General features: G+C 41.8%; 2 protein-coding genes across 2 annotated transcripts; both read left to right on the forward strand.

The window, feature by feature from the left end:
* Nucleotides 1-11,981: 11,981 nt before the first annotated feature.
* Nucleotides 11,982-153,209, forward strand: ST8SIA1 (ST8 alpha-N-acetyl-neuraminide alpha-2,8-sialyltransferase 1). The gene is made up of 5 exons (XM_037389176.1): nucleotides 11,982-12,271; nucleotides 47,012-47,156; nucleotides 80,521-80,630; nucleotides 86,733-86,825; nucleotides 135,384-153,209. The coding sequence occupies exons 1-5, from the start codon at nucleotides 12,033-12,035 to the stop codon at nucleotides 135,868-135,870; spliced, it is 1,074 nt and encodes a 357-aa protein (XP_037245073.1). The 5' UTR covers nucleotides 11,982-12,032; the 3' UTR covers nucleotides 135,871-153,209.
* A 101,526-nt stretch (nucleotides 153,210-254,735) lies between these two features.
* Nucleotides 254,736-263,325, forward strand: LOC119149139 (sulfotransferase 6B1-like). Its single transcript, XM_037390099.1, has 6 exons — nucleotides 254,736-254,895; nucleotides 255,689-255,873; nucleotides 256,846-256,972; nucleotides 259,441-259,535; nucleotides 260,569-260,755; nucleotides 262,626-263,325. The coding sequence occupies exons 1-6, from the start codon at nucleotides 254,751-254,753 to the stop codon at nucleotides 262,742-262,744; spliced, it is 858 nt and encodes a 285-aa protein (XP_037245996.1). The 5' UTR covers nucleotides 254,736-254,750; the 3' UTR covers nucleotides 262,745-263,325.
* Nucleotides 263,326-269,142: the final 5,817 nt, after the last annotated feature.

The raw sequence follows: 269,142 nt of genomic DNA on the forward strand, positions 1-269,142 counted from the left end.
ATGCACTCATTTCCTCTGCAGCCTCCAACAACTAACTTATCTTTGTAAAACTACAAACAAAACTCCCAGATTTCCCTCTGAGGAATTACCTGCTTATTCAGCGTTTATGGATTTTGAAAATATGCAGAAGAAAAAAAATGCAAACTTTGCAAGATGTTTGACATTTATAATTATTGTAACTGCAAAACACAGCACATTATTTGTTCCAATAATAGGTCTCAGCAGCAATAAAGTGTATGCCTCTCCTCCACGTTTCAGTTGTGGGAAGTATTTTGACAGTTGGATCCACAGTGTGTAACTACATGTGGGCAGAGTTGTGTTTTCTTTTTGCTGCTGAAGAGAGGCTTTCAAGTTTCCCACAAATCTCGGGTGTATGAGCACATTTTTGTACTAGAAAACCTTCCTTACACTCTGTTGTGTTAAAGGGGATGGAGTAATGTAGCAGGAGATACACATACCCACCCCCCCACCACCCCCCCCGCCTTCCAACTCTCCTCACCGAGGTGGGACATTAGGTGCGGCTAGGGTTAAATTCTAGGTGATGTCCAGTATGTATATTAAGCGTCTGGATACGCTGATAGCAGTCTGCGCTGCCAGTCCAGTCGTGCTCATGAACTAGCACAGCCCCACTCTAGGATATGGTCGCGGTCAATGAGAAACTGTGACGACCAGCTACTACTAGCTATTAATAAAATTGCAGTTTTATTAGCAACAGATATACAGGTTCTTGGATTGCCGGTGATAGTGACTGTCTGCAAAAAGGCACATGCAAATAAAATGTTATCAAGTATAGAAAGCGCAGAAGAGTTACAAACAATACAGCCTGGCTACAAATATTAAAAAGGAACTCTCTAGACAGATTTCTAAGTCTCTGGAAGCAGCACCTAGTTTCAGTCTCACCCAAGGCGTCCCAAGGTGGGGAGAAGCAAGGCTTAGCCTGTTGGCCAGTCCCAGGAGTCTGTCTCGTTGGTATCTTCCCTTCACTTGTTCTCAGTGGTGTCTTCCCCACTTGTCCCCCCACTCATTCACTTTTTATACTTCTCTTTACTCTCAGGTGGAGCTTGAGTGACTCTAGCCATACATTCCTTTATTATGATTGGTGCAAAGTTCTCTCGCTTTCATTTAAAGATACAGGTCATTGTAAATTTACTGCCCATGCTCCCAGAGCGGGGGATTCACTCTCTTCGAGGGGGGCATTTGAGTATGAGGTCATGATCTCCCACTACCACAATTATTTTACCCTAGCATCCTTGAGTTTTATCTCTTCAGCAGTTTGTTTTCTTTTAGCAGTTAGCATGCCCCTGTTAGAAAGCTTATCTCTTCTTTCAAGTGCTGAGGGGGCCTAGTTCCCGACCTTTTCTCACAGATAACGAGCCTCTTGCTTGGTCTTCACCACAAATTGTTAGCCCAGCAGCAGACATTTTCTCATGTGTTTGACAGCCGCTATGAGGCTTACCGGCTGTCTGGTACCACCACGCTCCCAGCCCTGCAGGGAGCACAGCACAGCCTGGCCACCGTGTCTCCACTCCGCTGCACTCTCCACTGCTCCTCTGGGATAGCAGGTGTGTGGCTTAGGGAACTGTGGTGGTATAGATTCTGTGTATGCCACCGTCCTGAAGGCAATAGCTGTATTTTACCCTAAAAAGCTTTCTGTAACACTATGCTTCTATTAGGACCCAATTTTTCTCTACTTCCCCTCCTCAGGGTGATTTTCCCACACACTCTCCTTCCCTTCGGAGGGAAGGAGGTTGTTGATATCCAGATTTGTACTCAGTAATATCGTCCTCTGGAAATGCTTCCTCTGCTCTTAGTGGGACACTGCAATGTCAAATACAGCTTACTGTCACAAAGCTGCAGCAGCTGGGACTGTAAGATAAAATTCCCTTCTAAGCCTCAAGCCAGCACGCAGCTTGCACACCCCTTGAATCGCTCAGGCCCCTTTGGAGGCTCGCAGCTCAGCCACTGAGCTTGTCTCAGGCGTTACCAAGGACAGGTTTCATCCATTTCTGGCATTAGCTGCTATAAATCATGACCACTGGAACAAGGAGAGCAACCTATCAACTGATAACGTTGCAATAAAACCTCTCTGACATACCTTCTTCTCTTGTTCGGGAACAGAGAGTAGGTCATGATCTGCACTGACATCCAGCACAGGCACCATCAAAACCAACTCCAAACCACCACCGCAGGAGCTGTGACAGCTCCTGTTGGTGCTCATGACCTAGAAACAGAAGTCAAACCTAAACCCAGTTCAGACCTAGAAGAAGCTGAAGGAAAGTATCCAAAGAATTCAGCAGCAGCTTAGAGAAATCCACCCTCAAGAAATCTTGCAAACCGCAGAAGTTTCTTTGTTTTGACTCTCTGTTTACTTGGAATCACAGGGTCCTTCACTTTTATGCTCCTCAGAGTACAGGCAGCTACTGTTCAAGGATTCATAGATAATGTTATAATTTCCATTCCCTTCTCTGAAAAGGGGCGATTCTAGAAAAAGAGATTCACTTTCCCCCCCACCCCAGTTTGCGGTTAGAGTAACTATAAATAATAGCTTTCACTGCAGTTTAGAGATCCTCGTGTCCTAACATCAAGTAGCTTGGTGGTTTCATGTGGTCTGGTTAAGTGGCCTACATTTCAAAGCTTTTCCAAACACTGCTGTGTTGGGAAGATCATGAGCTTAGACTTCCCCATAGTGGTTGAGCAATTGTGTTTTCCCTGCTGCAACTGAAAAAGGAGGAGAAGAGGGAAAATGGAATTTCAGTTAACTTTGTTAGTCAACTTCATCTTTTTGTTTATTTTTCTAAGCTACTTACGGTAGTTATTAATATGCAGACCTTATGGGTACTCACTTCTGAGTACTCATATACTAACTCACTCACAGGCTGAGTATAGCAGTCAAGGGAAAGAGTCACTCTTCATTTGTGGAATAGATTTTATGTGCCATTTCACAATATATATATTTCCAAAGTTTTTCAGGGTTATCAGGTCTGTTTTAATCTTAATGTCTGCAAAAGACATCATATTATGCAGGTAAGGACTTCATTTATTTTAATAATTGATTTTTGAATGACACTCGGTAATGTGTTATCTGAATTGCTTGGTATTCAGCCTGTATTTTTTACAGGCCAGCCTATGTTTTGGCCCTTCCAGTTCAGCAGAGATCATGTCAATGATGGTATAACTGCGCTTGTCAACTTGGTGTAAGGGAACACATTAACACATGGCTGCTTAATTGCATGGTAAAGATTTTGTTCTGTGCTTCATTTCTGGTATAGGAGCAATTTGTTGTTATTCTTTCTGAGCCAAAATAAATATTCTTTTTGCAACAATGTTAAAATATAAGTTAAACTGTTTGATGTTGTATTTCCCACAAAGCAAACAGGTAGGTTGAAAAGTCTGTTGTGTCTGAAAAAGAAAAAAAATAATCTTTGTTGATATTTATGTTCCCAGCCAGCTTATGTTATCTATTAGACTCTACACCACCATCTGGCTGCATTAATGACTTGTGAAACGTGCCTTCTAGATGACAGACATCACAGTGTGACATTTTGTAAGACAAAGTTATCCATCTCCTGTGTTTCTTCTCAAGAAAGAAACCTGCTACTTCCTCGCCTTTCAAATGTTTCACAGAACTAACCTCGAATGAGAGTGAAAGTGTGGTCCCTCAACTGTTCTTAAAGGGAATCACATTTGAACAAGTAACTTGTGAAAAATAAGCACAACAAAGCTCCAGGACTAAAGAGACCTCTGTGTCCAGAGTCCATGTGACCTGGGTTAGCACTGGGGGGGTCATATTATTAAGTGACAACTGTGAAAGAGCTGCTGTGGTCTGGGATGCAAAGCACAGCTGAAGTTCAGCAGAGGGGTGTGCAGGCTGCACTAGCCGTGGTTCCCAAGCCCTTGATGGCTCGCGCTTTTAACCATGTTGTTGACATCCTCTTTGGTTAATACTGCAGGCCTCCGTGTGAGGCCACCTTCCCTCAGAAACCTTAAGTCACAGGATACTTGCTTCACTGGTGCTTTGTATTGTTGCCCGGCACACACAAAAAACCAACCCACTGTAGTTTTTTTCAAGTTTCATCTCTGTCCTTCAGCAGACAATCTCTGTGCCCAGCCTTGCTCTTATTTTCATCATACTGGTGAAGAAATAGAAGAAATTTTTGTTATTGTTTTCCCATTAACCAAAGTTTAAATTGCCTGCCTGGGTCCCGATGAAGTGACGCTGCACAACTTCAGAGGCCTTAAAGAAAAAAAAATCCATAATAAACTTGAAGCACTTTGCTCATATTAGCTGTCAGTGCATCAGTGCATCCAAGAATTTGAATTACAGCTGAATTTCTCTTTAATGTGTGTCCTACAGCACTGCACTAGGATTGAAGAAGCCTCTGTTACAAATCTAGCTCAGTCATCAGCCACATCTTTCCAGATTTCTGTTTCCCCTGCTAAATAGGGACAAAGGTAATGATAACTCTCAGAAAAAACCCAAACTTCTGGGACCTACTTAAAAACACCAGAGGGGTACTGGTTCTGGTTCCTGTGTATGTTACTATATGCATATTGCTACTGTACGCAAGTATGTTTTAATTAATATATTTGGAAAAACTCTTCTGAAGCCAGCATGAAAATATTGCCCTAAATAAATGGGCTAATGGAAGACCTGTAATGGAAACCTGACACACGACCTGAACTCCGTGCAGAACTCAGCAATTTCTGCACTGGTTCTGCACCTGAAAGCTCATCTAGCCAGGCTGTCTGATTTCCCATCACCGAAGCCTTGCCTTTTGCTCTGTTTTAAGTCAGGTTTCCATTTCTGCTGAGACCACTGCACCCTTCAGAGCAACGGGTCATCCTCAGGGTGCAAGTGCTTGCCAGCAGCAGCCAGGGAGAGCAAGAGTGTTTGTGAGGCTTCCCCGTAGGTTCTTACCTGTCAAGGCTTCGAGAGTGGCAACCATCCTTGCTGAAACTTCCCTTTAAACACATGTCTGCATCGCCTGTTTTTGCTTCACCCATTTCTCCATCACTTTTTTCAGGGTGGACAACTGAATAAATCACATCATCTAGATCTACTATTAATTCTCACCTGGTCTCGGAAGCAGAACGGGACTTTTGATGCCTCATACAGATTCATGCTTCTCCCTAATAAGAGCTAAGGATCGTTTGTCACAGGAAGAAAAGATGCATCATCATCAATTTTTTTCCCTCTCCTCTGCTTTCCTTCCATACACTTCATGCTAGTCTAGAGGGATTACTTCCTGCGGGACCAAATCTATTATATCCCCCTCCGTATCAGACATGACCTTCTCGTGACCAGGCGTTCTTAAACAATGCTAAATTATGAACGACGGCTTCCTGACAGCAGCAGCTCAGATCGAAATTTCGGCAAATGTCAGACATGAGGTCAGAATCTGTTTGAGTCCCCAAGGAAAAGGAACTCACCTAACAAGGGAAGTGCCTGCTTGCTTAAGAGACGTTCTTGGAGTCTGTGTGTATGTACATGTTCCACTGTTAATTTAATACGCATTTTATTTCCTTTTAAAACGGTGCATAATAAAATAGGACCCCTCCAGCCACAATATTTTTGGCATGACAGTTCTAATACATAATTGATACTCATCCAGCAAGTCCCTTACTCTACTGGGAAGCCTTTCTCTTTCTGAGTAAACCCCTTAATACCAGCACAGCTTGCTCCCATGAGGAAGGACAACTCACAGAGCTGCACAGGGGTTCGGGCTCACTGCGTCTTGTTCACAGGTGGTTTTCCCTATGGAAGCCTTCAGAGAGGCTGCTGAACCCATCTATCTCCATTAATGTATGTTCATATGTGCATTGTAAATTTTTTCTCTACAGCTTTACAGCTATTCTTCATAATTGATTTCTCAGTTTGGAAGAAGAATGCTTTATATTCAGAGCTTCTTTCTAGGCTCTGATGTTTTTCAGTAGTAACTGATGTAGTGGTCTGGGCTAGAAACGTTTTTTTTTTTACCTTTGTTACAACAGGACCCAATTGTGCTGAACATCAAACCCTTTAAGAACTGTAATAAACTTACTGTGATTTATGGATACATCTACTTCTATTGGATAAAACTATGCCAATTGTCTGAGTATCTGTATCATGGACATGAGAGGAAGACTTGGATGCACACTGTGATAGATGCTGATTTTGAAAGGGAGCTTCTTGTAGTGCACATGGCAGCAATGTCACCTGGAATTTCACTGTACTTCCTTTCTTCACCTCACTGGTGCTCGTACACATCCATGCCTTGCACAGGGACTTTTACATATATTAAAACATGCTAAAGATGTATCCTGAAGCCAGCGCTGTAGAACAGAAGTCTGGTCTTTATGGCTTTCCTAAAGATACTATAATGATGTACAGTAGTGATGGCAAAGTTGTCAAAAACTGCCTGTGCTCCTCCATTTTATGAGAAAAAACATTTTGGTTTTCTGTGCAAAACCAAAAAGCAAAGTGCCTATGGCTAATGGCTTGATACGTCTGTGTTACTCCTGCATGTTTTCGCTTATTCTTGTTCCACCTTGTTACCAGCTAATATCACGGTTGCATAAGAGGACATTTTGAAAGTCCTTTCAACACTGCTCATAAAAGAGGTTCTCTGTTTTAGAGAATGAAATCTGCCTTTCATCAGTAAGATCCTTTTTTCCTCTTTTATGCTTCTTCCTTGTGCATTCTGACTCCTCGCTGCAGCTGGAAGGATGACTGTAGATGTTGTCACAGTAATGATATTATTAGAGCATGACAGCTGAGGGGAAAAAAATGTGGCAAAATTTGTCATTTTTTCTTCTGAAGGCTAACTGGTACAGCCAGGTGAAAACAGATTAGCTTTTGGACACCATGCCTTTACAGAAATGTTAATTTGATGTTGTAGTTATAATTCTCCCCCTCCAATAGGATTATATAAAACTGCCTGTCATATCAGGGGCTTAAAATGCTTTATCAGTGAGAATACACATTTGTTGGTGGTTTTAGTGAAGCTGCAGAGTAAATCCTGATAGGGAGAAGCATTATAGGAATCTGCCAACAGGTCTTTGTATGGGCAAGAGCGTGTCCGTTCACAGAGGTGTTCATGCTGTTTACGTTACTCTTACAGAGTGAGGTTCAGATGCTAGTTTTTCAAACTGTGTCAATAGGAGGAATGCAGAGAAATCAGCCTGTTCAAAGCTAACCACACAAAAGCTGGCCTACAATAATATCTCAGACAGGTGACGATTTCTGAATGGTTTGCTGTTGTACATTTGGTCAAAACACATACCAAAGAAACACTGACTGTTCATAGTAGTGGCCAATAAGGACTGCCGTTCGACACATAACACCAATTGGTTTGTTTTTTGGTGCTTTTTCTTCAGTTCCCTTCTGCGTTAGAAAAAAATCCAACCTTCACGTAGACTCTACTAACGGAGCATAAAATAGTTGCAGAACTGAGGGCACAGCATAAAACAAAGTATTTTAGTCAGGTGGTAACTGAGTGCATTTGGAAAGTAACAGATCTACCTTGTAGGTATATGGTGCAATAGTATTTTCATCAGCTGAAAGGACACCATAGCCTGAAAGCTGATCCCGGTGCCACTCCTCTGCCACTTCTGCAGAGCGGCAAGCGAGTAGGATGCCGAAGTGGAGGGGAAAGCCCTGTTATTTTGGAAGTGAGAGGGCTGGAAAGGTAGCAAAGACAAGGTATACAGGGGTGCATGCAGGAGTATAAGATTCTCCAGATGAAAGCAGGCAAAACCTGGATTTTTTGAAGGATGCAGCTCTGATCTTTGTGCGTGTTTTGGGCTAGGGGTAAAGGAGAGAGGAAGTCCTGCTTTACCACGCTTGGAAAAGGCCTTTGCCCTGGGCTTTCTCAGGCACAGCAGCGGTGCAGGGCAGCCGGGCAGGGTCTTGGCTTCTCCCACATGGGAAACACGAGGCTGGCGGAGCAGGTGGGCAGCTGGCACACAGATGCACCCACTGTAAGGGAAACTCTTGCTGTGGCTGTGGTGAATAAACAGGCAATAGAAAGTCAAAAAAGAGTTCTGCCAGTGCACTTTAGAGTGAAACCACAATGCTGTTTTCTTTCTGATCGGTGGACAGTCACGCTATTTCTTCTCAGTGTTTAAAGTGTGTGTTTTTCTGTGTTCTCCCTCATGGCTGTCCTCTGTGCTGCTTTTTAAAGGCACCTCTCAATAACATTTTTTGGTTTGTGGGTTTGGTTTTTTTTTTTTTTTTTTTCTGTAGTAGGGCTGTATATGAACCATGCCCTGAATAAGTGGCCTTTCTAGCTGATGATCTTATGTGGGACTACAGTAACGGAGGCGAGATTAAATCTCATCACTCAGAAGAATTGTGCCTGAATTTCAGTTTTCTGCTTTGATTTAAAGACATGGATTGTCGATCACTACATCTCTATATCTTCTCAATGATTGCAAATTGCCACTGAAGTACTTAACTGTTTGCTTGTAAGCAAGATTCATGTTTGGCTGTTTATTCTTGCCTTCCTGAAGCTGTTATCCTTAGCAGAAAGCATCCATGCCCTTCTCTTCAGGGCTCACTGACAGAGGTAAAGGGCAGAGGCTGATAAAGCTGCCCAGAAACAGATTTGACTGTAGAGTGAAAGACCAAGGGTTTAAGCTGTACCTGGTGTACCTGTAATTTCCACCTGTACAAGAGCAGAGCAAGCCAGGCATTTTCAGTTCACCGAAACAAGTCAGCAGCAACGTAACAAGCTCTGCCTCATCTCTGTCTTGATCCACCTGGCTCCTTGTGGATAGCAGGCAAGACACAGGGATGGATTTACCACCACGACACTAGACAGACCATGGGCTGTTACAAATTCATTGAACAGCCTTGGGGGCTTCATGCTGAAATATATTCAGGAAAAAAAAAAAAAAAAAAAAAAGAGAGGAAAGGCTTTGGAACATCTCACAGGTTCACAAAAAAAGATATCCCAAAAGTTTGTGTCTCATTGTACAAGAGCAAAGGCCCTTTATTAAAGGGATATTCCCTCTCTATTTTACTTTGGGAGGGATTACATTACTGAAGAGATTAACAAATAATTGTATCTGGTTTATTTCAATTAACTACAAGCAACTTAGACAGTGAAAGAATAACAGTCATTCCTACTTTCTCTTGCTCTTCTCCACTTTCTGGTTTCCTCTCGCAGCACTCTCCAAACTGGCCAGCTGCAACAAGGTCTTTTACCATCTCATACCAACACACTTTTCATACCAGTCCTTCTGCTGCCTTCTTTTAAGTCTCTCCTCATCCAGCACACACTTCTTCCTCCTCTCTCTTCCTCAGCTGCTCCCTCTTCATTGGCTGCCCAACCTTTTCACAGAACCAGCCACAGCTGCGCCTTATCCACATCAGCCAACCCTCCGCCCCTGAAGCCAGCCCACAGCTGTATATTATCAATGCTAATTAACCCACCTTCATTACTCTATAGTTTCCCAAGCAGTACCGGGCCTCTGGTTTGTCTCTTCTCAGCTAAAGGTGAGCAAAAAGGCAGAAATTAACTTGGGATACAGTTTTGCACATTTCAATAGGGTTTTTTTGGTTTTGTTTTTTTGTTTGGGTGTTGTTTTTTTTTTACTTTTTATGAGTCTAGCTACTTATGTTTTGAATTAGTCTCAAGAGATCGAATGGTTCTGTTTGTTTTTAATAGCAGTGACTGAATAGATTTTGGTTTATTTTTGCTGTTTGTAAATAGCTTCCTCACCAAAGTGAAAATATTTATCCAGCTCAAAATACTTTTTTTTTGGCCAGAGGTTGGCTAAAATGCCTTGCTCAGTTATATTTCCCATTTTATTAGCAGAGAAGAGCTCTAATGCTCTAGACTGCTTTAGCATATCAGATAAGAAATAAACCGTTTCTTAAGCAATTACAAGTTTCTGATAACTTGTGTTCATTAGGCATCATCACGTTGATATTCCATTTGTCTGTACATTTCTACACAGCAACACATAATGAAAGAGAGAATGTTTTTCCTCCTCTAAAGTACCGAAAGTATGTGGAGATTGCCAAGTTTGTTCCTTACTGAGAACTAAGAAGTATCTCTTTGGGACCTCTAGCTGAAAATGCTGTATAAACAGCCAATTCATGATTATTTTATTGCTACCTTATGGTCAGGACACATGAAACCAACCATGTCAAACTTTCTTCTTGCTTTTCTTCCTTCACCCAAAATTTTTTCAATGCTTCCTTTAATCATTAGTACAGGGGAATTTCTGGACATTTCCCAAAAGTGCTGTGGAATCTGGGGTTGTCTATTTTCAAACTCGGAAGTTGTTTGACTGAATATCGAGCTGCTATGGTGAGGATCTGAACCCACAGATATTTTTCTGCTGCCCTTTGCTAGGTGACCAAGGGCAGCCTTCCATCACTGCGCTTCGGACAACTTCAGCAGATGAGCTCGGTGGTTCTTCCTTCCCCACCACCCGCCATAGTCAACCCCTCTCTGCAGGATGTGCTGTGCTGGCCCGCCTGGAGCAGGGCAGATGCTGTCCTGCACGGCTCTCAGCATCTCCTTGACACCTGGAGTCTCCCAAGCATTCAAAGCCATCCCTTGGTTACCACACAACCCAGAGGGCCCCTGAGGTAGCCAAGTCTCTGTGTGCTCCTGAGAGTCTGGAAAGCAGATGGCTACTAACTCCTCTTAGGGCTGCCCGGGAGTCCGCAGCGTTCTGCCGTGGGTCTGGGAATGCTGGACGCGAAGTGGTGGTGCCAGCCCAGGCTGAATTTGCCTTTTCTGCCACAGCCGGGGACCAGAGACCGGGCTCTGAGCGTGGGGACCCCCCCTGAGGTCCTCACCGGGAGATGAACAAGTCTTCCAGGTTTCAGCCCACCTGATTACGGCAGAGAGGAGTGAGTTTCTGCTGCGGGAGCCACTCTGCTGCCGCGACGGGGTCCCCTCTCTCCGCGGGTTCAGGCGGTCTGAGGGCCGTCATGGCGCCCCCCCCGCGGGGGGCTCCCGCTGGGCAGCCCCACCAGGTGTGCACGGCTCACGCTGCTGCTCCGTGCCCTGGGGGCGGTCTCTCTGCCCCTTCCCCACGTACTGGGCACCGCGACCACAGCCCCAACCGGGCTGGGACGCCCCCGCTCTGGCCGCAACCCGCCCCCGAGGTGCAGCCCCCGCGCATCTTCCTCCCGGACCCGGCGCCGCCGGCGCGGAGCCGCTGCTCGGCGGGCAGTGCTGCCGGCCGGGGCGCGCTCCTCTTCTGGGGTGTCCGTGCCCCGCCGCTGGCTGAATAATCCCAGACCTGCCTTTGCGGGGCGGCGGGCGCAGCGGCCCCGGCCCCCGGGCTCCTGACCGGGCCGCGGGGCTGCCGCGGGGGGACCCGCCAGGCGCGGGGCGGCGGGTGGGGACGGTGCGGAGAGGGAGGGGGCCGATGGCCGCCAGGGGGCGCTGGCGAGCGGCGCGGCCGCCGCCGGGGCTGGCGGCAGAAAGCGGGGCGCCGGCGGCGCTGCCCGCAGCGGCGAGCGCGGAGCGGGACCGACCGTCCCCGCTCCGTTCCGGCACGGCCGGTGCCTGCGGGTCGAGCGGGAGAGGCGGGGGGCGCGGGGCCGCAGCGGAGCCCCGCAGCAGCTTGCTGCTCCGGCCGCCCATCTCTCCCTCCCTGCCCCCCTCCTTCCCTCTCGCGGCGGCCGGGGGGCGGGCGGGCGGCCGGGGCACCCCGCATCAGGGGCGGGGTGGAAATTTACCGGGGCCGCCCGCAGCGCGGCGGCGAGCGGGGGAGAGCGCGCGGGCTCGGCGGGAGGCGGAGGGAGGGCGGGGAGCGGCGGAGCATCGTCTGGCGGGGAAAGCGAGGGACCAAATGACCGTGAGGAAGGGCGGCAGCCGCCACCGCCGAGAGAGCAGCCAGCCGCGGCGCAGCCCCAGCCCCGGCAGGAGACCCGACGCCCGCGGGGCCCGGCCCCCCCCCGGCCGGCGGGGCGGCGATGGCGGCGGGCGGCGGGCGGCGGGCGGGCCGCCGGGCTTAGGGCGCGGGCGGCGGCGGGGCTGAGGCGGGGCCCCCCCCGCCCGCGGGCGCCGCATGGCGCGGGCCTGATGCCGGAGAGCGGCCCGGCGCGGCGGCGGCGCTGCGGGAGGAGGATGGCGGGGCTGGCGTGGAAGTGGCCGCGCACCCGCCTGCCCGTGGGGGCCAGCGCCCTGGGCGTCTTCGTCCTCTGCTGGCTCTACGTCTTCCCCGTCTACCGGCTGCCCGACGAGAAGGAGATCGTGCAGGGGGTGCTGCTGCAGCAGGGCAAGGCGTGGAGGAGGAACCAGACTGCGGTCGCCCTGTTCAGGTAGCGCCGTGCGCGGCTCAAGGGCGGCCGGGGGCGGGCGGCCGGGGGTGGGCAGCGGGCTCCGGGCGGCAGGAGCCCCGCCGGGCGCCCCCCACCCCGCCAAGCCCCAACTTCGTTTTCCCCGGCGCGACCCTTTGTGCTTTCGCAGCGAGCGAGGGGCAGGCAGGGCCCCTCTTGCCCAGCAAAACTTTTTTGGGTGGCTGTGCTGCGGGGGGGAGAAGGGCTGGCGCCGGGCATAGAGGCTGGTTTCTCCTCACAGGGCTGCGAGCCCGTCTGGGACGCCTTGCCGGGGGGGCTGAGGTCCCCGAGGCTGGCAGCAGCCTGCACAATGGGATGCTTCTCGCTTGCCGGGTAGCGGCTGCAGCGGCGGCCCCTCCGGTCGCTAACAAAGCGAGGGGCTCGGTGCTCGGGGCCCGGTGCCCGGCATCGCCCGGTGCCGGTGGCAGCCTGCGTGCCAGCCACAGCCGAGCTGGCGGATCTCCCTGGGGTGCGTAGGGGAAGGTTTGCCTGGATGTTAATTCGTGTCAGCATCCCCGCTCTCAGGAGCACTTTGGGAGCTGCGTGCTGGTTCCCGACTCTCTGCAGTTTATCAGAGAAACCACGTGAAAAGGCACCTTTTTCTCTGCGTTTCTTTTGACGTGGCTGGGAAATGGCGATAATCCTTGGAGCCCTTGTCACCTTCCACAGCTGCACAGGAGGGGAGGGGTGTTGCAGTCAGGGTGCCACATCTGCTGCTGGTGGAGAGCCAGGTCCCTGCAGGGGGGTGGTGGTGGTGGTGGTGTGAGGATTTTCTGAATGACCCCGGCTTAAAAGCCTGTGCAGGGGGGACTTGCATCCCCTCGAAAATTTCTCACGTGTCTGGGTAAAATACAGACAATGGGAAGAGAGGCCCGTTTCCCTTCCTTTCCTGGAGGGAAGTTGGTTTTTCTCTCTATCCTTTAAGTAGCAAACGAAAGATCAGAGTGAGTGGCAATCAAAGTGCCTACAAAGAGGCCCTCTTTCTTTAGCAAATGCTAGAAAGAATTGGATCCAAATTCAAAGGGACTTCTTTTCCTTTTCTTTCTTTTTTTTTTTCTTTTTAAAGTGGTGTACAGCTTTATTTGATGTTATTCAATATTTTTTGAATGCAGCTCAACTTGTGTTTGTCATGAACTGGAGCTGGCTTGTGTTGTTTAATATCTTGTCTGCTGGGATAACAGGAACTTTACAGTTCTTCAAAAGCGCGTTCTTCCCTTAGCCCCTGGAGCTTGCAGGAAATAGGAGCAGTGAGAGGTGATAAGCGGCGTGTGTTAATGTCATCTCATCGGGTAGGCCTGGAAGAAGTTCTCCCTTAAATACAGAGCTAGCGATAAGGTACAGATGCAGGATCCTTTTCGAAAAACACTAACAAATACTAGAAACTAGGTTGATCTTCTCAGTTTCTAATTAATCTTAATCCTGTTATGCCACAGATCCTAATTTTTGGGGGTAGATGAATCCAGATTTTTTTAAAAAATTACCCTGATATGTGATGTAGGAAAGAGTTTGATGTATTGTTCATGTTTGTAAGCCAAATTTTGTTTGAAGATATTGCTGCTGCAGCTTTGGTTTAAAAACCAGTTTTTAGACCGTTTCCACCACATGGTTTAGTAACAAAAACTCTGCTGGCTCATTAACTATTCCACTTGCCCATATGTTTTTCCACTTCCTAAGCATAGCGATTATCTCAGAGATGCTATTGAAGAGAGTCTCTTGCAATGAAAGGAGCTATTATTTCTTGTCTGTGTCTCTCGATGAGTTGGTGCAGTGCTAAATACTATAAGCTTTAAATCAGTTTGCTTTAAAAAATAAAGTTTTGAAGAGGAAATGGACACTTGAGATACGTACTGAGTATACCATCATATTCAAATAATTGTGAAGTGGAACTCTATTTTTGTTGCTGCATAAATTTGCTTCGCTTAATACTGGTAGAAGGTTATGAAATTGAAGTCCATGTCAGGTAAGCTGCTGTATGTTGTGAGGTGATTAACAGAAACAATGTCTTGCTCTTTGCTACAGTCCTGCTGTCTCTGTGCAATAGCACTGTAAAAGCTCCGAGTTTTGGTTTCTACTGGAAGCTGCCTGTGAATGCGAGTCTCTGTTTTAATTGGGAAGGAGGTATAGAGCTTCACAGAAATCCTGCGTGCGGACTTGGAAGTAATATGGCTTTCCGTAATAGCCTAATATTAAGTGGGTTTTAATATATTATTAAGAATGACATTAATTGCCGTTCCCTCTAGCCCCCCTGCCACATTCTGGTTACCAAACAGTTTTGGTTTTGCTCAGTTTTGGTGAATAAATTTGAATTTATGTATGCTAAAAATCTGTATGAGAAAGTGCAAACTTTCATATTACTGCTTTGTATATACTGCAGTGGCATTTGTGGTACTGTACAGGTGTTTGAATAGCCAGGTTCTTGCCACACAGAGGAAACATCTGATGGTTTTGTATCTTTCTCCTCCTATAAACTTACTGGACTGCTATCATTGAAGTAAGATTATTGTCCCTGAGTAATTAACTTGATCAAAACATACTTTTAAGCCTCAGAAGTGCTATTCCCCCTTTGCCTTCTGTACCTGGATCAAAGACAACTTCACTAAGTAATTTGGCAAGGTCAACGAAAATGTCTGGGGTAATTTGGGTTGAACCCTGGCAGCCGAGTGCCACTAACTCCTTGATCTCCACTGCTCTTTCCTCCTCCTCTCTGTACAGCCAGAAACTTCATGTAGAGACCTGGCCGATGTAAACTCTTGCTAATTCAAGAACCAAGGCTGTCCTGGTATTTGTGGGATGGTTTACATGAGGGTTTTGTGTTTGAATATGGAGGTGTGGAATTTGTTTTCAAACTGTAAATAGCCAAGGATTGCTGCTTTTGAGGTGTGTGTCGCCTTGCTGCAGCTGTAAGGATAGTTTATGGGAGTAACAAAATGAGCAGGATTAAGCCTTTGACTCCAGTGCGAGTCTGTGTTTAAAGCGTGCTCTCAGCCTTGACTCTGCGTACGTTGCTTCCGTGAGTAATTCAGGCATGATGAGCATTGAGTCCCGTGGCCAGCAGTGCAGTGGGTGTCTGTGCAAGAGCTGCCAGGGTTCTTGGGTGGAAGGACAGATCCTGAAATGCCTGAAGATACAACTGATGTGGTTAAAAGAGCTCTTGGTCCAAATCCTTTCCTCAGTTGGAACGTAGCTTCCTTTAAAGTCCTTGAATTCTGAGCACTGGGAGTTGAGCGTAGCCTACTAGCAGGCTATGGCTATTAGCATCCTTTACATTTTAGGACACTGGTGGCTGTGGGTAGTCAAACTCTCTGCTGTGGAAACATCTCCTCACTGATAAATACTGAATAATAGTCTGTCAGTCAGATGGTAAACTGCTCGATCCTGAGCTACAAAGTGGTCAGAATAGGAACGAGATGGTCAGTAGTGTTACTGATGGCTGGTATGTCTAATTTACCTACGATGTAACGGCTTGTCATCCTCTGAGATGGTTAATGTTATTGTGCCCTAATTGTTTTTACCGATTACATAGTGGGTTTTTTTTAAGGGCCTAGTGCTGCTTAAATTATTTTGCAAAAATGTTGTTAACTGTTGTTATTAGTGAAGTAAATGACATACAATAATACCTTTAGGGTGATTTTATTTAAAAAGATTGCAGTTGATTGAAGGCAGAGCTGGACCTTTTCGCCTGTTTTACAAGCTCCATACAACCGCAAATCCCAAGCAACTGTATGTTTATCTGACACTTGTCCTTCATTTGTTGCCCTGGGTGGACCTCCTCTGGGGAGTGAGTATGCTTGTGGGGGGCAGTGGGCTTTTGGCTCTCAGGACTCCCACCAAAAGGGTTTGATGGCAATTAGTGACTTAGGTTAGAGGTTCTTTGGGAAGAGATAGGACAGTCTCATCTGCAAGGCAACAAAAACACTGCCGTTGAGGTTCAGATTGTGTTCTTGCTTCTGCTGCAGCCCTTTTCTGTGATGGTGAAAAGTCACCCAGCGTTTATTCTGCGGATGGGTTGGTTGAGCTGGTGGCAGATGTCTCCTGTGAACTCACTGTTTGTGACCTGCCTCTAGTCCAAAGAATCTGCTACAACTTGGCTCTGCTCCCCAGTACTGTCCTCTCTGTCCCTAGAGCCAAACCCACCATGCCTATCTTGGCAGGTGGCTTCTCCACTCCTTTGTCGTCAGGTTTGACCTCTTGTCTATTTTCCAAGGACAGAGGGGAGAAGATACTGGCCTGAAGTCACACGACAGGGTCAGTGACTGAACTGGACGGAGTATCCAGATGTGGTGGACTCTGGTGCTTGCAGTGTGGGTGTGGACGGACTGTGTGCCTCTTCTACTGTGAGCCTTTGCATGCCTTGAAAAAACAGTGCTGGAGGGGGTCTTCCCACTGTAACCTTCTCTGCCAGCTGTTAATGCCTGTACCTAGAGTACAATCACAACATGCGCTGAAGAACATCCTCTTGTGCAAACAATTTTTAATTCTCGTTTGTATTAACAGAGAACTAGAATTTCAGGTCACTTCCCTGTCTGGGTAAGACAAATGCTGTTGCCAAGTTAGGGAGAGTCTTTAGTTCAGATGGCTTTTTCTCCTCTTTTGATGTGAGCATTGCAAATTATATGAGTGTTGCAATCCTTACTGCAATATTTCAAGGCAAATCTGAGAAGAAACTTCATATTGCTCTGGTTGACTAGATAAAAGTTTTGCCCTGCTTAAACAGCTTTATCAGATACTGAATTATTCCTGATTCTTTCACTGAGATGTGTGAAAAGTGGAGTTAGAATTAGAGCTGGGAGATGCTGGGTTGGCTTAATTCTGTCTGTGTGGCCCATGAATCCCTGTCCTGAAGCCATCAGATATGCTCAAATGTTGTGCATTGGCAGTGGCCAAATCCAGCTCATTTTGCTCTCCTGAGCAGGTGTCACTGCTGCCTGACTGTGTTTGTAACTCAGTTGTTACAACTGAAAAATGCCATTGAAAATGTTATTTGCTGCACTGGTGATAACTGCATATTTTTAATTTGTAGTACATTATCAGTGTCTCCAAGAGCAGGTTAAAGGTGAGAGGAAAGAAATGTTCTTACTCCATTTTATTATTTGGAGGCTGTAGCAAAGAAAGCAAGCTGTAGAGAGATCTGGCTCCATATCTTCAAGGTCTTTTGGTGTCTTTGGATACCTAAATTACATGAAAGAGTGAGAATTAGTTATCTGAGTTAATTCATGGCAACTTCGCAGATGAGGGCTGTGGTGGCACAATAGAAATTGACTTAAATTCCTGAGTTCCAGCTCATGGTATCCTCCTTCCTTGCCTCTATGTAAGATTTTCGTACAGACTTGGATTCCACCTTCCTCACGAAACAGACAGTCGAGATCCCTATTTCTAGTATCTGCTCTTGCAAAGTTTTGCATTGCTGCTTTCCTTTGAATTTTTAAAATCTCTGGTGCAGCCAGCATTTATGGGAGGGTGTAGCCAACTCCCTGAGGCTCTTTTCCTGTTAGCTGGGAGCATCCAAAGGCCCAGAGCCAGGCAGTGGGGAACAGGAGGAACAGAGACTTTGCTGGAATTTAGGTTACATGACTAGGGCCCTGAAATCTGGTATGTACATACAGAGACACTGCTGGATGTATGTATTTTCACATCTGTGCTTTCCCTTTTACTGCCTTATAGTGGATGGAATGGGCACTGAATCATGCAAACAATACAGTAACCCATGATTTATTCCTCTACTTGTAATTTTCATCCTCAGAGCAGCCAAGAATGTTGCTTCCATTTGATGTGTGGTCAGTGACATATATAAAAAGACCTATTTTTGAGGCTAGTTGCTACTAGATATATGCATGGAAAATGAATTGTCGTTCTCCTTTTAGTATTTATCTTCCTACGGTGAGGAGGAACCTCACTGAACTAAGGCAGCTGTTTGGACTGCAGTCTTCTGCTGTTCGAGTTTTTCAAACACCAAAAAATACTTAGTTTTAAATCTTTGTATATATATTAATCTTTTTCTGTGTGCTGCATGTGGTTCCCAAAGTGCAAGAAAATTTCTCCTAATGTTAAATCATTTTAATATAGCTGCATGGAGTTAAATTCATACCGAAGCATGTTAATCTGTATTATGTAGCATTTGCAAACCTCAGTGGAGATTCAGGTTTTGTAGTGTCAAAATTTTTACATATGGAAGACCAGAGACAATTAGTCTCCTAAGTCTTGGAATCTAAACTGATTACATAAATAGAGGGTGGGGTGGGACATGTCACTGATAAGTCACTTAACCCTAGCAAAATCTTTGTAAAGTAATTATTATGGAAGCTCTGGGCTTCGTGAAGAAGCTGTGCGTGCTGCCTTGACCTTAGCGGTATTTGAAAATTTTAACAAGGTGAATTACGCTGTGGAGAACAATATCCTGGCTTTAACTAGGATTCTGGAGGTCAATTTCCCACTGCTCCCTTCAAGAAAAAGGTGAAGGCTGTGAAATTAGATTGTTATAAAACATTTATAAACATTATAAAACATTAGATGTTATAAAACGTTTTCTGGCCAGTAGAGTGGTGGTTGCTTTTTTGTTTGTTTGTTTTATTAAATCAACGGATTGAATTATTTTAACTTCCCATATTCCTTCTGCATGCAAAATGCCTTCCTGAATTTCTTGGTTTAGAGATTTTCTTTTCAAGTGGAGATGTGGCTACAATGAGGCTTTTAAAGCTTCAGGGAACAGCTGAAAAGAAATGGTTAACTTCTTTGTCGTCCATGTTTGCTGTGAGCTTAATTTAATTTCCTGAAAAAACATTTTGTTTATCTTTTTTTTTTTTTCCTTTTTTTTTCTCCCCTCCACCTCTTCTTCAGGCTCTTCCCATTCTTAAGCTGCTTGACATCCTTCTCAGCTTTCAAGGGAGCCCCAGACTCTTTGGACGGCTCCTTCTGTGGTTCTGTAATGAGCATTCATAGCAGTGATGTAAAGAACTTGTGTGAAATTATTTACTCCTTTATCTCCCTCCCCTACTGAGTTGCCAGTCACCTTCTTCAGAGTCATGCAGCTCCCGCTGAACCTCAGGGCATCTGTCGTTTTCCCTCCTCGACATGCCAATTGTTGGCTATCAGCCTTTCCAGGTAAACTGCAGACTTTGCCTTAATGTAGCAGTGAGATAAAGTCTCTACTTATCAGGTTGCCTTTGCTCTGAGGATGCACAACCAACTTTAATTTAAAAGCTGCTGTATAGCTTGCCTATATTTTAAGGAGCGCTAGGAAAACAGATCAGTTACTTTGCTTGGTTTCTTGTGGGAAAAATTTGCTCTGCCTGTTCCTGGAATGACTGGAGTGGCCATGGCTGTAATAGATGATTAACGGCTTTGTATTTCCTGTCAAAGATGAAAGACAAACAAACAGAACACTATTTATTTTTTTTTTCCACTGTGAAAAGATTTTAATGTTTTCCTATGTGCTCTGTCTTGGCCAAATGTCAGCTCTGGTCATGCTATTTCATCTGCCTCCATGTCTGGAGTTTCTATCATGTATGATGTTCTACTTGTGCTGTTGGTCCATCAGTGCGGTATGTCTCAGCGCAGAGTGACGAAGTATCTGCTGCTGTAGGCACTACTCAGAAGTGCCACAAGACTTGAGAGAACCAGTCCATAAGGCATTCAAACGTGCAATGAGGGGGTGATGCTGAATCCAGAACTCTCTCAGTGGAAGTTGGTAAGGCTTAGGCTTAAGGGCAAAAGGGATGAAGGCTCCCAAGTTACTCGGCTCTGTCTGAATCTTTTTACTTTTGACTGTCAGGGGAGAGGATTCTGGTTCCCCAGATACTTTTGTACATTGCAGGAAATGGCGTTATAAAGGGAGTTAAAGAAACTGTGTCTCCATGACATGGTTATCTCTTGTAAGTGATCTTCAGGTCTAAGTCACCGCTGAAGTCAGTGGGGAATTCTGTGAATAATTACCACTCTGTACATAAATTATCATTTATATGGTGTCATAAGCTTGCAGAGAGATGTTCCATGCTCTGAAGGTTTTTCAGTCCACACTTGTGTAGTGAGATTTATCCCAGCTGCGTAGATTAGGAATTTTGATTAATGGAGTGGGTTTTCCCTCTGTTAGTACAATTTTTAATGTGAAGAAATACCCAGGCTTTTTGCTAGTGACAGGCTGCCTGAATGTTCTGTGGAAGAATGATCCAAATACTTCTGCTGAGGGTTTGGTGGGTGCTGGTCTTTGCTACTGGTACCTGGAGGTACCAGCTTACTACTTGTAAAGTGCTTAATGCTTTTGTGTAAATTTTTGTCTTCTTTCCGTGGCTTCCACTGAAGCGTTAATCTATTCAAAAGGGAGTGGAATAGCTCTTTATTCCACATGTAGTATTCACTTGAGAAATTAATCCCTGTTCCTGGATAGTAACTTACAGCTTTACTTTGTTTTCCCTAATGAGTTTCACTGTTAGCAATGCTTGTAGAGTCTTCTTTATTTCTAAATGATGATAAACTTTTAATTATTGATGGGTAAATATTTTCATTACATTTCACTCGCTTACATTTGTCACAAATTCTCCCCGGTATTTAAATGATGGTATGTTACCATTTGTAATAGGTTGTATGCTCTGTCTGGCACAGTATTTAAAAGCATGTGTGTGGGATCAGGCACGTGCCTTTGTAAGGTACAACACAGGAAAGGATTCCAAGAAGGTCAATGGGATCCCCGGGTGCATTAGGAGGATCACGGCCAGCAGGTCGAGGGAGGTGATCCTCACCCTCCACTCTGCCCTGGTCAGGCCACATCTGGAGTGCTGTGTTCTGTTCTGGGCTCCCCAGTTCAAGAGAGACGGGGAACGACTGGGCAGGGCCCAGCGGAGGGCTACCAGGATGATGAGGGGACTGGAGCAGCTCCCTGCTGAGGAACGGCTGAGAGAGCTGGGCCTGTGTAGCCAGGAGAAGGGAAGGCTGAGAGGGGACCTTACCAGTGCCTACAGATATCTCGAGGGCGAGTGTCCGGAGGATGGGGCCAGGCTCTTCTCAGAGGTGCCCAGGTGTGACAGGACAAGGGGCAACGGGCACAAACTGCCACATGGGAAGTTCTGCCTCAATATAGGGAAAAACTTCTTTACTTTGAGGGTGACAGAGCGCTGGGACAGGCTGCCCAGAGAGGCTGTGGAGGCTCCTTCTCTGGAGAAACTCAAAACCCACCAGGATGTGACTCTGTGCAGCCTGCTCTAGGAGAACCTGCTTTAGCAGGGGTGTCAAACTAGATGATCTCCAGAGGTGCCTTCCAACTCTGACCATTCTGTGATTAATCATAATCTAAGGTTAATAAAGGAGCCAAAGAATTAATCTTCAGAGACTGGTGAAATTCAGATTCTCTACTTTTGACCACAATTTTTATGCCTCAGGTTAAGCAACTGTTTCCTTAACCATTGTCCTTCTCCTTTAGCTGCTCTTCTTTGTTCCCTATTCTTTGCATTTGTCTTATCTTCTACCTAAGTCCTGTCTGGGGACACAAAGGATGGCTATCACACAGCCTGTGTGCTGTTTGCTGCCGTCACCCTGCTCAGCTGCCTGGTACGTGCATTTTCCTCCCCCCTCCTCCCACAGCCAGGTCTGTCGTGAGTGTTCATTCTCTGTCATTGAGTCTCAGCACCTACTGAACAATGCTGCCGGCCAGCAGTGTGCCCCTCGGCTTCGTGCCACCACAGCGCATTCGCTGGCAGCCCCCAAGCAGCAGCGTTCCCTAATGCTTCATGTGATTCCTCACGTGGCGTTGTGCGTTGGGCCCTACAGCAGTGCCCTGTGTCTCAGACCCATGTGCCCCACAGCAGAGGGATCTTCTGGTCCCCTACACACTGGCCCCATGGCAGCACCTCCAGGTCATCCTCAGGTGGTCCTCAAGACTTTTGCTGCAGTCATGGGAGCCAGGGGATAAAAGGGTATTTGGTGAGTAGCCACTCAGAGCACAGTGAGAGCCGCTTGCGTGGAATGGGAGGAAATTAGGAGCTAAGGATTTGTTACTCTTTCTTCCTGAAGCATCTTTTCAGCTGGTCTTTATGTTGTCTCATGGTGAGCCTGACCCATGGGAGTCATTGACTTGGTGTGTTCAGTCTCTGGATCATGTGAAAGCTTGGTGGGAGCAAGACAGCTGGGAGCCCTAAGAAAGGTGGGAGCTGCAAGACCTGTCACACAAGGGCTCTGTCACTAGACTGCAGCAGTGAGTGCTGCAGTAGACATCCCTAGGTAATTAGAAGTGTGGTGTTTAGGCTGCAGTCTTTAGATTACCCGTGCTTGTTCATGGATGATTTACTGCCATCCACTCAGGCAACATGAGCTTATTTGTCTGAGCAAGGTTCACACTCTTTGCAGTCTCCCACATTGTGCCATTTACTACCTAATGACAATGTGAAAGGCATGAGAATAAACCCATATAGGGTATGGCCATAATATGGGATATAAAGAAAATGCAATATTCATGAGGCAATAGCGGAGGAGTGCTGTTGGATGAGATGAGAATGGGAATGATGGGGAGAAGTTGCTTGCTACAGCTTGCTTGAAGTTCCGTTGTAAACCATGCACGCACAACCACATGCAGGGCTCCATGCCTCTCCTGGCCTCTCTCAGATGGCAGCTCTAGGGGGGCCAAACAGTGACAGAGCAACTTGTGTAACTATTAACCCTGAAAACGAGCGAACGAGAAGCAGACACAAAGGGCTGTGAAGCGGGGAAGGTGTTGGCTTGTTTCTTCTCCCAGCCTTTACGCACAGGAATGGGCAAGAGCAGTGCTGTGAGGGCAGTGAGGTGGTGCTGTTCTGAAGCACAGAGGATGCTTCCGTGTTACGTTACGTAGGATTCTTTGTGATGAATGTGACAGCCTGACATGGGTTAAAACTTTGCAGTTTTTTTTTCCCCAAACGTTTGCTGCAACTGGGGAGTCTAGGTTAGTGTGTGTGTTTTTGATGGGTATGATGAAGATAGCCATGTCTGGAGTATGTGAGTGAACTATCAAGATGCCTGTATTTCATGCTAATGCTTGAATAAGCCTGAGTGAGAAATACAGACTTGCATCGGTGGAGAGCTGTACGCTTCTGTGTGATCCAGATGTTTCTGTAGGGCAACAAGATTTCCAGAAAAGTCAGAAGAAAGAAAGTTTTTAAAAGTGAGGTGAGCTAATAGGGAGAATCTTCTATGAATTTAAGTTGTGTCTTGGGCAGGAAAAAGAGGAGAAAAATGCTTTTCGAGCAAGAAGGGGGAAAAACCCTCAAAAAAAAAAAAAAAAGGTTCTGTGTGATGCATAGAAAGACCATGGGCCGTGCTGGATCAGTTGATTGCAACCCAGGCTGAGTGAAAAGTAACTTTGAAAGAAATACATGCTGGATTTAATTTTTGTTTGGTTTTTACTAGACCTGCGTAATTTTTGTGATATTAATCAAGGAATACCAGTGGGATGAGAAATTTCAGTCTGTCTGTATACATCTGTCCTGCATTTCTGAAGAGTTATCTGTAAACCAGATAGCTCACCTGTAAGTCATGACAAAGTTTATACTTCACCCACAGCTACTTCTTGGTTACGTGGAGCTTAAAATTTATCACTGTGAGGGTCTAAATTGAGGAGTGTTAGGAGATCTTTGCCAAGAGCCATGATCCCAGGTGTTTTCAGGCTTTGGAGCTCTGAGGCTCAACAGTCCAAGGGATGTCCACCTGTGAAATTTCACCTGGCTTGGTGGCGGTTACTCCTCTCCCAGAGCAAAGCAGGAGCAAATGCTGAACTATGTATGTTTGAGGTTTGAACGATGTAGGGGCAGTTAGTATGACTTGGGGAATGCTACAAAGTCTGATATTGCCCATCCTTGTAATAGCTGTGCCAGCTCCTGCATTTAGGTGAATGTGTGACTGTCCTGAATTCATAGAATAAAAATGAAAAAGGAATATTTTAGTCCTCATAGCTGAAGTGAAGGGCTTGAAAAGATGACTGGTGGCTTGTGCCCCAAAAGGCAAATAAAAATCCATTGTGGGTTGTTTTCCAGATGCCTAATTTCTGTGCCTTAATCATAATTTTGGGGGCCTGACTCATGATTTTTAAATGCTAGGGATTGCTATAATGAGAATTACGTGTCAGCCTATAATTAGATGGATTTTTTTAACTAAGGAAACTGCAACAGTGAGGGGAATAGGAGAAACAAAACCAATCTGGGAATTTCTTTATAGGTCATATTATTAATTGAACATTTTGTCTTGGCACCCAGCAAGCATCTAGTACAAACACACTTGCTGAGCCTTATGGACAAATGCTGAACATCTCCAGGGTTTAGCATGCCCAGTTGGATGAAGCAGTAAAAATGCACATGAGATATTTATTCTTTCTGTCCCACTCCGCTCATTGCCTTTAAATGCTTAAGCCTATCCAGAAGGAAATGGCAGAGTGTGGAACTTGAGCTGGCTGATCCGAAAATGGTAACAACAACAAAAAAGTAAACCTATCATTAGAGAAATCATGTGTTTTGATAGTTCTGTTTAGACAACAAAACAAGTGAAAACACTTATCTAGTGTAGCTCAGTAAATACTAATGGGTCCAGCATGTGATAACATGTTTATTTTTGCCTTGGGTCTTTGATGAGTGAACATAGTGCTTCCTGTCATTTTGTTTTGTGCTTCAGTTGTCAAACAGGCCATTGCTAGTGAAAGTCTTGTACTAAGAGGGTTGCGTTTGTTGTTCTTCCACACCTAATCTGTGGAAAAATGTGTTTGCTGGCCTTGGTAATTATACTGGCAGTCGGTTTTATATGTTTAGTACAAATTCTGCTTTCTCTTCTGCTGTGGAACAGCACATCTACATCATAGAGAAGAGCAAAGTTACCTCTGCTGGCATGGTGGCAGACAGGTTGGTAGGGGTTTCCAGTGGAGTGCATGCTTTCTTTGGAGCATAACCAGGAGCATGTGGGTAGTGTGCTTTCACTTGAAATCATGGGTCAGCTGAGATGAATATGAGCATGCTTAGGTGTGGCACTTAAGTTCTTTCCCAAATTTGACTTAATCGTTTGGTTTCAGGTGGTGTATTGGTGTCGTGTGTGGCTGTGCAGCCTGTCTTGTGTGACTCTTACTCCTTTTCATTTAAAATAGATGACTTATTTTGCCTTAGTGAAAAAGAAATTCTAAAAGCACTGAGAAGTTGTTTCCACTCCTGAAATGCCTCCAGTCTACACGTATTTTTTACACAGTTTGGTAACTGCTAAGAACAGATTAGCTTTCAACAAGTTTAATGATTAAATAGCTAGGCTTTGTCATTTCATTATCATCTTTTTGGGTCTAAACTAAATGGGTTGCATGTATCGATGTATCGGGGTGGGGGGGGAGTCTCCCAAAACACACTGGCTCTGGGCTAGGCATCAAGCACATGAATCCTAGAATCATTTAGGTTGGAAAAGACCTTTGAGATCCTCAAGTCCAACCATTAACCCAAGACTTCCAAGTCCATCACTAAACCATATCCCTAAGCACCACATCTATGCACTTTTTAAACACCTCCAGGGATGGTGACTCCACCACCTCCCTAGGCAGCCTGTTCTAATGCATGACCACCCTTTTAGTGAAGAAGTTTTTTCTAATATCCAACCTAAACCTCCTCTGGCACAACTTGAGGATGTTTCCTCTTGTCTTGTCACTAGACACTTGTCTGGGAGAAGAGACTGACCGCCACCTGCCTACAATGTCTTCTCAGGTAGTTGTAGAGAGCTATAAGGTCCCCCCTGAGCTTCCTCCTCTCCAGGTTAAACAACTCCAGTTCTCTCAGCTGCTCCTCATCAGACTTGTGCTCCAGACTCAAGTCTTGAGTCAGATGAGACACCAGCCTCATCGCCTGTCTCTGGACACACTCCAGCACCTCTGCATCCCTCTCGTAGTGAGAGGCCCAAAATTGAACGCAGTATTTGAGGTGCAGCCTCACCAGTGCCAAGTACAGGGGGACAATCACTGCCCTAGTCCTGCTGGCCACATGACTTCAGATAGAAGCCAGGATGCTGGTGGCCTTCCTGGCTACACTGCTGGCTCATGTTCAGCCGGCTGTTGATCAACATCCCCAGGTCCTTTTCCAGCAGACAGCTTCCCAGCCGCTCTTCCCCAAGCCTGTAGCATTGTGTGGGGCTGTTGTGACCCAAGTGCAGGACCTGGCACTTCTCCTTGTTGAACCTCATACAATTGTCCTTGGCCCATTGGTCCAGCCTGTCCAGATCCCTCTGCAGAGCCTTCCTACCCTCTCAGATCAACACTCCCCTCCAACTTGGTGTCATCTGCGAATGAAAAGTATTTTTAAACCAACTTTCAGGCAGTGTTCCTATCTTAAGATGCCTTGTTGAAGGACTAAGTAGGTTGAATGATTTATTTAATGAATTTTTACTTTTATCCTCATACTTAGCACATTCCTTGCATTAATTGGTTGGAGGTTTGTTAAGGATTTTTGCTTGCTCTTTTTAGCAGCATCTTTTAAATATTGATGCTGTAAAAGACCGTGAAACTTAAGAAAGTTGATTCACAGTGAAATGTACTTTGGGTAGTCTGGGCTTGTCCTTCCCCTGAGGAAGCTGGTATGCCTCCTCTCAAAAGAGTACTAACATTTCTTTCCTTGTATGTCAAAGTTTGTATGACATTGAGTGTCTCAATAGCAGACTTGCACTGGTCCACTCATTCATTTATTTTAAACTGAAGCAGTTAATGAAGACTCTACTCAAAAGTTATTCTCTACAACCAGCATTGCTGTGATGCCCTTTCTACTTGCCAGAGCCTCCTCTGAATGCTGGTGTCTGCTGCTGTTTTAGCAGGTCTTTGGTGGAGAGATCCAACACTGTCTTATGCCATATCTGCACCCTCCCAGTATTAGAAAGGGAAAGAACTGTTGCAGGTGTGCTGGTGGGGAGGTGCCCTTAGGGTTCCTTGCTTCCTTTCCCTTGTCATGCCCTCGCGTCCCTCCCTGCCTGGAGGCCAGGTAGGTACTGTGGGTACTGTCCCTTGAGAGCTTACTCGCAGGTGACATTGCAGGCGCGCCAGCTCAAGAGTAACTTGTGCCCTCGTGGTTTGGAAGCGGATTACCTTAATGCTTTGGATCAACTCCAAAACTATCTCAGCTGTCAGCAGCACCTCCTTCCACTTTAAAGAGTAAGTTCTCCTATAAATAGCAGTACTAATTAGGCTCTGTTTGTGTCCCACTTCCCTTGAGTCCTCTTGTCCCCTGTGCCATGACTGGGGCGAGAGGCAGCGGGTGCTGACTGAGCAGCTGGCTGTGCTTGGGCAGGGTGCACAGCTCTGCTGACGTGGGGCTCACAAAATTGGGTCTCCCTTCCACCCAAGTTTTCAGACTTACAGGATCTTAATCGTATATGATATTTTCCCTCTTCCCTGTTCAAATGTTGCTGAAGTTAACCAACAAGTTCAGAAGTCCGTGAGGTGGGCAGGATGGCTGTGTCAGCCTGTGCCTTCACTTAAGCTTTGTTTGCTGTGCCTATTTAAAATACACCCTTTTCTCCCCAGTGCCTTCAGAACTTGCTGGCTCTCTGGCTTCGTCAGCCTTTCTGGGCTGGGCCAGCTCAGCTCCTGCTCAGCAGGCAGCAGCATATCGTTTGTGACTAAGGGCAGGCAGCTTCCTGCAGCTGCCAGACCTCTGTCCTCCTCCCAGCTCCCTGCTGGGAGCCCAACTTGGACCAAACCATAAACCATTGTGAGCTGTCAAGCCAGGAGCAGACAAATTCATGTATTTTCAAGGACAAGAGTGTGCTCTTTCCTGTGCGTGACAAACTGCATACAATATTCCTTCTGCCCTCCCTGTGTTAGCCTTGTCCTGGTTGCTGGCTGTTTAAAGGGATGGGATGTCTTCATATATTCTTATTCTTTCTTAAAAAAGGAGTTTTCTATTCGGAATTGTGTCAGAATGCTCTTGTCAGATAAGAGAAAGGGGTTGTGGAGTAGGGTACTCTAGAAGGAAAGAAAATATATGTGCTTGGAGGGCAGGGTGGGAGGGAGTGATGGTAAGGTGGTGAGATAGTGGGGCCTTGAGGGCTGGAAGGGAGGTGGAAGACTGGTAGGGTTTAACACAATAGAGGCAAGTAGTTTGTAATAGCAGGAGTGGTGAAGGAGAAGAAACAATGTTTCTTCACTATTCTGTTATGTGAAGCAGTATAGCAGAGAAAGAAAGACTGTAGTTAGGAAATTTGAGAACAAATACGTGGATAAATCAGAAGGGCAATCAATTAAGAACGTTCGATGAAGTGGACAATTTAAGAACAGCTCAGTTAAGCAAGATAACCCAAGGAGGTAACAATTAATTAAAACAACTTGGGTTAAATGATAATCTCAGTTTAAGAAGATCAGGTATCAGATGGAAGCAGATCACTTGAATAAATGAAGGTTCAGTTTCAATGGCCTATGTGAGGTATAAGAGAAGCTATGAAATTGTAATAGTAGACAACATTTTCATGCCATAAGATAGGAGGAATGGGAATCATTTTGCTCTAGAGATGACTGTTTAAGTGGTGAGATTTGGAAGTAGAGTGATGAAATGTGTGGAGTACAGCCCACTCACTGCAGCTATCTCTGGTACCTGTCCTACTTAAGAGCTGTGGTAGGGAAAATGTCCATATGGTTAGCAATAAGACAGGAAAACAACATTTGTTGCTCTGTTTCTTTTTCATTCTGTGATTGCATGTTGCCAACTAGACAATCCACAGACATGGCATCTAGTGAACTTTGTTTGCTGCGGTTTTGACTGTCCCAGTGGCACATGCTTGGGAGTGATGAATTACAATGGGCAATTCTTTGACCTCCCATATCTAAAACTGGAGTTGGTTACTACAGTTTTGGGGTGACACTTTAAAACAAAGGCACTCTTTATTCTGACTGGATGCCACCCAAAGCATTTTGCCGAGATGACTTCTCACTTGGTGTTCTAGTAGGGTCAGACACGTGATGGTCATTAAATTAATGCATAGATAACATGTATTTAGAAACAGGGACTCAAAACTGCACTGTGCTGAGGACATTCAGCTACTCCAGAATTCCTTGGCCACCCGCACTTGACTAGCTTTGATTCCAAACTGTGAAACAGCTCTGGGAAGGTGAGGGATTTGTGGGGGCAGGCATGGAGCTTCTATGCTTCTGGGTGGCAAATGCCAGCACCTTCTCCAGACTGATCTCACCAAGCAGGAGGCAGAGTGGAAAGCAGTGAAATTATGTGTCTCAGGTGTTCTCGCGCTCTCTCTCTCTCTCTGTGTTACTTGTTTTGCTACATTTTCATCATCCAGATTCTGCCTCAAATATATCTGCCTTCCAGTGGATGTGAAAATGCACCCTTTGGGGATCTGCAGGGCAGATTTGTGATAAGTGTGCAGCATAAATTGATTGATAACAGACTTTTATTACAGTGCATAAGAACACAGAAATATCTTTAGTGGGACAGACTGCTAGATCAGGTCCATTTAGTTCAGTATCCTATCTCTGTCAAGGGTTGGCACCAAATGCTGCAGGGGAAGTCATGCGATAGATAGGGATATGTAGTATAATCTCCCAAATAAATCGGTGTCTCAGATTCTTTGAGTTATGAGGCTTACCCTTCATTACCTTAGTTTTAATACCTCATGCAAAATTACTGTTGTTAATTATAACAACTTTCATATTCTTGGTGCATACATAAACAATCAATCCCTTCTTAACCTTCATTATGCTTAATTTAGGAAATGCAGGTGTTCTCAGAATAGGTAGTTCTTAAATATATATGTCTCAGTCTTAGATTGGTGGTTAATCACTTTAAAGAATGTATTTCCTCTTTGGGTGGTATATTCTTTTTGTACTATTTTGCTTTTTTATCTGATTTATTTTTAGATTGTAACATTGTACCAGAAAACAAAATGTTATCACACTGTTGAAAACTAAGTATCTCATCTTCAGCCCTATAGTAAACAGTTTAGTTACTGTGGAAACTGAATTACTGGTCTTTAAAATTGTTCAGTTATTGCTTCTGAAATACAACTCTTCATTCTAAATAATTAACTGCTTGAATTTCTTGAGATGAGTAGCATAGACCAATTGAAAGACATTTCCATGATTAAATATAGCTCTATAACTTGTCACACATTCTTGAGCTGCAAGGTGAATTTTCAAGATGAGTTTGAGACCTAGGAAGCTGGCAATTGGACTGCCCGGTTGCTGGATGCTCTCAAATGCCGTGTGACTTTTCACCAGCTAGTTTCAGGCCTGGGAGCCCTGAATGTAATGAAAGGCTCAGTCAAAAGCTTTCCTATAAGCAGATGTTGGGTTAACTTCTGTGCAGCGCGTTTCCTGTGGGTATGGATGTGAAAGTGTTCTCATGCTGGGCACAGAGGCTAACATTTATCTGCCTGACAGGACACGTTTCTCATGTTCACTCAGTAGCCGGAAGAAAAACCGCAAACCCAGCAACTGTGTTGGAATCTGTTGTTGGTTCGTCGTGCCATCAGTCCTGTGCTACCCTGGCAAGCTGGAGAGGAAGGGGTCAGAAAGGGAGAGCATCCTGGGTGACTGTCTCTTTGGGCCAGGGGCTGCCTCTGCTCCATGTCTCTGCTGTGGCACCCTTGGGTTTGACACGTAGTTTCCACAATACTCATAAATGATTATGAGTTACTTCTAGTCCAACCTGATGCATTCAAGATCAATTGATAAATTATAGAATCTGCCGTTCCTCTTCCTCATTCCCCTCAGGATCTTCAGTGCCACTGTTTCATGGTCCGAGGTTTCCGTTGATTATCACATTCCCCACTAGTGATTCCATGTTAGTGAATAGTAGATCCAGCTGTAAGTTGACCCATCAATACCTGTATCAAAAATTATCCCCAACACACTTCAGAAATCTCCCAGGTTGCTTGCATCGCTTTGTGTTGCCCTTCCTGTAGATGTCAGGGAGATGCAAGTCTCCTCATGGACCAAGAGTCTGTGATCCAGAGACTTCCTTGAGTTGTTTAAAGGAGGTTTCAGTTACCAGCACTGTGCCTCACTCTTCTGGAACGGACAACGTGGATGCCTCTGTAGAAGTAAACTCAGGTTACTGATCTGGAGAGATGGGGAGTTGCTTAAGACCACCTGCAGCTGGAGTTGAAACAATAGAGTATGAGAGGCAGAAGGTGGATGGGAAATGAGAAGATGGTTCCTCCCTTGGGCAGAAGAGTGCTGCTGGCCAGTGGTTAAAGAGTGCCTCTGCTGTCTTGCAATGGTTTGTTCCCCATGGTGATGACCTGGTGTGAGATGAAGGTAGAAGGTCCGAGCAGATGCACTATACTTCAGCTTGCTGCCTGTTCACTATGGGAAGGGCCCTGGTTGTTGGAGCTCCAGCTGTGGAGAGTTTGCATAATTCTTTAGTAGTGGCACAGCTCCTCTTCCCCTTTCTTGTTCAGTGGGATCGCTTGGACATGCTACCCTGAGAGACTTTGCATGGCTGTGAGTTTTGTGTCTTGTTCGTAACTGCTGGCTTATAAATTCCCCTCTCAGCAATTTTCAGAACCTAGTTCCAGTATGTTTTATTATTTAGATTTCTTTGGGTTATGAGTAGTCTGTGAAAACTAGAGTGTGGCAGCTAATTAAATGCAGGATTTCAGCAGTCCTTCAAGCAACAATAGTTTTCTGTGATATGCGTGGCTGTATATGTCAAGCGCTTCAGGTTTCGCTTTTATTTAGAATTTCATAATGCTGCACTATATACAATTCTTGCAGGCATTACAAGGTAGCACGTTTTGCATCGCCATAGTATGCCAGGCAGCCGTCTAAACAGCAGCATTACTACCTGAACTTTAATGAATCATGTAGCTGGGTTTTTGGGAATAAAGAAATCTAAGAAAGATGGAAAACTCTCAACCAGTGGAGCAGAAAGAGGAGGAAAAGCAAAACCCCAGACTTGAATTCTGACAGGAGCGTTTCCCATAGCTGTAGGGAAGCTGTTTTGCAGCACTGGAACACTCAGGTTTCCCAAACCCGCCTGCTCAGCATGTGTGCCTGTGCAGAGGAGGTGCGATTGTGTGGCTGGAAGCAGGTGCTGCAGATGGCAGGAGAGGTAGATGGAAAATAAACATCTTGGCAGAGTTACGTAGGAGTCATAGCATGTAGTAATCTCTGCAGTTTTGCATTTGACAGACTTTTAGGAATTCTTCTCTCACATTTAGTGTTCACTTGTTAAAGGCCACCAGCTTAGACAGAGGGGTAAAGTTGGATGTGTTGCTTTTTTTCCCCAGGACTTCAAACCTAAAAGAGCTCAGTACATAAATCACGTTTATCCCCAGGGAAGCTGTTTGTTTGCTGCAGGTAATGGGGTTTGTGCATTCCCAACTTATTCCCAGCAGCACAGAGCATAGCACAGCAAACTAGTTAGGATAGACTCAAACACGGTTCCTGTTTCCTCGCCTCTTCTTTTCCCACTGCCAAGCAACTGCCTGGTTTCTGCTTCTGCTACTTCTTCTATGCCTGTTTAGGTGACCTCCCCACCTGCAAGCCCCCAAACCCAAACCATTAAATGTTGTGGTGTGTTGTGAAACTCTGTGTTTGCAGTGTGTGCTGCCAAGTATCTGTTATTTAATGGTAATGATAAAATAGCGTGCAATGAGTTAGAAGCTAGAGTTGTAAATATGTGGTGACCTTGATGGCTGAAGCTGTTTGGATTATTCTAAGGACTGTTTCAGAGCCCTGCCAAGATGTAGTGATGTGCCTGTGAAATTCTGGGAGCTTTGGAAATATGAGTTTTGGAAGCTCTTCTTGCAGTGCTGTGTGAATATTTGTCCTGAAAGGTCAGGTTTATGTTCCCTGATTACACTAGCAAATTCTTTCTAGCTGGTTGGAGGAAGTGTTCAGGGGAATCCTGCCAGCCTTCTGACAGTTTGGAGTAGTTCAGATGATAAACCTCTGTGTGTCCTTTGAAGGCAGCAGCTGATAGAGATGCAGAGTACATGTTTAGAGGAAACATGGAGTGCTTAGGTCCTGACTACTTAGGTCTAACCCAGGAAATTTGCTGTGTTTTGTACACCCTGGGGTCAAAGTGTACAGTTGTGGTGGTGAACAGTGCATTGGTGCTGTGACTCTAGCCAAAGGGACTTGGCTCAGGGTAGGTTGCCAGTGGAGGAGTGGTGTGACTCAGAAGATGTGAGTGGAAGGTGAGAAAATGTCAATTGGACTCTTCCTTACCTCCTGTTATGTACTAGTCAGGTTGCTTTGCCGTAGTGAGCATTGGTGAGAGTGGAGGTCTGAGCACATTTTAAGTAATCACGAGACATGTTACATAGAGTTGTCAGTGAGCTGGCAGCATTGTTGAGAGCAAATGGCAGAACTTCTGCATCAGCACTTTATCCTTTCTAGTGAGGTGCTAGAGAGACCAATGTATATGGCAGTTTTTGTTACTGAGATATGTTCAGAAAAAAAAAAAATAATTTTCCTGTGATTGTGTTCCTATTGTCTAGGCCAGGGGATAAGCAACAGATTTTAATGATGTATAGTCACCTATGGATATAGCAGGTAGAGGTTCATCACACTTATTTCAACTACCTGAAAGTTAGGTTTCTCTGTTAGTACTCCTACCGTAATTTCCTCCTGCTATAAATAATGAACAGGCAGAGGTCCTTGTGGATACTGACAGCTCTCTTCTGCCTTAGATACGTGTTGTAGGGTAGGGTAAGTGTTCTGTTTGTGGAAAATCTAGATGACCAACACAAAATAGATGCCTCACTGTGTGGTGGCTGGGCTTTGGTAGTATGAGCATTTTAAGAACTGAGACTTAAAGCACACCAGTAGACTGTTACCAGACTGTGAAATGGGGCTTCAACCACTAAGTGCTCCTGCATCATGAATCAATTAATACAACACACAACTGTCACTCAGCCACCAAGAATAGAAGTAGGAGAATTGCAAAAAGAAAAAAAGGCTTAGCGCTTGCTTCTGCTTTTACTTGACCAGAGTCAAGTAAATGAACAGCATCCCAGTTCTGCAGTGTACCCTGATGATCATCAATAAACTTGATTTCTTTATTTTCTTTTTTTCCCCTGGGCCTACAGCAGAGCAAGCTGTGAAGACAGAGAGGGTACATTGCCTCTTGTTCCTAGGACAGGTGTTTGGAGATGACTAGTGAAAGCATCTCAGCTGACCTTCCCTGCAAGAACAGATTCATTCCAACTCAGGGCCGGTGAGATCTTTTCTGATTTCAGTAAGTCTGTAGAACACGCAATATCCAGAATTCAGATATGATGGAGTTAAAGATGAGTGCAAGATAATGCCATTTAACTTTTTTCTGCTGGTTCACCAGAGGAAAAGAGACTTAAAAAGATTTGGATTTAGAGCTTCTAATGAAAAGATGTTCCAAAGTGGATGTGCCTTTCCTTTATTTTAATCCACTTACCGCATTTAGCAAAGTATTTGCATCAATGAACCTGATTTTACAGCACCTGGTACTCGGGCAAGATTTAAAACACATTAGCAAAACTGCTTCAGAAATGAAGCTTGTAACCGCAAACAGTGGAAATGCAAGTTCAGGTTATGTTTCAAGTTTTAATCTGTGATAATTTTACCGTTTGTTTTCATCTGTTAGAAGCCATCTGTCGGTACACAGAAGAATCACTGAACTCAGTTCAGAAATATCTCTGGATACTTGGCCAACTGAACATCAGCTGTTTTCAAAAGCGATGTTGATGGCTGGAGCAACTCGGGCTGTTAAGTGAAGTCCAGTGTCGGTGCTTGACAGTGCATTAAATCATGGCTTTCTTCCAAAATTGGACTATTACAGTTTAACTGGTATATAATTCTGGGTATACAGGGGCAACAAAGAACACAGTTTTGTCAATGTCCTTCTCTAGAAAGCTAAAGCATGGCATTATTTGGCATTTATTGGATTCCACTCCACCCACCCAGCCAGTAGGAAATGTGACCTCTATGACTGCAATCCTAATCTTAATTCCCCCCGCTTTTGTCTCACTGGGTGATTTCATCTAAACTAGAGAAATAGAAGTCTTCAAGGTAGTGAGTTCCTACAGGTTTCATGAAAAACAGCAGCTGCGTAGAAGAGAGGGATCAAAACTGAGGTTTCCTCTTTTGTTTGTCCTCCTGTTTGGCTGATCAGCTTGCCCTGCTAGCTGGCAGGGCGTCAGATGGATGCTTCCCAACCGGGCAAAACTCACTCTGTCTCCTAAACAACTGATAGTTCTGAGATGTGGGAAGCAGTTTCTGAAAAGTGGAAGAAACAAGTTTCTCTTCAGAATAGGGCTTCCTTCAGTTGTAGATCTATTCATATGTTTTTGATGGGTTAAAGCTTGCCCCCAAATGTGCAGCTTTTATGCCTTTGAAAATATATTCCTCTTTCATGCCTGTTCATGTGATACTTTTTACATATTCTTGTCTCCATTGCACATGTAGGCAATGGCTGCCTGGTCACCTACAGTTTTTTTTGCATCAAAAATCACTCTACTGACCAGTGGAGGATTATTCCTCCCCTCTTTATTTCTGTGGTCTCAGATCTTAGGCATTTCAAAATGTTTAAATCTGTGTAAAGGGGGAATTTTTTTTTTTTTTTCTTTCTGGCCAGTTCACCTTCTGTGAAGGGGTATGACTTTAACTGATCAAATTAGTAAAAAGCTCCCTATGGACTTTCTTGGATTGGAGCGTGGGGGCACTGTTGTGAGGAGTGTTATATAATACTTTCCGGGCTTTTATCTGGGTTGCAGAAGCAGGTGGAGAAGTCACTGTAGTGTGATAATTGGCTGCTTAGATCTAGGTGGTATCTATCATCGCTCTAGATATTACAAGCGCAAATGTAACATTAGAGCTGCTCGATTTATTTTTAGTAAATCTCCTTCTCCTGGAAGAATACAGCTATCCTGTGCCCTTGTTGAAGCCAAATGTTTCTTTGTGCTTGTAGCAGTGCAAAGCAAGGAGCAATTTTGCTGAAAGGAGTAAGGGAAGTGGTAAGAACAACTCGTTTCCTCCCCACCCTGCAGCGTCGTGTACTGTAACTTTCTGTCTGGGTTGATAGTTCTGCTATTTTGCAAGGCAGCGATTCATTAATTTAACCTCATCTCTGTGAAAGCTGCTCTCCTTCTGCCAGGTTTATAAGATTAAAAAAAGAATAGTGCATAAAGCAATTAATCTGTTCCACCTGCCCCACTCCGCTTTGGCTCTGAGTACTCTCTGACAAAACTTCCAGTTCATGCAGTTCTGCCATCTCGCCTTTCTGACAGCCCACTCTGAGGGCTCTATGAACAGAGCTGGAAGACCATCAGCTGAGGCTGCTGGCAAATAGCATCCTTCTGTGACATGCTGTAGACAGACAGAAGACCTACAGTCCCTCCCTCCCAGCTCACATTAGCTGGAGAAGCCTTGCTAGGCTTTCTAGGGTCTGGAGCAGCAGGTCTGGCTTTGTGGACTGGAGTTAAGCTACGAAACATAGATGTTGCCAGTTGCCATCTGAGGTAGTTGGTCTCTTTATGACCTCTTTGTGGAGAGGAAGTAGGTATCTGTTTAGTTTGAGATGAACCACACCCTAAAAGAAGCTGTCTCTCATAAAGAAGCCTCGGAGTGACTTGGATAGAGGTGTTTACATTTCAAATACTGTAAATGAAGTGCGATGAACCCTGTGTCTTCCCCAAGATGGGCCCTCAAACACAGCTGTCATATTAAGGGGCTGGTGGTGGTGTCGTTAGCTAAGTGAAGGAGCAGTCTGGTGCAGTACCGGGGAATTCCAGCATTGTGTGAGATCATTTCTCTTGAGCTGCTGGCCAGAAACCATCAGCTCGTGCTCAGGTTCATCACTTCTCAAAGGAACGTGGCTGTTTGTTGCAGTTCCTAGGTGAGGTGACGAGTCACCGTTGTCTCTCCTGGATGTGGTTGGAGTTTCATTGGGAACAACACAGACAACCCAGAGGCATCCTGCTTTCCAGTAGATTTTAGTGCGAGCAACAGAGCAGCGCTATGGTGCTGGTTTTGCTATTACAGGTTACAACTTGTGGTTTCCTTTATATATAGCTCTTTATACATCTGATATGAGTCTCAGAACTTAGTCTGAATGCGTACTAAAACTCATACATTATAATTCATACATTATAATTTGTGTTTCAAAGCTTATAAGCAGGCTTTGTGCGTAGCAGTTTGAAGCAAGTTTGCATGAATCGAAATGTATTCTCTCTGAGAAGAGGCTGACAATTCTGTGTTTCAATAGGTTTCCAGATCAAATCTGCTCGGTTTGTAGGTAAAAGAATTGGCAGGAGGAAAGGTGAACTTAAGGCCTGTCAGATGTGCAGGCAGACTTCCATTCACTGAGAAATATGCTGATTTCTTCTAATTCATGAACATTGTTCAGTAACAAAGACAGTCCCTGGCAAATTTTGGGCTCATCCGTACTTCTACAATTTAAATGTTGCACGGTTCAGTCCTCCTTTGTACTTGCACTGCTAATGAAGATACGGAATAAATTGATGCGATGCTAGTAAAAGAATCATGTCTGTTTTCAGTGGTAGAAAAGTATATCCTTTCAGTTACTTTTCTTAAAATGCAGGGTTTTGATCAAAGAGAGAAAGCATAATCAACTAAAGTAATTGTGTATCTTTATTACACTATCTGGGATTTGCTTTAAATTCAAAGGAGAAGCTGATAGAGATTAAATAATCTGAAATCATCTGAAGATTCAGAGGCTGATCTGAGCCACAGTTCAGTTTTGAGGGAACAGAATTTAGGTAAGTTTGGGGAATTCCACGGTGAATCATATAATACTGTTGCTACTGCTGTCTTCTGAAAATGGATAAAAGATTTAAGAACCTTGAAATTTTAAGTTTCACTATGTCTGTCCTTGTTTGGAAGGAGGGTAGAGGGGGAAAAAAAAAAAATTTTCTGTGATACTATGAATGTTTCTGGAAAAAAGATATCACTTGTACGTTTCCCCAAAAAAACTCTCAAAACCAAAGGGGGGTGAGGAGGGGAAGAGTTGGACAAAATCAGTCACAGATTAGGGTGATATGCTGCCGTGGCTGACAGCTCAGATTTTGCCTGCTGCAAGGCAGCGAGGTTTGTTTGTACCAGGCCAGGGTAGCAAGGAAAGGGAAGCCCAACACACAGGAGATAAAAACTGTTATATATTTCTTTTGCAGCCTGGAAAACTTAACTGCTAATTGTACTGTGTAGACGGCACAAAATGTTTTGTTCAGTGATTTTAAAATGAATAATGAAAACCAACAGGTACAATATTTTCAGGTTAAATGAAATACTTTGTTTCCCTTTTGGGTGCCTAAAAAAGACCTGAAAGAAAGTGCTGAAGGAAAAAATACTGATGATGCAGAAAAGATGGAAGTGCTTGATTTGTAATTCCCCTCCCACCCCCACCTATTAATTTGGCAATTTGTAGCAAATTATCCAACAGTTTATAGTTAAAATTTCTTACTCACTTTAAAAAGTCACATACAGCTCTACTGCTAAGCTCATGAAGGTGGTTTCCATGAATTATCTTTATTCCAAGAAGTGTCTATGGTCTCTGCAACCTTTTTCCTTTCATGCAGGTTGCAGCACCAGGCAGTTCAGTACCTGATTTGCTTCTGCCTGTGACCTTTTTATTGTCCTGATATCTTTCCTCTCTTGAGGAAGATGGGGATATATTACATGATCCTTGTAAAACCAGACACCAAAATTGCTGCAGGAGGCATTGAAATCGGCCGAAAGTTCATAACAAGAAACAATATAATAATAAATGTGAAGAGAAAAACTGTCATGACTTTAGTTTTCATAAAAATCTTATCATATTGCAGAAAACTTGGCAGTAATCAGACAATCAGTAATCAGCTAATCTCGCTGTTCTGCTCTGCCGTGTCCACTCTATTTATTTTTCATTGCATTTAAACTAATTCTTCAGGTTCAGGTAATTGGGGGATTTTCACAAATGAACTTGTGCAGAGCAACATATTCTTGATTTAGATGTTTTTGGCAAAGGTTTTAATTTTACTTAGAGCTTAAACTATTACTGCTTTCCCAAAAAAAGAGTTTGGTATGATTTTGTGAATATCAAGAGGATTTGCATTGGTGGTTCTCTTATTCTTCTGGTACTTGTCCATGATGTTCTTAGGAGGGCAATTTTAAGGTCATATTCCCGAACAGTTGTGCTAAAGGTAGTTTTAAATTTCATCTCAGGTGGGGTGGAGTCTGCTGTAGAGAGGAGTGGTGCCAAAATACTTGACAAGGCTGAAGCCAGTATTTTATTTTGATGTGCAGGAATAAGACCATGTGGCTCTGTGTTTTGTGACCAGGAGTTCATTCAGTGTGTCCCTTAGCTTCTGACGGTTGCAGAAAAGTGACAGCCTCTCCCCTCCATCTCCCAAGTAAATTCATAGCAGTTGCTCGTGTTCTACCCACAGCTTTGGTACAGGGGCAATTAAGTGTTTGAAGCAAGAGTCTGATGTGTGCGATATCTGCCCTGGTAAGAGAAGAACATTATATTCCACTTTCAGTTTCCGTATTGCTGTCTTCTGCCCTGCTTAAGGTGCAGGCTATCATGCCTTGAACCACTTGAATACTAAGGTACTTTAAACACCATGAAAACCTCAAAGCCTCAGTGACTTCTTCAAGCTAACCCCCAGTTACAAGTAGTATATTGAGCTCTTTGGGAACGAGAAATTGTGACTGTGACCAAGCCCAACTAACCATGTTTTAACAGACTGTCGGAAGCCAAATGCCAACTGCAGCTACAAGCTCGTGTGACCATGCTGACTTTAATTGAATCAGTGACTTTACTGTTACTGAACGGGTTCTGTAGCCTTCTGTAGAGCCATAAAATTCTCAGGCTGCCAGCTTGGAGAAAAAAATGGCCACAAGTATAGTCATTATGTGGCTATATGAGAGGGCTGCCTTACAGCTGCTAGCATTAGCTACTGCCTACTGTTGGAGATGGGATATGGGTTAGCTTTTTTTACTGTTCTTGGATGGTGATGGTCATTGGATGGATGAATTCAGGATGTGTCCAGGTGTGAACTTGCTGATTAATTACTGATCCTCTGCATTTCTTTTATCAGTGATTTGCAAGACGACATTACAATATTGTTGGTAAATTTTCCAGATGAGAAAAGGAACAGGGTGGCAACTGATGCAGGCGACAGGCCCAGGAGAGAGAGCAGCCTGGGTTTCCTGCTGCGCTTCCTGATTCTCAATAGAGCCATATGTGAAATCTCACATTTAGCAAACCAGAGTGTAGGCTGCAGTTACAGATAGATGTCCCTATCCTGGGAAGCACTGGCAGTGAGAAGAGTGCTAAATATTTAATCAGTTAGATGTGCTTTGGCCTTGGATGTGGGATGCATGGGTAATACCAGAGAGGTCGTTTTGTCCCTGTAGCTGGCAGGGGTTGACTACTGTAGAAATGTTATTTCCAGGCTTGGAATATTTAGAGGGGAATTTTGAAAAAAAGGCAATAGCCACAGGAATGATGGAAAGGGTAAATAACTTTGTTCAAAAGTGAGAAATTCGGGAAACTCCAGCTCTTCCACTCATCAGAGGGGAGGCTGAAATCCGAGAAGCCAGGGATCTCTGAACTGGGTGGGGGGTGGTGGGGTGGTGGTGAAGAGGGGAACAGATAATTTAAAAAAATCAGCCAGAACCTGAAGGGACAAAAATTCAAGCTCTAAACTGAGTGCTGATCTTTTAAAGGCACAATTTTAACCATTAAGCAACAGTTGTGGTTTCTCCCCTGCCACCAAAACTTATTGCGAGAACATGTGGAAGTATTATTCTTGGGGAAACATTACACTTTGAAGACTAAATTTAGAGATTTTTCAGGAATAGATTTTAGACTCCTCATGATGGAAGTGGTCAGACCAGTTGCGTTTCAGAGCCACTGTTGATATTAATCACTAAAGTATTTCTGACAGGCATGTTAGCCCGGGGTCTCTGAAGCGTGCATGTGCTGGGATATAGGTGTTGATTTAGTTGAGGAGTCCCAGAGGCTCTTGATGGGTCCCCCTGCCTCTGCTCAGGGATATGTAGATGGAAGCAATTAAGCAATTGCACCGACATGGAGCTGTGCAAATCTTCCTTAATGAACCCAAGCAACCACCCATCCTCTGGATTTCAGCAGTGCCACAAATCCCTGGTTGTGGGTGATGGCCTGATGATTTTGGCCTGACACCAGCTGAAACTCCAAGGACAGATTCATTTTTTTCTCTGCGTGTTCAGATTCATGTGATCCTAAGGCAAAACATGGGCAGCTGAGGTGAACATGGACTGCAATGTAGAGAAAAGGAGGTTTGTGTTAGACCAAATGCCGAGTGTTGTGCTGTCAGCTCCTGGCTCTGATTCGTAGTCACCGGACAGAAGCTAGCATGATGACCAGCTAAATCCAGGCAGCTGAGCAGAGTCTGACGAAAACAGTTAGTTTGACCGATTATTTTTATCTCAAACTGGAACCTGAACCTCAAGTCATAATTTTAATGCTGCCATTAAAGCCAAACTGTAATGGAACAGTAATAGTAAGTTTAGTGTTACATTGAGCAGTGGTTGAATCGGTGCCTTTGTTCCATGTGGGGACTGCTGGTACTTGCTGGGACCTGCAGAGCAGCATCAAGCTGTAGCCCCTCCTGTCCTCTCCCCCTCCTGTGTGTGCAGCATCATCCTTCACGGGGCACTGCCGTGCAGACCTCGATGGGGTCCTGCACAGTGCAAGGTTCATCAAGTGTGTGTGATGTGCTATAAAACTGCTGCCTCCTTGGGGCAGAAGAAGGGGTGTTGGTAGTGTTACCAGTGTCAGGGCACCGGTAGGTCTTAATAGCCCTGACCAGCCTCACCTTGGACCCTTACCCCTGTACTCCACATGCTGTGCCATGCCACACACTCTCTGCCCGTCGGTCCATTTATGATCAGGCTTAAGCCTTCAGTCCTCCATGAAGTTGCCCTCCTGTTGCTGCTGCCTGAGAAGTGGTTCCACTTCAACCTGATCTTTTCCTTATCCCCCTGGTATGGGTTTAAAAGGAAAAATCTGAGAGGAAGGACTTTGCTCCCCCTCGCTTTCACAGTGCTGGCAGCACTGATGTGCTCCATGTTGACCAGCATCACAAGACGGGCATGGCACAGAGAGCTGGAGAAGTGGTGGTGTGCTGGGGAGGCAGGACCTGTTCCACCTATGAAGAAGAGATATCTAAAGGGCTATAAACTCCTGACTGACAACCCATGCTGTGGAATTGCCCATTTCTGCTTTTAGATGTTATATTTGCCCATCTTAAGCCATATGGGATGTTTGAACTAGCTATTGAGTCATTATTGGCTGGGACTCAAGTCAAACCAGAGTGAGATTAAGTATTAACTGGCTGCAAACAGAAAAAAGTTCATTAAGGTGAAGAATAAGCAGTTTGGGATTTTTATGCAAGCTCTTTCACTGACGTTATGTATGAGTTTAGGTTTAGACTTCTCAAGGAGGTCTGGTTTCCTCTCTGCTTTTAGGTGGAGGAGGGTGCACCTATATGAGCTCTTTGATCAGAAGTGGGCTTTTGAGGCAAATCTCCTGATTGTCACAAGTTACTGCACTTCAGTAATGCACTTTTTGCTACAGCCACTCACAGGCTTTTTGTGGAATCAGACCAGAGTTAGTCTGCAGTAAATACCATGAAAAGAAGGTAATGTGGGTATAGGAACCTTGGCACCAACTATTCCACTCTGCTTCTTTCAATGTGCAATGTCTGCTGGTATAACCTGAACGAAGTGTACTGTGGGGATACAGCTCATGCCCCCAGACTGCTGCTCAGCTCCCGCCTGGCGCTTGAGCCGATGAGCGGAGCCACTTCAGTGCTAATGCTGCCCTGTGGTTAGTCACCTGCTTGGTGCCCAGTTCTGGCTGAATCTTAGAGGCCTGAAGTGAGAGTCTCAAAGTAACTTTTCTTCTGCTTCTGTCACAACTGGGGATTTGTCCCTTAAGTGCTATCAGGTCTGAGGGCCCCCAGTGCCTTTTCAATACCAATATTAAAGTTATTTAATTCCTCTCATACGTAGGTCTCCCCTGAATTGGAGATAACTTCGAGTCAAAGGTATATTTTTTACGTCCTGTGAGTGCAGAAATGCTTACAGTGAACTGAAATCCTTGGCTAAGAGCTGCTGCAGTTTTGCAAATTCATAACATTTTAGCTGTATGTTTTAATCTAGCTACTCCCTGATCCTGCAAAGTACCCTGCTTTAGATTCACCTTTGAATCCATTCTGCTTTGTAATGCATGTTTTCATATGGAGCTTTTCTCACTTTGGAACTTTGGGATTTGGATCAGAAAGAGAGACTGAATGATGTGAGACTTTTAAAAATTACTCTTTTCTGACAGAAAGCACATGTGAGTGCACAAGGTTTTTGTGCTAATATATACAGATGCATACTTGAACTAGTGATCTGCTTATCTGTGGACCTTCCAGGAGGTACTTGCTACTTTTCATAATATGTTTATCAACAAAGGATTTAGTGGGAACTGGAAAAATGCATTTTTGGGGAGGGAAAAGAGTAGGTATATATATCTAGCCTGATAGATGGCAGGGAGGGTGGGAGGAATCATACAAAGAGATACAAAGAGCTGTTCCCTAGCTCTTCAGTTTACCCTGGCTAAAGAAAGGGTCATTAATATGAAACATTCCCTAGATACTTTTCCACTGAGATGTCTGTTATTTTTGTGCTTTTTCCTCTGACCAAACTTCCAGAGAAGGTATGAGTTGCAAGATTTCACTTGGAAATTTTAGTTTTGTTATACAGTTGTATAAGAAACAACTATATGTAGAGTTGAGCTCCGGCTGGTCTTGGATTACATTATGTTTTCTTGAAAAAGTTGCCATGGGGATAGAAAATACAAAGAAAAGGAGAGGAAAGATAGGCAAAAATTATTTTCTTTCCACTTGACAGAGCGAGTGAAATATTTTTCCAAAGGCTGCATACTGGAGTTTGTGGACAGCCAGAAAAATCTCCACTCTCAAATCTTTCATTTGGAACAATATTTCATGACTGTCTGAAACTGCTTTGCAAAGGTTATTTGGTAAGAGGTTTCAAATTTTCTCTAGTCTGATTTTCACGGTTCTGTGATGAAGGCTTTATTTGGGCATCTACGGGAGGATGATGTGAAGCCTTTCTGTGGTGGATATAGGTAGAGCCATTGGTGTTTCTAGGAATGGAAATTGCCACTCTGGCTGACACATTGCTCTGTTCTGCTCAAAGAGTGACAAACGAGCTCTACAACAGGCAGTCTAAAGGAAAACACAGTTCCAGAATCACAGAAACAGAAGTGTGAAGGTGCCTAGAATGATCACCTGGTCCAGCCTTTTGTGGGAAATGAAGTCTAGCACCTTGTCCAACTTCATCTTGAAAACCTCCAGCGATGGGGACTCCACCACATCCCTGGGGAAGTTGTTCCAAGGGATGATTGTTCTCACTGTAAAAAATTTCTTTCTTATATCAGGATGAAACGTCTCCCAGTGCAGCTTGTACTCATTGCTCCTTGTCTTCTCTGTGTGGCTCCTTGTGAAGAGAGAGCCTCCATCCCCGTTATAACTGCCCTTCAAGTACTGGAAAACTGATGAAGTCCCCCTAAGTCTCATCTTCTCCAGGGAGAAAAGACTTAACTTTTTAAGTCTTTCCCCACAGGGCAGGTTTTCCAGCCCTTTGATTGTTGTTGTGGCCCTTCTGTGGACCCCTTCCAGTCTGTTTTGAGTCGTGGGGTCTAGAACTGAACACAGTTTTGTCCTACACTTCATTAGTTTGGGATTGACTTGCACACCAAAGCATGGCAATTTACATCTTTTCTGAAATACTTCTCTATACGGACGGAAGAGCGCAGGTATGTATGGAGAAAACACATGAGAACAAGTTATTGCTCGTAGCGCTTCAGCCTGAGCAGCAGCACGCTCTGCCCTTGTGAGCCCCTGTACCCTCACACTGGGGGGTCTGGGTATGTGGTGGAGCCTCATGCTCTTCAGTGCGGCACCATTGTCAAATGGACGACATGCTGAAATTTTGAGCCATGTAGCACCCTGTCATAAGCTTCTGATTTGAGTCTTCATAAAAATCCGTCACCTCTTTGGCTGCCTGTGGGGACAGAGCGGCTGCTCAGCCTGTTACAGGGGGAGAGCTTATCTTGCGGCTCGTTGTAGAAGCTGACTCTTGATTTAGAACAAAATGTGATACCCAGTTTCCTTGTGTAATTTGCTTCTTTTTAACAATTTAATCTCCCTGTGTGTCACGGGCAAAGGATACACTCAGGATACACCTGCTTTAGGAGAAGAGTGCACCTCCTGCCATCAATCCTTGCATCCTTGCTGTCCTTTGAGAGCCTTCTTCCACGTGAGCAAGTGTCCCAGTGGCCTGGGGTGGTGGTGGTGGCAGCGCTGCCCTGGAGCTGAGCCAGAGCAAATAATTGAATTTCCCCAGTGGGGAAAGCTCACAAATAGCACTGGCACCGCCAGGTTTCCTCTTCTGCTAAGATTACAACAAGTCAGCTCTAGCGTTTTCATCAAGTTTTCAGTTGAAATACATATGGAAAATAGTGGCATAGTTGCAGAAAACTATTAACTGATGGCAAAATAAATTTTTGATAGGGGAAAACAATGATTTCTTTTTAAAAAATCAATTTTTAGAGAAGAAAACTAGCTGTAAAGCTTTAAAAAATGCTAAAAAAAATTTAAAATTTCTGTGAATGACTTAATGGTTTTGCATAAAATCTCCTCTTTCATACAGGAGAACATTTTAGTAGCCACTAATAACTGATGTTTTTCTGCCTGCCGCTTGCAACTCTTATGCAGCCACTTGAAATGGCATCAGTCTCTTTAGGATTCCCTTTAAAATAAATGAGAAATTTATGTAATAATGTATCAATGTACTGTAATGGCATAACTCTACAATGTATATTTTATATATGTCTATTTCTTATAAAAACTAATATGAGCGTGACCCTTCGTATAGAGAGCTAATCCCTTGCAGCTTCAGAATGACAGGATATTCCTGCCCTGCAGATGCCTAGAGTTTTTCATCATTCTGTATTTTAGGGAATTAATTGCTGAGTTTGCTGTGATACAGAATTTTTGCTCAGTATAACCTTCAACCACCTCACCAGCTCTCAAATTTCTACTCGGGCTGAGTAATAAATGTTTTGGGGAAGTGAGCGTGTAAGAGGATATGCAGTTTCAATGAGGAAACAAGAAGCATAACATCCACACTATCTATCTGTCTGTCTCATACTGAGATGACTCAAATTGAACTTCAATTAGAAGTCAAACTCTAATACTGCTGTGAATATAGCACAAGGGTGTTTAGTATCTGGAGAGAGATGCCGTATTTTTTCCGTACTAAGTTATGTAACTGGGGGGGGTTAGGAGGCCTGCCCTTCATGAATAAGGTGTGGGATTGAATTTTCATATACCTTGGATTTAATTTTCAAAGGAGCTTCTCTGATTTCTTTACGTGTTGAAGGCCAGGTTTTTATTCATTTGAATGGGTTGTAAAGGATGGAGGGTTTTTTTTCTGAATCTTGGTTCTACCTCTATGCCACTCAAAAGTGAATGGAGGTTTGACATTTTTACTGTCTGTTTCTAAGGTTTTCTGAAACAAAATCAGGTTTTCTGGCCTTTCTGTAAGTAAAAAAGGGTCACCCTATGTTCATCCACTGGCTGGGAAGATGAAGGGCTTGCTTTGGAGCATCTGAGAGTGGCAGATCTCAGGTGTGAAGGGTGGTTGTTGGAGAAGGCATGCCAAGGCTCCGATTAATTAGTGGCTCTTTATCTTTTGGTTGTCTTCACCAGGAAACTGCTGGAAGAATGCTGTGACCCCGGGCAGCTCTTTGCGATGACAAAGCTGAACTCCCCAATGGGAAAGAACCTCTGGTTTGATGGGGAATTTTTATATTCTGTCACTATTGACAATGCAACTTACTCTCTCTTCCCACAGGTTAGTAACCTTTTTCTTCTTTTCACTTTAAGTATTAATATACCATATGGTAACGTGGTACAAATGAATATGAATAGGCTGAATGCTCATCAAGAAATTGTATCTTCATTTCTCAATACAAACCAGTCTCCTCTTTTTTTACTTCTGTGTCCTGAAGATTATAAAACGTTTGTATGCATGTTATTTCTGTGGCCACTTTTCAGGTGTGTACATAAGGGATGAGACTGGGTGTTTTAAGTTCTGGCTGTTTTAAGAAGGCGATTTCTGCATTACAGTCAGTGATCACACTCACTGGGAGCTTGAGCCCTCATCTGGGATTGCTTCGGTTCAGATCTACTTAGCTAAGATGTGACAGTACTTTGTGTGAAGTTGTCCAAGTTACTTCCAAGTTAATTAAGTTTACTGATGGCAGGCAATGTGAGCGCAATAACAGAAGCCGACAACTTGACCTTGCCGATTCTTGCTGTGTTTTGAATATCAGAAGTGGTTTGTTGCTGTTCAGCAAAGGTGTTTTCTGTTAAGTGCAGGGTTTTTGAGTGCTGAGAATTTGTGATGCTGATCTAGGGTTCTTGTATTTTTAACTAATGTAAGAACTGATGTTAAATAATCAATTGATTATATTGAATGTTGTATGCGGAAGGAGAGTTGTTTTATGTGGCTATGCATTTAAAGAAAGCTAGACATCTGGATGTATTAATTGATTTTTCTCAAATTAAAGGCATAGGTATTTATTAAGCCTCCCAGTCAATGGTGAGTCATTCGCATGAGGCTTTTCATTTGTTGCTGTTCCCCTTAAACGTGTAGCAGAGTTCTTAGCTGTTGAACTCATCCTGCAAACAAAACATCAAAAAGGTTATTAGTAGTTTCCAGATCTCAACAACAGACTTATGGCTTTTAATGAGTTTCAGTGGAGAAAGAGTGAGGGGAAGCTGCAGCACAGGGCAGAGGAGATGGGAACAGCTGCTTCCTGTGTTAAGACATCATCTGGAGGAGCTGTGTTACAGCTGCGCCTGGCTTAGGCTGCCAGCCTGCTGCCGTGTCACTCGGCTGTGCCTGGTGCAATGAAGTGGTTAATGGACCTCTGCTTCCCTCAAGCTGCTCCCCAGCTGCTGTGTCCCTGCAAGTGAGTAGATGCTGAAAGGTGCGTGGGGAGTCTTTTCCTGCAGTACAGCTGGAACAGGGCTGCCCAGCTGGAGTGAATTTCTCTTCCTGCCTTTGAGACTGGTAGGAAGTTTATGGTGTGTTGCAGAGCAGCAGCTGTAAATCTTTTTTATGATTATTAGTGTGAATCGTTGCTACAATATTGCACTGTTTATTGGAGAAAACTGAAATCCTTGGCAGAGCTGTGGACTTCAGACCACACAAAGATATTGGCAGCAACTGCTCAAAATATGTGTGTGCATCCTGTCCAGTGTTTCAGGAAAGCCCCACCTGAGCTGGCACAGGGAGGCCACTTATTTTGTGATGAATTTGGGATTTCAGATTTGATTATCTTGGGATTAAAAACTAGCACTCTGCTGGCCACAGTGGTGTCCTACCTCCTCTCACAGAAAAGAGACTCTGGGCACCTTCAGAGAGGTACATGCTGGGTAGAGAGGAATCACAGTGCAGTGATTCCCAGGCTCCCAAGCCCTATCTTCAAAGTTTATCAGCTGGCCAGATTGAGAGTGAGGATCTAGGAAGCCCTGGAGAGATGAACTGCTGAGGGACAACATAAGCTAAGGAGTTGGGACTTCAGGGTCCCTTAGGCTTGCCGAGCAGGCTGTGAAGAGGATGGCTGGATGCTGTTGTAGGGGTGGTGGTGGAAGGGGTTAATTTTTATGATGATCCAACCCTAGAACAATGCTACAAAGCAGCTCTAGGACGGGTGCCGAAAATGCTGTTCCGTTAATCAATTGATGGGCAGTTCATTTCTGACAAGTGCTACTCACTTCTGCTCCCTCTTTTCTTGCAAGTACCATTGCCTCTGACTTGATGTGTTATTCCTATGTATTTTGCCCAGAGGAATTTTGTAGACCTTTATCACATGAAATCCTGTTAGGCTTAAAAGCTTAGGAAGACTTATTTGCAGTAAATTCTTAAACAAAGTATTTTTCTACCTCTCTCTGTTTCAAAAAAAAATACTCACCTAAATTTTTCAGGCTTCTACTTTGAAGAATGGTGTCTATTAGCATGCTAGCAACCAGCAAGCAATTTTTGTGAAGATGAATATTCCTTTCAAAAGTATCCAGAAGCTTAAAACCACTCCTAAAATATGGGTTATACTCCGAAATTCTCAGGGGTTGTAACAGGAATGTAAAGGGCCACAGCTATGTTGATATAATTGAAGAAATATTTCCTCCAGAATAAATAAAAAAGGCTCTATCCCCATCAATCTGCTGGGCTTAAGCCATTTTGTGTTTGCAGAACATTTCTCAGTCCTGAACCAGTTATTGACCTAAAGGATAATGTAACTCAAAAGTAAATAGGAAACTTGCTGTATTTTATGGCATAGAATAAGCTGGCTATGCATCAATGGAAACATACAGAAACATTGTAAGTATGTCAGAACTTAATATGTAAAATGTCAGTTATTTTTGAATGTGAACAATACAAAATACAATATTTTTTCTTCTGAATAATCTGTAGATAAAGTTCTTAAAAGCTGGCTCAACGTTTTCTGATGAGGTGCTTTTTAAAAATGCTATTTCATCAAAATATAAATTTAGTATCTGTTCATTGATTTTTCAATTTTTCTTTGAAGTTAAAAGGTTAAAAGGTTTTGGTGGTGTTATAAAATTTCATTTTACCATTTTTTGAATGTAATATTTCAGCTGTTTTTTTTAATCAGCTCCATTGCCAGCTTTTTTTTTCCTCAGACTTTGCTTGATTATATCCTCCTCCAAGTTTTTGATTGGCTGAGGGAGAAACCTGCAAAAAAAAAAAAAAAAAAAAGCTTTTATGTGGCAATAGTAATTTAGTGTTTTGCTTCAGTCTATAAGAACAAAATTTGAAGTTGCAGTGTTTTGCATGAACCAGCAATTCCAGCTGCTGGAAGTTACTCCTCTTACTCTTCCCCTCCCATTTGCCCCCTGATTTCTAGAATTAAAATTTTTTGAAACAGAAATGAAATATTACACAGACTGCACCATCTTTCCCATCCTGTAGAGAAACTGCTCGTGGCTCATTGTCAGTTTTTGCTAGTGGCTAATGGTCAGGAGAAGATGCAGGGCAGGAGGTGGCTCATTACAGAAGGTGGCCTAACATGCAGTGAGGGTGGGCATCCCACCTGCATCTCATTTCCGAGCACGTACTATGGTGGCATTGCCTGGAGTTGTTGGCTGATGAAGTGTCATTTCAATTAAAATCAGATGTTTCTTGACAGCAGCTTTATTCTGTAACTTGCTGTGATCTACAGCATTATTTCCCACTCTTGGGAGGCAAAACGTGTAGACTCTGCATGTAACTGTAGGTGTAGCTTAATACTAACAAGAGGTTATTCCTATGGCTCTTGTAAAGGTTTTTGTGTAGACTTGAAGTTTCAATGTTAGTCCATAATTTTGATATGTGTCTGGTGGCCGTGAGAGTCCAGAGATGCCGGTGACCCTACTACAGCCGAGATCAGTGGCATGGTTGGGTAAAACTGCACAGCCGGGCTGCCATGTCTCAGGTTAACTTGTAAATATATTTCCTCTCCGTTGTGGTCCAACTGTTACACAGAATGTGGAACTGTGTATTGGTGAGCGTTCAGGAGTCCTGTCCCTGACAGGACAGACCTACACTCACCTTGCTCTTCAGTCTGGAAGTTTAGCCATGCACCTCTGGTCCTGCTGTGGTGGTGTACTGAGGCACAACAGAATGGCTAGCATTTTCCATCCCTTCCTGTCTGACTAGGATGGAAGAAAACAGGCTTCCACATACCCCCGCAGTAATTTTAGATGCTGTGAGTAAATGTGATGTAACCACAGGAACAGCTGGGGTGTAACTCAGAACCATGTGAGAGAAATGTGAAATAACATTCATCTGCTTTTGAGTTAGAGAATAAAACAAGGCAGTTTTAAACTGTTTCTGAAATAATTATTCGCTCATTCCTGTCTTTTTCATCCTCAGAGTTTCAAAAGCAAATTTCAGACTATCTTTACCATTAGAGGACCACCAGTATTTAGCTATTTATGCATATAATTGATTTGTGTTGTTTTTTTGGTAAAAGCTTATAGCAAGGAAGAACTGAGGTGAATTTCTGAGATCTCTTTTCCCCTTACCCCAGAAGGTTGAAGAAATAGTTAAATCAAATGAAACTTTTCACCTGGACTTGTAAAATATCATTTTGGAGGATAGAGGAGTGTATACATTTAATAAGAAATTTCAAATGTTAAGCTTCGACTTTTTAATTTGACAAAATAGAAGAACCCATTGAAGAATTTTCTGATTTTGTTGTATTTCACCTGAAGCAGTTAGACACATTTGGTACAAGTAAATTATTTCAAATTACTAAAATGTGATTCCCCAGCTGCTCAAATCCCTTCTAAAGTTTCACCTGCAAAGTGCTGTCAGCTAGAAGAATGGCCACTTGCAATGAGCTGCTCATGAATAGTCATCACAAATGGTGTCTGAGAAATCCAAAGGAAACAGCTTTGAGCCACAAATAAATTTGGGAAAGCTGGCAGCTGTTTCTGGATACCTCATGATCAGAAGAAAGGCATTATTTTCAAAATTATTAATTAGCATTTAAATTCTTGCCCTTAATATTAAGGCAGGAAGAAAGTTAATGGCTCTACTTGTAGGTGTAAGGTGGAGATATTCTCTGACATGTTCTGTGTTGTTGCGGTGGGTGTTGTATTGGGTAGCAGTGAATGATTTTATGATCGTGCTGTGTGATTTGTGGTTTTTATTCAGGGTACCTGTTAGATTCTGGGAGTTTGTTTAATTTTTCTTGGTTGCTCACAACATTACTCAGTTGGACAGAGATTTTATTGTGTCCTCTGATGCTGGTACTCTTGCTGTGTCGAAGCAAATTCCCTGGTCTTACAGTTTCAGCCTGCCGCTAGTAGAATAATTTGTAATTATTTCAGGGAAATAACTCAGATTTGGAAAGGGAGCTTGGTGTAGAGTCTACAGGCTTTTCTCCTTTTTGCGTGACAAAGATTATAGGAAAAACATACTCATTCTGAGGCAGAAAATGGCAGTTTGATTCAGGCAGGAGGCACTGGGAAGGGTTGGGTGGGAGTGCGGCTGCTGTGCCGATGCAGGCTGGAATGTGAAGGTACAGCTGTATGAGGAATGTGGACCCTGTTAAGAGGACAACGTTAACTTGCTTAGAGCAAACACTGTGTGTTGTTTGGACTGATTTTAGACCCTCATGGTCCAAAAAGTCTGTAAGAAATGGGAAGTGACCTGAAGTGAAGAGAGGCAGGGTTTGATGGACTGCAGTGTTGCCAGGAGGTATGAGTTATTGCCTTTGGTGTTGACTTTGGAAGAACACCGTTAATTTTTGCTTCCAATCTAACTTACTGAAGTAGTTTGTTCTCAGTAAAGCTATGTAATTAATAGCTGCTTGGAGAAATACATTGAAATATTCGCTGTCATACATGTCATGATTTTTTTTTTTTTGATGTCTTGAGTAGGAGCATGAAGTGCCTCCAGACCTAACATTTATTGAGCAACTCTTATATTTATTTCCACTAATTCTACTGTCTAAATAGTATCTCCCTGACTTCTTTTGAGTTGCATTTAATTAGGATTTGGGGAACTTTCTTGGTGCTATCCCTTTTCTTCATTTGTTTCTCTTCTCTTATTTTTTTTTTCCTCTTCCTTCCCAAGCATACTGTAATGCAAACTATGTTCTTGATTGGGGCTACATATGTTTCTTCAAAATGAAAATGTAATAAACATTAATTATTGCAAACATGGAAAATGTTGTATACTAAAAGGTGAAGAGGTAGTTACATCTTGTGAAGTGACATCTGCATGTTAGGAATGCAATTTATAAAAGATCTTCTGAATTATTCAAGCAATGGTATCATATAGTGCCTTTCATAAACTGAGATATGGAATACTGTCTGTAGTGACCTGATAAATTGTGCTCTTTTGGAGCACTAGTCTTCCCTTCAGTCCTGGATAATATCTCAAGCCATTGGCATCAGGTGATTGAGATAACTAAATATTAAGCCAGATTTTTTTAAGTGAAACCCTACCCTCACTTTGATTCCATAATGAGTAAGAGCTGTGTAATTGGACCATTTTGTGCAGCCTGTTAGCAAAGCTGGAATAGGCATCATCTGTTCTATCTGGTCAGTTAAGCAAAAGCTATAGTCCGTTTGAAACTACTCCCTATAGACAAGATGCAAACATACCTGATGGTGAAAATCAAATTTATGCTAAAAAAACTGACACGCAATGTGTATAGTTTGAAGTAATTAGCTAGCAGATGGGAAACATGCTCTTGCTGAAGTGAGTTAAAACAGACCAAGGAGTGGGTTTCTGTCCCTATTGAACATCAGATGTGTGCTTTGGTCTCTGGGCTTGCTGAAATGTCTTCAGCCAAGCTGCTCAGCCAGACTGGCTTTGGTGATCCTGGTTTTCTCTAGTTTCTGTGATAACGCAAATGCCAAAGTGGCTTTATTGCAGTCAGTGCAAATACATAAATAGATGCTGACCTTTCCAAATGTAACGGAGAGGAAGGGAAGGGCTAGATCTGGCTGCAAAGTGTCAGTTTGGCCCACAGGCAGAAAGAAAGTAATGGCTGCCCTAACTCAACCTTTCTATTTCAAATCTAAAGTGACTGAGTGTCAATCACTCTCTTTCCTAGGTAACACAAGAGCTGATCCAAGCACAAACCCGTGCCTTTGCTAGACAGACCCTTATGCCCCTGGGCATTCAAAAAAAACCCCACATGTCAATGCCAACTCTGGGGTTTTGGGGCTAGGAGGATGCAGAAGAGCAAATGTGATCCAGGTTCTGCATTGTTATGGATACTGAGCAGTACTAAAAGAAGTATAAACCCCCGTGGGATTGTTGTGGAGCCACCTAAGACAGAAGGAGCATAGGGCATTTGCAAGAGAATAATTCAGCCATGAGGCTATTGCAACTTGGAGTGATTTTATGTTTGGAAAATGCTTCAGAGAGCATATTTTATTCATTTCTATTGGTACCCAGAGCTGTACAGTTACTGACGGGTAACACGTAAGCCTGTGCATAGAGCAGCTGCTGTGTGAAGAGGCCACGGTGGGGCTAGAAAGACTGGCAAGGCTGAGCGATGTGGTGCTGGTGCTGTCCCAGGGAGGGAGGGGACCCTGTGGAAGAGCATCTGCTAGCAGAGGCAGGGAGGATCTGGTGGCACTGCTCACTTGTGCATGTTTCTACTCATTAGCTGCACAACCAAAATTTTCTACCTCAAGCAATGTTTTTGAGAGTACCTAGAAGTCACAACTACAGATGTTGTGCTGTGGGACTGTAAACTACAGGGCACAATGGCTGGAGCAAAAGAGGAGCTGGGCTACACAGGCAAAGCCTGCCAGAGAGGCCGGTCTACAGCCCTGGTAATTTTATGGGCTTTTTAGCCAGTCTTCAGCTCCTTTATGGGGACGTGAACTTGCTGCTTTAGAAGCAAGAAATGTAAGCAGAAGAATAATTAAAGGAAGTGGTCACAGATGAGAAGCTGTAGGAACAGCGAACGCCTGATGACTACAAGTAACTACAGAGCACATGAGCTACTTGGCTGATGGTGTAAAAATAGAAATCAGGGTGGGTTCTAATCTGCCCAAAGGCAATAGTTAGATTTGTTTTGCTGGTTTTATTGTAGCTTTATATAACTGATAAGATGCTAAAAGGAGGTTCTCTCTCCACACAGGGTTTTACCTTCAGGTGCAAGGAGACCTTTGCTTTGGAAGTCAGTGTCTAAATCTTTAGTAAACTTTATCCTTTATATCCTGGCCACCTGTTAACATTTCTTATTATTTATGAATGTTGTTACTAAAAGTCATCTTGTTCAGTTTATGGACTTGTTGCTGTATATGTGACTATATATTTAAGTTATTCAGTGATCAGATTGCATTACATAAATTTGCTGTATTTGGTTGTTAGCTTTTTTTGTGAGTTACTTCTAAAACAGGTTTAATACCACTGCTGGCTTATTTGAGGCTTAGGTTTGGTTCTGTTTCATGCTTGGCAGTTACCACCTGGCAGAAGAATGAGTGGGAATTGATGAAATATTACATCCGTTTTGCATACAGTTTGGTTTCTTGATATGGGTCATGTAAATTTTACTGGAATGTGGCAGGATATCAGGTTAAGTTCAGAAAATACTTCATCTGGAGCAAAGATGTGGCCCTCTTCTCCCAGGTGGAAGTGGGAAGTGTGGCTTAGCAGAACCTCTAGGCTTGAAGAAAGTTGGGGAAGGTTACTACAGAAGCTATTAAGAAGGGGTAGCATGGTTACAAATCTTGTAGGACGATTATATAGTGACTTTCAAGAGACCCTTTATGTCTTTTTAGTTAGAGGGGAGTGTAAGCCCAGCTTCACATTTAATGAGAAATCTGCTGCATTACAGTTCAGGAAAGGACTTATGGAGCCAGGCATGGTTGATTTAAAGTCCTTATAACCTGGTATGGTGTGGAGGGGAAGGACTGTGATTCTCTTCTGGAACAACTTTTATCATCTGAATGGCTCCCATGAAGCAGGCATTGGCTTCCAGATGACTTTTGGACATTGGGAAAATAACACAGTAGTGGTTTTCTTACATCAGGATGTACCGGATAAATCCTGTGATGCTGGACGTGCAGGTGAAGTACTGTTTAACTCGCTGTTGCTCAGATCAAGGATCCAGGCTGGTTTTTTCCTTCTTGATCAACAGAGCTTATGCTTTTTCAGAGTCTTTAATGAGAAATTTGACAATTAAATCTGTGCTGCAGATTGTCTGCTGGCCAGTAACTACCAATCTGAGGTGACTGTTTTGTGTGTGGTGGCTAGAGGGGTAGTCTGTAGCGGCAGGCAGGAGCAAGATAACTGAAAGCACTGGTGTTTTTCCAGCTGAAATGAGTCAGGACATGACATTTAACAGCCTTGTTAATTTGAACTTTTGTAGTATGACTGTGAATCCCAAATGCAGAAAGAAATAGTTCTTTCCAGTGTGGAGATGGTGTTTTTGTCATCTTTTTTAATACATTTTTTAAAGGCCATCTTGGACACTTCCATGAACCATGAGCATTTGGGGCTGGTGACAGCTGGCAGTGCTAGTCTAGGTATGTTGCAGATACTAGCAGCTTGCATATACGCATACCTGGCTTTGCAAGTGCTTTGAAGAAGGAATACTTAATGGCTTAGGCTCACTGGCTTTAGTCCAGTCCATCAATCCCAGGAAAATTGCTACAGGTGTTTGCAGGATATTTTCATCTAGGGTTTATTATTGCCAGCACAATTCTGCATATTTTCCTGGGTGAGCCCGTCATCTGAAACTGACATAGTCAGTTGTAAAACCCTATGAGCAGGGTTAGGGTGGAGGTTTGAGGTTCCTGCATGCCAGCATGGTGGTTGCAGTAGAGCTACCCTAATATTACCTCCTGGAAGCTCAATCTGTATTTTTCTCAGTGTGAAATATACTGGACTAATGGTCTCAATTTCAGAAAGTTCAGATGAAAGACACTGGGCTTCAGGTGATCACTTGATCAGGAGGGATTTACCTGAATTATATCCCAAGTATTGCCTCTGAGAGACCTGAAATATTAGGAACTCTCAAGTCATGCAGATGCATTTGGGTACCTTTATTCTCTGGCATGGGCATTGCTTGATAGGTGAAGAACAAAAATTACACATGATGGAGGGGGCCTGGCTTCTCTTTTTGCCCAGAGAATATGCCTTTATTGGAAAGGGGACAGAGAAGTTTTCTTTATGAGTAAATTTTCTGTCTTAGTGTGAAGGAGCAAAGACTGTGATCTGAATAGCCTGATGTGAAAGAGCTCTTGGAGGTCAACAGTCTTAGTAATGGCGTAGCACCCTTGTCCACCTACTGCTGCTACTAGTCTTCCTAGCACGAGAGCTGTATGGTCAAGTGCGAACGAATGAGGGGCATAATTCCTCACATCCTGTGCTTTTAAAAGTGTGAGCTTAGGGTTTTGTTTCTAGATTCATAGAACAATTTGAGCACAGGTATATTACACTGAAATGCAAGTGCATTGCTGTCTCATGCTGATGGGGCTATATAGTGAGCCGTTCAGTCAGATAGGGATGAATGTACTCTGTAATGTCAATAGACCAATTTCTCATGTGTATAACATCTTCTTACTTATGGTTTTATGGCGTGTGACCAAAGTTTTGCAACCTATTCGAGTCCCATGGTAATGAAGCTTTCCTACATTGACCAAAGGAAAGAAGTCAGTGCGGTGAAGGTGATAGTGGTGATACTAATATTACTGCAGCCTTCGGTGGCATGCATGGGCAAGTGGCTCCCTCAGAGATCCCTCCTCGCTCACCTTTACTGTATCATCTCACTGATTATTTTTTTTGTATCTAGTTAAGGACATGTCATAGGTCCCCGCATATGTCTGCCGGGAATGCCTAGCAGCCACACGTGGTGGTTGGGAGTATGCTTGTAGCACCGTCCTCCACCTGCTGTATGTGGGCCAGAAGCACCAGCTAGAAGAGAACAAGGGCTTCAGTTGCAGTCCCTCAATTGAATGACACAAAACCACAATCAACACCTGTTTTCACGCAGTTCCCTTCGCACTCAGAAGGCAGCACAAAGAAATCCATTCAATCACACCACATTATCTAAAGGGACAACACTACTTATGATTTCATTTTTACAAAGCTAGGCTTTAGGGCCTTGCACCTTCATGTGGGGATTCACTAGACAGTGCTACACCAAAATAGAGGGGCACCATCAGTTCTTTCTGATGGTTCGTAGTGAAGCCTGTGCAAAGCCATTGTCTGGATGGGATGTTTAGAGGTCACTGCCCTGCTTTCCTCTGCCCCATGGCACACAGCTCTATCTGGGCTGTACCTGACTATTTATCTAATAACCTTTTACAGCTTTCAGTAATGGAAATTCCATAGCCCACTAGGCAGTCCATTCTAGTACTTTGCTGTCCTTATGTGTAGGATGTATTTCCTGATGTTTAACTTAAAATTCCCCCTTGGCTATAATTTAAGAAATTTTTTTTCTTATCTTTTCCACATATGACTGCTATCAAGTCTCCCCACAGTCTTTTTCTCTAGGCTAAACAACTGCAAATCTTTTAATCTGATCATTTTTTTCTAAACATTTGAACGTTTTTGTTTTTTCTGGTGGTCTGTAAGGAAGATACATGACAATTAACCATGTGGTGCTCTCAGAAACGTATCCTCAGACTTTTGCTTTGGGGATGGTACAAAACAACAACGCCATATCCTCTGAAAGGCTGAGCTCAATGGCACCTTTCTGCTTGAACAAGCTTGTATTTAGTGTTGCTGATTATTCCTGTAGCCAGGAGATCACTGGATGTTGCTACTAATGAGGCAAAGCTAGTGTCCCAACACACATGCTCATCTTTTCTCCCTGGTAATGTGCACTGAGGGCTGAACAGGGAACGGGGCTCTTCTCCTTTCCGGAGTAAGATCCCTGTGCTGTGATCACAGCTTTGACAGTCTGCTTCAGCTAATCTCACCCATCTCTCCACCTCAGTAAACTGAAAGTACTTTATGTAGATGGACAGTTGCCAGTGGTGAGCCCCCTCTCCAGGGTGCACGGTGAAGATTGCATGGGATTACTATTGTATGTCTTTATTTCTCAGTGTATAGAGCCAAGCTAAATTAGACCTGCCTCTAGGGCATGAAATAATACCAAACAACACTGTCTCTCCGTTGGTTATATTTTTAATGAGGTTGTGAATACGTCAGGAATGTAGAATGAGAATGTGTAGTATATTCTGGTTTTTAGGCTGGCTAGCCTATTTGTAGGCTAATTCATTAGTAGACATTCCTCCATCCAGATGATCTCCAGCCTTTTCCTCAATCTAAAACCCACTGCTTGCCTCACTTCCCTTCCCTTGCAGCAGTGCTTGGCGTATGCACAGCGTAGCTTGTTACTCAGGAGCAATGCTGCAAATTTAAGTGATGGGACTAGGCTCAACAGGAGACAGTTTAGGTGAAAGGAGGCAATAAATGCAAAGGCTACACAGATCTATTCTGCGATCTGCTATTGTGCCAGAAGAAGAAATGAGAAAGCCAAAGATAAATAATCCTTGGTATGAGTATGCTGCTCTTTATAACAATTCCCTCAAGCACTTTACAGTCATTCAAATCCAATGTGTGGTGTTACTGCACAGCTAAATCTATGCCTAGACTGGAGACAATTAAAATGAGGGTTTCTGCGCACGGAGTATGTGGGGAAGAAATACTGCAAAACCCTTTGCCTGTAGGTTAAACAGATAGAGATGCTGAACCACTATTCCTTTTGCTTCACAGACTAAACATTGAAAGAGACTTAGAGACCTTCTGTGATATTCTGGGCAGTATATGAGCACAGCAGACAGGAGCTCTTCTCCACCCGATGGCATTAAGCAAGGCCTTTGAAAAGTGAGACTAGTTCATTTAAGCTCACCAGCACTGCTTTCCTGACTCTGGTCTTGGCAGACTTTTTGCAGTTCCAGTTCCCCAGTTCAGGGTCTTTCCTTGAAGTGGTACCCAGTGCTGGCAACTTCTCATCCTAGCATGGCTGTGGCAGTGGCCAGCATGGTGGTTGCATTTGTCTTTTCAAGGCGGTCACTAAGCACGGAAATGCAGGTGCTGGATTATTAAGCACCAAAAGAGCCATGATGGGGAAATGAGTAACAAGCATGCTGCAAAATAGGTCAAGTGAAGCCGCATTACACCAAAGTCAATAGCAATGTTCCAGTTGACTTCAGCATGGCCAGGATTTAGCCAACAGTACCTGCTTTCTGAGTACAGGTCTGCTAGCGACTCATAAATTTGTTTTTGTGGCTTCTTCCTGGGTAACAAGGAATGACTTTCTTTGTTTCTCTCATTTTTCAGCCTTTATTAACCTTTGTTTTCATGTAGTGAATGAGTTATTTATCTTTTTCATCTAGTCTGACTGCAGAATACTTGTTTATAACCTTTAAGAAACCCTGAGTGAAAAGGCAAGGCAAATTTGAAACAGCCACTCAGATAAGATAAAATGGAGTTTTTTGTCACTGCTCTTTGTTGTCCTCATCCCAGCTGACAGCATCCTTTCTGTTGCTCATGGCAATAAGCAGGGAATCATCTCTCACTTGATGCTTCTTGGAGTCCTTGCAAGCAGGCTGTGTGTACGTCTTGCAGAATCCTTGCATGCTTTTCTACTTCTCTGTCTTCTTCAATGAACTGATCTTACTCTAAGACTGTTATTTTTGCAGGCAAAGTTAGACTTTTTTGTATGCTGGTCCAAGTATGTATGAGGATGGCATGCCACAATGGTCAACATCACCGTATTAAAGTGAGGTCATCCACAATTCCATTGATTTTTATTTTTCATTTAGTTTTTTAAACAGAGATCCTTGGCGTGTGACCCAATGAAAGAAGTGAAATCCCTGGTGTCCTGGCTTCCTGATGTGGTAGTGAGAATCTTATTTTCTGCAGCTTTTTCTTGAGAGAGGATCAGATACTATCTTTTTCAGGTATGAATTTACCCCAGATTGCCATCAGGATGCCTGGATAGTCCCTGTGTTTTGGGATTTTCAAATTGGAAAAAAAACCCCAAACAACGTTGTAGAGAAAACCGATGCAGTGGTAACTAGCAATGGTGGTTTCTCTTTAAAGTTTGATATCTGGTCCCTCTGTGCACTTATACATCCGAATACTTCTCTGAAGCCTGCTGCCACGTAAAGCCTACAAAATAACTTTTCCAATGAAGATCAGAAACTTTCTTTTTGTGATTTAAAGGGTCTTCTTTCCTTAGAGAAGAAAAACAAAGAGGCAAAGTTAGAAAGTGTTCAGGGTTCTATTCCAATGTAAAGTAGATACTTCCTACTAGCTTCGTCGATAGCATTTTTATCCTGCAAGGAGCATAACTGTAGAACTCCTCATTCTCAGTAACTATGTATGCATGAGATAATACCTGGTTTTATTCTTTTAAGTATAAGCTTGCAGCCCTTCTTTCCATTTTTCCAAGCACTCCGATTTTGATAATAGAGAAGATGGACTAGTATGTACACTATACTATAGATGTGTTTGTGGTTAAACCTGTTACAGTAAGAGGGTGGGAGTAAATTGGTATTTTTCAAAACTCACTCGTTCCGGTGTACTTCTGTGTTGGCTCTTGCCAAAGAGAATCAGCATCCCTTTGGATCAATGTCCACTTCTCCGATAGAAAAGACCTTTGTTGTCTTTCCTGCTACACGGCACAAAGTTACTCCCAGACATGAGAAGCTGAGCCTTAGGTTTGACTCTGTTCTGAGGGAGCCTATTTAATAACTCCTTAATGTCTGAATAATTCAGCCTGTGTTTCTCCTGGGTTCCAGCCCAAGCACCCTGTGCTGAACCATTACTGAGAGCTCCCTGGTCTGCTGCAGGTTCTTTATCCTGCTTTCCTCACCATGTTTTCAGCTTTGGCTCTCAGTTCTCCCCTAGATAGTCTCCAGCCCTCCCCACCTGCTGCTGCTATTCTTCAATCTTTAGTAGTGTCACTTTCTAGTTGGCCTTTTAATCACAGTTAGGGGGTCAGTTGACTACTCCGTTAATGCTTTCTGGGCTGCTGTGTGGAGTTTGTGCAGCTTGTTGTAGACCTTTAGAGACAGAGAGTCATTGCAGCGATAAAGACGAGGAGCATGAATGTCATTGTGCACCTGTTTTGCAGCACTGTAATTCTTCTGGCTGCTCTACTTTATCCTGCTGTGGGGATTTGAATCCTGCATAAAGACGAGACAACTCTTTTCCATGTAAGTGCTACTCCAATAGTCCGATACTAGGGTAATTTGCACACCTGGAGTGAAATTCAAAGTGTTCTAGAAATGAATTACAGGTTTTCATGGTTATTTTTTCAGCTGTAAAATGATTGCTCGTGATTGGCGTCGGGTAGAAGTTGCAGTTGCTTTGCTGTTGCCTATTTCTTTGTTGTCTAGATATCTTTTTCCCCCCATAGTAATACTGTGTAATAATGTTCTCTTATTTTGATAGGTTTGTTATGGGTTTGAAGGTATAAGAACACTGATAAACAAACTCCTTAAGGAGGACTAGTATTTTTTCATTAAAGCAGGATAAGCTTAGTTTTTGTAGGGCACTCTTCCTCTGCAGTTCCCACAATACAGGTTTTGCTGTCGTTCTGTTTTACGGATGGGATACAAGCAGTTACCTGAGGTGATTAACAGAACCTAGAGCAGAACTCCAATTTCATGAACATATGTGATATAGATTATTTGTTTGGTTGCAATGTCTGAAGGAAACGGTGCACAATTCTTAGAGGTTTTAAGTGCTTGCATGAGGTTTTGGTTCATTCTTTGTCTGATCTGAGCCACAGAGCTTTCAGTCTTGTTCAGTGAAGCTCAGTGGTGAAAGAGGACTTCAGAAGGCTCCCTGGCCTGAAAAGGTCTTTTTGTTTCAGATTGGTGGGCTTTAAGTTCATATCCTATACTTGATGCACTAACTTCTGAAATTTAACTGTCTAGTTGCTAAATTTCATCAAGCAACGTGAAGTCAAAACAGGCAGGGTGCTTACTGATCACAGGCAATATAAGGTGAAACAATGTTTCTGCAGAAGGACTACACCTGCGCTCAGGAGTTTGGATTAGTTGGGGTTTACCTCACTGCAGCTGAGTGATGTTTTTCTTTTCTTTAATCCTCCATAGTTAGAATCCTGTTGCTCATACTTACTTTCTGAATTTTCCTGCAGCGGGAACTTCTCCATTTCAGCATTGCACTATTTTTGTCATGATGTTTTTCTTGCATGTCTTGCGTGTCTGAACATGCAGTAAGCCCTCTCCCCAAACCATTAATTAAGAGTATAGGCACATTAGGAATTTATTTCTTTTGCTCTCTCCATTTGTTTCTATGTGTTTTTTGGATCCCTTTAGATCACAAAACCACACTGATTCCATTCTCAATTAACATGTTATGACATTTGTCTATGACATTTTAAAGTGAGTTTGATGTTATTTTAATGCTCTACAGATCAGATATTTAGAAACCGTATAAAATTATTTTGTTAAACATCTCACCAGCGGGCCAAGCATGGCTCATTTTTGAAATCCCCTTAAAACTGGAGTAAATACAGAAAATATGAGGACGTGCAGCATTCCTAACTTAACAGCAATCCAAATCAGTCACTTAACAGCCCTTTTACCTGGAAAAGGAGTTTCTTCCATCTTCTGGCAAAGAGGTCAACGTCCCATTTCCAGTTGTGCTTTCAAGGAAGCTAAATACAGTATAACTTGCAAAAATGTGGCACGTATGTGCGTGGCTTTGAGTAGCCTTTCTGCCAGAATTCATGGAAGTTCTCTTTCAAAAAGCATTTTCTCTGAAATTATGCTTTCAGGGTCTTTTTCATTTCAATAACGTATACCTAACTACCGTTTACTAGCAGTGCACTCCAAGTTTCTGTCAGAAGGAATAAATTAAAAATGCAATTTTGCACTTTGTACAAAATTTGTCTTTTGGTTGCCTTATCTTTATGTTTTGCCTTCAACAGTTGTCTAGCTACTTATTCGAGGGAGAAAAAAATTGTGTCTGCAAAAATTATTACCTAAGTAAAAATTATTTTTTTACTTTGGTGGTGTGTTAAGAGCAGTTTACATTGTGCATTGATATTCTTCTCACTCCTTTGGGACTTGACGGGAGTCATTTGCGATAGTTTCATTTGAATGGGAAAGAGGGAAGGAACAGAAAATAAATCAGTTATGGTAGAGGCTGTATTGCAGCCTGTAGGTTGTCTGGGATTTGGAATCCCCATTACCTGTGCTTGGAGTGCCATGGAAGGGCTGCTTGCAGATCAGATCCCAAGCATATGTATGATCTGATGATTCTTATTCTATTGGCCACACTTACTTAACATCTTTCTTCATGTATTTTGACACTGCAGGTACAAAGTGCTGCGTGCTATTTTCTCCAGTGCAGTAGGCTTAAAGGCAGCAGGAACCCTTATGACCTGGCCTGACCTCCTAACTCAAACTGTAGGGTGGCATCTAGTGATTTCTCAGTCTAGTGCAGTAGCAGTGCTTCAGCTGCAGCATGTTAGTGCTACAAGGCTGCAGTTACCAGGCTGCAGCGCAGTTACTGCTTCTGGATACAAAGGACTCCTTATGGTGGAGAATTTACCATACCCCAGTAATGAGTTCCAGTAACTCATTGTTGCATCCAAAGTATATCTTGTTTCTACCATTCCCAGAAGTATAAATTTGTGTATAGAACTGCTGACTTTGCCCATCAAACTGTGTGCAATACCAAAATACATCACTACTTAAAATGTCGATTTTCAGAAAATTTGCTGCCTAGGTCTACAATGCAGACAAGACATAAAAAGTATTACCCTACCAAATAATTGCAATGCATGAACAATCCAAACAGAAATTAAATACAACACACTTCCTGATTGCAGAAATGCTAGCTCTTTTCCTAAATTTAAAATTAACTGTAGAAATACAGATTTTTATGGAGAAAATATTTTAATTTCTATCCCTATGGCTGCTTGGGCTGTTAATGATTGCACTGTACTTTTGTGCTTTTGGTTCTTTAAAGCATCACTCCGGCTGTGGAAATGGATGTGAATTACATCAGTGTTTAGAGACAATGAAAGTCAGGATCTCTTGGGTGTCCAAACAGCTGTGTAGGGTATTACCTCATCTGCTGGGTCAACAATGAGAACTTGCTCTTCTCTAATGTTTATTGCAAAATCATTGCAATATTTTTTTCATTCATTTATGGAGCTTGTTTTAACTTGATTGTCATTTTCCCTATTTAATGCTTATTCCCAGCTGTTACAGTTTATTACAGCATTTTTGATATTAAACTCTCACTTTATAGGTATATGTGTGTGTATATGAATATAAAATTACATCATTCAGCACGTTGGAAGTAACTGACAAGCTACAACTGAGTATCTACCAATGAAATCTCTGTTGAAAACCCTCCATGTTACAGCTTGATATTTCTCCATAGGTACACATGCTTCTGGTTAGGCATTAGAGATTTTTTTTTTATCTGACTAAAGTACGAGCTTTTGCATTAGAGGTCTTTCCTTAATATTAACCAGATCTACAGGGCTCAGACAAAATCCTTCTTTCTGTCTGCCTGTGTGTCTTCATTTTGGAATACTTTCTTGTGCATGGCAGCAGAGAGAAAGGGAGAAATGCTGAGTGCTGGCTGCCTGAAACCTTGCGTCTTGCTGTGTGGTGCTCCTGGAAAAGGTATCTCTTCACCTTTTACTGACCCAATATATGAATCTCCATGGAGCTATCCCCTGGGCCACCCAGTGGGAAGGTACAGAGAGGTGCTTGGGGGGAAGTTAGCTTACCATGAGATAGTGGATGTGACTGCATGCAATATTTGTGACAGGTTTCTGGGAGGCGAGGCTGCAGCCCTGGGTGGAATGGCATTTCATTGGTTTTCTGTGGGCATGAGACTGTAGTGGGAGTCACACTGTAGCTTCTTTCTCTCTCTAACAACCTGTGTGCTTATCAGGCAAGTGCACTTGGGACAAGAAGTCCTAAAGCAGTAGAGAATGACCAGCTTGTATATTGATGGTGCTGTAGTGGGGGAAGGTGATGCTGGGGATGAGTCTCATTCATAATATCTGAGGCTTGAGAGGTCTGAGGAAGTGTTTCACCTCAGCCTCTCAATGACCTGGGAGAGTATGGCTCCTACCCTGGAGCAGGTGGCTTTTGTTCTTGTTCTGTTGTGGGATGAGATCTCTGGATGTGCAGCAAGCTTGTAGCTCTGTGTAGAGTCCTGTTAGCCCTCAGTTACTGCAAGTTCAATGGAGCTGTATCATTTCTGTGATGTAGTGAATTTGGATGTCTGAATTTTAACTAAGAGTGGGAGAAGTGTTTTAAACAAAATACTGTAGCCTGTGACCCACTGCTTTGCCAAACTCAATGTGAAAGACTCGCCCATTTTGAATTCTAATGTAGAATCACTGCTAATTTATCTTTAGCGTGGTGGTGTAAAACAACCTCCTCTTCACTTCACTGCAATATTTGGAGTGCGGTATCTGTCAGTCAGTTGTATCTGCAAGTAGCCTCTTAATGCTTAATGAAATCTTGGTGAAAATTTTCACTGCTCAAATGGAAGTTTTGCAACTGGACTTTGTTGCGAACAAAAAATGTAGGCTGTTAATTCAATAATATCCATAAAATTTTCAGCTGAATCTTGATATAATTTATGAAAGATTATGAATTTCACAGGCTTCAGAGATTGCCATACAAAACCTCAATGAAGCTCAGTAGTTCTGATAAGTTTTCACTTTGGTATTTAACTCTGAAGTGAACCTGTGTGATCTTGAATGGAAATAAAAGAAGATAGTACATGTGTGAACTTCTGTACAGTAAGAGTGTTCCCTATTATCAGACTCTTCAGGCAGTTTCGTGTAGTTCTGTTACTCTGTTAGACATCCAAGGAGCTGAGGGAGTACCAGTGTCATGCTGGACCCTTATCTTTATTTCAAGGTTGGGTTTTCTGTCATCAAAGCTTGCAGGTCTTTCACTCCAGCTCAAGAAGGACCATCGCCTTTCCTAGCTTTTTACCATCCTCCCCACAAGAGGCCTCTGATTTAATAAACTTTTTATGGGCATCCAGAATACCTCTAAGCTAGTCTTTACAAAGATGACAGCCCAATTAGTCTTATTTCACACCAAACAAGTGGTGTTAATCTGGGGGACAAGCATAGTGGATAAAAGAGGTAAAGTGTGGTGGTATCAGCAATGTTTTTGACAGGACATAGCGCAAGAGCCCTTCTTGTCACCTCCTCCTTTGCTTGCTCTTAGCCTCTTGCCCTCAAAACAAGTGCAATCTGTCTTTGGTAAAGATGCTTCTTGGAAAGTATTTGTCTCACTGTGACAGCATGAGGTGGGTCAGAAATGTGACTTCCACCTCTGGTTTTATGTGGTTGCAGGGTGCTAGTGCCACGGTGTATGCCATAGCCTCTAATGCCCAGGTGCTCTTCTGCGTTGGTCTGTTATGTTCTGGCATTTAGCTTCCTTACGCAGGTGAGCATGTAAAGGACTTGTGGTACAGTTAATCCAGCCATAGATTTCAACTGTACACCTAGCAGATGTACCAGACATGAAAAACCAGCTTTATTACGGTTGTTTTCCATATACTAGGCCAACTTGTCTGTGTTGGTGGTAGAAACAAGGAAGGTAAATACCCAAATGGGCCATGCCTTGCTAAAGCAAAGGAGAAGCTGAGTAAAAAAGATGAGAAAAAGAAGGCTATGGCAATCCAAGACACTTTTTTTTTTTTTTTTTTTCCTGGCAGAAAGAGCACGGATTGATGTTGAGTGGCATGAGAATGCAATTAGGAGTAGAAAAGGGATGCTATTAAAAAGAATCTATTTAATCTACTTGTTCTCTGCATATTCTGAAGTCATTACTTTCTTATTTACTGGAGAAAAGCACAGTATTGTTAGCTTGCTTGTTACACTGGAATGGTCTAATAGTCTTTTGTTTCCAGGTATCATGAATGGCAGTGTCAGGAGACCAGCCCAAAATTGGAAGTTCTAAGTGGTCCACTTGTGCAGAATCTTTACTAGTGATGATAAAAATAAAAAAAGGGAAAAGAATCTAATCTAACTCTCTAATCACAGATCATATTTTGAGAGATTATGTACCTAGGGGGAAAAAGCATCATTTGAAAGTATGACATTTTTTAGCTAGATACAATTGAGAAGGAATATATTGTACAACATTCACGATGTCATTTTACAAATTTTTTTTCTAAGTCTGCCCTTTAAAGGCTATCCAGACATGAGTGGAGAGCAACACCACTTGAATATCTCTCTCTAATTGTCTGAGAGAGCACTAAAAATAAACTGTGGGAAGATGAAACTAGAGGACACAGTTACATGTACCGACAAAAGCCAACAACCAGCCTGTGCTGTCTTTTTCAATGAGATTCCTCATGTGAGTACAGGAAGCTAAAGGAAAAAGTAGAAGATTACGTTTGGGAAGTATCAAAATCAGATGAGTGAGTTTTCAGAGTGGAAGATCCTGGCAGTTCTTGCATGACTTCTGTCTTTGTAAAAGGATGAAAACTAGAACAGTACAATGAGCGTAAGAAGCAGAGTGGGGTTGTTTTCTTAGCCAGAGAAACAAGTCTGGCAAGGATATGTGTTTAAAGATGCTATATACAAGCTGTAGTCATCTGTCATGTTTGAATGTTGGTGTTACATGCTAGCAAGTACAGAAATTGGGTTCAGCACGGGGCTAAGTATTGACCTGCCATCCTACTGGGATCCCAGATGTTCTCCACTGACAAACTCAGAGTCATTTGCTCTTTCACTGCTGTCCTCTTCCAAGTCACAAGGCTCAAATGTTTACTGTTAAACTTCTCTTTCCAGCCTAGGGTTTGAAAAGGGCTGAAGCAGGCCCCAGAAACTTCTAGACCTCAGGTAGCTTGCTGGTCTGTAGTGTTTAGCATTCAGGGAGGACTCAATCCAGTGCATCCTTGTTAATAGCTTCCTGCTGAGTGAGTCATCTTGATGTTCATCAGTTTGCCCTGGATTAGCTTTTGGTTTGGAAATAGCTTTTAGTGAAAAATAAGGTTAGATTTAGTTTAATAGCTGAAAATCTATGTCAGGCCTGGCTATATCTTAGAAAAGAAACAAAAAAACCCCAAAAGATGTCTTAGTGGCTTCTCTGATTTCCATGGTCTTTTCTTTGGCTCGCAAGAGCGTTGCAGTTTATTAAAAACTTTTGGCATTTATCCTCTCCAAATTGCAACCTCTAACAGAGGACAACACATCTTTTTTTTTTTAACCTCTTGGCTCAGTGAATGTAATTATACCTCTAAGAGATTTTGTTATGGTTTTTGTTTCTGACCAAACAGAATGGAGAGTAGAAGATGAATGCCATGAACAAGATGTGCTGCAAAAGGGGCATCAGGAATACAGGGGTTGTGTTTGCTTAGTCTATCAGGGTAATCGGGTATGAAAAAGTATTGTGTGCTGTCTCACGGAGGCGCACAGTTCGTTCTGTAATTCTTCCAGTGAACACGGGACCCGAGGGCTGGCGCTTGCCGCGATGCGCAGGGGACGCGCTCGGGCAGTGAGGGCGGGGGCGGCGGGTCGCGGCGGGCGGGGGCGCTGACCGGGGCGCTGACCAGGGTGCTGACCGCGGCTGCGCGCCGGTGCGCTCCGGCACAGCTGCTGACCGGGGGGCCGCGCTGCGGGGCTTCGCCCTTGGGCCGGGTTTGGTCCCCGGGGCCTGGCGTCCCCGCTTTGCTGTGCTCTCAGCAGAGGAGCTAGCCCCACACCAGCTTTTGTGTGGGCTTGCACAAATAACACTTTCTGGTGCCTTTTGGGGGAACCTATATCCTATGCAATGACACTTTTCCACATTTTAATGTTACGTTACTGTTTTATAATTGATATAGAAACGATCATGGTTTGTTCAAATCAGTTTATGATGAGTTACTGAAATAAGTTGGTGAATTACTCTCATGCCTCTATGTCAAGATTTTAAGGAGTTTTGTGTTCATTACCGGAAAAAATAAATAGCTTACGGAAACTTTGTTGATTCTGTAATCATAACAGCTTTTCCCCTCTGCCTTCCTGGAATCCTAAACTTATAATTTCATAACCTTTAGATGTGTCATTACGTGGCATGGCATTTTCCTCTTAATGGCTTCCTTGTTCTGTAAACATTCCTTTTAAAAAATTTGGTAGTCACTCGTTATGCTTAGAGCCTATTATGCTGCTGACCACTTTTTGTATGTTTCAGCAAGGTCTTTTAAATGTGTCTCTACATTTCTGCAGAAATATGTCCTAAAGATAGTACTCTAAATGAAGACCTATACCCTTGCTTTACATGCAGTCCTTAAAATTCTTTGTGTTGCTTTCTTTGCATACTATTACTTACTTTTCAACCCTTATGGGTCAACTTTTCTTGTGTTCTTAGTTAGAGGAGCCAACCTGCATGCCATCTAGGTTTGCAGATGAAGGACAGGGCAAAGATGTAAGATACAGATTGATGCAGGATCCTGACCTGGCCCAGATATAATGGCTCTTTGAAGCTGGGTACATTTAATGATTCCTCAAATTGTTTCTTATTTCTTAGTGTATTTTATGTATTTGGTTTTAATGTGTGGTATGGGAGGGGGAAAAAATGTGATTGCTCGCTTCTCTGGATTCATACCGTTGTTTCATCTAATTCAGTAATGCATTGAAATGAACCCACTCTATCTGCAAGATGACATTATATGTTGGATTTTTTTTTTCAATGGTTCCGGGTAGCCCAATATCATAAGGTGTTTTCATCCAATCACTGCCCATAAATTATATTAAAAACCTTGAAACACCAGAGCCCATAAACGTTTCCAGGCTAACCTTTCTCTGTGGTGGTTCCCTTTGCTGTTTACCTACATTTACATAATTGGAATCAGAGAAAATGGTTTGATTTTACCAAGAAAGATTGGCAAATAGATTTGCATCTATATTGTAAAATTTGTAATTTTCAAACTCTAAAATTTGTCATAAAATAAGTAGATATTTCCTCCTTATCTATAAGTGACGCTTTCTTAAGAGGCTTAATTTTTCTTATTAACAGAGAAGAAAAAAATAATCTGTAAGTATTAAAGAAAGTAAACAGAGCTTCCATGCTGCCAGAAACCAATCTCAGTATTTAAATTCCACTCAAACTCTAATTGCGAGTTTCCCAGAGACACCAATCCTTGCTAGGTGCCTTTGATGTCTTTTTAACTAGTGAATCTCAATAGATGGCATTGGTTCATTTCAACTATTTAGGGGTAAAGCAAAGACAAACATTTTTTGCTTAGTGGATCTATTCTTTGTAGAAGCTCATTTTTTTTAAAATACTAGCTAAATGGAAGTTTGTTGCTTTTAAGACAGACTAAAAAATAGAAGCCAAAGCTTTAAACTTCAGTATCTTTCACATGATAACTAAATCCATATTTTGGTGCCTGTATAAGCTGATTGATTTCCTTTGCTGCTGCTCCTTATTCATATCAGTGGGATCAGAGGGCCCTCAGGAATTCAGAGAGCCATTCCTTTTGTTTAATTGTTATTGCCCTTTATACAAGTAGAACTGCAAGCCCTTTATATTTTTATGAGCTGAAACAAACTTATTTATTGCTTATACTGTGTGCTACTAATAAGATTTTTGAGAACTTTGTGTTCGTATGGCTAAATAAGCTTTCTAGTAAATCAACCACATACACTCAGATGGGTCCCCTGACACCTTCAGAGTCCTCCTTCGTGCTGTCTTTCCTACCCCCACCCATGTTTGATGCTGACTGTTGTTGCTTTTCACATTTATTTGTATTCTGATCATGTGATTGCAGAAACGTTCATCCTGCATCAGTTCTGCAGGATTAAGATTTCTCTGAAAATGCTTAGGAGCTGCGTGTTTGTGGACTGGTCCTGGCAATAACCTTGCATGTATGTGAAATTGTGTGGAGAAATCCTTTGTAAAGCTGGGAAAATAAGTTAGTAGTACTCCTTACCAAACAATAGTTGGTCTTGCAAAATTTCCAAATATTTTCCTATCTTTGCTGACTGTGTGTTGTCCAACGATCTCACAAGAGAGTAATTCAGCTTGAGAGTACGTTGTCTGCTTATTCCTACAGCAGGCATAAGTAAGCGGATACCTTGCAATTTTCACTATTCTGTTTTGGTTTCAGTTTGGTACCGTTCTTCCATTCTGAAATTGCTGAGGGAGAAAGTACAGTCAGAGCTGGAGGACTTTTTCACTGGGCAATCATATTATTTATTTTCTACCTACATTTGTCTAACTGGAATATAAAAGTCATTTACTTTAACAAAAACTTTTGTGCATAAAAATTAAAATGTGTGCCTATATACAGTAACTTGCTCAGCTAGGAAATTGCATGCTGCAGTGTAGGTGATGAAGTAAAAAGTTCATGCTGCATTTTCCCAGGCCTGAGAATAACCCATTAAACTTTCATAAAATAGTAACTGTTCTTGTTTAATAGACGTGGATGACTTTAGTTTTCCCCTCTGAAGTGATGATTTGTGCTTACCCTTGTTTCCATGAAGCATCCAGTCAAAACTCAAAAATGTTTCAATGTGCTTTTTTTGACTTAAGCTTAGAGCATTTTATCAATGCAGCCCTGTATATGGTTTCATATATTTAGCTTTTTCTTTCTGCTCAGACTTGAAGCAGATTAAGAAGGTAACAGTGAAGAAGTGGAGGATGGGCAAACCATTCAAAAGCAGCATCTGAAAGTTAGATCTCTAAGCCAAAAAGAGAAGGGGCTGCTGCTAAGCGTTCAGCACAGTATTAAATAACCACTGTGATACCTGGTGCATCTGCATGTCTCTCTGCCATTGCGTACCAGTTCACTGGGAGGTGAATTGCAAACTGGTGTGAAAATGCTGTACAATGCCAGGATTTAAGTCTGAGTTAGTTGAAATCTACGTGGGAGGGTGTTGTGTCCCTGCCTCCAAAGGTGCTGGCAAAGCAGAGCAGGGCTGAGAATCCCACAAAATGGAAGATGTTTTCTTTTAAGCTCATGGTGACAACTGGTGATGTCAGGTAAAAGGACGGATTTGCTGAATGTTTCTGTGGTTGTTGGCAGAGTTCAGTGATTTGACCTATGAATCAGTTTATCCTTATTGGACAGGATTAAAAAAGAAAAAGTGAAGTGAGTTATTCAAGTGTATGAGAAGGTGATTAGGGAAACCAACAGAGGCAGTTATTTACAAATTCTGATCAAGCTGTTTCTCAAGAGATTTGTACAATATTTTTCCATTTTGTACAGTTTACGTGGGGCTGGGTTGCTCCATGAACATCTAAATGCAGCTATTTCGAAGGCAGCTCACGCCCTTCTTAAGGCCTCCAAATTGTGGAAATGTTGGAAGCTATAACACCTTCCAGAATAAGAGACACCCTCCCCACCCCCAGTATGCTCATTTCCTTTTTTTAATTAATGATGAAACAATATTTCCTTTTTATAATTTTTAATCCAAAGTTTGGGGTCCTAGTGCATTGCAGGCCATAAAGTTTGGATCCAGTAATCTTACAGAACTTTGGGATTTCCCACCCATTAGTCTCTCCCTTTCTTATAAGGGACAATTCCCTTCACATTCTCACAGTGTTTGTTGTTTAAAATAGTGTTATGATATACCATCAGTAATCTGTTTTCTAAAATAAATGGTTAAAACCTCCAAAGGTGATCTCCTGCTTCCCCCTGCACCACCCCCTGCCCACCGCCTAATCCCCACACTGTGCTATCGCTGTCCTGGCTGGATAAAGGCTGATTCCATTGAATGAAATGCCACAGGAGCAATCTGAAATGTTCTTTTCATTCACGGCAAGTACTCACTTGCAGTGACTTCGTGCTGGGTGGAAACCTATTAGAAAGCACACCATTTTGAAGTTCCTGCTTAAAGTACAGCTTGAAATAAAAGTGACTGCCAGCTAGTTACTGGTACTCCGTGTTTTTTGTGAATATGCAGGTATGTTGCAGTGTTCTCTCTTTTGTGTGTGATTGCTCTGCAGTTAATATTCCATGTATCCTTTTGGATACAAGAGGGTTTCCTGCAGCATCAGGGCAATGTGTTCGCTCTCCTAAGTGGTCTTTTGCAGTTCTGTGTCCCTGTATAAATATTCCATGAGACATTAATCTCATGAAAAACAATAGCGTATGAATTACATACTTGTGAAGAGCACAAAGCTGATGTGAGCTTGAACGTTTAATTCTACTTCAGTCCTTGATAAAGGCACTGCTGTTGTGGGTGAGACATGCTTGCATGGTGTTACAGAGAAGCTTGCCCCACCTAGACCGCTTCTCTTTTGTACGAGCAATGAGCTTCAGGTTTCAGAATGTGTTAGTTGGCAATGCCTCTATGGAGCAAGGAAACTAGTAAAAACCCTAAACTAAAGAATGTAGCTGGATGTCCACTGTAGGACATCTTTCTTGTTTCCTAGAGGGATTTCATGGTCACTATCACGGTTTCTCATTGCACTAATTGGTTTGTAATTGAATATCTGAGTGTGGTAGTATCTGAGTCCAGAATTGGAAAAAGCGTGCTAAGCTTATTTATTAACATTCGTAATTATAATACACAAAAAGGGCAGTGTGCTGCATACCTGGGATTAGTCTGGCAGGGGCTCCATTCTGATCCACAAAATGACTCTTAAGTATGCTTGTACCTGTCCCTCTGTTTCGTGACAGCATTGCCACAGAGGCCAGGTTTTTGGCTTGCTTCTTGCTTAATACGTTATTTCACCTATTAGTGGAATATAGAAAATTTTGTACGAGTTACAGGTAACACATTTAGCAAGTCTCAATGGAACATACGTTGTGATTCTGACTGATTTTGCACAGGTGAAATACAGCTTTCAACAGTTTCACTAATGAGCTTCTGTAATACAGCTTTGCATGAACACAAAACAATTTAGGAGTTATATGGCATTCAGTAGCTCTGTCAGTGAAGTATCAGTATGGTTTCTTGATACGTTAAAATGCATGCATCTTCCAGCCCACAACATTCTCTTAAGATCTGTGATACAGAAATGATTTTCTCCCTTTCCAGCTCTCAGACACTTCCATGCTAATCCATGTCTCCTCTGTTTCTCTATACAAAAGTGAGTTCTAAATTATTGTTAAGATTTTAGATGCATTTCAGACTTTGTAGGGTTATTTCAATCAGAAACTTCAAACGGAAAGGCCAGGCTGAAAACAGGTTTAGGTTGTAAAATGTCTGAAGTTACGAATTATTACATGCAAGACCTTTGAAATAACAGTGTGCTCGATTTTAAAGGAAGTTTTCCTCAAAAAGAAGTCCATCTTCTATTTTCCAAAATTTTCAGTTTTCACTTTAAAAACCCTCAAACACTAATCCTAAGAATTTTCGTGGTGAAATGTGGTATGTAGGAAATATAGTTAGTGTAGGAAGTCGGCTGAAAAGTCCTCTCTTTCTTGGGAGCAGCAGCTCCTGCTGCCCTCTGGGATGTTCGTTACATTTCTGTTACTCCCTGTAGTTACTCCCTGGGCCCCTGTACCCAGGTCGGGGCAGGACGGGAGCAGCTGCACAGAGAGGTGAGTGAAAGGCAAGGAACCACAGCCACCCTCGGCATTCCTGTACAGAGAATACGCAGTCCCTGACATCAGTGTTTTTTGGAGCTGGTTGCCATCAAGCTGTCATGTCTTGACAGCTCTGTAGGAGGAACAAAAGGCCCATCAGACCAAAGATGATTTGTAAACAATGAAGAAGGAGCGTTTGCCACCCCGCCATGTCTGACAGTGTAAAAAAAACCAAGGCCGTGTTACCTGTGGCTGGCACACAGAGAGCTATCCTTTAAAGTGTCAGCTGCATCCTTACACAAAGGTGCAAGAAAATGTTTTAAGAGCTGAATTTGCCTTCTCATTGACTCTCGGGGTTTTGCTGGCTCCTTAGGAAAATCAGTAGAACACCACCCCTCTCATCGGGGTGCTGCTTTCTTAAAAGGGACAGTAAAATCACAGCACCTCTTGCAAATTCAAAATGCTTTTTTTTTTTTTTTTAATTATCCTAACTTAATTTCTCAGTATTTTCAATGTTTTTGACATCTTCAGCTCTAAATCAGAGGCTGAATACTGTAATTTTTCCTGTTTTCCCAGTAAGAACGTGGTTGCTGATTAAAGTCTTTGGCAGGGAGTGGGCAGAAAATAGTGCATTAACAACCTAACAATGAAATCAAAGTGAATTAGAGCAGCATTAGCTAAAATAAATTATATTTTGTTAGTACTGTGTAATGTTCTTTTAACTGATGACAATGATTTATTTCTACTTAGATGAATGATGAAACTAATCAGTGAATTGCTGGGTAGATGCTTTGTTAAATTAGTCCTATATTCAACGGGGAGTCTTTAGTCTGTTGCTTTGTGTGCTTATTTGTCATTGAATTTGAGGGGGGTGTGCAAGTTCTTCTTTCGTTTGCATGAATATCAACTAGAACATCTTCATTGATTATTATTAGAGTGTCACTGTTTTAAACCAGGGAAAATGAGACAACAGGGTCTTTCTGTCTTTGGTTTTGTTTGGAGATGCCTTTTAAAAACCACCTCATGCAATCCTTTTTAAAATTATTTGAAATGTAACTTCTAAAGGGAATTCATCTTGCCTATTTCCAGCATGCAGAGTGGTTTTAGTTAACAGTATTTGCAAATTCTGTGGTAATGATTCCTTAAAAATGGGGATGAGTTGGTCACTTTTTCATTTTCTCTCGTACACTAGATGAACTGACACTGTGCTATTTTTTTTCTAGTCCACCCACAAGACTCCAGCCGTTCGTTAAAATTTTATGAATGAAGAAAGCAACGAATATGTTGACAATGAGAATAACAGAGTTTCAGCAAGCTAATATTAACGTAAATGCTTTTGTTACAACTTTAAAGTCCAAAGCCAGCATTTGTTAGGCCAGCTTACAATTTTAAAGAGAAAAACAACTGAGCTTTTTGTGAGCATTTAGTATAAATGACAGCTGGGTCCCCACCATGTGAGAACTTACATGTTGTTAACCATGAATCGAGAATTTGCCTAGCAAAGAATCATGCTGTGGGTGGTAAAGAAGAAAAGCATGAGAAGGTTTTTCTAAGTCCTATGAAACATATTTTGCTGGTAATAGAAATCTAGAAGCAAACTTGGCAATACTGTATAGTATTATCTCCAAATAGCACCATCACCTTAAAAATATAACACTCTTGATTGAAAATTGCCTCTTACTTGAAATTGCAAGTAATGTCTAAGGCTATTTTACAAAAAAGTAAAGCCAGTTTAATTCTGGGGCAAGTTGTAGCATTCTTCCAACCCTTCAACCCCAACAACATTCAAAAAATCTGAAGGCACATTACCCACGCCATGAAAATACAACAAAATCACATGGCATGGAGAAACAAAACATTACTGGAGTCCCTTTTCAATGTTTTTTTACCCTTAGAGGAAAAGAACTTCAGGTTTTGATAATTAATTAAATATTAAATTCAACCTTAAATCCATGGTGCATACCCTGAAAATCCATCAGTAGGAATAGCTAGAGGATGCAGGGAAACATCTTGAAGGTCCAGTAATGATTTGGAAAGCTAGTAACAAGCCGAGTAATTCTACTGCTGTTAGGGCTGCAACTACCTTTTGGTTAATTGTGTTGCAATTTTGCTTAAGCTGTTAGCACCTCTTGTTTTGGGCAGCCCAAAGGAAGCAATGAGCGGAGTGCTTATGGGTAGCCACAGAATGAAGCCCTCAGCATTTTAGCTTTGGAGAGCCTACGAGCACCTGTATCTGTGCTGTCCTGTGAGCACCCTTTGGGTGTGGGAGGGAGGCAAGTGTGCCATCGCACTAGTGTCCTGCACTGGGTCGGGTATGCTGCTGCCAACTTACAGGGTGGTGATTTCCTAACAATTTCAAAGCCCAGCAGCCTTTTCCTTTGAAAGAGGAAAAGGATAAATGCCTTTTGTAGAGAGAAAAAGGAGCCGTGCGTCATTGCTGCTTATGAGCAATGCTTGTGTTTAAGACTTGTGTGATTTGTGTATGGCCGGGCAGTTTGTTTGGACAAAGAGGCTCAAGGCAGAGTTCCTGAAATGCCGCTGTGGTCTCAGAAGTAATACAGATCTGTGATTTAAATGTCTGAAGTACATGTGTGAGATAACAAATGCAGGTTTCTCTCAGGTCGTTCTAAGCAATTGCTCTTCATTAAGCTCAAAGCAGCTGAAAACCTACCAAGCAGCAGGAACGATTAAACCTTAGGCCTTTATAACATCCCGCCCCCCCCCCCCCCCCCCCCCCCCCACACACACACACCCTGTTAGGGTACTGGAACCAGGTCTTTTGCATAATGTTTGTAGAGAGTTTGTAAGTATGATCCTCTGTGAAATGCATCTGTCGAACATTTTAAACTACGCTGTGGCATGTGGACTGTCCATCGACTGTGCCACATGAATTTTCAGTACTTTGCTGGGTGAGGCAAGAGCTTCTGTGGGCTTTTGAGGGCATGCTGGCTTTTCACAGAGAACTCAGCTTGTTTTTCCTCTTACGTCCATAGAGTGAGTGGATTTCTTCGCAGGTTAGGCAGGGGGACAAACACAGTGGTGATCTTATCCGCCCCTTCTGCTTTTCTTTGGCTCCCTCAAATCACCCTGGCAACCCTGATCTTGTTTGTTTGTTTGTTTCTTGGACTCTCTGAAGGACAAGAGTTTCAAAGATTCCTGTGCTTTTGGAAACAAAAGTATACATGCAAGTGACAACTAATTTTATCATCTTTGAGCATAACAGGATATAAGCCTCCCTTGAAGGACTGCAAGTGCTCTCCAGCAATAGGCTTGAAGGTCTCAAAAAAAAAAGGCTGTCTGTAACTCACAGAATTTCAAAGCATTTAGGAACTCCTAAATGTTTATTTTGGGGGTCTAAAGCAACTTGACATGCACTAAAGCCACAGAATTTATGTGACTGTCCACAACTCTTAAACACTACAGTTAATGTTAATGGCTGCTGCCTTTGTCCATGGTTTGTCACAACCTTGCCTTTATGTAACTAGCTGTCTTGGAAGGAGCTTTGATATATCTTGAATAAAAAAGGTACTCTTTATTTATAAAACATATCTCTCCTACGTTTCCTCTGATTTCTGTCCCCCTCCCTGGGCTTTTAGTGGATATGTGAGCTCTCATTTGGTCAGGGTCACCTCAGAGATGAGATGTCCTTTAAATTTCAAGATATACTCCTAGTTTAATAACTGTAAATTAGAAAATGTTCTTGAGAAGGAAGACGCAGGACAAGAATGCAGCTGCATGCTTAGCTCTTCTGTGCTATCACTGAGTTCCTAATGGTGGCTGGGCCTCAGGAAAATAAAATTTATTTTTCTGCATTAGCATATCTTAATCCAGAGTTAGGATAATCAAAATGCTGTAATGTTTTTCATTAGAAAGCAGGTTGTGGGTTCATACTAGCTGAATGGAATCTGGTTTGCTGAGAAAAGAAGATAAAGGAAATATATCTAAGAAAGAAAAGAAATACAGGGTTTGTGCTGTAATGTTGGGTCTGTTTTCTGGACCGTGAACACACAATGCAGTGTTAGACTTTGCTTTGTACATGTGAGGATGAGTGCTGCTGCCATTCTACCTTGTCCTCCCGGAGAGGAGAACTGTTTTGCAATGCTGCATCCTGTCGCCCTGGCATCTGTGTTCTCGGAGGCCTGTGCAGTAACTTCTGTCTCTACTGCAAAGTCAGGTTTTGACAGGTTTGATAAATGAAGAATCCCCACACATGTTTTTTTTTTGCATAAGGAGAATATTAAGTCTTGTGATATAGACAAATTCCATTTTGTAACTAAATCACACTGCTTTAAATTCACATGTCTTTTCACGACTTCTTTTTTTTCTTTTTTTTTTTTTTTTTTTACTGTGCTGGTCTGCACTGGTGCTTTGTGTCCCGTTTAAATAATTGTCCCAGCCTCACTAAAGGTGAATGACTTGGGGATGACAGGAAGATGTCCCACCCATAGTTTTGAGATCCTCTTGCATGAAGATGACTATACAGATCTGATTTATTACAGTGCTTGATGCATAGGATAGCATAACAATTTGACCTTGCACTTCTATAACCTGCTAAGCACTACAAGAGCTCCTTAGTTAAAATGGTTCCTTTCTAATTTTAATTTACGCTGTGTTTGGGCAGCTGAGTGTTTAAGCAGCTGCTGTCAAGCTCTACATACCTTTGCCTCAGGCGTCAGAGTGACCTGTCCCAGTGACAAAACCATGGAGGGAGCCAGGGTGACTCCTGATTCCCGGTGCCCTTCTGTCATCACCTAGTTCATGTTCCTTCCTTCTGGTCTTCCCCAGAGCTGTCTTTTGTATATCAGTTAAGGAAGGTCAATTTCATGTTAGGTTTTTGGTGTTTTGTTTTGGTTTGTTTTTTTTCCCCGCCCCCCCCGTTGTCTGTCTTCCCCTGTGTCCTTCCAGCTTGGCTAGAAGGTCACTGACTGCCTGGCTTGGTCAGTATCTGCATCAGGACTTGATGATTTTGGTTTTGCAGAAATATCACTATCTTCTTTATCACATTTGTTGCATCCTGTTTTGGGGAGTACAGATAAGACCTATCCCACATCTATTTACCAGCTAATTTCTGTACTTTTTTTTTTTTTTTTCCCTAGCTCCTAGTTCTCCCTTTTCTTTCATCACTTTGAGCCCTGCCAGCTCCCTGGGTTCTCAAGAATCGGCTGCTACAAAGATGTGTGTGTTCTCCTCTGTAAAACCGGTCCTTGTTTTGTGTTGCTAGGCTACTCCCTTCCAGCTGCCACTGAAGAAATGCTCCGTGGTGGGAAACGGTGGGATCCTGAAAAGGAGCGGCTGCGGCAAACAAATAGATCAAGCAGATTTTGTCATGCGGTAAGACAGAAACCTCAATGACACATTGTCTCCCCTTCCCCCTGCTAAGTTGTGGACTTTTCAAAGCTATTCAGTTGTGATTAATCAACTATAATTTGTTGTTCCCCTCCTGCCCTTTGCAGGGTGCTTTACACAAGCAATTTGGGTAAAAGTGTGAGGAGAGGCAAAAAAGAGTTCTGACTGGCTTCTGCAAATGGGTGTAGTGTGGGGACAACCTGTGGGTGGATGGGTTAAGGTTGTGACAGATTGTGCCGTGTCACAGAGAGGTACTGAAAAGCTGCTTTTCTCTTTAGTTATGCAGTGTTAGGCAGGGTCTCATCCTGCACTGGGTTCTGTCCTCTGGAACTCTAAATGCTGTCATATGGAACCCACTGAATTCAAGATGAGTAGGTACTGATTTCTGAGGCAAGGCTTAAGAAATAGGTTGGAACAAGCTAAAATGTTCCTGTGTTTGTCTTCCCTGAAGGTTGATTTCTGGTTGACTGTCTGAGGAAAGGCTGAACCTCTTTCCTTGATTTGGGGTTCCTCGCATTTCCTTTCCCTCCAGTCTTTCTGAAGTTATAAGAACCTGTCAAGGGGGATGTTGAACCAGCTACTGCTTTCGTGATTGAATTTGACACTTTCTAGGTCTGCATTCTTTAAGGAAGAAAGGCAGAAATTAGTTCCTCCCTGTTAAACATGAAGAAGAAAAATATTCTGGGGGAGAAACTGGAGGAATGCTCCCAAGAGATGAGAAATTGAGTTTCTTTGGGTTTTGAGATGGATGCATAATGAACACCCACTTTAGCAAGAAGACTTTAGCAAGTCTCCTTATTAGATCCTGATGGCTTATTATGAAGCCATGCAAATTGCTGCAAACGAAACAATATTACTGTAATTTCTGGTTTGCACCTCGAAGACCAAAAATGCCTTCAACATTAAAGCAAAGAAATACAACAAACTAAAGGCAGAGGGAAACATATGCTTAGAGCATTCACAAAAGAGAAGATGTAAGGCACAGGGGGAGAGAGGCAGCGTGCTGATTGCCATTACTGCAAAACTCTTTAGGTGTTCCACAGACTAAATATAAGAAACTGCCGGGTATATACCATGGTAATATTATCTAGATGCAATGGGAAATTGAAATGCTGCAGGAGCAATCAGTTACAAAAACAATACAAACTTTTTTTTTAAAAAAAGATGCAGCAGTTGTAGCTTGATCAGAAAAATCCTTTTCTCTCCAGGGAGGGTAACGCAACCATTATCTGTACAGAACTTATTTTGAATTGGAAATAAGTGATAGGGAGAATCCTGTAAAAATCCCAGCAGCTGCCTGCAGGCTGCATTGTATTAGTGATGTGCAGTCATATTCATGGAAAATGTTTCAGTTCTTTTGGGTTAGAAACTAATACACCACTGGGAGAAAATATTTTTATAGCAGGCAGAAGACAGGATTCAGTTGATCTTTTCTAAATCTGATTTCTATAATCTGAGAGCTGAGAAAGAAAGAACACAATAGTGACTTGCATAACATCTTTCATTTTTTTTAAAGTAATTTCTGTAATGTCTTTCAAGTATATCCACAGTGTGAAACTTCATCCCAGGTTTTGCCTTTGTTCTTTTCTTCCATTCACATTTTTTTTAATTTAATTTACATGTATTTCCGTAAGCTCTATCATATGATTGCAGTCATCTTCTCTGATATCTTGTAATCACTAAGGTTAATTAATGAGTTTAAACTCCTCTCATTGCTGAGCATCTTCTACAAACACAGTTATACCAACACAGAGATTAAAAGAGCAGCAGTTCTCAGCCCCTAAGGCAACTGCAATGAAAAAGGTGCGTGGCATATGGTCTACATATTTAGGTACTGTGGTTATAATGGGCTTTTCTGATACCTGGCTGGTTTTCAAAGTTGTAATCCTTATTTCTAAGGAAAAAAAAAAAAAATTCCCCCCTCCCTTCCTGCTAACATTTATTTCAAGAGACAAGTGTTGGGCACTAAACCCTAAGCAATGATTTTGTCTGGATTTGACAGAAGAGACACATTTTCTTGGCATTAGTTTTTGAAGACATATTTCTACATCTCATGATTCTCCCATTCCTCCAACCGCTTTCCATGGCTTTGCTGTGGTTTGTGTGTCTCCCAGAGAGAGGGTTTCTCTCTGCAAAATAGCAGGGGATTGTGGGGACTTCTTTCAGCAGTTTGCTGGTGAATTTATTCCAAAACTAGAAGCAACTTGTCACTATTTCAAGTTGACTTGTAGCTGTCCTGGTTTAGGGAGGCCAAGTTGTTTTCCTTTAATCACACTGTGCAGTGCCATCTAGCCATACCAGCCCAGGTGGAGCTGAGGAGGTTAAATACGGTGGCACTTTGAGGTTTGTAGACAAGTCCAGAGAAACGTGGCTTTCAGCTGCATTATGCAATTACTGTCTTGACGTTGGCCAAGGTGCCACAAAGGAACAAAAATGAATGTTTGCATTTGCACGTTAAATTCGTATTACTCCCTAGGGTTTAGTATATGTGCTTATATAACGTTCTAAAATAGGTAGATAGTCGTATAGCATCTACCAAGTGCATGTGTGTCAGGCAAGTTGCCTGGATTCTCTCCACCTGCGGGCCATGGACTGCTGTCTGAGCCAAACCCAGAAGAGCCATTTCTGCCTGGTGAGGCTTGAGGGATCCCTCTCGTTTTACCCTTGCAGCTCTTTCTACCTATTGAGTTGTAAGGTCCCAGATGTCGTAAAGGCGCACACAGACCACTGTGCTTGTTGATAATTTTTTTCCCCTAACTACAGGCTGTGTCTAAGTCATATTGATGTTCTATATATGAAGACTTTTCCAGTTAGGCTCATGTAAAGAATACTGGCCTGAAACACTGTCCTGGTACTTCCTTCTTTCCTGCACACTCACATACTTACTCCTTAGTACCCGGAGCAAGAGTAAGATAACTAAAAAGATGTTTCCTAGGATGAGTCTTTTGCTTCTTGGTGTGTTCCTCACCTGCACAACACTCGCCACTCTGCTGACCTGTTCAAGAAAATGATCTGAAAGGCCAAGAAGTTTTTGTTGACCAACTGATTTCTTGCAGAGTTTCTTCTGGATGCTCAGACCATTTTTTTGTATTTCATGCAGAACAAGGTAGGAATGAGACTTACTGATGAAAGGAATTAGATGTGTTTAAACACTACATCTGGGACATGTGAAAGAAATTTCATTGTTGAGATGTAAGATGATAAAAACTAGGGAGACATCTTCGTCTTTCATAGTGCTTTTAAATAAACTTCATCACACAATGGCATCTTAAAAACTTGCCCTGTGAGTTTGTGTTTATTCAAATCTGAGAGCATTAAACTGTAGTCTGCCAGGGGTCACCTAGGCCTGAGGCAAATCACCTATATGTCTTGCTTCACAAATATTTGTTTGACCTGCCATTGAAAACTGCTACTGAAAGCATTTCTACAACCTCTCCAAATAGTATTAGTCTCATTAATTTGCATCCTACCGAGTGCAGGTTCAGGAAGCAACCTATTGCTGTGTTTATTCATTTATCTGTTTATTTACTTACTTGATTTTGTTTCATGTAAACCTTTCTCGATTTTTTTTTTTTTTTTTTTTTTTTTTTTTTAAGCGTTATCATTCTTCATGTCTGGGAATTAAACTTCCTCTATGCTTCCAGTTTTTGGCTTTGTTTTTCTTCTCAATGATTTGTGTTTTCTGAAACCTCTTATTTTGATTCCTCTTTTCTGGCTTCTTTTTAAGTTGTTTAGCTTCTCTTAAATTGTGGTAGACCAAGCTAAAAGCTGTTTCCTAACTGACATCTCAATACATTGTGCGCATCTTAACAAGTAGAGTCATGAAAAGGAGAAAATGTCCCTGGAAATTTTATTTTTCTCAGTGAATGTGATTGAATTCATCTGTGTTCCCTACAGGTGGGACTTCACTGTCTTTCTCCTTAGCATTTCCTGATGGCATGAATTTAAGAATATGGTTTTGAGAGCTGGTATTTGCATGCAAATGCATGCAGATATAACATTACTGTGTTTTTTTCCTAGGGAATGTGGGATGTTTTGCATTAAGAAAAATTGCAGAGAGTATACCATGTGCACACAAGTGCCCTCACTGGGCACTAACATTGCACAAAACTGTAACACATGGAGGTGCAGCCGGGAATTTGCACATGCTTGCTGCACTGCACTGCACTGACACAAGTGCCTGGATCCCTTCTCCAAACACTGCAGAGGTCAATGAAAATGCCAGCAGAGGCAGTGACTGCTGTGGAATAAAGGACATCCCTTGTGACAAGGCTGGTTTTCCCAGCACGGCGGAAGCATATGGCAACGTGTAATGCAACAACAGCCTGACAGTTTCTGCAGTAGCCCCTGGAAACTGCAATAAAAAACGGAACCATAGCTCGCTTCCCCAGCTCCTGCCTCTCACCAGTGCAGGAAATGGGCCTCTGAATTATTAACATTAAAAAAATCAGATAAGCAACTCGTTGTTGGCCTCAAGGGTTTCATGACTGATGTCAGCTGCCTGGAGGATGCCTGCAGAAGTGGAGTGCTACAGAGAGTTTAATACAGAAGACGGTGAGAAAAATGACATAGCCCTTCACAGGTGTGACGCACAGCAAAGGAAGCCATGTCTCTCTGGTAATGAGACGAGAAGTCATGAACATAAAAAACTCTCTGTGCCTCTGCCTGCCCTCTTCCAGTGCTGGGGCCTCGTCCTCTCTGGAGGGTGGTTGTCTGCAGAGCTTAAAGCAACCAGGGGCTGCTGGACCCCTTCTTTAGGGTTGGTGTTTGCTCAGCACACGCTCTAGGTGGGAGCAGGAAGAGCAGGAGCTGTCACTCCAGCGTGCTCCTCGTCTTTCCTTACCTCGTGTGCTCTGTCTCCATGCCGTGCTTTTCCAGCACGCTGCAGAAAACCACTGAAACCAGCATGTGCAAATGGGGATGTCTTCATTCCATGGTTGAACTTAAAAATTGGAGGGCAAATTTGGTTATGGTAGAGCCCAAACTTTTTTTTTAACTTCCTTAGTTTTTAAAAAAAAAGCCCAATAAAACCCCCAAACCCCAAAACATAAAAAAAATAAAAGCCTTTTTCTGAAAAAATTCCAAATTCTACTTCTCTCTGAGAATCGTGGTATCATTTTTGCCTTTTAAGCATTAAAAATATTGTTCATATCTTTGATTTTAAATGTTGGACAAATTTGAAATGAAAAATGTTTTGAAACCAGTTTTTGATGTAATCTCTATATATTTAGTAGATTTCTCCTGACTGCAATTTTTGGAGCAGTGCATAGGCTTGGATACTGTTTGAATGTATTTAAATCTTTATCTACAGCACCTTCCTCCTTCTTCTAGGTGTTGACTATGGAGCGTTTAGGGCTGTTAGTTGTTTGGAAGTTTCTCTCTACTTCCATTTTCTGGAGTTTTGGCTTTCCAAAGTAAATTTTCTCAGTCACTTTCTCTTTATTACGTTATCACCTGGCCTACCAGAACAAGTCTGTGAGCAGAACTGAGATGCACATATTTAAATAGTCACTTAAAATTTTTTCTCTGTGTTTTCTTGGTATGTTCTGTGTGCTGAAGATACCCTGCAATGTATTATTAAAAAAACCAGTTGCCCATTGTTTGCAAGATGTGGAATGCTTGTAATACCAGAGTGGTAACACTCTGGAGCCTGATGCTGGTAAACAAGACAGAACAGAGTGAAAAACAGAACTTCAAAAGAGTTTGGAAAAAGAAGTATTTGCTATAGATAAAAACAGCCTCTTCCACAGCCTCTCAGCCTGTTGGAATAGCTAGTCCTCTGTCTGTTTTTGCTTAGCAGTTAAAGTTATCCCTGCAAAAGGTTTTATTTCTACATTTCCCCACAATGTGGAACAAAAATGTCCTATTGCGATTATAGATGCAGTACAGGGGAACTTCTGTAGCTTGGTCTAGTATTTATACAGCACTTTTACATTTTTGGACAGCTTGCTTTTTTTTTTTTTTTTTAAATCCAAACAACCAACCAAACAACAGCCCACCTGAAAACGTGCAAATTAGAAAAGACTGAGGTTGAAGCCTGTCAGTCCTGAATGTCATTTAAAATCTTGACTGTCTTCCTGTGCACAGGTGCAACCTTCCTCCTCTGTCCAGTGAATACAGCAAGGACGTTGGATTGAAAACCCAGCTGGTGACTGCCAATCCCAGTATCATTCAGAAAAGGTAGAGAGCACATTGTTCCTTCTCTGGTCGGGGGAAACAAAAAGAAAAATGCTTCTTCTGTGCTGTAAATGTTGGTGCATTGGTGTTACGTTCTTAACAGCTCTCTGATCCTGGAAAAGGATCTGGAAAAGATGATATAGGCAATGTTTTGGTGTTGGGTGAAATGATTCAAGACTAAACCCCTGGTGCTTTCACTGTAAGCAGGGAAACTAAGGGAGGCTGGCTATTACAGAGTTATTTCGTCTACCAGACTCTCCTCAGTGCTTCCAGCTCCCTCCCTTGACTGTGTGCTGGGCACAGGCCAGAGGTGCTTTGGCTGCTCCCAAGCCAGGCACGTACCGATGGGTGGCCCCGCCACTCTGCTGGTCAGGCCAGCTGGCTGCTGCATCCCACAGTTAATGAAGATGCTAATTTGAGTTTCTCTTTGCTGATAACCTCTGGGTCCTTACTGTCATTGTATTAGTTGTTTGATATTGACTTACAGGTACGAATGTGGTCAGGATGGAACTGATTGGCAGGTTGTGGTCATACAAGCCTCGCTTTCTGAGGAAACTGGGACAACTTTTGGTTGTTTATTAGAGTTGGTTGAAATTTTACAAATGTCAGTAGCTGATGAGAGAGGGGAAGAGGGAGCAAAAAAAGTCAAAGCCATCTCTTTGATTTTTGCCTTGCTGAATTTTAAGTTATGTTATGTTATGTGTTATGTTATTTGTTTATCGCCTGGAATGAGGTAGGCTGTTCTTGGGCAGAACGAGGTCTGGTAGAAACCTGCCATGTTCACTGGAAAACACAGGAGAAAAGGCATAAACCAAGATGATGAACAGGAAATGATTAGGCATAAAGAAATGTATAATGTGGGTACTGGGAGGTGAAGGACTGCGAAAGGAAGCAAAACAAGGAAATAAAATGAATAATAGAAAGCCAGGTGTTTTAGGAAGAAGAAAGGCACAGACTTGGAAATGGGTGTTTGATGGTATTTAAATGTAATATTTTTCCTCTCTATCAGTAATTGAAGGGTTCTCTAGTTTTGTGTGTGGAAAAGATGACAGTCTTTGACAAAGTAGAAAAGAGAGGGCGAGCAAGAGGGAAATGGAGTAGTAATCAGCTTCAAGAGCTGATTCCAGGCAGAGTGTCTGAACAGCAGAAGGCACAGAAATGCTTGTGGGATCAGATCAAAGCAAACCAAGCAGAACTGGCAGAGGATGGCACCAGGTGCCTGGTGAGAAGAGGGGACTGCTCAGGGCAGCGGACCTGAATATGGGGATTCTGAAAATCTTGTGGGATGTAGATAGCTGATGAAATTGATCTAAGAAGTGGGATGAAATGGCCAGAGCATCCCATCAAGGAAAGATCAGTTTGGCCATGGCATTTTGGAAACAGGAAGCTTACGAAGGATTTTACAGTTATCAAGGGAGAGGATTATTAAACTGATGGATATTTATTTTGCACCCTGCCCTCCATTAAGGCCTAGAGTGGAAATCTCACTGCACTTAGTGGTTTTGAACAGAAAAGGAAAAGGAAAAAGAGTTTTAGTGATGCTATAGGGAGACTGTGGAGCTACACTAGAGAGGCTGCGGAGTTATCCAGCAAGAGGGAAGGGAAGGAGCGAGCAGATGGTTGAAGAAGCAGATGGAAAGAGTGAGATGCTACTTTGTGAGAGCGGGATATCACAAGGAGGAGTGGAGGGGGAGGGATATGAAAAAAGAGAAAGGGAAGAAGGAATAGATGGGGAACAGGAAACAGGATTGTGTTCAATGTCAGTTTTCAAAGTGAGCGGATAAAAAACTGGGATGCAAGACCTTTGATGAGAAAGTACTGTGGGATACATATGCATGTGTATTGATTAGGTGGAGATATACAACCAGTAACTGAGAATGACACAGAGAACAAATTCATAGCACTGAAAATTGGCAGAAACCTCTGAGGCTTGGAGGTTTTGAGAGGTCTGATGCATTGCTTCCTTTGCCTGGTCAGGAAGAGACTTTTTAAATTTTTTTCAAATAACGTTTTACTGGTGTTTCCTGTATGCTGTCCAAACTCATAATTTTACCTCCTGTGTGTTGTTAGAGTTGGAAAAAAGGTTAAATCTTGAAAGTTAAAATAGAAAAAAAGACTGCTACTCTGTCAACATAGATATTGATTATATGGAAATAAGATTTTTAAGGAATTAAGGCTGCTTGTAAGTCCAGACTTTCATGAAATTCAAGGACATTCAGATTGGTGACTGATATGTATCTGTTTCTAAGATATAAGTTAACCAGCTTCACATAATGGGATTATTCATTATCATTCTTCTCCTGACCTCTTGTCCTTACTTTAAGTAGGTTGATATTGATGAGGCTTGACATCTCAATTATCTCTCAAGTATTTTATGGCAGATCTAGTGAATTGGTCCTGCAACACCATTCATGGCTTCTAAAAGATTTATCCTTATCAGATAATTTATGATAGGGCAAAGTTTTCATACCAGGGACATTGGAGGCAATTTTCTGTGTTATTGTAAAACTAGAATTATTGCTTTAAGAAAACTAAATTGTTGGCACTAATTATTGCAGAGTAATATCTGAGCTACCACTGACAGGCTGAGGGAGTTGGGGTTGTTCAGCCTGGAGACAAGAAGGCTCTGGGGAGACCTTATAGTGGCCTTCCAGTACCTAAAGGGGGCCTACAAGAAAGCTGGAGAAGGACTTTTTATGAAGACATGTCATGATAGGACATGGGGGAAGGGCTTTAAACTGAAAGAAGGTGGATTTAGATTAGGTATTAGAAAAAAAGTCTTTACTGTGGCGGTGGTGAGGCACTGGAACAGGTTGCCCAGAGAAGTTGTAGATGCTTCGTCCCTGGAAGTGTTCAAGGCCAGATTGGATGGAGCTTTTGAGCAACCCGGTCTAGTGAAAGGTGTCCTGGCCGTGGCAGAGGGGGGTTGGAACTAGGTGATCTTTAAGGTCACTTCCAGCCCAAACCATTCTATGACTTACAGCCTTAGGATGGGAGAGTCCAGATTTTAATCTGGGAGTACGCTGACTTTAGAGATACCTTCTAAATGTTGCCTTTTGCAAAACTTATTGATCAAGTTCCTGCTCTGTTCTCAGCAGGAGATGTGACTGTGCAGGCAGCACAGTTTACACTTGTAAAATGTCATGCTCAGTTCTCATTTGGGTTTGAAAAATGATGAGAAATTTCCTACCCTAACTTTGCTTCATATGAAACAGTAGTACTGACAATAGAAGTATTATGATAGACATTGCCCTGGCTGACTGAGGGGACACATGATGACTGCCACAGTTTCTTTTTTTTTTTTTTGTGTGTGTGTCTGAAATATTTCATGGGCCTCCCCGTTCACTTAATATTGGAACTCATAGTCCTTTGAGTCTGTGTAAAACTCCTATTTCCACTTTGTATTCAAAACATACTTCTCTGTCAAACCCTGGTTTGAGGCTGCAATTGGGATTGAAATGTTGCTACTCCTGGGGCCACTGCAACCTCTCCCACCCTCTGCCCCCCAGTACTGTTGAGGAACTGCAAAAAGGTTGGTATCTTTGATATTTCCAGTTCATTCCCCTACCACCCTAGACAGCTTGGCCTTATCTATAGGGAACCACTTTGTAGGCAGAAGATTATTCTATATTTGTCCTGGCTTTTACTTTCTTTCCATGAGTAGCTGCTGCAAATCCCTGCTAGAAAAGCAGCAGTGCAGTAGTGAGACCTGCGATGTGCCCACAGCCATTATTAGACTGGGAAAAATCAAGGTTACGTAATTTACGCTGATTGATTCTATATTCTGAACGCTTGTCTACAGCTGTGGAGAGGGACTAGCCGGTGGATCATGTGTGAACATAAAAATGCTTAAATAGGTAGTGATGACTTTCCAACAATGGTGTAAGATTTTTGATGAAGAAAGGCAAAGAGTTACTAATTGGGATGTGGTTATCGTGTTTCTGAAGTCACTGGCTCTGGGCTGTTTAAGAGAAGCAAATTCTAGCAATTTCTTACCATCTTCAACAAAGATTGCAAATGTTATATAATACTACTCTTCTGCCTAAACTTTTAATTAATTCTGCAAACAAATGCTGTTTACAGCAATCCTTCTTTCTAGGCGTCGTGTCTGCTTACTCTGTCTAACCCATGCACATATATATCACCATTAATGTGGATATAATAGTCGAAATAGGTGGTTTCCAGGGATTCAGTAAGTTTCAGATTGACTGATGTTTCTTGGCGAGTATATTATCCATGAGCTGTGTGAGTGTTTCTGACTTGTGTAGAAATCATCTCAGAGTATGGCACGACAACTATGGTAGCATTCTTTATACGCCGTAATTCAGCATTAGTATAACTGACAGAAGCTGTGGAGGTATACAACCTTCCAACACTGTCTTTGAGATGTAAGCCAATAACTGGTTGAATTGTGTGAAGCTTTCCCCCCTCCTCCTCGCAGGGTGCTCTATTTTCCCAGCACTGACGGTGCTGGAAGGAAGGCGTGATGCTCTCTGGGGAGAGCAGGCAGCTGTGCGGCTGCTCTCGGCTTGAGGAGCAGATAGCAAAGGGGGACTCGGGGTCACAACCCCTGCTGTATGATGAGTAATTAGATCTGCTCCTTGCCTTGGAGAAACCCCTCCCTGCCTCTGCCTCGCCTCTGAAGGGAGAGCTCAGACTCCTCTTCTACCTGAGCCCTCCATGCTGCAAAGCATGTCAGCCGGGGCAGAGCGGGGACTGATGCTGCTGGTCTAGCAGGAGAGGAGAGCCCTTCTGCTGAAGCAAAGAGCCAAGGTGCCCTTCCCCACCTCCGACTCTCCTCTGTGCCTGCTGCAGCACCATGCAAGTCCCTGAGCATGGGAGCTCTGTGCATGCAGAGGCTGCCGAGCTGGCCTCCAGGGCAGAGCTGGGCTGCCCTGCTTGGTATCTTTCCCCCTCTCCACCAAAGTCCGCTTGGATGAGGACCAGGTCATTCCTGTATGTGTTTAGGGCTTTGGAGGTTACCATAATTTGATTTATTGTGAAATATCTGTGCTGTCAGAGGCAGGGTTAGAGGGGAGGTGATGTGTGTTCCTGCTACTGCAGGAACTACTCGAGCATGATGTGTTGCTTTGAACACAGCATTGGGTGAAGGGTTAGTTGAGGTGGTATCAATCTTCATTCTTGGGAGTGTGGATTTTTAAAGCCTTCATAGTGGAGCGTCTCAACAGTTGTATAATAATGCCAATGGAAACAGTCTGACTGAAACTTGGATAACCCGATTTAGGATCAGCCATTGCACTTTGTGGCTCAGAATGAACTTCCATCACTGAATGTGAACAGGTTTTTTTTCAGTAAATTAATTCACTTACTTGATCTCTGTGATGTTTGACAAGATTTTGCTGCATCCAGTTTCCTGCACTTAAGCAAAATGAAGGAATGAGACTAAAGGCTAACAAACGCAATGATTCTGCCTCTGAGCTTTGAAATGTCAGTTAAATATCGCTGTTGTTTATTAGGTTCCCACAAAATTTGAGTGGGATTACATTTGCTTTCCAGTTCTCCCTGCATCTTAGAGCCAGCTAATAATCTTTCCTGGATTCAGTCCTGAAAACATCTTTGAATCCAATTGACTTAAGCCGTTAAGAATAAAAGCATGGAACTGAGGCAATTATTTAATTTGATAAAAGCTTCCTTGATCTTTGATTAAACAAATGTACAATATAAAGCCTGTTGCTGACACTCATGAAAATGGTACATGAGAATTCCTCTTGACTCTGTCTCCATGTAAAAACTGCATATTCTGTATTCTCTTCCTAGGTAGTTACATTTTAATTTGGTAATTGTAAAAGATCAGGAGAAAAAAAAAAAAACCACCCAAAACCTCCTACACATAAAATAAGTTATTGAAGGAAAATCCCTCTTGTTGATCCTGTCCTTTCTTTAGGAGTCAGGTGATGGGAAGATCTTTCCCTGTAAAGTCTTTTATTCACTAGATTTTAAATATTTCACATTGAGGTTTTTCTGTCATTCCTGGTCTTGGAATATGTCTTAGATTATTAAATTGAGAAGTACTCCAAAGTTATAAGTCTCATTGTTTTCATTCACACTGCAAAACTGCCCTTTTGTGTTCTTCTGCAAGAGTCTGTGAACATCTATGCGAACAGCAATGGGATAAATTTTCTGGGAAACGCTTCTTTAGAGGTAAGACTACAGTAAGCCCTTCTGTATATGGAGGTTGCTTGGGTGTCCCATTTGTTGGTAATAATTTTTTTTCTCTCCTCTAAAACAAAGTTCCTTTAAAAGCTTTAAATTTGTTAACAACTGAAGCCTTAGTTTCTCTCTATGAGGAACACCTATTTTTGCCCTCATTTGAACAGAAAAGGAAGCGAAAGTGCAGTGATGGAGGGGACTTCCCAGTGTTACCACCAGGCCAAAGACAGAGCCAGGAAAACAAATCCAGAATTTCTGATTGGCTTTTGTGATTTATTAGCTGATGAGCAGAAATATGTAGAGTTGTAACGAAGCCATGTTGTGATTAGGACAGCTTGATGGTATTATAGCCATGCTTTGACCCCTTTTAAATCAATGGTTTTTACTCTCTTACCTGCCTCCTCTCTCCTTAATTTCCAGTGTAGACAGGATAATAATCTATTTTAAAGTCAGAAAAGTATATAAAATATTAAAACATATTTAATATATTTTGTATTTTCCTTTCCTTTTTACAGATGAGATTTAGATTATTTTTCCCTTGAAAAGTTGTAGAGTCTGGCTGCAAAGACATACTTCTCAGTGATCTAGAATTCCTAACCTATGTAGGGAGACTTATGTGGAAGAGTCTTCTGCAGTCAAATCGAACGTTCCCAAATAATTTAATTCATTTGAATTAAATACCATATGTACAGCTCCAATTTTAAAGTCAGCTTTCGAAATCATAGCAGTAGATCAGTCACACTAAAAAGCATCTATCTTCCCACTACAGATGGAGAGCCAATACCAGCTAGAGTGGCACTGCAAGCACATTAGTGCTAGAATTCAAAGGTATGATGAAAATTTTAACTAAATGGAATGCTACCCAGAAGGAGCAAATGTAAAGTCCTCCATGTGGGGAGGAATATGAAAAAGAATGGGGGAGTTTATTGGCTCTTTGGTGGCATTTCTGCTGAAAAGAAGCATGTGGTGTTAGGTCAGTGACTGAGCACAAATAGGCAATGTCCTACTACTAAGATAACAGCAGATGCTGTGTTGGGTTATCTAAATAAGTGTAATGCATGAAGAGATATATTTAAGCTCAGCTATGGCCTCAGCTGGGGTATTCTACTCGGTTTTGCCACCATGTATTCAAAAAAGTCCCAAATTCCAAAAATGGAATGTTAACTGCAAAGTGCAGCAAAAAGCAGGAAGAAAGACATCTGTGAAGCTTAAGCCCCGAGGAAAGGACTGCTGGATCTAGAGGTGTCTCAAAATGTACCAGTGGCTTCAAAGAGAAATGTCAGTTGCTGCTGATGAGATGAGAAACAGTGGGCTGAAATTTCGGGTTAGGAAAATGAGAACTGAGAGAAGGGAGAAGGAAACACCAAGGAGAGCTGTAACAGTTTCCGGGGGGTACAGTTAACTATGGTGTGGAGTGAGTATGATACCTCCTCAGCAAAAGTAATTGCTAGATATTAGGAAGGACTTTCCAGAGATCTTCTATAAAAGTCACCATGTTACAGCAATTTAAGAGGATGAAATGGGAACTTATAATTGAAATGTTGTGAAATCATAGTTTGATGCTTTCTCTTAAATAAAAATACATGTTTTATTAGTGTTTATCACAAAGCAGAGATAGAAGATACCAGGATTAAAATGATACATTTGGATTTCTGATTGATGTGTCCTCAAATTTCAATTCTAATTGTGTTTACTGTTGAATTGGAGAGGAAAAGGTTTCATTATCTTACATGCGCGTTCTTACATCTCCTACCTTAAACTGGGATTTTGATGATAGTCCTAGTTATCTCTATTGTGAATGGCATTTTAATTGCAAATCTTTGCCTTACCAAAATCACCAGTGCTTGCCCATATGTGCTGATATTCATTAACACATTGTCTCACACATTTTCATTTTCTTGGCAAGCCACTGCAGAAAGATTGTTTGCTTTTTGGGTTCTTCCCCCCCGGTGTCTTCTTAAGAACACTGTATTGAAGAGTCTGCCAGCAGTACCAAGCAAAGACAACCAGCTGTCTGACTTTCCATTATTAGGTTTTTGAAATGGGAGAGCTATATATGTCCTTGAGGAAATAATGCTTTTAATTAGGGTGACTGTTTTTCATCCTTATAGTGATGCAGTAGGACTTGATATGAGAGCTTCTAAATCGTACTGCCAGTATACGGAATAGCATACCCACGTGCCTCATGTTTAAGTATGTGAGCAGTATCTTCAAAGTCAATGGAATAACTTACACGTGTTTTGCTAGATCAGGCAATTTAGTGTCTTGTACGGGCAACCCAAGTTTTTTCAAGGTAACATCCACAAAGTTTTTCAAATGCGTAATCCATGTTCAGGTAACTAACCTTTCTTTGCAGTTGTTGGTTTTAACCCAGATTTTTCTACCACTATCCCATCTCTTGGATTTTTTCAGATATTGATTGGAAAGCAAATATACATTTTATATATTTAATCTGAAAGGCTGCAAAAAATGAGAACACAGAAAATTCTCTGCAGTCTCTCAGGTTGTGACATTCCCACTTTTTCTTTTGTTCCTGTCTCTAAAAAATAACTTCCACTGTTAGCAGCATCTGCAGCCATGTGATTCCATAAACTTCAAAGGAAGCCTCCAAATTCAGAACATGGTCATAGGAGTGTGTAAGAATTATCCTTATGGGCTTAGCCACAGACCAAAAGCTTCAGGTTAAGCATAGATGTCAAAGAGGGAGAGAGGTTAATTAGTATCTATTTTCTCATTAAACAGTGGAGGAGATTGCTGGGAATGAGATAATCTATCTGAGAAGACTGGTGGGTTTTATTCCTCTGCTAACCTCTGCTGATTTGTGTAGACTTGTGAGACCCCAATGCTGCCCATCTTGGGTGGTAGGTTATTCAACAATCTTCAGTCAGGTCAGGAAGGTAAGTTAGGAAACCAGTTGCTAGGTTGGTCAGCAAGAGCTTGTGCCTTTGAAACCTCCTCCCTGTTTCTATTTTTGCGCTCTCAACTGGGGAAGACAAGATCTGGCCAGTCACTCTCACACAGAATTTGTTATAATGAATGCTAAAGTATTCGGGATGTTTTTCTGCTGACATGGTTTTCATAGACATTATTTCCATTCATATAATGTCTGGAAGGATTTGCTTGTTTGTTACCAAAAGCAATGTTTTTTCTCAATAAAAATTTTAGGACGTTATTTCAATGTGAATTTCAGCGAAAAGACGAAATCAGTAGAACTTAGAATAGACATTGAAGGAAAGGTTGAATGGAGAGAGAATCACCAATGTGGAGTCCTATAGGAGAGCAGATTCTCTCCTAGTGTAAATCACTGAAGCTGTCACTGCAGCACTTTACATCCACCACAAACCTGACTTGTATTTCTTTTTGTCCTTGGGGAGTGTTGGCTCTTGTGCTCACATAGCCTTTGGCTGGGCTTGCTTTCCAAGACAAAAAAATCCCAGAGCGTGTGGATGAGACAATGTTGTCTTCGCAGTCTGCTCTGGAGTCCGGGCAGCCTTCTCTGCCAGCCCTCAGTGCTGGAAGTGTAGCTTGTAGGCAGGTTGATTTGTTGGAAAGCACCAATACTAAAAGGCTGCTCATAGAAGCAAGGCCAGATGCTGATGCTTCATAGCTAAGCCATTTGGTGTAGTTTTTAACTGGGGAGTTTTCATCTCTAGGTAGGTACCAGTGCTAGTTCTGTTCTAGCTGGCTAGCACCCTAGATGACAGCCAGTGTCGAAATTAGAACACCTTTTTGACCCCAAATGGGTATTTCTCATAACTGGCATAGTGCCAGCATGTGTAGGTATCTTGGCACCATCATCTTACTGACATTTGGTGGGTAAACTTAGCAAGTGGCCAAAGTGTACTTTACCGATCATGAAGATAGTCTCACAGAAACCCCTATACTACTCCTAAACAGTCACACCTAAGGAAAATCCTGTTACATCCCTGGGAAATATAAAGATTTTTGACATGTGCTGTTTTTCAAACTGTTATGCTCCCGCTAAAGGGGATGTGCAGTTTAAAAATCTAGGAGTGTAAGGTTGTGACTCATGAAATATTTTTTTATAAGCAAAACCTGAGCTGATTAAAAGGACAGTTGGCTTGAGTTAGAACAACACCTGCAAGGCCATACTCTGATATCATTGAGCATACTAACATCTGAGAGACTAATACGCTGAAAGAAAGAGGAGGATGTAGGCTAGAGCAAGCATTTATGTTAAGAAAGGGTTCAGAACAGAAGTGAGAATGGAGAATAAAGAAGTTAGGGACTTTTAGGCAAACCAGACGTTAGAAGGATCTGGAGAAATTTTTTTCAAGCATTTGTAAGTATATAGCCAGAGCAGTATCAGAACCACTACGGAAGGATGTTTGGGACTAATTTTCCACATGTGCTCAGCGAATGGTAAAAAAGGAAGAGCAGTACTTGTATTAAAAGAGTGGGGAAAAAAATGAAGGACAGAAGGAATTGGTTATTCTGACATTTAGTACATGGAGAATGGAAATAGTTAAACACTGCAGGAAGTAATCTAGATGTTCAGAAGGCGTTTCAGAGGAGGTAACAAAGAAGTTAAATGTCATCATAACTGAGGAAAAAGTATCATCGGGAATTAAAACCTATTTTCAAAGTCAAGGTATGGAAGTCTTATTTTTCAAGTCTGCCTCAGAAAGTTATGAGCTGCTTCTGATACTAATTGATTTATGTTCTGTAAGAAGTCTTGAAAACTGTAAATAGCTTAATTCTGACAACTCTGGAATGTGTTTCTAAACTTGGAGACAGGGGGAGAGGGTGAAGAAAGCATCCAGCAGCTCTACCCACAGACTCATTACTGTTCATTAAGAGGTCTTTGGAAGAAATGTTCTGATTTTATTCTAGAGATGTCTGTGTTTCTTTCAGCCTGCATACAAATGAATGAACAATTGGATAACTATGTATATGGAAAACGGGTAGAATATTTATGGAAGCCAGCATTTTAAAATGACATAGCAGGGATAAAAAGACAGATGCTTTTTTTTTTTTTTTTTACCAGAATGGCCCTGCCTTTGTATTTCTCTTATGAGTTAGTTAAATTTGTGAATAAACATAAACTTAAAACTGACGGATTTAGATAATGTATGACCAAGCCATGGTCTATTCTGAGAAAGCCCTTTGGACACCTTCCAGGAGGAGGAATATGGACAACAAGGGTTATACAGCAGGTAGCTACCTCTTTATTCATCACACCTAGAAAGAGTTTTACTTGCTTTGTTGGTCCAGGAGCATGTCCAGTATCTTCTAAAAAGCAACAGTAGTTTGTTTGTAGCTATATTAGTTTAGGGATACAAAATGTAAGGTCTGCAGGGAAAGAGAATATCTGATAACAATATAGCCAAGCATTTAAGCATGCAGAAGCCTTTCCACAAAGCATAAACAAGAAAATGTACCAAATTGAACACCAACCGTTCTGAGAATTATTTTTGTTTTTTTACAGTTAATCAGCTGATCTAAGACACTATCTCTCCCATACAATCTTGCCTTGTTTATCTGCTGGGGAGGTAAAGGCATAGGGCTTCTTTCAGTTCTGTGCTCCATCCATACCCAGGCAGTGTAGCACCAGTGATCTCTCAAGTGTTGACCCCAGAGCCAGCACAGTCAATGAAGCCATGCCCACATTGCAGTGAAAGAGCTGCTTCCAAAGCAGGTGGAAGTCGGGGTGTTGGCTCTGTTCTTCTGGCAGCCTAGGGCTTTTCCTTCATAAGTGCTTTTAGTAGTGCAAGCTTGATTTGGTCCAGAGGACACATTTCAGTGGCACCTGAAGTTGGACTCACAGATTTATACCACATAAGAAAGGCAAGCCTAGTTTTGAAGATGGTCCTGGAGTAGCCAACAGGAGACAGTGACTAATGGTTGTAGAGTTCCTTGAAGGGTTTCCCTGGGCCTTGGGGGGGAGAGATTCTGTGGTGCAGAGGGACTGAAAGAAAGTATAATGTGTGGTCTACAGTGGCATCGGTTCATCTGCGTCTTCCACCAGAGAGCTTAGCAGCAGCAAGTCCTCTGCAAGAGGGCAGAGGACTTTGTAAACCTAGAAAACTGTTTTATCCATTTATGGATTTGTTTTTTGACTAAGCTAGAAATACCTTGCAAGGATAACATGTCTACTGCTTCTCTGCTTGGCCACAAGGTGAATGGGAGTTGCATTTATTCTGGACTGTTAGGAAAGATGGGGCTAGAGGAGAGCAAGAAAGTGATTAGGACCAAAGGCTGCAGTGTAAACTGAGAAATGCTCTGAACGTGGCACCAGCCATCTGACTGGGCAGGGATTCCCCTAAGGTACTTCATTTGCCTTCTTGTCCTTTCCCCATGTGGAAACTAGGGAATGTACCCATGTGCTTGAACTAAACCACAAAAACTTCCTCTGATTTCCATCAGCCCATAAGACACACCAAGGGATAGTGTGACAATTTGAGCTCTATCTCCTATCAGTTTTGTCATCCCTGTAAGACTGAAAGTTTTCAGTGCATTTACTTGCATGATTTGGAGATCCCTGCCCCACAGTGCTAAATGTTGTCTGAATAAAAGACAAAATATGGAACAGGACAGCTCCAAAGAGCTTGTGGTGGAAGTGAAGGACAAAGCATAACAATGCAGAGATACGGACACGTTCAACAAAGCCATATGGTTTGGCATGACTAGTAGCAGCCTCTGCATTGCCTGAATGCTCTTTTTTTCATAAAGCCACTTGGCCATTGCATAGGCTGGATTCAGTTTCTTACCTTTCACTATGCCATTCTTACGAACAAAACATGCTCCTCTTCGGACATAAGGCAAGAAATAAGAGGGGCCTCTTTGAATTCGATGCCATTTCTGAAGCAAAAAACCTTACATTAATGGAAGCCTTATCTTGAGTGCTTCAGAGCAACTTCCACCAAAGTCCATAGATACCATGGTTTCTTGCAGTCTGGCTGGTCTGAACACAACATTCACTTTTTCTTGTTTGAGATTGCATTTAAATAGCGATTTCACTGTTACTCATGTACACTGAGAGATCTAAAGTCAAGTCTATGACATCATAGTAAAAAATTAGGGCTTGAATACCTGGGAAATAATTATAAAGTAAGCTCAGGCCTGCATGAGCTTAAATTTGATCATTTAGAATAGAAAGCTAGATCAGAGTGTGTAGACAGCTTGTAATGTTGAACTGTACTGTTAACAGCTAATAAAAGATGGAGCTGTAAACTGTGGGTATAAAAGAACTCCAGTAGAGTAATTTTAACACTCTCCCTTGAGTATGTGAATATACAATTGTAAGATCTGGCATTGCTGATTTTGGCATGCTGTTTATGCGTTTGAATAACTTGTGTACTTCTCACTGAAGCAGGCAGGCTCCTAAAATCAGACCATTAAGGTTCTGACTCTGAGTCAAATTGCACACTAAAGTAAAGTGAAGTTTCACGTGAGTTTTGAAACAATACACAAGAGATTTCTCAAGTTCTTAGAATAAGAAATTTTAACCACTTTATGAACTTTTTCTACAAGAAATATTGTAATTCTTTTCAAATTCATTTGTCCCAGCCCTTCTAATTGGCTTATCTATAGGGGTGTGGATTCTTTGTGCTTGAAAAGGGAAAGGAAATTAATTTTTCAGGATAGAATGTTCCACTGTGACTTTTCTACTTTTTTTGCTTTATCTAGAAGGACAGCAAACAATATGCAAAGTACATTTATTCTTGAATTTTGAATTCATTTATTTCATTACATGCTGGGAGAATGTTGATTCTTGTATCATAATTATTACTTCTGCTATTGTTGGCAGGGTTTACCTGCAAATAAGACTGTTTCTGCCTGGGTTTATGCCTAGAGCAATGTTTCAAATCAATAGCAATAATGAATATAGACTGTTCTCAGAAATACTCTTGGCTTAATTTTTCGGTGTCATGCTTGTTTTATGCAGCAGATTGGCATTAGTGAGTAATGCTGGTATGAAGCACAGTGTAGGAGAGAGAGCAGAGTCCATCACTGGTTTCTATGGCGAAAGTTTCTGCAGCCTAAAACATTTGTGACTTAAATCAAAATTCCCTTCCTGATTCTGGTCAAACTCTTATCAGCTTCAGTCTCTGCTATCTTGTGCTGTCTCAAAATGAAGTACTGTAGTACTGTAATACAGTAATGTAGACTTACACCAGATGGTTTTATTTACTATCCAGCTAAAAGAGGCACCAATCTAATGTTACCTTTTCCAACTCCATTTCAGGCAGAGATTTGGCTAAGTCCTGTGGGTAGTTTTTTTACATACTCACGTCTAAGCATGTAATTTGTAAAATTCTACTTACTCTCTGGAGAGACTGAATGGATGCAGATTTTCGTAGCTAAGGTTACGTGCCCCAGTCTTTGCAATGCTGCAAATTTACAATCAAAAAACCCACCATCTTGGCAGAGTTGAGTTTAAATCTTTTTTCATAGCTAAGCTTGGTCAGGATTCACAGAATCACAGAATGATTGAGGTTGCAAGGGACCCTGGAGGTCAGACAGACAGTGTCCAGTTGGGTTTTGATTATCTCCAGGAATGGAGATACCACCACCTCTCCAGGCCACCTGTTCCAGTGTTTGACCACCCTGACAGAAAAAAAAGCTTTTCCTTGTTTTTAAACAGAATTTCCTGGTTTTGCATGCCAGATGCCTGTGTCACTTGAGTTGTCTGGTTTGATAGGTCTGCTTAGATGTACATAGCTGAGAATGCTATCAGTAGTTGCTAGAGCCTGAGCTGAAGCTCTGTGGTATACCCACATCTTCTGTATAATGCCATTTTAATCTTTTTTCTCCTTTCTCTCTATTCCTAGCTAGTAGCTTGTTCTTTGTACTTGCTTTTCCACTTTGCATGCTAACATACATTAAGGTGGCATTTTCCTTGTCACTGATACCTTAGGTCATGTACTTTTTTAGAGATTCTTTTAAAAATTGAAATTAGTTTAATGCATGTAGAAATACTCATAGCGCTTCTTCCACTCACTACCAATGTCAATATTAAAGACTGAGCTGAGCTAGCTGGCTTGTGAAGCAGCGAGTTGAGTGGCACTTCTCTGCTGTGTCCTAACTGGAGGTAAATCAAAACCAACTAGAAAGGAAAAACGGCCAAAAGGAGTGAAAGAGAAAGCCTAATAAGCAGGATAAAAGGGTGAAACGTGTCTTAGTTATTTTTTTCTTTTTATAAAGGTCAGTTCAGTAACTGGAGGATCTGCTTACACTATACAAGGTAAAAGGGGGTGTTTCTTAGATTCATTAGACTGATTAAACTATTTGACTTGGATCTTGTTGTGGTTGCTTTTCAGATATTTCTATGAAAGGTTGCTTTTCAGATATTTCTGACCAATTTATGTCCTACTGTCCATTGTGTTTATCCCAGACTAATCTCTGGGGAAAACAACACTCCAAGAAGTAGTCAGATTTGTGTCCTGACAGCAGACTGCTTGAGCAGTAGTCAGGGCAAGAAAATGGTAAGAGTTAAGCCTCATTTTTTAAGAAAGTAAATGAGTTATAAAACAAAAGAAGAAACAGCACAATCAAACATACTGTTGGTTAATAGCAGCTGCAGTGTTCAGTTTTGTGAGACCTGGGCCTTAAAACAGAAGGTGCAGATTTAGTCAGGTGTAGATCAGAGGTTGCCAGTTACAATACAGTGAAGACCTTGCATCAGCACCAGGTTTGTGGTAGACTCCTGTTATTTGTGGAAGACAGGAAGGATGACTGGCCAGGGGAAAAGCCTTGTAAATCTGAATCAGGTTAGGGGCTAAGGCGGAGTAACACTGAGCTTGTTTACTGATCAGAAAATGATCATGCTGCATGGCCTTTTCATGGATATAAAGCAAAGCTGTGGGAGCCAGGAAAGCTCGTTACACTAAATGATTCATTACAGGAGATGGGCAGCTCATCATCTGCTCATGCTCTTCCCATCAGCCTTAAAAGGGTCAAGTAAGTTCATTTTACTCTGAGGTGACCCGGCTGGGGTTTCAGCAGGGATGTGCTGCATGGATGGGCATCCCAGGAGTCCTGGTCATGCTCTGTCCTCAGGTCACGCCCCGTGCTCTGTCCAGCTGTATGTCATTTGGTCGTGCTGATTTTCACTGTGCTCTCATCTAGACCAGTAGAAGTTAATGTAAGTGCCAAACCGGTTTGGATCACTAAATGCAAGCTGCTTGGCATGAAGGTGTCTGGAATACCGCTAACAAGTAAAACGGGAGGCAGTTCAGAGCTGCAGTTCCTTCACGGGTTCTCTGTTGGCTGAAGTCCACTCGTGCCTTGTCCCAGTCTCCCAGTGAATGACGGCTGAAGCTGTTCTCATCCTTCTGTGTCGGGCAGGAAGGAGCCTTCAGAAAAGCTGCTGGGTGTGGGTGGTACTAGAGCATGTGTGATAGCCAGCTGCAAGGTTTACAGTTGGCCTTCAGGAAGGGTTTCTGGCTGTTGATCGTGAACTGTAATGGAGAGAGAGAACCAAAAGGCTTCTCTGTGGGGTGTGATATGAAAGATTTGATCTCCATCCAACTTCAGAAGGTGGCTTTTTTGTAAATGGAATAAGTTTAAGTCAAGCTGCTGTTTACAGGCTGTTGTGAAGATGAAGCATTTTGCAAAGCAGAAGAAAAGTCGTTGTCCCTCATTTTTGGATAGGGTAACAGAAACACGAGGGAGCCATCACAGGCCACCACTGAATCGGCATGAGGTCCGGAGCAGCGTGCTCCTGGCTCTTTGCCAAGCCTCCAGTCCTAGGTATTTGCTGAGGTACCTGGGGTGAAGAGCAGACGTACGTTCTTGGCTGCTCATACCATCTCTTCCATGAGCATTAAATCTGCATAAAGAGATTAATGGGACCTGCCAGAGGACCTGTCTCTGCCTACAAAGTTCACACACTGTCAGAATATTGCGGGGTTTGGTTCTCATCTCTGATGCTTCTTCCTCGGGTACAGAGGTGTTCATCAAGTGGCAAACACTGTCAAAGGAATTCTCCTCTGACATGGACTGGCAGGACCCTGAGCATCCTACTTTCCTACAGAGCAGATGTTGTCCCGCTGTTGTTCAGGGACGTGTCCCTTTCCATTAGTTTTCCACAACCACTGAGCAGCTGCAGCACAGGAAAAGCCTTCAACACCCTCCTCTTATTTCTCTTAGTGTTCCTGGATGTTGCTGGGTCAGCTCTGTCCTGGAGTACTATTTATTGTTCCTCTCATTTTGCCCTTTGCAATCTTTCCTGAAAATGTGTCTCTGTGAAATGAAGCCTTAAATAACCACCATTAACAACAGTCCTGGAAAACCAAGGAAAAAATACTAAATTCATCAGTGATGGTGGTGAATATTTTTTTTCCTTTGTGTGCTTACTAGTTGCAAAGGATAATTCTGTCCTATAGAGTGAACTGTCTTGTAAGAGACTGATTCCACCTTCACATGGAGAAAGGCATGCATGTGTGACAACCTCCAAATACCGTTTTGTTGTCTTCAGGTGTCTCTACTAAGGATCTGCTAGCTGTGATAATCCAATGGAGGCATGGCAGCTGAAGCCCTGACCCAGAGTTTTCAGTACGAATGTTGCTTGTTTTGCACTGTTCAGAAATGGTTCCCGTTCCCTGAAGGTGACCTACTGTTCGCAGTTGCAGGGACACGGTAGCGGTGAGGGCGGGAGAAGGGAAGCACCATTTCTGTTGTGTGCTACCTTTCTAATATCAGGAAAGATAACTTTAGCTTCACACTCATATGAGAAATAGGCTATAATGATACTCTCTGGTGAAGAAAGGGTTGATTTTTAGAGTGGATGTTTGTGGAGATCCTGGTGACCTTGGTTACAACTCAACATCCTCTGCTTAAAACTGGGGTGATGCTGCTTTTGCCTTTGTAGCAGGATGAAGTTCTTAAGTGAGTTGAGCTGTGATATTAGGTAATTTCATTCCCATTTTCTATTTTGTACTTTATACTACTCTTTAATCTGGCTTTATATTTAAAGCAGTGTTGTCTAGCTGGGGGTATGCGTGGGGGTTGAATCTAGCCTTTGGAAAGCTTCTGTCCAGTCTATGTCCCTTTCTGTAGAGGTGTTGGGGAATGGCTGGTCAAGTAGAGAACAGTTCTTCAGGGCCTCCTCCCAGCCTGACGAAGCAAAAATCACTGCTGCTGCTGAAGCCAGGGAGGCATGGAGGGACTGACAGCTACTGCATGGTACAGACAAGGTGGAGGAAGAGAGTGCTGTGCGGGTGGTAGGTAGATACAGAGGTTTGAATCCTAGATCTGTTCCTCATCTTTCTTGTCTTAATGTTTTCTCCTTTCCTCGCTGAAGACGTAGCACAGTAAATGTGTAACGCCAGCTCTGTGTGGTTGGAAGCAAAGCTGTGGCAGTGTTGGCAATGCTAATCTGTCTGATGGATGTAAGGGCAATGTGTGCCCCTAACAAGGAATGTGTTCCCTCTGTATTGCATCCTCACTAGTCATGGACTAGTCCTTCAGCCTGGCAAGGACTCCTCTGTGAATTGCTCAGAAGGTTCTTTGCGACTTCCTTTTGCACAGTTTGCCAGAAGTTTTGAGTTGTGCAAAGTGACTGAGCGGTTGCGTGCATAGACTGCAATCATGAAGTGCAAGCTGTTCAGGCAGCTCTGACAGCAGCCTGAAGAAAGAGGACGTCCTAGTACGTGATGAACTGTCTGCTTTCAGGATGGTGGCTCACTAATAGAGCTGGGCATATGTTGTCACCATTTTTCTGTGCATATCTTTTAACTTGCAGAGATTTTTTTTTCAGACCTAGGTTTTTCTTCCCTTTTTACATTTGCTCACATCAGATAAGTACATTTCTTCATAAAATGTTTGCCGAATCTGTAAATTTGCCCTGAATTCTGTGGGATATCAAGGGGAGAAAGAAAAAGGGTGGTTAAATAAAGAAATCTAAGAGCAAACTTTATAAGGTAGGAAACCTTTGGCTATCTCCCATCTTGCAGCAGCTTTGGAGTGAGCTGCTGAGCTCACTGAGTGAGAACGACTTGAATGTGATGTGTTCAAGGCTCATAAGAAACTGTTCGTGAATTGCACAACACAAGTCATTTCAACAAATAAATAATTTTCAGTAGCTTTATTGTGCGTGCATGGACCGCTCTGGACTGTTTAGTAGCCCTCTCAGAAACTGTGGTGTTGGTTTATTTGCTTTGCCACATTCACTTAGCTCTGAGTCATCCTGAGTCGAGGCAGAGATTATCTATGAGTCTCTTCTTTGTATTTAAATTATATTAAGCAGTCTGCTTCATGCCATATAAGTCTCGACTCACAGATCTGGCTGGTTTAACAATGCAGGCACAGCTGGAGTTACAGATAATGGCTAACATCCTCAGCTGGGGTATTATATCCATATAATTCTAGCGAAGCCAACGGAGCTACACTAATTCTCACCATCTGAACAGTTACAGTTTTTGCAATTGCTCGCTCTTTCAGCTGCCAAAGCTTATGTTTGGGCCTTTGTGCTTCTCCAACAGAACTTAATGATATCCCTTGTGTGTGAATAGGGCAGAGCGCCCTATAAACAACAGGTTTTCTTGCAAATGACTGAGTGTTAATGCGGGGAGGTGCTTTTGCCTTTCTTCAAAATTGAGGTGTATGCAACACTTCTGGATGGCCAGATCTAGGTTATTTGTGAGGTACTTGTGATTTTTACTATGCTTTGCATTTGTAATGAAGGTAGCACTGAACTGAGGCTCGTTATTTAAATTAGCAATTCATATGACCATTTCATACTGTAAGCCTTAATCAGAGGCAGATTCCTCAGTTCCTTTACCATTTAAATTATTTACAGTTTTGTATTTGCTTTCCAGATGTCCACAATGAAAATTACAGAATTCTGTAACAAACAAATCTATAGTTCTTAAAGACACAGGCCAATAATTTCTGAATATTTTTTCAAATGGCGTTTTACCCTAGCCCTTGGGAAAATTTTCAGTACAGAAAATAACACTCCAGAATTATTTGTGGGTTTGACCAAATGTATTAAAAGGAGTAGGACTGGAGTAATGTGGACAAATGAAACACTGGTTTGGATGAAACTTGATAACCTTGCATTTCCATGTGACAAAATACAAAGCTTACTATTGTAAGTGCAGTTGTTACTTGGGACAGCTGTACAGCTTCAGATCCCACTGTGCTGCAAATCATCTCACCTAACTGTGGCTATCACAAAATCCAGGGTTTCCTCAGGCTCCTGCAGTTAACGGAGAGGTAGAGGAGGGCCTTGTGAAGATGAACTGCCCTCTGAAGGTGCTTACTGCTCTGAGCTGGCCATGGGGGTAGTTAAAAGGTCCTGCTTAGATTGAAATGTGTCTTAGCCCTCCTTCAAATCCAATCCTCTCCAGTCTGTGGAGGAGAAGCTGCCTTACCTGGTGAGCAATGTTTGCAGCTGCTGGATTGCACTTTAAAAAGCATCTCTGATAACTAGCAGCAGCTTTCAGTTTAGAAAGTTATTCCATATAACAAATTTTGATTTGTTACTATTGTGCAGTAGACTTGATGTGGGTCTTATCTGTTTGCTAATGAACGTTACTGCAAAGAGACTGAAACAAGCTGCACGTACCATTTGAGGAAATGGTAAAATATACCCAACTGTCTTTCCCTCTCTTATATATGTACGTAGACATGTGTGTATAAATATATATATATATACACATATATATAAAAATCAAGAATTACTTCTGATAGTCTAATTTTAGAGCTGTGGAAATAGCTCATTATTTTGTTAGCTGGAAGGTTCAAAGAAAGTGAAATAATTATTTTGAGTTGTACGAAAAATTTTTGAGGGATCAGACTTCAGTATTTGATTTTGGTTTGAAGCACTAAAAGTATTTGAGAAAAATGAAATCTGAAATATAATTTGAAGGAAGACCTGACTATTTTGTTTAGAACATATGGAAATGTTTTGGTACTTTTCCCCTCCAGCTCTTATTGTGAGATGATTTGCATCTAAGCATTTTGGATAGAAAGCTCCATCAAAAACATTGCCTAATTCCCATCAGTTAAAGTCAGCAAGCAGAATAACTCTGAATCAGACTGTTAGTAGCCTTTTATTCTCATAGTAGCATTTTATGTCTCAAATCAGTTACTCTGAATATGCAATTACGTAATTAAAAGCAGAATTTGCATTTGTTTTCTAGGAAACTGAAAGTTATTAAGAACCAGAAGCTACTGATCATTAGCTGAAATTGTAATTTCACATTGGTTTTATTCAATGATGAACTACAAAATGAGTGGAAGCACCCTTCTAGCCATGATTAATGTTAATAGCAGTCCTAGTGTTTTCAAAAGGCTATCACTCCCAATTCCTGTATATTTTCTGGTGCCTATGCCTTTAAATTCTTGTGATTCCTTTAGAAAGTGTAATTGGATATTTTTATTGTGTATAGCAAGGAAGGCTGTCTATTATTTTGAAACATGACATTTTGATGGCAACCCATAAAAGAGCAGTCTGCTTTTGGCCACCGAAACACTAACATTCATTTTTCTAGGAATCAGCCAGCCCATAATGCACATGGCAGAAGTAGTCTATTGTATACAAAAAATGGCTATATTATCCCATTTTTAATGTACTGTAATGCACGTGCAGACTCCCACAAAAGTTTTAAGCTGCAGTATACATTCTTCTAATAGCTTAATGCTATGACTAAGGAGATAGACTCTAGGAAAGCAGTCTTTGTTTTTAGGTAGGATTTTGCAGTCTTGCAGAAGGAGCAGTGCCTCCTGTTTTGGGCTAATATTTTTTGATTGTTGTACATGTAGCAGTTACAGCATTGGACTGATAAAACCGAGAAGCAGCCCTGTGACTCTAGCGACAATATAAATGGTGTTGCCCATTGCAGTTTCTGAATTTCTCCTGCAACTGAAGTTAATTGCCAATATATTTTTCACCTTCAGAGGCAGTCTCTGGTATAGATACAGGTATTGTCTATTCTGCACCTTGCTGCAGCTCAGCCCCGTGACCAGTTTCTCTGCATTTTTGCACAATGCTGCTGCTTGATTTCACTTTTGCCAGGGGACACTTTGAGCAGCTTGAACATGAGGCAAAGCTCTTTAACCTTACCTGTATTTAAATGTCCATGGTGGGTGCAGTTTCACAGCTGCAGTTTCACAGCTTCAGTGGCAGTGAGAACAGTTTAACTGATTTTAAAGTGAGAGAAAAGATACAAATCTTTTAGCCCAGCACTGAGAACTGAAAATGGCACCTGGCAGTTGTAGGCTCAGACTGAGCACACGTGTGAAGCCCGAGAGCTGGTGGCTGAGGTGACAGACAGCTCACATGTGGCAACAGTGTCTGCTATTTCACCCTGTTTTAGCAGAAGTGAAGCCTGAATTTATATCCTCCTTGTAGGAGATAAGGAGATCCTAATCTCCACCAGCTGGTTATTGAGTTCTGCCGTGAACTAAGAAAATCAGTTTTTCCCTGTTTACTTACCATTCTAATGAATTAAAATTAAGCTAATAATATTTGATGTTTCAAAAAAATGCTGATTAAGAGATAATCAACTAATTTATGAATGATGAATTATTCCCTCACATAAAAGGGTCTTTACATCACTTGGTGAAATCCCTCAGAGTGGATATTCTTCAGGTAAACTTTAAATTTCTGGCCCCTTTGCATAGACTCACAGGCTTAAACACAAGGGCTGCCTTATGCCTTAGGCGTGTATTTACATAGGCAATACTGGAGGTGGATTTGTTAAGATTTACCTGTGCCCCATCCCTAGCTGCTTGCTACTGGGTTTTGATTTGAGATGGAATTTGTGGAATTTGGTGCGTGTTCCCTGGCTGTAGCTCAATGCACCTCTGAGTGTGGTGTTAGCAAAGTTACTGAGCTTGGCATTGAAGCAGCCCTCACAAGTTTAATTTTACTGACTCTCCTTGGAGGTAGTAACCCCTAGCAGGAGGCAGGAACAAACAGTTGGGAGAACAGGTCATTACATTTTAAATCATCACAATGAATGTGAGTCAAAGCCTGGAGCAATTCTGCAAATCCATCCAACTTGTTCTGTTTGGCTTTCTACTGTGTATTGTAACATGCCTTTTAAATAGGCATCCTTTTTTCTTGTCCTTGCTGTAAGATATCGGACCTAGGAGTGTTGCTCTTGTGTGGCTGACAGTCATTCACATCTGCCAGCATCGGTGTCTCTTAATGTCGTAACTAAGTTACCCACATAATTCAGAAAAAAAAGTCACCCCTGAAGTGCATTAAAAAGTGAAAAATAAGAAGTGATTTGTGATGGGTATACACTCCTTAGAAAAAAACCAACACAGAGGTATGGGGGATTTATGGTTGCTCAGCATATGATAGGACAGTTGGAGTAAGCCATGCTGTGGTATCTGGAGGGAATATTATAGTCCACAATTTTGAATGCTCCACAGAGAGCATCTCTGTTTTTTGGTAAGTGGTATCAGCCTGTTTGTCTCAGCAGTGCAAAAGCTTAGATGCTCTTGCTCCCAGTTCTCTGATGTAGAATGTGGGGGAGAGCTTACAATAAAGCTTTTTTAAACCAGCAAAAGTGGGAACTTGATCCCTGAATTACACAACAGCCGTGCTAGCTAAAAATGGATAGGAAGCAGCTGTTTTCAATATCAAGGGTTTTCTCCCCAGATAACCAAAAATGTTCTTTTCACAGAACTGAAAATATATTTTTTTTTATTGTTGCAATGACAAGCTGAGACAAACACATGTTCACAGTGCTTCAGGACTGGAAGAGGACTAGAGGTCCTTGATAATTTCCTTCTCTGTTACAAACAGCCATTTCTTCCCCCAGCCCTAGGCCAGTGTAATAACATCTGGCACATTTAGCAGAGTCACAGCCAAAGGGCTGTGTGTGTCTGACTTCCTTCTGGCGGTAGATCTGCTCCCCGGAAAAGAAGTATTTTGAGCAGTGGTTCAATGATGAAAGTGAAAGGGGTAAAACTGCTTGGCCCTTTACGTGTTCTTCTGCACTCACTTTTCCTTTATCACAGTACAAATTAAATGAAAGAAGTTCTATAAATGCGTGCTCAAGAGATCTGAGAGTGAAGGCTGTTGTTTGAAATCCCAAAGATGATCCTCACTGATCTTTGACTCATTAGACTTTGGTTCCCGTTGGATATTGCCTCCTGGAAAGCAAAGGCAAAAATACCCTTGGGTCCACAGCTAATAAGGCAGGTTCCTTCTTGTTCTTGGAGGCCTGGTTTCAAGGCAGTCAGTGCAAGCAGTTGATGCGAACACTATGTTGCTGCTGTGTGTTATTTTTCTAGGAAGAGCCACCTGTGTATTACTGTACTGCGGTGGATGTCAAAAGATAAATGAAGAAGGGGAAGAGGAGGCACTGGGAAACGGGCTTGTGGTGACGTCTGAGAGGTCACGAGATGGTGTTGGGAGGCAAAGAAGAAAGGCAGATATAGGAGAGAGGCAGCCAGAAATATTGTGCAGTGTAGGAACTTGCTACAAAATAATTCATCAGGAAACATGAGATTTTACTTTGTACTATAACTCAATTGGCAAGGGTCCTCTGGAGAGGTTTGTGGGCTAGGGAGCATGTTACTGAACTGTCTCAGTTTAATTATTATTTTACTAGTGCTCCCATAAGCAAAATAAATGCTTTTGTTGTCACAATTGCAACTCCCATTTCCAACTGAATGAGATGTGAGAAATAAGATAAGACTATTTATTTATGTGTTTATAAATCCAAGTCCTGCAGAATTAGGCATTTGAGGTAATTGTTAGGTTTGCTTTTTCTTCCCCAGAGCTCTCCTCTGCAGCAGTCAAATGGTTATTCCAGAATCTTAAACCTCCAGGAGCCCATCACTTGTTTGAAAGTGGATGCAGCCGTGAGTTGCAGCACTACCTGTGGTATGAGCCCCCTCGTTAACCTGAAATGCTGAATGAAGTTGTTCGTACATTTGAAATGGGAAATGGGAGCAGCCCTAGCAGGTTCACTCCCGTTTGTTCATCAGGACCTGAAACCTTTAACAAAACACCAAAAATCAGCCTGTCCTCGTCAGCCTAGCTACAAAATAATTTGCAAAGATGTATCCTTATCAGCCTAATGGTAGGGGACATCCTCAGCCTGCCTGACCTTTGATGAGGAAAACCCCTCACAATCAGTCATGAGGAAGGTATTGAAAGGTTTTTGTGATGTAGAGGAATAGTGGTTAGAGCAAAGAGGGGAATTAATTGTTACTTTGCAGTTAAAACTGTTCAGAAAAGCTCCATAGTGCTGATGAGGAGGTGAATTCTCTCTCTCTCTCTGGTCTTTGGTTTGCTTGGTTTCTGTCTGGCGTGAGAGGCAGGGCAGGCAGCGTGAGAGGCAGGGCAGGCAGACCACTCCTGCACTTGCAGCTGTGGCTTCTCTCACAGACGTGGCGAAGGGACTTCCAGGATTGTCAGGAGCAGCTCCAATGGATTTTTTTTTTCCCCTCTCTTTTTTTTTTTTTTTTTTAAATTTCTTGCTAAACTCTGCTGTTATCAGGAACCACCTGCTTCCACTGAACAGCAGCTCTCCTTGGGTGACAAAATGAATTAAAAATTGCAGGTGGGTCCTATTTGTTTCATATCAGAAGCAATTGAATGCAGTCAGGTATTTTTTCTTTTCTTCCTTGTTCCTGCCCTTTAAATCAGTGTTTAAAAACAATGCAATGAGCCCATCAGCAGCTCTGCTTCTCCTTTGGTTTGTCATTCCACTTGCCTTGTCCTTGGTGATGACCTGTCAATCACCTGTTACCTCCTTCTATTTTTAAGTAGCTTGCCAGAGGAGTTTGCCTGGTTATGCTTTTTCTTTTCCTTATATTGTGTTTAAAACACACTGACTACCCTTCCCTGAGAGGGTTTATTCCCTCTATGCATTTCTCTTGGCTTCTCTTCCTTGTGGCTGTATGGGTCCCTCCTCTGAGGAGCTGAGCACATCCTTTAACATGCCAGGTGCTTCCTTCCTCCTCATCTGTCTTTTCTCTTTCTCACCCCACCGAAAATTTCAAAGAGATTAATGGCAGTAGAGAAGGTGTGACAACACAGTCTGGGCCAGGTCTTCACTTGTAATTCTTAAGCCACATTATCCTGGCACATATACAAACACATCCACACACAAAAGGCAGAGCCACAGTTGGGGTAAAATGGTCATGCTACACACTTGGGTTGCTGAAGAAGCTCTGATAGGAAAAGCTCTTTGCAAAGTCTCCTAAAAGCCATTGTTTTCACATGTCTCTCTAGTTGCAGTATTTTGGAGGGTTTAATTCCTTTGTGTAGTCACTGCTTTGGCTTTTGTTTTTGCTGGGTCAGTGAAAGAGTATAGAAATACCTGACGTGCCTCATATTCTGTGAGGCTGTATGAGTGGTGTTTCTTCTGTATTTTCTGCTATCTGGTCTATAAGATTGCTTTGTTTGCGTTCCTAAACTGTAACCTTTTCATTGCAGAGGCATATTTTTTTTATTGCAGAGTTGGGGGCATACTATATGAACCATTTCGGGCACTGCTTTTTGAGTGTGATGATAGTGATAAAACTAGGAAAAAAGGAGGGAAAAATTTGTAGTTAATCATGAACAGTGTTTATAGAATCATAGGCACCAGCACATCCTTTTCTTAAGCTGTCAGCTGACTGACCCTGTAGTTCTGCTTAATGAAATAGGTGGCTGGGTGATGGAGCTGGCTGTTCAGTGTTGGGTCAGCATGTGGTTTGTAGGGACAGTGGTGGCCTCCAGGGTCTAATGTTCATCGCTGCTAGGAGAGAGAGAGAAAAGATTTTGCTGACAGATGCTGGCAAAGCATAAAAAGGTTCAGAGAAACCCTGCCATGTTTGGTGCCTTTGGGCGCGAACCATTGCTTGGGAAAGGCAATGGCGAGATTTTTGAAAGGTGTTTATACTTACATGTAAACTGGAGTCATTTTAGGTCATCTTTGTCCTTCTCACCCTCTCATAAACAGAACTCAACCTGTGATTGTCTTGTGGTTTGCACATTGTTAGTTTTAAAAATTTAGTTCCACATCATCGCTTTTTGGTGTTTTATTGGGAATTCCCTCACTCTGCTTTTATGCTGCATGTCACAAAGCATCTTTTCTGTGGCTCTGAGTCAGTCTGTTGCTAGGTGGTCTGTGTAACCTTTGCATCCTTTTTGTCTCTGCCTTTTGCTTGTCTCGTTTTATTACAACTCCAGCTTTGCACCAAAGGCATGATTAACCATTTAAATAGCCTGCATCTGCTAGCTGATGTCAGGCCATGCAGCTACCTCATTTCATAATATGCTCCAAGTGCTCCAAGGTAGAGAAGATTTTGCACAGTGCAATTTTTTTGCAGATTGAGGACAGTGTGTTAAACAGATTAAGCGATGTGTTAACAATGAAAAAGCAAGAGGATGGGCTGTCTGCTGGGCAACACATTGCCCTGGGGAGTTAAAAACTGGCATGATGCTATTATACCTGATCTTTGACCACCTGTGCTTGTGCTGTACAAGCAGCCTTTCAGGCTGTGCTGATGGGGCTTTGTTTTTATTCATGATCACAGCTGCAGTGTTTTCACTCCGCTGATGGTGAAATTGTTTGTTTTCATCATTCCTGTTGCTTTCAGCATGATAGGCATCTCCACATATGTCCTTTCAATATTTATTTATGTGTCTAAGTAGTTAAAGGCAAAGGAGGTTTTTTGAGTAGTCATCCTTCAGGGGTTCTGGCTCATTTCTTGCACAGGATCTAGTAAGGCTGATGACCATTGTTGACTCCAACAGGCTTGGAGAGGTTCCCAGAGATTCCTCTTCTCTTCCTCTACTCCTTCCCCTGGCAAGCGTGCATGTTTCGAAATGCTGCTGCTGGACTAATTATGCCGTAATTGAGAAAAATCCTGGAGCAACTCCCCCGAAGTCAGACATGACATCAGCAGTGTTTCTGGGGCAGTGAGCGTTTGATCCATTGTTCCTGTCCCACAGCACACTCCCCTAGTGCCGAATCGGCACGGTGTACCTACATCAAACGCATGACATTTTTCAATAGGAGGTGCAGCCTCAGCACTTCAGGCACAGCACAGGGATTTGGATGTAGTCAGTGTTTGCACTGGCCGATGTTTTGTCATTTTCAATAATTCTCTTGTCTAACCAGTGTGTTCAGTGTAAGATCCCAGAATTAGATAGGGCATTATTCTTTGCTGGCAAGCAGATTACTTGTTATAACATGTTCAGGGTGCGCTGCTGGTGCATAATATGTCAATCCATCACCCCCTAAATTTACAAGGAGAAATGCAATCTCTCAAGCTAAGCTTGAGAGTATATATAAGCTGAGTATATTATCTCAAAAGTACATTCACCTGGGATATATATCAAGGTGATATTGAATTAATCTGTTAGGTTTAGATAACTTCATTCCAGTACATTTTTTGGTGTGACAATGATGCAGCTGGATAATGTCCACTTCTGTCAAGTGATGACAGCCTCACTTTCCAGACAATTCTCACCACACTTGATTTGTGCCATGTGTTCCTGTATGCTGAAGGCAATAGGAATTTCTTTTTGGGCTCTGGGAGTGGGATCAGACCCTTTAGTTTGAAAGAACTTGTCTCTCTTCTTCAATGGCATCTGTTTCTAGAGTGTGTTGGGGTTTTCTGTGTTTCACCATCTCTGAGCTGTTTGTTTCTACATGCATTTTAATGTCTGTTTCTGGCTGTTTTCCCTTGGTCTTGTTTTAGCTTTCTCTGTCTCCCATTGAGCTGATGAGGCATGGGTTTTATGTGTGCTTTTTCTCTCAGTCACATTGAAGATACAACATGCTTCTCACCATAGAGCCAGCATGGGTGAACTTGCACCTGGGATCAGCGGTTCGGGTTACAAGGACTGCTTGCTCATTAACATTCGATGTTTATACTCTGTTTATCACAATTGTACATATGATTTACACCAGCAACAATCTTAATGCAAAATCTGCTTTTAAGGGTGTTTCAAGTCTGCACGCAGTTTCTGCTTCTTGTTCACAGAAATTACAAGAGCCTGTGAGGAAGCCTGTTACCTCTCGAGTATCTCAGCATGTTTTGCTGGCCTTCCTCCTCATTACCCTTCTTCATCAACACCCACAGTGTGCATGCTGAGAGGCTTGACCTGGCTATCACAGCATCTGTTACTTAGGGCAGCAGTGTTTTGTTTCAGAGCATGCTTTCCTCCTGGTGTGTTTGTACATGGAGTAGGGCAGCTGTGTCCAAATCACTGGCCAGTCTTGGCTCCTTCTTGCTCTGATTTTCTTAGTCCAGCACTCTTCTGGGGCTCCCCATGCCCAGTATCCCTGGAGGTTAAGCCACATATGGTTTTTCTTAATGTTTTCTTTGAATATGTTTGTGGTTTGGAGAGGGTGGGTGGGCAAGGGCAAAAGAGGTTTGATTTTTGATCTGAGCTCTAAAGCTGTGTTCATTGTTGGTCAGGGAATACGTGTCTTTCTGGTGCTTGTGGTTATAAAGCATTAATCATAATCATCATGACCATAATTTTGAATGTAGGTATCTTGAAAAGATTTCCAGAACCTGGATTATTATTGCCCTTCACAGTATAGGAAGTAGCATTGCAATCCATACCTTTGTTTTTTATTATTATTATAAACAGCTCCCATGCCTTGATGGTGGGGCTGCATTGTCTGGATAGCTCTGGGGTACATTTTCCGGAGGAATAATATATTCATTGAAAAATACAATTTACTAAATTTTGGACCTTCCAAAGCTGTTTACAGGTTTTTCTGAAGACAATAGTAGTTTATTCAATAAAAAAAAATAGTTCATTTTGACATTTTCCAAATGGTCTGCAATGAAGATAACCAAACATCCAGAAGCAGTCATAAAAAAAGAAAAAGTCCAAGCGTAAACACAAAAAAGGATGGCAGCCAGGAGATCTCAGGTCAGGAAATGATTCTGTATTGTGGAACACAAGATCCCTCTCTGGCATGTATTGGTGATGCACCTGTAGACAAGCATGACATGCGGGGTAACAAATGCAGATGAAGCCTGCATTATATTGGCTTAAGTAAAAAGAAGAGAATAAAATGAAACATTTTCTTCTTTTCTTTCCAAGGCAAGAAAAGTATTCTTCCTGTGTTAGGAGCGACCACCTCCCCCCACAGCTGTGGCTGGGACCCTCCTGCCATGGCTGTTGGGGCCCAGGGTCTCCGCCTGGGCTGCAGGGACGTGGCTGCTGCTGTCCTGTGTGCAGGTTCTCACGCTCCCTCGTACCCTCATCGGTTAGCTGACTGACCAGGTTTGGTTTTCCTTGCTGCCTCCTGCATTATCTGTTGGTCAAGTTTGTGTTCCTCTATGGTCTTGTGTATCAATTTATCCTTTTTTTACTATCCCTTTTTTTAGAATATTATTTTTTTTATTTATAAGAGATCCTTGACCAGATACCCTTAAATAAGCAGATAGTCTCCTTCTACATACCCTTACATTTCCTATTTTTCTCCTAATTTGTCTAGGAACTAAAAAGCAATTTTAAAAATAAATAAAACCCTTTAGGGTATTTTCTTTATAGAAACTTTAAAGAAGAAAAAGCTTTTATAAAATTGGTTGTTGAAGTATTTAGTGAAGGAGTATAGAAGAACCAGATGGATGTATATTAAGAGAGAGAGGAGCACAGGCAAGGTAGAAAGATTTATGCAATTGTTCCAGCAACACCAGAAAAAAAGAGGTAGCAGCTGAACACACGAACACAACAGATTGGAGTAGAAAGAGGAAATAATATTTTATGCTGACTAAGATAATCAAAGGTCCTGGAAGAAACATCCTAAAGACTGACATGAGTGGAAAGAATGTTGAAATATGTGCTGGAAATCAGTGCTATCTGCCAAGAAACCTTTCTACTCACCTCAGAGGAACCTTTCTGTACCTCTAAACACAAAGCTCATGATGAATTGTTTCTTTTGTATTTGCTACTTAAGCTAGCCTCCAGGATACTCAGTTTGTTCTCTGCCTTGGTGAACTCGTCCAGATTTACTATCAAGTGCAGGTGGCATTCATGTGTGCCTAATCCTGTCTTTCAGATCATGTCTCCTGTCTTTGCCCATTAGATTCTTTCACTGCTTCATCACAGTAGGAAATTGAAAAATCCTTTGATGAAAGCATCCTGCTATCTCCAGCACATGGAGAGTGATACAAAACTGTTGGCAATCTGGTTTTTATCCTCTTCTGGTATTCTGCAAAGAAGTATAATAGATTTCAGCTGAGCTCAGATCCATTGCCCAGAAACAGCCAAATGGGAGGTGGGTGCAACCCTTACTAAGAAATCAAGCTGATGATGTGTAAGAAAAAGTCATAAGAAAAGTCAGCTTACTCCCTCTCTGTCTTGGCTTCTAAAAACTAACAGGAATAAAAAGCAGTAAAAAGTTACTTTTCCTTAAAGAGAGTAGTTATATTTACAAAAATAATAAATTACAATTTCTGTACATGCTTTTGGGTAAAACTTTTATTTTTAAGCCAACAAATAGTCTCTGGATTTTTGTCTTTACATTTTATACCAGAAAACACACTTGTCTGTAAAAGGGAAGGAACAGTATAGCTTCCCACATGAATCTCTCCAGCTAAGTCAGACAAATGCAAACTTAAAGATTGAGTTTCTATATCATGTGTGGCTTTGGGGAAAAAGTTGAACAACTGAAATTAGTTCTGACTGTATTATTTGGATAACATAAATGCCACAGGCTGCTTTCATACTAAGTTCAGTCACTCTCTTTTTGAGGAAGTTTGTTTTAATCAGCTTTTCATGGCAGTTTTCTGCCATTTCGTTTGGAATGTATTACAGGCAAGAACTTCTACAGAGTAAGTTAAGTGAGAGATGTGCTACTCTCATACCTAATTTGTACTCCTTGCCTCCTCTTGTTTTGTTTTCTCTAGCAGTCATGCTTTTTTAATTTGTGATTTGAAAGAGTAAATAGTGAAAGCACAGCGATTTTCAAGGTACAAGGGGCGCTTTGGTAGGTTAAAGCTGATACGCTGGTATTTTTCATCTCTGTTTCATTGCTTTTCCACAATAGCTGGTTTGTTGGAAAAGGAAACGGAAACCTGCCAAAAGCTGTCATTGTGCTGAGAGGGAACCAAGTGGTACTTCTGAAATATAAAGCAAGATGGAGAAAATCAAGCTGTCAGTACCTATAGTGCACTTCAACAGGGCAGAAAATAACTTGGTTCTCATGGAGGAAAACCTGCTCCAGAATGAATTCAAATCTATGTGTTTTATTTTAGTAGCAGTTAAAAAATAATACCAGTTTCAAGTGACTGAGAATAGAGGGAGGTGGAACAATAGATTGAATATTTTTTTATTTACTGCTATAGCAGATTCCTGGCGTGTGGGTTGCAGGGGGAATTTTCCTAGGATGCTAGCTAAAAAACCCTTAGCAAAATTCTCTCTTCAGCTTTAATTGATTTCTTAGCTAATGTGTACTTCACTAACGCCAATCACTAATCTTCCATCAAACACACAAATACCAGTGCAGATGCTTAAAAGTTTTATGCCACTGAAATATGAGGATTTGTGGAAGGAAAATGAGAAAGTAACTTCTTCCGTTATGGCTGTAATAAGCTATTCTTAGGTACTAGATTTCTTGGTGAGTTATGGTTTAGCTGTGAATGCTCAAGGCTGATGTTAGAGAAATATATATATGGAGCCTTCTAATACAAATAAAAAAAAATTAAGTTATTTGGTGGGAACTTTATTTAAAATGTTGTATTTTTAGAAGTATAAAACTGATAACGTAACTTTTTAAACAGTGAGTTTCTGAGTTTGAGTATTGTGATCCTAGAATTATATTCTTTATTGTCATTGGTTTTCAAACATGACATTTTTTATTCTTTTTTAAATGACGTTTTTATGTGGACAGTATGGGCTGCTAATCTATCATTTATATCAGAAAATATGTCATGATGTGAAGTTTCAGAATGTTGCAGAAGAAGGCTGGGTTTTCTTCATGATTCAGGACAGCAAATCAGAAGGTAGCTATTTGAATCTTGCAGGAACTTTCCCAAAGGAAATGAAATTTGGGATGATGACAAGCAGGGGATTATAAGTGGGAGATTGTACGCATATGGAATTTGAAAGCATGTGAAAGCCTATAACACCATACTCAGCATAAACATAAAAATAAAGTAAAAAACTGTTGACAGAGCACAGATTGTGCTGTAAAGGGTATTATACAATGCTTTGTCCTCTCCCTCGAGAGTGGGGAATACATTACTGTGATCCTTCAAAGAGAGGCACTTACCTACTGTCCTTCCTCCCTGAGATAACAGCTTGGTACACACAGGCCGAGCGAGGCCAGTGCTTTGCCCCTGCCGCAGCCTTTGGTGGCCTTGCCATGGTTTTTGTCCTGCCGGTAATATCTGGAGCATGAAGTTTACTCCCAGTTTTGGATGTGAACCTGGCAGGAAAGCAAAGCACTGCCCTTGGCGGGCTCAGCTCAGTAAGCCCACGTCTGTGCTGTAACTGCATGATCGTGAACCTTTCACCAGCATGGGGAATCACAGCAGAAAAGTGTTCAGGGCTTTGCTTTTAATTCCCTCTAAGATCCCTGACTGGCTTGTATAGGCACTGCTCAGATCCCCATTGATTGTTCCTGGCTAGTGAAGCTATGCAGCCTAAAGACAGGTCTGCTGGCTGCCTCCCTGTGCTGCTCTAGGCTCTCAGTTGTAGTCCCAGAGGTGGCCTGTGGCAGTGGCAACATGTGGCTTGTTCCACATCTCTCTTCATCACTGGTGCACGTCCCTTATCTGATGTATAGTGGAGACATAGCTACACCTGTAAACAGAGAGGCTAGGGACCAAGCCAGAGATTGGCTTATGAGGACATTGATTGAATCCCTGTAGCGTGTTTGTCTTAGAGAGAACTAGCTGGAGCACCAGGAATGGAGTCAAAGGGTGTGCTGTGGGCAATCAGGAACCTAGCACTTCTGCTGGCTTTGAGGTCCTTTTTAATTTAACAGGGACAATAAATTTCTCAGCACTATTACAGCACTGTGTCCCCAGCAGTTACAAGGTATGGTTGTACAAAATTGTCATCCTGAAAATGGATGCTTGCGCAAGTTCTTGCTGTTCTCTCTGGTAGGAGAATTTTTAGAACAAGGCTTAGAGGGTGAAGATGGTGTGGCTCTACTTAGTGGCCTGTACAATTGACTTTGTATGTCTCAATTTGTGCAGATCTGAACCATTCAGTGTTACAAACTGAGACCACTGAGTCTGGAACCATGCTGGGTGGGTTTTGAGAGCTGGAGACTGGGTGTGCTGAGCTGGAAAGGAGAAATAGTTTAAAGAAAGTGTTGGGAGAAAACTGATCTCTGCATCTGGGCTGAGCAAGAAGGTTTTTCTCCATGTCATTAGTGTGAACTGTGAGTCTGCTTACAGATTTTGCAGTGTGAGTCACAGATGGCTTTTTAAGATCATCTGTGAGCTTTTTTTTATAGCAAATATCATCATAGTTTAGAGGCAGGAGGACACTGGTGATGTCCCTGATTTCTTCTGCCTCCCACCACCCCCCACCAAGGTCTGACAGTTGTAGCATTTGATTCTTTATCACAGGTTTTATGTTAGTTACATGACATTATGAAATATTTCAGTGCTGCTGGAAGCTCCTAAAGAGCCTTCTGAAGTCAGCATCTCTTACACTGCTGACACTGCAGGATTTCCAGCAAGCTCTTTACTCTGTGTCTTCTCCATTCCTCCTTGGGTTTCCTTCTGGCATCACACCTCTGCCAGAACATCTGCAGCATCTGCAGAACATCTGACTCGGCCACAGCAGGAACTGTAAACCCAGGTGATCTCTCCGGCCCTTTGTTTCTGCACCTTTGTTCCCCTGTCTGTCAGGGAAATTTGTACATGTTGCTACATGCAATTGAAGTTAGATTGTGCTGAAAAAATACCGCTGTGAGGCTGTCCCAGGAGGCCTGGTGGTTGGTATAGTGTAGCTGAACTAGGTCATGCATCTGCCCTCTGTGTACCTAGTACTCCAGCACTTGGGACTGCAGAGAACGGTGTTAAGATAAGTAAACCAGAGAATGAGCTGGCATGTATTGGCTGAACTATTTTTGCCAACTGGCTTTCTTGAAAGGAAATTCATTAGGTACACTAGTATGCCCTCATGCAAATTGTTTATGCTTTTGACATGCTCCTAGGTCCATTAAGCTGGAAATGGAACTGGGAACGGCTGCTGAAATAGAATGCGCAGGACTTTTCTGCCAGAGCATTGGTGCAGTGTACTTGGGTGTTTTTTCTCACTTCATGCTCTAGCACAGTTGCTGCCATCCCTCATTTCTCCTGGTATATTAAATATCCAAAGTTCAGGAATGCAAATGCGTATGCTGAATTAATCACCTCCGTAGCCCTGTGCATCCAGATAATATAATTGTCTTCAGCTGTATGTTCACAGTGTGCTTCTTGAATAATGCAGTGTAGTGGTGGTTTCTGAAAAATTAAATACCTGGCATATAATACCATAAAGACTGACCTATACGCTCATTTGATCAACCATAAATCCATTGATATCAGGGGAAATGTGTCAATTTAAAGCATCAAGACAAGACCTTAATGATCGTATTTCTACTCCATTTTAAGGTATATTCAGAATAAAGGAATCTTTTAAAATACAGCATTTCTTAGGCTGCCGGTTTTAACATTAAAAATGTGGGGGGAGGTAGAAGAAATGGTCTAACTTTTATAACAAGTAGGACCAGTCTGAAAAAGACTTGGTATTACAAGCAAAGTGCTAGAATTGCTGGAGCACGTAAGGTTGCTAACTAGCCTGGTAAAGCAAAGCACCACTGTGGCTGACTAGAGTAGCAGATTAGGGAAGGGAAATTTTGGCCTTGAGACAAATTCAGACAAAAATGTGTTGCTTGTTTAAAGTGCATTTGTTTTCCAAATCATTATTTGGATAAAGTCTCTAGATAAAAACCTCAGCCGTAGCTCCCAAAGGTTGCACAAAACCATACAAGCTATTCTGGCCTCTGTCTGTAAAACAAGAGGTTGAATTTCACCACTTGTACTGTTTGACTAGCTGCTTTGGGAATATGTGTACTGAGCTCCTAGGGGTGTAAAGGTATACCAGCCAAAACAAGTGATTAGTGAATGATCCTCCCGGCATTTCAAAACTTTCTGGGAGTGTAACTGCTTCCCCAGGGGGAAGTTTATGGCTGTGATTGTTGTTTGACCCATGTGATTCATAGCCAACTTCAGGTTCTTCAGAACTGCTGACAGCCTTGACATTTACAGCTACTTTCAAACCTATAATTTTGCCTTATCTGAAAAATACATTGGCCTTCTCAAATGGATGCCCTTTAGGTATTCTGCTTTCCTGTTTCTGAGCTGTGCTGTAGACCCCAGACCATACCTTCTGCCTCACTCCAAAATACCCTTTAGCCTGGTTGTTAGGTCACAGTCTAAAGTTTTTTTTCAAGTAATGTGTTACTGTTGCTTCAGGGAGACAAGCCACTGATGGTAGCTTTTTTCCTGTTTGATTATTCAGTAATACTATAAAATAATGGCTTAATCTGTGTGCACATCTTTGGTGTTTATTGTAATCGCATAAAGCATGTGGGAGTTATTTAGTGTTAATGTGATTGTCAGAAGTCCTTTGAAAGAATTTCTACTGTAATTCAGTATTAATTACTCTGAGCATTAAAGAAAAAGAGCTTATTTTTTGTGCTGCCTGAACCTGAAAGAAACCTTGATTCTGTAGGAGATGGCAGCTTGCTGTCCTTAATCATTTGAATGTGACCATCTGTAAAGGCTGGTGTTCTTTGGGTTTTGGAGAGAAGAAGTAGCTCAAAGGAGTACAAACCCAGGAGTTTATAGTTTGATCATAGTTTCACATACAGCACTTGTGCTAAGATGCTTACCGTCTACCCCACAACCCATGTGATATCAGCGAGTTACCTTAGTCTAAGTCCTATTGCAGTAGTGTTTTGGCATCTTCATGGAGGGAATTGGTGCAAAGACTTGAGTCAAACAAGAAGAAATGAGGCTAGGGCTGGATGCTTTTCTTTTTTCTTTTTTTTTCTTTCTTCTTTTCCTGACTAAAACTTCCAGATAATATAGTATCAATTGTACCCAAGCAATTTACAAAACAGGCTGAGCAGTTTCCACTGAACAGCATAGAGCTCTGTTCAGAAAACTGGCCAAGGTAGATACCATATTTTGAGAAGCAAGTAGTCACCTCTGTCAGTGAAGCTGTGGTAGGCCCAAGTTCAGTTACCTTTTCTGTGTGAGGGGACTTAAACTTCTCTTTCATCTAGTAGGAGGCAGTCCTAACTACCAGCAAAGCGGCATGCTGGGCTGATACAGCCACTGTCACCTATGGTATTGTTCCAGTTTGTGTGACTGAAGAGGGAAGGCCTGAAGGCTGGGTGACTGCACCATCAATTTAGATGGTAACCCTCTTCTTGTCTTCCTTTCTGATCTAATGAGTATTGTATGTCCAGTAAAATTAGGTTTAATAAGAGGATTGACACTCTGCTGGTATCTGAGATTACATTGCCCAGGTGAGCATCTTGCCAATGTTGTCTTCTGGAATCAAGCTCCATCCAGTTCTGACAATTTATCATTATTGACTGTTCCCTAAGATAGGGAGCAAAAGAGAAAGGTTTTCTAGCCTGGTATTTCAGAATGTGAGAAGGTGGGACCACATCTGAGTTACAGTGTATCATATAAAACAAGAGGCATAGCACCTCTAGATGTGTGACTTGGGAAGAAAACCAACTACAGTTACAAAGCTGCTCCTATATAACACAGTATCAATGCCACTGACCCTTCTCTGGCATTTGGAAACAAAGGAAAATAGGGAATTGAATGTTTTGCTCCACTTTCCTCAGCCAGTGTATAGAGGGCTGTGCTCGGTGACGTGCACTGCCTTTCAGAAGTATTACTTTGTCCTAGCAAACAGCATTTATTTCCTGCTACCTTAAAAGAAAGGTTTGGTTTTTACATTTTTTACACTGTCTCCTTAGAATGAAATTAATGGGGGGGAAAAAAGGTGAAGGAACTTAAGCACTTTCACAGGTATCAAAACAGTTGAAGAGATTAGCAAATCTCCAGCATGTTTAGCTATCTGTACTTTATTATTGTTATTATTTTTGGTTGAGAGTGTTCTAGCTATAGTAATTTAAATTGAGTACAGGCTGTACTAACAGTTGAGGAGAAAGCTTGGCACTTTAATCATGTTGAAAAGAAGTTTAAGTGGCATTCTCATCCTTAAACACCATACATCTTGGAAAAGGTATCTGAATAATCTCAAAATAGTGGACTCTTCTAAGGGTACCGTACTGGAAGCACAGTGCTAGGAGCATCAATTAACCCTTAAGAAAATGTAAAAGGAAGTTGACAGCACTGAAGGGCAAAGAAAAGGGTGGTAAATGGAAACAGAAACATCCCACCAAAAGCTGAAGTTGTTTCCAAAGGGAATATTTTATCTATGCAGTGGGCAGAAAAAGTTTCCAAAAAGAACTAACTAGAGCAGTGGAAAGCTAATGCTCCTTTCAGCAACAGCACAAGCCAAAATAGAGCAAGAAACATCCCCCCTCCCCTATCACTTGCCACGTATGTATGGCCAGTTGATGACCAGGTATAAAAGAAGTGCTCAGAGAAGACACAGGGAGGCTGAATGAATTATTTGCATCTGTGTTCCCTGTGGAAGAAACTGAGAACATTCCCTGTGCCCATGAGGAGACTCAGCAGACTGAAACTGAGGTAATTATTTGAGATTTTTTGGTATACGTACAGGATGGATGTGAATGTATTGGTAGGACTGGACTCACCCATGAGTGCTGAAGAACAGTAGTGTGCATTTCCTCACCTAAAACTGTTTTGGTACTTGAAGACTGGAAGGTACTAAAAATGGGATTAGTGTTTAAAAATAGCTCAAATTAAAACTAGTTCAAGTAGATCTGTGAGCTTGACACCTCTACCAGTTGAATTGGTAGAGACTACATTATAAGGTAATATTAGTAAACATCTGGATAAACTTGGGTGCTCATGTGAAAAGTCAGCACTGTTGAGTCCAAGGGAAATTTTACCTTGTGAAGCTTCTGGAGTTCTTTGAATAGATGCATGTGGATGAGAGTAATCTATATCCAGTAGATAAACCTGTTTGAATTTTTTAAAGGCTTTTGACAAAGGGATGAAGGTAATCATGACCTAAGAGGGAAGGTAAAATAATTGGTTAGAAGGATGCAGGGAATGAGATTAAGCAAATTAAGATTCACTGGGGTTACTGCATTGGCAAACTACACCAGTAGTTAGTTAGCTTCTGCTAATCCAACTGCTCCAGAGCAATTTATCACCTCTTCTGCTTATTCTCAGGTGGCCACTAGTTCACTGCACAACTGCAGTGCTCATTGCCCTAGGGATGTAAACAGGTGAGGTTGCCCAGAGGGAGCAGCTAATAGAGCAAATACAGAGATCTTCTGCATATTTTAGAGTTGTGTGAAGTGATTTTATGCCATTTAAAAACTGTAGATTCACCACATATCCCTATGGGCTCTGAACAAGTGGTTTTGTTATCAGGCTTTTGGTTGACAGTGTTGTTTAACAGGCATCTGAGCTCCAGCTGCAGGCCATGTGGCATGATCTAGGATGTCACCACTATACTATACTATCACATGTTCTACAGTTTAAGAAAGGTGCTCATATACGTAAATAAGAGCATATTCTAGTTACAGTTGTTGCCATAATGCCTGTTGAAGCATCTGCTGTTTTAAATAATCTCTTTTCAGTCTGCACTTTTTGTAGCACAGAGCATCTTTAAAAAGGAAACACATTCAATTCAAACATTGCTGTTTTCTCTCTTTGTCCAGTTCTCTTTGGAAAGAGAAAACTCAAAAGGCTTAGCAAAAGTATTCTCAGTTATGAATAGGTCCTTCGTGGGTGTAATCATTTGGTATATTATACTTGAGTTACAAAGCATGTAAGGCCAGCATGAACAGACATGAAAGCATAACGTTATTAGCTTTGTGTTTGCTGCAGCTCTATCACAGGCAGCGATCTACAGAGACCTGTGTCTGGACAGTAGTTGGTTAAAAGACCTAGACGTGCAGGAGATACTGCATGGTTCAGTTCCTGTTTGGTTGCTGTGCCAAAGATACAAGAGACTGGCTTAGGGAACTTGTGTTAATCAAAAGTAAATCTCCAGAAGACTATATCTGGTCTTTGTTGCAGTTCTTCTTCCCGTTAAAACCTGAGTAAATGTGTGATCTGGTTATGTTTTTACTCACAGGCTCGCTCTGGCATGTAGCCTGGTGAAATTAAATGCTAAAGATATCAGACTTAGTTCTGTGTTTTTGGGGGGATTTTTTCCTAGCTGATTTCTTTGGTTCTCTATTTTCTCATCCTCCAGACTTACAGCTGTAAGAGCTGTGAAGTATTCAGAAGATTTACAAATACTAGGCAGCAATTTCATTTTGACAATACAAGTAGTTTACAGCCATGCTGTTCTGCCTATCCTTTTATATTATTTCCACTTGTGTGTGACTTCAGCAGCCACAATCTTCAAAGAGTCAAACTAAGATGAACAGCTCATCTGAAAGCTAAGATTCAAGCTGTCAGATAACAGAGAGGATTGATGTTTAGCTCTGCTGGTTTTGGAAAGAGTAGCTATTAAAAGCACATTCTAATTTGAGTTGGCAGAATAAGGATCACACACAGTCCCAAAATACCAGTGAACACTGATTTTAATATTTCATTGCTTTGGTGTATAGGATATCTCTGTGTTACATTGAAAAACAGAGAGTCAGCTTTCCCCTGGCACTATATATAGTATTCCTAGGGTGACAGCAGAAGAGCAGTAATGAGTGGCAGTTTAACCCCCACCTCCCCCTAATTAATTCTGAATTAAGTCATAAAAGGAACCTACCTCTTCATGGGGATCAGAGCCCACCTCTGCCATATCTAACTGAACTTTCTGAGTGCATCACGTTATTCTGAAGGTCATGTGCTAAGGACAGGGTGCCACTAAGAAACAGGCTGGCAGAGAAAGATGTAGTCTGCAGTCACTGTGAAAGGAGCGTGTTTCCTTGCTTTTTGGCCTTTGGAGCTGATGGTGGGAGTAACCAGAATCCCTGACCTCGAAAATGCCATTGAAGAGGTGTACAAAAAGGACAATGTGGCCGATTTGCCTTTAATCTTTGGGACCAGAGATGAGAGGAAAGCACAGGCCCTTTGAGGTTGGAAGCCCCCATCCATACGAAGGAGGCGGCAGGGTGGGTCGCTGCAGGCTGCGCCTAAGGGATGAGCTGAAGTGAGTTTGGGAGTCAGCTGTACCCTGAGAGGAGCGAGTGTCTCTGCTGAGTCTGAACAAAAGATTTGCTGTCTTTGGATCCATCAAGAGCGGTCAGGTGGGAAGAGAGGAGAGCAAAGGGAAAGGAAAAGATGGGAATAGCATCACCCCACCTGTGCCACAAGCTCTCAGCTGGGTCATCATGGTGCCTGTAGAGGGACTGTGGAGAACAGGGGAGAATCCCTCATGCTGAAGCTGGTTGAAATGAGATTAGACAGAGCCTTGGGGTTCTACCACAGGAATAAAAGCCTCCTGCATTGATGGAGAATGTTTGGCATCTGTAATTATATTGGATTAATGATCAGTCTTTATGATTGATCATGTTACTTCATACCTTTCCTAATCACTCTGAAGTTTATTGTGGGTCTGAATTTTTTTGCCTAAGGTTCTGAGCATGCTTACAGTGAGATCAGAGTTGGTTTTGCCATTGACTTCAGTGGGACTATAATTGAATCTTAAGTCAGGTAGCTATCCTTAGGCTAAGTAAACAGTGTCTTGTGTAGTTGGGGAAGCTGGCGTAGAACAGGAAAGGGGGTCAATTTATAGTACTTCAGGTGCTTGTTTCTGGCTGCCTGTGTTGACAAGTAGAATAGTCTGCCTTGCCCCTAATGCATGGTAAAAGTGCCTATTTGGAGAGCAAGCACATGGAAACTAGTGTGCTGTTAATTGAGAAACAGTCTGTGTTTTAGTAAGCCCCAAAGGGGCAGACATTCCAGAAGTGCGTGATATGAATGAGAGCATAGGGCATTAAGGAGGGCACCGCTATCTGAAAGCATAAAAGCACTCTGAGAAATGAGTGCAGTAAAACTCCTCTGTCACAGCAGTGGAGGTTCAGATGCGTGGTTGCAAGCTGACTTGTTGTGACCCCAGCTGTAAGCATATTCCAGCAGCTGCAGCAAGCTGCTAAATCATTCTTGGCTAATGATGACATCACATTATCTAAATAATTTTTGTAAGGTTATCCTTTGCCACAGGGATAATGCATAAATCTCCTCCTCTATTCCTTTGAGCTCTATTTGTCTTTATTTTAAAATAGTACAGTTTTATATAATTTATATAAAATAATACATATATTTATATAATTTTAATATATAAATATATATTTTATATATATTTACATAAAATAGTACAAATAGTTCTTTGGCATCTGAGCTGTTCCCCTCATTGCTCGATTCCCCACCTCCCCCGATAAGTCAACTTGTAATTAATCCAGAATACTGAACTTGTGACTTTGCAGATGCCAACACAGTGACTGGGATATCATCACAGGCATGAGATAGTCACTCGCTGGAGACTCAAGAAAATGCTGCCATTATTATCTGCAAGTGGGTTAGTGCAATGTCACTGCAGCAAATTCTTTGTGGTTACTCAAGTCATCTCTTAGTACCTAAGAGAAGTCCAGTCCCTGAATATCTGCTAAAGAACATCAATAAGAACATTAAAAACAGATTAAAAACAAACCCCAAGACACTTACTGTTCTTAAGTCTTTGGTTGTACTGTCATGACAGTGTACTGTCGCAGTTTTCTCTCAAATGCATTTTTTTTCTTTGGAAAAGTAGAGCAGAGCATTTGAGGCAACTCCACAGCTGATATCAGGGAAATGATTTCTCTAATATCTGTGCAGCTGTACCTACACGTGCCTGCTGAAACTTGTGCTTTTTAAGTTGATCCATCATATGGACCTGACAGCAAAAATGTGTTGCTGATGATTTTATTTGCTCGCTGTCCATTAATGAGTGTAGTGGAAGTAAGGTGCCTGGGCTGAACGTGCTATGTATGATCTGCTTTCATCAGCGTTCAAAGTCATTGGTGCCTCTCTGGGCTGCCGTCAAGCTGCCAGGACGCATTACTGCAAATTACTGAGCAACTTGTGTAGTCTTCAGGTGCTGCTCAGGGCTTGGGAGATTCCACATCCATTTTTATCTAAATGCTGGCAACCCGCCATGTGTTTGTGTGAGCTTGACTGCAGAAGGTCAGAGGATGACCCTGAAAGCAGTTCAGCTGTTTCTTGCTCAGAGCTGAGCTGGGGCGATAATGCTGCCTGAGATACCCTCTTGCATGAGGGGCTGGATCATTTGATGTGTTTATTCTGAAGCTCAGTGAGCGGGCAGTTGCTGCACAGCTTCTAGGCAGTGCCACTGAGAGTACTGAATGTTCAAAGCACGTCAGGTAGAGGTGAGTACTAACTAGGAACCAGCAGCTTCTCACTCAAAGGAGGCTGGGTGAGGACCAGCATGAGGGAAGGCATTTGTGGCCATCTAGATGCGAGGACTGCACCAGGCTGGTGGCATCCATGCCAAGCAGGAAAAATCCACATCATCGTGCATGTGTGAGCACTACAGAGCTGGTCAGCTGCAGAGGAAAAGCCCTCCTGGTCTTTCTGTCAGACATGGAGTAGCCTCCTCTCTGTCTGCTGGGTCAGATGTGGTGTGCTACCCTCAAAGCCAGTGCTGGAATTGGATTGACCACAGGAATCCCTGTCTGCATTGGGAATTAAAGGAAAATACGCTTGAGCTTCTAGTACCATTTCTAGAAACTTCCTGACCAACAGCACTTATCCCCAGATTTCTCAACCTCTAGCCAGCCTGTGGAATGTCAGAAAGCTGGACAGGGCTCCTATTTTTACAAACGAGGGACAGAAAATTTCATTTGCTTCTCATATCTCCTGTCACAAGGAGCGCAAGATGGGCAGCAGCTTTTTGGCTTCTATGCCATCAGACCAGCTGTAATTAGCGTGTTTTATGTTTCTATATGGGCTCGTGGCCACCTGTATAATGTCCAGTTGTTGAACTGGGCATGATGTGATCCAGATCATTTGAATGAGGCACGGGTTTCCAGGAGGTGATCATGTTCCTGAAGGACAGTTTGCAGTAGCATGACAAATTCTGCCTCTGCTGCGTCAAGTTCATTATCCATTACTGGTTTTCCAGGTGAGCAGTGATGAAGTGCAAATGACAAGAAATCTGAGGGCAATCAAGAGAGACCTCAGGGCTGTGGGGTGACTGGTTGAGGGAAGCACAAGCAGTGTTTTCTATCCTGCCAGCTTCAGGGAATGACAGTGCATGTAGTCAGAAGATCACACGGATCTATATGTGGCTCTGGGCCTGGTGTCACCAGCTAAATTTTGGGGGTTTTGATCATGGTTCAGTTTACACAGCACCAGGCCTGCTGGCCACAGATGGGGTTCACCTGTCTCAAAGTGGGAAAAGGATCCTAGGTCAGGAGTTAGTAGGGCTTTTTGGGAGAGCTTTAATTACATTTGAAGGGAGAAGGTAATAAAGCCAGCCTCACTAGAGATGACCCTGGGGCTGGCATGCCACGGTTGGAGGCGAGATTGACAGCACAGCTGAAGTGTGTCTGCGCCAGTGCCTGAAGCATGGGCAGCAAACAGGAGGAGCTTGGAAGCCACTGTGCAGCAGGAGGCTGTGATGTAGCTGCTGTCACAGAAACATGGTGGGGTAACTCACATGACTGGAGTGCTGCAAGGGGTGGCTACAAACTCTTCAGAAGGGATGGGCAAGGCAGGAGACGCGGTGGGGTAGCCCTGTGTGCTGGCAAGTGTTTGGACTGCCTAGAGCTTAATGATGGTAACAACACGGTCAAATATTTCTGGGTAAGATAAGGCAGATATCCTGGTGGGAGTCTATTATGGACACCCAACCAGGATGAAGAAACAGATGAAACATTCTGCAAGCAACTGAGAGAAATCTCAAGATCGCTAGCCCTTGTTCTCATGGGAGACTTCCTAGCTGTCCACTGGAAATACAACACAGCGCAGAGGAAACAGTCTGGGATATTGTAGGCAGGTGGGGATAAGTCTCTTCCCCCAGACAGCTAGTGACAGGACAAGAGGAAACATCCTCAAGTTGTGCCAGGGGAGGTTTAGATTGGATATTAGGAAAGATTTCTACACTGAAAGGGTGGTCAAGCATTGGGACAGTCTGCCTAGGGAGGTGGTGGAAACCATCGCTGGAGGTGTTTAAAAAGTGCGTAGATGTGGTGCTTAGGGACATGGTTTAGTGATGGACTTGGCAGTGCTGGGTTAACAGTTGGACTTGATGATTTTAAAGGTCTTTTCCTACCTAAATGACTTTGTGATTCTATGCCCTTCCCATGCACTGCTGTCATGGCAGTGACGTTCGCTTCTCATTACTTCAAGGCATTTGGGGAGATTCACCTAGAAGAATTGTAAACACGTTGTGACATGATAACAAATGAATATTCAGAGACAGTCCCTGGCCCTCTGTGACTGTGTCTGATTGATTTTCCCGTATTCATGTTAGAGCTGCACAGTGCTTTTCTGTGAATGGTAAATTTGCTGAAAAATGCAGTTTTAGAATAACCACATCTATTTGCCATCTGAAGTGAAATTTGTTAACTAGCTGTAAGTGGGGAAGGACGTGGTGCAACTGGCTGCCACAAGTGCCAGGGGACCTGTCTCTGCCTTTCCCTCAGCCAGGGTGCTAGGACCCTATCACATCAGGCTGTGGGCTCCAGTTTGCTTTACTGTGAAAGGAAGATTGAACCTGCATCACCCACCTCCCAGTGGATATCCCAAATTACGGGGAGGGTGGGTGTCTGAAAGCCTGCTTCTGATCTTGTTCTGCTTTATTAGGGTTAATAGAACAGGATTTGGATACTGAGGCTCTGAGTGTCTAGGTGAATACTGAAAGTACTAAGCTAGGGATTTTTTATTTTTTTTACCCTCAGTGACTGTTCCCTGATGAAAATGGAACAAGTTTGACAGGATGGACCCAGCTCCTGTACTTGATAATCTGACGGGTTTTTCTGCTACTCCTTTGGAAGAGAGGGTGTAAAGCCTGTTGTGGGGAACACTTACTTAAAGGTCTGATAGCAATGGGAGTGAGAGGACCCACATGAGAAGGTATAGCCAGACAATTTCTGCCAGGGCACCTTGGTCTTGGCTAGCCTGTATTCAGCTGTGTCTTGGCTATTTCTACACAAAAGAATACCAAATGCAAAAAGTTAGGAAATAGTTTATATTGTTTTATTTTTTATGTTCATGTTGAATTGCTTGCTTGCTTGCTTGGAGGGCAGTGGCTTTGTCTACATTAGCAAATCGCACCATACAGTAGAAGCAGATCCGCAGAGCAAAACAGTAATGAAGACCCGGGCAGATTTCAGGGGCGTTGTTCAGAATAAAGCTTTATTCTAATCCCACACGAAGGAAATTTTGAAAGAAATGTGTAGCAAATCAGGAGGCCAAATATTGCGTGTTGAAATGTCAATAAAACCTTTTAATTTATTAGGAATATTTCAAGTTTTCTTAGAAAACAGAATTTTAAAAACTGGCATATATTCATGAGGCATTTTGAGGCTGTTGAAGCTGTATTTTTCTATTGGCAATTGTTTCAGCTGAAATTTTATTTGGTGCTTCTTGAGGTCATCTGTCATCCTACTTAAACCTGTGTATGTTGCTCTGTGTGTATGATTCTTGTTACTGTTTCAGAGAGGTCTGTACATAAAATTGTCTTCATAACCATTTAAAAAAGGTATTCTTGTAGCTATCTCTGTGCCTGCACCAGAGAAAGGAAAAAAGATCCAGTACTGTCTTAACTTTCTTGTTCTGACTCCTCTGCTGCGTGACTATGAACTCAGTCTTGACACATTTACCTTAGCTGCAGAAAATTGAGAGAGAGGCAGTAACAAGGGCAAGACAGACACTTGGGAGCCGAGGAAGAACATTAGGGATCACATGTGGGAGAGCAATCCAGCCGCAATGAAAGGAGTGCATGTGAGGCTTGTGCAGAAGTGGCTTTTAATGCAGTAAACTTCACCTGCATGAGGAAGGTTATAGATATACTGTCATGTGGCAAAGGTGGGGAGGGCCTACTGGTGCTCTGAAGGTTGAGTGAACTCTGGAAAGAAAGTATATTATCAAGAGTAAATCAAAGTGACTTTCTCATGCAAAGGTACCCTCCAATGCACTCAACACCCCAGGACAACAAGCACGCCCATTACTTAACAACTTTGTGGTTTAGGTATTGTATTTTACCATGACTCTGGCTGGCCTCCATATCAGCTTATCCGGGATACTTAAATATTTTACTGAAACGTGATTTGTTTAGTGTCAGACATCAAGACAGGTCAAACACCAGTGCAGGTTATGGTGTGTGTGAGTGGCCTAGGATTTCCTGCCAGATGTCTCATTCATCTTGGCATATCCAGAAGCATATGGCAAGGAAAAGTTATAGTCTTGACAGGATACTGGTTTTGGAGTAGTACGTAAGTCTTAACATCAGGGATAAAATAGACGTCAGCAAATAGCTATTGGCAATTTACCAAATTGTAACCCAATGTTTTCATATCAAGGGGTAAGAAAACTATCATATTAGGGAAATAATCTGTACATATGTGTTGCCCTCCTCGTAGTTACCAACTAGCCTCTCCTTTAACTTGCACGCTACAAGTACCAGCTGCCTTTAAACCTACTCAGTGTGTCAATCGTGCCATCTTAAACACCAATTCTGAATATTGTTTGGTGCCTGTTGCTACATTTTTGTGGTGCCACTTATCCTAAACAATTCATTGATTTGTTTTATTGTTTGTGACAAAGTACGTTCTTTGACGTTTCTCTCAGTTCCAAAACGAGAATTAACTGCTATTGTAGCGCAACTTAAATCACTGTACAGGTGTAACAAAACCAACTCTTACAAGTTTTAGAAGTCCAAAGTTTCTATTTAAGTATTTTTTGGTTTTGCTTGGTCAACATGTAACTTGGATTCTTTTTTAGTATGCTTTTAAGAAACAAGAATAACACGGATATTAAAATTTCTTTTAGAGATTTCTGTGCCTGAAAACATGAGTTGTTTTTTGGACAAATGAAAAATGTCACCACTAAAAAAGGCTTTATTTTCAGGAGTACTGTCACTGTTCGTTCAAGGTTTTTTTGTTAGATTAAATCAGAAATGTTTTGGGTTTTGGAGCTAGCAGGATACTAGATAGTTTTCAACAGTGTTCAGGTTTATGTTTTCAGAAGAGGGGCAGTGTCAGACAGTCAGAAGTTTGTCTGAACTTTCTCTGAGCTCAGGAAAGGTGTCCAGTTAACTGTGAATATGGGTATGAAGAGCAGTTTTTAGCTATATTTTGAAGTAACTGGGAAAACCTATGTGTGACCAACTTGTTTTTCTCCATTGTTTTGCAGGTTTCAGAATTTGCTGTGGTCTCGAAAAGCATTTGTGGACAGTGTGAAGGTGTATAACCACAGCTACATCTACATGCCAGCCTTCTCCATGAAGACTGGGACAGGACCCTCCCTACGTGTCTATTACACCTTGGAGGACTTCAGTGCCAAGCAAACAGTCCTTTTTGCCAACCCCAATTTCCTGCGTGACATTGGCAAATTCTGGAAAACCAAAGGTATCCATGCCAAACGGCTTTCCACAGGACTTTTCCTAGTCAGTGCCGCCCTTGGTCTGTGTGAAGAAGTAACGATTTATGGCTTCTGGCCGTTCTCAGTGGACCTGCACGGGAAGTTTATTAGCCATCATTACTATGACAATGTGTTGCCCGATTCTGGATTCCACGCCATGCCAGAGGAATTTCTACAGCTCTGGTTTCTTCATAAAAGTGGTGTACTGAGAATGCAGCTAGAACCATGTGAGGACCCTTTAATCCAGTCTTCTGCCTGAGGATCGTAGTAGTTGGTTTGGGAAATCCAACAGTTTTTAATTTCCATGCTCTCCAACAGAGAGTTCTGTTTTTCTGTTGATTCTTTTTAAAGGGAAAATAATCGTGGATCTGCATGGACCATAAAAATGCTACTTGAAGGCCAAATGGAATACGTCCTTAATGTATAGTGCTTTGTGGAACTGGGGTTGGGGGAAGCAAATCTCTACATCAAGTCCATTCAGCAGATTTGTGAAAATAATATCAGAAGCAGCACAGCTGAACTTTCCAGGGAATGCTTTTAAATGACCAATGTAAAAAGGGCATTAAGGCTCAGAGAGACACAGGGCCACCCACAAGCTTTTGCTGACAGTGCCAAATATGACTGTCTGTTCAAAAATCCATTTCATTCCAGTTTGGCAGAGCTTTCCTTTTCCTTTTTTTTTTTTTTTCCCCCTCTGTTTGAGGGGGGATTTGTGTGTAGGCAAGCATGTGTGTGTTGTTGACTTTCTTTGTTTCTTTCCTTTTTCTTTCCCCACCCCCACTCCCCCTTTTTTTTTCTTTTCCTTTTTTCCCAATGGAAGGAAAAGGAAAGGCTTAAAAGCCCCAGGAGCTGAGTACCATCAGCTCTTCTGAAGACTCTTGGGAGAGTGAAGGGTGCTAAGAATCTGGTTAGAAGAATGTCCTAGGAATGCCCTCCTATTGAGTATGGATGGACTTACCTGTTGTAGGTTCTATCAGGATAGTTTAGGTCATTGCACTGATAGCTATGCTAATGCTGTACTGTGGGCAAGAGCTGGTTAAGGCAAATTGGTCTGAAAATAAAACGTGTGTTACAAAACCAGTAGGGAAGGGCAGCCTGGTTTCAGCTGACCTGCTGCAAAATTTCCACAGTGGCTTTTGTAGTAGGGATGGTTCCTGACCTGTTTTGCTGTCCAGCCTTAGGGATCAATTCTGTATTCATTTGGACTCCAGATGTTCATTGACTGTCAAGGGGATTTGAGGTGTTCAGTGGAATGCAGAATGAGGTTCTTCATTTGCTTATAGCAGATAAACTGCAGAAATGAATGTAAGTGCCGTTTTAAATGAGTTGAAGCTTAAAAAATCCTTTCTCTTTGTGTGACTAGCTCTTCTGCTTGGATTGTAACGTTAGCCTTAAAGACTCGTACTTTTCTCACAAGATTGTCACTGGTTAAAGATAGTCTGAAAAATAAAACAGCCTTTGGGAGCACTGAAAAGCTGCTTAGCCAGCAAGAAAAAAAAAAAAAGAAAAAAAGAAAGCGGCAGGCCCTTACGTAAGGCAGCCTCTCTCCTCACAGTGGGCGAATTATGTCAGTGTGTGCGTTGCACGCACGCTGCTCCGGCCGGCGCAGCGCCTGAAGGACTGTTTTATTTTGGGTTATTACTTGGGCAGCAGATGGTCCTATCACCATGTAAATGAGAAATCTTTTTGTTTGTTTGCTTTGGTTTGGCATTGTAGGACAAGAAGAGAATACCAGCTCAGTGCACAGTGCAATTTCAGCTGTAAGATGTTTTCGCCATTAACTTTAAAAACGTATATCAGTGTTCTCTTTTGTATCCTTCCATCATTAGTAGCTGAAATTCTAGTCAAAGTGTTGAAAAAACAAAACTGTCATCAGTTTTCCACAACAACTTCCTGTGCTAACTGTTTTAGCTCCAAAGTGCTAGTATTTTAGGGGATGTGTCCTATCGTATGTTGACATCTCTCTTTGTGGACTACCAGCTGCAAGTTATATAGATATAATTAAAAAGGGGGAAAAAAAAAGCAAAATCTATGGCTTTTCTTTAAATATGAATAATTCAACTATTTGTGGAGGACATTGGCAAAAAAAGTTTGGCTTTTAAACCTATGTTTCATAATAAAATCTTCTACCTAAATATGGATATTCCAAGCATAAAGTGGGCACTGTTCCACAGGATTACAGGACAGTGCTGAACTGTAACATGGAGATTTGGATTAAATAACATTCTAGAGATTGTTCTGAAAAAACCTGAATGTGCTTCTATAACCCATTGTACCTCTGTCCATGTTTTTGTTAAAAGTACAGTCAACACACTGATGGAACGTCACTTGATAATTCGTTCCCTTTCATTATATTTGTTTTATCTATGATGTGGGTACTCAATGAGGAAGGATCTGAACGTAAAATATTTTCTTTACTGCTTGTTATGGCAGAATTCTACTGAACTGCCTTTCTTGGAGAAGAAGAGATGCCTGTACCATTTTTATTGTACACATCAAGCTTTGCACATTTAGTGCTTTAAAGATAATACTATCTGTGAGAACAGTAGCCGAAATATGATGTGCTAGAATTGGCACTTCAGCAATTCCTTGGGGGTGGGAGGGAATGAGGAGAGCAGGGGGGAATTGCCTCTTTGCTGGTCATTTTTTTTTGTATTTTTACCAATACTTGGGAATTTAGTTCTGAACCTCTCTGACAGCTCTCCAGCCCTTTGGTAATCCTTTTTTCCATGTCTTGGGAAAATAAATGGATTAGAAGAACAAGAGAAAACCATGTATTTTTGTGGGAAAACTTTTTGCAATGTTTCACAATGTCTGGCTTTTTGATGTTCAACCAGTGTTCTGGGTATCTGAAGATGATGTATTTGATGTGTTCCTCACCTCTGTAAGCCTAAGGCAGACCAAACTTGTAGCCTGTGGTCTTTGTGAGTCCCTTCTGATGTCTGCAGTCCTGATGTTTGCAAGGAGATAGCTTCCAAAAAATAATGGTGGTAGAAGAGACACAGGCTGTGTGTGATGTGTGCTTGAAGTTGGAGAAATTGGTAATTCTGGGTCTATTCACATTTATGTACAGTGAATATAACTTCATCTTACAAAGACAACCACATTTGATAGGGAAGTAAAGGCTTCAAGGATAAGTAATTTTCTATAACTTCCAGAAAACTGGCAGCTGAGGAAAGAAGAGAAATTAAAAGTAATGCCCCTTTTAAGAGCAAAATCTCTTTCAACTGGCTGACTTGTCAGTCCATGCAGACACTGACCAGCAATCAGCCTTTTTTCCAGCAAGTAAAAAGAGACAGAGGCAAGTACTGCAAGTGTTTAATGGAAAGAGCAGTCACACACACACAATAATAAGAAAAGCAGCTGGGAACGTGAGAGTGGCAGCTGCCTGACAGAAATGGAGTAAATATGCTCCGTCCATGCTGCTGCTCAGCATAAGGTTTGCCTTGTCTAAATCTAGCAGGGGTGTCTGTCCATGTATAGGATCATTGATGTGAAATATGGCATTGCAAGCAAGGGAATGAAGTTGTATCCTCCTTTGGGTGAGAGGTCACACCATGGGATAGGACCATACTCCTGCTAAAAGGAAGGCACAGGCAAATCCAGGAGGCTAACTGTAAACGTTAACCGTGAGAAATCAGTGTCTTGCAGCGATGGCAAACTTTGTTCAGCGTGGTTATATCCATCCAGCATTTACCTGTTGATTAATTCCAGTCCATTGATGGCAGTGCCCTTAATCAGATCTCATTGCTTCCGTTCTTATATTAAAGTTAATTGAAATCTTAATGATGCTTATTTTGTTAGTGAGATTCCCTACTCTAGCTTCTCTATTTCTACTGCCAGACCCTGAATTTCTCTGCTAGAGTAGCTAAAGCTGCACAAGTCTTTGCCAGGTTGAAAGCTACTGCAATTCATCTTCAATAAAACTAGTTCAGACTGGTTGAATGATTTGTTAATGTTCCTAGGTATTAATTTTATCATAGAGGTGACAAGGTACAGAAGTGCTGGAATCAGTGGTCTGCACAGGACGTATTGCCCCATATTTGTAATGAGAATAAATTCCTTTACACGAGCTGTGCATGGAAGATATTCAGTACTAAAATCACTCTAAATGTGATCCTTTTGGGACTATATTTTTGAGTAAATCAAGACCAATTTTTGAACTTGTGCCAAAACTATGTAAAATTTCTCTTTCCTGTTGATTATGAAGCTTTTGGAGCTCCTTCTAAAACAGACAAGCTAAACAGAAGCCAGGAAACAAAAATCATAGGGAAGGTGTGCATGTGCTCATGAGAATAAAAACATTTATGATTTTGGCACAGACCTTGCTGTAATGCTGTAAGGACTCTTATTCATGAATGTTGTTTTTTTATATTTTTGCTGAAATGAAGATTCCAGATTAGGGGAGAACGAGCCACAGATGTCAAAGGTCCAAGCCTCTGTTACAGCTTAACTTTTGTAGAATATAGAAATACTGACCGTTTTTCAACTTTCACATTTTTGTTAGCTTCATCAAAATGGTGTCATAACATACACTGCTGAATTTGCACCTCTGTGGGACCTGAAACTAAGCAAAGCATCTGATTTTTTTTAAATTGAACATCTGAACTATGGTAGTTATGTAAAACCCTTCCTCTATACATCTTCATGGAAACTGGTTTAGTGTCTGGCTCACCCTTGCCTGTAATTAACAAGAACAGAAGTGTGAAAACTTTCAGCTAGAATTGAGGATAATGAAGGAGGTAAATGCTATCTCATAATTTGCTGCCTGCTTTGGTTCTTTTATTCAGCTCAATAGATTAGTAATTGTTGGAAGGAGTCCAGGTTATGTGAAGGACAGGCAGTTCTTGAAGAGTTGGGTGATCTGGAAAAAAAGGAAGATCGAATCAGTGGTGTAACAAATTGGAGTGTAGCAATTCTTTGTAAAGATTCCCAGTTCAAAGTAAGTGCAGGACATTTTAATCTGGTAGTGACTGTGAAAAATGAACTACCTGTGACCTACTGATGGTTATCTGCAGGATGGCAGCAAAGCAAAATTTTATGTGGAGGAGAAACTGATTAAACAAAGGGAAGTACAATGGAACAAAGAATGATGATGAATCTGTCTGTCCCTTCTGTCCTGCCACTCCCCCCAAAACACATATATAAAATGGACTAACTAGCTATTATCCTGAGTCACTGTCTCCATCATGAAATGGTATGGTGGGATTTCCATTAGTTGACACGTCCTAGTAAATAACATTCATCAGACTTTGTCCAGAAATGCCTATTCCCTGGCTCAATGCCTGGGGAGTGCTCCGGGGGCTGTGACTGTCTTGGTGTGCTATGACCTCCCTAATGGGACCTGCTCCTAATGTCATGTGGTTCCGTCATATCTCCGTCTGGGATCCCTCTAGGATCATCTTCTATCTGTGCCCCACAAAGTCATCCCAAAGGATCTCTCTGCTCTGTCCTTCCTGATGACCGTCTTCATTGGGTTAGAAGTGTGATTTAGAAAATCAGCCATATTGTAGCTAATATACTTTGTGATTTTGAACCTCTTTTCTTCTGAAATGTTGATAAAACTAACAAGAGTTAACTGCAAATCAAAAATACGACTTCAGTTAGGTGTTGGTAATTCCATCACTGAGGAAGAGAGAGGATGGAATGAGGCTGCATTTTCCAAAGCAATTCTTGTAAAATAACTTCTGGTTCTTTGAATTCCCAGATTTTGTCACTTGGAATCTATCAGATATTTGACTTTTTGGTAGTTTTTGAACAGAACAATTAGTAAAAGGCTTATTGGCCTTTTTGTTAAATATTAGCAAACTCATTTTCCTAAGCGTAACACAAATACCCAACAGGAGACTTAACCTACCCTCCCTAGCTGGTATTTCTTTGGCAGCAATGGGAACTGAAACAGCTATTTATTCCTCCCTGGTTATTCATTTTCTTCAGGTTTTATTACGGTAGGTTGAGCCCTAGTGTATTCAGCCTCTTCAGCTTAATGTGTATACTTAAAAATGACTCTCACTCTGTCTCTTCAGCTGTTAAAAAAAAAAAAAAAAAAGGGGGCAGGGGGAAAGTGTTGTTAATTGAAAATGGTTGCATAGGTTCTCTACAATCAGGAGAGACAGACACCTCTGGATGGTGATCCATAGTTTTCCTGAACTTGGGCTGCATTCAGAGGTCTCCACAGGGCTGTGAAAACACTCCAGCAGAGTCTGTAAGGCTGAGCTCTGCAGGACAGAGCAGAAACTTAAGCTTTTTCCTTAGTGGTACAGTTTATTCGTTAGCATGCGGCTGTGGTTTTTTCAGGCACGCACCGATGCTGCCCTAACCGGTGCTCAGGCATGTATGGGGCAGGGGATGCAGCTCAGTGATGTGCTCCTGGGTTGCAGACCAGCTCCTAGGTGATTACCCATAGTGGAGTTATCCCTCTCCTGCTTCACAGTCAAAAGTGCTGGGCTTACTGCAAATGATGGCAGCTCATCTCTTTGGAGACCAGCCTGCTTCTTGTCCTGAAACACTTTCGATCCCTGGCAAGTCTCAGAAGGGCCCATTAAAACTGCATCTTAAAATAATGCACATGTACGTCTTGCTGCTATTGAGTTGGTCAGCTTTCTGTTGAGCTGAGTATTTACCCTCTCGGGGTCTCTCTAAAGCAAGTGAACTTTTAGCGCTCAGACCACCTGGAATTTATTGTGTTACTTGTCTTCTCCTTCCAAGTTAAACTCTTTTTTTTCTTTCAGAGTGGATTTAGTTATTGTGAGTGAATCCGAAGTGAGTGTAAGAAAGCAATGCCACAAGTAATTGTTGGCTGGGTTTATGAACGAGCTAGTGTTCAATAAAACACTTAAGTACCTTTTGAATAGTTTCTGTTGATTTCTAATGGTATATTCAATGAATTGTTTTGCTCAGATGGGGCCCATAGCAAAGATGAGTTACATGATTTTCTGTTTATTGGAAGGGGGCAATTACAGATGCATAATATATTTTAAGCTAAATTATTACCAAGAAGCTAGGGAATCTACATATTCTGCAAGAAGCTTTGTTATTATGTGATTACCTTGGTAGTAAAGGAAACATTTTCACTGAAAATATATGCACAGAGAAAAAGAGATCTTGATTACAACAGCGTAATCTGAGCACTGAGACCCAGATTTGAGTCCCTGCTTGGTTGTCTTTGACCAGGATCTCAGTGTGCTGTGAAGTGCTATAATCACAACATCTTTTTCTTCTCTGCATGTATTAATTTTTGTAGAAAATGCTTGAACACTTTTTTTATAATCCTTACGTGCACTGAAAATAAACACTTCTTTTTCCAAGACCACAAGTTTTCTTTTCGGATACCCGTAGCTTCTAGCATGCAAAGCAAAACTGACAGAAGATGTCCAGTTTTCAGGAGAATGCTGTTTTGGAGTAATCTGGCAGGGCTCCTACAAACACGTGAGTTGATTGCTGCCTCTTGAGCTGTAGAGTTTCAGCAGATGATACAGGCTGTGCTGCACTGAAAATAAAAAAGGTATTTTAGCTGCAGCTCTGCCTGCTTGATGTCTCCCATATACTGAGTGTTATTCTTAGTTCTGCGAGGGCTCTTCAAGCATGGACTTTGATCCTGAAGGTCATAATGTTGACTAATTTTAAAGGACTGGACTTTGAATGTAGTGAAAACTGAAATGAGCATTGAAACGACTGGAAATAAGTCCTTTAGTGTATCATTTTGTCACCCTGCATGGTTTGGCCTGTTCCAAAACATATCTGAAAGCCATACTGAATATGAGACTTGTATATATGAGGAGGTCACCGGAAGGTGAATGCCTGATGCTGCATAGGGCAAGGACTTAAAAAAAAACACTGTGTTTTTTATTTATATCAATAATGAAATCCCCATTGAGCCAATATTGGATTAGGTCAGCATTCAGTGCTCTTGAAACTCCTACCTCATAAGCATTTCAAAGAATTGTTCTACGCACAGACAGAAACAGTGGCTTTTTCTTTTGTTCATGCTCTTCGCCTTGCATTGAAAATGGAATGAAATATCAATCAGAACTCTTATTTACCCTTTTTAGAAGTCTCTGTAGGTTACCTAAATAATATATAGGCACACAATTATATAAATATAAACAAAATATTTGATAGCCTGAAATTTATAGTCAAACATTGATTGGTATCTTGAAGAATTACTTTGCAATTATTTGGTGGGGGAAAAAAAAAAAGGCACAAATTTTACATGTGAAAAAAGATCCCGTTTTTTCACCTCCTGAAATACATCAATAACTGAACAAGCCCTATGTGAGAGATATGTGAGGGTTTTGCCTGTATTTCAAGTTACTCTGCACTTTTACCTTTGTATTCAAGTCCATAGTTCTGCAAAGCTTCCAATTTTAGACTATTCCGTGTGGTGTCCTTAGATAAAAAATTAAGTATTATCCTCCAAATGTAGTCAAAAAAGAAAGAAAACCAAACTCAGGACAGAGGTTTAGATCTTCTGAGGTTTCTTACTGTACATATGCTACCATTTAGTAGTTGTGTCTAAAGAACTAGACAAAGATCAGAAAGGAGATAAATCTGCAGAATGGCACAGTCTTGTAAAGATAAAGGGATGCAGCATGTGTTTGCATGCTTGGCTGAATTGGGACCTGAAGTTATTAGCAGATGTTAGGTCTCTATTCTTCCACTCTTTCGGTTCTTGTCGTACTGGGGTGAAACGTGCTGTGTTGTTTATAATTTCTGCACTCCAGTGAACTTTCCTCTGGTCTCTAAACCGAAAACCGTAACAGAGACGCCACTTCAGGTTTATTAATACTGAGTGCAAGCAAGCTTGGTTGCAGTATTTCACATCTTCCTACTACTAATTACTGTATTAACTCAGAATTAAAATGAAGGCTACCTTATTTCCAGTATGTCTTACCCCAGAATGTTGGAAATCTTTCATCCTGCAGTGATTTGTCTGTCAGGTGAATGGAGTTTATATTTAGCTTAGATGTTTTGAGAGTTGGTTAAGTCATGCTTGGGAAGTAAAGTGAAAAAACCCAGAAATTTTACAAAATACAAAGGTTTATATGTTTTGAACAGTGAAAACAAGAAAACGAACAAACATTTATCTGACTGAATTTATGCTGTTAAAATCCAGCCTCATTGTTAGTAAGCACAATAAGGACTTCAGATAATGCATAGATTGCAGGAAAGTGAAAAGCCATGAATTTTAATGGGAAAAGAAGGTTTTCTTCTGTCTGCCTGCCCTTAAATTTATAAGCCAAATTCTCTGCTGTCTTTTACTGTTCGGATTCCCATCAAATTAGTAGAATTGCCTAGATTTTTAACCAGCTGTCTGCTCTCAATCCTGAGGGAATTCATCCTATGAAAATTGTAGATTAAGGTATTTTCAAGCAAAGACAGATTATTCTACCTAGTTAAAGGTTCCTATTCTGTAAGCTACTGATCTTTTTCCATAAGTATAGATCACGAGTAGTTTGTGCTATTCATTGGTTGTTTTTGTAAGGCAGATAACTGCATTTCAAACATCTGCTGTAGTAAGGCGTCAGTCTGAAATCAAATCATAATCTAAGTCATGTCCTTGTTTCAGCAAGTTGCATAGAAGTGATCTATCTGTCAAGTACATTGTGTCAGCCAATTGAAAATGAAAAAAGGATTTTTCTACAGTGTGAAGCCTCACCACTGACTGACTGTATCTAGGAGTTAGATAACCTCAAGTAATTTACTGTCCATGATGGATCTGATGCCTGCTAATATTTCCACTCATTGTCAAATAATTTTGTTAGAATTTATTGATGTAATGATATGATCTTCCCCCCCTGCTATTTGACTGCAATTTTTCTTTTCTGATAGTTTTTGCAGGGAAGAAATCTTTCTTTATTCTCTTTTTTTTTTTTAATGACACTATATATCTAAGGTTCAGTTCTAGTCTCAGATGCTGGCTGTCTTAAAAATGTTGGTCTTATGGTTCTTTGCTGTTTTGTGCACAGTTTCATAACACTACTTATGATGATCAACAATGAAGTCTTGACAAATTAACGTCCTCTTAACAATTAAAAGTTTTGAGAACTGAAAATTCTTCTGGCTTTCATAAAACCCAGCCTGGCTGTGTCTTTGGGTTTTAACCTAAATAGCATGCAGTCAAGTTTTGGATCTTTGCAGTATCTTAGTGCACTCATAGTCAATCAGTCAATAAAATATAAATTAATTTTGCATGGCCTGTAACTACCATGGTGATAAAAATATTTTTTATTTTCATTTTATGTCTCATGGAAGTTACAAGCTCAGACAAGAATAGAAACAACTTGAATCAGTATCTGTCACTGTCTTCTTGTTTTTGGTACATGTATTCTTTCCATTGACCTCATTATTTTTCATTTTTTCTTTTGTTTGCATCTTGGTGGATATCTCTCAGGTCTTTTTCCAATGCATAAGTTATTGCTACATGCAACATGCAGAAATTGCATTTAGTAAAGTTTCTGTTCCTCTGGAGAATTTACTGGTAGTCTGCATTTTAAATGAAGGGGGGTTTATCCTCTTCTTGAGGGAGAACTGTTTGGGTGAGAAAGCAAGGCATGAAAAACCACTGCCTGGGTTTGGACTGGCTTGCGCTGAGTACCTGTGCTGGGGGCGGAGGGCAACCCCTGGCTCCTGAACCTCTTGGGGCTTTGGGAGATTCTCAGGGGTGCTGCCAGGATGAAGCACGCAGTGTGGTCCCAGCCCTTGCTTGGTGGGGGCTGAGCAGGAGCCACTGCCATCTGCTGCGTCCTCCCTCCCCAGGAGGTGGCATGGGGCCCCTGGTGCTCTGACATGGCCAGCCTTGCTGACCCTGCTGGGAAGGATAGTTTTGAATCTGAGAAGTAGTCTCTTAGCTGGAAACTCATGGAGCCATGGTTATGTCATCCTCTGCCCTGCCTTTCCCCCTCCTGAGCAGCTAGCTCATCACTAGAGCTGGGTGCTGGAAGCTCCCCTTGGCCGAGTGGCTCCACGCTGCAGCCTCCCAGCACCACAGCAGAGCTGAGACATCTGCTGAGGGATGAGCCAGCAAGTGTCTGGGCCCCCGTGGAAGCAGAAGAAACTTCAAGTGCAACAGCTATAGCAGTCCAATAGCAACAAGGCTCTTTTTCTTTTGTTGTGGAAGGGAAGACAGTACAAAGCATTTTCATGCCATGCTTTAGCCACTTACAGGTCAAGATCAAGCAGTCTCAATGTGCAAACAGTTTGCTGTAAATTCTGATTTTTCACTCTGAGCATATGGCAGAAATGTCTCCTATTTTTATTTAGAAACTTAGATATTTTTTAAAGGTGTATTTAAGAACAATTATGAGTATCTTAAGTTGGCAACTGAAATCTTGTAGAGTCATTTTCATCTCCAGCTCTGGCAGTTCAAGGGGACACAGCAATCCTGCCTTCCTGGTGGAAGTCCTTTAAGGATTCTAAACCTTTCTGTTTCTTATGCATATCAGACACCTTGCTTTAACCTGTGTCAGTGCTGGTTCCATCTGGCTATTTCTGAAAGCTCAAGAGAAAAGCAAACAAAGAAAGATATGAAGGAAATTAAAGGTGTGTTGCTGTGATATTTTTGTGGAGTGGTACGTTGTTTTGACAATGAACTGTGAAACAGCATGCAGATGACGATGAATGTAAAAGAGTGCATGTGTTTTTATTTGAATATCATGTCCATGTATGTACAGAGTATGAGCTCTGTAGTGTAAAAATACTGAAAAGAGACGTGAAATGGAAAGAAAGTGTTTCTGGCAGTTTTTGCAGTGACCCACATCCTCTTGTCTATCTCCCTTTTCACGACCAGACTCAGATTCTGGTAACATAAGCTTTACCATTAAGATGGTGATAAACAAACTGCTCTCTTCCTGAAGTTAAATATGCTTCCTTCCAGCATGGTAAGGGGAAATCTATTTGCATTTCCAGCAGATCAGACTTCCCAGGCATGGGCTTACAGGCCTGCACTGGCTGGGAGATCAGTCGGGCTTACTGGTGGTGTCATACCATGTTTCCTGCCCATGGAATTCAATAGTCTGTTCCTGTGCCAGGAAATAAGCAACTGTGGTTTGGTGTGGTGCTGCTTGCTTATGGCTGGAAGCTGAAGTGCAAGCTAAAATGCCAGGAGGTCCCTTCCATTTCTTGTAGGCACAGACATGCACACAACTCAAGGAAGGAGTTTTGAGCTTGACTAAAACAGAAATGGACCAAGCAAAGTTTTTTCAAAATTAATAATTTTGCATTTACCTGACTGAGGTATTCATGAGAAATCGGTGATGTCAGGAAGGAGTGACACTTTTTCCCTTATCCCCAAGTTGCAGCAATCCTGAAATACCTGCCCAGCCACAGGGGACCAGGGAACCCACAGCTGGCTCATCACTGGGGTAATACCAACTGCCTGGTGTTTTGCTTTTGGAACAAAACAGGTGATTTGAAGGCAAGTAGCCCAGTAAGTATTCCTTGAAGGATCACGATTGGCTTCTGCTTGTCTCCACCTGTAGCTGCAAGGTCCCTGCTCTCTCACTTTCCCTGTCGTACCATCTGCACATATCAGACCTCCTACTTTGACCCGACCCTGCAAGGCTGGCTATGAGAGAGGGCAAGACTTGCTCTTGGTGGAGTGCTCAAGCAAGTGATGCTTGCATCAGTGGTAAAACATACCATACCGTAAATGTATGTTTGGAAGGAGCTCAGTGTTTGGTTAAAACAAGCTGACTTGGGATCCGTCTGTAGTTTATAGTAATGCTGGTGTACAATTGTCCAGGCAGGATAGATGCAAGGTGTCTCCTATCTCTTTAGGGACTGGGCATAACTGCCTTTTTTGCTCTTTCACACAATATTTACAAAGGAGCAATGTGATGTGGGATGTCAGTGTTAGCTGGTGAATTTTGCCCTCGCGTAATTCTAGTACTTTTATTTGCGTTCCTTCTTATCTTGCCCAGTTTATTGAAAAATGTGATGGTAATGTGGTAGTTCAATGTCTTGAGATGGTTTTAAAGTAGATAAGCAAACCATTATGCCTCTGAGGTTGCATAATTCCATGGATTTGTCTTACCTCCAGTGACTGGCATGTAATATTTATTGTATCATTTATGATGTATGTAAGCTTTACAGGCTGGATGTTGTGTCAAAATGATGTGAGCACTTGGGTAAACATCTCCTTGAATCACCATCATTTTGGCACGCTCAGGGGCGAAGGTGCTTTTGTGGACTGTGTTAAACATCACAAAGTGTGTTGTTGTTTAGAGTCTTGTGATTAGGGCTTCGATCTAAATCTCTCCAATGTAGCAAATGTTTGCTGTTGGCTAACACTGTTACAAGGACTAAGGGTTTGTCTTTCTTTGCTGGGCAATAATGTATTTTCTAATATGTCAGTAGAATTTGTTCATTTTCAAGTAGTGTGCAGCGCTCCTTTTAAGAATGTCTCTTTTTCAGATGGTTTCATGGTGACTGTACCCCAAAATGTCTAGATGTTTCTCAATAGCAAAAATTGCTTTGTTATTGAATGTATTATTTATTAACAGTATCTTGTTGTCTTTTTCTAGTTGCATTTTACAAAATATGCCACAAGCATCTCATGTGATTTTTATAAGGAAAGTCTTATTTATAATATTCATGCAAGTGGACGGAAACAAATCTGAATTTTATAGTAGTCCATGCCTTTTTTCATAGCTGCAGAGTCTTAATGAGCATGATCAGAAGGGACAGGCTCATTGTTTTGATTAATTTTGATGGAATTTTTCAAAGGTAACTATTATGTTATTTATAATTTGGATTTAATTATCTTAACAAATAAATATCTCCATTTTAAGAAATGAAAATAGTATCTGTGGGGCTTCTTTTTCTTCTCTTTTCCCCATTCTCTAACAGTATCTCCAAACAATCAAGGTCATCTCCTCTTCCTCTTTATGTTGTCCTGTATGGTCTATTGTCATGTCAAGATTTACATCCATTGTCCTCATCTGGTATTTCTGGTTATTCTGCTTACTCATTTCCTTTTCTTTGTAGTTTAGTCAGTGAGACAAATTTATTTACAGTGTTAGTCTGAGAATTAACCTGGGGCTGAACCTGTACATTTTTGCCCTCCCAGAACAACCCAGAAACACAAGTTTGGGTGCATATAGGAATCCCAAGGAGACACCAGCATTTTGTCAGAGGTTCCCATGCTGCACTTGAATCAGCGTAACTGAGTCCTGCTTGCTTGGAATGGATGTTCCAGCGCTCAGTCTAATACCCACATTAGAGGCCTTGAGTACATTTTCTAAAACAAATGATGATTCTAGTGTCTGAAGATCTGATTGACCTAGCTTATACGTCTTCAGATTTTTAAGTCAGATTTTCCAAGCGCAGATTTTTTGTGTACAAGCCTCTTCAAGATAGCTGGAGTTTGACACTGAGTTCTTTTTGAGATTAAGAAAAGGTCCTCTCTCCCTTAAGCTTCCCCATGCCACTTCCCTTTAAAAACAATGGAAGATATAGGATTAAATGGACCTGGCCATTCCAGGGACAGGAGGAGTAGGGTTCCCTGGCCTGGTAGATACAAAACAGCAAGCATCTCTTTCTGTCTTCATTGGAAGACTTATCCATAGCAAATATAGTTCTTTGCCAAGGGAAGAGGGGAAGATTGAAGCTCCCTTTCCTTTAGCCACGATTGTTGTTTTTCAGAAAACTGCTTATTGAAGATGAGTGAGAGATCACTTAACTTCCAGTTTATTCATGTGTGGGCAGATATGAATTGCTGAAGCCAGATGAGGACAAAGTCCTAGTGATTATGTTTATACTATAAATCCTCAGGTGATGCTTTAACTTTCCTTGGCTCTCTAACACTTTTATTTCCTTTCGCTAAATGCATTTTCCTACCCAGTAAGTAGATGAGAGTTCCTTGTTCTTCTCATTTAATGTTTCTTAATTTTCAGAATATACCATTTCCATCTAGGTCACTCACTAGATTTCTTCCTGTTGCAATGAGGAACAAATGTCAATGGAGGCTCACAAAATGAGAACTCCCTGCCTCCAAGGACTTCTGCCAAGTGAGTGGTCCATGGGTGGAAGCTTCTGCACAGGGTCTGTCTGTTGTGGTCTTGCTTGTATAGTGCACATTGGCAATGCTGCCTTGGATAGTGGGAAACCTAGGTCAAATCTCTGAGTCCTTGAAGCTAAACTTCACTTTTAGCTTATTAACTGCTACTTGAAAGCTATGTCTTGCAGATACTCTTAGATTTTTTTCCCACTGGAAAGGAATCGTACCTTGGCTATATCACTGACTCCCAGTTTGGGTGGGGTTTTTTTAGCCCTATGCCTCTTCTTCCTAGTCCTTTAACCTTGATAAGCTTTTATTGATTCCTTGTATGAAAATGTTCTGTGGAAAGGCAAAATGTCAGCAGTATCAGTGCCTCAGACTCCCTCCATCTGGCTTTGACAGGAGATGCTTGGCTGTCATAGGGAAGGTTGTTGCTGGGGAAGAGAAACCTACCCAATGCAGGAAATTCTCTTGGTATCTCACTTGAAATCCTCCTCTACCCAGATTTCCAGTCCTCTGCTACATACACAGCTTGGACAGCTTGGTGAGGGTGTTACTTAAGCACCTTGGCTTCTGCGTATCTGTTTCCTTTACGCGCTTTCCCAGTTCTTATCTTCATGGCATTTTAGCAGAAGTGTTACACATCTTCTATTGCTTGATCTGGATGTCTGGCAGAAGATACACTCCTAAATGATAAAACAGCTATCAGTGAGAACTGCAGTGTAAGTATTGTGGCATTAATGAGTATAGTTTTAAGAGAGATGTTCCTGTCTGGTGCAATTGTGCCTAAATGTTCAGATTTATGAAGTTGTTGCATCAGGCTTTTGCACAGGGATCTACCAGTTGGCTGTGGCATATTTGTTTAAGCCTGTTCAGCAACAAAGAGATTTTAGCCTCCATCAGGTTGCAGGTGATGTACAGCATGTACTGTCTTCCTAATGTGACCACAAAAGTGGTTTATGTGTAACATGAGTAACAACTTCAAGTAGAGGTTTTCAGGAGAAGACACATAGGACTTAGGAGAAAAGGTTTACTTGCGATTTCTGCTACAGACTGCCTGCTTAACCCCCTCAAACTGATTAACCACTTTATGTCAAATTGCTGCTGTCTGTCAATGAGGACTAATTCTTCCCAGTCTCATAGGTGGTAAGGTAAAATTTTTTAATGCATTTTTAAAAATGCTAGCAGAGAGAATTGGAGTCTTGAAAGAAATGAGATACCCTGCCTACAGGTCATCCAGTTGAATGCTAGTTACAGGTCACCATGACATTTTGCTTTGCCATAACTGGTTAGAGAATACTTTAAGTGTACCACAACCATGAGAAGTTGCATTATCTCCATCTTGATTAAACTGATACATCATAAAGCATCTTCCTGTATCACCTATTCAGTGTGGTAATTAACTTCCCATCAGTAGTGCAGCAATTTATCTATCTATCAAGCCAAAGGCCTTGAATCTTCTCTCCTCCAGACTAAGACTCCCTAGACTTTTAGTTGTTGTTTTTAATGAAAGCCATCCAGTAACTCATTATCCCTGTTGCTCTTCCCTGCAGTCTTCCTGGTCCTACTTCTTTCACGAGGTTTCTTCTCACTGTTTTCAGTGGTTGTCAAATCAGACGTTACTCATCTCCAGCTTTTAGCCTTTTCCCTGATAACCTCAAGATCTGCAAGTCTGGTGGGGTTAGCAACTGAAACTGAAATTTAGAATGAGAACATTTTTGCCCTTGTGTTTTCTTTAACGTAAATGTTCAGTTTAATTTCTGTATGCATCCTGGATTTTGATGGCAAGGCTTAAGATACCTAAAATAGACTTTTGACTAAAGAGAGATTTAAAAGGAAACCCTATCCGTCTGGCTATTTTTTAGAAAGAATATTAAGACACAATTACTTTCTGTGAAAAGATCTGCATGGGCTTCTTTTCTAAAGAGGAAAAAGAATGAGTTTTGTTACCCTGAAAGATATTGTGAGATGGAATGAATCATTGGCTCTGGTCCACTCTGCTACAGACTCCTTTCATTTTGTAGGCATTTAACAGGAATAAGACTATGATGTGTTTTAGTCCCTCTTGACCCAATTTGATCCAGCTTTCAAAAAGACCACTGTAGTATTTTCAGTATCTTGATCTGTCAGTTCATCCACTTTGTAATTTTTCATTAATATGCACCCATAAATGAGCGAAAAACTAGGGTTTTCTTAATCAGTGCCAGCAATGTAGATAACCTGCAAAATGGTTAAAGAATAGTCAAGCACATGTATATACTGCCAAAGAAAATTTCAGTACTGCAAAAAAGATTCCAGATAATTTTCAGGCAAGATAAATGCATAGATTTCTTGGAACTTTGTATTCACTATTTAGAATTAAAACTGTGATACTTACAGATGTACCTGTTGAAATTAATCTATACCCATGGTTGTTACACAAAAATATTTCATAAGACATAGAGTACTTTCTCAAAAAAGGGAACATTCTTTTGCTGTGTTATGCAGGCTTACTAGAAGAAAAACATTATAGATGATGAGGAATAACTATTCAGAATCCCTGTTTTAGAAATTATCTGTCATGATACTAAAAATAAAATACAGCTGTGTATGCCAAATCATCATCAGACTCTGTGTGTGGTGTTTAAATTTAAAAAATATTTTAAAATAAAACAAAGTACTTGAAGATCAAGTGAGTGTAACATTTTCTAATAAGGAGATGAGACTGAAAATATGCATGGGAGGGACAGCACAAAGTTCAAAGTAGTTCTATCACAGAATGGTCATGGTTGGAAGGGACCTCTGGAGAGCTGATAGACCAAGCCCCTGCTAAAGCAGGTTCACCTACAGCAAGTTGCACAGAATCACATCCAGGCAGGTTGTGAATGTCTCCAGAGAAGGAGACTCCACAGCCTCTCTGGGCAGCCTGTCCCAGCGCTCTGTCACCCTCAAAGTAAAGAGTTTTTCCTCATATTCAGAGGGAACCTCCCGTGTGGCAGTTTGTGCCCATTGCCCCTTGTCCTGTCACACCTGGGCATCTCTGAGAAGAGCCTGGCCCCATCCTCTGGACACTCGCCCTCGAGATATCTGTAGGCACTGGTAAGGTCCCCTCTCAGCCTTCCCTTCTCCTGGCTACACAGGCCCAGCTCTCTCAGCCGTTCCTCAGCAGGGAGCTGCTCCAGTCCCCTCATCATCCTGGTAGCCCTCCGCTGGGCCCTGCCCAGTCGTTCCCTGTCTCTCTTGAACTGGGAAGCCCAGAACTGGACACAGCACTCCAGGTGTGGCCTGACCAGGGCAGAGTGGAGGGTGAGGATCTCCTCCCTTGACCTGCTGGCCACGCTCCTCCTAATGCACCCCAGGATCCCATTGGCATGCGTGGCCACACGGGCACACAGCTGGCTCGAGGGGAACTTGCTGCCCACCGCAGCTCCCAGGGCCTTCTCTGCAGAGCTGCCTCCCAGCAGGGCAGCCCCAGCCTGTACAGGGGTCAGGGGCTGTTCCTTCCCAGGTGCAGGACCCTACACTTGCCATCACTGAACTTCATGAATTTCCTCTCTGCCAGACTCTCCAGCCTGTCCGGGTCTTGCTGAACAGCAGCACAGCCTTCTGGTGATTCAGTCACTCCTCCCAGTTTTGTATCATGAGCAATCACATTATCTTTTACAATCCTATGCCATAACTGAACATTTTTATCTGGAGTTAATGTGATTTTCAGACTCCCTTTTAGAATCTACAAATTAGAATCTCAAAAATTGTTTTATTCAAGTTATTGAAAACAAGATTTAATTTGAAAGCTTCAGCAGTTTGAACATGTATTGTTAGCAAAAGCAATTTAAAAAATCTGATAACCCATCTGCGGTAGATCAGGCGCTTTGCCATTCAGTGTTAACCACCTCCTTTCCTTATATTCCCCATCTCCAAATCCACCATTCATTGCCACTGCAAACACTTACTGGCTACTGATAAATTATTGATGAGAGAAACCACCTTTGGTGACATACCAGACATGTCCAGGGACAGGGAAAGAGTGATAAAAATATGAAAGGAAATAATGAGTGGCAGTGATATGGCCTTAGGTTCATTGAGTGACATGGCACTTTTGGCTTAGATTGCATGTGGCCTGTCACATGTGGTTTAGCTTCTGGAATTATGAACTGTCTGGATGAATAATTGTTAAAGATATCAGCCAGCAGCAAAGTTCATGGCTGATAGAAAAAGACAAATGCAAAGTTTTTCATGTGGGACAGACTCCAGCAGGCCAGGGTGCAGTCTTTGTAGCAAGAGGACCTGGGCTGCAGTGGACAGCAAGTTGAGCATTAAGTCAACAGCATGCACTTGCGATGATAACCACCAATGATATAGCGTAGCCAGGAGGTTGAGGTAGGGGATTTTTCCCATGTGAGATGATTGTGAGTCTGCATCTGGAAGTGCTACAGCTGATGCTGGCTACCCTGGTATGACAGAGATGCTGAAAAATTGTGGTGATTCCAGAGAAAGGTGGTATGGCCATGGGGAGGGAGCACAGGGCACCCAAAGAGAGCTGGGGCAGCTGCCTCTCTGTTCAGCTTGAACAGAAGTCCACAGAGGCAGCTTATGGTGCTCTTCAGCTTCCTGCTGGGAGAGCGAGAGGCAGCAGATCTGTGCTCCTCTCAAAGGTAAACAGTGAAAGGATGAGAGGTAACAGCCACAGGTTGCAGAAAGAGAACATCCTCTTAAGTATGAGGGAAAAAATTTGCTGTGATGATTGTTGGACACTAGACCAGGCACCCCGGCAGGCTGTGGGGTCTCTACCCTTGGACAAGGCCCAAGCAACCTGACCAAGCCCTCTGGATATCCCTTCCAAGATGAACTATGCTGTAGGTAGTAAGGATGTCAATAATACTGCTGTGTGACAATGTGGGTCCCAGAGGGCCAATCCTAAAACTTGTCTGGATGTAGGATGCTACTACAAGATGTGAAGCTCTGTTCCTTTACCCCTGTGACATGGGACTGCCAAGAGATGGGCTTGCATTTTTTTTTCCATGAACTGCAGGAGACTAGGGCAATTACATCATACAAGTACCATTAAAAGAGAGGGCAGGATGTCTTCCTGAATCTCTTTTCCATTCCAGATCTTATGTAAGAGCATTCTTGATACTGCTGGCCCTTCTACTTGGAAACAAATTAGCTGATGAGACTGCTGCTATTTCTTCAGTGGGGTGGTTCAACAGCCTAAGGGACATCACCGTTTCCTTTTGCAAGTCCAAATTTTCTTTTGCTCAAGCCTGACATGGAGGACAACCAGGTGGCATACAGGTGTGTATCTCCTCTGTGGGCAGCAGACAGTACAGGCTGGTGGGACAGTGCCAGGGTGGCTGGGACTGAGTGGGGGCAGAGCATCTCCCCTCAGGTTTCTATGGGGTCGGGGTGCTGGTGGGTGAGGGATGGTTTTCCCTTTGCCTTCCAGATCCTTTCCCACTCCCATCTGCTCTGGCCAACCCTTCTCCGTCTGACCTTTCATCTTCCCCAATTTTTTGAGCACACCACATTGTGATGCCTTTTCCTGCATTTAATCTCCTGCCTCTTGCTCCCTCCCACTTCCTTCTGGTCTCAACCTTCGATCTCCCTTCTGGGCCCTGCCATTTGTGGTGCTCCCTGCCCGCTCCCCACACTGGTCACAGGCTTCACGTCCTCTCAGCTCCCCACTTGTTTCTACTTGGATCCCTACAGGCATTGCTAAAACTGCTGCTCTGCATTAAAGATATCTGACAGACCAAAGCAGATGCTGTAAGGAAAAATGCCACAAAAGTAGCCTGGAGGAAGCAAATACTTCTTCATCAGTGCATATTTTGATGGTATGAACTCTAGAAAGCTCAAGGCAACTGCACTGAATAAAAAAGAAGTATAAAGAACTATTTATTCAGTGTACAAAGAAGAGATTCCTGTTCAGAAAAAAAAAAAAAAAAGTTTGTAACAGTGCAGGTGCACAAGGGAAGTGGAAGAAGCTTGAAGCTGAACATTGCACAGTCAAAATAATTGTATTTTCTAATTCTGAAGTGCTTGACCTCATAATTGGCTGCGCTTTGGAGGAAGTTCTTTCAGATATAATTTCATGTATAGTTCCTCAGACATTCATGTTAGCAATTTTGAATACTTGTTGGTGAGGGAGGAAGAACAAGCTGGAGTAAATGCATAACTTTAGCTTGATGTAATCCACTGACCGTATCTAGACAAACTTTCACAAGTACTTCTATTTCTTCATCTGTAAGAAAGTCCTGAATCTAGTCTGAGTGTTAGTATCAAAGCATTTTGCTCTGCTCTGACAGTCTGTCTTCAGATGGAAATAGAAAAGAGAGAGAGAGTCAGACAGAGCAAACTGGAGCAGGCAGCCACAAGCATATGAGGGTGCTAAGGAAGTGAGGGCAAATAAGACTAATTTTGGTCCTCACGCTGCACTATTGAGTTTGTCCAGATTTGGAGAAGCCTTTTCAGCTCAGTGGATCCTGCGGTGGCCCTTGAGATTGCCCAACTGGAATCAGTGAGCAGAACTGAGCATCTCTTGGGTGCAGCGCATGTCTTAAGCTAGATCAGATGAGCTACACCCTTGAAATGCTTATTCCTTTCTTTATTACCAGGGCAAGTCTTTGGGCTTCAGAAGGTCTGTGTTAAATTCTTACCTCCAGAAGATCCATGTTGAATTCTTACCTCTGGTGCTGAAAAGGTCACTTTGTGCCTCTGTTTCCTACCTGTAAAATTCTTCCCTTCCTTTAGATTTAGCCCGGTAGTCTTACATTTTCATCCAGAATCTTTAGGTAAAACCACAATACAAATAATATTGTGTGATAAAACAACATAATTGTAGTATAGCATAATATAATGGGGAATCTTGTCCCTTTGATTTTCTTCCTTTCATGCTTTTACTGCTTCTGAAAGCAGTTTATCTGTTTAAGGTACAGAACTAATTTTCAACATTGTAGAGTACAGTGCATCAAAATCAACACTTAGAGTGCTCCCATTGCACACACACTAGTGCCTTATCTTCTAATACTTGATTCATATTCATACGATTGAAAATGAGCGCTTATCCAGTGAAAAACAGCAATGGAATTGCCAGAAATTGCAGAAATTGAATATGACATCTTGGGATGCAATCTGCTCCTTTCTTCTTCCAAATATTATAAAAACTAGCCACCCAAAGAAACCCAACCCACACGTTCTATATTTCAGAATATATTGCTCTCAGTTCTATCCTATAATAATGGTTGGCACTATGTAGCCTGAGCTTAGAAACACCACTTAGTTCAACTTCTTCACAGGCACTTGACAGTTTAGTAACTGGGACCAATAGCACTCCAGCTGATTTTTGCAGTCCTGCTGTCTCTCTCCCAGTCAATTGCTATCAGTAGAAATGAAGTATATTGAAGTATTAGTGGTCATGAAGTGTCACTGCTAGCTGCTGTGATGCCATCCCCAACGTAAAGTTAGCAAATAGCCAACACTGGGTTGAACTGACTTTAACTCAACATGTTCTGTTATTGATCACAGTCGTTATAGTAGACTACTTTGAAGCTATCAAGCTGTTGGATGGAAAGTTGCATGAGGGTGCTCTCTCCATTTGTCTTGTCAGCATGCTGTACTTCCCAGAGGGTCTGGAGATTTCTGATGGAGCCCCCCAAAAGTCCATGGCTGTGGCTGGGAGAGCACAGGAGAGCATATGCATGTGGGCTCCTCTAGCATATGCCCCTCATCATTTGTATTAAGGTCCATTTGGTCGAGGGTCACAGCTCAGATTCATCTTCTTGATTTGGATGTTGGCATCTTTCTAAGATAGTATCTTTCCTAACATTGTTCAGCCAGTATTCTAGGGACTCCCCCACTGTTAATAACAAATTCTATTGCTTTTTCCAGTACAAGTCATATATCACACTGTGAAATATTTTGGAGTAGGGAAGCTCCCCGATGACATGTTAGGATCTTTGTGGTAGAAGACAAATGGATGTCTAAACCCATCCTTTTTGCTCTTTGTCTATTCCTTTTATTAGTGATGCTTTTCTGGACACCCAAGGCCTAGCATATTGAGAACTATTGCTCCGAGCTTTTGACGGATATGCTGGAAAGGCTTTTGTCCTTGTCTTTTGGAAACAGCCCTGTGACACTGGGTGTGTTTAGGGTGACACTGGGTCCTGTCATGTCAAAGGACTTGACAAGTCTATACTCTCCTGCCCCACAACAGCCAGTCCACACTTCATCTTTCCTGAGATAGGGCTTCCTTAGGAGTTGTCTCTCCATTTTCCTGCAAGCAGTAAACACAAAGAGGACAAAATCATGACAAAATGGACACACTGGTTTCTTAGTGTCATCTTGCTTATTTTAAAAGGATGCACCTGAATTTCTGCCTCTTTGAACACCGTGGAAACAGCCTCAGCTGACAGTTTCCTCCTCAGAAAGCTCCCCATGTGTGTTCCCCACGTCTTTGTATTTAAGCTGCTCTTTTCCTTCAATCCTTTCAACAGTGTGAGGATGGGGAGGGAAAGAAGCTGCTGCTGCTGCTGGAGATCTCGTGTTCTCAAACCCTGATGTCTGATTTCCATTCCTTGCCTTCTGCACAAAGATTCAGGTGTCTTCTGTCTCATGCATGGGCAAACCAGACATTCAGACACAGAAGTACTGCTCCTCAATGGCTTTGTAGAGCTTTACTGCATTTGTGTGCCTCATTGCAAAATCTCCAAAATAATTCCAAATTAAGGTCTTCATATAAGGCATGCAAGAAATGGCCATAAAAGAGAAAAGCAATACAGTTTCTGATTTAATGCTGCCATATGTCTATGCTACACCGTGCATTGCTCCACTTTATCCTAACCCTCTGTAACTCTGAATAACATCATCCCTGAACAAGTCAGGGATATAAGTCATGTACACCAGTGTACCATGCTACCATGCAGTGGGGAGAGAAAGGGAAGTACAGAAAATCAACACTATTAAAAGGATGCTTTTGCAGATGATGCCAGTGTCATACTTCTGGCAAATACTGGTATTCATCCATAATCCAGATGGGTATTATCTACTGCATAAGCCTGTTATGAAACTTAATATTTATAAAAGCGTGTGCAATTCTGAGTTCATAGATCCCCTGGGCTTAATTCTGCAATCCCTGCTGGCACCAGGCAGAGCTCAGAACAGATGTATTTAGAAAGTGGAAACAAATATTACGCAACATTTTCCACAAATGCCTGGCACGGGGTGGCCATCTCCAGTATTTACTCACAGCAACACAAACCCATTGAACAGGATGGGTTAGATGATCTAAAATACTCTGTGCAAAGTGGCAGAAGGAAGCTTTGTAAATAAAAATTGTTATTATTTGGTGTCACAATTTATGTCTGTGAACTGGTGTGTGTCCTCTGCTAGGGCATCCCTAAAGCAGAGTATTTGATAGAGATGTCACAGGCACCCTCACTGGCACAGCTCCACTGCTCCCCAATGCCCAGCTGCTCTCGGAACCATGTCAACACCCAGGGGGTGGTTTACAGGTCCCATTGGTGTGCTCCTCTGTGCTACAAGGCACAGCAGTAATCTAATACAGAAAGGGTATTAAAATTCCCTCTCATGAGTAGAGAGTTTTTCTTCTCTGGGCATAACCAGGAAAAGAGAAGAGTGCCATAAACTGTACAGAGAAAAGTGAGGGTCTATCCCAGCCCTGAGCTTTGCTCACCGTGCAGCTGTGCAAATGTTTTGCCACAGCCCCAGGGAGGGATGGAAGGTGGAGCACATGGTGGGACCAGTGGGGTTATGCAGAGTGCGGTTGGACCAGGCTGTGCATAGTACAACATGGCACAAGGTTTGCAGTATGAAGCCTGGAAGTATCAATGCAGAACACTTTAATAGGAGGTGGTATGCACAGAAATTACAGTGCTGCCTTCACCAAGCCAGAGATCTTTCTTGGCTGTTTTCCCCATTTCAAGGCCAGTGCTCTTAGCACTTCAGGTAAATGCTATATACACAAGGATAGTTTGGGAAGCAACCTTGAGACCAAGCAGTCTCAATGTGTGGTTTTGAGTCTGCCCCTGTTGAACCAGTTATATTTTTATAACGCTATTTGCCTTCAAAAGATTGATCCTGCTTTTGTGTCTGCTATTGGAGGTTGTTTAGACTCACTGGCATTACTGCTACCACTCCAACAAAGAGACTGCAGGTCTGTAAGGTCTGGAAAGGGTCAAGAAAAAGGGGAATCCATTGGGAGATGGGATTCCCTGTCCCATGGGAGATGGGATTCCCTGGCCACAGGACTGTCCTGTGTGCACACATAGGAATCATATGTGTCATAATACACTTGGAGAACTTCAGTGGGCAGGGATACAGGCTGGACACCTGAAAAGAAGTAAAGCAGATCTCTTCCTTTTCTCTTAAGTACCTCAAGAAAAGCCTCAAAATTCTGAACAACATGCCGCTAAGTAAGCTGTGAAGCCCTCAGGTAAAAGGGCATTGTTCAATCATACTTTAGACTCCAAGAAGCAGAAGTCTCTGTAGCCAGCAGGGCAATGTCTGCAGGCTAGTGAAGATGAAATTCATGTAGGGTGTTAAAGAAACAGTCATATCCAGCATAAAATTGGTAGTGGAATAGATTTGATTAGCAGGCATTGTTTGGGAAGGTAGCTGCACTACAGAGTTGAGCCAGAGGGGATATAAATAAAAAGGAGTTCTGCAAGTCCAGTAGCCACAGCTGGTTGACTTTTGTATCCATTTTTTTGCCTCAACTAGCTGATTTTCTGGCCTAAAATACTCTTTGCTTGATTCAAGTTCAAACCAGATACTAAATTCTCTTTCAACTGTTGAAATGTTGAGAAACCAGCAACTGATGGCAATTGCTTGGGCAGTTTCCTGCTGCTGGCCCACTCCGTACAAGCAAGAGCCTCATGTTGACGCTGCACCAGCAATGCTCTGGCAGTATGGAAACAATTCAGGCAAGACCTTTAGATCTGTGTTTCTTCTCTTCTTTTTGTTTATCTTTTAATTTTATTTTAGTATTATTTAATTGCCCTGCTATTTATGTGTGGATGTGCACATTCATTTAGCAGAACCAACTACATTCTGCCTCGGTCTCACTTTGAAAGGACTGGATTTTCAAAGCTCTCACCGGCCTCCTGTCCCCAGGCTGCCTTTTATGTACATTCCCAGATGTGTCTCTGCCTTCAAAATGCTGAATTTGAGTCCAGTTAAAGCTAAATGTTTCAGCAAACAAAGCTTCTGGAGGAAAAGGTGGACATGTTCCTCACATAAAGGAATAAGTGGACCTCTTTTTGCAGCTTGCTTATGTTGCCTAAACTCCCAAATTACCAATCTGACTTGGTGTTTAGCTGTATGTTAAACAAGTCTGTGCACAAAGCTTATGCCAAGCTGACTCTCTAAAGTTGTTAAAAGTAACGAACGACGGGACTTCTAATCAAGGAAGCCAGCCTTGGGAAGGATGGGAAACAAAGAATGGATGGTGAAAAGAACACCGTTATCCTAAATTACACAGAAAAGAAGCCTCCGAGTGAGGAAGTTCTGGCTGTTAAGAGGACACAAGTTGATGAAGTGTTGCAATTCCCATAAACTTGGTTGAAAGTAGAACAAAGGTAATTGTGGCAGTGGGAGATCATGACTTCTGACTCAAATAGCCTCCCCAAAAGAGGGCAAACCCCCATGCGGGGAGCATGTGTAATGAGTAAAAAACCTCAGTAGTGCTATTTGAGGATGCATACTAGTCTGCATTAGAAGTGGGAAACGTAACCAATCCTATACATGAATGAAAATGAGTATATAATACACTATGAATGTGCAAGTACTCTGCTGTATGTGATGTGTACCCTGGAGTAACTTGGTGTGTACATTGGGTAGAGCAATCCTCTGTGCATCCAGCACTGTAAATAAAGAGAATATCTGCTTCCTAATGTTGCCTTGGTGTTAAAAGGATTACTCCCGATTTCGGTGACAGTTTTGGTGATGCAGATGGGACCCTGCTTTTGAATCTTGATTGATCTGTGGCATCGCAGGACCTCCAGCCAGCATTGAGGGATTCCTGGGGAGAACCTCTGATCCCTGAACTGAAGAGCTCTGAGCAAGAGCCCTGGGAAAGCAAAGGTATTCTTTTATTTAAAAGGGTGGCTACCTGCCTGTAAGGTGCAGTAAAAGCCTCACAGGGTTGGATATTAAGGTACTTAAGGAAAGGATTTGATCCTATCTGGAAAAAAGTCTGTAAGGCATTTGGGTTCGGAATAAAAGGAAACCTTTGGCCAAAAGGGTGGGTTAGAGTCCCACTGAAGGTAATATAGGGGTTCGAGTTGCCTTTTGGGTAAAGTGTCTGACTGTTTTGTGTGAAGTTCTTGCTCCTGTGTTTTGTGTTTCTGTTGCAACTTTGGTTATTTTTCTTTGTGAAGTAATTGTTTTTGTGTTTTGTGTTGCTGCTGTACCTTTTATAATATAATGGGTAATAAACCCTCGGTGGAAGGGGGGATTCTGAAAAGATCTCTCCCCCAGGATGTATACTGAAACATTGGGGAAAACTGGGCGGGGACCTCCTCACCTGAAAACAGCTTATAGAGTATTGTAACAACTGGTGGCCAATGTATGCTCTCAAAGATCAGGAAAAATGGCCAAGGAATGGAACTCAAAGATATAATGTTATATTACAATTGATGTTATTTTGTAGACAGGAGGGTAAATGGGATGAAGTATCACTTAGAGAGCAGGACATTTACTATCTTGTAACTTGCCTGAGCAATGTATTCTCTCTGCTTCATTTTAAGAAATATGATTGTTGAAGCCTGTCTCAAGAGATAATGCAATTAGTAAGAATGTGTTCATATTTTAATCCATTTCCGATAGTTCACAAGCTTTTTGCCATCCAATTAATGAAACAGAATATGAACCAGAATTTCTGATTTCAGATTGATTGTGAACCATATAAATCTGATGTCTAAAGGGAACATTCTCTTCTGCGTTAAAGAAACTTGTGGACAGATGTTTGGATTTAAAGAGAAGAGTAGCAGGATTTCTGGAAAATTTACACAGGATTAATAAAAACGTAAACTGAGTTCAAGCTCAGTTCACCAAAAATCTGAAGACAAAAGAATTAGAAACTTTACTTCATTTTGATCTGAAAAGAGCAGAAATGAAACTGCCCAGAAATATATATTGAGAAATCTTGATAGTAATTTACATTTCTGTTAAAAGTGTTGGGAAGTATCAGCATCCCTGTAGGCCTTTAATATTGCTGTCAGGCTCAGAGTATTGTTTGTAAAAGGTTAGTATACATTTACCCATTCAAAGACAGATGTCCAGACTGTACTCAAGTGCTACCTGAGCAGCATTGGAGAAGCACGTATGAAATAAAAATCATTAGCAGAATTAGAGTTGAAAGTTATTGATACTCTCTTCACATGCTCTTTTTCAGATGTGAGAATCTGAATACTAAATACCTAATCTTAACTTTTTGTTACGTCAACAAAAGACTAAGGTCTGGATTTTCAAAAGGATGGTTTAGCTAAATTCTGGGCTGTTTCCAAATTCAGCCTGAGGCGTTTCTTGGACCTGGTGTCCAGCAGCTGCCTGCTTTACTCTTTCTAAGGACTGTGCTGCTCTGGGACAGGCTCTTCCACTTAAACTTGCAAAAATTGATCCTTCAAAAATCACTAAAAATACAACTGGCTGTGGGGGTGATTTTTTTATTTTGTTTTCCTGAAAGAAATAAATATCCCTTACAGAGCTTTCTTATCATTCTGCAAGAGCTAGGTATATTAGCAAACACAAGGGTCTAGGAGAGCAAATCCCATGGAACTGATTAATGTAACCATTATCCACAGCTATTGACACTGGCTGACATCTCAATACTGGGGCGGGGTTTGTGTAACACTTAGAGGGCCATGCAAAAAGCTTTTTGTATAAACACATGTGAGGCTATTTGGTGGCTGAATAACGACATGATTGTAGCAGTAAATGCCAGAGTAAGAGCATTTATTTCAGCAGGGGGAGATGGATCTGAATGTAGTATAACAGAGTGGCTCCTGGTGTTTTGGGTTGTCCTCTGTGGACTCCCATGCTAGAGAAATGAAGATGAGTTATGATCTGCTGTTTGTCATTGCTGGAGACTTTATGGCTGCATCTCTGCTAGTAAACTCTGTGGTGCCTGGGCTGGCTCCCAGGCACAGGAACACATTTATACTAGTCAGCTGTCAGCATGATCCCATGCCTTTGCCAGCTGGGGGTCTCCCAAATGCTTGCCAGACACAGTTTAGGCATTAGGACAACCCAGGGACCATTCCCAAAAACACGTTGTATGCCAGTCTCTTGTTTTAGACAGAGTTTATTAATTAAAGATGTGGGCAAGACTGGCACAGGGCCCAAAGAAATCACTGGGCATAATTTATTGGTATAGGTGTAGTGTCTAAGTCCATTTGTTGAAAGAATGTTTTGGAAATGGATAATGCCTTTAGTTGCTGTTTTGAAAATGTGAAGAAAATTGTTGCCAGTAGCTACTGTAGACAAAAGCAAGCCAAAAGCATCTGCGAAGTGCTCATATTCTTCTGGATCTGGATTTGGGAACTGGGTCATCTATAAAATGAGGTGAAGTAGTTTGGGGTCTGTGTAGGAGGAAAGAGTGGTAGATTGGTTGGGGTTTTCTTATGTTTAGCTTCCAAGCTGACTTTTGACATCCCCATGATATGATGTGGAGCACCTCAATATCAATCCTGAGGGCTGACTCAGTACCTGCACAGGCCTGAAGCCCAGGCTCCAAAGCATGGGCTTCCCACAGCTCGTGGGCTCTCTATTTGTGGACCTAAGACACAGTAAGGTAGTGCTGGGAGTCTGGGAGCAGATTAGGCTGTGCAGCCATACATACTGTGTCTAACTAGATGATAATACCTCAAATTCCTGCTACCTCAAATTAAAACCCAATTGCTACTATGGTCTATGGTATATATTGGCAGGTATCTCAATAGCGGTATCAGAGCTAACAAAATGCAGAAAGTGCCTTCTTAAGCCCTGGGTGCACTGCAGCAAGCATGGCCCTTTCGCCTGCCCATGCATGTCAGCCTGGTGGTAGCACTAGGGGGGTTAGAGACAAGGTGGTGAGACCCACCAGCGTGGGGTGGAAGCGCTTCCTGCGCTTCTCTCTCTAACAGATGTGGGGACAACATGATGGGGCATGAAGCACTCTGTTTGTCTAGTTTGAACTGGGTCAGTGCAGAGCTCATTCATGTCCCCCTGCCTTACCTCTGTCAGTGAACAAGAGGTTTTAGCAGCTTTTAAATGGCCTGCCAAGGGGGTTCCAGGGCAGAGCAGAGGGCATAAAGCTATTTGCAAAATGCACACTAGTCACTGACTCCAATGTGTAAACAAGTGATTAAAAAAAGAACTGTCACAAGAGAGAAGCTCTTTCTGCAGCAATTAAGATGACCTCCTCAGAGCCATTAGATATCCAAGGAATGCATAGGCATTCATCTAACGTGTCCTGATAGATGAAGGTAATTTCTTGCAGTGTGTAGTTGTTACTAAAGCTGATAGTCTATTTTGGTGTAGTTGGGATATCGTGGGTTTCCTAGAGCAGTGGTGCTGTTCACACTCACGGCAGCAGCCAAGAAGCAGCTCCTACAGTCCATGTATTTGCAGACATGGAAATTACAGTTAGAGATGCTCTGAGAAGGGACATGGGTAAAAGTCTGAAAGAAAAGACACCACCAGTAAATCCTGTTCTATCTGGGGTAATGTGTACTAGACTAAGGGGAGGAAGAGCATTAGTGAAATTCATGGAGTAATTAATGGACACGTGTGCTATCTTGATTTGGAGTAAGGCATGTTTTGGCTAATTAGTGACATTATTTTTTTCTTGAAAAACAGATTGGAAATCTCAGGAGGGTAAGCCTTTGGGTAAAAGTTCAAAGGTATCTTAGCTGGAGCAAAGCAATAGTGTAAGGACGCATCCTCTGTGGCTGGCTGGGATCTCAGATCAGACTGTGTTTTGGTCAGTATCTGAAGCTTGGGGCAAGCTCAAAGGGAGGGAGCCGATTGTGACGGAGATTGTTTCCTAGTGACTGGCTTGGAAATGTCAAACTGTTGAAAACAACACATAAATTTCAGTGCCTCAGAAATATTTTTTGCAAAACAAGGTAAAATGTGTAGCAGGATGTTTTTATTCTCATGAGGACCTCAGAGGAAAATTAGTGGAAGTGATTTTTTTTACTTGATTTTAACAAACTTTGGAGGTAGTGAAAGAGGAGCTGAAAACTCCTTGTACTCATTTGCTTTTTTAAAGTCATGTTCCTGTGGAACCAAGATGGTCTATCTTGATCTATCTCTGATTTAGTCTAATTCTTTACAGTTTATTTTTTATGTAGATAGTGTCTCTTTAATTTTTGGTTTGCTATTTTCTTCCTTTTTAAAAAAAAAATATTTTTTTTAATCCACTTCAGGTGAGGCTTATGTTTCAATAATTTTTTTCCCTCTTTTCTGTAAAAATGCCAGAACAGCAGCCATGGAGCACTGGTCTGAAGGCAGCAGAAAAGCCTAGGCTGTACGCTGCTCTGACAACCTGATTGTCTTGGCAGAACCACAGCCAGTGCTTGCCTTTGCTGCCGAGAGCGCAAACTTGTGCTGTTGGCAGCTTCTCCCATGACATTTAACAGGGTGGACAGTTGCTTGCTGGAAACTGTGCTGGTGCCTCCAGTCCAGTTCAGAGCAGCTCTCTGGAAACCCCATCTGGTAGCAATTGCTTTTGGTCAGAACTGTCTCCCAGGCTGCTGCTGCAGTCAGGCTTGATGACTATGTGCAGCTGGCGCTGTGAAGGTCCACAGGTGCACGTTGCACAGGAGGCCACCGATGCGTCAGCACAATCTAGTTTTGCACTAGAAACAGTAGATTCTATGGTTTCTGACACTAATAGGTTGCCTTCTGCAGTATTTCCACCAGCCTGGTTTGCAGATTCATGAGTATTTCTGATACTATACCTGTCCAAATGCATCTAGTGCAGTTGCTGCTCTCAGTCCACTTTTAGAATGCTTTCTTTTAACTATTGATGATTTTTGTTTCATTTTCCTATATTTAAGACTTTTCAATGTGATTTACTTTTCCAGTTTTATTTCACTTGCCTATGGATTTTTTTGGGGTCACTCATATTTATGTTTTACGTATCCCAATCCACATTAAGCCTATTCTGTTCATAACATCTATTTGCAACATGTCATGACTGTGGGTAGTACTAGAATGATTTATTTTGTGACCAGACTGCAATTTGCCTTCTTCCAGTTTCTAAATTAGCTGCCACCTTTAATAAAGTTAAATGTTTCTTAGCATAAAAATAAAATATCTCCATGTCTACTCACCTCTGGGTTATCTGCAGTTTCATTTCCCCACAGCCTCTCTCTTCACCACGATGCTCCCAAGGAAACACTGCCCTCCGACGTCGCAGATGGGATGAATTTTTCTGGTCTGAATCCAAACTCAGCAGCTGTGCTCAGCCAGGTCATTTTTTTTCAGCTGTTTAGAGCACAGACGTTGACTTGGTGAAAACTGCCTGGACATTGTTCAAAGCTGGTGAGCCCTGTTGTGGCTCTTGTCATGTGCCAGCCGCTGGTACTCTCTCCAGAACCTGTTCCCATGCAAAGTGGCGGTAATCTTGCCAGCGAGAACATGGCTTTCTGGGGAGCATTTGCCAACACCAGCATCTTCTGCCAGCAACAAGCACCTTACGTGGGACTGTGGCAGGAGCAGAAAAAGGTGAATCAGAGCAACCTGCCTCTGCTCCAAAAGAGTCCTTAAATGCAGACATGTGAGTGAAAGGGTTTTGTGCTTTAAAAGGGCAATTAAGCCTTTGTGTTTTCTTCCTTGGTTATGCTGGGTTGGCAAAAGTGGAGAAAAAAATAGCAGAAGACTTATTTTGGTTTAACCTCAGTACAGCCTAGTGAAATCAAAGCTACCCCCATGTCCAAATTGCTTTTGGTTACTGTAGGCGATTGCAAGGTTATTCTGCTGAGGCTGAAACCTTTTCTCTCTCATAGGAGCAGTGCAACAGAATCTACACAGCAATGACCTTACGCAGCATTTATTCTGCTCTCCCCTCTAAAAGGCGGTTCTGAATTCGTGAAAGCTGCTATAGAGCAGCCTCATGAAGAAAGTGGCAATTAGGGATCCCGGGGCTGTTCCGCTGGCTTTCTGTAAACATGAAGATGTTCAGTGCCATCCTCATGTTCCACATGTGTGGTAAGCATAACATCAGGCAAAGAGGAAATGTCCTTACTGAGGGTGGAGGCATTAGAGTGGTCAGGATCCTACACAAAACCCAGCACAGTTGTCCCTGTCCCCCCAACCTTCATCCCAATGCTGAGCCCTGGGGTATTCGTTTCAGTCAAGGCAAGGCGATGGTGCCAACCACCACATTGGCCATGACTTGCAGCAAGTTGGGCTGAATTAGGAAAAACTGAGCATCCACCCAGCTGTCGAGGGCAGCCTGAAACTACCACCAAAACTGCTGCTGCTTGCTCTCTGTCAGTGAAGGCATCTATCTGCCCCAAAACAAAGTGCTCCCCGAGCTCTTCTCTTGCAGGCACCCCCTGCTCAGAAAAACCATGCCTTTATACACAGTAGCACCTCTGTGGGAGAAGTGCTGCTTCCAGAAAGGCTGGTGGCCCCATGGGACCCCATCTATGCTGTATTTTGGGAGCTGCAAAGTACTTTGAGGCTCTAGAAACAATTTAGAAAGGAAAGTCATTATTATTTTCATGGCATTGCTGGCAAGATGACAGAAGCACCTAGTTCTTAGTTTCTAACAAACAGTGATATATATTGCAGGCTAGATGCTGTACCTTTACATGCTCTGTTCTGTAGCAGAGAGACAACTTTCAACCGAATAAATTTCTACAGCTCCCTGGAGTCTTGCCTTACATGCTTTTTCTCCCTCCCCCTCCACTCCCATAGCGCCCCCACCAGCCACCCCCCATTCCTCTCTCCTTTCTTAATGTCTCAAGACCTACCTAAGATGGAGAGGAGCTTTTGTGGTTTCCTTTCCAGAATGATCTGACACATACATTTAATCTTGTATACCAAGACAATCTCCAACATAGGTGCTTGAATCTCTTCTGGTTCATTGTGCATTGTTTGGAAAGAGATCTGAGGTAAAATAAAATCGTCCCCTGACTCTCATCCTGAAATATGGGTGTCTGCATAGGGATTTTTGCCTGTAGACCTAGACCACATCTACTGGCAATGTTTTGCTGGGATATATGGAGTCTGGATTCCCTTTTTGCTCCTTACAGCGATTCACAATGAAAGAGTTACCACAGCCATGCCAAGTGACATTTTCAAGCCTCAGAATTTGTTCTGCAGGAAAGTGAGATCTCCCCTTCTCCCACCACCAGTGCCAAATCCCTTTGCTCTCAGTCTGCACTCTCCTGTGTGACTACACCAGCAGATCCCTTTGTGGGCAAGGAGGGCCAGCCCACCCCCATCTTCCTGCCTGCTTCTGTAGTCCCTACACAGAGGTAATTTTTGATTTGGCAAAGTATTAAATTTTTCTGACTCAGAAATCTGCAGAGAAATTGGACTGTCAGCAGGTAATTTTATAGCTCTTGGGTTTCTTTGCTGTAGCTGTAAATAACAGAAGTAGATTTCTGTCCTCTCTGAGGATTTCTGAAAGCTCAAATGATAGAAGTTGAGGTGGTAAATCCTGCTTGTATGTATTATCACGTAATACTGAAAAATAGATTAAACTAATATATTACAATTAAATCAGAAATCTAATAAGCAGAGCCTGTGTACAAAATATGGGGCTGTAGATTAACTGGGGAAGCTTGCAAAAATGCTTACTCTTTATAACTGTCATGGCAGGATGACTTGGGGATGGTGTTTACTTAAAAAGAAAATAAATCTTCTAGATGCTTGGTCTCCAGAACTATGAATCAACCAGCATATCAATCTAACCCATTTTTGAGAATCAACTCACAAGTTAAGAACTTGGGCACCTTAATCCCCCTATAACAAAGTAATATATATTTTAAGAAGTCTTGAAAAGGGCTGACTTATTTTAACGTGTTGAGCCAATTGCTTTTAAAGGCTGTGTCCTTCACATGTGAAAGCAATGGGACTCTGGCTCTGTGTTCATTCGGCACATCATCTGTATCTTTTTCCTTTTGTGCCTGCTAACAGAAAAGTTCTACAAGTGCTGACCTGAGACCTGACAATATCTGACGTGATCAAAGAGCAAGAGCACAGCAGGTTGCACAGCCCTTTGGGGGAGGGGAGGCAGCTGCTGGAGGAAAAACGCATCAGGAGGCTCACAAGAACACCTCACGTACAAGGGGAATGTGGTGGCCACAGCAGTCTTTGGCATGATTCTCCTTGACCACTCACCTACGTTAGGAAGTCAAGAAAGTCATGATCCTTCCCTCTCCCACCCATGCACCCTAACCCACAGTCCCACCTGGGTATGGACGGTGTGTGCAGGCAGCCTGCAAAGGAAAGGCTGTGCTCAACTTCTGCTTGTCTTCATCCTCTGCACGCCATACCCTGGGCAAGGATGAGTGATCTCCTGGTGTCATACAGGTGATGGAAAAGGACCTTCATACAGGTGTTTGTATCTCCAGTCACAGCTGTTTCTTAATTAGGAAGTGTGCTCTTCTCTCCTGGGCGGCTCTAAACACAGCATGGGGAACTACACCACCACGTTAGCCATGCTACCTCACTCAGAGTTTTCCCAAAGAGAAGACTGAATTCTTCTGACTAAATCCCACAAACCTTATTAGGATGACTCTTACTAATGTGTTGCTGAAGAGACAATTACATACAGGGGGGAAAATTATGTGCTCAGTTTGACTGAGCCATTGTAAGAACCAAAGTCAATGCTGAGATAAAAATTCAGCATCAATTTACATGCACCTTCATCATTGTGAAACAGCCTGTGAAACCTCAGCAGCTGAAAGCAAGCTGATCACCTGGTTATGGAGTGTGCTCTTCTGCTTTCCTGTGCAATTGCTACGCTCTAAAGTAGATGCAGGGAAGCCTCAGTGAGTAATTTCACTAAGTAATTACTCCAGGGTCACAGAAATGGTCTTCACACCTCATCTTGGGAAACTGTGATTATAAGAGGACAAATGTTTTTATGGTGTTACTAGGTGTACTAGTATAGACAAACATCATAGGTTGGAAAGCAGCATGTAAGCAATTTTATATTTTTTTAGTATGGATGGGACATTCTGTTCAAGAATTTATATATTCACACACACAGTCATGGTATATTCATACAGAGTCAGCGATGAAGCAAAGCGAAATGACACATTCTGATTTGGCTTGTTTAAGTGTCCCCATGGTGGGCATTTGGCTACTACTTTTGGCTACCCAGGCTCTCTTGAATGCTCTCTCTTTTCCATGCAGTGTGAATCTTCATGTAAAACACATAATTTAGGGAGCAATTAGTCAGCTGTGCAAGACTGACTACTGGGATATTCAAAAATAGGAAACTTTTGCAACTGTCAAACAGTTGACAGCAATTGTCTAAATGGGTAAATTACAATTCTTTTGGCAATTTGTATTAGTTTGGCCTAGAGCAATGCAGATGTTTTGCTACTGTGAAAAGCAGACGCTTGGAGATGGGAACAACTAGCACAAATTAATTGTCATTTCCAGTGCAAAACATACTTGGGAAAGATATCAAACATTCAACTAACACTACCCAACAAAGCATGAAATCCCTCATGCCGATGTTACTCCAGCTGTATGTGCCCTAGGTCTAATATAGTATTGTTACTATAGATTTTCTTCATCCTGTTGTTACCTTTCTGCCTTCTCCCAGATAATAGCTTTTTCATTGTTTTATGTTCTGATTAGCTGGTCATTGGACAGACCTGCAGGAGAAGGCAAGCTAATCAGATGGTGAAACCCCCAGCTTCTTCCCTGAGCCGTGATAATGTGCTCAGATGTCCCCCAGAAGACAGCAGGCAGTAGGATGATAAGGCTTCCAACTTCCTTTCCTTGTTAATCGCTGTGGAAGCATGGGATCTAATCTTTGCAGCAGTAATTCTAGTTGAAGTAGGAAAATTTCCAAATTAGAAACTTCTTTATGAAAGCTCTCCTTTAGTGAGAATATAACAACAATTCCATGACTTTACATGTCAGGGGAACGCATACAGCGCTGAAGAAAAACTGAGTTGTTGGTTCAGGTGATTATCGCTGTGTGGCAATTCTGGTGATTCAGGAGACAACGTCCAGCCAATCTGTCTTTCTTTTCATGAACAAGCTTGCATAAGGCTGCGAGGAATTTCACAATTAAAAACAAAACCAAAAAAAGTCTGGTAGTCGGTAGGAAATTACAGCCGGCTCTCAGAAGTCTTCCTCAAATCTCTGGTAGCTGAATTTTTTGGGAGAATAAAATGTACATATGCTATAGTGCAGCAGGACAGGGGTATGCCAGAGTGGGCTGGCATGAATCGTAAGGATGCTTCCAGTGGCCATTGAAAGGGACCTGAGCCAGGGGACAGAAATATAGTCTGGTGACATTGTTCTCAGATTAAAAACACTCTAGAAAAAAAAAATCTACTTCTGACTAAATAACTCATTTTCCTGTAGTTTTAAAAGAGAATTACAGAAGGCGTGCTGCTTTCCACCACCTAGACATGTCCTGAAACTCAGTAGAAAACCTTAACCTGAAATGATCTGGACTGAGCACTGCTTATTTAACTTATTAATGATTTTTCAGGTATGTTCTTTGAAGATGGCTGTGATAAGAAAGAGAAAAAGAAATATTCCTAGATCAGTAGAAAAATAGCACTTGAAAGGATGATGTAGAGTCAAAGTATCATGGTAGAGTGATTGTGCTGGGTTTTTTTCCTAAGTATTTTCTGATACCACTTCCCAATTTTTTTCTCTTTCTCTGCATGGTGAGATCTTGCACCATCTCCTTAGTGCTTTCCTGTGGAAAAACCTTCTGAGACGTTCCCTCCCACCTCCCACACCCCTTGATGTGCTTTGGTAGAACTTTTTCTGATTTTTTTGTGCTCCTAAAATACAATTATAGCACAATAGTACTACTTGCTATTAATGTTATTCAACAGGTGCTGAGATAATTTCTTCTTTCTGTTAGAAACTGGAAGGAATTTACTGTGATAGAAATATAAAAGATAAGAGTGCGAAGTTTGTTTTCCCGTCATTCTTCTATTCTTATTTGTATGGACTTCATTTAAAGTCTTCTTCACCAGCCTTTCTAGTGGAACTGCTCCATATTGCCACCATATTGTCACATTGCTTTCTTTTGGCAATGCCATTATGTGCTTGTCCACAGCTGAAACTGAGATGTGGTACGACCCATGTGACAAATTCTTTTTTAACAGGAAAGCTTGTGCATTTTCAGTATTGCTTGGGCATCTTGCTTGCTCGTGGTGCCCAAGGTGCAAAAGAGAGGCAATGGGCAAGATGAAGCATGATGAAGTCCTGATGAAATACCAGTAGGTGGGATATATGTGTTGCTGATGCATCCTTGGTGTAAAGCCAGAGCTGCACTGTGATGTTCAAATAGTGAGTAAAAATAAAACCTAGATACTGCACTGCCCTCGTGATTAGTGCGCCTCTTTGCAAGAACCAGCTTTTTCTAAAATAAAAGTAATGATATAATTATTCTAACACCAATATATGAGTTGCCTTCTAATCCAAATTAAAGCAAGGGAAGAGAGAGGTATCTAATTATTGCGCATACAAATCTTGCTTTCAACACTTCAGATTTGGAAGACCAATTTAAGTGCAAATGGCTGCAAGCTGTAGGTCTAATTTAGTGATAGTACAAACTACTTAAAAGGAAAAAATAGAGAGCAGATGAATCATTGTCCTCAGTGTACGAAAGTACATTTAATGTTTCAGTGAAATTATTGTTTTATCATAACTTTAAATAATTTTGCTTTAACTAAAAAAATGTCTTCCATGCTGTTTTATACAAGTTATTAGGCAACAGTTATTGGAAACCACAGAAGGGTGAGAAATTAATTGTTAGTTTTAAAAACTTTCCTAAGACTTGTAACAGATGTAATATTATGACTATGCCAGGTTATTTTAAAGTTTGATCATATTGTAAGAGATTTCATAGCTCAAAAGGTGAAAGGATTGTTTCCATAGGTCTCAAACATCTGAGCCATTAGAGATGTGTGTGGTACATATGAAATTTGTTACAGGAGTAAGTTTTGTATGGATGTAACGGGGCATGAAGTCTTTCATATCTCTGGAGGACAAAAGTGTTGCCTTTACTTTGTAATCAAAAGTACTTGATGTGTGATTCAAAAACATTGTGTTGCACAGAAGCAGAATATTTCAATTGTGATACAGACAGGAGGCTTTGATGTAGGAAAAGAAACTTCAGTCAGTGCAAATGAGCAGCCTTCACAATTTTAAAGATATGATAATAGAATGATTGTACCAATGCTTGGCAAACACTAACCCTGAAACTCTGTTTCTGAAAGGGGGACAAAGAAGTCAACATGTGTTTCAAGTGTGGGTTGCTGATATTTAGACAGGTGGGTCTCTTCTGTGCCTACACAGGTCCAAGACATTCATTGGTTAAAGCACATCCCATTGCTGTTTTAATTTATCAGTAGTTTATTATGCATGGCTACTTATATAACTCAGTTTTCAAAGTTAAGACAATGAGAATGAAAGGAAAATAAGGAAATTCAGACCAAAATTCAGAAAACGTAATTTCAGTTTTCCCCTGCAGTAATGTTCACCCATTGATCCCCACCCCCACCCCCCAAACTAAGTGATTTTGATAAAAACCTTCACTTTTTCCAAAGAAGAAAAAACCCAATCTCACCAAACCCCAAACATATTTAAAAACAAGTTTCCCCTAGTTTAGAATTGTGTGCAGAAAAGGAAAGCATTCAGTATTACCTTGTCTCTTACAGTGTAACAGCTCAGAGGACTAACCCTGTGGTACGAATTTTTGGTCCCATTAAATGAATGGTGAAATCAATAGTAAAATTGTATCCATTAAGAGTGATTAACAGAACACTAGCAGGGTGTATCAACGGGGATGTTCCTCTTCATGTCAAAATGTAGAAGATTGAGGATCTTAATGCCCAGAGACAGGTAGTATACAGTCCTTTCTAAACACATGGGAGAAGATCATTTTTCAGCTGTATAGCAAAGTGACCTGTAATTCTTACTGGTTCAACTATAGGAAGCTTTGGCTAATCTTGTTACTTCTTGTTCATAAACTATTCATCTGAAATCTGTAGAGAATCATATTAAAATAGAAGTGCAGTTCCTATGAACACTGGCATTTCCTGGACAGCATGTTATATGGCATTTGAAGACCTCAGGAAAGAGAACATAATTGAATATCCAAGGGTCATGTTTTTTGACATGCTGCTGCTGGAACTGTCTCAACAGATGACAATTGTAACAATAAACAGAAGATGAATTTCATCTAGACATGACAGATATTGTCAGAACCAGAGCAAATCAAAGCTGGAGAAAGAATAAAGTCACAGGAATAACCAGTAACAGCAAGTGCATGTGTAGGTATTTAAGAAGCAAGTTTCTTTTCAAACGAAGGGACAGATAACATAAACAGGAATTATATATGCCTGACATACCCACATCCCACCACACACTCCAATGCAGCCCCAAGATCTAGCTGCTGAATTTTCTTATTTCTTAAATAAAAACAAACAAACAACACCAAAAAAACCCCACAAACCAAAAAACCCACCAACTCTTATGACCTGGAAATAGTAATAATAATATATTCTGGCTTTACAATGTTTTTCAACTAATCTGATGTCCTGAGTAACATGGGGCAAAATTTTGTCTAGTAGAGGTCTGACTCAAACTAAATAACATGTTTAGCTAACTTTCCCCATCCAGAGAGGCATTCAGGACTGTCAGGAAATTATTTATTTTAATGATTTTGCTGCTATCTCCAGTGTTTTCTTTCTAGTTGGTAGTTACCTTTATTGAAAATGTTTGTGAAGTTTTGTCCTCTTTCTAATTTGAAGTTTTCTGGTTTTTATTTCTAGCTATCGGTTCTTATTCTGCCTTTTCTAAACAGAATTACTGAGGCTAAAAATATGGTGATGTCAAAGATGAAAGCAGTATCTGGAAAACTCTCTCCTTTCCAATGTTCAGTTCTAAACAAATTCACTGATTGCTTCAAGGTTCAATTCTGTTAAATATGGATGTAATACCAAAAATTAAAATCCTGTCAGTTTTATACTACTAAACAGCCTCTTACCAGAAATAAGATGCATAAAATATGTAGACAGGTCTGAAACTATATCTCAAGTTCTTTAATAAAAAAAAAAAAAAAAGAAAGATAGAAATGTTGGGGAATTAGGAGTTTATCAATTAACTGACCTCTGAAAGAACAATGATTTTGCAGAAAAGGAGAGATGGAAGAATATGGTCCCCATTTCACACTATAAAATGGGTTTTATATGTATAAAACTGATGGAGAATCACAAATCAAAAGAAAATGTATGACATGTTGGGGAAAAAAATCCTGTTTATCTATACTATCCCTCTGATAAAAGTTCTGTTAACAGCTGAATGACAGATGAATCCTTTGAGATGAAGAAAATTGATTTGTCCTATACATATTTTGGGCTAGATCCAAAAAGAGATTTAATCACCGCACTGAACTTGTGCTGGCCCCATTTACCCTCAGACAATATACCTAGTGCTACTCACACATGCATATTAATCAGCTCTGAAGCACTTGGGTACCTTAGTTCACATTACTAAGCAGTAAAAGCTTCTCTGTTTTTACTGTCATTGCAGACATGCATCACACAGCATTCTGCCTCTTTCCAAATCCCCAGGGAGCTCCAATATGCTCCTAGCCAAGGCAGAGCACTTCCCCAAGAGCAGGAACAGCCCCAGGGAAAGCACTACTACACACACTTGCAACAGAGATCTTGGCTCTGCTAAGTGCAGGTGAGAATAACTATCCCCAAGGACCATACCAGCAATAACTCTCTGCTTGGTGTTGCTTTCAAGTGTTACCTGCCCCCATTTCCACCATTTTTCCAGAAGGCAGTAGGATCCACAGATGCATCATCAATTAAAAAGGCCAAACTTCAAAACGCCTTCCTCAGACTGCCTGCAGACCCACCTTGCTGACTTCCTATGTTCTACCTAGTAAAGTTTAGACCTAAGTCCTAATAATGGGCTTTTACCCTGCTGGTATTTTAGTGTGCTTCCCTAATGCTGATTGACAAGGGTGTGTATGGAGCCTGCTGAGGGTCACAAGCAGTAACAGCTGGATGAGGGAAGGTGGCAATGCTAACAGCAGCAGGGAGGCAGAAGGACATGAGAACAAGGGTCGTGATGACTAGGGACTGACAAAGCTAGGCAGGCATTGCCTCTGCCTCCCCTTGAAAAGTTGCAATAACTCTGTTATCACCTTGAAGAAGGTCTTCTAACCTTGCTGGAGTAGCAGTCTCCGGGTAAGAGTGATGTGGCTAACAGGCTAGTCATTTAGCTAGAGTGGCACAGCTGTTTGGCATCTCTTTGCAGCATGCATCAAAGTAATGTGTTTTAATGACCCACCATCAGGAACTTCCCTAATGGAGACAAGCAGGGAAGGAGTGCAAGGTAGGAAACAAATCATCACAGATGCACTGATGTGGCTAAGAATGACAGTGGCATAAGTTCATTTATTATTGTTAGTTGCCTTGCCAATATGTGCTTGTCTGAACCTAGCACAAGAAGAACAGCTTGTGCAGGTGCGTCTTAATCCACAAGATAACTCGGGGAGCACTGATCAGTGTAAGCAGTAGGTTTCCTCCAAACATGCTACTGGCCAAGCTGGATTGCTGTGTTTGTGTGTGTTGCTGATACAGTGCCTTGTTTTATTCATGGGTTGGTTTTTCGTTTGCTGGTTTCTTTGTGAGCGTGATGATGGATACAAAAGGTCATAAATCATAAGCTTTGTGCTTGATAGCAAGAATTGCAGTCCAAAATCTTTTTTTTTAAAAAAAAAAAACCAGAAGTGAGTAGTTTTAGGGAAGGAACCTGAAGAGACTATCTAATATTTTCTGCTATGCCAAGGTCTGATTAAGTCTGATCTGAACTATACTTAGGTACTTTTAGGTAACTTTAGAAAATCTGCTGAAGGAGGCAGTCTCCACAGTCACCTCTGCTAATCTATTCTGGGGATTTACTATTTTCATGATTAGAAAGTTATTTTTAATAATGACTACCCCAAATCTCCCTTGTTGTAATGTAAACTCATTGCTTCTAAACCTTTATGAGCTCTGGACTTGGAGACCCAATCGTCCTCTCATTTGCTGCAGTTGTATTTTGTGTATTTAAACATTGCCATTTCTCCCTTCTGTTGTTTCTTCTTTGACCAAAAAGCCCCAATTTCTGGCTGAAACGATGCTGCATTTTAAGGTATATTTGCTGGCAGGGATCAAAGCACAGGAGACTGTCATGACTGAGATGCACCTTCATTATTCTCAGTGAGTTTCAATTATCAACTGTCCAGCTAGAAAAGGGCAAAAGTTATGCAAATGGTGGGCACGTTTTTTTGTAGCATATAACTGTGTTCAACAAAAATTAGCCTAAAATCCTACAGAGCTGGAAAGAGAATTATCTCTTTGATCCCTGTTATGTTTCACCACCTGCAGAATTCTCTAGGAGAGGTTAAATCTTTCTGCATATGATAAGTCAAATTCTGTATTGACTCTCAGTGAGACTAAAGCTCTTGCTGTTAGCTAGGGTTTTGGAAATGTCATCTTTTGTCTTCTGATTCTTAGTTATGAAAGGCGCTAATGGTATTTCTCAGTTTCCTGGGGTTGTAGAGCAGTCAGACCGGACAGGCTACCAGGTGTTGCGGTGGGGAGGGATGCTAAAGACCTGGATCCCACATCACTAGCCTTGTCAAAAACAGAACGCCAGCAACATCATGTTCAAATTGTTTTGGACCTTGGCAACGCTGGGTTTAGTGTTCTCTCTTTTTACCAAATGACCCACTGTCTGCAAAGTCAAAACTATAAAAAAGGAATAAAGAAGTCAAGAATGGAGGGAAGAACTGTGAAAAATGGAACCAGATGCAATGGCATTCCCACAGGTACAAATGGTTCCTTTTTACATTATATTATTTTTGATGATTAACAAATACGCAAAGGTCTGTGGCCCTGAATTGTTAACCTCACTGGTTTGCAAAATTAAATGTGAAATCTTGTATGTCCTCTTAGATTTGGGATTTGCCTATTTCTATATGTGTTGGAAGAGACTAGATGCTGTAGGAAAAGCCCCTTACGATCTTCAGGTTTAGGTGTAACTATCTCCAGCAACACTCAAACCTATAAAATGATGATAAATGTGAAAGGCAGCAGGACCTCCTGCTCTCTGTGTTTTGGTGACAGGTCCCCTCACTCCTTGTTTCAAAGATGCATTCTCCTTTTCATGTGTGTGTTTGCACTCACTAACTCTTTCCAACCAGTTCCTGGTCAGCAGCAGCGGCAGGATGGGCACTGCTGACACCAGGCTGCAGGCTCTGCCCACCCTGGGAGGACAAGGGTGCTGGAGGCATCTGCAGGCAAACTAGATTTCTGGATCCTGAAATTGGTGTCCCTAGGAGGCCCCTCTCTCCAGGAGGTGCAACATGAAGCCAATGCCAGTAAAACCTCTGCTACTTCTGTGAAAACAGTCACAGGAATAACCACTATAACTAGAGTGCATGGATAGATACACTTTTTTATGTAAGAAGACTTCAGCTCATTTACAAATGAGGTCCAAGCCTAATTTGCCAGTGTATTGAGGGGCAGTAAAATCTGAGCAGAGTGGCAGTAAATTCTCCCAAATAGATGTGTATTTATTTAGCTTTAAGTACCTTCATGGTTCCTGGTTTCATAACCTCCCTTAGCTACTTATTCTAATGGCTATAAATTTTTTTATCTTGTTTAACCTAAATTTTCACAAGTGCAGTTTCAGCTCGTTACTGCTTGCTCTATCTTCAGTGCTAATGAGGGAATTTTTTATTCTGGTCGTCTTTAAAGCATCTTTTTGTCCATTAGTAAAATGTTAATGTCCCCTCTCAGTTTTCTTCTCCTCTGCTGAAAATCATCAATCCTTGACATTGCTGGGCCTTTTCCAGGTACTTTGTTTCTCTACTTGAAGTCTTTAATCTGTCTGTCTTCAAGCAAAGCACCTGGATTGTGAGTGCAGTGCTCCCTATGGAGAGCCAGTCAGTACCACAGAGAAGCATCTCCTCCCTTGGTTCGCAAGCACTGCTCCTCCAGGCAGCAGAGCAGGGCTCTTGTGTCTCATGTGACAGCGTTAACCTGCCTGTAGGTATCCACTGGGATAACGGGATCCTGCTGTGGGACAGTTTGCCATCTGCTGATCCAAAAGTGCTTAATAGATGACTGGTTTTGATCACAAGTATAGGTTGTTTTCTTGTGTCAAGTTAAGAAAGGGTGTTTCCTCAAATCCTTTATATTTGATCAGCCTGTCAGTTTCCCAAGAAAGATGAGATCCTTGTGTCCTACAAGCCTGTCTGCTACTTGCGTTTTGACAGCCCCCTGTATCAGAGGGTGGTTCGACTGATCTATTCAGGGACCCCCGCTGACAGCATCACTGAGTCAGATCCCTTAGAACAACTACTCAGATCTCTGGAGATTATACAAAATGAATTTCAGCTGAAGATTTATTATACAAACTGCAAGTTTGTGACAGAATAAAGTTTGAAGATTGTTGATCATAATACACTGACTGCAAAGCAAGCATGAAACAATACACTTAACAGCTAGCAGGAGTGAGTTATAAAGTTCTTACCCAACAGGCATCCCTATGGGGGAGCAGACAGGTTAAGCCCGTCGAATGATCCCAGAAGTTACGATGGAGTCCTCCCTCCCCTCATTTGTTCACTTTTTATACTTCATAGTACATTGCGTATTCCTTTATCATACACAAGATTGGTTTCAAATTTCTCCCTTCTAACATAAATTAGTACACACAGTCAGACAGCACTACTGAAGTTCTCTGCTACCTACACATGCTCCTCAAATGGGGGTTTGCCCTCTTTCAGGGGGGCTATTTGAGTCGGAGGTCACGATCTCCCACTACCATGGTTATCTTTGTCCTATTTTCAACTAATTTTTCTATTGATGTCGGTGGACTGCAACACCTTATCAGCCTGTCTCCTCTTACAGCCAGATCTCTCCTCACTTGAAGGCTTCTTTCTGCATAACTTAGGTAATGGTGTTCTTTGCACTGTCTGTTATTTATTTCACACCCTTCCCAAGGCTGACTCCCTTGATCAGAAGCTCTTCCATTCATAATGACTTTTAGAGAATGGGTCAGCTTAACCAAGCTTTATGCACAGATTTGTATATAGTTAAACACTGAATCAGAGTGTGGTAACTTGGGAATTTAGACAACAGTTCCTCCCCTTTTGGACTTACTTCAGTCTGGAACCAGTCCATTTTCTTTACACTTAGGTGGAGCTTGAGTGACTCTAGTGATACATATTGTTGTTACTGATCAGTATCACATGCCGAGTCAGGCGCAGCAGTACCCTGGAGGTGGGTAGCTTTGGGATGGAGGTGTGCATCGGTATTACAGTGAGATTATTTCATCTGAGGAAGGTAATTTCACCACAATAGTTGGCTCAGCAGCAGACATCTTCTCATAGATTCTTCATGTGACAACTGCTATCCAGCTTACCAGCCATGCGGTACCATCAAGTTCCCATTCCTGCAAGGAGTACAACAGAGTACAACTCCACTCTCCATTACGGCTATCGGCATGTGCTGAGCTGGCAGGGTGTGTTGCTTAGGGAGCCGTGGTAGATTCTGTGCATGCCAGCCATCCTGAAAGTGACAGCTGTATTTTACCCTAAAAGCTTTCCGTAATACTAAGTTTCTATTATGTTCCAGTTTTCTCTAATTCCCCCTGCCCCTCCCCACCAAGTAATTTTCCCACATCTCATTTCACTGGTGTAAATTTCTGAGGTTGAAAGAACAGAGATTTTGTCCAGAGCTCAAAGATGTAAATCAGGCTATCTTTAATTCCTCGAATAAGGGTGAACTGGGCTCCAGAGTGGTGACATCCCTGGGGTTGAATACCCGACCTCTACGCTCCTGCATGGCACACAAAGGACATCATGGTGACCCACAGACTGGCCACAGGAGTTTCCTGGGGACATGGTGCAGGGCTCTTTGGGGAGCAGGCAGGAGGTGAACATCTAGGGCAGAGCCAAAAGGCAACTGAAGGAGCATAGTTGTGGCAGCTGGTACATTGCATATCATCAAAATGGATTGAAAAGCACCATTACCACACCTTTTAAGATTGGCAGAATGACATGAGAGACCATTATTAGAGCGGCCTGCAGCTCGGAGACCTTTGCTTTGAAGAGGAGTAAAGGTGGGATGAGAATACAGTGGCTTTGCAAATCCACACTGTGGGCCACATTTCCAGCTGGTACCACTCAGCTTTTATCTTCAGATACGTACATGAGCTGAAGATTTTGGACAATATATAAATCTGTTTGTGCATGTACATATATTCGGTTCATATTATATGCCTTAATCATGCTGCTTAAGATCTCTCTTTTATAATATCTTCATTTCACCAGAATTTTTCATCTCATCAGATTGCTGTCTTTACAGCAGTTGCTACTAAAAAGCAGCATTATGCTAAACTGTTAAAAGCTTCCACGGTGCTGTACCCTCTTTATAACCTGGTCCAGCCCTGGACTCTTGGCATATTATCTCTGCGTATAATTTTCAGCTCATCGTGCTTTGTCCTTTGGGAAAGGACTGCTATTAGAACCAGAAAAGTAGCAGTGCAAGTTATTTATTTTCCATTCCTGGTAATGACTCACTGTTAGTTAATGAATTGGAAAAAGTACATGAAATTAATGGAGTAAAGTGTTGTCTAACTGTAAAGCAGGGGATGCTGTTCCCAGCTCTGTGACTCCTCCCCAGGTAAAGGTCAGGGACTTGCTGACTTTGGGCATGTTTTTCTTTGTACTCTGTTTCCTAGCTGAAAAATAGCACCCTTAATCCCATTGCTTGTGGGATCAGAAGAGATTTGCAAATGCAAAGAGAGCAATCAGGCATTTAGCATCTATTGCAAACTAACAGGTGCCTAATTCACACTTGTCCTTTAAAGAAACCCTCTCTTAATTACTATCACAGTGCTTGGTAATCCTGGGATAAAGCTTCTGTTTATTAAAGGATAAACCAGAATTATGAATCCTAGCTCTGTGAGCTGCTGGGCACCCAATTGTGTACAGTTTTTGACTAGGACACTTCAGATCTGCTTCTATTTGCAGCTCTGCTAATAACCTACTACAGGGCACTGAGCAAGCCACATTCCCTTCCTACTGCCATCTGGTAATGGGCTTCTGATGAAGTAACAGCTGATATCAATATTGTGATATTGACCTCTCCGAGTTCTATAGATAACAAATGCTATTTCAAATTTAGCAGGCATTATGATTATTTGTTTTCCTCAGCACAGTGGCATTACACTGTGTTTGCAGTTTATCAGCTTTTGGCTTTATTAAAGCTTACTGTGTCCATTCAGATCTAAAAATGAGATGCCTATGTATTACTTATTTTGACAACAGCTAAGTAGAGCTAGAAAAATTAATTACTTTACTAAGTATTAGCCCTTTTTACACAATTGCACCTACATGTTCTACTTAGAATATATGATTTTTTGGGGAATACTGTTGCAGCTGTGACATGTAGAGGTAAGTGAATTAAGGTTCATTGGGAAAGAGATTGCCTCTTGGCACGGACTGTACCATATGAATCTGGGAAGCAACGCTGCCAGCAGAATGGCTGACTGAGCAAGGAGCAGTGTGCTGAAGTCCAGGTTCCCTCATGTGACTAGTAATGTGCTGCTTCCCTAGCTGTATGGTTCTTCTCATAGATACTAGTGGGCAAGGATCAGTTTAATGAAAAAGCGAAAAAGAAAAGATGAAACTGTTCTGGAAGGCTTAGCTGAGAAATAAGGTTCTTAGCAGACGTAGAGTGTCTTCTCCTGGAAACAATCCTGCAAAGCTGGTTTGAAGTACATAAACAAGGCTGCCTGTGGAAACTAATGGTATATCTGAAATCAGATAATGAAATGTGGTGGGTTGATTTTTTTTTTCTTCCCCACATTTTTTCCCTTATCGTTGCTGGATGGGCAGGAACAACAAAGGAGACCTTCTGAAGTGGTTGGGAAATATGGCTATGTCCAGAACTTGGATACAAGTTGCAACAAAACCCCTTCCAGATTGGAAAAAGTAGTGATGGAGACCCAGCTAAAAATGTGAAGTCAGGAAATGTCTTTACTAGAACCTACCTACCAGGTTTTGAAGCATCCTTTTGACCAGTAATACTGGCTTCATTTGTGTGCTCTACGTTACAGCCTCTCAAAAGGCCTTGGGGTCGTGCCCTGAAAGCAGAACTGCTCTGCCTTCTGTGCGTGTTCTGATTTTTATTTATTTTTTAAAATTAAGTTTCCAGTTTTTATTCAATAAAGTTTGGCTTGAATTTCAAAGCCTTTTGACCTTTCTTAGATGGCTCATTCTAGTTAAGTTCAACCCACAGCTGATTCAGAGTATGTCACAGCCCCAAAGGGCACCTTCCCCCGGTCTGTCCTCATCTCCTTAAATTGTCATTGTCCTCCTGGATTTTGTCTAGGACGCATGAGAGTGTCCTAGTCTGTGCTACCGTTTGTGGTATGCTGCTCTAACATGCCAGAAAACAGGGTTAGCAGAAACTGGAAACCCAGCTTCCCAAAGGAAGTTTCATGTAGACAGAATTATGAGAAAGAAAAGAGAAAAATCTGTAATATCAGGCTACACACACACACATTCATCTTGTGCACATGCTGCCTCGCTGTTCCAAGTGACTATTTTCTAAGACATTTCAAAGCATCAGGCTAAAAGAACAGGATACATTTGATGTTGGATCATTTTGTACTAATGATGACATTACCTGATGAGAGAAAACACTGCTGAAACTCTATTCATTGACATTTAGCAATGTCTAATAAACAGGAGTTAAAAAGAAGGTGTGAAACACTACTTGTATTCAGCATGATAATTGCAAGTGGGAGTGTGATCTTTCTTCCCTTAAGTCAATAAGAAAGCTATGATTAACTTAGCTTATACCCAATACTATTTTTATTTACTTAATTGGCTTCTTCTAGATAGCTTTTCATGAAGCATGCCTGGGAAGTGCATTTAGAAAGCACTCCAGCTCTGCAGAAACTGCTTTTCTGTTCCCCAGTGGCACCAATTTTGACAGAAGGCAGAAATAGATGTGGGAGCTGGCACTCAGAAGTTGTGGGAAAAGCTGAATAACACCCACCCAAGGGTGATAGATTTTGAGAAATTTTGCTTGAGGACACAGCTTATCTAGACCTAAAGGTATCGGAATTTGAGGTCTGGACCAACTCCAGAGAATAACCACATTCTGTTCTCTGCACGGGAAAAAGCTTAGTCTGTGTTTATCAGCAAAATGTTTTTTGTATGTCAAGATTATTGTAGTGCATGAAAGAAAAGTGATCATGTCATATCTGCAGTCCCGCCTGCCCTTTCCAAAGTACCTTATGGAAGTGTCAGGGTGGCAGACAACATCTCAACTCCATTGTATTTTCTGGGGTCATATGTCTTCTTAACAGACTAGCAAGGTATTTTATCACTGACTCTGCAATACTTTTGTTCAGACCTCACATGTGAAAAAGAAAGCATCCAGAGCATCCAGTGGTATCTGGAAATAAGTAAGCACTGACTGAAAATGGGAAAACCCAGCAATGGAAATTAATATTAATTGTCAGATTGATCAAATTATTAGGAAGGTATCGGACATGTTAGCAGTAAATGTCTACAGATGTGTGTTTCAGAGGATCAGTAATACAAAATATTTTGAAGTCTAGGTGGAAAATGCATCCCTTGTGAGTGTAGCAGAACTGTGATTTTCAAAACCACGTTAGTATTCACCTTCTAAGTTTAAAGCTGTGGAGTGACTTGAGGGCCATTTCAGGCAATGTTAGGATGATAGAGAAGCTTGCAACAAAAATGAGTATGAGGTGGGCAGTGATAGGTGTCTGCTGTATATTAGGATTACTGTAAGTCAGTATAGCAGTCAGCAGGATTTTCCAGTAGGATCTCATTATGTTTTGAAGAAGTACGCAATGCCCTTCCTTTCCACACACTTCCTTCCCACAGGTTGCTGGGTGGTTTTTTACCTACCAGAATTTAAAATATATGACACTTGCTGTTTCCATTTTTCTCTGACTCAGTTGACATTGACAACTGTGTCAACGAAATATTTCAGGAAGGAATGGGCCCCTTGATTTAAAAAGGTTCACAATGGTATAACCTGAGAGGGAAAAAATGGGATAAAAATTGTGTGTCAACAAAAGTAGGTCTGGAAGTATGGTTTAAAAATTATGGTGATTATGCAAGAAGAAAAGCCTGTTAAAGGGGTAAGAGATGTAAGCTATCAGAGCCCTAACAGCCAGTTGTGGATCATCTTTTGTACATTGAGCTTCACTTGAAGGTTGAGGTTGGGAGTATTCAGATAGGAGAGGAAAGTGCAGGGGATTTCTTCTGATGAGCTGCAGCACATTTCTCACCGGGAGAAGGTTGCAAAGGTCTCTGTCATGTTTCTGGTGGGGAAGAGTGAGGTGGTGACCCCCATTTGAGGGTCCATAGCAGTTGGCCCTGGATCTGCTCCCCCCAAGACAGACTCAGCCCAGCTCCTTCCCTCCTTTGCCATGTGGCAACATTATCTCTCGTGCAGGGCCCTGAGGGGCTGGGGAGGAGGGCTGGCACGTAGCCTCGGGTCTCACCACAGCATTGGGATGGCACCTGTGCAGCTCACAGGAGACCTGGGGCCTGGGAAGCCCAGGCAGAGATCCACACCCAGATGTAGAGCTGCAGTCTGGGCTTGAGAAGGTGGCTAGAAAAGGGGGCAGGAAGGCAACCACAAGCCTAAACTGTACCTTTGCCCTGGCTGAACGGAGTGTAGCAACTTGCTGGCTTTGTCTTTCCAGATTTGCTTTCAAAAAGCCCCAAACTGGGTCTACTGAATCATGCGTAGAACATCTGGTTTTTTAATATGTAACTTTCGGGAAGACTGTATGCTACTCCCAGGTTTTTGTATTGTTTTGTTTTGTTTTGTGAAAATACCAAGATATTGGATGTTTTGCACTGGAAACAAAAAGTGGCTTGTTTGTCTACTACTGAGCTTTCTTAATTATTTAAGGTATGAAACACTCATTATCTAGATTCCAGCTAACTGGTTTTTTCCATCACACTGCACCACTGAAATGGTTACATAATATTAATAGATGCTTTACATAACATTTCTGAAATACTAAAAAATGAGCATATTTTATAGTTACCATCAGAGGTTTCAGTAGTTCTAATAAATAATGATAATGGTGACCTGGAAAAATTTACTCTTCACCGAAGTTTCTAATTCCTGGCTGGTTTAACAAACTGCAGTAGCATAGATTGTGTGATATAAACGTTGAGTAAATTATCACATGTAAAAAGCTGTCCATCACCTGTATTTCTAATGCTACCTATAGATTTTATTGCTTTCTGAGATGAATCATTTAAGTACTGACTTTATATTCAAAGATCGGTAACTGGAGTGTGTAATGAAGCCCAAGAATGTCTTTTTAGATGACAAATATACTGATATTTGTAACTGATGATGTGTGAATGTAAGCTTGTGAGTTGACACCAAGCTCATATCACTCGCAGTTAGTCTTTCCATTGTAGTCATTTACTCAGCCCAAGTGAAAAAGGTACTGCAAACATCAGTGAAAGCAGACTAAATAGAAAAATACGTGGATTGTTGGATGTGTAAAGTTGGAAATGTCAGATTCTTGATTATCATTTTGTCATCAGCTGTATATGAGAAGGATTTTCAAACCACCTGTTTCTGTAGATTTTCTTCATGATCTGAGTCACCAGTCAGCTACTCCTGCTTAGGATAAACTGGTGTCATTCTCATTGTCTCCTTCTCTGGAGATGTTCAACCCCCGCCCCGCACCCACCACCACCCCCAGGATGTGATTCTGTGCAACCTGCTCTAGGTGAACCTGCTTTAGCAGGTGGTTGGACTAGATGATCTCCAGAGGTCCCTTCCAACCCTGACCATTCTGTAATACTGTAATTATTTTGCTATATATTTATTTTCAGTAATTTGTGATTTGCATTTTTTTCCTGATTTAGCTATTCACTTTGAGACCAATCAATATTCCTTAATAATTGTATAGACCCTTGTTGCAGCTCCTGCTGTTCAGGATACCTCGATCTTCCTACATAAGCAATGCAAACCATCTTGTTGATCACATCAGTATAGATCAATAGTTGCCAGAACTCTTTTCTTGGTGATACATTTATTACTATGAAATTCTGTTGGCCACATAGTAGCTATTTGTACATATTGCCATTTTAGACATATAAGTAAACCAGCTTTATAAAAGCTGAAGGGCCCCCATTATATCAAGACTGAGATAATTTTCTGTATTTTGGTCACAATCTTGTACTTCTGAATGGATGGACTCTCCAGTGAGCTCTGGGCTCTGTGTCAGTGCAGAGATGTGCATGGGCAGGTTACACGTGTCTCTGCTGCTGGTGGACAGCTTGGCAGCAGCTAGCAGGCATTTGTAGAATGTTGCACTATGTTTTCTTCTATTCCATTGGAAATGAATAATTTTCAGTGTTAGTAAACATGGATACCTCAGCAGGGAACTTTCAGTTTGTAATAATTTTCTCATAATACAACCAATACTATATAGCCTGTGAGAGCAAGTTTGGATTTTCATTATCCATCCAGTCTGAGAATCCACGTGTCAGTTTCTATAGGCCAAAACCCCATGCAAGACACTCATACATTTAGGATGTATATTTACATGATACACATTTAAACATCAATAGAGCTTGAATACTCTTAGCTACTCTAGAATTGAAACTCCAATGAATTCTGATGATGAACTTAAGTGTGTCATCAATATGTTTTGCCAAAAAAGGATTTTCTTGAGATCTCAATGTTAGCCATTTTTGCATTGTAATGAAGAATTTTTGAAGAAGAAAGAAAGATTAATAATAAAAAAAAAGAAAGATAAAAGGAAAAGAATGTAGGATATCATCACACTACAGGCTACAGGATAAGGGACTCCTCAAAAATTATTTAATCTGTGTTTCAGATTACTCAGACCGGAGGCTTGAACTTCAGACTCCCTTATTGCAGCAGTGATGTGCAGAAAGGGATAATCAGCTAGTGTCAGGATCCTGCATGCATGGGAGAGGAAAATAACTCTCTTGATACTCTAGACACTGGTTTTGTACCCTGTGTGAGCTGTCCGGGGCAGGGTAGCCTGGCTCTGCTCTTCACTAACCAGTCCCACCTCAACTTTTCTTCTACCTGACCCTTCTGTGGATCTGGGCCACTACTTTCTCTGCAGTTGCTCTACAAAGAGAGGATGAGCAGAGGTTGGGGGATCAGTCTTGCCACCTCTCCTCTTACTTTCTGCATGGGTGCTCTTCCTCCTTCAAGCAGGAGGAGAGCAGGGCTGCTATGTGGGGCCAAGGGGCTCAGACAGTGCTATGCTGGTGGAGGGGCACCAAGGCCCACCTGGACGTGGAGTGGGGTCTGCAGGATGACTCCGTTCCAGAGAGGTCATATCTGGCAGGCATGAGGATAGCAGGGCAATGGGGATAAAAACATGCTACCCATTGCCGCTGTCCCCTGGAATGGCAATAGGCGGTTGTCTAGAGGTTTAATAGCACTATACCTAGCAATGTGATGTTTCTTGGTATTAGTCTCTTGAAAAAATACACCTATCATGACAATCCCTTGAAAATGGCCTAGTGCTGATACTGCTGGTGCTAGCAAAGTGGCTGAGGACCTGAATGTTTGCCCCTCTTTCATATTTTTATGAGAAATTTTATTCTGTTCTTATTTTGTTGGCAAGCTTCTGACTAATTTTGTTCAGCACATAACCAATGTTCAGGCTGTGGATCCACACATAAGAGAGAAGCTTGGCATCTTGTTTTTTTCCATCCATTCAGAAAACACTTGTTTTTATATAAAGGTCTTAGGCTTCTTTTTTCCCTGGTTTGGAAAATGCTGAGTCCCTTGATCTTTGGGTCTGGTTGCTGTGGGCTTTAGTGCCAGCAGCAGTTTGCTGGATTAGGTTTTTCTTGTCTGCCTGGAAACCAGAATCCACTGTGGGGATATTGCAAGCTGCTCTTTCACATGTTAAATACTCCATCCCAGACAGCAGAACCGGTGCTTGCTAGATACTGCTAATAACTTAGTTTGGCAATTAGCTGGATGGCGTCAACATAGTTTGGGCAAGGAGCATCAGTGGAAAGGTGCAGTGCACCTTTTCACCTGTGCATGGAAAGCATCCATTTCTCTCGTGGAAAGGCAGCTGGTTTTCATTCCTTCTGTGCAGGAGGCACCTCCTCTCAGGCACAATGCTGCTTTGATGTCTGATTTGACAAGAAGATATTTTCTCAGGGCAAGGTAGTAGGGCATCAGGTCCCGGTAAGTTTGATATAAAACAGGGTGTGAGAGGGTAATAGTTGCAAGTCAGACAACAAAATGTTCAAGAGTTGAACAGTGAAGGTAGGGGCAGTCGTATGATCACAGGATTTCCCTATCTTTACATCCCTACCCACTGCCAGCATGACAGCTTCTCTCAATGAATTCCCTTGTAGCACAGTAAACTGTTTGTCTGTTTATTTTGCTGCAATTCTGTATTTTCTTAAACAAGCTGATGCCAAATTGTGCATCTACTTGATAAATGCATGTTGTGACGACTGTTATTTAACATTTGCTGTTCCTCTGTGTATTTGAGTGGGCTATGTGATTTACTAGCAAGGTATTTTTAATTTACTTTATAACCACTTCCTTGTCAGGTTTTGTCTGAACCAGCTGCTAAATTCTTATTTTATATCTATGTTGACTTAATCTTTTCTTCAGGGAAGAAATTACTGTACATAATGATAGACAATTACTGTGACATGCCCCTTTGCATGAATATCTCAACTGCTTTCTGTTTCTTTGTATCACATATTTAATCTAGGCTTTTTATTCTGAATTTCCTCATCTTGTGTCTGTTCCCTGTTTTGTATTACTTGGTTGTCCAAGTGTTCTGATTTGACTTCTTTGTCTTCCCTGTTTGCAGATGAATATGTTCCCTTAATTCATGTGCTCTCTTGTGTCTTGCTTCTGAGGAGTTGTCTGCCGCCTTTATTGCTCTAACTCATCTTTGAATTTTTATTTCCCTAACTCAACCATTAACTGCCTTATCTTGGGGGATGTTTGAGTGAAGTAAGGTTGAAGCTAATATTCTTGTGAACACCATTACAGACTTGACGTAAGTTAATTACTATTATCTACTTTGTTCACATTCTTGCATTTTCAAAAGCATTTGGCTATTTATACACCTATTGCTTATTCAGAAAAAATAGGGGTTTTTACAGTTTTTTAAGACAAATTTTAAACCAGTGTACATTGAAAACTATGACTTTGCTGACATCTAATTTTTTCTGCATGGAGACTTGCTGACCTGAATGACTCATCAGCCTGCTGGCTTTATTCATATCTAATGTCTTTGGGTAAAATTTTCAAGCTGAGTTAGAAGCCCAGTTCCTGTTCATTTTCATTTGGGGTAGGGAGGGGGGAATGTTGGAGGCTTGTGAGAAGCAGCCATTTCTCAAGCCCTGAATTCCTAGGTGGCTGGTACAAAGTAATTTTTCAACATCTGTTGGGGTTTATGAATGGAAGACTTTGAAAAACAAAGTTGTTGCTGCCACACAGGTTTGTGTACTATCACACTTGGGAGAAGCTGGGGTTGAGGACTTCTCTGTCTCCTTCTGCGCTTCCCTTCTTCTTTGTTTCTTATTTACCAAGTGTTTGGCCAGTTTCCTGGACAACGAAAGTACAATCCTTTGAAATTGATTTTTCTGAGTCACATGGATGAAGGCTTCTATGTTACCTCTAGTCTGCCTACGTTACCCCTACTCAGTCTTCTAAACCTGATTTCCAACACTCTTCAGCCTTAATAACAATGCTCTAGGACCAATATTAGTAATTTATTTAATATAGCATTTCTTGGGAACATTCATAACTCATTCATCCTGGATGTCATTGAGAAAGGCAGCATATAGACTACCAGACAAGGCAATGAGCTGGCACTGGGGACCTTTGCTCTCCTCTATCACTGGCCTGTAGTTCAACCTCCCCATCTTTATCTTTGTTTCTTCTCTCTCCCTCTGTCTGGTTTGTTTGTTTAGACAATAAACTTCTTTTTTTTTATGTCTCAGGTTCTTTCATGCTTCAGTTTTACAGTGCCTACATCAATTACAATCACAGATGGAGCCCCCAGGTGCAGTTGTAATACAAATCTTTAAGAAGAATAATCTGGTTACAGCTGATTTTAATATCTATTGCTTCTGAAGGAAAGGATAATCCCCAGAAATAAAAAAGCAAGCACTGCACACAATGCCTCCAATTCCGTGAGTTTTTTATTCTATTTTTTTCTTCTCTCCCATTTGTCCCCCTAAGAATAAGAGAACCTCTTCGGGGCCCTTATGAGGCAACATTTTCTGTTCATCCCTTCCATTTCATAGTTTATTCAACTCCATGTTCCAGCCAGATGAAGCCTGAGGAGGATACTTCTAAAAGCTCACCTCCTAAATTCCTGTTATAGTCAACAACAGATCAGAACTGGGCTTTAATTGCTTTGAATTGCCCCCAGAGAGGATCTTGTTATGATGGAGGAAGCCAGGAGAGTTTGCTTCCCTAAGCTAGAGGTAGCTCTGGGAAATAACTTCTTAAGATTAAAGAACTGTATTTTCTGCAAAGTCTGTAAAGATTTTTTTGTTGTCACTTTTATTAATGGGCAATTCCCTAACCTGAAAACATGATCAAAGAAGTTAAAGTTTAAATTAGTACTCACTCTCTTTCAGCCACTGATTTAGGACTTACAAGTCAGTTTTTCCTTTTTATATTACCTTGCTGTGCACATTAGATCAGGGTGATAGCCTTTGCTTGCACTGACTTTACTGCAATATAGGTGAAGTTTTTAACTGCCTTGTTCACCTGTGTTCATCTAAATCCTCTGGAGAGACTGATTCAGCACTCTGAAGATAATAGAAAACCTCCCGATTCCTTCACAGGGCTTTTGCCAAGGCTCTCTTTAAATGAGATCAACAGTGAGGGATTTAATAAACCTACAATACCCCTTGCTTCAGTGTCAACGGTGTAATACCTTGCCCAGTGTTGTGCAGTTCTCTGCAAGCCTTTTTGTTTCCACACTTACGCTTTCTGGCCTTTAGGAAACATTCATCACCTGCAGCACAAGTTGAATAAGGACATCAGTGCTGCACACAGAAAATCCCTTGCTAATGACATGGAATTCGAGGCAGAGGAGTTCGGGGCTTGCAGCAGCAGTTTTCCTTGGCAGAGCTTATCCTGAGCTGACAGTCCTGCTCTGATGAAAGGGGTAGTTGTGCCACCACATCTTTATGTTCTCATGTATGATACCCATGGGTGGGTGGTGTGCCTCCCCAGAGGAGGCTGCAAGAAGGCAGGTGGTGGCAGCAGCAGCAGCAATGTTTTTCAACATGTGTCATCCCCAACTTATCATTAAGCTCAGTTTCTTTTTCCTTCTTATTAACTGGATCTATCTAATGCTTGGTGAACCTTGGCCTCAAATGAATCAGTAGTGCAGCCACAGCCCTAAGCAAGGACCGTTATATAAGTAAATATTGTTAAAATCTATCTTTGAAAATAAATATAAATTGGACGCAGCATCCTGAATGAGTTTTTCAAATAACATGGCTATTTTCAGGCCCTTTCTAACTGTACTGGCTCCTTCTGTACCAGTGTTTCACAGCTGTTTTAATTTTTTTTTGCCCTTCTACTCCATTTATGTGTTTCCATTTGAGATTATAAAATGGGAAGATAGTCCTGCCTATGAATTTTAGGATTATGCCTGATGCTAAAACTCAGTTCTGTTTTACAAGAGACCAGATCTGAGGGCTCTGTTAACATGTTCTGCACAGAAGTGCAGGACACTAGAATTTTCTACCCTAAAAATGCTAATGCATGGAGAGTAAGAAAGCACAAAGAAGTGAGTTTTTGCTTTGTCTATGGAGCCTAAATAAGGCTCCCCTCCCTGCCCTCGCTCTACCCAAGCCTCTTCCTGTAGTTGGCACTATATTATTTTCTTCATAAAAGAAAACCAATAATTTTAAAGATATTCGGTTTAGTAGACCAATATATTTTTGTTCTATTTCTTGGTATTTTGTTGAATAATCATTACTGAGCTCTTCCAACTACTAAATTTAGGCAAACTGTGGGGCAAAAAAATAAAAGGAAAAATTAAAATCCTTTGTCAAGAAGTCTGAAAATGGAAACACTGACTTTCTCACTCCTTTTTCTCTTCCATCATGCCCATTCCTTCAAATAGAAGTCCTTCTTAGCTAGAAGTGTTGAGTTCGTCTGTAGCTGCAGTTGAAGCAATTCCGATGAACGTCATGTAGCCTTTTCCCCAGGATTTTGGAGCAACACAAATGTTCCATGCCTTATCAGTAAGGAAAGAATAAAAAGGCAATTTTTATACCTGATGAGTTGTTCTTCCCTCTCTGTCACGTGGTCTTACTGTTTTGACACCACTCTCTCCTAAAGTATCGAACACACAGCCACAGGAGACCAAAGGTCTCCCCGATGTGTTAAAAATGCTTCCACCGCTGTTCACTTGGAGGCAGGAATATGTCTGGGAAGGCGGCTGCCCTGCTTGGGGTCTTGGGTCTTGATTTGAGTCCTAGCTGTGCTGATGTGCACACTGACTTGTTCTCTGGCTTCTTTATAGAGTCACTTATTTGTCCATGTGGAGTGGCACTGACGGCAATGGATTCACATTTTCACATGCTGCCTGTATCTTAAAACTGCAGAAGTTTTATCAGACCCACGTGCCCTGTTCCCAAAGCTTCATTTGCAGCTCAGTCCGCTTACTCCCTCTGCCTTTCTCCGTGCTGTTTCACCTTCCCACAAAGCCTGCCCGTTCTTCCTGGAACAGACTTTTGGAAAGAGGTATCTGGCTTATAAACAGTGGCACGTGCCCATTGAACGCTTCTGTTTGCCAGACCTGCCTGTTTCCTGTGTGGGAGCCCCTGCTCTGTATACATGTTCACCTATACAAAAGCAAAGATGAACCTTCCTACAGATTTTGTATGTTCCTGTTTTCCTCTTCCGTGGGAGATGCAACTGCTAAAGCTTCCAGAAATCTGCTGTGGGAGTTGTTTCTGGCATGCAGGCCATCACTAGTATGACCCCTGCTTTCAAAGTCACATTAAAAGTCTTAGGGAAAGGTCTCTTCATATCACTTTCTAGAAGGGGAGGCGGGCCACCAGCATCACAAAAAGCATTTTAAACATGGTAGTACTTTGCTTTGGAAGAGCTTTGCACTCCTTTGATTGCATTATTGCCAGAAGATTGCATGAGTGTCCTTTGAAGTGTGGTTAAAAACCCTTTTAATTTTGCAGCACTGTTGATGTGAATAAACATTAACCTGTAGCTCTTCAGTGGGAGCATTTTCCCCTGAACGTTGGCAAGCTGACCATTTCAGTTGAGTCCAAACGTAGCTTTCTTTCTTTTCTCTAATGTTCCCTGGTAGCTTTTTTGAGTTCTTGTCTGGTAGTTAGTTTGTGATGCAGGGCTTGCAGTGCTTTGTCTCGTAGTCTTTTGCAGGCTTGTTTGAAATACCCTGGTACATTTGGTACATGTAATTTAGGAGATGGTCAGCCTTTTTAATAAAAGAAGAAATGCCTTTCTTCCAATACATTTAAGAGAATGTGCTACATGCTTTTGTTTCTGCAGAGTTTACTGACACCAAGATTAGATGAAGTCTGGTGGCTTCCCCAGGGTGTTGTGCAAATACGTTTTATTTCAACTCACAGGATTTTTCTCAATTGAAGCCAGACATTTTGTGTTGTGTTTTCTCTGGGAAGAAAGCAGAAAGTAATTCTAGGAGATACCACTTAATCACACCAGCAAAACATCCCTTGCAAGTTCTCTCGAAATGCTGAAGAGCCATAAGAAAGAATTAATCAGCTGGTTGCTAACTGGATCCTGCAGACAGATGTCATGCTCATGGGTCTTGGGTAGGAGATAAGGAGAAAGTGAGATCTCAAACACACAGTGCTCACATCTGGAATGTGGCTCTGGGACCATATTCTTCCATAACAGGCCAAACTAGCACCTTTGGTGGATGTACAAAACAGGGACTTTGAGAAGGATTGGAGGCTTCGATAGAATAAAAGTCAAATTTATTGGACTACCCTAAAAGCCTTCATTCTTCTCTGTGATACAGGCCATTTCATGTATTCCCTGTCAGGGCAGGGACAGTGAGGCAAATTCAGGTCCTGGTGGTGCTAGGCTGGCAGAGAGATGAACTGCTCCAAATTCACACCACTGCTACTATTGTGAGAATCTTAGTCTCCATTTTGAATTGAAGAATTTGGAAAATAGCACATAAGTTTGTTAGACAGGACTCTTTCTGTGGTTTAGCTGTCAGTAATATTTACTTCTTTTCCTAAGCAAAGATCTTTGTAAAAAAGGTCTATGTTTAGTCAATGTCTACGTCCATAGTCAAAGGCTAGACCTGGACAGCTTGTGATCTTGTGGTCCATTGAGTAAATATGCACTCATGAAATGCTTAAATGCACATTTACAGAAGCTTAGACAGATCTGACTCCAGGAGACTGTAGCTGCTGTGGACGAAATGTTAGGCTGTCAGGCTTCTGGCAGCCCAGTGACACGTTAGGCACCTGCTCTGCACCATTGCTTTCTACCAAGCATGTTCTCAGACAACAGCAAAATGCTGTTTTTGAAGTGGAAACTAGCAGGCAAGTGGAAAGAATGTGATGTGCAGAAGCGTTACCCTTTCATCTGCTTGTAGAGATGCCCAAAACTTTTCATTTTGAAACCCTGAGGAGACTCACCAGGTTTAGGACCTCGGTCAAACACGGTCTGGGTTAGCTGAGTGAATTATAGTTGCACAAACACGGCTTTCTCCACTTTCTACATGAAACTAGATACAACAAAATGTCCTGAAATAGACCTGAGTCTTGGCTGCACCTCCACGGGAACCTCAATATGCATGCCTGTACCTATCAGAGTCAAACAACAAACACTCCTTATGTCACATGGGTAACAGTATTTGCACTTCTCCATTTCATCTTGTGCTGAAACATCCTTGGAGGTTTTGGGATAAATTCTTGCACCCCTAGCTTGCTAATAAGAGGCAGTAATCAAGGGGGATGACCTTGGTTTCAAGTAGAACTACTATTTAGAGTTGTATCACTGGGTGCTACTGTGGCATCATGTTTACCCTCTGTGTTTATAGCGGACTTCAGTTAACTGGAAGGAAAAATATCCATGATTTATCAGTGGAACAAATCAAGATTGCTTTCTTGACTTCGGTAAATAACCTAATATTCATCAGCTGATTTTCTAGTTTAACTGCTTTGTGTGACTGTACATGTACTGATAGGGATTGACTTATTGACAGAGCTATCTCACACACTTTCTTTAAAGAGCTTTAATAATTCATTTCAACAGACTTCCTTAGCATGTTGATCTGTGCTGTACAGCACATGTCACAATCCTTTATCTCAAGAGCTGGTAAATAGGAAGATAGACCTTTTAAATACGAACTAAAATCAGGTCAGAGAGGACAAAGAGGTGTGAAGCTTTCTAGTCTGATTGTCACTGACAGTGCAATGTCATTCCCTGAAAAAATGGACGCATTCCCTGTATGCATGGATGAGGGTGTATATATATATATATATGTATATACACACATACACACACATTCGATTATGAAATATATATATTTCCTCTTTCTATGGAGAATATTTTGTCCTACTTTTTTTTAAATGAACACTAACAAGAGATGGTCCACAAAAGACAATCCACTGTTATTTATGTTGCTAATGCCTGCAATGTTCGTGGTAAAATAGAGTGAATACATTAAAATTTAATTATTCAGCAGCATCTGCTGGTGTCCTTAGAAATACTGCAGCACATTTCTGGTAAATGTTTCTTCACTACCCTGAATTTTTTGCTACCTAACCCATCAGTCAGGAGATTACAATATAAGGAAAGGAAAAAACATATTTTCTTTTAATAGCCATCAATTTATTTTTTTCATTAGGCTTACATTCCTCTCTAATGGATCTCTGCCTCTCCAGGGAGCAGCAAACCAACCACAGAGGATCTTGGTCCCATCTGTGCAGTAACAATTAGAAGCATTTTAACTCAGTGTGCAAAGGGATGAAATTACATTATTCATGAAATGATCCCTTGCAGCTGTCTGGCGTTACCTCAGTTTGCCTCATGGATTTGTCACTCACTCATTTTCAATAAGTGGCAGCTATTAGCAGCTCCATGGCCACCTCCACTTGTCTTAGCTCATGCCCTAGAGTCAAGGAAGCACCACCAGTTTTAACAACAACTTGGAGTTTTAAAAATCACCTGTGATATGCATGTTGGTAGTTTCATTCTGTCACAGTCAAAATCTCCACTGACACCACTGAGGACAAGTAAGGCTGCTCTTCCATTAGCTGTTTTCTTGCATTATTAGAGAGCTCCTAATAAGGCCAGCTTGCTGTGCTAGTTTAAATTCTGGTTTGGATGTTGCATGGCTGTGAAATGAAACATCTCAGCACATCATCAAAGAAGAGAGATAGGCGTAAAGGATGTGGTTTGGCTTACACACCAATGCAAAGACATGAGTTAAAGCAAGTACTTCTCTTGGAGCTTTCTGTGGGTTACCAAAATGCAGGGTCAGGCTGATGTCATCAGCTGATGACAGTAATGACATGGAGCTTTGGCTCCGTGTACCTACTAAGTGAATAGAAGAGCCAAGCTGTCATGGCAACAGACCTCTTGTTTTGCTCACTTAATATCACTCCTTCCTTCCTCTTCTGCGGAGAAAGCAGAGCAATGGAGGGACCCTATTTCCAGGTCATATTTACAGTACAAGTTGCCCCTTGCCACAGCTGGTGTGCAGGGTACCAGGAATGGAAAGAGTTGCAATTTGTTAGACAAATTGTGATTTGCAAGCTGCTCACTCGGGTCCCCTCCACCTCTAGATTAGTTAATCTCTGAAAAGGGCTACCCTATCAGCATAACATTCACATCGATTTGTACGGCAGCAAGCCAGGATTATCCTCAGCAGGAGGACATGTGTGTGATACTATATGTTATGTTGTCTCCCTGTTCTACAGATACAGAAATGAGTAACTGCTTCTGCCAGTGTAACAGTTCTTTGTTGCTGGTGGCTAGAAAGGAAAGAATAAGCCTGTATTGTGTTGTACCTTTCAGAAAGGTAATAGGATGAGTGTTAGCTCTAGCTTTCAGCCACACTTGCACTAATCGCATGTTGACAAATATTTTATCTATCTTTGAACTTGAAAAAGCTGGAGGTCATAAAACAAGAAAAGAAAGCATTCAGTTAGAGATAATAGCAAAAAAATCTGTGGTGCAGAGTCCATTTTATGGCCTTGGTGACTTCTCAAAACAGAAAAACCTGTACTTATCTGAGTTGTTTTCTTAAAGAATTCTGGATAGCAAGCATGAAACAAGAAAGATGCTAGTTAAGATCCTCTCTGAAATCATTTAAATGTACCCTAAATTGTTTTTCCCATTGAAACTCAGCCAGACAATGAGACTAGACTGATTTCTTCCCATGCAGACATCTAAGTTGTTATGGAGCAATGTTTCCTGAGAAATGACTGAACGCAGGGGCTGCTAATTAGCCTTTCAGCCTGCTACAAAGCTCAGCTGTCTCTCTCTGCACCCTCTTGTTTCAGGTTGTCATTAAGAATGAATTGTGCTGACAAGGGCATCCTCATTATGACAAGGCAAAGTTTCTTCGCAAGGAAATGCCATTCATTCCATGGAGTTGGAAAGCAAATCTTGTCCAATGACTAAATGACTGATCTGGAACAATTAAAAAGGAGGGAAGTGATCATATAGGTAATAGGGTTTCTAAAGAAATTAAGCAAGGAAACCCCCATATTGTTGATGCATAATGAAATAAATTAATCAGAAGAGTAAATACCACTAAAGGCTCAAGTATATATACTGCAGTGAGCCACTTCTGAGTGTTTTCCCTTCATGTCTTTTCTGTACGTGCCAAGCCTCTGTAGGATGAGATCTTAAGCACTCAATGAGTTGAGCTAATTTGGGTAGGAAGTCCGGAGCACTCATATCTCTCAGTTGCACAATAAATGAAGTATGTAAAGGAAAGGAGTATTTTGCTTAGGGGAAAAAAAAAAAAGAATCTTGTTAGTCCAATTCTGCTAGTCCTTTAGACTTTGCTCAAAAATGAGCTGCTTCAAACGTACTGCAGCTTTTCCCTTTTTCCTTTTGGCTCTCCAGTGCAGTTTGTGAGTCTCCAGGTCAGGCATCAGGACCGAAGCATTAGGGGGAGTTTGAGAAGACAGAAGTGATTTAAGTACCAACAGAATGGACCAACTTTCCCCTCCAGCCACCACACCACCTCTACTCTTTTGTCATACAGAGGGCAAACCTTCCCCTGAGATTTATCATCCTGCTAATTAAGCACCAGCTGCAACTTTCCATGTAATTTCATCTGCTAGTGGCATGTGCGCTGTTTGGAGAGCTGCAAATTCCCTAGTCATCATGTTTACCAGGATTTGACCTTGCTCCCTCTTATGCTAAGAGCAATATATATATAAAACACACCCATCGAAGCCAGACACTTTTACCTTAATATTCTGGTGAACCTTAATTGTGTATGTGATTCGTTTTGCTTAAGGCAAATAAGTAATTATTGTACAGGGCTGAAATATCAGCTGCTCCATAAACATAGATCATGTAGTTGCAAAGAATTTTATTGACATCGATAGATTCCCAGGTTTAGTTATTTGGAAGTTTTGCTACATAAAATGTATTCCAGATAATATGACTACAGGTAATTGTACTATAGCTAGTAAGGTGCTTTCCCTAGCTGGATATTTAAGGAACACTCCAAATTGAAATATATCCATATAAGGTTTATTAAATGTCTGGTATTTTATTTCCCTAGTGTAATTTTCCCTTTTTTTTCATTGTTTAATATGTTAAGCTAAATTAATTGCTGTCCTGCTTCTTGCTGATAGACATCCAAATCAGGATGACATTTTTCTAAATCCAACTGCACGCATGTCTAAGCTGTGCAATGCAAGGCAATGCAGAGATAACAAAGTCACTTGTGAATTAATATGGTCACACCAGTACAACAATTTTCCTAAGCTGTCTAATTAGCCTGGGCACAGCACCACAGCAAGGTGCCTATATGTCCCTCCAGGGCCATTGCTACTGCCTCTGTACCCAAATATACAACACAGCTGGGATCAGGCTTGCAAAGCGCCATCACATGTAGCTGTGTATCATCCCTCAACACACTGAAAAAACAGAGGGCAGTTCATAAAACAATGACAGACTGACTTCAGGGCTTGAAAATCTGCATTATACTGGCAGATTTAGAAAGTGCTTTAGCTTATCAGAGAGAGCATGAGGACGTAAGTTGGATGTGGTCTGAAACAAAAGTATTTTGCTTTAGAGAAAATTATGGAAAAATTAAGATCCAGGTGAAGGTAAGGGGGCGTTCACCTTTCCAGATGTAGATTTCTACAGTACAGAAATATACTTGGGGCTATATATCTTGGAGTTCAGGTACAGAGACAATATATCTCTAATATACCTGAACTAGAACTCCTTTTAGCCAATGGGAGAAAAATAAGTGACTTGTCTAGGTCACTCTTCAGCTGATCTGTAAGAGGTCAGCTGAACTGTGCTTTGGCAATGCCTATTTTTTCCACTGTCTATAAAAAGTGTCTAGGTCAGGCGTAGGTGTCTAGAACTGAGAAAGAACAGTTTTGCTCACAACATACATTTTAAAACAATATGGGTCACTATGAATTGGAACAACATGCAGTGGGAAAGGGACAGGTTTTTACACAGTTTGCCATCTTTAAATCAAGATCAGGTACTCTTTTTAAAGATACGGTCTTACCTAACTTGAGCTTGGCATAGGAATTACTAGGTAAGATGTCTTAGATGCTGACATACAGCTGTGATCTTACAGTCCTGTCTCTCCAAAAATAATCAGCAGCCATAAAGGATCATGTAAATGCAGAGTGATGAAGAATCCTGACAAGTCCTTGTACTTTAGCACTGGGTTTCTTCTATGTCAAAACTTCACCCTGAAAGGGTTTAATGCCATTGACTTTGCTATTAAGAGGTGATGTAAATAATCAGAAGGTTTTGGCACGTTGCAGATCATGTCTGCATATGACACAAAATTGATTCAGCCATCTGAAAGCTGATTGAAAGATGGGGAGCCAAAACCCCATTTTAAGTGTCTAGCAGAGTTGAATTGAAGTTAGTAATGATACAATGCACCACGAGGAAGAGGTCTGCCAAAGCTCTGCCACTTGAAGTTAAGTTGTTTTTTAGAGTATCACAGCTAATTTTCTTACTGACTGGTGAGTCCAGTCAATTAAACCTGGGGTTTCTTTTGCTGCCCACTCTGCTGGAGAATAGTACACAACAAAACACTCCCATTGCCCCCAAAAGGAAGGTTCAAGTCTAGTGTTGGAGGAAATATTGTTCTTTATTCACCTAAAGACTGTGAGAATCCATGTTTCTATAAAAGGGTGAGCTGTTGGGGAAAAAGTTGTTAAAGTAACTTCAAATAATTTAATTGCCAATAACTTTAAATAATTTCACTGATGATTATAAAATTATGGAAGGTTTTATGGATGCCTGGATTTGCATGTGCAATACACTAATTGTGCCAACTTTTCAGTATACCAAATTGAAACTAGTCATCTTTACTTTACTGTCCTCATATAAATTTAGAAGTCAGTGCAATCAGAAGTAAATTGTTTTCCAGGATTTTCTGCTTTTAAAACCTAAATGATGCTAGCAAAGCAAGAAAAAAGACCATAAATTTAAAATATTGTTTTATCTTCACTAAGCACAAAGTACTCCCTGCATGCAGTTTAATCAAACAACATGAAAATAAATTCTAAGTCAGTAGAGACATGCCAATAAAAATGTCTCAGCTGCTAAATCCTAACCAACTGATGAATTTAGTGTCTTGCTAGAAAAGATATAAAAAAATACAGCTTATATTTTTGGTTAAGCTTCTTTTTACAATTTGCAGTCAATTTATATGTCCACATGTAATATCCTGGAATACAGAGGTAAAAACATACTGCCAGAATGTTCATTTAACTTTGGAAAAGCTGATAATGCTTCCTGATCAATAGCAATTCACTGATTCAACTAAGTGTAAATGTCACTCCCGAAAATAGGCTGGTAGTCCCTGTGAGGAGTTCAGGTCAGTAAGTTGCTACCTCTCACAAATGCACTTTTCTTGAAAGATGCAGGAAAAAAACCCCATGAATGTGACTGTACAACCACAAGCTAAGTGGTGTAGGAGATGAGTTAACTGGCAACAGATCTAAACTCTTACTTCGCTGTAAAATTATTTCTCAAGTGAAGGCCGTTTGTCAAAGAGAAGGTTCTTCTCAGCCCTGCTTTTACACATCTCAGCCCTGCCCCATGCCACACACTCAGCCTGAGCTGGCAATTGCTGTGGGGGGTGGCAAGTGGAAATGATTAGGTCTGGCAACTGGAATATTTTGGTAAAAGTAGGAGTCATCTCAGGTTCTTTTAGATTGACAGGCATGATATTGCAGTTTCAGGTATAATTACATCCATCATTAAAGAAGAGAAGGCAGTTGCTGCTTCATAACATACATGAGCTTCAGTAACTACTGCAGCATCCTAGATGGCCCTTCAATCTCTCAGCCAGAGGTCACTGGAACTAACAATCCAGTCCCAAAATATTAGTGGGAGTCATCTGATGGCTGAACACGTACTTTGTCAGCACAGGTCTGTGTGAGCATTTGGTGCTGGTGTTACTCTCCTACACGGGCTGAGGGTTTACACTTCAGTAAGCAAAGCGATTGATTGTTCTGACTTGGATACTGATCCTCATCTGACACAACTGCCCAGGGTGTGTGGATGAGGACTTGGGATTCCCTCAGCCACACTCAGAGGAACTCCCTTGGAATAGTGCACGTATGCTTAAAGCCAGGCACTGCTGCCAGTGAAGTGAAGGTGGGAGTAAAAGGAAAGAGGGTCTGGTAAGAAAACAGGATTTTTTACTTCCCCCCGCCCCCCCCCCAAAGATCTCATTTCTTGCGAACATTAGTGACTTGTATATTTGGAAGAAGGAACTGTTACAAAACTAAAAGGATATATCGTTGGGGTAAAGCACAAGGAGTCAGACTTTTAACACTGCCTCCTTTTCCAGGCCTGCCAGTGTTGGGAAGTCCTACCGGCCACACACCACAGGAAGGTGTAGCCCTTGGTACACTTTCAGAAATGTTGCCTTATGCTATTGCCACCATGAGGCTGCAGCAGAGAAGAGCATCCATGAGTAGCTTAGAAGCAATGTGTACATCAAAGCTGGGGCTTAAAAAGGAGCTCGCCTGAACTCCATACCCTAGGATTTTCTACATGATACGTGGCATGGGAGAGAAACACAGGATTGGTACAAAGGGTATTCTACGTGTCACAATTACGTACAGAATGCAGCTGGGTTTTTTTATTATGTGAAAAAACAAAACTGAAATGTCAACATGTATGCATGCAGACCAGTTTCCTCTTAGCCGGCACCAGTTTCCTCTCTGGTCCTTTCATATGTAGCAAGAGGAAGGCAGAATTAGTAAAAATGTTTAGCAGATCCTTCTTGATGTTGCTTTGTAATAGTAAGGCATATGTTGTAGTATCACAAGATATTTATTGGATGTTAGTGAGCCACTGTGCCTCAGACTATGAACTCTTAGGTTTGAGTTATTAAAGGGTTATACTGGGCAATGTTATTTTACCTTCTGGCCATCCATCCTCCAGCATTGCTCAGGATCTTGTTTAAATGCCATACAAATTAAATGCCCTCTGCTTAAAACCTTTGGTTAAAATGACAAGCAAAAGTATTAATCATAATGATAAAAAAACTAGGTTTCTGTAAAAAACATTTGGGATAATTGTCAGAGGGAAAAGCTTTTAACTAACACTTTTTCTCAACCGCTTGTCTTCCACCATTGTGTAAACGCATTTGATAGTCTCAGTTTCACTCAATACGTCCAAGCACATGGGGTTTCTTGTGGTATCATAAATATGGACAGTCTGTGGGAGAGATTTAAAAGCTAATAGGTTCCACACATCCAAAGTGCAGCCTGGCTTCTGCATGCCCAGGAATAGCTTCATGCCCAGGCTGCTCAAATGGTGTGGTGACAACACAGAGAGGTAGGTGGATTGGGACTGAGGTTTACAATGCAGATCACAACAATCTGTTGATCGCCTTTTCCTTTAGAGTCTGAGAAAATGCACAACTGCAAACTGGGTTGCCAAATAGGCCCATGGGTTGCAAGTACCATGGCTTCATTTAAAATGTTTTGGGTCTGGCATCCTGACTCCATGTTGGGGTGCATGAGAGGATTTTCTAGCTAGGAATGCTGGAGCAGCTCAGAGAAGCCTGGGGATTTCTTTCCCCTCTAGCTCATCTACGCAAAATTTCAGAGGGCCTTTTTCAATGGGCACTTGTCACGACTGTCCACTAATTCATGTCATGCTTTTAAAAAGCATCCAAGCTCAGACACATCATTTAGACGATGCAGATTCCCCCTATGGATAAATCTAAAAGTTAAAAGAGGATGTCTAATTTATGTGAAGAAAGTAATTTTTTAATGGCTTTCCAAGCTATAAATCTATTGGGGTGAAAGCTTTGTTTCAGTCACTTTTGAAAGATTCTCAGACTTTATGACCTGTGTGCCTTCCTATCGGAAATTGTTTTGGAGCTGTGGCTGCTCTCTTGAAATTGTGAGGAGAACAAGAAGCTTGGAGGTTTTGCCAAATCTCAACTACACAGATCAATAGTATATATTTGGTGCTGTTCTGTAGGATTATTTTTTCCAGCTTGTAGACTGCTTTGTTAGTGTGATGGATGCAGTATGAGACTTGCGGATGAGGGAACCTAAGATAGCTGCCAGCTCTCACTTCTGAAGCATTTATGCAATTTGGAGGCTGCTGTGATGACTGATATATATGCCATGCAGTGGAACAATATCTTCCTTGCTATTGACTAGCGAGAACATTGACATTTCTTGGTTTCTAGAGTGGTTGCTGTTTAATGTCCTTATTTTCTAAAGTTGCCAAAATTTACCATACACAGCATCTGACTTGTATCAAGCTTTATCTAAGGGTTATTTTGTGTGGAAAGAACATGCTAGCAAGCTTTTGTCCATTTTGTGAAAGCGTAGGGTCCACTGTGTGCTTAAGGTAGTGTTTTGAGAGGTTATAAAAGCAATGGGATTTGAAATTCAGTAGGACTTGGATGTCATATTCTAATAGGTTCATTTGAAATTCCAACTCCACGAACTTGGCAAGATGTAATGAGCTTCTGTTTACTGCAATAGTGAGTCTTGGTGGTAGTTGTATCGCTGGGAAGGCCCCAGTTCAGGACAGAAGCAAGCATACGCTTGACTGCACATGTGTAGCCATTTTCACTTCATTAACTAAACATGCGTGCAAGAGCTTTCCCAATAGAAATGCTTTCTCTAGTGGGGTTTTGTTTTAGGACTTCTTGGCAAGTCGGAAAAATATGAATATTGCTTAACATATGGAGGTGTCATAAGGCTTATTTAATGAAGAACAAAGACCTGCTGTGTTGGAAAAAACTGCAAAGGAATTCTAGTTTTAGAGTTTGTTTTCTGTATGTTCAAAGTATACTGTATGAATTGCAGGTTTTCTCTAGATCCCATTATTTTTATTAACTTTGCTTTTTTTTTAATCATATCTTTAGAAATAGTTCTACACAAAACACCATTTCTGGGTGAATTTTTTCATATTTTCCCAAAATCGTTAGAATCAAGAGCAGTCTGAATGTGCTAGTTTGGTTTTTTTTTTAAAAAAAAAAAAGCACCCCGCTCAAAACGCAATGGCAGAGAACAACTGTCCATTTTAACTTGTTATACAAGAAACAAGAGTTCACCCAATGAACTTATGCCAGTTTAAAACAAATCAAGTATATTTTTCACAGAGCTTGCAGTCAAACTACCAACTTCAGTTTCGGGATATTGGGAGGCCAAAAATCTAACAAAGTTCAAAAAAAAGCCAGAAAGAGTATAGGAGAAAGCTCCGAAAGTGGTTAATAAACACAGTCATAGCACAATCCTAAATGACTGACTGCCAGAATTTTGGAATATATAGCAGTGACAGGACCCTTCTTTACATGCCTTCCTTGTTAAAGAGGGGATGCTGGGCTATGCGGGCACTTTACTGGACCTAGCACAGGAGATAGGTATTCCCAGGAATTTCATATGCTGGAATAAAGCAGAAACAGAAGCAGAATGGGTAAATAATTGAGAAGGACCTGGGAGCTGCGGTGGGCAGCAAGTTGCCGATGTCCCAGCAGTGTGCCTGTGTGGCCAAGAAGGCCCATGGATCCCCGGGTGCATTAGTAGGATCACGGCCAGCAGGTCGAGGGAGGTGATCCTCCCCCTCTATTCTGCCCTGGTCAGGCCACATCTGGAGTGCTGTGTTCCATTCTGGGCTTCCCAGTTCAAGAGAGACAGGGAATGACTGGGGAGGGCCCAGCGGAGGGCTACCAGGATGATGAGGGGACTGGAGCAGCTCCCTGCTGAGGAACGGCTGAGAGAGCTGGGCCTGTGTAGCCAGGAGAAGGGAAGGCTGAGAGGGGACCTTACCAGTGCCTACAGATATCTCGAGGGCTAGTGCCAAGAGGATGGGGCCAGGCTCTTCTCAGAGGTGCCCAGGTGTGACAGGACAAGGGGCAACGGGCACAAACTGCCACATGGGAAGTTCTGCCTCAATATAGGGAAAAACTTCTTTACTTTGAGGTGACAGAGCGCTGGAACAGGCTGCCCAGAGAGGCTGTGGAGGCTCCTTCTCTGGAGAAACTCAAAACCTGCCTGGACACAATTCTGTGCAACTTGCTGTAGGTGAACCTGCTTTAGCAGGGGTTTGCTCTAGATGATCTCCAGAGGTCCCTTCCAACCCTGACCGTTCTGTGATTCTGTATGGGCATCTGAAACTCGGGACAACCAGAGCTAGTCCTCTGTCCTCCCTTACTCCCTCACCTTCCAGGTTCACTGGTACACCTTCTGCTTGAATTTAGGCACAGATGCTCTAAAAGACTTTATTTACCAAACTGCTAGTGCCCAAACTCCTTTGATGCTGTGGGTGACAAATGTAATTTTATACTATGTCTCTATCTGTAAAGTGAGGACTTTCTTACTTTCCCAGTCTTGGGGGGTAAATATGTTTTTAACATTTCAGAAGCACTGGGACATTACTGTAATAGCAGAGAGATAAATACTTTATAAGAGGTAGCTGTGTAATAGACTGCTCTATTAAAAATCTGTGAAGTGAATCGTCAGATGTTGTTAGCCGCCCACCTCCACTGAAGTTGAACTGATGATCTGGGTCCTTTAAATTCATGTTTTAAATTACTATCTAAGCATCAAGTTGTCATGTCTCACTGCATCCTGCACATTGCACCACTGTCAAAGAGATGTCCCCCCTTGTGTTCTGTGCAAGAAGAAAAAAGGCAAACCCATATATTTTCTATATAATTCTTTGTCTAGATTCACATATGCTGAACATGTCACTGCATATTAGAAAGGCGAAAGCCCAAACAGAACTCAGGCTGGACACTGCCATAAAGGGTAAACAAAAAACGTTTTTACAAATACATTAAAAACAAAAGGAGGGCCAAGGATGATCTGCATCCGTTATTGGATGTGGGGGGAACATTGCCACAAAGGGTGACGGAAAGGCTGAGGCATTTAATGCTGTCTTTGCCTCAGTCTTTAATTGCAAGACTAGTTACCCTCTGGATACTCAGCCCCCTGAGCTGGAAGACAGGGATGAGGAGTAGATGAATGAAGTCCCCACAGTCCAGGAGGAAACAGTTACTGACCTGCTGCTCCACTTAGACACACACAAGCCTATGGGGTCAGATGGGATCCACCCAAGGGTAGTGAGGGGGCTGGCGGAGGAGCTGCCAAGCCACTCTCCATCATTTATCAACAGTCCTGGCTAACTGGGGAGGTCCCAGAGGACTGGACATTAACCAATGTAGTGCCCATCTACAGGAACAGCCAGAAGGAGGATCTGGGAAACTACAGGCCTGTCAGCCTGACCTCGGAGCCGGGGAAGGTTATGGAGCAGATCACCCTGAGTGCCATCATGTATCACATGCAGGACTACCAGGGGATCAGGCCCAGCCAGCGTGAGTTTATGAAGGGCAGGTCCTGCATTACGAACCTGATCTCCTTCTATGACAAGATGACCTGCCTAGCGGATGAGGGAAAGGCTGTGGATGTTGTCTACCTGGACCTTAGTAAAGCCTTTGACACTGTCTCCCACAGCATTGTCCTGGAGAAACTGGCTGCTCACAGCTTGGGCAGGTGTGCTCCTTGCTGGGTAAAAAGCTGTCTGGGTGGCTGGGCCCAAGAGTGGTAGTAAGTGGAGTTACATCTGGCTGGCGGCTGGTCACAAGTGGCATTCCCCAGGGCTCAGTACTGGGGCCAGTTCTGTTTAATATCTTTATCAATGATCTGGAATTGGGGATCGAGTGCACCCTCAGTAAGTTTGCAGATGACTCCAAGTTGGAGGGGAGTGTTGATCTGCTTGAGGGTAGGAAGGCTCTGCAGAGGGATCTGGACAGGCTGGACTGATGGGCTGAGGACAATTGTATGAGGCTCAACAAGGAAAAGTGCCGGGTCCTGCACTTGGGTCACAACAGCCCCACACAATGCTACAGGCTTGGGGAAGAGCGGCTGGGAAGCTGCCTGCTGGAAAAGGACCTGGGGATATTGGTCAACAGCTGGCTGAACATGAGCCAGCAGCGTGCCCAGGTGGCCAAGAAGGCCACCAGCATCCTGGCTTCTATCTGAAATCATGTGGCCAGCAGGACTAGGGGAGTGATTGTCCCCCTGTACTCAGCACTGGTGAGGCTGCATCTCAAATACTGTGTTCAATTTTGGGCCCCTCGCTTCAAGACGGACGCAGAGGTGCTGGAGAGTGTCCAGAGAAGGGCAGTGAAGCTGGTGAAGGGTCTGGAGCACAAGTCTGATGAGGAGCAGCTGAGAGAACTGGGATTGTTTAACCTGGAGAGGAGGAGGCTCAGGGGGGACCTTATAGCTCTCTACACCTGAGAGGACGTTGTAGGCAGGTGGGGATAAATCTCTTCCCCCAGACAGCTAGTGACAAGACAAGAGGAAACATCCTCAAGTTGTGCCAGGGGAGGTTTAGATTGGATATTAGGAAAAATTTCTTCGCTGAAAGGGTGGTCAAGCATTGGAACAGGCTGCCTAGGGAGGTGGTGGAATCACCATCCCTGGAGGTGTTTAAAAAACACTTAGATGCTGTGCTTAGGGACATGATTTAGTGATGGACTTGGCAGTGCTGGGTTAATGGTTGGACTTGATGATCTTAAAGGTCTTTTCCAATCTAAATGATTCTATGATTACATGATTCTGTATTACTAGGAGGCAGGATGACTGAATGGGATGAGTAAGAATTACAGTCAGCAAGTTAGAGAGCAGGAAAGTCAATATACAGCATTCATATGCCTCAGTACCAGCTGGATTGTTGAGGGGAAGCCAGAATTTGACCCACCTCCTCCTGTTTTAAACAATATGTGTGGGTTACACACTTGTCTGTGTTATATATCCAGATACAACAATATCAAACCAGATCAGCATGGATTTAAGCCAAAAATCTGGTTCCTTATTCTTCTGGCACAGAAGTGACTATTCAGTTACAAGATCTTAAATTCACACATTTGCATACCTAATAGTCTTACTCATAAGAAAGGCAAGAATTAATACAAGCCTAATTTGCCTCTCCTTCAGAGCAGATGCTCCTTCAGATTTATGTACTGAATTATTCATATCACAGTGAGTTGAGCTCTATCATTCTTTGTGTTAGAAAATTTCCATAGTGGACAACATACTGCATGTATAAAACTACATCACTTCGTAACAGCTGATTATCTGGTCTGAAGTCTCTGGGGATTTCTGCAACTGCTCTATGTCCATAGCAAGACTACAAATTATTTTTTTCTCACTCAGTTTGAAATTCAATGTCACATGCATATTGCTTATAAGCCCTCTTCAGATGTTAAGGGATCTGTACATTTTTTTAGGAGCTTTTTGTTCTGTATTTGAGATCCAATATTAAATTAATGGTGGTTCTAAACCTTTAGATGTGAAGTACTCTGGCTTATAACTTAGGATTTCCGCACTGATGCATCAAAAAAAATTTCTCGGAGACATCCAGGGCACTGTATAGGCAGGTAAACATGTATGATAAAGATGCACTTCCATAAATCCAAACACTGGGAACTATAACCTCACACTAATCCATTTTCAGGGGTTTTTTTGGTTGTTTCATCTATAGTTGGAGTGTTCTGTGATATACAGTTATCATACGTTTTACTTAGGTAGCTTATGAAATCATTATTCACCATTTATATAGTACCATAAATTTGCCATCACAAAGCAAAGCACATTTACTGTGCAGGTGTACTCCTGCATTTTGTAATGTAGCATTCTGGGTCAGCTGGATAATTCTGAATATGTCAACATACAAATGTACAGTCACCAAAGACCTGGAAGACATTCAAATGGCTAAAATGCTGCGCTGTCCTCTGTGTAGTCAGGTGTCAAGAACTTTGGTATTCTTAATGTGCCCTGTCTTAAACACAAGATGCTGAAGGAAGCACAGATTTGTCTCTGCAATGGTTTTAGATGAGGTAGTATTTACCAGTTTTACAAATTATTTTTTGTGTGTTTATCATAATTGGTATTAATCTCAAGGCACAATGAATAAGTAGAGTTCAGGGTCTCTCAGCCACCCACATTTGGTCAGTGTGAGGCTGTTCTACCTGCATAACTAAGCTGGACGCTGAGGTAAGGCAACCCCGGTGAATGTGGGCATGTGTGCTAGAAATCCTACATGCTTTATAGAAAAATTATTTTTAGTATGTTTGAAAATTACGGCAAGTGGGCTTGAAATCAGTATTTTCCTACCTGAACGCTCCAGTAGTTTGAAATTATACCTGCTAAAGGTCCTGCAGTGGCCAAATTGTTATATAATTTCCATATATAAAATTGTCACACATTTATAGGCAGTTGTAACAGGGGTGTCCTAGGATTAGATGAAAGTGCTTAAATGTGTCATATAGATATTGAACTACTTACTGCAATGGTAAGTTGATAAAAATCAGTAATTACAGTTCTGTGGACAAGAATTCTCTGCTCCAACAGCACTGGAAAGCTTCCATTTCAATTTTGCTATTTCACTTGAGACCACAGTATTGCAAAACTGAGTTTACTTGTCCTGAAAACATTTCTGTCTTCTTTCTGTCTGCTTGTCTGTCTTTCTGATTTCTGTCTCTCTCTCAGCAGCATGGGTGAATAATTCCAAAGTGTAAGACCTATTTTGGAGATGTGAGGAGCTGATTTTTCAAACCTTAGCTGTTAGGAAGCTTTAAAGGCTCAAACATACCCTGCAAAGGATAAATGGCCAGAATCGGGAATGGGGAGGCAGGGTCAGCCCTGTACCTGTGCTCTAGGGCACAATAGCATTTCTGTTGCTAGTACTGTCAAGACACTGTCCTTCAGCTTAATTCACTGCTTTTAAATCATTGTGATTATTTTGCTTAATATAATTTTTTCCTTTGTGAGTAATATTATTTCCTATTCAACAGTCCCTTGCGAAGGCAGCAGTGTCTTAATGTGCTTCTATTAGGCACTCAGCTTCTGCAGCTTTCCAGTGGGAACAGCACTTTATAATTTATGGATGTGCTTTCTGAAATAATAACTCAAAATTACATTATGCTTTATTTAATCTTTTTTAATTGGCATCTCAGAGGCTTTGCTGGAGTCTGGGTGCAGATTTCCACTTGCCATTGGATTATAATTTTTTTTTTTTTTACTATTAACTACTGCATGCAGAGAAAAGCACACTCTTTGACAACAGTCCTTGCATGAAGATTCTTAATTAAATTGTTCTCAGCATGTTGTAAAAATTGCAAGGTTTTGGAGAAATGAAGTGCATGGATAATGTGGCATTTTACATGACAGCTTTGCATTGCAGCAGGATTTCACAGCACTTTCTTTGCCTCCAACATAAAATATTGCTAAAGGAAATTACCTAAAAATTGCATATAGTTTTTCTTCTGTTAAGTTTTAATTGCTTCTCTTTCTTAAAGATTTTTAAATAGGCTTCTTACCATTGATGTTAGGGTATATACAACATTTATTCATGCATACAAAATAGATCTAGGATATAGATAAATTCCAAGCTCATACATACAAATACCCATTGATCCATGACTCCAGCTGCTTAATTAAAATAGGAAACAACCACAACTTTTCAACTGGAAAAGGAAAGAAATAAATGGAAAATAAGTCACATTTATCAGACACACTTTGGATTTTTGATGAGTTCTATCCATGATGCATTTTACCCACAAGTACCTCTGTTCCTTTTATGTGTGTGTGTACACACGTCACAGAAAAAAAACCCTGCTGACAAAAGAGAAAGAAGATTTTAGGATTATTCCTCACCCCAGAATATAACACCTCCAGGCTCCTCCCATTTCAGCTGACTTCACCACTTGCATTTTTGTGTGAAAAGATTGAATCTCCATAACTCAACAGGCACCTTTTCCTCCTAGCTTCTTCCTGTCATCGTTGGTTTTGTGGCAGATGCACCGGGTGACAGTGAGAGCCGGGGCATTTGCAGGGTTGCTGGGGACCGGCTGATGCCGAACACATGCAGGTGCTGTTTGGTGTGCAGAGGAGGCTTGGTACACCCAGGTCTGCCTGGGGGTGCTCTGATTTTATGGTCAGCCTGCTGAGGTTCTGCAGTCATTTGGGCAGAGGAGACATCATTTGGATGTAATTTTCTCCATTAATCAAGTGCTCACAGCTCCCTTCCTGCTGGTTTCCTGACCCTGGACCACTCTGGGACACAAAGCGTAGGGTTCCCCTTTGCCAATGAAGATCAGTTTGGGCTATTACGAGGCTTTTGCAACACCTTTTCCTCCTTTGGCCAAGCTTGTTTGTTCTCCATTTCAGATGACTCCAGCACAGAAGGGTGCTTCTCTACCACACTGCTTTGAAACAAAAGAGAAACCACAGCTTGCTAAGTGCAGTGCAGCTTGCTTTAAGAACTAATGCCAAAGAAAAAAAGACATTAAGGAAATAAGGGGAAAGGGAGAGCAATGGGAAATAATGTGTGAGGGCAGACACCACCACTCTGATTAATGCTGATGGTTTTGAAACCAAAAGAATCAGTTTTATTCAAACGACTCCCAGTGTTATCTGGATGAAAGTGCAGACTGTAGCCTGCAGGGTATCTCCTCTTCTGTCCCCTTCTGCAAAGAAATGCCTCCTGTCTTTTGTGCACTAAGAGTAGCTCTCCAGAGCATGCAGCAAAGAAATAGGTCACTTGCACCAAGATGACCGGTTTCCTTCCTGGCCAGAAGAAGTCCATATCTGCCTGCTGGGCTGGCCGTGGGCACAGCCTGGACATGAAATGCACATGAATAGGAAAGAGTTTCCCGAAATAGTTCCTTCTCCTTTCTTTCTCCATCAGGAAGGTCTGTGTGCTGAAATGCTGCACACTTTTTTTCTTGCAGAGATCAGTTAGAGCACAGATTCCCAGTGGTGACCAAGCTGCCAGAAGAGGTCTGTCCCCCACCACTGCCCACCCACACTCTTCCCTTGCCCAGGTGCTATCCCGATCCCAGCCTCTCACTCCCCATGTGGTCCCTTCACCTCTTCCAAGGCAGCTTTTCCTGCGGTACATGGCAAGGCTAGCTCAGAAATTATCATAGTGAAAGCATCACTTGCTTCTCCTCAGGAAGCTTATTTTCTGAACTTAGATCCCTCACCTCTGCGTTCACAGCACTGTGCTACAACTAGAGGCAAAAAGTGTGCCATGTGGGGCAGGAGCAAGGTGCCAGCCACTCTTCGGGTGGCTTATACACTAAATAAAACCTCATATACTCCCTATTGTGGGAAAGTGTTAGAGGGATATTTTCTGGCCTGCAAAGGAGAGCAGTTTCATCAGCACTTCCCTCCCTTGTCCCCAACCTTCCCATGTGAGCCCCTGTGGGGGAAACCACAAGTCACAGTTTCGAAAGCTTTTTCCACACTCTGGTGCCCATACCATCCAGGGGGACTGTGGGAGGGAAAATTAACAGTGACTCCTTTAGAGGTTCCTGGGACATGCTGTGCTGGTGGAGGAGAGTGTTAGCTGTCTCTCCTCTCATCTACGTGATGTTGCTGCAAGCCTTGCATGGGCTCTGGCACCTCCTTCAGGGACTCTGGTGGGTGTGTATTCAGGTGAGCCTTCCCACTCACTCTGTACTGAGAGGAAGGTTGACTTCTGCTCTTGCATGGGCTGCAAAGAGAGTAGCAACACAATCCAACTTAATGATACACAGTTCTTGGCAGAGCACAGCCCATAACCAAGTCTTGCTTTTCAGGAACTGCCTGTGAATTTAGCGCTTGCAAGGAAGCCCTGACTGCAGTCCTTGCAAAGTAAGGGCTCTACTTATCCCTCGCACATTTACTGTGTGTGTAGCATCCCTGTATGCAGATGTCTCCCCTGCAGTGTGACTGGTTCGGCAGACTGCCAGGAGGTGTCCAAGGGAGGTCGTGACATACAGCCACAGTGAAAAGAAGATCTATATTAGCAACAACTTACAAGAAAGTTGTGTTCATAGTCAGGCCATGGTGTCTTACTATGTGTCATAGCATGTGCAGCCCCAGGTGGGTTTCCTAAACAGAATTGGAAAGCAGGGCACAAGAAGCTCACTCCAGCTTTGAGTTAAGATGTTTGCTTGCATCTGGCCTGCCAATCCACCTAGCCCTGTACTTCTTGTAGTCACTCCGTGAGAGTGAAATAAGACAGTAACAGATGCATGTTTTTACAGGTATGAGCCATTATGATATGACATATATGTGCCTACAGGACTAAACAAATGCTACATGAAGGTCAAAGCCTCTGAGAAACACAGATAATTGTAAACTAGAAAAATTTCTTACTTCTTGTTGCATACTCCGGTGATTGACAAGCATTCATTCCTCTGTCTGTCCTGCATACTAGGTATAACCATTATTTATCTCTACGAAGAAGATTTTGTGCCAGTATAGCACATCTGGATGCAACTTGAAGTGCTCACATAGTCTCAAGGGAACATGAAACAAATTCCAGCCAGCTACTATTTGCAATAAGCTCAGTATAAATCAGAAACAAATTATCTCTGTTTTATTTTGCACAGAAGGGGATACGTTCCCCAGCCTTCAATATTGAGGTCTCTGGTCAGCTGCTAAAACATTGTGGCATAGATATTTGATACAGAAAAATGAATCTGTAACAACTTACAGAAGCATTCTGTAGGCTGCATACCTCTCTCCTGTTTCTCTATTGAGAAAGCCTTATCCCTACAAGTAAAAAACACTTCCCCCACCCCCCATTGTAATTGCTTACTTTCAGATGAAAGCTCTCCATTAAAAAACATGAAGATCCAGATATGCCCTGTTACTGCTTCTCTGTGGTAAGCTCTTCAAAAAAAGCCATTAGGACCTTTATAAATTTAAGTAATCTGTAAGAACAGCTCTCTACATTATTCCTGCAACAAAGTTTTCTCTTCAGTGTGTAAGAGTATGTGGGAGTTGGTTCCTGCAGGGAGGTAAAGAAAACCCCTGCAATCTCAGGAACTTGCTGGAAAATTCCAACCAAAGATTTCAGAACAAGATTTAATTGGTTGTTTTCAATTATTGCAAAGAATAGGTCAGAAATACAATCATTGTAACCCAAAAGAGGAGCAAAATAGCAGATTTGCTAGCTCCCAAGCTTCTTTATATGAATGTCTTGCTCCTTAAACTCTCTGTCTTGATTTGTAGTAGCTATGTATTGGTATAACTTTGCTCATCTTGAACAGTTTCCAAGCAGAGCCCTTGAAACCCAAGGAGCTGGCCTGGATCCTTTACTTGCATAAATCTGTGTTACCCCATGTATGTGTCAACAGGGAAAAGCCTGGATCCAACCCTGTTTTGGTTCTTTTTTTGTCTATGGCAATCAGTGTGTGAAAGAAGCATGGGAGTGCTTCAGTTTTCAAGCCAACATTACCTTGATAAAGTAGGTATCCATATTCACAGTGTGCATTTGGTCCTGTTCAGGATAATGGCCTTCTGACTCACTGTTGTCCTTGTGTATTAACAAGTTAATTTTTCTGACTAGAGTGGGGTCATGCTGGATGCTGTGCACAGAAAGGCTAATTGACCTCATGTAGGCACCTGACTCAGGGAACTGGTTTGAACAAATGGAGGGAGACTTACCTTTCCATCAGTTAAAGGAAGGGAAGTTTCCACTGAGCAAGAACATTAAAGAACCACCAATCTCACTTGAGGCTTAACCTGACAACTGATGTTCATTCAAGCACCCATCCACATACACTTCAATTTAGATTTCAGATTAATTTTAGAGCCACTTGTTCATTAATATACTAGATAATTAACTTTGCTGTTAGCTATTTTCATTTCTCAGCAGAATAATCAGATATCTCTTCCCTACTAAATCAAACCTGCCTGCAATATATCAGAATGAATAAGACCATCTATTTAATTTTCCAGGCATTAAATAATTAAAGCTTCCTTGAAGGAAGGGGAGGACAGTGTGTTACTACCACTGGTGAACAGATATGGCAGAGATATACTTTCTTTAGGGAAACACACAGAGGGTGAAATATCTCCTATCCATGTATGCCACAGTTTATCTCTATGCTTTGCATTTATTACTAATGAACACTACTAATTAACTATGCTAAAATACCTCTCAGGGGAGTGCTACATATCTGAAGTGTGATATTGTCAAGTGGATCATTTCAGGGTACTTGGAGCTGCTGCCTGTCCACAGGAAAGCACTCTGCTTTCAGAAACGTTCAGCCTCTGCCTAGCAGAATTACGACTCAGGGTAGCTAAGCGTGTGTATGTGTACAAGTACATTTCTTTCAGATTCAGTAACTAGTGTAGGGATAAAAACCTATTTCATATTATGAAACCTTGTGAATAAGCCATCCTACCTTCTGTTACAGGTGTAACTGCAATTGCACAGCTCCTAGGAATCCTCTTCATTATGACTTTGTGGTAGCCTACAGATTGCATGGTAGAGTATGCTTTCCATTTAAGCTGAGTGGTGTACATGTGATTTATAAAAAGTAATAGATGATAACACTGTTTGTCTTGGGTAAAAATACCAAAGAGCAAGGACAATATGATCCTGTTGATACCTGCTCTCCAGCAAGCCTGACACATCAGAGGCTGGACAGGAGAAGATGTTCTTAGAATCTGCTATGTAGAATATTATGTTCCAAAGGTAAAAAAGCTGGGGAAAATTGGCTTCTCTGGCTGTGATGGTGTTTAGGAATTTTATCGGTCTCTGTTGCAGAGAGATCTAGATACAGGAGTATTATGAAGATACATCAAAGCTTTTCCACTTGAGTTGTTGCAGTTTCAGAAATTCCCCGGTTTGGTAATTCACACTTGATAAATTGGGTTCTAAATCTCTTTAATCAATATCCAGAGAATTTTGCCAGCATAGCCAACAGCCTTTTATTCCTGTTAGTGGCAAGAAGCAGATACTGTTCCCAGCCTTTCCACACACACAGGTGGAGCTGCAGGGCAGCTGTGCAACACCTGTGTGGCGAGTCCCAGTCCCAGTATGTTGCTGGGGGTTTCGGTCTCCACCACTTCGAAAGGGCAGCCTCCAGAAGTGCTTCCTGAGCTGCCTCCCTCCACAGATGAGGTGACACATTTTACTATGTCTAGTGGCAAGGTTGGGCACGGAGGGTCCTTAGCACTCAAAAAGGCAACTTCCAGCAGTGCCCCGTGCCTATACATCATGGCTTGCTGTCTGAGAAGTCGTCAAATATGGTATTAAAGGTAGTTTTTGAGCACACCCCATAATAAAATTTGGACATATCTGTTATGAATTCAGGCCGTCATGCTATCATAGCCTTGGTCATGCATGAGTGAGGGCTGATCTCTATATTTGTACCAGTGCATTATCCTCCTTGTCATCATGGTTATTAATCTTACATGTAATTCCTTGATATCCTTACAGACATTTTGTTTTAATCTAGGTGAACAGTCTGTAGCATCACCATTTTAATCCACAGCATATATTTTAATACATTAGCTGATGACCCCGATAGCAGGGTGGAAGAAAATAGGATTGGATCACCACAATTAGTGGGGAAAACATCTCAGTGACATTCATATGAATTATTCAGTTTACTTCATAATTCACAAAGTTACAATCCTTTTATTATATGACATAGCCAATGCATCAGAGACTATGGAAAAGATAAGTTATAGCTGAAACATGAAGCTTTATTAATACCATTGCTTTCCATCAACATTCTTTGAAATCCATCCTGACTTTTTAAGAGATCATAATACTTAATCTTTTCCCGTCCTTCCCTCAGGAGAGTTACTTCAGTAGTAGATCTTTATACACTGTAAAATAAGTTTGCCAAATACAGGAAAAGCATTAGCTTTCCAGGTCAAGCTTCATCTTCCCTTGCACACATATTTTTCATTCATGTCTAAGGATAGACAGGCTTATGTATCATTGCACTGCAGGGGAAGAGTTATTTATTCAATGGTTCATGGATTTGCCAGTATCAGAATGACCCAACACTGCATTTACATCTCTATCACGGTGATAACATTGTGTGATACAGTGGATGTGGAGTACAATTTGTCAGTGGTTTTGTGTGCTTATAGAGCATATTAATAGCAAAATCTCTTGCTAAGTGATTTCCTTTTGATACATAAAAGATTAATTTGGGGACAACTGTATATAACAAGCACTGGGTTAAACTATAGCACTGTTGTATACAATACTCAACTGCGGGATCTGCATAGGCTTTTATTCATTATATTTCTTATTAGCAGGAAAAGAAATGAAAATTTAGTACATAGTTGAACATTTATTTTTAAGGATCATGTAGCTCAGCAAGTGTCCATCAACCATCTGAGCTCCCACAACTGGTGATGTATATACTTTCAGTCTAATCAAAAAAAGTAAATGCATTGGTTCAAGCTATGTTTTTAATCTTGTGTGCATATACTGACTGTCACTAACCATTTAGTTATTCTGGTTTTTATGAAGGCATATTTGTTTTGCCACCTATGAAACCTTAGAAATCCTGCTTCTGTTTTCAAGTAAAGAGGAGAATTTCAGTTTCTAATACATGTTAATGTCTAACATAAGTCCTTACTTACTGCACTTAAAAGGAGAATACCAAAGGAAAGTTGTCCTTTCCCAACACAGGAGAAGCTCCATTGCTGGTAGGAGGTTTGTTATGTCCCTTCTCTATCAGGTGACATTCAGTCACTGTGCATGTGTTGTTGCAACTACACCACAGGAGCAGATTGCTTTGCCAGTCTGTATTGTTCTCACATTGAAACACTCAATAAAAAAGATGATGGTATGTGTTCATAGATGTATAGATCTAAGCATTTAAAGCATCACCATATTGCCAACTTAACTACTTTTTAGCCTAATTTAAAAATAAAAGTTCTTCTTTGTTTAAGATTTCATAACATCTTTATTTTTTTTTTGTTGCTGTCTTCCTTATCTTTCTACCTTGTACTTTTCTCTGTTTTTCCATTTCTTCCCCTCCACTGTCCATACCACTTATAAGGAAAGAGACTGCGCAAAGCCCAGGCTGAGGTGGGAGTAGTCAGTGAGGAGCATGACTCCAGAAGCTCAGGCGCCCTCAGCCCTATCATTCCATTCACAGCCTTGAATCCACTCACTTCTGCAAACAAACAGTCTGAGCGAAAAAAAAATCAAGGAAGCAGCTATGGTGGCTGAGAGACTTCAGGTTGCAGAAGTCAAATATTTGAAGAATTTGCTGTTACAACTAAAACCATTGAGAAAAGAAAACCGCTCAATGACTCATAGTTCCTGGGCCCACCAGAACACACCTGTTAAATGATTCTCTGTACAACAAATCCTGTCCAGTGGAGACACCATGGTACATTTTCATTTAATTTATAGTGGTTGAACACTTTTTCCTAAAGCTCTGTACCCTGTGGTTTCCTCACAGAAAAATGCGCTTCCTGCAGTCCATCAAGCAGCTAAAATGGTTTGTAACAGCCCTCATTGATGGCAGCTATTAAGGCATTACTCATTTCTTTTCCCCTTCAGTACTTCATACAGTAAATGGCACATCTATTTACTTCATGCAGACAGCATTTTAGGGAAATGGAGATGCTTTGACATGTTTTCCTTGTGGTGTTTTTTTTCCTGACCATAGATTAGTCTCAGGCTGCTGAAGTACAGTATCCTGATACAAAGGCTCTGCACTTCAGATTGCAAAATAAGCATTCTCAATGCAAGTAAATGACTAGATGACATACCACAAGTATGTGTCTCTGTGAATTTCAGTTTCAATTTGTATAAGTGTTTGACTCCTGAGCTTAAAGTGTATTCTTGCAGCTACGCTCCCTGTAAACAGTTTTGTCAACACCATTCTAAACTTCGTACGTGAGCTGGCCAGGAATTGAAAGAGCCCAGTAAAAAGCAGGTGGTAGGAAGACTGAGGCACTTGGCAGCTGATGCAGACAGAAGAAAAAGAGAGGGTCAGGGCATGTTAGGAATATCCTTAGACTTACAGGAAATCAAGATCAGATGGGTTCCAGGAGGATAAATGGCCAGAGATTCAGGTTCCTCATAGGGTACTTCAGTTTTAGGGCTATAACTGCCTGGATCCAATATATAGTCTTGAAGAAAGCAAGGAAGGATCTACCTTTATGCTTTTGTAATACAAGCTTGTCAATGTTTTCTTGGCAATGGGCTCTTGGCTTATCCCTTTTATTTCCAGTTTTCATAGTAACTGCAGCTGCTGAGGATTATTGCAGATGCTGTAACAAATTGATAAACACTGTGGATGAAGCTCCCCAGTGGGAAAGTTCAGGATGCTTGGCTTATTTATTGAAGATATATCTGTTGGCTATAGCAGCTGCATCCTTGCACAGTAATTGCATTCCAATTTTAACTGTACTGAGTCTCCTTAATTGTTAGTCAGATAGGGTAATCCTAAATGCAAAAATATGGTGGATCACATGGATATGCAGAACATGTCTACAGTTTCTTAGAGTCATGGACCTTATGCAGAAAAAAAATGAGGCTCAGTAATTTAAAGGCCATTTCAAAATGTGTGAGCTTTGCTTCTGAGCATTCATTGACTGAAGCAATAAAAGAACATGCCAGATTTTGATCATTCAGTAGGCACTGGTTTTGAATAAAAAGTCCATTTGTTCTGATTTTGGCTTCTTGAACAAGTAGCCATGCACAGAAGCTCAGTTTTGAAGCTGAAGATGGTACAATGCTCTTTTCCTGACATTTCTCCCTTGCAGAAAATTATAGCTTTCAAACAGGTAGGTCAAGCTGCACCTCAGACTATAAACAGGTCTTTAACTCCAAACAAGTCAGTCCCCCTCCTGCCAGCTTCTTAATTTCCTGCGGTAGCAAATGCCTTCCCACACAGTGTTCTTCCTGGCTGGTTTTCAATTAGTCTTCTCTGGCTACCCAACTGTTAGTGCAATGGAGAGAAAGAGTCCTTCAGTCATTAATGAGGAAAACCACTCCATAAATAAAACAGCCAGGGCTTAGTTTTCTGGAAAAAAAGCAGAAAAGGCAGCCGTGAATCATAGTCAGACATGGAAAGTATTTTGCATGTTGAAAAAAGTCAAAGCGCTGTAATCATCTCACCCAACAAGAGGACAGAGCAGAATATCTGATTAACGAACTCCAGTGTTACATGAAAATTTACTACAGGAAGGCAAGAAGAAGAGGGGGAATGGACTGAACTGAAACCACAGGGGAAATGCTGATTTCCTGTATGTTATTAGCAAAGTGGGAATTAAGCCTTCCTTGTAACCTTAAATCTTGGGATGTTTTTTTTCTGAAGAAAATATGCTGATTTTAGAATTCTAATCTATGCCTGTTATTTATCGTTGGGTTTCCATACTATCCTGAAGCACACAATTTCTTTGCAGGGATAACTTTCTTTTCTTCAGAAGAAATAAAAGCAACTATTTAACTTCCTGTCATCTGTCATGCTACCACTATTTCTTATCCTCCTTACAGATACCCACATATTCAGCTCCCTTTCCTACAAAACACAGGGGAAAACAGCCATGGCTGGGTTGTCACAAGAGGAAAAATGTACTGCACATACCCAAGCTCACGTAACAGGCTTCAGTGGTGTCACTTGACTTTTCTATTGCAATTTAGACTTATTCGTACCTGAAGAAGGGCCACATACTTAGTGAAACGAAGAAGTAAAGTTACAGAGAAGCAACTATGGCAGTCCCACAGGGATGCATTAGATTAACTTTTGCCATTAGTCTGGAAAATTATGATGATGTTGCTTTTCCTAGGAGCACAGAAAGAAACTCCAACTTCAAAACAGCAGTTAACTGGGTACATCAACTAGATTTTATGATTGAGTTGTGTCAAATGGCAGCAGGTAAAAGTGGAGTTTATTTCTCTGTTGATGCAAGATGATACGATTGTTTTCATATCTATGCAGCACCCACCGCTCAGCACAGCCCTCCTTAATCTGTGATCACTTGTTCTGTCCCTCATTAAACTAGATGCCTCTGCAGTTCACCCTTATGTAGGACACAGTCTTTTGACTTCACTCTATTTATACATCACTTACAACACAGAAAGTAAAGGGCCTTCTGAACGAGAGGGATTGATTGGAAATATGTTATCTTTCCTGCGTTCTGATGTGGCTGGTTCAAGGTCCCACTTGCTGGTAGCAGTAAGCCAAGCTTGCTTCTTCAGGGAAACTGTTCACAGGGATTTCTAAACACAGAGGAAAATTAGCAGCTTTCCAGTCAAGGGTGGCTATGCTCCAGCTTGTCTGGAACTGTTCAGCATCTAAAACCAGATACCAGAGTTTCCTGTAATTTCATATGGATGTAGATTTCTCCTCTGTCCCTTTCTCACAGCTCTGGGAATTTCTCTCTCCCACCTCTGCAGGAGAACAGTAGGAGGTAGAGGGCTGGCATCCTATATGGGGTCATATAATTTGACACTACATGTTTCTCTCATTACATGGCCTGACACAGGGAGCGCTGGGGTTTTTAAGCAAATATTAGGTTGCCCTATGCTAGCTGTCCCTCCTTTATAGCATAAACTGCAGCCTTTCCCTCTGTATTTCCACCAATATATGGAAATAATCTTACCTCCTAGGCAAGAGAACCCTGTTGCACTTCAACTAATATCAGTTAAATTCAAATGTATCTTTCAGAAAGCCATCACATGAAAATTTAAGGATTAAGTGAGGATGAGTTTTTCCTTTCAGCTGGTGCCTGTACTAGCTTGCTTTACGAAAGAGTTGCTACTTCTCATTTGTAGTTTGGCTTCTGGCTCCTGTATACTTTTACAACCTGTGATCACCTAAAGAGCTTTTAAGATTAGCTGTGCCCTGTACAAGTTCATACAGACGTTGATTGAGGATGCTTGTTCCGAAGGACTAGGACTCCTCCATCTATTAGCTGGTGAGATGGTAGGTGGGTGTGTAGGAGGACGGAGAGGTAGAGCTAGAGACCAGCCAGAACTAGCAATCTCGTGGGCCCCGCGCTCCTCCAGGAGCCTCTGCAGCCTCCTGCCGACTGCCCTCAGAGAACCAAGTCACGGACACAGACCTCCAGAAGTTAGAAGTAACGTGAATGCTTTTCAATACACTTTTTTGGCCCTCTAAATTTTGTGAATTTAAAGCAAGGGGAATGAAAAAACCAGGAAAGACCCACCATGTGTTCCAGACTTCAGCCTGTGGCTCTGTTCAGGGAAAGTTTGATAGATGCACTATTGAAGACAGGCCAGAACCTCAGAAAACTTTAATCCAGAAGTACAACGTTCATTAAAATCAGCTTTGATTTGACTGGGAGTTCTCTGTTTTAATGCTGGTCCATTTTACCTGTTTTCTGAGCGTGATAAATTGCAGCAAGATTTTCTTGCCACCAGCTCTGAACCTAATAGTTAAGACTGGTTGAACCACTGAATAATTTACTTGATGGATTTCATACTATTTTTGAAAGATTTGTCCCTGAAAGTTGTTTTTCACTTTCCATATAGCTCTGTGAACTAAGTGCTAGAGGAGTTCCTGACAAATTTGTTGGAAGTAAAGGCAATAACTGTTAGCAAACAGCCTTCAAAGAAACATATGTTCATCCATTTTAGTCCTGCCTGTGTTATAGTTCTAAAATCAAAATGTATTTTCACTGGAGAAGAACCCACACTGTTAAATCAGTCAGTGGACTGTAACAGGATAGTGCCATCCAAGAAGATGTATTTTGTAAAAAGTGGACACCTTTGGCTCCTTTGAGGATAATTGGCTTGGCTGTTTCAAACAAGTCATATGGCTCTTCTGGGAAGAAACATGTATTAAGTGAAAGGCCAGTTTGAATAGTTTAAGGATGATTCCTCCTTCCATGGAATCATAATTTTCCATCTTACATTAATAGTTTTACAACCTACCTTAATGAAGCAGGTAGCTCAGAGAATTATTGTATGTTTCCCTCCAACTGCATGAAATGTAATGCATCGGTGGAGAGAAACTTAGTGTCTCCACCACCGCAAAATAAGGTCAACGTTTCCATCCTCCTAGAAAGACAGATGGTTCCCACAGCAGAGGATTATTTTTATGTGGTGGTGAAGAATAGAGGTGTAAACATCTAAAGTTTTCAACAACACTGAGAAGATTCTCCACCCAGGGAGAGTAGTGTGGGAAAGGAGAACAGTCTAGTTCCCATCAATGTTGTATCTCCCACATGTCCTGATGCTTCATTTATTCCAGTTCCAGAATAAAAACAAGTAGTGGGGTTTCCAAGGCAATTATTATTGTTTTTTATCCTCATATCCATCTTGTAGTGTGTAGAAATGATAGTTTCTCTGTTTCATTTATGTCTCTTCTGATTACTGCTCTCATACATTGGTATTGCTCTCCTTCTCCTCTGCCAACACACAATTACTTATCTACTTACTCAGAGACTGCATGACTGACTCAACAGATAGTGCCATCCCTTCTGGGAACATGTACAGAACACGTGCAACAGCTCAGATGTCCCCAAAATTACAAATGTGCATATATAAACACATTGTCAGGTGGGGAATCAGAGACTATGGAGTACAGAACTCATCTGTCTAGAATGAGATATGTGCCTTCCTCTATTAAACATGCAGCAGATGGAGTGAGGAATGCAAAAGCCTGCTGAAGGGATGGTTGGGCATGTCCAGAGGCAGACATTTACATGCCTGGGAAAAACTGATGACAGAAACTTCTGTGCAAAAAACTGGAGGCACGTCAGTGCCTGAAATGGGACTTCTTCCCCTAAATCTACATAGACATCCCATTCTAGAGTCTTACCCCAAATCCTGTAGCAATGTCATGGTAAATAGTGGAACAGAATTCAGATTTTCTGGGATCCAGGCCAGGTAATTTGACCATATTATTTATGTATATTGTTTCCTTCCTATCCACTTTAAGTTTGGTTTTGTTCACACAGTAATAGGGCTCCTTTGTTTCATGCTTTCATTTCAAGATTAAAGCCATTCATTTATGTCCACAAATTAAATCCAGAACTGATATTTAATCTGCAGATATAATGCAGGATTTCCTCATATCCTAAAGACTTCTTCACTTCTGGAATGGAATATTGTTCCTTTTAAGAATCTGTAGTAATTAATACAGGCAGACAGTGTTCCTGGTTGGTTCAGAAGCCAACAACAACATGGTGATATCGTGTTTTGTCAAGAAACAGTAGAGCAATTCCTGAGAAAACATTTTTTGCCAATTCATTTAGATACCTTTTTCCCCCCTCTTTCTCCTCTCATTTCTTTTAGTAGAATAGCTAATACCAAGCTTGTTACAAGACTCTTCATCTTCTCAGAAGTACTGAAAGGATGTGGACACAGGCCATGTTTGTTTTTACCTAGAGAAAGTGATGTCCTCGGCATTTTCCCCACAATAAGTGGATTGCTTTCCTAGTTGGGGTCTTTAACTCTCCCTCCTAATGACTCAGTTATAAATGTATCACCTTTCATGAGGCTACCCAGGATAGACAAACATAGCTAATTGTAGGATTTGGGAACTTAATGCTGTTCCCATGAAGACCATACACCTGGCTTCCATGGCAGCTGGTCCTGCTTTTGAGAAATCATTGCCTTTGGATTATCTTTAATCTCTTTGAGACAGCAGCTAACTTTGAAGGAATATGGCTCTATTTGTGTAAGGAATATGCCACTAGTTTTCAACTTTTACACCGTACTGTGCTGTGGTAGAATCACATTTCTGTACCTCTTGTATCTGGATCACCAAACAATGCAAGCTATGAACTGGTGCTTAGCCAGTGCTCCAAGCAGAGGTACTGGAATATCTTATTTTGACCTGGAAACGTGGTAGACTAGGACACAGTTCTGGATAACAAGTTTTCCCCAGACTTTTCAAGCCAATGTATTTGCAGCAAGCTAATTAAAAGTTTCAATGAGCAATCATGTAAGAAATCTCCTGAAAGCTGAAGTTATGTTCCTTTAGCCCTGGAGCACAAATAATATAATGTGATTCTGTGACTGATCACAACCCTGAAGTACATCCTGGATGTCTCATTTTTAAATACATTTATAATAGGTGCAAAATTTAATTTCATACACATCCACAAATATAATTCAAATATGAAATCAAATGTGCAGATATTGTACTAAAAGAAGAACACAAAATTAACTGGTATAACTGTCCTTTACTGTTCACTCTTTTCTTACATGCTGCAGACTCTGAAGCAAATTAGGACCTGAAACACAAGCTCCTGTTACCATGCCTTAAGCACAAGATTACCCTCTTTTTTCATGTATTGTAAAAATCATGTCATTAGCTACTTATTCCCACCTACAGAAAAGCAAGGAAAATTCTTCAGGGGTTTTAAGCTAGTCAAGAAGAAGATATAAGAACCATTTCTTGATGTAAGGGATTAATTTATAATAATGTGGCTAAGACAAAGTCTCTTCATAGAATCATATAATGATTGGGTTGGAAGGGACCTTAAAGATCATCTAGTTCTGAGCCCTCTGCCACGGGCAGGACACCTGCCACTAGACCAGGTTGCTCAGAGCCCCATCCAGCCTGGCCTTGAACACTTCCAGGGATGGGGCAATCACAGCTGCTCTGGGAAACCTGTTCCAGTGCCTCACCACCCTCACAGTAAAGAAATTCTTCCCAATATCTAATATAAATTTACCCTGTTTCAGTTCAAAGCCCTTCCCCTTGTCCTGTCACTATGTGATCTTGTAAAAAGTCCCTCTCTGGCTTTCTTGTAGGCTCCCTTCAGGAAGGCCATTATAAAGTCTCCCCAGAACCTTTTCTTCAGGCTAAACAACCCCAGCTCTCTCAGCCTGTCTTCACCGGCCCTCTGATCATCTTCGTGGCCCTCTTCTGGACTTGCTCCAGGAGGTCTGTGTTCTTTGTATGTTGGGGGCCCCAGAGCACTCCAGGTGGGGTCTCACCAGAGTGGAGCAGAGGGGGATAATCACTTCCCTCGACCTGTTGGTCATGCTTCTTTTGATGCAGCCCAAGATCAGGTTGAATTTCTGGGTTGCAAGTGCACATTTCCAGGTCATGTTGAGCTTTTTGTCCACCAACACTCCCAAGTCTTTCTTCTCAGGGCTGTTCTCAATCCATTCTTCACCCAGCCTGTATTTGTGCTTGGGATTGCCCCTGTCCACATGCAGGATCTTGCACCTGGCCTTGTTGAACTTGATGAGGTTCACACAGCCCCACCTCTCAAGCCTGTCAAGGTCCTTTTGGATGGCATCCCCTCCCTCCAGTGTGTCTATTGCACCACACAGCTTGGTGTTCAGCAAACTTGCTGAGGGTGCACTCAAACCCAATGCCCATGGCGGCGAGAAAGATGCTAAACAGTCCTAGTCCCAATGCCAACCCCTGAGGAATGCCACTTGAAATCGGTCTCCACTTGGACATTAAGGCGTTGCAATAACCAAGGACAGCAGCTGCTGTAGACAAAGTCATACTCCTTTCAACAGCTTCACAGACAGGAGAAGGCAGATTTTGTTTATCAAACAGTTTTATCAAAGGTGATGGGATGAGCATTGTTTGTGCACTTCTCTGTCAAATTGGCCACTTAAAAAAAAAAAAAAAAAAAAAAGAACACGTTTGTCAGTTATAAATGCTCACTAGCAGTCAGCCGGAACAGCATATGCTTAATGAGTTAATGACCTGCCATCGTGAAATACCTCTTTGGTCCAGGACCTTGCACCAGTGTCTGTTTACAGAGCAGTCTGTTGTTTGCAGGATTTATAACTAGGAGTACTCTTGTGGCATAGGGCATCATTCAGCATGACACAAGAAGTTCTTGTCATAATATTTGTCAAAGACATGACTGAGGACTTCTTTTTGCCCTTAGTGTGTGGTTACTTTTGTGTCTTCCTGCAGTAATGTCCCATTTATAAATAACTGCCTGTATGAGGAACAGCTGTATCTTCTTCTCAGAAGTGAATTAACTGCAAAGGGTAAAGTATAAAGAGGCTTCACTGTGTTGTTCAGATGTGTTCTGGCACAATGGGAAGGCCTCACTGTAACTATCTGACCCAACAGAGTTTTCTGTGACAGAAATGTCCTTATCTGGACTGATCCCCAATTTTCTATTCTGGCCAGTAAAGAGAAATTATCATTTCTGGGGCACAATTTATCTCGGTCTGTTGTTGACTTCTAAATTAAGTGAACTGCTTCCTTAAATGTCTGTCTTTCCATGGACAAAGTCAGATGAAAGCAACTACGTCAGACCTCCTCTGTACATACCTTGCAGACTAGCTCCCTGTTATCACAGATGGATATTAGCAAGTGAGCTCATAGGGCCCCTCGGGGGGACACTAAAGTTGGGTAAGATGAACCCCAGCGCACCTGGCTGTTTGTTCCTGTGTTTTCAGAAGCATTTGCAAACTGTCTTGTCTGCTTTTCATCTATACTTTGGCTTCTTCTTACCTTGGCCTGACTTTAGCTAAAGATGATATTCACGTAACTGATTTATGTCAAATAAATGCATCCTTTGCCAGACATTGAAAAAAACTGCAAGAGAATGAATGACAGGATTATCCCTTGGCTCACTGACAACCGAACTCTGTAAAGCATTAGAAATATAACAAGCACTTATAAGCAGCTTCAGGCTCCTTTTTTTCCTTTCTCTCCTCTCCACTCAATTATTTTGTTAGGGTTCTATCCTGTGTCTTACCAGATCAATAGTACATCTAGCTAAATTACACATAGAGCTCTATAAGGAGTCAGAAAAAGAGAAGGGAGCTACGACTGCAAAACTCTCACCCTGTTATCAAAACAACTCCCACCTCCCAAATTAACTTCTCAAATTCAACTTTATCTGTCTGTGAAAACATATAACACGTTGCTGTTAACAACTGCTTTGAAAAGAATAGTACCTGATCCTTCTGTAATGGCTTTTGACTCGAGATTGCACAGGAGGTCTGTACCGACATCCCTGCCCCACCTCTGCTGTGCAGAGGGAAGGCCATGGTCACCCAGCCACTGCTGGATCAAGAACTGAACTCAGGAGTCCTGAACATTAGCTCAGTACACAACCCACAGCCTGAAAAATGCCAAAACTGTCTATGTGAAATTTGCTATTATTTTGCTTAGGGATTACACAGAAGATATTTTGAAAGAAAATTTTAAATGCTCAGTGGAATTCCTGCTAAAACCTTGGTTTCTCCAAGCAGCACTCCTTTCTTTGCAGGAGTCATATAGACATGAAAAAGAAATTTCCTCAACTTTTCTGACACTTGCTGGATGCCTCATAGCACAAACAATGAGGTTCACTGTCGATGCAGAAATCTGCTCTGTGGGCAGCCTGGGAAGATTTCTAAGGGGTAAAACAGCTGTCTCAGAAAATCATTAAGCTTTTGTGTAGGGAGCAGCCATGGCAAGACAATGTGTTTGCAAAAGCCCAGCCTTCACAGTTTCTGCCTGTGGGCTCAAGTGGGAGGAAACTGATTGTCATTCACATCTGATCTCAGCTGAGCTGCTTTCTGAGAGGAACTTCTCAATGACAGGTAGCTTGGGAAACAAGGATGCCATGCAAAGTGTTGGGATATCAGCAACATATTCTATGCATGCTTATGCCTTTGGATGCCCAATGGAATAATTCAACTGGCCTGATAGTTTTCTGGCTCATTTATTAATGGAGTCAATCAATAGCATTTTCCAGTGCAACTTAGTTGAGAAGGAATCTTTGCACAAGTACTGGGCTGAAATTATGCATTCAGGTAGAAATAATACAGTATAATAGATACATTTTCATCTGATGAAAATGTGTGCTAAGACTCATGTTATGTCACTAATGTATTAGACAGCTGTCTTTCACAGTTACTCTAGCGCATGGCTGGTCACCTCTTGTCCCCGTGCTGCCATGCTGTGATCCAGGTGATAAATCTGAAAGCACATATATATATGGTGGGGGAAGCTGTGCTGTGATTTAAGTGCAGCATTGAGGCACATAAGAAACTGGCTCATCTTGCAGACATGGAGCTGGCACACCGCTCTGTGCTGAGATGGTTCTTGGGGGTGAGCAGTGAGTGCACGCACCATGAACTGTGGTCAATGGAAAGGGAATTTATCCTCTTTCTGGAGGGGAGAGAGAGGCCTGTCCTGGGTGGAGGAAGGCCACTCTTCAGTAATAAAAGCTTTGGGGAACTGGATGCATTCTCAGGTCAGAGCAGATCGCCTACGCATGTTAGCAGTATCGAGGACAATAAGAAGATTTTGACAAAATAATGAAATGCCTGTTAGAATTATGTTTAGCCAAGCAGCAAAATGTTTTTTACGGAGAGAAACTGAATAGCCATGCCCCCAAAACTGAAGCAGTCTCCAGCATAGTAACCTCATTTTGCCAGAATCCCTTTTCCTCTTTCAAATAGCAGATGGAAAAGAAACCAGGGTATGTTTGTACTACTGCTCAAATTTGTGACTCAAAAAATAGCCGGAAACAAAGAATTTAAATTCCTTTATTCAAAACGAGCAATGGGAGTTGTCCTATGGAGCTGAAATATGCTTTTCCCCTCCACAATTCACTTTGAAAACTTTAATGCTGCCTCAAATTAAAATATTGAGTTCTGCTCTGCTTTGGGAAGAATGTAGTGTTTATGCCTCTGGGGGTCCTGAAGAAAAATTGCTTGGTATTGTGGTTTAACCCATGGAGCAAGCTGCTTGCTCACTCCCCCACCTCCCCTGGTGAGACGGGAAAGAGAATTAAAAAAAAAAAAAAGAAAAAAAAGAAGTAAAACCCATAGATTGAGATAAGAACAGTTTAATAACTGAAATAAAGTAAAATATACTACTACTACTAATAATAATGGTAATGGAAAGGGAGATAACAAAAAGAGAAAGATAAATAAAACTCAAGGAAAAAAAACCCCAGCAAGCCAACGAAACACGCAACGCACAACACAATTGCTCACCACCTACTGACTGATGCCCAGCCAGTCCCCAAGCAGCAATTGGGCCCCCCTGGCCAACTCCCCCCAGTTTATATACTGAGCATGACATTCTATGGTATGGAATATCCCTTTGACCAGGCCGGGCCAGCTCTCCTAGCCGTGTCCCCTCCCAGCTCCCGTGCCCCTCCAGCCCTCTCACTAGCAGGGCCTGAGAAGCTAAATAGTCCTTGACTTGGTATAAACACTACCCGGCAACAACTAAAAACATCAGTGTGTTGTCAACATTACTCTTATACTAAATCCATGACACAGCACTGTACCAGCTACTAGGAAGAAAATTAACCCTGTCCTAGCCAAAACTAGGACACTTGGGTAGGCTTTACATTATTTTGCAGTAACTGGGGCTGATGTGAATATGTCAATATAACAGAAGTCTAAGAAATATAACCCACCACAATTATATTGACTTTGGAGTAACTTCTCCCAACATTTAATATGGGGTTTTTTTCCAATTTTCTACCTATTAAGCTAGAAAGTTTCACTTTAAACACCTCTAAGCCTTTGAGCACAGCTTCAAAGTCCACCCTGGAAGCTAGCTCAGGATAAGCTGAGCTTGTAAGTAAATTCACAGCCCAGCTGAGTCAACATTAGCTTATCCAAATAGGCAAGCCCGCAGGCAGAGCTCCATTGTAGACACAGGAAGTGATGGGCTTCATTTCAAGTCTCCATCAGGCCACCAAACCCAGGCTTCTAATTGCCGCAGCCCAGCCCAGCTGGCTGGGTGGCAGAAGTTCAGGGAGTGCTGGATCCTCAGATCCTTACCAGAAACATGAATGTCCCCAAGGAATCCACTTGTCACCTCTACCTGTAAAACCTGCTCTTCATTCAGTTTGTTACTAGTTCATGCTGCAGCACCCACATTGCAGCCAAACCTTTGGTTACTAAAGCAAACACAAGCATTGGAGATATGATTCCCTTCAGCAGTAGCAAGATAATACTTTTTGTCCTGCAGGGTGCCTGAGCGATCATTTCGGCATGCCTGATTCTGCAGCATGGATGCTTGCACAACTAGTTCTTTCAGTTGCAGTCTTTATACACTTCAAGATGTCTTCATTAAAAATAATCAGTTATGGGCATATGTAGTACAGTTTTACACATTTTAGTTATAGGATGCATATACAATTATTCACCACAAGCTTCCTGTTCTCCTTCCACAGCCTTTGAGATGCAACATCCTCATAGCATAACTAATGCTTTCATTAGTTTACAATTAGATTACAATCTAGCCACACATCTCTCTTTGTTACAGGGTTATTTATTTTGTTAGGCTCTAAAAATCTTCCCTCTCATAGTTGTATTCCTTTAGTGATAAATAATCAGTCACTCAAAATGTCTATTTATATCCCTGGGGCTGCTGACTTCATCCTGTGCCTATATTTCAAAACCTCCCCTATCCTCTTGTGAGACTTGAGTCCATACATTATTATTTTAGGATCATTGATAGTTCAGCCTACATGGCAATGACCACTTAAAAAATTTAATCTTTTGGTGTTTGTTATTAATACCTGCAGCAGTACCACTAGCACATTATTAAAATTGCTTTACAACAATGCATAATGTACAGTCACTCTTCTGAAGTGGCTGATAAAGCTAGAAAATTCTTACCAGCCTGTCACCTGCTGTTCTGCAGCTGCTAGCCAGTTTTCATGTTGCAATGCTTCTCCTGTGACCGTCCACCCACTCACTTCTGACAAGTGAGATTGCAGAACCGCTGGGTCTGGCTTCGAGTTTCTGCACTCCTCTCCTTTCATGTCAGTCATTTTGGATGTTCTCCTTTTGCTTACGCATTTTTGTACATGTTATCCCACTTCCCATTTTCCACATCACACCTTTCCCCTCATCCCACACCCCGCAATTTTCTTTCCCTTTTGAGCCACTATCTTGATTACTAAAACAGTAATTTGGTTTGGAGACTGTGGTGTCCTTGCTGCTGACTGTGTAACTGGGTTATTTGTTTCTCAAGACTGGCATCTTCAGTGCTCTCTCACATAGGTTTATAGATTCGTTTCTGCACAAGGTAAAATAAAGGTTGCAATAAGCTGTTGAAGATGTAGCAGTGGGATGTGGGCAAGCTGCCAATATTTGCTGCTCAGGAATCAATATTTTTTTGATTCCATTTAGTTCACTTTGTAATCAGTCTGAATAGACAAATAAATATTTTTCCTCTGGGCCCATAGTCAGCAAGATGAGAATCATTAAAATACTCCATGCAGTGCTTCTGCAGAGAGAATGTTGCTGGAGGGTGACATTTTCCATACTTCCAAAGGCTGTATGAAAATTTTAAGCTGAAGGTATTGTCCTGATGAATATTAAACCCCTCACCTGAATATAAATTTCCATTTTCTTCTGACCAAACCTCAATTGTAATTTTATCTTCTCTTGCAAATGGCCTGATCGCTACCAAACAGTTCCTCATTTGAAGAAATCCTCCAGAGCTTTGCTCCATATGACCATAACCTTGTTCAGCAATTCATAACTGGTATTATAGACTGATGGCATCCTGAAACCTGTCTCACTGTCAGCCCAGGGCAGCTGGTTTCAGTCAGTGTCCACAACGCGGGGATGAGGTTTGCAAGTTGTATTGCAGATGGGAGGGAGTTGTGATGCCCCTTTAGCTGCTCTGAGGCCACCAGAAGGCATTGCCCTCCCAAAAACCTCTCCAAGGTGAGAGCTGGGGAGGGAAGAGTCTTTTCCGGCCATCACGATACCACCAAGATGCTCTGTCCCTCAGAAATTGGTTTACTGTAGGAGGAGTACATCTCGGATCACTTTCAATTCCCTTCACAAAGCTGAGCAATGCACACTGTCATTGCAGGTACTTCTCTTGCAATGTTCCTTGAAAAAAAACCATGCCCATATGGAAGGCAGGTATGTACAGTAGCTCAAAAGGGAAAAAGAGGTATTCATCTTTTCATAATGTTTTATCTTGAGGTGACTACTAAACCTACCAGTTTTCCAGCTGTATGTAGGGGCTGACCTGGGGGTTAATTGACTCAAATGCAAATGAGTCAAATATTTCCTGTAGTTTTTGCTTGGGCAGTGAATAGATAAAGGTGAGGAGAAAGAGGATTTCATTTTCTCTTCATTTGAAAATAGCCCTTTTCACAATAACAGATTTAAAAAAATAATATCCTTTTCCTCAAAACTACTACTGTGATGTAATTTTCCCGACAATTGAAAACCCCTGACCTAGTTAAATTTTTTGTCAGAAAAATAAATGCTCGTATCTTCATAAAGTATGTTTTATTTACAGTAGTTCGTTTGACAACTGCAAAAGGAAATGGACCCCTCTATAATTTTGACTTTACTATTTTTTTTTTTCTAAATGGAGGAAAATCCCACTGTACTTTAGTTTATGAGACTAATATGACTGTGGCCATAGATACAGTTAAATCGCCTGTATTTTTCCTTTCATTCCTCACTGTAATGTCACTACTACCCTCACTTATGAAATTTTACATAATGCACAGCTACCTGAAACAGCTGTATAAATAGGTATTTTAACTGCTGCAGGGCTAATGGCACCCGGCTGTAATTCCTTTGCTTACAATAACTTACCTCCAGCAGTGGTTTTGCACAAATAACACATCTGACATTTGTGCCCACAAGTGCTCTATCTACCTACAGAGATGATGTTTCAATTAGAAATTTCTAGCAGGTCAACCAAAGAGAAGTATATGAAAACAGAGTAAAGTATCCACATTGTTAGATCCAGCTGTTGGAGTTCTCAGTGGGGGGCTTAGCTGCACATATCTGCTGTTTGGTAATGTTACGGGGAATCACACATCTGTCTTCCCTCGTATCACTGACATTGTACTCCCCTATGGCTAGAGCGGAGCAGATCTCAGAAATTTTATTTTCATGGCATTTTGCAAGCCTTCTGAGCATGTTGTGTGCTGCAAGCATTCCTCTCGCCCACCTCCATCTGCTCTCCCTTTTCCTTATACATCTCCTAAACCCTCTGCCACTTTTATACCCTCTGCCATTTGTATATCACAGCTGCACATAGCAGCTCCAATTGCAATTGGAATTGTCTGGTGTTACACACTGCACATAGAATAAAGATACTATTTTCAAAAAGTACTATATAAATAGACAAAACATTTACATGAAAGGCAGAGATTGATGGCAAATCCAGATTTGCTGCTCTTTAATGCAATCTACCTATCTGATTAGGTTAGTTCTTCCTCACAGCTATAGTCTCCCGCAGGTCATTCTCCTTTCCTAGGTATTTCTGTTTCATGTCTGTTTTCACGTTCTTTCTTCTCTCTGCACACATCATCTACCAGTAACATTTTTATCCAGTTGTTATTCTAGTACCTTTTTTCTTTATTTTCCATATCTTTCCCTAATGCATCCATTACCATTATGACGCTCTCTTCATTTCTACCACTCAACATATCCTCTCCCAGTCTTCATTATGGCTCAGTCCTAAGAAAAAATAGATAAGCATATATATGTAAAAGCCTTATCCAATGGGGTTAGGAAAATCTGTTGGCCTTCCCTTGATGGAACCCAGCAGCAGCACTTTTTGGGAACTGGAGCTGTGGTCAATTTTCTTCTGTTTGGGAGAAACATTTTCTCTTTCAGTAGGTTTCTCTTCTCTTTAGCCTGAACACAAAAGCTGCAGTGATGGCAACAGGGGGCAACAAACTAAAACCAAGAAACAGGTTTTTAATTGGGATTTAACAATTATGCTGTGTTTTAAGGAGTAATGGGCCAGTTCCAAAGCCCTTGGTTAGTCAAATAAATAATGAAGTCAAAAGAAAATAACAGACTAAGACATGAGATGCTTGCAGTAAGAGCCACAAAAACTGGCCAACGTACATTAGCCTTTTCCTCTTGTGTGAAGGTGGGTCTTGGCAAAGTGTCTGTGAAATAATTGTTTTAAAACACTGCTGCCAATGCATTCTGGTTGCTGCAGTGGTTGTTCTGTATTTGTCACGTTAGCTTTGCCTTGGGTATACTAGAGAAGGGAGTGGGAATGTTATGATGGGCAGAGGGTGAAGACTGAAATAGATGGAAGTAAGGTGGGCACTGGGGTCTGTCTTATCCCCATCCTCAGGCTAAATTTCATTTATGGTCTGGACTGAGTATTTTTATAAAGTGCATAAAACCTCCATTAATGCACTTCCTGGCACCTTTAATAGGTAACTACCTGGATAATGGAAACTGATGCATCTGATTTTTTATAGTTTTGTGTTTTGGGGTTTTTTTTGCATTTTCTTGGAACACAATCCTTACTAAAATACCTGCCTGTTTAAAGATTACATTTCTCTTTCTTTTCTCAGTGGAAATTCTTTGTTAAACAGACTTTTGAAGGTCAAGAAGGATTTGATCTATAAACATTGGAAAAGCCAAAGTATAGATGCCAAATTCTTAAGCAACAAATCTGACTAGAAAACAAAACAAAACCACACCCAAAATGACTGAACAGCTTAATGTGTTAGTAATGGATTTGTACATTCCAATCAGTGGCTGAAACCCAGTGCAGGTTAATAACAAGGGAAGTTCTACCCTTCTGTCAGTGCTCTCTAGGGTTGCTGTTACGAGACTTCGCTTAGTGAAGACACCTGGGCACTAATCCCTTTAAGACTCCATGCATTTTTAATGTTTCATCATGAAATCCACTGTGTATGTCCCACCTGTGACTTTTTCTGCTGTTACCTCACTACACCTTAGTTCATCTAATTTAAGCAAGCTCAACTACCCTGTGACAGCATCCTGCACCTCTGAGCTGTGTGAAATAGCACTGGTGGGATTGCACAGCCATGGAGAGAATTACAGACACCCACAGACTTCTCTGGGACCAGGCAAGCTCTAAAATGACAAAATGAGCAACAACATCACCAACAGAGAAAAAAACCACACATACTTTCCAACAAGGTTGTGCACAGATTGATTAGATAATGGCCCAGATTCCAAATACCCTCATTTCTCACCAAGTTCAGTGTTTACAAAGCACTGTGAGTACCATTTGTGCTAAGTACTGCGAGTACATACCTGTCACAGCTGGGGATGTTGTTAAGTGAAGTGATCAGACAGAACTGCTGGAGATGTTAACGGAACTGAGCAGATAATTGAAGACATTTTTTTTCTGCTAGAAAATACCACCTCATCAAAACCCAAGCAGTCTACAGAAACATGTACTTTCTGGTATAAATGCCCTCAGAATGTAAGAGTGGCTGACCTACTCAATGTAAAGATCTGGACCATTTTTTATGGAACTGAAAAAGAGATTTTGCTTTATTCAATGTTACTTTGAATATCATGCCTGGCCCAGCTGTTGGTAAGCGACTGACTGGGGTTTGCATTTTTTTGCAGAGAAAAATTTGTAATGGTTCATTTTTTTGAAAGGATATTGAAAAAACACCAGGGTAAGAATTATGTCTTTTTTTCACTAAATAAATAGTTTGTTTTCTGTGCAGACCTTATTATTACCTAGAACTCAAATGCTAGATTCTTTCCTGAAAGAAAGGTTAGAAGCTTTGAAAAATTTCTACTGGAAATCAGACCCCCTTCAGTTAACACTTGGTAAGCCAAAGTGATCCTTCATCACTCATGCATTTCAACAGTAATTCTTACAAGGGAGAGGACTGCAGAAAGGAGGTGTAATGAAGACATTTCATGCTGGCTCAGTTGCGTGTCCTTGGCTGTTTTGTACTCTTTCTAATGATTTTCAACATAGTATATGTTATTCTGTGGGAGGAAACTATGCCCATTTGGACTGAGCACCCAAGGGACTGGACTGCCTGAGCCAGCTAATGATATGAGATGGTCTCCAAATAAAGGAAGAACAAATCTATATTTACATTGAACCAGATGAATACACAAGGGTCTTTTTATTTCAACAGGCTTTGGAAGATGCTTCTGCTTTGGAAATATGTCTAATACAGTTGATCAGTCCGCTTTTTAAAAAGCTTTTATTGTACTTCAGAGAAGCAAGAAAACAAAAAGAGCCCCCTGGAACACAAGCAAGCAAGCAAACAAACAAAAATTCATAGCAGAATAACTTTCCAGAGCAAGGTATCTGGATTTCTGAGTCTGATCTCACTGTGGTGCCTTTTGCTCTATTATGCCAGAAGTAGTAACTCAGATTAAAAAAAAGTATTTTTACTTTCTGAGATTTAATTGTTATTAATTTTTTTTCCAAATGTACCCACTTACCCAAATATGAAACATGTTTCTCTTAGCTCCCTGTAAATGTCAACCAGGGCAATTATCCTAAGCTTGCATTGATGGTGATGTTTCACGTGTAAGGAGACTAATCTAAGCCTGCCAGACTCTGCATCTAGGAGCATTTACAGCTGTCAGATCTAATGAAAGTCAAATGATTGATCTTCTAGATAGCAGCTGCAGCATCCTCCATAAACTAATTTAATATGAGACCGTGGCAAATCCATAGAAATAATGTTTTGTTGATGCTCATTTTACCTCCAGTTTTCACTTTGGTTTGTTTAAACACAATGGGCCAAGGGAAGATAATAAGGTTGTAGAAGCAGATGTGAGAGGAGAATTTGTCCCAACAGGTGCAACACTATTCAGAAGGAGCTGGAGTAGATTGGACATTCAGAGAATCTCATCTATTTTGAGGATTTTGTGTTCCCCCCATCCCCAAGTTGCAAATATCCTGAGAGTGTTTTGGCAGTTTGTGTCATGCATAATAGATGCTGCAAATAATTGTATTGTTAGTAGATTGTGGATTCAATGCTCCTGTAACTCCTGAAAATATCCCTAGTAAAAATATCTTGTTATTTGTCTTGTCATGAAGCTGCTCTCAGTATTGGTTTATTAATATATCCATTATAGCAAATCATCTGTCAGGCTGCAGATGCATTTAAGACTTTCCTGTGATGTGGTCTGAACTGCTTCCTGCGCATGCCAGAGTGTAGGTGATAAACTATAAATAATCAGCCCAGACAACAGGGCTTAGGTTCTGTATGAGACACAGGTCCTAAAAGTATCTTGTTCTTTTCAAGCACAAAACCATCCTGCCTGTGACCCTTTATCACTGTGGAGCATCATTCATATTATTAATGTGTGACAAGAAGGCAATTTAAAGATCAATTCTAAGCATTTTAAATCCTTCATTCACTTGAAATTTACTTGCAAATTAATGGCTTGTAGACTAAAGCTAATGAGCCCAAAATGGGGTCATTTAAATTAGGAGTTTCTCCAATACAATCCTTCTGTTTGAAAAATGAGACAAAGTATTTGTTACTGTCCTGTGTTATTGTCCTGTGTTTTTATAGCTGTTCCCAAATCTAAGACATCCATAATTTTCTTCCTTGCTCCATTGTTAACACTACACATCTGGGGAATGCCAATATCGTGACATTCAAAATGAGTGAAGCTGTCTAGATATGTCTGTGCAAATTGCTCACATACCAATATGCTCTCCTGCATATGTGCGGGAAGTATTTTAAGATGGTTCTGAGAAGGCTGTTTTCCGTGTGATTTGAATAGTCCAAAGGGCTACATTGTGTTATCAAATCTAAACTGCACTTTAAAAAAGTGTGATAAAAAAAAAATGAAGGCATAAGCTGCCCTGTCAGTATTGTCTGAGAGGTTAAGAAATGCTGTCAGGTGCAGATGCCTTCAATTATGTAAAACCTGAAGTACATTTTAAAGAATAAAAATTGCACCAGTGAACTTTTATTGGCCAAGGGTTCAGGAGAAGAGTAGCTGGAGATTATGAGAACTGCAGCTAACCAGAAGCAGAGGGTGGAAGAGAAGAGGTATGGTGAGCTTGATGTGGACATGGGAGTGACAGGAAAGATACTGGTGGATCTGAAAGGGGGTTCGTGCATGAGCTGGTGGGGAAGGTCTCAGGCGTGAGAAAGTGACAGGAAGCATCTCTCCAAGGGACACACACACACACACGGATAAACCATTCTTCTCCGTTCCTCTGCTGATCAGGAAACTGGAGGTCTCCTGGCTAGAAAGTGGACAGCCTGATCCATTTTCATCGCCCCCAGCACACGTGCTGGTGTCTAGAGAAGCCCACAGCCTGCATGTGGGAAATCGGACTGCAGATGGGGGGAGATGTTTACCTACTCTGAACCTGCTCATACGTAAATAGGCTGGGGGACTTAGCCCTGGGGTCTTGGACACCTCATCAAGACCTCCAGACAAGTCATAATTGTCTTGTATGTCTTTGTGTCTTGCATCTTTCATGACCTCCCTCACAGGGGAAAGAGTACAAAGTCCTTTATCTTTCAGAGGTGTTGAGTGGAGAGTGATAGTCAGCTGAAGGAGAGATGCAGCAGCTAGTAAGGGCCTGGTTTGATGTCCTTTAATAAGCTGCTGGCTGTGATGTGCCAGTCAGCAAAGATCAGCTTTTGTTTTTTATATCTACTACTAGTACTGATAGCTCAATAGCACATAACAGCAAGGGAGCGGTGGAAGCAGTGCTGTAAGGGCGAGGAAGGGGAGAAGTGCATGATGAGGGAAAATTCCTGTAGAAGAGAGAAGTGCCATTGTCCCCCAGTTAGGTACCAGGCTACCTGCTGATACGCCTGTCAAGATCTGAGAGTATTGACCAAGGCTGTATCTATATGGACACATGCAGCTAGACCTGCGCTCAGCCTGCCATGGCTGTAACCTGCACCAGCACAGAGCAGACCTGGTTCAGCAGCACAGGCACGGCAGAGCTCAGGTCCCTTTGCACAGACCCATCCTCCTCTTTTCCTGAGAGCAGACAAGGCTTGAGGGAAGAGGCCCTGTGATTCCCCCCCAGTGTGTGCCAGTTGGCTTGAGGCAAGCCGGTTTGCTGCTCCTTGTGCTGCTCCCTGTGGCGACGCAGGTCTAGGCGGACTGAAAAACACTGTCTTCGTGGCTGGGTTCGGACAAAATGGCCTTTACTGTTTATACAAATTACTTATATATCTTAGACAGTCCATGTGTCAGACCCTGATAGGTTTTTGTGTTCTTCCTCTTGCTTACTATTTGCTGTTGCTGTAGGTGCGGTTCTTCGTTCCAGTTCTTCACATCCTGTTTACATACCTGACAGTTTGTGGTTGTCTTTAAGGTACATGACTAAGTCTTTGAAGTCAACTAACTTGTCTGCAGACCGGCTGCAAACCCCAACAGCTCCTCACCTGAGGCTGAGACTGAAATGCAAAGCTCAAGTCTACCAACATACTATAAGACAGCTACCAGCGGCAGGTAGTCATAATAAACCTTGTCAACCAGATAAAAGGGCACCTTCGAACTACAGGGAGAGCTTTATATGCTCAGCTTCAGAAGACAAACGTCTGTTTATGAATCTTAGACTGACTAGATCTGGTATTTATATTATTTGGTATTTATATTATTATCTAAAACGATGATCTTCACATACCAGAGCTCAAAATGGAGAGATTAGGAACTGCATTGAAGCCCCAACGTTTACCACACCTTAATTTATATATCTATGAAAGAAGGAATATCTATTGCACTGTTTGCTGCTGGTCAGTAGAAATATGCCTTAATGGTAGAACTGGCCTTTGTTCGCTAAGTGTATAAATAAATACCATAAATCTAATTTAGTGTTTATTTAGAAATTAATTCAGATCAATCAAAATATTATCTACTCATTTAAAACCAAACAGTGGCACAATGCCCAGCACAAAAAGTACACCTCAAAAATTAATAAGCATTAATTCTGCATTAAGGTGCATGATGCTGACTGGTTGCATTATTTTTCTGCTGCACTTCTCTTTCACATTTCATCAAAAGAGCTACAAAGGTAATTGAAAAGTAGCTTGAAGATTTTAATATAGCTTCATCAAATGAGAGTGATGTAGTCATTGCTTATTGTGCTGCCTGATAATGAGGGCGGACCTCTGATGCTAATTCTTTCTCTGTCAGCAGGATAAATCACTTTACAAGCTTAAAGAAAAGAAACAGACCTAATAACTGTGTAAGATGTTTGCACAGAACATAAATATTCATTTGAAGAGCTCTGATTTTATGAATAAAAGAAAACCCAGATTGCATTTACATATATTCATATATTAATTTCTGCATTCTAAAGTCATATCTTTCATATATGTGTGTGACACCTGCATATACATTTAAAGAAGTCATGCACATAACTATTTCATTTTATATATAGCAATTAATAACTGTTGCAAAGTAACATTCTTGCCATTGGTAACATTTATTATTTTAATTTATATCTTCAAAAAAAATATTTTCCCATCAGTCAGACCTAGTAATAAAAAATCCAGATTCTGCCATCCATGCATAAACATCCTGCTCCCACTAATCTCAATGTTACTCGCTATTTTCTGAATACGAATGAGCCTAGAGTTACCGTCACACCAGAAAGGAAGAAACATTTCTTAATTAAGTATATGGATTTGACGCAAACGCTGGGTACGTTTGAAACCTTGAAGAAATATGAGCCTGTATTTTGATATTTATATTTCCTATCTGTATTTTACTTTGATTGTTTTAGGAGTTTGACTGCAAATCCAATGTGCAGAATAAACAGTACATTCTCTCCCTTTCATTAACTTTCCTTTTTATCCCTCAGCCAGATACTTTTTCTTCTTTTTGTATAATAATAACAGGAAGTTACAAGTATAAGAAATAATTATCTGAAAATGCATGAAATTGAGGGCAATTTTGTGAAAAGCAGCTGGAATTCTAGATCTTTAATGCTGGCAGTAATTAGCTCGATTCTGCATTTAACCTGTTGGTCTTCAGCAGCATTTGCTTTTCTTCAGAGAAAAATAAAATAGCTCATGAAGCTATTACTAAGCTGACAGCATGAGAGAATTTTGAAAAAAATGCTGATTAACATGCATCTGAAGAAATTATGCACTCAGTCAATTAATAAAGGTGCTGTTGTTGTGAGTGGCAGTTACTGAAGCTGGCTAGCCCCGATGCAACGTGGAACCTAGTGAGTCAACAAGTAGAACAAAAAACCCACAAAAAACTAATAGATCATCCTGCATTACATCTAAATCACAGACTTTACTATATCTTATGGCAAGATAACACTGAAACCAGAGAGACAGCCGACATGAAATGTTAAGCCTAGGGACTTGGATGACATCTAGGAGGTCTTAATGTAGATCCACAAATTTGAAAATTGATGTGGATATTGGCCCAGCAGTCTTTACAGGTTTTCAGCCTCGTTAATCTGGATTGGATTCTAATTTTTTAATCACGTAAAACAAGGATAACTATTTCAGCTAAGTTACATCATAGTTTTGGTGATGTGGTTACATATAATATATGATTCTTCAATAACATTCTAAAAGTTACAAAGACCTTGGAGGCCTTACCCAACATTTTCAGGGCTGAAAATGATCATATATTAGTGGTGATGGGGAAGAATCTCCCCTCTGCATCAGTTAACTTTTGGGATTTTCTGGTAGTCTCATAAATTGCAGGGAAGGGTAGTTGCTAGTGAAAACAAAAACTGGCCTAAGTGGAATAGTATTTGGATTTGGGGTGCCTGTTCTTTTATTGCATATTGAGGTGGAAATTTTACATGGAAGATCCAACACAGAAAGATACGGTCTTTCACCAGGAGTTATCCCATCAAAATCTTAACTCCATTTATTTTACTGAAGTTTTACATTTACATTATGTTGCTATCCACAGAACACTATATATATAAAGACAACATTCACCAAATGAAAATATCTACTTTGGATTTACACAAAAGAAGATTGTGTTTCAACAGTGGTCCTACCACTCCATTCTGAAATACAGAACCACAGAGCAATCCAGGTAGGAAGGAAACTGGGGAGAGCATCTATTTCCATCCCTGCTCAGAGCAACCAAAGTGCCAAGTCAGATTGGTTTGCTCAGGATCTTGTCCGCTCTAGTGTTGAATCATTTTGAGGATGGAGAAATCACAGCTGCTCTGGGAAACCTATTCCAATGTTGACTACTCCCACGGTGAAAAATTTTTCCTAGTATCTAACTGGAATCTCCCTTGTCGCAGCTTGTGTTTGTTGCCACACATCCTGTTGCTGGGCACATCTTCAGAAGAGTTTCGCTCCTCCTTCTCTACAAGCACCCACGAGGTAGTAGCATTAAGGACTCGACCTCCAGACTACAGTGACCCAGCTCTCCCAGCTTCTCCTTGTATGTTGTGTGCTTCAGCCCCAGCCAGCTTGGTAGTCCTCCGCTGGACTTACCCTAGTTTCCAATACCTCTCTTGTACTAGGCAATCCAAAACTGGACTCCAGACATATCCTCAGAAGTGCTCCACAGAGGGAAATAATCACTACATTTAGGTTGCTGGCTACACCTTCTCTTATACAGCCCAACATGCAGTTCATCACCGCAAGGGAGCACTTGTGACTCATTTTCATATCTGAATAAAGACCATATCCAGGCTTGTCTTCAGCATTACATTCAAGTGTAGTTTATTGTCTATGTTTTGCACAGAACAATGTTCACCCCACCAACATAACAAGTTAGCTGAATAGAAAACAGGTCTCTTTGCAAACCCTGGATCTTCAGCAATGTGACTGTGTCAGCCTCAGCACGATGCCTTTGAGAACTTGTTTGAATTGTCTTGGTGACACATAGACCCTTTAAGAGAGGGCTGTGCACAGAGTTCCAACAAAGTGAAGAGACTCCATACCCTGTAAGCAGATAAGAAGCACAAATACAAATTATTTTTCTTCTCTTTTGAGAGAAAAAGTTGTAGTAACTTGTACGCACACAATAACGACTGCAAATGGTGTCTACATGTATATGTCCTGTAAATATAGAATAATAAATGGAAGTAGAATCTAATAACTAAAGTTGTTAATTGATTTGATTCGACCAATGTCCTTACACAATTTTGAACATTTTTTAGACATGAGCTGTTAAACCTGCAGGTTACAACCATGACCATGTCAACTCAGAGAGGAGCTAAACCGGTCTTTAAACTTGCTTTCCAGTTTTGTGAATCCAGCAGGAGCCTGATCACACCTGGGATATCTGAGTGTGACAGAGATTTAGCCCCTGTCCCTGGGCAATCAGCAGATCACTCTCCACAGCATTCTGCTGCCTACATCCTCCTCCTTTGTCTTTGCTTTGCGCAAGTGTTATGATGGAAATAAATCCCAAAGAGACTGGAACTCATTCAGTCTCCTGCACTGTATGTTGTAAGTCTTGGTTGTAATACTTTCTCTTAGGATGATGGTTTGTATGGAAAATCCATGTAAGATAAAGGGGTTTAAGCCATTTATATTTCAGCACCTCCCAGAAAGGTGATAGAAAAATCAACGTAGAGTGATTTGTGGTTATTCACATTTGGAAAAATTCCTTTCCTAAGTTAGCAGTAAGACACAGGTATGACAGTGACAGTAACTATCTACTGGGATAGAAATGGCTGAAGTGACTTCTCTGTTGTTTTGAATGAAGACTTCAAGTAAGTCTAGATGGAAAATACACCTGTGTGCAACAGGCTGTTGAGATCTGACCAGATACAGCTGGATGAAACTGTATCATGTGTCAGGCTTGTGGTTTGACTACAGGATCTCTGGAGATATTTGTACCTTCAAGTCTGTAAAACAAAATAATACCTCATGTGTTGGGAGGAAAGAGTTAGAAGTTGTGCTCCATCTCAGGAAAAGGTCTGGGCAGCTGTAAAACCTGTTTTGAAATTTCCTTTAGAACCACAGAAAAAGTTGGGGTTTTTTCCTCCATCCAATATTACGACTAAAACACTTTGTGGTAGACAATGACTGATTTGTTCTTCCCTTGTTCTGAGCCATGTCCTGACTCTGCCAGAGAGGACGAGTGTGCAGTAGGAATTCTTTGCTTACAGAAAAAAGCAAAAAAATTTTCCTGTATAAAATGTCTGTGCTTAAATTGTTCATATAACACATGAACATACAAAAAAACTCTCATAACAACAGAGAAGAAATATAAAAATTTGCAGAATATTACACGGCCACTGCAGAATACAAAATCAGAGAATCGGCATTAAACACATTTCATTTATCCAGTCTGGATCTGGCCTGTGTTTCAACTCCTATTCCTATTACAATGACAGAAAGTTGTTATAAATCGCACCCAAGTGACTTCTTCTTGGACTCTGGAATCAATTTGTCTGTCCAGGAGTGACTAACAGTTCTGGAGATGCTTGGGCTGTACTGCCTCTGGCTGGGAAGGAGTTAGCTTTCTTCATGGTGCTGTTTCCTCTCTACCACCTTCTAATTTTCCTGTACCATTTTATAGTTCATGTCTAGTCATTTGTGACTGAATAAAAGACCTTAAAGGACCTTAAAATAAGGGACCTTAAGTTAAGCTAGGACCTTAAAATGAGCCAGGACCAAGGCAGTGCAGTTCCACTGCATAGGAAGGCAGAAGTGGAGGGGGTCATCCCAAAAGGGGGGCTGTGGGGCTCAGCTCTCTGCTATGGGAAGGAGTCTGCAGGTGTGGGTGGGACAGAAGAATGTGTTTGTAACTTGGGGTGGTGGGGGCTGTCACCCAAACCTCTCCTGGGCATGAGGAAACAACCCCACCCCTCCACCATGTCACAGAATCATTGAATCATACAACGTCAAAAGATAACAAGCCCTTGGTAACCTGACACGCCACGTTTGTGTTTATCACAGACTCCTCTCGGCTGCTGTGGAGGTGACCCTTCTTAACAACAAGATGTTTCCTCTGACCTTTCCCCTGCAGATAGGAGCCATGCTGCAATGTGAGGTCTGTACTGCTGATATGGGTCCTGCAGCCCAGCCACTATCAGGTCTCCATGTCAATGTCCTGAAGGGTGCTGCCAGCTGGCAGGGTGCAGACCCAGAGCCCACGGGTCAGCCTCCTTAGGTCAGGGAGAGGTAACGCTGAGGCTGGCATGGGTTAGTCGCTGCTTTACTTTCTCCTGGGAGAAAAAAGGTGCTCACAGAGTTGTCACAGGGGGCTGGCTGGAGAGATAGCAAAACCAGAGGTGTGTGCTCCTGGCCACCAGACTTCTTGCTGCACCTTAGCTGGCCATTGGCTGTCGTGAGAACTGGGCAAATGAGACAAGGTGCAATGGGGCTACCAGCTGTCCTGTGTGAGACTCTCTGTGAGCTCTGTGTGCAGTTCGGGGACCTGGTGGCCTCCATTCCCTGGTAGCCAAGGTTGGCTCCCCTCTGGCATTTGCATGAAGCCAAGGTTTCCAGTCAGTTCCCTCAAATGCAAACTGCATCGTCTTTTACCTCAAGATCACCCTACCCATTTGGGCTGGACCCACCAGAGAGCTGGCACAGAGCACAGCAGGCTGCCTGCTGGACACTGCCTCGCTGGGCGTATGGACGCAAGTGCTCCTCTTCCCCTTGGCACACTCCCGATGGCTGTGGCCCACCAGCCTTCCCAGGGGTGGTTGTGGTGAGCTGGACTGCTGGTTCCCCCAGCTGCTGGATTTAAAGGCAGTGTGCAAACCGACAGGATAGCATTTCCCATCAGACACTGCCCTGATTTTTCTGTGTGCAGTGATGCTCCACAGGGTATAGATCTCTGAAGGACATATAGCTGAAAAGGCTTTTTTTGCTGGAATTATGTGGCTCCCTATAGAATACTTTGGTCTATTATTGCATGTGTGCTTCAAAAAATCAGACAAATTCTATGCAGTTATGACAAGTCAAAGCAGGGTGTTACCATTTCAAGCCACTAGTGAAGTTACTAGCTTCATTTGAAGTGCTAGTGCACTAGCAATAACAGGGTAACTTAGTTTCTGTCATTTAATTCTATCCCAGTAAGCCTGTATTTTAGACATGACAATAAAGATAAGCAGAAAAGAAACCAGGCCTGCAAGACCTCTATTCTCACCCTGGGGACCTGGGAATGTTCACGGGCAACCCCACCTGGACAGCCAAGCACTTGCTGGCTGAGCCCTCCTGCACGTACGCAGCTTCATCTTTTTTACCCCAATCAAGGTTTAAATCCTTGTTTGCTTTTCCCTTTTTGCCACCCGCCCCCCACCCCTTCATGTCTCCATTATGTATGTTTCGTGCCTTGAAGGTACCATCATGTGCAGCTGCAGGGCAGGAGCTGGGGCCATGGCATTTGCCTGCCAGCTCTCCAAAGGGCACAGCTCTGCTGGCAGCACTGGGACTGCTGTGACTAGCTGTATCAGTTGTGGATCTGGCACAAAATATCCTCAGGCAATGGTTTGTCATGAGAGGAATAAAAGGTGGTCAAGGAACTTCATAATCTGACATGCCGTAAATGCAACATGACTGCACATAGGGTTGACTTCCTTCACAGTATACCTAAATGCAGATGTAGCTGCTGCAGATAGGCATGCCTATGAAATCAGAGACTTCTGAAATGAGAGTTCTTAAATCACAGTACTCCGTCAGTATTGAACTATGGGACAATGAGGGGAGGCTTCTCTGCAAGAGCTTAGGCGCTGCAAGAAAGCCTGCCAGGTAGAGGGCTGCTGCTGGAAGTGTAAAGCAATGCAATGCCCATCCCAGTGAAGCGGCTGTGACTGTTGCACTACCTGATAGCTGGGACCAGCTCAGGGTGCGCCAATAGGCAGTTACTGCAGCTCAGCTGAGTCTCGATCTATCATGGGCAGCCCTACATCTACCCTGCAACTGAGGTGCCCTGCCTTCCCGATCAGTCTGAGCCCTCAGGCTGTATTTAACATTTTGCAGGCTGTCTTTATTATATAGTCATTGCCTACAAACTTGGAAGAGACACTTCAGTTGTAACATTAAAATAAATAGGGAAGTAATTCTGCACTGAGAGGAAAGGTTGGACAGAGTGATCCCTACAGAAAAGTCTGTGGGGTTCAGATCATTGTGGAGGCACGGAAAAGAAGGTGGAGCTATGGAAGGGGTGACAGGCTCACCAGTAACAGTGGATTTCATGGCTGAACTTCCTTACTGGAGATCAGTCTTGCACACTTTGTAACAACAACTGTTTGATATTCTGCACTGAAATAGTCTTGAAAGATGTCACTCCTTCATCACTGTTGCAGAGCCTGTGTACAAATTTTACATAGATGCACAAGGATGATCTTTATGGACATAACTTCTACTAATTTCAGGTGGCTGGTGTATCTGGTAGAGAATTAGAGCAACAAAATCTTATGACCAGCTGTGTCAGTTTTACCTCTCCATTCATTAGCCAATATGACAAGTCTGAATATTTCACAGCTTTAGGGCATTTCAAAAGATGAGAAACCTGATGCTTGACAGTGCTGACTAAACACATTCAGAACCCTGTGAACGTACATCCAACTTCTGACGTGTGTAACCAACATATAGGACTTCATCTGCATGTTTTCCACACTGTCACTATTTCTTTTAGTACGTGCTGCCTGAGATGCATTTGGAGGGGAAAGGTATTGTGATTGGCCTCAGTTAGGAAATCGTCAGTTGAAGGAGATGCACCTGGTTCTGTCTTTTATCAAGCAGAGAAGAGAATGGTGAGCCTGAAGTGGAGGTGGCAGGGTAGAGGCAGGAACAGAACAGTCAAATTTTTTGAGTCTTCTACAGCAAGAAAGACGTTATTCACCCAGACAAGGATATAGATGGGAGAAGGTAAGTCAGACATAGAGGCAAAAAGAGCTGGACTGAAGAAGCCCAGGAGTGCAGTGTCTAGCTACCAAGTTGTATTTTCCTCAAACCCCAAGTTTAATATTGCTCTCTTGCTAGTAATTGTCTGTGAAACCTGCTGGTAAAATGTGCACTCCATCTGTACCGGTAGTAGAGCCAGAGAGCAGGACAAGGACAACCTGATGCTGGGAGAAGCTCCTCAGAGCCTGTGGCAGAGATTGAGGCAATAAATATAGGTATCCTTTGGTATTAGCTTGCCATGCCTGTGTTCATCCAGGTCAAAATGCATCAATTGTAGTCTACATTCAGTGTTGTAATACTGATAAAGGAGAAAATTAAAGCTAGATGGAGGATTTGGCAGGGCATCCTTTAAACTCACGTTCTCTTTGTATAATGTAGCTATAATGATATACTTTAGCTGCTAATGTAGTGTAGTTTTTATGATAACTTTTTCTTGCAAAGTGCTGAATACTCTTTTTCCTTAAGTCACTGCATTTCAGGATACTGTAGCCTTGCAGGGGTGGGCCCTGTTTTCCAAGTATAGACATCATTTTAGAAGCAATTTCAGTTTGATTCCTCTGGATTAACATGCTGAAAAGAGAAGCTAGTATAAAAAGCAATTGACATGAGTTAAGAGAATTGGAATTTTCTTTGCTACTGTATTGCTTCTGTTTTACACCTTAGTTATTTCCTTTGTGAATGATTAATTAAGGTCCAAGTGATAAGATTAGGCAAATGTGCTGACTCAAAAAGTAATAGGGATGCAGGAAGAAATGAAAGGGAAAAGACATAGTAAATATTCAATGCATTTGCAATAAGATTATTTTTGCTAGGTCAAGGTAATACAGTTTTATTAGCTTGTGCTAAATGCACGTCTGGAATGATGACTTCAAAATAAACCTTAGAAACCTCTGTATTCAGACTAATGCAGATGTTCAGAACAACACAGAGACAGGTGTCTTTATGACTCCAAACATACTTGGTACACCTGAAGTAACTGAAGTGAAATCTGTTGACAGAGGATAGATTTTTAGAAGATTTATACCTTACGATATGAAGCGATAGCTTAGGTCTTCAGACTGGGAGCAGGAGAAAAATATTGAGCTCCTCACCACTAAGAGATCCCCCAACTCCTAGCTGGGCATCAGTATCCAGGTGTTTCTTGTACCCTCACTGACTCACTTTACATACTGGAAAGATTCCCTCACCTTCTGTCATGCCTAATGATAGGAAACATCTCTCCAGAGCATATTTTCCATGATCATCATCCCCACCTGGTCCTGGAATTCAGAGTTTACTGATAGCACAGGGCACATTTTGCAGGTGATAACTGTTTAAGGGCAACTTTATAGGCAACACAGGTGAGATCTAGACTTGCTGACTTCTCCTTGACTGATAGGCTGGCACTACTGGGGGAAAAAAAAAAAAAAGTAAAAAAAAAAATAAAAATAAAAGGGTGGGGAGGGGAAGGGAAATCAATGCTATATTGCCAGCTTTCCTGGAGGCTGAATTAGAAAGAAGTAAGTACAGAAGCAGGTAACTGTCCTTACTCCTTGTGAATAATCTTGACTGCTCAGATGTTTCTTGGAAGGGCATCTCTAATCATTAACTTCTTACCAGGGGTCATGGGAGGTCATTTGGCAGTCAGCTCCCATGACCAAAACCTAGGTTATTATTTATGATAAAAAAAAATGTACTGGGAGTTTGGTAAGCTTGGGAAATTCCTGAAAGACTGCTTTATTTTAAAACAAGATTTGCAAGCGGGCTTTCAAGTGGAGTTGAAAATACTGAAGGGCCTCAGCTGAATATATTGTAGGAGGTTTTTAATAGGAATAGTGAGGCCACTGGATTTTTGAGGAAAAGAATGTAAAAAGGAATACATTAATTTATGGCCATTGAAAGGAAAATTGAAAATATTAAGCGTTCAAAAATGTTTTGATTCAGAACAGAACTATTTATTTTACTGTCGTGCGTTCACATTGCTTAAGGTCACTTTAAATGAGAGTTTTCAGTTTGAAAAACACTAACGATTTGCATAGAATGACATTTTTTCAAAACATCCATTTCAAAACAGGTAATTAAATGAGAACTACCTCTTTCCTGCAAGCAACTTTTATTTTGATGAATCCACATATTCTGTGGACAGATTTAAAAATCTGCAACCACTTCTAGTCATGAAACATGCAGGATTCAAACCAATGTTAAATATCTATTTTAAATTTGCAATTTCTATTGTTTGTACTCCTCTTAGACAGCTTGAAAAATGATTGTACCACTAAGTGCCTCTGTTTTTAAGATGCCTCAGGCTGAAATTCCAAGGTGTTAAAAAACCTAGAACCTTAACATCACAAAACTCAAGTATTTGCAATCGATTTGCACTTTTGAAAATTAGGCTATTGTGTATTTGGTAAAATGAAATCAATAATATTTCATTCACGTAAAACAAAACATTGGGTTTGTATTCATAAAAAGTATTTTAAGATGTAGCTTTTTCCTTGGAAGCTAAAAGAGCTTCCAACAAAATATATTATAGAATAATCATATTAAGTATATTTTAAGACAACATATACTGTTCATTCTTGTAATTTTCCACATTTTGACTATCACCTCAGTACTTTATCTGGAGAGCTAATAAATGACAAATGACATGCATTTTCCATTACTCTGCATTTCAGTTATTTATCAAGTTACCGCTAATAATTGAGTTGCCTTTATAAACTACCTTGAAAAATCTGATAGGACTCCATGGCGTGTAGCAAAGTATATAAGCATGAGGTTTCTATTGCTGGGTCTCAATTTGTCAGTTCAAATCATCTGACTTAGAAGTAACTCTTAAATCCTCATCATTTCACTGTTATCTGATTTGCAGGAATCCAAGACTTAAGCAACCATGTCCAGCCCCAGTGAGGCAGAACTCATTCACATGTTTAAGGGGATTGCCTTTACTACCAGGTCTTCTCCAGAACTTTTAAACTCCTTGGATACTTTTGATGCTAGAGAAGATGACATCCTTTTGGTTTCCTATCCTAAATCTGGTAAGTTCTACAGTTACGTGTTAATTGCAAGAATCTCAATTGTTTATTTCATGTTCTCTGCTTAAACTAGTTGGTAAATGTTTGTGTACAAGACATTGTACGCAGAAAGGATGAGAATCTATTATTCTGTCAGTAAGTGTTCAAATTACAAAAAAATATGGGTCATTTATCTAAATTTTGATTCTTTAATTGAAAATAATCTCAGGTGTCATATCAGAAAACAAATAAATATTTCTTTCTTTTAAGCAAAATCTGTACTTGAAGGATTTTCCTGAGGACTTCCCACATTCAATTATGAGCAAGCTGAGAGTTACATTAAGTTATTTGTATGCCTCTTGGCTGTAGATTTATTTATTCCTTATTCCCTCTTCCCCTGCCTCACTTGCACACAGAAGTACACACCAAAGAGGAAGCTCAACCTGGACTTTCCTAATACGCAGACTTAAGTTACTATGAGGAAACCCCTCCCGGTTATTATGAAATAAATAATAATATAACCACTTCTCAGCTGACGAGTAGTTTGTCTAATGAGATTGTTTTGATATCAATTATTAGCACTTCTCACAAAGTTACTTTGTACTTCAGCTACAGGCCTAATTTTTCCAGTATTTATACATTTGAAGCCAATGCGATTATTCAGTTATGTAAAGTTTCTTGAGTCTGGGGGATTAGAAGTATTGCTTGTGCACTAGCAAGCTGTTCCCACATGTGAAATGCATATTGCACATATTTTCTCAGTAACAAATCTTCCTTTTTTTTTCTTTTTTGTTTCCTCAAAATTACTTTTTTGCAGGCACTCATTGGCTTGCAGGAGTTATAACAAAGCTTTATAATACTCAAATAACACTAACCTCTCCCATTGAATTTGGTGACATTTCCACGCTGGAGGAGCTGAATAAACTCTCATCAAAGAGAATCATCCCAACGCACTTGGACTACAACATGTTACCTCCAAATTTTAAGACTAAAAAATGCAAGGTAAGGCAAAAAGATATAAAAGCAGTGAGATATGTTAAGTGTCTATTAGGAATCTGTTTTGTCTTGTTGAGCCTTAATAATTTTCAAGTGCTTTACAGCTTCCAGAAGTGGTTTGCTGTGGGTTTTGGAGACACAGCTGACCAGCAGTCGAAGGCAGTGTGAGCAGGGACTGGGTTCTGCTCCTGCCCCACTGCTCCCACAGGGTGATCTGTATATGGGACATCACACAAAATAGGACATGAACATCTTATAATCAGAAATATATCATTAAGGATAGGGGGTGTTCTCATGGCCCTATTTCCTACTGGCTAGAGCACTGGCTTAGAAAATAGTTATCCTGGGTACTTGTATGCTGTTCTGAGCGTGAGGGTATTCTGCTCCTCCTGTTGAAGCTTTCTAAAGACCTATAAAAAGATATTGGGCAAACACAGGAGAACTGAAATGTGGGGGGCAGATTCAGATCACAGTTTGGAGTTCCTCCCATTCTAATGTGGGAGATGTTTAAAAAATAAGCTCTGGGTCTCAGATTTTATATTAAAAGTTAAAAATTTCAGAATTACTTGGATACAGACTTTTAGACCAAAGCTAATCTGAATGAAAGCCAAAATTTTTTTGCAACTGTTCCATGAATGTTAATTAGTAAATTATTTCATATGTTAGATATATGAGATTGTATGCCAGCTCATGAGTTAAAATGAACGCAGATTTTTTTCATAAAACTTTAAGATTACACAGCTCTAGCAAACACACCTCTGTCCACATAGAATTGTTTACTAACCACTACTGACTCCTGCCTAAGAAGAGACAAGTATATTTCTATTTTAATGGCATGGTCACCAAAAGAGGAATCCTAAAGGAAAGGGTTTTGATGGTGCAAACTGCCTCTGGAAACACTATGTTTATTTACATGCAGAGCTCCTGTAAAATAAACAAAGGGCATGATCGTTAAAATCATATCATCTTCATTTACAGATGATCTACATCAGCAGAAATCCAAAGGATACTGCAGTTTCCATGTATTATTACTACAGAGATAACCCAGCCCTTCCCACTATAGACACCTGGACTGCTTTCTTTGACTTGTTCTTAAAAGGAGATGGTAAGAATAAATGTTATGTTTTCTCCTTGCAGTTTGCATTAACTTATTTTGCACAGGAGGAGTTAAGAAACGTGAACTGTGTGAAAACTCCTTAATGAACTCCTTATTCATATGGTTTTGGTTGGGTTATTTTTTTTCAGGATAAATTCTAATGCCAAACCAAACAACAGCAAATAATAGGATACTATCTTCAGCCCTGCAAGGAGACATGTTGATAAACAGCAGCATTCTTTCAGCACAACTGCTCTTTGCGAGGTTTTTTTTTCTGTTTTTTGACATATCTGTTAAAAAACACATTCCCACGGACAAGTTGCTGATTTCATTTCTTCCCACAAACACTCTGAAACCCCTGACAACTTGTTGGTTCTGATGTGGATTGGCCTGTGTTAAAACTTTTCCAGCCCTGTCTTGTGAACCGCACTAATAGACTGCTTCCCACCAGGAATCCATGTTTGAACTGTGATAGAGGAGGTATGTGCGTGCAGCTCCTCCCGCGCTGACGCGGGGCAGGGGGGCTCAGCGCAGCCAGCTCCTGCCCTGGGCCAGCAGGCTGGTGGGGCACACGCTCGGTTTGAAGGTGCTTAGCCAGCCCCACGTGGCTCGCTGCCGTGCCAAAGCGCGGACAACGGGGCACACGGGGGGGACTGGCCCCAGGCTGCGCTGAGAGCTGTGCTCGCAGGTGTAGTGCCCCCTCCACTCCTGAAAATGGCTTTGGGCGACCCTTCAAAAGGAGTCCAGATGCTTTCATAAAGCCCTCCCGTACGCACCCTGCCTTGTGTGCTGTCTTAGTAGAGGGGTCCAAAGAGCAAGGACAAGAGTGAGATTTTTATGAGTGGCCGTGGTGGCATGGAAGCTGACAACAGGACCATGTTCCAGCTATCCACTCCCATTTTTAGTGTTTTATTACTCCTTTGAGGACATGTGTTCCTGCTAATACAACCACAGTGATGATAACGGCAACAATGATAGATTGGCTTGAAAACTTTGTCAGAAATGTGCCATTGCAGTCATCGTGGGTTTACATCACAGCTCCAGAAGTCAATTTGTCTACTGGCTTGTGGGGGCTCGGGTTCAGATCTTGTGTTTCTACTTCAGAGCAACCCTAAGGCACATGCTCCTGCAATTTGCAGGCGCTTGGCTTGTTTGGTATCAACTCTGAACATAAGGAGGGGGGTGTGGAAGAAAAGACGATTATATTAAATTTTAAAAGCATCTCCTATTTTTCTGTAAATCAGTAGCCACCTTCTATTTTCTGTGTGCTTATACACGGCATAAAACAATAACTACATTGGTTACAGTAGAAATTTATGTAAGAGTGATGGAGAGAGAGGTTGTCATTTTTGCTGCTCATAGAAACATATGAAGGTGGTGCTGCTTGATTCAGCTCCTGTAGTCCTGTTCCAGAGTTAATCTCCATTCAGAACAAGGGTGAGGACACAGAGATAACTGTGATGCTGTCCTTGGAGTCTCTGAGGCTGTGTGCTGTACCCCTGGAGCCAAGAGAGCTATTCTATGCTATCGTTGGCTACATCCCCAGTGTGGGTGACCAGCAGAGCAGGATTTAATTGCACACTGTGGTGCACACATGCCTTGCATGTGTGATGTTAAGATGGTGCCTTACATATAGGGGACAACTACAGACTGCAGCTTTCAGCAAAATACTTAATGATAACTCAAACTTTGCAACCAAAATGATACCCATTACAATATTATACTTTTCTAGTGGCTGTTACAAAGAAAAGTCACAGTTCTGGAGAATGCTGGCTGTGACTGCTCTGTCCAGGCTTCTTCTTGTAGCCCTACAAGAGGCTTTCAACTCAGCTTTCAACAGAGTCCATCTTTTTCAACCAGAAGGGTCACAATTTTGTTTTTTTAAAGGAAAGCTGCAATTTAGCTGTCTTCCCATGGTTCAGCAAAAGGAGCATTCAGATAAAACAAGTACTACGAGTCAACTAAAAAAACACTAAGTTATCTATGTCATTGCCTGAATGATGTATTTGCATAACTTCCTTACATAATTCTTTGACGTTTAAAAATAATACTGGTTCCACTCTGTTTGGACACAACAGCTAACAACAGTGTGTTCCATTTAACAGACTCCTTATTTCATTTCCTAGTGAAGTGATCATATATCTGACCGTAGGCATGCAGACATTTGCTAGGACGGTCACATCTTGTTAGGCCAACACGTTTTCCTTCACTTATGGCTTTTCCTTAATTTGGAGCCTGTTTCCACTACAGAATCATATCTCGCAATAGGATCTGCATCTCTCATATGAAAATGAAGTCCAATAAGAATGGTAACCTCTTTGGATTGTAAGTTTGAGTCTCTTCACAATAAGAATTTAATGTTTTAGAGGAACACAGGGTGTATATTATGAAGGGATCGTTCCCTTAAATGTGTGAAGTACCATCAGAGTTATTTATGAATAACTTTTTTATGAATCTTACATGGGTTTTCTTTTCAGTTGTGTGTGGATCCTGGTTTGATCATTTCCTAAGTTGGGAAGAACATGAAAATGACAAAAACATCCTCTTTTTGTTCTATGAAGACATGAAGAAGGTAAATACACTCTCTGCTCTTATTTCAGAATGCATTACTTGTCATTTAATATTCTCTTTGATATTTTAACCATATTTTAAGGAAAAAGGATAAAGAAGGAAAATGTGAACGTATGTCTTTGGGCGTATTTTATATTTGCATAGAACTTCATATTAGTGAACTAATTCTGCACAAGTTTTATAAATACCAAATCCTGTGGGAGTTGCATTTCATAGATGCAGGAGTGGGACACGTATTACATGATTTTCCCCAGGCAACAGGAAGAATTTTAAGTTCCTCATTCTTGATCCTATGGAAAGACCAACCACAGACATCTGCTGAGGGCCACACATTCACCTGCTATACCCAACATTTCAGGTGAAATTTTCAAAATGATGTAAGACAACAGAACTACTCATGGTCAGAGGGCTTGTGCTCCCAATAAACAAGTAAATTAAAGGCTGGAGGGGTAGGAAAAAAGTTTTGATGAAAAGAAACTGTTATTCAAAAACTGCTTTGCTATTCTTAAAGTCAAATACCAACATACCTGTCAGAGAATGAATTTTTGGGTGAATAGAAAGTATTTTCTAGTGTTTCCATTAAAATATTTTTGTCCATTTTTGAGGGAGAAAAAAAAATCCACCATGAGTGGCACATGAACAAACTATTTTGGATCCTGAGTCACTTGTTGCATCTCTAAATACAGCATCTCCCACGTAATAAGCTACTTACACAGAAGCTGAGCTTTGAGTACTTCTCTATTCCCAGTGAAATAGTTCTGGGAGATTGCACACTTTACCTGAACTGGGAGAAAAACCATCAATGTAACTGTATTTGGTAACACATATCCACTCATTTCGGTGAGTATGAGTAAGAGGAGAATCAGGTTTACTGTACCTATAATCTACACAGTCCTATTACATGTTTAGCTTTGCTTGAAAGCAAATAAAACCATTACAAACTTGGTGTGTAATAAAAAGGATCACTTTTGGATCAGCTAGATGTCTGGTGATCAGCTCAGAAATATTAAAGCTTTGGTTTTCTTGTACCTCAGGATCTTGCTAAGATTGTAAAGGAAATCAGTTTATTCCTGGGTTTAAACATCAGTGACAATGACATCCAAGACATCTGCAAGAAGTCCTCGTTCTCAGAGATGAAAAGTGACACGGAGAAGGAGAACAGCGATCCCAGTCACACCGTTTGTGCGCTGACATCCGATAGGAAGCTCATTTTCCGAAAAGGTAAGTTCCCTGGCCTGGGCTTAACACAGCAGCTGGCGTGGGAACCCAGCAGTCCAGGGCTTTCACAGGCTGTAGTGACGCTTCGGGTCAGCCCAGCAAGCAATGACGGGATCCTTCAATTTGAAGCCATTGTAAAAATCACTGAGTTCTCTGGTTGCAAATGCTGATTTAACTAGAGAAGCACAGAGGTGTCTGAACAACAGCTTGACTAATATTGCTCTGTGGGAGCTTTTGAGCTAAAAGGAAAGGTTCATGACACATTATTCCTAATCTGTCTTTTTTTATCTAAAAGTTGACCACTCCAGTCTTTTACAACGTGTCCCCTCTGATATCACCTGCAAAGGTCACTTAGTTTACTGGAATGAGAAAGAGCGAGACCCGTTTCTTCTGAAGAAGACTGCTTGTAGCCTTTATCCTCTGTACCACCTCTTATCTTATGGAAATGTTCCTGAAAAAGGAATATGCTGACAATGACAACAAAAGAATGGATGACTTGGTCACCCGATGGCCTCATAGGTAGCCTTCAGACCTTGGCTAAGCTGGAATCTGTGGTAAAATCTTCAACAGTGCTTAGCTCAGATTTGACTTTAAAATACCTGCAGGAGCTGTTTTCTTGCTCCTAGCATTTGAGAAGCTTTCCCAGATTTGGATAATACGTAAATCAAAACCATCATGTTTAGATGGATTTTGATTACTTTTAACTGATTTTTGAACCATAATTGATAGTTTAAAACTAAGAGTTGTTTCCACTTTTATTAATCAAAAGAGTCACAAATAAATGTACCATAGGGGAACCATATATTTTGCTGATTCAGAATGTTTTTACCCATGAGCTGAAGCACATCCCAAAATAGTAGTCAGTAAAAAAACCCAAAAAACCAACTCAAACAAACAAAAAAACCCAAACCCACAGAACCTCAGATACACTTTTCTAAGTCAGTGAACTCTGAGAAAGATGTGTTGAAAAATCTGAAAAAATCCCAACTGTTTCATTTCAAAGTAGTTTGTTTGCAAATCCTGGGGTTTTAGCTAATTTCAGCTAATTTGCAGCTGATTTCAGATGGTTTACAGAAGATTGATATGTATATATTATTCTTCAGGCTCTCTTTTCTTGTCCTTGCTGTCTGGAATACCATTTTAGCCAGCAGTTTTGGGATGCAGGGTCTTTAGAGGATGCACATGAGGGGAAACTGTGAGCATTGTCTCATTGAAAGATGTCAGTTTGAAAAAAAATAAAAATACTGGGTAACAGCTGAAACACTTTACTGAACACAAGTGTGCGTGGTCACTCAGAAGTAGTTAACTGCCCACTCATCCGCAGAAAGCCCTGGAGATTAGTAGGAGTGGGTGGGATTCATCTATTGGGTCATTCTGGGCTCCCTTCTTAGGAGTCATCTTTAGTCAGCAGAGACCTATGGCTGCTTTTGGAGCACCATTAATGAATTGATGGGGTTTAGATGTTGACTAGGATGAGACGGGTTTCAGCCAGCAAGTAACCATTTCCTCTACTGCCTGTGAAAGAGCCCAGGTGGAGACCTTTAACTAAGGTGCAGCAAGGTTGCCTCTCTGCTGAGGTAACTGGGCTCTTGGAACCCTGCTGCTCTTCATGTACCACTTAGTGTCGGTGGCGCTATCCAAGTCTGAGGCTGAGGGTTTAGCAGCCTTTATGGATGATGATCCCGCTGCTTCCATCAGTCTCACCAGAGCAATAAACCAGTAACTTACGATCATGACCTACCGCAGAGACTATAGTTAACGTTGCAGTTTGCACAAATTATTAATACATTAACAAAACTGGGCTGCCTTTAAATAATTTTCTGCGCTATATGTTGCTAGTCTCACTGTTCTTTTTCTGCTCCTGCTCTCCTAGGTGCTGTTGGTGACTGGAAGAACCATTTCACTCCAAAACAGAATCAAAGGTTTGAGGAGATATTCAACGAGAAAATGAAACACAGCAAAATGGCAAAAAGTCTCACCTATGAGTTTTGACTCCATGTGAAGAACAATAGCCAGTTATCAACAAACATAGAGCAAATGGTGGTAAATCCTGCATGGGGGCTCCCATTCAGTTTATAATCCTCCCAATAGGAAGGATATTGGGGATAGGAAAATTCTTACACAATGCCAGAGCTGAGTGCAGTTTTCAGCAGGCAGATGAATATGGTTTTACAGAGTCAGGTGTCAGACCCATTTTTCTACAAGCAAATCTACTTTATAATTTATTTATTTTTTTGCTCTAGAGGGATAGGAATGGACGACTTAAATTTTGATTTAGGAATTTTACTCAAGACATTAAGGAAAAAACAAACCTGTAAGAATCTGAATACATACAAAGTCTAGAAACACATCATAAGAAAACAACCAAAGGTTTGACCCCAGAATCGCTCCCTCCCAGATCTACCATGATTTGGAAAGTGCCTAGCTTATCAGACTTCGTTATTGATACTTAAGTTGAAAACTGCAGCTGTACATTTGAAGATCTGGTTTGTTTATGAAATGTTTTTGTTTTGTTTTGTTTTCCCCCCAATATGTAGTTCTTTGCTGTAACTTATTTCTGGGTTAGGTACTGTATTGTGTTTGTGTTTTAAGTGCAACTGATGTAAATCCATATTAAATTTCTGCACCATATGCTGGAGAACTATAAATGCTTTGGGGTTTTTTTCCATTTGACTTTCTTCCTGTAAAATGTTTGTTTCCACTGTTTGGATGAGAACCATTTCACTTCACAGTCCTTGTGCGATAGTTCCACATCAACAGTTCCACTGTGGTAAACAAATTATAACTCTGAGACAGTTTAATCTGAACACAACTTATTTATTTACCCTGTCCTGGTAAGACAGATTTTCCAAGCATCAGTTGTCTGTGTTCGCATCTGAGGGAGTGCTCTATGAACCCAGCGAAGATTTTTCTTCTGATTTACTCCATGATGTGTCTTCTGTCCTCACCTTCAATTTGCTTAGTAGACTGGCTTTAAGGACTTCTCCCCAAACTAGTTCTCCCCCAATTCCAAGGCATCAGCAGGCAGAAAAGACAGCAAAAACTGATAGAAAAGAAACTCAGGCAGACAAGCACGATTACTCTGCTTTGACTCCTCTGTGCTCTGAAGGTACACACCTGTAAGGCAAGCTCATCCTCTGGCTGTGCTGTTTCTGAAAAGCTGAGGTATGGCTTCATGCACAGTCAACACAAACGCTCTCTCTGGCCACACATTTCACACTTGCCACACAGCTCTTTCATGTCATACCTTGCTTGTGCAAGCTGACATCAACACCTACCAATTTTGCATCTGCACAAATGATACAGAACTGATGTGCTGAAGAGATCAGTGAGAGAAAAGCCTGTTCCGATGGCAGTCCCTTGCCATTTACCAATTCAACACAAAGGAGATGCTGCTGCTGAGCCCTTTTATGCAAATGACCCATTTGAAAACCAGAAGTCTGTCTGTATTGCTTTAGCCTTCTGACACTAAAATCACTCACTCTCCCTCTAAAATACCACAACCCCCTGTTGCCTTCCTTTCCAGTATCATTCTCCCACTATTAGTAAAAGGCAAGAGATCAGCCAATGAAGATGTCTTTTGCTTGAAGACTTTTTTTTTTTTCCTAGTCCTTTAAGTATGGAAAAAACCCCAAAGGGTCCTTGGGCAAACAAAGTTTGCAAGCAAGTTTATTAACTGCATTAAGAAGTCTTTAGACAAGCTTCACACAGTGCAGCCACACCTGAGGTAGAGTGCAGGAGATGGCTGGCTGTAATACCCTGAGAAAACAAGCAGCTCCTGCTAGGAAAACTAAAGGGAGCAGGTCCACCCCAGGCACTGACAGCCCAGTGCACCTGCAGGCAGCACAGCAAAACTCACCGACGCCAGAGGTCCAGAGAGCTAGGCTGGGCACTGCCGATAAAGGATGGCAGCATGTGATGCTAGCTACTAGCAACCAGTGTCTTCCAGCAGTTACTACACCTACAGTTTCTTTCATTGTCTTTTCTCTTGCTGTCCCCACTGTGCTGCAACTCCCCCTCCCTTCCTATGACTAGCAGAGAGATTACAACTGAATTTTTCAAAGAACTGTCAATCTGGCTCCACAAGTCATTTTGGCAGGTCATGGAGATGTTAAAACATTTCCAAAACTCCCATAGTAAGTTGTAAAAATGTCTCTTCCCCTCTCTGTTTTCTTTCTTTGTTCTCTGGCAGTTAAAACTTTTGGAGAGAAATTTCAGCCCTGCAAAATATAAAAATACTAGTCCAAAATGTACCTAGACCACAGCATTCTAGGCTTGGAAGAAACAACGCCCTGTGCAATCTATTACCTATAAATGATTACAATACTGCTTTCCTATTCAGGTAAGACATTCCACCTTCCTGAGTAAGGGCACTTCTCAAGATTGATTTAATTAGAGAGGACAGCATTAAACATTTATGCCATCACAGCTGAGACAGGAGGCTTCTATTCGCTCTCGTTGAAGTTAGCCTGCTTTGCTTGCTACCAGACGCATCTGGCCTTTGGGTCAGATGAAAAAGAGAACAAGAGCATGTGGAGTGCCAGAACTCCTGTGAGAGTAACACATGAATTCCAGTCTCGCTTCAGGGACCTCTCCCCTGAAAACATCACAACTATCTTCTAAAGCAGCTCCCAGGAAAGAAAAAAAGGTGCTCAGGTAAGCATCCTAGCAACCTGACTTCAAGCCGCATTAGTTCTGATACAATGAGTTTGATGCCTAAAGCAGTTTCTTGGAGGAAAACGATGACTAGTGAAAAAAATCTCTCCGAATAGCTTCGGGAATGCCTTCTAGAAGGTGCAAGTGAGTCTGGAGAAGTGAGGGGGGAAGAGCAGGCAGGGGAAGGAATCTGAGCCAGGTCTGGTACTCTTTGAAGCCAGGAGTCGTACAGGAAAATAGAGAAGACATAGGGGCAGAGGATCAATTGGTTGATTTCTGCACTGGGTCTAAGTAGAGCAGAGATGCTCTGGGGATCAAGACAAGACTTTACTTGTAAAGTAAACATGGAAGACCAGAGGGAATTTCCATGGGGCTCAGCTTCATCATCAACTGATGAAAGGAAAGACGGTCACTGACCAAAGCGCCCAGGGCACGCCTGCTACAAAGAGCCAGTGGGGATGGGACAGGAAGAATCACGCCTGACAGAAAGGGCCGAGTGCGGGGGGTGAAGGCGATTGCTGAAAGACCATGCTCAGAAAGGGGGAAAAGGACTGAGTGGCCATATCACTGTCACCAGTTCCAGCCTCACAAGTGACCACAATCCACCTTCTTTGAAAGGACCAGCAACCACGAGAGACAATTCTGCAGCAATTTCTCTGTCAGACAGTCCTCCCCTTTTCCTCAATCTGCTTACCTGTCCTGCACACCACAGAGGATGAACTGGAGAAAAGGACAGCGAAAGATGGTGGGGGTGTGTGGTGAGCCAATGCCCTTTCCGGGCTCCCACAGAAGAGATGTCCTTGGCCAAGCAGAGAGGAGCAGCAGCATCTTGCAGCCCCAGCAGGGAGCCAGCGGGAGCACCCAACAGCTGCTTGCGTGAAAAACCCAGCAACAGAAGAGCATAAAGTCACAAATTACATTACTGTGCCTCCTTTTGGCCTTTTCCAAAATGGTCCTGCAGGCCAAGGCTAAGCGGAGAAACAGCTGTCTCTGAAATGACTGGCAACCCCACAGCACCAGAGACAGGTCTGCTCTGGTGCAGGCTCTGCAGCCATCCAGGCTTTCTGCCAGCAGAAAGGGAACCAGCTCTGCCTCCGAAAGGAACAGAAATGTTTGTTCTTCACTGACATCTACTGACTGCAGTGCTTTAACTGCAAAGCTCTGCACAAGAATTAGGCATTCATTTTTGCAGGATGCCGCAGGGCTCAAAAGTAGAAGCAGGGTCGGAAGGGAGTATCAGTCACGGGTCTGAGGGGAGCAGGTCTGTCTCTGGGTACCACAGGACTGCTTATGAAGTCCTCCATTTTTGACTGCCAGTGTCTGCAAGGATGTTCCTGGGAATGATCAATGTGCACCACTGAGAATCCACTAGCAGCTACAGTAGAGACAATGATAAGACAGGTGATGGCATTCATGTGTAAGCAAATATTGACACCTGGCAGTAATAGAAGTTTTCCTCTTCTGGCTGCAAGGCTTTTCTCTAAAACCAAGGATAACTGTGGTTTGTTGTTCTTGTGCCATTTGTGACTTTGGTAAAGCACTCAGACCTAATCCAACAGCCACACAGGTATCACTGTGCTGCTCAAACTGCAGTTAGTTGCCTAACTAAGAGGTACGAGGAATTAATCAGCCTACAACATTGCCTACTGGCTAAATTAAGGATTTACCTACAATAATAATAAAGAAAAGGTACAGCTGGACTTCAGTGGCAGGTGACTGAAGTGCAATAGAAAGATAGTTCATGTTTCTCTGTGCTATCCAAGCTCAGACACCAGTGACAGCAGCTTAATTGAAGCAGCCCAGGCTTGAGCTCCCCTACTTCTCAGCAGGGACATCAGTGCAGATGCAGTGCAAGGCAGATCCAGTTAGCTCACTCTTCTCTACATTGCCATGCACTGCCTGTAATTTTACCTTGAAAACCCCTACAATCTCTTGGCTTTCATTATAAATCAAATATGTGCTTCCCTTAAAATTTGAACAACATAAACTTGGGGAGCCTCGCTCTTATGAGCTGCAAGGTGCTCAATGACACAATAGTAAAAATCTGGCAGCGTATGAAGTACACAAGAGCAAGAAGTAAAAAGCAGCATGGCTTGCAGACAGCCCAGGGGTTTTTTTTTACAGTGAGAGGACTAGGGCTTGTCTGCGAGTCATCAGAACTACTGCCCAAAAAACCCGTTCATACTCCAGTCTGGTGCAAGTGTAGCTTCAGCTCCCTTAAGAGAACACGTGGCAGCCTTCATGGAATTGACTGAATCCAAAGACAGATCATGATAAACATTCTGAAGAAATATTTAAGTCCATTAAGTCAAATGAATAGGGGTTTGTTTATATTTGTCTAGATCAGATTACTTCATCCCATTCTCCAGCTTTTTAGACCAGGCTTCACCTAATCAGTTACAACACTTCAGTTGGGCATCAGTGATCAAAACGATCAGTGACTGGTGACACAGCCCCTTCCAACTCGAGACCGTGCTGCTGTGGACAAGACATAACCTGGAAAAAAAGGTGGCAGAATAAAAGATAGTCAAACTCTTACATAGACTGTACAGGCAACAAAAAGTTGTGCAACCACAGCCTTAGTTAAAAGTTACATCCCTGGAGCGACCATCTTCACATTTCATTTTAATACCAGTGGCCATACTACCTCAGATATACGTCAATTTAGTCCAGAAACTTGTCTGCAAGAGTATGTGAACAAACAGGCCAAGCACAGGATATTCTCTCCACTATTCTCCCAACCTCCAAACACAATTTGTCCAAGAATTTTCTAAGCAATTTACTGTTAGTACCTAGTATCTATCTTATTATCACTTGGGTATTTCCCACACAAGAAGCAGGAGGAAGAAACCAAGGTTCAGAACCAGAGGAACCATATTGGGCGTCAGACTCATGGAACACATGGCCAAAGGCTGTTTTAAGTGTGCTGAAGTTTGTTAAATGTCCATGAGCCTCATCCAGCTTTGGAAATCCATGAGCTGCAAATGTTTTGAGGCCACAGGAAAACTGGAAAGCACTGCCAAATACAACGTGGCAAATTTATATTCCTCTGGCATCTGCTTTTGGTTACTGCTAGTTTCTTCAGTGGTCTTTCCCTAGCTCCTGTCCCTCTTAGCTTTACAGGTATCTTAACACAACTCCCTTCAGTCATCCTTCTTCCAAAGTGCACAATTCTTACTTGGCTATTGCTCACACTGAACCCGATTCCTTCCTTTCATCATCCATGTTACTTTCCCACAAACCTTTTGAGTGCTACCACCTTCTTAACATGTAAGAAACAAAACACACAGCATTTCAGATACGTGCAAATGACCGATTTATACAGTGGAATAATTACTTTTATCCTTTTTGTTCTATGCGCTTTTCCTAATAATCCCTAAAATTAAGTTTGGTCTTTTAACTGCTAGCACACATTATTTTTCTGGATTGTAACCGCTCAATAGAAATGGATATTCTTTATATATGACATTAGGATTGTTTTCCTGTTAAGCTCATTTATTTTATATACATCTCTACTCAGTTTCATCAACCCTGCTCCTTACTAACCTGAATGAATTGGTAGCATTGCCTCCACATTGCTCACTGCTCGTTCCCTTTAACACCTTTTCATAAACAATTAAAAAATCCTTCTATCTGTGAAAAGAAAACAATGCAACCCTTTCAGGGGAAGTGGTCTGTAAAGCTACAGAGGTGTGGGAGCCAGCATAACAGGACTGCTCCTAAATGTTTCTCCT

Source organism: Falco rusticolus, chromosome 5, assembly GCF_015220075.1.
Source record: "Falco rusticolus isolate bFalRus1 chromosome 5, bFalRus1.pri, whole genome shotgun sequence".
Classification (NCBI taxonomy): Eukaryota; Metazoa; Chordata; class Aves; order Falconiformes; family Falconidae; genus Falco; species Falco rusticolus.

Bases quoted from the DNA above. Each gene is read 5' to 3' on its own strand.
- ST8SIA1 (XM_037389176.1), top strand. From the start codon at position 12,033: ATGCCGGAGAGCGGCCCGGCGCGGCGGCGGCGCTGCGGGAGGAGGATG. The intron at 47,157-80,520 runs GTTAGTAACCTT...TTGTGTTGCTAG, and splicing joins CTTACTCTCTCTTCCCACAG to GCTACTCCCTTCCAGCTGCC. The intron at 86,826-135,383 runs GTAGAGAGCACA...ATTGTTTTGCAG, and splicing joins CCCAGTATCATTCAGAAAAG to GTTTCAGAATTTGCTGTGGT.
- LOC119149139 (XM_037390099.1), top strand. From the start codon at position 254,751: ATGTCCAGCCCCAGTGAGGCAGAACTCATTCACATGTTTAAGGGGATT. The intron at 254,896-255,688 runs GTAAGTTCTACA...ACTTTTTTGCAG, and splicing joins GGTTTCCTATCCTAAATCTG to GCACTCATTGGCTTGCAGGA. The intron at 255,874-256,845 runs GTAAGGCAAAAA...CTTCATTTACAG, and splicing joins TTAAGACTAAAAAATGCAAG to ATGATCTACATCAGCAGAAA.